This window comes from Aythya marila (assembly GCF_965140915.1).
Source record: "Aythya marila genome assembly, chromosome: 9".
In the NCBI taxonomy this organism is placed as follows: Eukaryota; Metazoa; Chordata; class Aves; order Anseriformes; family Anatidae; genus Aythya; species Aythya marila.
Window position 1 is genome coordinate 9935368 of NC_139050.1, and position 208775 is coordinate 10144142.

Consider the following 208775-nt stretch of genomic DNA (forward strand, 5'->3'; position numbering starts at 1 on the left):
CCCGCCAGGCCGCCCCAAAAACCCACCCCGAGGCCTCTGGGAGCGACCGCCGCCACCTCCCCAGGTACCCCAGCTCCGCGCAGCGCACACACCGCGGGGATGGTTCACACTGCGAACACCAAAACCGCCGCCGCTTCGCCTAAAGGCAGCGCTCGCGGTAATGCGCCACCAGGCACTGCCACGAGGGTGGCACAGGGCACCTCCTGTGAGCACTGGGGAGTGCGGACACCTGGGAAGTGCTGCAGGAGAATGGAGGCGCCACGTGGGTCTAGGAGCTCTGGTGGCTGCTGGTTTTGCACGTACCTAGCCACATGGAGGGTGCTGGTGGGGATAAATTTGACGCTATTCCATGTGCTTGAAATACTCTCCAGGAGTATACCGGAGAGAGGAGTAAAACTAAGCAAATAACACGTAACCCAATTGGCACATTAAGAAAATAAGGGATATGTTGTACGATTCCATGAAGAAGTTCAGAAAAACAAATTCCATATATTAAAAAAAAAAAAACTAACTAAAAACAGTATCATCAAAAAAATATCATAACACCTTCCAACTGAAATATTGAAAAAAAATATTTAAAAATATAGTGAAAATTATATTGAAAATATTCTGAAAATTTTTGGACTTCTTTTCAGAATTCAACATTTTCAACATTCAATAGGAAAACGTTCCTTAATAAATAATATCAATATTATCCTTCAACATTGAAGATGTTGAATATTTTGAACACATTATGAAAAATATCAAAATTTAACAACACAAGAACCACCCTGGCAACGCCCGATCTCGTCTGATCTCGGAAGCTAAGCAGGGTCGGGCCCGGTTAGTACTTGGATGGGAGACCTCCTGGGAATACCGGGTGCTGTAGGCTTTTGTCTTTGCCGTCGGGGGCGGCTTTTGCGGGGCCAGGGGCGCCGCCTGTTGGCAGGGAGGCCGTGGCACAGGCCGTGGCCGCGGCGGCGGTTGTGCGGCGGCTGTGGGGAAGAGGGCTGTTGGCGGGGACGAGGGTGCCTACGGCCATACCACCCTGGCAACGCCCGATCTCGTCTGATCTCGGAAGCTAAGCAGGGTCGGGCCCGGTTAGTACTTGGATGGGAGACCTCCTGGGAATACCGGGTGCTGTAGGCTTTTGTCTTTGCCGTCGGGGGCGGCTTTTGCGGGGCCAGGGGCGCCGCCTGTTGGCAGGGAGGCCGTGGCACAGGCCGTGGCCGCGGCGGCGGTTGTGCGGCGGCTGTGGGGAAGAGGGCTGTTGGCGGGGACGAGGGTGCCTACGGCCATACCACCCTGGCAACGCCCGATCTCGTCTGATCTCGGAAGCTAAGCAGGGTCGGGCCCGGTTAGTACTTGGATGGGAGACCTCCTGGGAATACCGGGTGCTGTAGGCTTTTGTCTTTGCCGTCGGGGGCGGCTTTTGCGGGGCCAGGGGCGCCGCCTGTTGGCAGGGAGGCCGTGGCACAGGCCGTGGCCGCGGCGGCGGTTGTGCGGCGGCTGTGGGGAAGAGGGCTGTTGGCGGGGACGAGGGTGCCTACGGCCATACCACCCTGGCAACGCCCGATCTCGTCTGATCTCGGAAGCTAAGCAGGGTCGGGCCCGGTTAGTACTTGGATGGGAGACCTCCTGGGAATACCGGGTGCTGTAGGCTTTTGTCTTTGCCGTCGGGGGCGGCTTTTGCGGGGCCAGGGGCGCCGCCTGTTGGCAGGGAGGCCGTGGCACAGGCCGTGGCCGCGGCGGCGGTTGTGCGGCGGCTGTGGGGAAGAGGGCTGTTGGCGGGGACGAGGGTGCCTACGGCCATACCACCCTGGCAACGCCCGATCTCGTCTGATCTCGGAAGCTAAGCAGGGTCGGGCCCGGTTAGTACTTGGATGGGAGACCTCCTGGGAATACCGGGTGCTGTAGGCTTTTGTCTTTGCCGTCGGGGGGGGCTTTTGCGGGGCCAGGGGCGCCGCCTGTTGGCAGGGAGGCCGTGGCACAGGCCGTGGCCGCGGCGGCGGTTGTGCGGCGGCTGTGGGGAAGAGGGCTGTTGGCGGGGACGAGGGTGCCTACGGCCATACCACCCTGGCAACGCCCGATCTCGTCTGATCTCGGAAGCTAAGCAGGGTCGGGCCCGGTTAGTACTTGGATGGGAGACCTCCTGGGAATACCGGGTGCTGTAGGCTTTTGTCTTTGCCGTCGGGGGCGGCTTTTGCGGGGCCAGGGGCGCCGCCTGTTGGCAGGGAGGCCGTGGCACAGGCCGTGGCCGCGGCGGCGGTTGTGCGGCGGCTGTGGGGAAGAGGGCTGTTGGCGGGGACGAGGGTGCCTACGGCCATACCACCCTGGCAACGCCCGATCTCGTCTGATCTCGGAAGCTAAGCAGGGTCGGGCCCGGTTAGTACTTGGATGGGAGACCTCCTGGGAATACCGGGTGCTGTAGGCTTTTGTCTTTGCCGTCGGGGGCGGCTTTTGCGGGGCCAGGGGCGCCGCCTGTTGGCAGGGAGGCCGTGGCACAGGCCGTGGCCGCGGCGGCGGTTGTGCGGCGGCTGTGGGGAAGAGGGCTGTTGGCGGGGACGAGGGTGCCTACGGCCATACCACCCTGGCAACGCCCGATCTCGTCTGATCTCGGAAGCTAAGCAGGGTCGGGCCCGGTTAGTACTTGGATGGGAGACCTCCTGGGAATACCGGGTGCTGTAGGCTTTTGTCTTTGCCGTCGGGGGCGGCTTTTGCGGGGCCAGGGGCGCCGCCTGTTGGCAGGGAGGCCGTGGCACAGGCCGTGGCCGCGGCGGCGGTTGTGCGGCGGCTGTGGGGAAGAGGGCTGTTGGCGGGGACGAGGGTGCCTACGGCCATACCACCCTGGCAACGCCCGATCTCGTCTGATCTCGGAAGCTAAGCAGGGTCGGGCCCGGTTAGTACTTGGATGGGAGACCTCCTGGGAATACCGGGTGCTGTAGGCTTTTGTCTTTGCCGTCGGGGGGGGGCTTTTGCGGGGCCAGGGGCGCCGCCTGTTGGCAGGGAGGCCGTGGCACAGGCCGTGGCCGTGGCGGCGGTTGTGCGGCGGCTGTGGGGAAGAGGGCTGTTGGCGGGGACGAGGGTGCCTACGGCCATACCACCCTGGCAACGCCCGATCTCGTCTGATCTCGGAAGCTAAGCAGGGTCGGGCCCGGTTAGTACTTGGATGGGAGACCTCCTGGGAATACCGGGTGCTGTAGGCTTTTGTCTTTGCCGTCGGGGGCGGCTTTTGCGGGGCCAGGGGCGCCGCCTGTTGGCAGGGAGGCCGTGGCACAGGCCGTGGCCGCGGCGGCGGTTGTGCGGCGGCTGTGGGGAAGAGGGCTGTTGGCGGGGACGAGGGTGCCTACGGCCATACCACCCTGGCAACGCCCGATCTCGTCTGATCTCGGAAGCTAAGCAGGGTCGGGCCCGGTTAGTACTTGGATGGGAGACCTCCTGGGAATACCGGGTGCTGTAGGCTTTTGTCTTTGCCGTCGGGGGCGGCTTTTGCGGGGCCAGGGGCGCCGCCTGTTGGCAGGGAGGCCGTGGCACAGGCCGTGGCCGCGGCGGCGGTTGTGCGGCGGCTGTGGGGAAGAGGGCTGTTGGCGGGGACGAGGGTGCCTACGGCCATACCACCCTGGCAACGCCCGATCTCGTCTGATCTCGGAAGCTAAGCAGGGTCGGGCCCGGTTAGTACTTGGATGGGAGACCTCCTTGGAATACCGGGTGCTATAGGCTTTTTTTTTCCTCCTTGTATATTTTCATATTTATTAAAATCTTATCAATTTGCCCACTGGTAGAATTTGTGATCATATTTTATCCTCTTTTTTGTTCCCTCTAGTTATGTATATTTTGTTTAGCTAGTTAGTTAGGTTGTGTTTTTTTTTTTAATTTCTTTTTTCTCATTTTATTATGTGTTGGTCATTTGTATCCATCCTCCTGTGCTCTTACCAGTGCACAGCTGTCCTTTAGCATTGGCCTGCCGCAGATCAGCTCCCCCCGTGTCAGGTGCATGCACTACACGAAGAGCCCATGGGTGTCTGCGAGTGGCCGTGCCATGCTCTGGAAAGCCCACTGCAGGATCCCGTCCCAGGCGCCCTGTGGGACAGCCCATGGGAGTTTGCTCTTTGTTTTCACCTGCTCCCAGCCTCTTGTCTTTACCCTGGCTTTCACTTGTGTGCCCCCCATAGGCTGAGGACCTGATGTGGGGTTACCCCAGGCATTCAGTTGCCCATGGTTGGGCTCTGCCTGTTGGTGTCACCACCCGTAAGTTACCTCGCCCAGGAGGGCGTCGAGCTCATCCCTGCTCAATACGGGGTCACCGCTGGGGTTGCCACACTCTGCCTGCAGAGGAGACGGGTTGTGTCTGGTGACGTGCTGGCTTCATTCAGTTCCTGCCACCCAGCTGGTGACTGCCCCACAGTGTGCTGCTCCCCTTCCAGCCCAGCTTCAGCAACACCTCCAGCTATAGCTGCTTGTCCCTCACCCAGCCCAAACCATCACTCCTCAGCTCCATCTCTCCCATCTCGTCTCCTCCTCCAAACGCCCTTGCCCAGTGCTGCCACTCCCCGGGCTGTTCTCCCAGCGGTGCCTGTACTGACCTTGGCTGCCTGATGCGCGTGGTCTCCGGTAATTGCGGTGCTCCCCACGCTGCCTGTTTCTGGTGCGCCCATGCAGGAACTGCAAAGCAGCAGCCCCCTGCGACCAAAGGCAGTGTCACAAACTCTCCGGGCAATGAGACCAGACCCAGGGGGTTTGGGGTGAGATGTGGGAGGTGGCAGGAGCCTCACCCAGGGTTCCCGTTAGGTACAGGGCAGTGTTGGGTTGTAGGGATCCTGCTGAAGCAGTGGCTGCAGACACTCCCATCACCTCTGCCCATGTGGGCACCGCGTTCTTCCTCCCCGGGGATCACGGGGGGCTGCTCTGCAACCTTGTCTGCCTCCCGCAACTGGCCTGGCTTGACCGCACATGAGCCGCACTGCCACGTCCCGCTGCGCAGCCAGAGCGCGGCTGTGAGCGAGGGCAGGGACGCCCAGGGACACCAGAGCCACATGGCCTGCGCTGGGGCTCACCTGGGGACGCGGGGCAGCGGGGGCACCAGACAGGCGAGGTGGAAAGCCCGGGGGCAGCCATCGCAGCAGATGAGCTCTCCGCCATCACCGCACGCTGCGCACTCGTCCTCGTTCTCCTGCCATGGGGGAGCGGGCAGGGGGGCGCTGCCACTGCCACCCTGGGTGGCTCCAGGGGACGCTGTCACCCACTGCCTCCTCGATGCATCTTCCCTTGGCACTTGCCCTGCAAACACCTAACACACCAGTGCCTTTTGGTACAGGGGTCACCTGTTCCCAGGCTGCCTGTACTCAGCCAGCACAGGCGGATACACCGGGAGGATCCCGACGGCCCCAATTTCACCAGGTGACTTTTGGGGTGCTGAAAAGCCCCGGGCTCACCTGCTGGGGTGTGGGGTCCTGGCTGTGCATGGTGGGCACTGGCAGACAGCCCTGGGGTGTTGCTCGCAGCCCCCCGCTCTGCGGGCAGAACGAGAGAGGGGTTTTAGGGACCATCAACCACTGGGAGAGCTGCAGGGAAGGGAGGATCCCTGCTGCTGGGAGGGCTCGTATGGCTGGAAGGTGCCGGGGGGGGCAACACCGTACGCTTTGGGGTGCCCTGGGTCGGGCAGCAGGTTTCAGGCTGCGGCTCCTGCTCCTGGCCCCGAGCTCCTCGCCAGCAGCTGGGTCATAAAGCTCGTCCCCGGCTCTGCTGCCCACCTTGGTGCTGCCTGGAAGAGAGGCCAGCACCGTCCCCGCCGCCCTCCGCCCCTCTGCGGGGGCCCTCCCGAGGAGGGGGGTTCCTGAGGCTGGGGGCTGCCCAGCGCCTGCGCTTGCTCACTCGGCTCCAGCCCATGTCTGATGAGGACGTGCTTCCCCTCAGCAGCCCCGCGGGTGCCGGGCACCTCGCTGGCTGCAGCCTGGAGGCCTGCGGGCAGGGGGGGCTCAGACGGCCTCATCTAAAAGCCAACGCTGTCCCACTGCTGCCCCTGTCTCCCCTTGGCCCAACCCACCCCTCTGCCCAAGCCTGCTGGCTGTAGGTGCCCGGTGGCCTCTCGCAGACCGTCACCATCTGACTGGGACTGTTTGGGGGAGAAACCTGTGGCTGTGCTTGTCCCCAGGGAACGGGAGAAGAGCTTGGCACTCACTGCTGCTACGGGGTGAGCGTGTGGTGTCTGCACCCTCCAGCTTCTTCGTGGTCTTTGCTTTTGTCAGGGGCCCTGGGGGTGTTGCAGGATGGTCACCCTGGGAGACACGCTCCAAGTGCCCCGCCACATTTCTTCCCTGCACCCACCCTGACCACGTCTCCATACCGGGGCTGGCAGCGTGCCGTGGCGAGGGCTGTGCCATGCGGGCCCCATCCCGCTCCTCAGGGGCTTTTCTCTTGCCTTGGGGTCTGTGTGGGACTGGTGCCGTGGGGCTGGGGGACAGGCGCCGGCTGCGGCGCTGCCGCCCGAGGTCCACCTCTGCAGAGGGGGCAGGGACAGGCACAGCCAGCCCGGGGGGTCACCCTTGCCGCGGGAAGCCCCCGGGGGTGCCAGCTCCTGGCCTCTGCCTACCTTTGGGGAAGGCGCTGTGAAGGGGCCGGAGCCGGGTGTAGCGCTCCAGGTTGTAGTCCTTAAAGAGCACTGCCCAGAAGTCGCGGACGGCGGCGACATCGCGGCCCAGGAGCCAGGTGAGCAGCGCGTGGAAGGCGCGGTGGGAGCCCTCTCGCTCCGTCTGGCTCAGCGTCTCCTGCCGGTGCCACCGCCAGCCGTGGGCACGTGTCCGGGTGCCACCAGCTGGCCCCAGTCCCTGCGATGTGGCCGGGGCTGCGTTCGCCCACCCCGTGCCTCACCTTGAAGACGTGCTCGGGGACGACGTCGTGGTCGGCGAGGCCGTGCAGCAGCGGGAAGACGTCGTCCACCGCCATGGCGATCTCGGTGCGGTGCAGCTTCAGCAGCTGCCGCAGGTCCCCGTCACCGCCTGGCCCAGCCATGCCGAGGCGGCAGCGACGCGTCTGGGACGAGCGGCCAGCCCCGAGGCTCCCCTTTAATACAGCCTGGCTGCCGAAAGTGGGAAAGTCGTCAGGCTCCCACAGCGCCACTCATTTCTGTACAATGCGTAACCTGAGCTCGCGCCTCTGGCCGTGCCAGCTCTCCCTGCAGCACCGCAGCCGGGCTTGCTCCCGCGCTGCCGGCCCCAGGGGTCGGGATGAGGTGGCTCTCCACCCAACCTGCTACCCGCTGCTGGGGGCAACAGGCACAATCCCACCCCGCCAGCCACCCCAGGAGAGGGGAGTTAGCCAGGGTGCTGGCACAGGCAGCCCCCGCTTCCTTCGTCCCTGCGGTCAGCCAGGCGTTGTCCCAAAATTTCTGGACTTTCCACAGCACCCGCTTCTCTCATCCAGAAACTTAGCCACACATGGGAAGTAAGGCCCTGAAATCTAGGGAAAAAGAGACGTATTTGCTGTGGTTACGCTACCTGCAAACCACCTTCTGCAGGCTCACAGCTGAAGCACAGTGGGCCGACAAACGCCCAGGGAAGCACTGACACCTAAAAAACTCTGCAAGTGCCTGTCTGGGTACAGTGACCAAGCAGCAGTGCTGCCACACAGCGTGACAATGACGGGCAGTGCCCTGAACACACCCGGGGATTACCCAGCCGCACACGCAGCTCTGTAATTGCCCATTAAGGGGAACTGGGCAATAAAGTGATTTCTCTAGAAATGCACAGCTGGAAAAAACTTGAGAGCCAATGGGGAATTGGCACTTTGTGTGTCTTGCATTTAAAAAAAAAAATGGGGTTGATATGCTCTAACATACCTGGTCACTCCATACCAGGAGCCCAGGAAAGGGAAAGCTCTAAGGCTCCTCTCCCACTCCCCAAACATTTGGGATTTCCCTGGGATTAGTTTCCAGCCCCTCTCCAGAGACCTGTCCCTGCTGCCTGAGTCAGCCCAGGCAACTCAGCCACAGCGCCGGGGCTGTGCACCGCCCTCCCTGCGCTGGGGCCATGCCTGACACGGTTTGTGCAGCAAAACCCAGCTCGGGTGGGACCAGGAATGGGCCCAATAAGGGAGACAACCTTGTGCAGATCAAGGTGACGTGGGCAGGGACATTCATCAAGTCCTGAAAGACTGGAGTGTGTATCTGCTTGATACAGAGCCGTGCCAGGAGACAGTGGCTGCTGTCCAGAAACTCGGGAAGAATAACAAGACAACGCCCTCCGCAAGGGCAGGAAATGCCCTCATCCATTTCTGGTTAACGCACTAACATGTTTACACAAACTCTCTCCCCGAAGCTCCTCTCAGGATCTGGAGTGATTTTTCTCTTGGAGGCAGTAGGAGCAGTGGGATGGAGGCCAGGCAGACACCGTGCCAGGTCCTTGTGTCCTACAGCAGGGTTCTGGAGTCCCCACCGGCCCCTTCCCAGCAGCATCCGCAGCCCCCAGGAGCTGGCTGAGCAGCCAGCTCTGCCGCAGCAGGGACGCACCTGTGGCACCCAGGGGACACAACACAGGTATTAAATGGAACAGGAGGTTCATTCCCTGGCTGGGAGCTGCCACAGCCTGGCAAGGCACTGAGCATCAATGCAGCCGTGACACAGTTTCAGGGCCTGCTCCACCCTCCACCATGAAAATTGTTTTCCTCAATGTCCCACTCGACCTGCCAAGCCACTATCTGTCACTGCCACCCTTTGTTGTGTTCCAGCACCGCCAAGACAAGGCGGCTGTGCCCTCCCCGTGCCCACACACCCACGGCTACAAACAGCTGCTCCTTCATGCACGGGTGCTGCCCAACGCCACAGGGAGCTGTGTGCCCAGAGTGCTGTGCTTGCTGGGCTTGATTGGGCTTGTTTTAAATTCCAACTTTGTGACTGCTTCTCTGCTTGGAATCACAGATAGATTGTTTTTCATGTCCAGCTAGCTCAGCAGTGCAATAATTTGCATTTTGGGTTGTTTTTGTGTGTTCCTTCCCCTTTCTGAGGTGCTGTGCAGGAGGCAGAGTAGGGGCTGCCAGGTGCTGTATGAAGAGGCACGTACTTGCTGGCAGATCAGAGGGGTATTTCTGTAATACCTTGCTTAGTGCAGACCTCAGCAGTGAAAAGGCTGAGAAAAGTCATCTCGTGCTTGCAGAGGGTGTAAAACCCTCCCTGGGGCTGGCACAAGCCCTGCCTGGCCCCGAGGACTGAAGGCTGGGGTGCAGGGGCACCTGGCCACACTCAGGTTTCAGGATGTCCTCTCGTTTGTATCGCTCCTGCAGAAATCAAAGCAAAAGTTTCAAGGTAGGAGAACACAATTCGCACCATCCAGCTGCAATGGCTGGCAGTATTTTTCCACAGACGTCCAGTTAAATCAGCACCTCAGTATCCATCAAAAGCCCTTGTAACCCCTGGGATGGGCTCTGATTCCTTCTTCTTGTGAAAAGCTACTGAAGCAAAGGTGCTGTTAACAGCATTTTTTCCTCCCCCACTTCCCCTCCACCCTCCTGAGGTCCCTGAGGCCATCACCCTGTGTGTCTCTTGGACACCGCCTGCCCCCCACTTGTCTCTCACAACCCCCCGAACATGGCCCCGAGTCACAGGGAGGAGCAGGCACCAGGGGGAACCCATCCACAGGGCAGGATCACAGGACCACTGCCGGGAAGGAGAGTGTCTCCAACACTGCCTGCAGCTCACAGCCAGTCCGAGTGAAATGCCACCACCCGGCACATGAGTCTCAGCCCCCTCCCCTTACCTTTGGCGGCTCCAGGCTCCAGCATTTGTTGTAAAAAGGCTCCACGTGGGGCTCGGGTTCTCCTCCTCCTCTCTCTAGAAGCTTTCCTGCTGCCGCCCTGCGCAGTCCAGATGAAAGCGGATCCACCCGCATGCTTTGCAGCTGCTCCTGCAAGAGCCTGGTAGGGAGAGCTGTGGTAGAGAAGATTAATTTTAGCTTCAGTTTCCTCTTTCCTCCCCCTTTAGAAAGAAGAAACAAAAGCCCAGAGGTATGTTATATTAATTTATTTGGGACACACCAAAAAGGGAAAGTCAACAACTGTTAACGTACAAAAGTACAGAATCTGGGACAAGATTTACTGTCCTGATTAAAAAGGCACCATGGTCCCAAAGAAGAGTAATCAGAATACATCATTATAGAAATCTCCCCCCTGTTGCAGCAGAAACAGAGCCAGGCTTTGGCTCTATCCACAGTCAAACCCAGTTAAAAAACAAATATGATTTAAATGCAATAAACACTGCTCAGCCTGTACACAATGTCATGAAAAGAATCACAGCCTAGAAGATGGTCATAATTATTAAACAGCAAACGATTAAGTATGTAACTGAGGAAGACAGCAGGCTTCTGACGTCTTCAGCTCAACTTTCTGCAAGACACATCAGTTAAACTGAAACCAGTAGGCTGAGTATGGGGCTTCTGAATGAAATGTAATTCCCTGTGGTATACAGGAAGTCAGATTCGACAACCTTAAATTCCCTGAATCCCTGAAAATCATGAAGCGCTATACAGCTGTGTTCCATACTCAATTCAACCCTGTCGGATTTACTTTACACGCTAGCACTTATACTTCATCTATATTTTTAATACAAAGGGAGTTTTACAGCAGTTATTACAAAAACATCTATTTCTGCGAGGTCCGAGCTTGGCTATATTCCCTGCTGAAACAGAGCTGCTGGTGTAAAAGCCCAGTGAGAGGCTAGAGTCCAGCACCTCAGGGCTGGAAGGCAAATAGTTTAAACGTGACATCATTTGCACGGGGAAGCCAGTGAAGCACGTCAGAGAGAGGAGGAGAGAGAGGGCTGCGATCTCTCAAGCAGAGGAGGCTGAAGGGTGTTGCAGAACGCGGGTTTGTGCAATGAAACCCGTAACGACACCAGCAGTGATGCGGAATGCACTGCGTTCACTGGATATTCTGCAGCCACTTACCAAGAGGAACTTCTCAGAGACACAGGGTAAAGATCCTGGCAATTAATAAAGAGCAAGTTCACTGGGAAGCCGACGTATCACTCAGAGCTGGACAAATCCGTCCCTAGGCAGAGGGACAGAGCAGATACACGCTGCAGCCTGACTACGCAGCAGGGCCAGGGCGGCTGCTGCTGGGCTTTGCCTGGCTCCGCTGCATCTGACTTGGAACAGCAGCTACCTGGCGTTTCATTCCTCCTTTGGCATAGGACTTCAAAGCAGTCCAAGAACTGATTCATCAAAGTAACAGGAGCTGTCAAAATTATTTGTACATGCATTTATTGTTAAAGGAAGCAAAAGCTAAAGAATGAAACAGCACGAGTTAATGTCAGTAAAATGATATGCAGGACATCTAGGAAAGAAACGGAGAAAAGCTGAGATACTGGAGTGGGGAAATCAACGTTCACACTGAAAGGTAAATCTGAAAACCAGGCAAGTTTGAGCTCTTTCTACCAGAGTATTTCTGTGGACAAACCAAGACTTCACTTTGTGCTGTTAAATGTCATCTGGCAAGCTCTGGGAATCTCACCGGAGAGATCCCCAGCGCTGGGTTCCGTACAAAGTTCAACTCTCTCATCTTTAAAAACCAGTAAAGCAACCCTAACTGAGAAGGGCAGATACCCTTGTACTGCATGTATCTAAAATCACAGACACATCACTGTTGGGGATATATGTGGGCAAGAGGATGACACCTTTTTCAAACAGACTCTTGGTGGAAAACTACCACTTCCACCCCACTGGTCTGCACGTACCTACAGGGGGAGGAAAAGCAAGCCCAGACTTCGGTGCCTTTTGCTGCAAATACCACAGCTACACACGGGGAAGTTTTTTTCTTCCCTACATCCTAAGATGACAGGACAGTGCAATGGTTTCTAAAACTCTTCCCATTTTAAGCTGAACGATGCAGTTTGCATCCTTCCCTCTATCTTCAGACCACTCCCCCTCCCTGGGAAGATAAGACTACACCAGTTCGTTTAGGATTCACACCTCTGATCCTAGATTAGGGACTTTGTATTAACTCATCCAATTAGAGGAAGGTCTATCCTGATCAATGAAACATCGTTAAAATAGAGTCCAGAATAAAGCATCCAGAACCACCGCTGCTTTTACAGCCAAAGCACTCAAATGCCTCCTGATCCCTCTCTCCCTCCCTCCCCAAGCAGAAGAGCAATCCCTCCACGACATGACAAGACGCCTCTCTAGGACCGGGTAACACAACGTGAAAACCAGCTTCCTTCCTCACAGAAACGCCAAATTCTGCTGAAAAGGGATGAAGACCTCTCCCTCCCACGGAAACCGGCAGGAGCGAGGTCTCTTCAGCACATTCATTTCCTATTAGCAACAAGTCCGAGTTATTTCCCTGCAGTAAATCAGTCCTGTTAGGCCACCACTGGCTCAGAAATGGTGAGAGACTTCCAAAAACCCACCGACGTAGACAGGACCTTGGAAGAAGAGGCTCATGCACTACATAACCTTACATCATCCGCTCCGTTTGAGTCTTCGTGTCATTAGTCGCCGACTACTTATCCTTCCAAGTCCACGTGGTTTAGTCCTTGTCGCTGTTGTTGTCATCCCAGCACCTTTCCCCGGAGGCAGGATGTTCCTGAGCTCTGGCTGGGGATCTGCGACACTCACTTCCAATTGATTGTGGGATTTCAAACTTGCCTAACGTGTGTACTGCCACCTTGTACTCCAGCAGCTCTGCTTGCTGACCACAGCATACACTAGCAGTTTTCGACCTTCTCCACAGTCTCATAGAACCCAGGCCTAACTCTCCTGATGCTCATCCGTATATGCTGGCACTCCAGGGGCATGGCATCGCTGGCAGGAGTCGCGGCACCAGTGGACCAGGCAGTGCAGCGGCGCTTCCTTCTGCCCCTCAGTGAGAAGGCAGGAGCCCCTCCGTTCTCTTCCTCAGCGAGATAGGATTCATCCACGCTCGTGCCTTCATCCGATTGCTCATCACTTTTATACGTCATTTCCTTCGATTTGTTTCCTTCCTTCTCCTCCCTGGCAAGCTTCCTGAAGTGCTCCAGACACTGTATCTTCTGCCTTCTTTCCATCATCTTCAGTTCCTGCTTGTCTGTGAAATCTTCGTAGTACATTTTCCTTTCGCTTCTTTGATCTTCAAGAAATTTCCATTCGATGCCAGTCATTTTTATTCCACTGTATTCCTCCAATTTATTTCTCAACTGCGCGTCTGTACAAAATATGTCAAAGAGCTTCTCCGAACTCTCGTTGAATTTGTCTGCTCTCTCCGTAAAAGCCTGGTTCTGTCTCTGCTTTCGGGTCTGATACAATCGGGTAAACTCCTCGTACATTTTGAGGATGAGTTTCTTTATATTTTGTGTTCCAATGGTGTGCAAGTTGCAAACCAACCAGTGCTCTTGCAGGTGCTCAGCAAGCAAGTAGGCTGCATCCTCCTTGGAGCGCTGGGCCTGGCCCGCTCTTTTGGGCTGCAGTAGGTACAGCATGTTCTGCACCACATCCTTCTTGGTCGGCAGTATTCCCTGGGTGAAGCCTGAAGACTCCACGTACTCAACAGATCCCAGAGTCTTCCGTGCTTTCACCTCGCTATCCAGTGCTTCCATCACTGCTCGCTTATCCCGCGGTTACGACATAACCTGAAAGACAATTTGAGAGGCGCTACGTGAGCGGGGGCATCTTTCCCCGCACCGCCAGCGAGCAGAGGGCAAACCCCGCTCAACACCGCCGGGCCGGGGCCTTCCCAAGGCGCTGCGGGGCCTACCCGCGGCCGGTCCCGCCACCCGCGGCCAGCGGCGCCCCGCGGGATCGCTGCGAATCGCCTCAGGCTGCGGCCGCCCCGGGCGCCGGGCTCCGCTCGGGGCACACGCAGGGCCCGGCCCCAGGCCCCGCCGGACGCTGCTCGGGGCCCGGGGCGCTGAGGGGGCTCCGGGGGAGGCCCGGCCCGGCCCCGCCGCCGCCGCCTCGCCCCCCGCGGCCCGGCCCCGGGCGCTGAGTCACGGCGCTGCGGGAGCGGGGCCGGGGCCCGGCCGGGGCCCGCTGAGGGGGCTGAGGGAGCCGGGCCCCGGCCTGCCCCCGGCCCGGCGCGGCCCCTCCCTCCCCGGGGCTCACCGCCATCTTGGAGGGGGCTCTGCCGAGCTTGCGCAGGAGGGCGCGGGGGGAACGGGCCGAGGTCGCCGCCGCCATCTTGGAGAGGGGCAGCGCCGCGGACCGCTCCCGCCCCTCTCCGCCCCGCCCCGCCCGGCCCCAGCGGGCACGCGGCGGAAGTGCGCAGCGCCCGCCCGCCTGTTCCGCCCGGCTCGGGATTGGCCGGCGCGGGGAGGCGGGGAGGGAGCGGCGCGTGACTGTGAGCGCGCGCCTCGCGGCGCCCCGCGGGAGGGGGGAGGGGGTAAGGGAGAGCGGGGGTGGGGGGACTCCCGCGCGGCCCCCGTCCGGAGCCGATTGGCCACGAGGCGGGGACCGCCTGCCGGGGGCCAATGGGGAGGGGGGAGTGCGGGGCGGGAAGGAGGGCGGGAGCTGATTGGTCGCCGCGCGGGTGGCGGCTGCGGGCGGCCAATGGGGGAGGGCGGCGTGGCCGGGGCGGGCGCCATTACTGCGGGCGAGGCGCTGAGGGGAGCCCTGAGGGGAGCCCTGAGGGGCTGCACCCAGCAGGGGGCCCCCACGGCTGCGCCCTTGTCCCCACAGCACCAGGAGCGATGGGTGCCGGGACGGAGCCGCCGGGCCCCGCGCCCAGCAGCGTGTACCTGGACTACAATGCCACCACCCCACTGGCCCCCGAGGTGGCCCAGGCGCTGGGGGAAGCTGCCTGCCAGGCCTGGGGGAACCCCAGCAGCGCCCACCCAGCAGGTAAGGCCTGGGGCAAGGGCTGGGTGCGGGGGCTGTGGGTGCAGTGACAGCAGTGACGGAGCGGCTGGGCCTGGCCCTGCAGGTAGGAAGGCCAAGGAGCTCATCGCTGGCGCCCGGGAGAGCCTGGCGAGGATGGTGGGAGGCCGGCCGGAGGATGTCATCTTCACCTCAGGGGGCACGGAGGTGAGGGTGCTGCTGTGTGAGGAGGGTGGGGAGGAACGGCGCTGTGCTTTCTCCAGGCGTTCATTGTTCTCTCTGTGTTCCTCACCCCAGGCTAACAACATGGTGATCCACACTGCCCTCAGGCACTTCCGAGAAAGCAAGGGGCAGGACGGGGCCACGCCGCATATCGTGACATCGAGTGTGGAGCACGACTCCATCCGTCTGCCGCTGGAGCAGCTGGTGAAGGAGAGCCTGGCAGGTGAGCTGGGTGCTGGTACAGGGACAGCAAGAGGCAGGTCATGCACATGTGGCCCCAGGCTCAGGTTTGAAGCATGGAACGCAGGGGATTTGCCCTACTGGCAGTTTTGCTATGCTAAAGGTGAAAAGCGGACAAAGACAGGGACCTGCTTGCTCTGTGATGTTCCTCTTTTCCCCCCTCAAATGGCACTGACTCTTGAGATGTGCCCACGTTCCCACAGGCTGCATGTTTTACCTGGTTGGCATCTGATGCTGGTACCCTCTGCTTGTATGCCAGTTGCCCACGTAGCCCTCCTGCCCTTTCAGCAGCGTTGGGACAGCCCTGGACGCTGCTGCGCTGTCCAGCAAACCTGAGGGCTTGTTTCTTGGCTTGCAGAAGCCACCTTTGTGCCTGTGTCCCCGCGAAGTGGGCAGGCCGAGGTGGACGATGTCCTCGCTGCGGTGCGGCCGACCACCTGCCTGGTTTCCATCATGCTGGCCAATAACGAGACGGGGGTCATCATGGTGAGTCTGCGGGCAGCAAGCGGCACGGGATGCGGCCAGGAAGGTGTCCAAGAGACATGGTCACAGAAAGGCCCTTGATAAGGGGGAGCAGACGGTCCCTGTGATACAGACCTTTCTCCTTCCTGCCAGCCGGTCTCAAAGCTGAGCCAGCACATCCACATCCTCAACCAGAAGAGGGTGGCGGAGGGGCTGCCCAGGATCCTGGTGCACACGGATGCGGCACAGATGATTGGCAAGGGGCGCGTGGATGTGCAGGAGCTGGGGGTGGACTACCTCACCATCGTGGGGCACAAGGTACAGCACTGCTCGCATGGCCCAGTCGCCTTCGCAGATATCCCTGCTGGGGGGACCTTGGGTGGCTCCCACAGCATGGCCAGAGCTGGGCAGCTGCAAAGGGCTTTTGGGAGATCACTGCGGGGCTGCGAGTCCCCCAGGTGAGAGCTGGGGGACAGCCTCTGCCAGTCAGGGGCTTTGTTTGGAGGGGCTGCAGGAGGTGGCTGAGGCTTGGGGACAGCTCTGGGGTCGGGCAGGGTGCCCATCACGGGGCACCTGGCACTGTGCCCACGTGGCTGGTGCAGCTCTCTTCCTCCCTGCAGTTCTACGGCCCGCGGATCGGCGCGCTGTACGTGCGTGGCCCTGGCACCACCACCCCGCTGCACCCCATGCTCTTCGGAGGGGGACAGGAGAGGAGTTTCCGGCCGGGGTAAGGTGCCCGGTTGGTGGCTGAACAGCCAGGGGTCACAGGCGGGGAGGGGCTGTGCCCTGAGGCTGGAGAACAGACTTCTAGTCCAGCGAAATGCAAGTCCCTACCTGCTCTTCCCTTCCAGCACTGAGAACACCCCAATGATCGCTGCCCTTGGCAAGGTGAGTGGGTGATGGTGGCGGAGGAAAGGCTTCTCAGGGCTGCTGCCTGGCAGAGCCAGCATGGACGCATCCTGCTGCACTACTCCACCTCTAGAAGTGACAAGCTCTGGGTGCGGGAGGGCAGGTGAACTGCAGGGGAAGGAGATAGGACTTCTGGTGCCAGTCCAAGGAGCTGCTTCCAAGTGTTGGCTGCAGGTTTTGCCCCGCAGTCTGCCTGGCAGCAGGGCAGGCACAGCTGGCACCGCTCTGCAAGCTGTCAGGATGGGACCTGGTGGGGGCAGCTTCTGGGAGGCTGGATGTGGAGGGAGGTGTCTGGGGATTGCTGAGGGAACCTCTCTGGGTCTCCTCAGGCTGCAGAGCTTGTGAGCAGGAACTGGGAGGCCTACGAGGCCCACATGCGGGATGTTCGGGACTACCTGGAGGCCAGGCTGGAGGTGAGCGGATCCAGTTCTTGTCCATCTCTCCCCTCCCTGGGACTTGTCCTGCAGGATTTGGGGCCTTGAGGGCACACTGGGACAGAGCTGCTTGCTTCCCAGAGCTGTCTGCAGCCCTCTGGTCCTTCCAGGCATCCTTTGGGAAGCAGAGGCTCCACTTCAACAGCAAGTTCACGGGCTCCAAGCGACTCTGCAACACCTGCAACTTCTCCATTCTGGGCCCAGGCCTTCAAGGTAGCTCTGCTCCCACCTCCCCTGCGCACGCTTCCCGCGGGGAGCTGCGGGCCTGAGGCACGTGGGAGCTCGGCCACGGCTTGGGCACGGAGATGAGGTGGGCAGCGGCCCTCAGAAGGAGCCTGGGCACGGGGAGACCTGCGTGTGTGTGCTGCAGGGCGCAGGGTGCTGGCTCACTGCAAGACCCTCCTCGCCAGCGTTGGGGCTGCCTGCCACTCCGAGAAAGGGGATCGGTAAGCAGCCAGCTGGGCCAGTGCCTCTCCTCCCAGGAGAGAGGGGGGAGGCAGGGAGAGGGGCCTGGGGGTGGCTGTGGGCAGCACTGCCTGGAGCAAAGCGAGTGCAGGGCTTTGCTGAGAGTAGCACAGGAGGTTGTTGCATAAAACACGGCTGGAACATGTGGCTGCTGCGGGAGGGACTTTGTTCCCCTGGGCTGTGGTGATCCAGCTGAGCCTGGAAGCACTCCTTGGCGTGTGGCACTGCCGGCAGTCTGCCTGTGTCTGCGTGCCTGGCTTGCCCAGCCAAGCCTATGTAGGGTTTCCAGAGGGCTCCTTTGGGTGTGCGTGGGACAGCAGCTGTTTTGGGGCTGGTTTAGAGCGGTGACATGTAGAGCTTGCAGTCCCTGGAAGTACTGGGGAGGTTCTCAGAGGGGAAGAGTCAGATCTGCCCCAGGGCAATGAGCTGGGTGCGAGCAGATGCCTTTGGGAGGTAGGCAGGGCACTTCACTGGTTTGCCTCGAGTGCATCTGTCCAGACATGCTCCTTTCTATGGCTCTGTGAATCTCTCAAGCGGTGTGTGCACTTCTTTGGCCTCCCAGTTAAACCCTCTCCTCCCTGCCTGTGTTTCAGGCCCTCCTCGATCCTGCTCAGCTGTGGGATCCCCTACGAGGTGGCGCAGAACGCCCTGCGGCTGAGCGTGGGGCGGGACACCACCCGTGCTGATGTGGACCTGGTTGTGCAGGACCTCGTGCAGGCTGTGGCACGGCTGGGCGAGGACGGAGCCTCGTAGCCCCCAGGACTGCCCAGCTGCCCCCCAGGTTCTCGGGGTGGGGTTTTGCTCTGCTTCGTCCCTGGGAGCTGGCTGCAGGCAGGGCAGGGAGCAGGAGCTGCGTGGTTGAGGTGGCCACCCCTTTTGTGGCGGCTGTGCAGGGGTGGGATGGTGATAAGCTGACAGCAAGCCCCTGCCCACAGGATGTGCCCTTCCTGTCCTGTGGCTGCAGGCTGAGTCAGTTTGGACTCCAGCTCTGACAGGAATAGCTTTCTGCCCAACGCCCCAGCCAAACTGAGCCAGCCTGCAGTTTGGAATTGATGCGAGGGAAGCGGTTGGCTGGAGGAGGAAGCGAGATTCCTGCTTCATCAGTGACGCACTCCTAGTTCTGCTTAGCTGTCTGTCAGCTCCTGCTCGCAGGGATCGTGGCGGGGCTGCTTTGTCCCCACAGTGCATGCCCCTCGAGCAGAGAAGCTTGCTGAGACGCTGGGGGCTGTGCTGGGGAGGGGGCTCTGCTGCTTTGGGGCTGGGGCAGCTCACCAGGGGTCTGCTCGGGACTCCCCGCTGCGTGGTGTGCTCAGAGCACCTTGCTGTCCAGAACTCCTGGCTTGCCAACACATTGTCGCGTGCTCAAAAGTTGCTCCAAGCTCAGCTCCCTCCAGAGCGTAACAGGCATGGAAGCTGCAGGGGTTGGAGCCTTCTGCCCTGGTTGTTTTCCCCAAAGGAAGCCAGCCCGCTGCCTTCCCGCTCAGAGGAAGAAAGGCCATCTGGCCCCGGGCGACGTGGGGACTTGGCAGCAGCGCGGCAAGAGGCTGGGCTGGGAATTGCGCTGCTGCTGCCAGAGCCCCGAGCTCCCACAGGACGCTGTGGCTGGGAAGGGGGCAGGCATGGCTTTCCCAGCACAGCGTTGCGTTACCTGCTCCCCTTTCCTCCCCTCCTTGCAGCGGGCAGAGCCCCTGGTGCCAGCTCTACATGCTCCAAAAGGAAACGGCAGTTGTGCCTGCCCTAAATGTGTGCCAGCACTGGAGGAAACATGTCACCCCTGCGTGCCAAGGCACTTGCTGCGATCACTGCTGTAGGAGGACACGCGTGCCGCACACAGGAGGAGCACGGCAGCTGGGCTGCTCAATCTCGGGCAATCTGCTCTCCCTTGATATTCATAGGAATAAAAGTAGTTGCCACTGCTGTGGCTCTTTCCTAAGTAAAATGTACTTTCTGTGGTGTTTTGGGGGATGCAGGGCTGGCTGGGGTCCTTAGAGGGATGTTTTCTCCCCTCGGTAAATACTTGTGGCTCAGAGCAGAGGCACAACCTGCTGAGCGGGGAGGTGCTGCCCCAGTCCTCAGGCAGGGCCGCAGTCCCCCAAAGCCTGGGGGGCCCTGCTCACGCCCTGCTTGCTCCCTGCTGCTTGAGCTGGGAAGCCCAGAGCAGCAGTGGTGACACACGGGGCCCTTTATGGGCAGCACATTTCCAGAGGGCTGAGGTGCCTTGGGACTGCCTGGGACGTGTGGTAGGCACAAAGCCGCCACCTTCTCTACTGCTGGTTTCCTTCTGGGCCGGTCCTGCAGTGCCCTCTTTCAGCCCTGATGGGCAGATGAGCTCTGAACACCCAAGTTTCCCATTTTGGATGGCAACCACGAGGATATCCTCAGCCAAAACGCTTCTTAGGGCCATGCTTCAGCTCCAAGCTGCAGCTGGGCTCCAAGTGCAGGTGCCAGTCCAAGGCTCAGCACTGCGCCCCTGCCACAGAGCCTGGGGTTGGGGGCACAGAGGGGGCTCCTTACTTGTGCCCCTGCTGCCACACTGCTCGGGGGCGTGTGAACTTGTCACAGCGTGCCTGCCACATGCTGCAGGTGCTTCCCTGATATCCTCCACACATGGAACAGCATGGGTGACTGGTGACACCTCCTGGTGGGGGGGGCCTTGCGCCCCTTCCTCTCTGGTGGTTTTGGGAGCCCAGAGCCCCTGGGCCACTGAGTGCAATGGCTTGGGGTTTGCAGCTGACAGAACAGCGGGAGGTGTCATCTTTGTTACTCTGCAGGTGGTCAGAATCAATGGGCTTGTGATGCTCTCTGTTATCATGAACTGTTATATCTGTTAACCCTTATCAACGAGGAGTCTTGTTGATATCTTATCTCCCTGTTCAGAGACCCATATTTAATCTATTCCAACCGTTGCTGTGGTTTTCCAGCTCAAATACCCTAAGAGAGCAATTCCCGGCAAGCAGCACTGAAAGCCCCGGCCTCCTCCTGTGCCTGGTGGGCAGGGGGTGCAGAACAAACCCATCGCGTGCTCAGATCCTCCTGCTGTGTCGTGTCACAGGAGGACGAGAAGCTGAGAGCCAACGCGCTGCTGCCCAACCTCACGCTGTTAGCAAAGCTCACAGCAGAGCAGGAAAGGTAGGCAGGGGGATTCATGCAACTGCTGCGTCGCAGTTAGTGGCAGAAAGCACAACTGCGGCCATGTTCTTAGACACCGGTCTTGCTGTTTCCGAGCCATACACTAGCACAACCAGGAAGCAAATTTGGAACCATAAATCAGATTGACGAGTCGAATGGGTTTTGTAACTGAATTGTTAAGATCCAATCACGCTGACTTCAAAAAACAGTGGAAGAGGACTAGGGCTTTGGTGTTTCCTTAGGCTGGGAAATGAATTTAGGGCTGACTGTCCTGGGAATGGCTGAACAGTCACTAGATGCCCATCAGGCTGTTCCTCGTTAACACCACTGTTCGCACCTCAGTCTCAAATGCAAATCTTGTTTTTCCCCTTGTGTAATAGTTAAAACAGCTTTTGGGAGAAGTGGTTCCAAAGAAATAACATTGCGCTGCTCCAGGGGCAGCTTTTTTATTATCAGAGATCTTCCAGGTCTTGGAGACCTCTTTCACAGCTGGGGACAGGTGGAGATCCAGTTTTGGGGGCTGTTTTTTCCCCCACGCAAGGGGTGGGGGAAAGAAAACCCTAGAAGTCTGGGCTTCCTGTGTCAATTGAGAGAGAAGTTTAACCACAGAGCACAAAATGCTTTACGGATGTATTCTTTTGTTTATACACACACAGGAAACACAAGTACCCATCACAGAAACATTACCATTTCTTCATTTAGAACATTACAGCCAGAGTGGAAGGAGTGTTATAGAGGACACAAACGCTCTGCTTGACCATTGTAATGTTTTTACTGTTCATTTCCTACTACCCCAGCACACGGGACTGGCAGTCACCAGTGAATCCCTCTGTCTCCGTATTGCTTTATCCCAGGAAGGTGAGGAGGAAAATGCCTACGGTTCGGCCTGCACTTTGGCAGGGCATCTGTGCTTCCACTCATGCACCCTATGTGCTGCAGACAAAAATCCTTTTCTCATACGACATAAAAATGTCAGTGGTTGTACACACTAGAACAAGTTCACCTGTCACGGAAATCTGAAATTACCAATGTTGCTACATCAGCTGTGAAGATAAACAGTAAGGAGTGGACCTGACCAGTACACGAGAACACAACGGAGTTGGAATACGTCACTTTCACATGGTCACGCAACCAGGACTGGACAACAAAACTGCACTTCATTTAATGGAAGAATCCACAATCTCCTGATAATCCTGTCTTCCTAAATTCTTCCAGGACAGTTTATAACATGCGAGAAAAAAAACACTAACCAAAATAACTGCTCCCCCAATGAGATCGTAAGTACCTGGGAAGATGCGCAGCACGATGAGCTGCAGGACCATGGCGATGACTATCTCCAGGTGCTGTACAGTGCTGACCAAAGCGGGATGGAACTTGCTCAGGGCGTAGTAGACCCCCAGGAAGGCTGCCGTGGAGCAGAGGCAGATGGCAAGGAGATAGCTCCAGGTTTCTCCATCCAGCGGGACGATTGGCTCCTGAAGCACGAACATGGTGGATGCTCCCCACACGGTTCCCGTCCAACTGAAGGTGAACAGTGCTGTCCACATGCTGATGTTGTCTTTGATTGACCTGTAGACTATCATGGAGAGAGCAGTGGTCAAGCCCGCCATAACGGTCATGGTGTAGCCAAAAGCTTCCTTCCAGGTACTCAGCAAAGAGTTTTCTTCCTTGACGATGTTGGGGATCATGACCAGACAGACACCAAACACGCTGCCGACGACAGTAATTATGTCTACGTAAGCCATTCCTTCATCTACCAGTAAAAAAGCCAAAATGGCACTGAACACTGTAGTGGTAGCCCTCCACATGATGGTCCCATTACTGGGGGGAACTATGGAGAAGGAAGTGTAAGCACAGGTAATAGAGATAACGTTGCAGACCCCGTAGAAGAAGAGCCGGAGTCTGTACCCTTTGGGGCCAAAGGGCGGCTCATGGTAATAACACACAGCAGTAAGGGACAGAACCTGTAGGACCGAGCGGATGAAAATCAGCTCTAGGGATGGCACTTTGGAACGATCGGAAATTAATCTCGTAATTAGAGCCACGCATCCATGAGCCACGGCAGATCCAAAAAGCACTATCCACATTTTCCTCGACTGCAGTATATTTCCTTCGGGAAAGTTCTGGAAATGCCCCATCTCACTGGCTTTTGGTAGTTGTGCTGGCTGGAGCTGGGTGTCTATCGTACCAAAAAAGGTCCTTCCTCTCTTTTTCCCATCGCTCAACAGTCTTTTTTTAGGGTTATCCTCCATAAATACACCAGTATCTTCATTACCATCCTCATATCCCTCTTCTCCTGGCTGGGGGTAATGAGAAGTATATTTTACCGTTACCGTGTTGGGATGAATTTTCACTCGCTTTTTGACTGGGTATTTTGGGGAAGATGTATCCATTTCCTCGAAGAAACGTCCTGGTCTTGAGGAAAAAAATGGGGATGCACTGTTATCTTTTTAGGTAATGGACAGGGAGAGACTCATTAGTATGCAAATGCTACTAGTGTTTACAAGCTATTTGTATGAACCAAGTCCAAGTACTAGTACATTGTTTTTGGTTTTGCTTTAATTTTCCAGTCTGCTACTGCTAAATACCTTTGATAGTCAGGCCATTTGGATCTCCTTAAAAGCCAACTACAGAACTTTAGTCACTAATTTCTGAAAATAATGTACATTCTCATTATGTTAGGGTGCATAATGTTCTAGTATATTCATATTCTAAGAGGAAGTTCTCTTGCTAAAGCTTTTTGGATGGTAAATACCCTGTAATTATGAATTATACGTATTGTTAATTGCTTGCTAATGTTACAAGATTACGGAAAAAGTTTGGCAAGAGGAGACGACATCCTTGTTTGTAAACTGACAGAGAACACCGCAGGGAAACAGGGAGGATCCCTGAGCAAGTCAGCTTAGTACCTGAATAAACAACAAATTTTGTAACAATACTTTGACAGTGTTACAAACTCTTCTTTTCACATCTTTCCAGTGATTGATTTTGCAACAGATTTGTTTTGCAAGTCCGAATCAATATTTAGTTATTTATTTCACATAGAGAAAATTTGGAAGGGCTGATCCAGATGACTAACCAGGCCTCCCGCTGGCAGCCAAGGGACAGGTGGGTGTACAGACACCCCCGCAGCAAGACCACCCCTCCACCTCCTGCTGAAGGTCCACTTCACACCACACAGCAGCGTGAGCTCTCCCCTCGGTGCCTCTGTTGGTGCACACTGTGACACACAGCAACGCACACAGTGCCGCTTGTGTCACCGTGGTGGCATCAGCCTCCTGAGACGAGCAAACAATCCCTTCATGGCACCCGGTCATCAGCACAAGCACTTCTTGGGCTTTGCTGTTGCAGACACGTGCGGGGGGCTCACAGGGAGCCCCCCTGCAGCTCTCCCCCAAGCATGCCATCGCTGTCCCCAGGCCCAGGATGACAGCACGGCATTGGTTTATCACAGGCACAGGGATGCCACCAAGATTACTTTGCTGTGCATGGTGCCCTCCACCACCAGCCCTTCCAAATGAAGCGGCAGCAAGGAAAATGTGATCTGCCTTCTACAAACACCACTGTGTCCCAGCAAATAAATATAATTACCTGCTCTTGAGAGGTTCAATTCCAAGCCCGAAGGGGAAACCACCTTTCTGTCATCTACATCTTTGTCCGGATGTCTAAACAGAAACAGCAGATGCTCTGATACCAAACAGAACGGGTTACAATGACCTTAGCACAGCAATTAATGCTCAAGGTAGGCACAAAATGTTCTGATTGTTGAAAGTTGAAAATCTGAGACACACACTACCATGCCTAAGAGGCTGTGCTCCTGGGGAACTGGCAACCCCAGTGCATCATTACGGAAAAGATAAAAAGAAAGAAAAGAGCAAGCAGTCGGTGTAACCTTGCTAAAGCCACTCCAACCATCTCTCAGAATTACTGACTGAACTAACCTAAAGAATGAATGGTGCTTTGTGAGTGTGAGGTTCCTGCAGTTTAATAGCAAGAAAATGTGATCATCCCATGCCCACCATCCTGCCTCACTGCCTTTGCAGAGGCAAGGATGCCCTGGAGGACCCATCCTCCTGACCCAGCCGCCAGGAGTCCAGCCCAGCGCTGCTGGTCACAGCGGTTTTGTCTCTCATGCCTGCAGGGGACAGGTGTGGAGAGCACTGCAGTCCCTGTGCACAGGGCAACTGCACCAAGACAAGGCAGGCGCCGAAGGTGCAGGGCCACAAGGGAGCAAACAATCGGGCTGTGGACAATCAGGCTGTGGATGATCGGGCTGTAGACAATCAGGCTGGATGCACAACAGCACATCCTCAGGGAGACACAGGGTTGGAGCCACAGAGCAAAAGGCAGTGTCAGAGCAGGTGCCAGAGCTCTTCACTGAAACGCTTCTGTCCAGGCCAGGCTCAGCCTTGGCATTTTCTCCAGCCCTAATCTGCCTCAGCCAAAGCACTGCCTGTGCCTAGCTGAGGAAAATAATTTACATAAGAATGGGACAGGCTTCCTCTCTCCTCAGGGACTGAGGGTTATTAACCCCTTGCTATATCCCAGCTAAACCGTCGTCTACTTCTTAGAGGTGGAGTGAGTGAATCTGGTAGGGACTACGAGGAACAGGAGAGGGGCAGGCCCCAATCCCAGTGCTGGAGCAGGCGGCAGGGCCAGGCTGGACTTGCCCAAGTAAGCGAGGTATCCTGGGGCACCGCCTTACTCTTGCTTTGGCAGGCTACGCTCCTGGCCTTGCAACACCTCACCGAAGCAGAGATCAGTACATGTTAAAGGGGTCTGAGGGCAAGAAACACCTCTGGCTACTCAGGAAGCCTTCCGCTAGCACTCCTCCTGTTCACATTTCTGCTGCCAACCCTTTTTAAGCACAGCTCAGCTGACAAAATAAACTGTACGACTAAATGCTGGAGGGCTCCAGAGTTTCCATTCACACACAGTGCATATACGGCAAGAAACCTAAGAAACAGCTGAAATGCCAAGGAGAGAAATAAAAAGGAAAACAACAACAACAACAACAACAAAAACTTCCAGAAATGTAAGCCAGTCTTATCATCTACTACTTTTTTTTTTTTTTTTTTTCCCTTAAGGCAAGTTGTTAATTTCAGATTCTTTTAACAGGCAAATGCAAAATGAACTGAATGAGGCCAGGAAGGCAGTGTGCTCCACATCACAGCTTTTCCTACCTACTGTTTCCATTGTGTTTTAAATTCACAATTCTGCCTTGCCCTCCTCCCCACATCTTAAAATTAACACCTTCTTGATCTCCACATTGTATGGATCAGGGACAAAGCATGAGGAAAATAATACAAATGGTGCACAACTGGCATTATTATCAGAGCGGCAGTGAATCCAGCCTGTACAACCTCAGTCATCTCATTAAGAAACAGATGAGTACATGCTGCAACTATTGGCTCATGGAAAAAAAAAAAAAAAGAAAAAAAAAAAGATTTCTTACCATGAGCATATCATGCTTTCTTTCTTTCCTGCTGAGGTTAGATTACATTTTCTTCCAACAAATAATGAAAAAGGGAATAGAAAAGAGACAACGTGCATTTGCAAATTTAGTACTGGACCTGTGTAATGTATTCAGGGATCTCTCTAGAGGAAAACAATAGATCATGAGCACATAACTCAAAATGGCTGTCCTATACAGACCCAGTATTTCCTTCAGCACTGTGAACACTAACAGTTGGAAGGTCTGGGGACCCGAAGGGCAAACAGATGAGGCATGAGAAAGGCAGGAAATGAGAAGTAACAAAAAATAGCAGGAGTGCTTAAATTGAAATTTAATTTTCTCTACTAAGCAGTGAATATATGACAAGTGTCATGCCATCTCTCACACAGGAGATTTGTTTGTACTCTTTGATGGTCTTGCTTCTCTTAACCATCAAGAATTTCAGTTTGGTGCATAACCCAAATCCATGTTTGTCAATCCTCAGCATAAATGTAAAACAATCGGAAGGTAGCACAGCCTGTGCAGAAAACTTGCTGCTTCTCCTTCTGCTGATTCCTTTTGTGGAGATCACAGGAAGGCTTTTTGGTTTGTTTGTTTGTTTCCCTTCGTATCTGGAAACTTAAGATGGTTTATTTGCATGTTCTCTGAAAAATACAATTTGATTTTGAATCCAATTTAATAGAGTGCCAACAATTAAGTACTATGTCAAATTCTCATGTCATATAACGAAACAAACACTCTTAATTCAAACGACAACTTGAGGCGCCCATTTAAATTGGCAGCTCTTGGACATCGCCGGCTGTCAAAATGCGAACTGGTTTCCCACGGGTGAACACCTGATCACAAGGGATTCAATAAACACCACAGATCACTAATACAACACACTCCACGAGTTCTTTACATAAAAAGGCAACCTGCTGCAGCCCCCAAAGCCCTGCACAGGGGTGGGCAGAGCCACAGGGCTGTGCGCCGCTCCCCTGCCCAGGGCTGGGAGGCTGGGCTCGACTTCTTGCCCTGCCTTCGAGGTCTGTCTGGTGCTCATAACCAATATTTTCCAATAAACGCAGCAAAACAGTCTGGAGCTCTGCTGGATCTGGCCAAATTCAGCCAGCCACCTGCAAAGCCGTCACGAAGGGCTCGCAGGCAGGGCAACTGCCGTTCCCCCCGGAGTCAGGAGCAAGCAGCCAGCCCTCCCCACGCCCTGAGGTGTGGGCCCGGCAGGTTGTCCCTCTGCCGCTTCTGGGGGAAAAAACAAAACAAAACAAACCAGAACTGAATCCTGACAGACTCAGACCGCGATCGTCGCGACTGTCGGCGGGCCGCAGGCGGTGCCTGTCAGGGGCTGGCGGCCGCCCCCGTCAGCGCCCCGCAGGACGCCCCCGTCACCCCGGCGGCTCCGTTACCTGCCTCACCTCGCGCCTCCTCCGCAACGCTGCCCTCCTGCCCACCGCCCGCCGGCGTCCTCCCGAGCTGGCTCCTTCCCGTTCCTCCCCGGGAGCAGCGGCACCGCCCGGCCCCGTGGCCCCGAGCCGCCCTCAGCCCGCTGCCGCCGCTCCGACGGCCCGGCCGGGCGCCCTCAGGGGCAGCGGGAGGCCGAGGCGCCGTGAGGCCGGGCGGGGGCCATGGCTGCGGCACCGCCGAGCGGCGTGACGGGGGCACAGCACCCGCACGGCTGCGGCCGCTGCCGCGGCCCGGCGGCGGCGCCAGGCGGTGTGAGGGAGCGCGGTTGTGTGCGGCGGGACGGAGTGGCGAGCGGGCTGTGTGTGACAGGGGCACTGCGGGGAGCCTGTGGTGCTTAGGCACGGCGCCGAGCACCGCGCACGGAGCGCGGACCGAGCCCGCAGCGCCCAACGCGGGGCTCAGCGAGGGAGCCCCGGCTGTCAGGGGGCCCCGCCCCGCCTCCCTCAGGCCCCGCCCACCGCCGTCTCCACGGCGACGCCTCGCCCCCCCCCCCCTTCTCTCCCGCCCGCACGCGCGGCGCACGCGCGGCGTTTGCGCGCGAAAGACGTTTGCGGCGCCGCGTGCCCGCCCCGGCCGCGCCCCCCCCGGCGGGCGGGAGGCAGCGGAGGGGGGGGGGGGGGGGGGGGGAAGCGCGGGGGGCAGCGGCGGCGGCGGGCGGGCGCCAGGGGGCGCCGGGGCTCCGGGCTCGGCGGCGGCTGCGCCATTGGCGGTCGGAAATGCCGCCAGATGGCGGTTTAGGATTGCGGCTCCGCTGAGCGCGGCCCCCGCCGGCGCCGCCGCCGCCGCCGCCCCGGCCCCGGCCCGCACCCGCCCGGCCCCGGCCGGCTCCGGCGCTCCGCGGGGCTCCCGGGGGCGCCGCCCGAGCGCGGCGCGGCCGCGGGCCGAGGTGAGCGGGGCGCGGGGCGGGCGGGCGTCCGCGGCGCCGATCCAAGATGGAGGCGCGAGGGGCGGGGGCAGCGGGCCGGGGCCGCTCGCTCGCTCGCTCGGTCTCCGCGGCGGCCGGGCCGGGAGCGGGCGCTGCCCGTGCGAGGAGAGAGGCGAAGGGGAGGGGAGGGGAGGGAGGCGGCGCGGGGCGGGGCGGCTCCTGCCGGAGCGGCGGGTCCCCCGGGCGCGGCGCTCTTCGCCGCCATCTCATTGTCCCCGCCGGGGCCGCCGGGGGCGCGGGGCCGGGCTCGGCGGCCTTCCCCCCCCCCCCCCTCCCGTTACGCCTCCCCCCCCCCCCCCTTCCTCCCCGCCGCCACCGCCCGGGCCTGGGCGCCGCGCCCCGGGGCTGCGGGGATGCTCGGGCGGAGCGCGGGTGGCGCTGCCGGGGCCGCGGGCGGGGAAACTCGACGGAGCCGCCGGCAGCCCGCAGCCGGCCCGGTTCGGCCCGGCACGGCCCGCGGGAGGGCGGCGGGACGGCGCCTGGCTGGCGGCCAGGGGCGGCGGGGGGGGGGGACCGGGGGCGGCTTGGGGCCGTGCCCGGCTTGTGGGGGCGGGAGGCCCCGGGAGGGCCCTTGGGGACACGAGGCCCCCTGGGGACACGAGGGAGCCCCCCCCAACCCCCCTCCGCTGTGGTGTCACGGAGCGGTGGCACCGGGGGGATGCTGGGGCTGGGAGATGGGGCCGGGGGTCAGAGCCTCCCGTGGGGGACGGGGAGGTCCCGAGGGGCTGGGGGGGTCCCCAGCCGGCCCCCGCCTCGCCCGGAGCTGCGTGGGGGCCTTCGGGGAGAGCTGCGCCCCCGGGAGCGGGGAGCCGTGGCCGTGGAGCACACCCGCGGGACGTGGCTGCCGGCGTTGGTGTCAGAACAACTTAGTTTCCGCTAGCAGCGTGAGCTTAATTAAACTCCATCGAGCCGCTCGATGAGTATCGGTGATGTGTTCCGCACAATTTCGTGGTACTTCTGGTTCTGTAGAGTTAATCTGGTCGTCGCCTGTAAGAAGTTGTTGAGGGACAAAAAGCCTTCTCCAGGTCACAGAACGAAGGCAACCGTGCCTGCGTTGTCTCATGTGTTTGGTACAGTGGATGACATTAACGTCTGGGTTCAGGCATCTTAAGGCTTGCCCAACTTCCCTGTGTTATTGCACCAGAGATAGGGGTGGTGTGGATGAAGGATTAGTCCAGATTTTCCAGATCCAAAGGAGTTTTTGCCTTGCGTAGTGAGCTTTTGCTCATCTGTAGATAACGAGGTCATTGAGTGAGTATTTCAACACTATAATCCATCAAGCAATTTGAAGAAATCACTGGACAAGAGCCTACATGTATGTTTTCCACTTAAAGGTGCCCTGAGTACGGGAAGAAGTTCTTCTGAGGAGCTGGAGGCTGGTTGATCCTTTCTCTCTGGCTCTCCCATGATCACCTTTGGTGGATAGCCCAAGAAAGTTCTTGTGGTGGGTGTGAGTTTCTCTTGAAATGGCCAGCTGGCCCAAGCGGCGGTGTGGTGGCGCAGCAGGATTCGCTGGGGAGCAGGGCGGAGAGGCAGACTCCGGGGCTGCGATTAGGCTGATAGGACTTAATTGTTACTGGTTGCTCAATGCGGGGCGCTCTGGTGAAATTCTTGGTCTCCACCGCCAATGGACATGCTGATGGATTTACAGCGGTAGGAGGGAGCAGTGAAAAATGGTACTTTCCTGAAGCTGAATGAACGGTTAGGGCCAGCTGTGGAGGTTCAGAGCACCTCTGCTGCAACCGCTGAGCTTAAGGACCAGAGCAGCTGGCAGCTTGCGGTGTCCCGTGGTTCCTCACCTTTTACCAATGTGCTGAAGTTCACTGAGGCCGCATTTATGGCCAAACTTCCACACGCAATATACTGTGGATGGAAGTTCTGAGAGCAGCTGGGATCCTCATCTCAGAGCTTTACCGCTGAGGTCTCCAAGGTTTTAGGAGATAAGCTGCTATCTCTGTAGCCTGCCATTCATATTCAAGTTTTATGTAACGTCTACTGAAACTGCCGCGCACCTTGTGATAGCCCAGAAGGCTCGTGAGTGTTATGTATTTGGATGCATTGGTGGAATGAGTTACTCAGGATGTTTAGGAACTTGGTGGGTGAATATTCTTGATTTGAAAGAATGCTTGCGTAAAGAAGAATATGTACCTTGAGCTTGTTTTCTTGCTGTTTCCCTTTGTTGCAAGGACTTGCTGTGATATGAGGTGGCTCAACATTGGCATTTTAAATATAATTTTAGTAGGCAAGTGAGCCTGTGGGAGTGTAAAGATGTGGTGGGAGAGAAACGCTTAATTGTGATGACTTACTAAGAAAAGTCCTGTTACTGGGATAAGAACATGTCCTTAGCATAGCATTTGTAAATTGTTTTCTAGCAAAATGCAAAAAAAATTCCAACACACTGCCAAGGATTTGAAAGCACTAGCTCTGTAAACAAGGCATACCCCAACCAACAAACTTGGCTTCTTGTCTGCATAAGCTGTGCAGGGACAGCAGAGTGAGTTTTGATGGGGTGCTATTCCTGAATGGGTGGCTGGCATCAGAGATTTGGTTTGCCCAGCTCTGCACCTGGAAGCTCCCCGAGTGTTTGGGTAAGGCTGGTTACAGCCTTCTGGTGCTTGAAGCCAAAACTGAAAGGCGATGCTGGAGTTGGGCACTGCGATAAGGATGCACCTCATCTAAATCTGACATACTGGCACCCGGATTGGAAATGGCAACCAAAATTTGTAAGATACTTGGTGATTTATTCTATTTTTTGACTTTTGGGGTTTTTCCTCTTGTCACTTGTTTATCGTGCGGAGCTCTCATGCTCCCCTATTTCAAGTTCCCATCTCCGCCTCATTTGCAGTGCAGCTGTGTTCTCTTGGTGGCTAAAAATAGAAGGGTGTAGAGTTAGTTCTCTTTCGTGGAAGGGAAGGAGAAATCTTAGAAAGTTTGAGTTCACCAGCAGATAATTCTTGTGTTGTTTCTGTTCAGGGCATCTCCCTTTGTTCTTCATTATTCTTTAGTGTTTTGCATTTCCAAACTGATCTCACTTTGTAGGTTTGGGTGTTGAATATGTGATCAGAAAGCAAAGACCTTTCTTTGTTCCTCTAGAAAATAAGAACTTGAGAGAACATTATTATGACCCCATATTGCAACCTTCAGTGTGAAAATATGCTTCCAAAAGCAAGTGTGATTTTTGGGAAGAAGTTTTTTTTTTTTAATTTTAAGGTAAGCACCACCTTCAGCTGGCTGAGGGAACCAAGGAGGAGTTGCAAAGGGAAAATTCTATCCGTCGTCTTCTGCCTTAGCGCTGACTTTGTAGCCATTTCCTACAATCTGACAAGTCCTGTTGAATATCTGAGTACAGGTAATGGTTTCACTGCTTGACAATCTGTGTGTACCGTCTGTGGGAGAACACCCAGGGATTCAGGTCCTTCTGCTAATATTAAAGGAACTGTACTCCTGGTTTTAATAATTTTACAAGCTTTTTTTCATTTACATCTCTGGAGGAAAGTTTGTAAAATGCTTTTAATAACTGTATACTTGAAATAGCAGGATGACTCGCATGATAGATTTGTCAGGTTATCTTTATTGATCCCAAATGATATCGTGTGCCCTATTCTGAAATGTAAGTCCAATCTAAACTTGGTGAATTTGGTAATTCCATTTTCATTTACACAAATGTCAGAACCGCTTTATTTTGGAAGAAAACATCCACCTTGCAAGTATGGGTGATGCTGTACCTGGTACAGATGGTACACATACAACATTTTTCCCCTCAAGCATTCAGGCCCCCAGCTTGTACATGTGCAGATCCAGAGTGCTGCCCAGCCCCAACCTGCATGTCAAGGGCTCCTTCCATGGCTAAGATGCTCGTCCTGCTTGGGATGGATTTGTAATCTGTTTTAAAGCACATAAGAAGGCGTGAATTAAGAGCAAGAGGTTGAATTGTGAGGCCTTGCCTCCCTCAGCTGAAAGGCGAGCTGTTTGGGGTGGTTCCCAAAAGTAATGTTTTACTAGAAAGCAGCGTGAGGCAACATGCAGCCAGCATGTGTTCCTTGCTGTGCAGGAGTTCACCAGAATAAGTGCCATTTATTCTATAAATAAATCAAATGAGCCTATATTCTGTAACTTTCCACAGAGCAGACTTGTATTATATTGGCAGGTTAGCCGAGTGAAAACAACATTGACAGATTGTTCGGCTTGTAGGAAAAATATTTCCTTGTAGAGGTGCACGGGAACAGACCTGTGCGTCACAAGCGTTTCTAAATTCCAAATGTTTGCTACAATGAAAAAAATCAAAACAATTCCTCTTGGACGCATGCTTCTTTAATAGCAGAGGACAGCATGTGGTACTTTTTTTTTGGAACAGAAAAATCAAATGACAAGCTGAGAGCCGCTCTCCCTCCCCTTTTGAGGGTTAGAATCCCATAGGAGCAGGAAGATACCAATGCGTTAGTGCTTAAGAGTGGAAAATACAACTGCCATTTATAAATACTGTCATTTATTTTGCTGTCTACTGGTTTAATCTCTAGAATAGCTTCTACTAGCTGGTCTGTGGCTCTCTGGACTGTGGCCACACAGCGTGTTAGGTGGGAGAAGAGGTACGATTATAAACTGCCCAAGAGTAAGCACCGCTTCAAGCAGCAGAATTTTTGAAGACTGTTTTGTTTTGAGTCTCCATTACGTGGCTTCTTTGGTGTCTGATCACGTAATCTTGCTGAATGTAGCAGGAATTGGTCCAGAGGTTGAAAATTAGGGATAGTGGGAATTAGAGGAGAGAACAGAGAGCACAGGGTACGCGTACAGAATGCATTTGTGTAGGCCTGTTTCTGTAGGGTCACAAGGTCAAATTCACAGTTGTGGTGATACTGTAAAATAACATACAACAAAACAATACAGTACAGGGCATGCAAGTTGCTGTCAGAACCTCCTCACTGATGGTGCTGAAGTCTGCCTGCTTTTGACTGCTTCCAAACTGCTTCTCAGCTGTCTTTGAGATGTGTTTTGCTGTATATAATGCTCGGAGAATGAAAGTGTGAGTGAAGATCAAAATGGTAAGGATATCTACCAAGTCTTCTGAAGGACTTCTCTGAAAGACTGACGTTTCTGATCCTCTGTCCTTTTAGGTACAGATCACGGTTTGTTTTTCTTTGTCTCCTTTCTATTCCACAGTTCCAGGTGTCTTTCTTTATCTCGTTGAGGCTCGTTCTATTTTAGCTCTAGCTGATCTTTCTACTTGCATTTATGGAAGTCAAATTCACTGATGTGTCCTTCCTCATCCTTCTAAAAAGGGCCAGAAGAAATGGTGTAATTTCTGTAGGTTTGCTTACATCTCCTGCCTTTCCCAGTTGTGGACAGTCTTTTAAAAATATTTTTAATAAGTATTGTTGCTGTAAGCTCTATTTGGACCATTGTTTTCTGTCAAAGTGGTTAACACGGAGCTGAAATTTTCTTTACCTAAAACACATTTTGAGACAATTTTTGGATACTAATTGCTACCCTTTTGTGCAAGATGCTGGGTGCATTGAGAACCTCAAGAGGAAGAGATGTTGAGTACTGTATTTCACTTGATATGGCCAGTCTGAATGATGGCAGTGCTGCCTGTTTGGCAGACGAAAGGACGGTAGGTTGGATGACAGTGAGGATGTGCAGGCAGGTCCCATCGGGTGTCCCAGTGTTGAAGTGGAACGAGCGGAACTGCCTGAGTGGGACAGAAGGAGGGTCTCTGTTCCCACAGCCTGCCTGGTGACTTGAAGACTTGCTCTCTGTTGCATTGAGTGGGAGAACACAGGCAACAGTTAGTCAAATTTCAGGTGAAACCTACGTTACCGGCGCTGTCAGAAAAGGAATGGAAACAAAATGCCCTGCTTCTGGCTTTTTTTAACATGTGTGCTTCAAGATCATACTGTAATACTTATTTTTCTTCCTCAAAGAAACCAGAACAAGCTGTGTTTGCAAAGGAAAGATTTTACACGTTTCTGTTGCTGTGCTTAACTGCAGAGCGCTGGCATTGTGGAATGAAAGCACTCGTGGGTGGTTCTTGTGCGCAAACCTTAGCGCCCGAGGTGGCTGTTGAATTGTGAACCTCTTATCTTGGGGTTGAAATGTTTGTTAATGTTGTAGCCATTAAAGCTGGTAAAACAAACTTTTCTCCTTGGTACGCCTTACTTTTATGATTTCTTGTTACTGCTTGTGTGTCAGTGTCCAGGTAGAAAGTTCAGAGGGAAAATAAAAGTATATTAGTGAGAGAAGTAAGAACCAAGGGAAGCAAAAAGTCACGCTTAAAACAGGTGGCTGGCCATTGTAGCTGCCCTTACTTCCTAGACACTTTTTCTCTAGGCAAGCAAATTGTTATGAAACTGCTAAAACTTGGAGTAAAACTGCTCAAATCCCTCAGAATATTTTCCCAGAGATTTCTACCAGGACTTCACCCGTGAGGATCACAGGACCTTTTGCAAGAATGTTGTTGTTCACCATGGTCCATAGCCTTTGTGCAGAACTCGCTGTCTCTGCCGGTGCAGTGCCAGCATGTGCCACCTGTATCTTCTGTAGTAAATTCTGAAGCACTGCTAGGTTATGCCACTGATGTAGCTGATTTTATTGTGAAATAAGCAGCCAAGAATAACCCTTTCAGATCTGACTCGCTCGTAAATTTTTTTGGCAGTCAGCTCCTTTGTTGCATCTCCCTCAAACAACTTCCTTGACCTAAAGTCATGCTTTGATAACACCCACATCTAGAGTTTAACTATTGTATCTGCCTTTGTCCTGAAGGCAACGTGTTGCTCCTTTGTAAGTCGTGTTTGTATTCAAGCTTGTGGCAAAAGATAATGACTTTCTGTGAGGGTAATCACAAAAAGCATTCAGTGCGGGGGACAATCGGAACTGATTTGTAGTTCCCAGGTTCCGATCTCTGCAGCTACAGGGCCGGTGAATGCGAGCAGTGCCATTGCTGTCACAAAGCACAACTGCTTTTACTTAGGTTGTTGGAAATTGGAATGCGTGTGCAGGTTCCCTGCTACTGGCAGGGATGAGCAGGACACGGGGAGAAGCTTATGGGATATACAGTCGAACAAATGTGTGATTGAAGACCATGGGAATATACAAAAACGTTGACTTGGGGCTAGCCAGAAGAAATAATTGTACTGTGAGCTCCTTTTGCACCAAACAGAGTGACAGGGATAAACGGACCAAATTGTTCCCATTGCATGCCTGTGGCTGCTAGTAAAGGAAGTACTGTGCGCAGTAACTACAGCTCCAGCTGTGTTTTTTTTTTTAAAAAAAAAAAAGTTATCCTTTTTAATCTCTGTTTAAGCTGTTGCTAATATTTCTTGCATGTTAGGCTCTTTCAGAGATCACTCGAAAGAAGAATGTGTCTCAGGTTAGTTTAAGAACCATTCTGTGCTTCCTACAAGCTCCCGTGGCTGAAGTTACTGGCAGAGTTCCCTGAAATGGAGGTTTACGTTGAGAAGACAAAAAACTGTGGTGAAGAAGGGGAAAAAGATACCGGTAGAAGGTTAGAAATGATCTGAACATCATCTTTCTTTTGCTAACCTTTCCTTTATTATTATTATTATTATTTTTTTTTTTTTTACAGCAACAAAGACCAAAACTTGTAGACACAAAGAATGACCGTGTTTATGTTTTTCGTAGATGTAGGTTCAGGCAGTTAGGGACTCAGCTGCTGGTGGTTAGTTCTTGTTGTTGTTGTTTTTAATCCTAAAGGGGAACTTTGGTTATTGCATTGTTGTAGATGGCTCAGATGAGCATGCCTGTGGTTGGGATGGGTATTGTTAGGCAGTTCTTCAGAACTTGTTTCCAGCAATATATGCCTCTGACAAATGAACCATTCAGACTGGAAATTCCTGTATTAGGCTTTTAGCTCCAAACTGAATGTTTTTGTTATATTCCAACAACAAAAAAATCAAATTAATTCATGAATATGAGATAAAGGAAATCTTGTGGCCATGGTTAAGTATGCTTTTTTTTTTTTCCCCTTAAGTATTTCAGCGGGAAAATGCTGCCGAGTTTTCGTGCTTCAGAGTAAAAACCCATAACTGACCTTTCAGTGGCTGTAGTGGGATAGCTGCAAGTTAGTACTTTAAAAAAAATAGAAAATCTGTAGTAACCAGTGTATAAGCACCTGCAAAATAGTAACTGGTAGCTTAGTAGAGACCATAAGATACATTCTTTGGAGATCTGCTCTCAGCAGATTTCACATAAGGAACAGATTGCATATGCCTCGTTGAGAGTAACCTGCACCATATCCTTCCAGCTTTGTCACGGACAGGATTTTGACAGACATCAGGCTGCTACCGTGTAAACACAGGCCATTCCCCAAACACCAGACTATCTTAAGCATAACTTCCAGGGTTTGAAAACCAGGCTTTGAGTTCTTTGTCTGCTGTCATAAGGTTGCTAAAAGGCAGATCTTGCCAGTTGGGTATCTTTTGTGCTGTGTTCACATTTCTTCCAAAACATGAAAAGTTACCGAGAACTCAGATAATGAACAAATGTTTTTCCTAACTTTGTTTAGGAGAGAACATTTGTTTTGGCTGAAATCTTCCAGAGCAACTTAAATTGACACCAGCACGGGAAAATTAGTAAAAATGAGCAGGAGATTTTAGTGCTTGGGCAGCTTATAACGTTATAGTGGAAAGAGAAGGAAAAGAACAATGTAAGCTGCTTTTACCCTTGCCAAGGTCAAAATTGTTAGTGCTTCAAAGTGCCCTTCAGAGGTGAGCAGAAGTGTCCAAGTATAGAACTTCTCAATTTTGCTGTGATGCATCTTGCACCCAGGCAAGACGGCAGTCTCCTGGGGAGCAGTTTGGTGACTGTGTTGTATGGGTGTCGTGGCCAGCAGGGCTCTCACTAGTGGAACCCAGCGACTCTGATGCTATTTTTTTTCTCTTAATTCTAAATATCCTGATTATTTGTGATGGCAAAAAGATGGAGATGCCTCTGCCCTCTCCATATTCTGTTCCTTACAACCTTTTTGCCTTACTCCGTCTTACAAGAATTTTCCTGTATTACCAACACAGATTTAGCCTTGCAGTATGTTTTTCCTTGAAGACCACTGTCCAAAATGTTGAATTGGTTAATAGTTTAATAGTGGTTTTGCAGCCTTCTAGCAAGTTGCTTGCAAGTAGACATATGCTATTGTTTCGTCTTGCAATTATTTTCCTTTAGAAGCCTTGATTTGTTTTTGTAAAATTGAAAAGTGTTTATCACACAGATGACTTCACCCTCTAACGGGCATGCTCTAATGTGAGAATATATTCTATAATGATTTTTATTTTTATTTTATTTTTTTACTTTTGTGGTTTTATCTGATGAAAGAACTGGTCTTGGGGAGACTATTAAACTGTGTTTATATCTAGTATTTTTACTAGAATATCTAATATTTTTACTGTTGTTTTTTTTTTTGTTGTTGTTCATTGCTGGAATCCCTAGCCACGTAACTCTAAATCCAAGTTTATGTTGTGCTTACAGCTACAGAGGGATGTCAGAAGTGTAGTGTCCTGAGATCCCTATCCAGTCATGCTTTTACTGTAGGAAGGAGTTGCACTAGAATAGTTATTTACTTTTGCGGTTCTGCCTGGGCTTTCTTCATTCCTGGAAGAACACAGAGCAACAACAACAAAGGATGAAGAAGGACCTAGAGTTAATCCTTTGGTCTGTCTTTGGGGGAACATCATTTACAATATTCTTGACAGATGCTTGTCTAATCTCTTAATTGCTGAGAATGCCACTGCATTTCTTAAGCAGCTTATTCCAGTGCTTTATATTCTTGTTGCTTGATGTTTTCTTAAGGTTTAACTGACAACCTTTGCAGTAAGTGTTGCTTTCTACTTTGTCATGTCCAGCTATTTGTGATGTACCTGGATGTATCTGAGCTGTCATTTTTCCCTTGATCTGTTCTCTATCACTGGTTGCGTGCCTTTAATTTCCAGTTCTTCAGTGTTTCCTCGCAGATCTTGTTTCATTGTCTTCTGATCCAACTCACTGCTTCGTAGACTCTCCCCTATTGGTTCCTATCTTGAAGACTGGAATCCCAAACAGGGCATCCTGCTTTAACACTGAAGGCTTACTAGCGCTAGGTGGATTGCTCTCTGCTTATATATTTTTGGAGTGTTGTGCACAAGGCTCTGCTGCTCGGTTGTTTTGCTTTTGTTCACCCTTCAGTGTAATGCTTAGCAAGCAATACAAGTTTGAGGTTCTGCGTTAGCCCCTACTTGGCTGCATGTCTGGGTTCACTGTTGGTTTCTGTCACTCAGAAGGGCACATTCATCCTCCTCCCAAATGGAGGAGTGAAAGGCAGGGTGGGAACCAGCATGGAAAACAATTGTCACCAAAACAAATGGGTGTTTGCCCCTCTGTGGAAGCAGCTTCCCCTTTGTGGTTAGCAAGATGTACAATATAAGCCATTTCTTGGCTCCTTGGCTGATGTGTTTGATCAAACAGGAGCTGTGGCTTTCTTCCTTGCTCCTGTCTAGAGCACTAGGACTTGCCTTTTTGATGCTGTTGCCTGATGCAGTTGTCTGTTGTCATTTGATTAGCTGCAGTCTTCAATATTCATGAAGAGTAGTGAAGAAAGAGGCTGCCTTGTTTGTTCAGTGTTAAGCTGTTGAAAGCCTACGTGGAACATTGGTTTCTCTACATCCTTTGATTTCAAATGCTGTTTTTTGTTACTGTAAAGTGGTACAAATCCTTATGACTACCTCTGACAATGCAGAAAGAGGATTTACTTTTTTTGTGGTGAAAGTATAATAGCAGCTTTCGCAGGAAAAGAAGAAAAGATGGGAAAGTAAGAAAATGTATCCCAAAAAAGTGTAAAAGTGATATATTTAATATGAATGTAATTTCTGGTTTTTAGTTTTCCTCTAAAATTTGTCCAATCAACAACTGTCTTCCAGCACTGCCTATATTTGAAACTTTGGTTTCTTTCAGGCTGTAGGTATACTATTGTACCAAGAAGTGTTTTGGGCCTTCTGACTAATCTTTTAATTATCATCTAATTTGCAACATTTATTAAACAACTGTTTGGATCCCAGCTTCTTCAAATAAGAGTATCTGTATCCTGTCAACATGTAATCTTCAAAGAGTTAGTTCAGACATAGATTTGAGTTGGTACTATAAAATGTCATGTCTGTAATGATTTTGAGGCATAGATTTCATTCCTTTTTGATTATTTTTGAAGCTGTTAATGTGTTTTACCAGCTCATTTTTCTTGGGACTATTGGTAGGGGCAGGATGAAAATTTAGAATTGCAATGAGACTGTCTTGTGGTTTTTAGGTTTTACTGAATTTTGTTCATTCAGTAGCTTTACACAGATTAACATGCCTGAGGGTTTTTTGGTGCATTTTTGTTCTCGATTAGTGTTGTCCCACCTCTTTTTTTTTTTAGGTGACAATCACTGCTATCACCTCTGTTGCCCTCCTGTCATCCCAAAGTGTTCGCTTTTGACTGATGAGCCTCCATTCCTTGCACCCTTGTTGCTGCTGCCTCCACAAGCAATTTGGCTCCTGCTTGTTGGAGCACAAGGTCATCTGCCTGGCAGGGCTGAGGGGTTGTTCTAGGCCATGCCTCTGGTAGCGAACAAGTGCTCTGTACGGCTGTCCTAACAGAATGGGTGATACTGCTTGTTTCACCTTGCTGCTACGATGCTATCTGTGTGTGCTGAATCATTAGTAGGCACTACGCTGGCTCTGCTTTTCTGGAAACACTTAGAATGAATTTGAAATTCATTAGCATTTGGTTTGTCAGCAGATGAACAAGGTTTCCAGTGATGGAAAATCTAAGGTGGCAGTGATCAAAGAAGCTTCCTCTTGCCCTGTATGTCCTCTGTGTGCTAAACTACAGCTCCCTGGCAGTGCTAGCTGTATTTTGTTCTACTTTTTATTTGGTGGTGGCTGTCAGTAAAGGCATGTAGCAAGACAGGTATCTCTCTGCAAGTCAGGGAGTAGTCTGTGGTCTTATGTATAATAATTGTGATACTGAGGTTTGTCTGGAGGTAGAAAGGTAGCTGGCACTTTGCTCCTGTACTTGTGTACCAACCACATTCTTACTGAGGCTGTCTGCATAATGGAGCCTGCTTTGTTCTGTAATTGAGCATTTTCCTAGGTGTAACAGTGTATAGTGCAGGTGGTTTCTCAAACAAATGGTTTCTAAACTCACCTGGTTAGTTTTCTGTGAATATGGATTTCTTCCCTGTTGATGTGACTGGCTGACTGTCAGTTCTTCAAAAGTACCACCTTGTAGCACCCACAATTATATCGCTTACCTTGCCAATATTTTTCATAGATCACAGGAGGAACCTTTGAGAAGGTCAATCTCTTATCCACCTTCCCTTCTAAGAGCTCTCAAATATCCACGCCAAAACAAAGTCAGCTGCTTTCCAATTCCTTGAGAGAGTGGCGTTGGATGTGTGTGAGGTGCCTGAGCTCTACATGTTTACTTCAAAATCCATTCAGTCTCACTGCCGCCTTTGCTCTGGTTTCATGACTTTCACCGTTCTGCCAGTTTCTGTTCTGCTCTGTTCAGACTAAGTAAGGTTTTGAAGACTCTGTTCCTTGTTCAAGTTCCAAACCCGTTTCCGGCTCCTCCATAGCAGTCAAGGAGTTTTCCGCAGTGGCTGTATGTGAGCCCTCCGTCAAGAGAATTGCTGGGATTTTGTTTAGTTCTAAAGCACAAAACAAACGAACCAACCTTTTGTTCATGTCATTAATTTCACTAACTTGTAACTCTTCTTTACCTAAAACAAAGAGAGAAAGAAAAAGAAAAAGCTGGAATAGAGTGGAACAAGAGCCAGCTGGAAGCAGAAGCTAAAAGACTACATATGGGGTATAGCAGCTTGAATCAGGATTTCTTGCCTTTGACAGCAAAGAACTGGATGCTATGGTGTTGGGAGCGAGAGTCTCACCAGCTAGCCAACAAACTGATTTGCCCTTACAGTGCCTACTCACAGCATGAATTTCTTTTAGACGTGAGGGATTTGTTTTCCCCCATAACTTGGGGTGGGGTTGTTGGACAAAGGCGCACAGACTCTGCTCAGAAAAGAGATCAGAGGCTTCAAATGCCGATTTTGATATTACCTTGTAGTGACTGTTGCTTGTGGATTTCAGGAAACTATTTTATACCTGCAGGCCAAAATTTACTATACTTAGCACTGTCTTTTCCATCTCCCTCTAAGGCAGCCTAACTTTAGCCAAGTCATCATCAGTCCAAGACTTTGCATGTAGAGTAAAAATTAAATGTTGTGTAAGGGAACAGTCAATAATAAACATCCTTTTACATATTCCCATTTGAATAAAGTGAAGTTTTATTTATTGATTTGCCTCTTAGTGAAAAAGATAATTACCTTACCTCCTTTGTATTTATTTACCTCCTTCTTAAAAAGAAGAAATAAGAAAAAACAAAACCAACTGTAAAATGTGTTCAGGTTCCAATTTTTCCAGTGAATTAGTCTCATTCGGTTTTCTTCTTTTTTCCTTTGACAATTAATCTGATAATCTCTCTCCTAGATCACTCTCCTGGTGTTTGAGTAAGGTCGATAGCTACTTAAAATGACAACGTTTTTTAAAGTGTCTGCCAAATTGCATTTTCATGTTCAGGAAGTATCTTTTGCCTTCAAAGAAAACAGGGATGCTCCTCTTACAGCAACCTTAAGGGTTCCATTTCTGCTCACTGGTTTTAAAGAATCAGTGGCTTTTGTACCCATTGGTAATGAAACTTTTAAAGCTTAAAATACAGGAATTTCAAGCTTTACTCTTAATGCTGGTGAGGTGTTTTTAGCTTCAGCATGGGAAATTTTGACGCAACTGAAAACTGGCTCATTTTGCTTTCTCTTAATCTTTCCAGTGTATCTGAAACTGGAAAATAGCTATGTTGACAAGCAATTAATTTAAGTGAAACATGGGGACTAAAATGTTGAAGAGTTTCCTGAATTCCGTCTGCAAAGGAAGATTTGTGTTGGGGGCGCTTTGCATTGTTGGACTTGGCTAGCATTGTTCAGATGGTTGGCATTAAAACGGATTTTTCTTTAAAAGCTGCAGTAACCACAAGTTCTATCGCACTGAAACAAGCCTTTGAAAATGCTAATCTTTGGTCAATTGATGTTTCTGTGGTGACTGCCTGTGTCTTCTGCAGGCAAAGAAGTGAGTTCAGTCTTAATACAGCAGAGTAGCAACCTAATTACATTGCTTTAATGTGAACTGGTGAATGTGCTAGAAAAGCATATGAAGTTTGTAATAGTAGCATCCTTTTTTCCTGACCAGTCATCTAATTGTTAGTTGGTACGGTATGAGTCACGGCGCTGTGAGGTTTGGCTGTTCCTGTGACCCCACACAGGTAAGAGACTTCAATTGCAGCCCTCTAAGGGAGGGAGAACTGAATCAATTTTAAACTGGGGTTGTGTGCTAGATGTGTCATCAACTTGTAGCACAAAGCCTGTAAGAAAACTAGTTATGGGTATTAATGAAACGAGCCAACCTAATAAAATGCTGTCAGATCTAAAATTTCAGTTTACACCATTGAAGACACCCGATGTACTGCAGTTGCATGTCGTGTCAGACTTGCTGGTGATACTCCTGCCTACAAGGTGATGTCCTAATTCTATTTTTCAGTGGTGCCTGCAAAAATGAAAGGCTTTAGAAATGAATTTCATACCTTTCTTTTGTATAGATATCAGAAGGAAAAAAAAAAGGCATAGGAAGAAAGCTCAAATGCAGTAAAACCTAGTAGATATTTTTAATTTTTTATTTCTTAAATATATCAAATGGGCAGTTAATTGTATGTTCTGTGGGAGTTCTATGTTCAGGAGTTCTTAATCCTTAGGAAGGGTGTGCTATTTTCAACATACGTATTTTAGAACACTGAGCACTTGCTTTTGGCATACAAAATAGTCCAGGTTTCATGCTGTAGGTAGGACAGGTGTCTTCCTGCAAGAATGGAAATACAGAAGTGATTTCGGAGTTCTTGGAAAAGAGCAAGAAACCTATGGGGTGTTCATTCAGAAAGGTAACTTGTGTCTTTAGCTATATTAAGATCAGACTTAGGAACACTTTTGATGAACCTAAAAACTGATAATGGAAATTGCTCTGGAGTTGCACAGCTTCTGAAGCACCCATTTCTCTCTTGTTGCCTCTTCCAGCCAGGCGTGAGAATGCCGCTGGGCAATCCTAGTGCACATGTTCTGGTTTGGATGTGTCTGGAGGCTTCGGTTAGGTTGGTAACATGTTTTGCTAGTGGTTTTATAAAGGCCTGTTAAAGAAGCATATCCATACTGAAAAGCATTATTTAGCAGGCAAGGTATGACAATGGAAGAATACTGTAATAATGGTAGAAAAGGCTTTGCTGAGTCAAAGAATGAAAGGTATGATTTCTTACCTTTCCTCCCAGTCATGGACTCAGAATTGATTAGGGCAGTCCTAGATGTGAAGTATGTAATTAATGATGAAAGCAGCCTCAAGCAACTGGGGTGGTGTTGAACAAAAACTGTATCATGAAGCAGGGAGGTGAGCTCAACCACATTAAATGGGAGAGAGAACCTGTCGCATCTGCAGTATTAAAAAGCTGTTTTAGTATTAGAAAACTGCAGTGGTGGCATACTCTAATTTAGAGTACTTAGCGTAAAAATTTTGAATGAACCAATTAAGGGTGTGAAAATGGCTGCAATAAAATTTGAATATTGAAAGTTTATAAAAGCTCTAAGCAGTAATTAAGGATGCTATTTTAATTTATAAAAGCCATTAAAGTTGAGCGAGGAAAAAACCTGCCGCAGCCCATGAGGGTAAGTGTAAAAGGAGAGTCTGCTTTGAAATTCTTGTTATAGTCTCTGTTGGATTTAGTTAAATAGCTGTGAAACATGAAGCTAGGCGATTCTCTTCTCATATGTGGTATAATTTGTGATATTCCCATGTCCTTGCTAAAGCTGGAGAAGATGGTCCTTGGCATGTTTATCTAATTTTATACTTCAGTTGATAAGGGATAAGAAACTAGATTTTCTTTGTCTGCTCTGTATCTTCTGAGATTTTTCCACTTTAGAGCTGCCGAGATCACAGTTGAAATAAAAATTATGCTTTTCTGCCTAATCAAGCAGCTTCCTCATTTTTAGCTGATGAAAGCTTTTTGGCACCTTGTTCTCAAGCTATCCTTGCTATAGCTGTCAGGTTACTGCTGCTTGTATAGTGGCAGCTCCCCGAAGGAAACGAAGAGGAGCTCAGTGTAGGAGCTGACTCCTGGTGTGCCTCTGGTGCCTGGACCTGCTCAGCCAAGCAGCAGGAGAAGGTCCACGCTGCCTCCTGTTATGATCAACCTGCAAAGCTTTGGGTAAGCTCCAGCAGTAGCCAAGGAGCTAGAGGGAAATGAGGAAAGCACTTCGGCAAGAAGTTCCTTAGTTGCACAAATTTCTTCAAAAGTTTGTCAAAACCTGTAGATGGTTATTTTGGGTATTGAGTTGCATCATGTCACCTGGAAAGATATTTCTCCAAAAATGATTTATACCTGTGGTTTTGAGCCACCTACCCTCTCTCATTCCTTGCAGTAAGGCAATTACTTGTCTTTTGTGTGGTGGTGAGTTAAGTAGAACAGGGCCTTTCAGCTTTGTCACCAGCTGCTTTATAACTGCACTCCACTATTCCATTGATCATAATCAGGATTTTTCATTTCCTTCTTACCAGGATGAGCCCTTTTTTGCAGAATTGAGGATGCTCTGTGTATAGCAAGCGCATACTTACACCATTCAGAATTTGGGCTGCTGCAGTAAAGACGTATGTGGGCAAGCAAGTTTGAAGGGTAAGACTAAGGCAGATTACAGGAGCTAAGTTTAGCTGAGTAGTTGGTGTAAGCACTGTTACCTTTTGCCAATAATGAGAAGTAATTGAAGTTCTCTATCAAGCTCTGAGCTGTTCTAGCTCACTGTTAAAGTCGGGTGTTTCCTAAATGGGGTTTGAGCATGCCCATTCCCTCCTGTTGAAACCCGAAGCAGGAGAATTGCTGTTTTGTCACTGAACAGATAATTCTGGAAATGTTTTCGTTTGCTTTTGGTTACTCTGAAGTTTATACTCCCTGCATCTTCCTTGAAGTATTTCTGAAAAATAAGGCTATTAATTTAGTTGGCTTTCCCTCAAATTAAAGGGAAGGGGCTTTTTCTTGTTACACGTAGCTGTATAAGAGCGTGATTATTACCTTAACTACTCAAGTTCTTCACAAAATAGTACCAGTGCTCTTAGAGCACTTCTTTTTGTATATATGATTGCATTGATGTGATCTTCAGTGCTCCTCTTAGGAGGAATGCAATCAATAGGATACTTCAACATTTCTCAGAACAGACTCAGAATCAGGTAGAATGTGAATATTAATATGTAAAAAAATATATTTAAAAACGGAAACTTTTCCTCTGGAAGTGATTGTGCTGTTGGCTCACTTGGGAGACATAAATGACTTGTACTGGACCAGGAGGCTGCCTCTCGTCCTGCATCCTTACAGTTGTTCATTAAGCTGACTGCGTTCGTCGATTATTCTCTGCTCGTACCAGTGCTTTACAACTGCGTATCTAGGAAGTCATAAACAGCTTCCTTTTCTCTGAGATTATATTCTAGGTTCATAAAAGCCACTTATCATTGAAAGTTTATTTAAACAGCAAAACAATTTGAAACGTCCTGGTTACGGAAGGTCAGCAGGGAAAATGACTGAAGCTAAGTATGGCTGTGTTACTGTGGGTGAGCTGGAATAGAGTGGGGTGTTCTCTGCATACGCAGCTGTCCTAGGTTCTTGGTACTTGCCTGGGCATGGGGAGTCTCTAAACCTATGATGCTGAGCTGTGCTTTTCTTGTGGAAAGTCCAGGCATTTACTTTTAAAGGATGTGGTCTATTGAGTACTGGAAAAAGAAAGGAGTTGGTTTAAAATCTCTCTCTTGGAGGAATAACTGCATTTATCATAGCAATTTATTATTTTTCTGTTATAAGACACTCACTGAGAGATTTATTGTAACTTCCTAACTGCCCCCTATTCAGTGAGTGTAGTTTTGTGGGGTTAGACATTTCTAGGTACAGTTTGCTAGGTAACAAGATGCAAAATCTTTCTGATGGTTTTCATGGATGTTAGCTGTGTTTGCAGTAGTCTTTAGATTTATCAGGTAGATTTTGAATTGATACCAGCTGAGGTAGTGAAGTGCTTTTTGGTCTTAAACTTCCTGAAGAGTTACCATACCCTGTTTCATAACATATAACCTCATAACTTTTCCTGAGGTTGTAAGGTAGTACAGTTACAAGAAAAAAAAATGCTTGTCAACTGGAAACAGTTGTTTGTAGTTTCTCCTTTCGCTTGTTTTTGAGCCCTTCCTCTCCTATACTAAAAATAAAAAGGCTAATAACTCAGAAGGGTAGAGTGATAAGCACTAAATTCTGTGTTAGTAAAGCTGTGGGATATTTGAAATTGTTTCTTTTTGACCCATGTTGAAATCTGGGAGACAGTGAAACAAGCATTTGAAGTAAGGATCATCCATTAGTTCGTGCACGGAGCAATCAATCCTTTAAAATAACCCTTCAGTACACGTCTCATCATCCATGTGTATTTCAGACGCTTTTAAAATAGCAACGGAGCCTGGAGTTTTTTGGTGAATGATATGCTGCTTGGATGGAAAAACAAGATTTTTGCTTGTTGTTTCCTGGGGAATTTCTCAGCTTTTCTTGGTCTACGTGATTTATATCTCCATATAGGCAATTTGATGTCCCATTTGGAAGATTCATGCTGCTTGGTTTGGTTTTCTAAGACAGTGAGGCTTTGCAACTGTGTCAGGCACTGATGTCCTTGTCAGAACAGCAGGGTGTGCAACCGGGGACAGACAGACAGACAGACAAGCAGAGGGGCATTGGGAGGGCTGTTACAGGAGCAGGACAAGAAGCGTTGCTGTTTAGGTTGCTTTTTATAATTTTTGGTCTTGAGTTGCTTTGAAATAGGGCAGGGTTCAGATTTTTATGGTAAGGCATCACGTGGTATGTTAATGTATGAAAAGACTGAGTTGCTGCGTGCATCTTTGGAACACAGTGGCCAATTTAGATTGAAATTTGAAGGGGTGAGGTGAGGAAAGAGAAATTCCTGTGGTTTTCGTGAGGGTTAGATAGCTAGATAGTTACTTTGTTAATATTAATTTCCCTTTCCCATCCCTCTCCTACCCGCTGCCCCTAAATAAAAGCAGCAGCAGGATTAAATTATTTTGTGCACCCTCACTAGAATTTGTGCAGAGCTATAGGACAGCAATCTGTTGAGAACCAGGCATCTTTTCCACTGCTTATGAAACTGCTGGAAAAGACAAACACAAGGAAAGCATAAGTACACAGAAGTCTCGGTTGGACAAACACTAAAAAGAGAACTCAAATGAGTCAGGATGGCAACACGGATTTTTGAGTCCCTAATTCCTGAGAGCAGTAATAATGTTCTTACTCGTGAAGGAAATCTTGAACACAGGTTAATACAGAGCAATTAAATTCTTGGGAAAGAGAGCAGAAAAAACAATAAATGCATCAATACCTTCCCATCGATACCCTGTGAAGTAGTTCATCAGATTTAGTTTCCCACTTTATGGCTGAAGATGTGTGCTCTTGCAAATTCATTTATTTAAAGTAGGACTGCGCTTGCCTGTTCCAAAGCCACATAATCCACTTAGGGCCTTGACAGAGAGAAATCCATGAACAAGGGCAAAATACTGTTAGATGAGATTTTCCTGTTGTCTGGGGGAGGAGAGTTTGCCTGTTCACTCTTTTTCACTAGTGGTTAAGGCAGTTCTCTAAAGGGAAGGGGGTGGTATGCTCACCCTGTCACACAGAGGCAGCAAGTGGTTGCAGGATGGGAATGCACCTTGATCGGTGCACTGGGGAATAAGGTTTTATTCAACTTAATGCATTTAAAAATTTGAAATGTTATGGAAAAATATTTAAATTTAGGAAGCACTTCATTTGCTTTTTTTTTTTTTTTAATTAGGCAACTTCTTGAGGGCAGTGATCTGTTTGCTGGGGAAAAAATCAGCTTGCTTGAGGCTTCAGGTCAAATTGGACACCTGTACCCTTCAAAGTGCAAATTCAGTTTTGTTCATTGCCAGTGACCAGCGGGGAATTATTACTAGACTGCTGGTAAATATCGCTTTCTACAGTTTAATGTTTGAAAAGGAAAAAAAAAAACCAAAACAAAACATAGCCCTAAATTAAAATAGAAAGCCTGGTGAGTCCCACAGCCTTATTACTGGTACCTTTAAAGAAGGAAAGAAAAAGTGTGAGAATGATGTTCATGATGAATAGGTTATTGGAAAAGAGCCAGGTAGGCTTCATTTAAACAATCAATTTTTCATGATGGTGCTAATGTAGTAATTTAGTAAGAAACGATTATGTTCCAGGAATCCTGATAATAAAGCTGGTATTAATGTGGCCTCTTGACTTTGATCTGAAGAAAAAAGTCAAAAGATGACTTTAGTTTTCACTTGTAAGCATCATAGCTCAGATATTTAATTACAAAGGGAGATCTGTGTAGAAAGAAAACAGTGGACTTTGTAAAAATGCATCTTGTTCCTGTGAATGCTAGCACTGCAGCTCCTCCAAATGTGAAGACAGAAGCAGAATGCATGAGGAATGCAGAGACTCATCTGGGGCAGGGGGAGAACCGGAGAAGTGCTTGGATTTAAATGTTTAGGGTCAACAAATGAATTCTAGGAGGGTTTTATGGAAGGAAGGAAAGAATGCAGTTAAACAGTATTTTTCTCAAAACTGACTGCAGGCTGCTGCCAAAAAGTGTATCCAGTTTCTCCTCCATCCCTTTTCCCTTGTTCTCCGAACCAACTTTATGCTCTTGTCAGCACAACCTGCATCACAGCAACGGAAAGCTTCTCCGAGGGACGTGCTTGACATTTGTGAACGCATCAGTTTTTCACTGGAAATATTTCCAGCTTAGAAGGGGAGTCTTGGGGGGAGGTAGGGGAAATATTTGAGACTGAAGGAGAGAAGCAGGCTTTCAGAGGTGATCCTGCTGGCAGACCTGGGCCCACGGGCAGGAGCGTGAAGGGGGAAAGACTCCAGGACTAGGGAGGGGATGGGGCCTAGGGGGCCCTCACCTGGGCGGGTGGAAGAAGAGGGACAGGGAGGGGAGCTGGCTGCTGGCAGGGGGCTGCTGTGCCGCTGGCTGGATCTGCGGGGCTCCTGTCGTGGTCGCTGAAGGAGAGGAAACTGCACTGAGATCGGCACCATCAGCGTTCCTTCATGGGGAATGCTTGGAGAAAGCCTCCCTAATGGTGTGGAGGGGACACAGGAAGAGGACGGGGAGCTGGGCATGGTCGTGGCACTTGGACCGTGATGGGGAAACCTGGCGTCGCTTCTCCAAATTTCAGCTGATGTCTGGAGGTCACAGGGAGGGTGACAGAAAGGCAGGTAGGGGGTTGTACTGGATAAGGGGAGAGGTAGATTTGGAAAGCAAATGGGAGCAGCTACAGCATGGAGATGATAATAAAAGATTACTTGGCTTGCTTCTTCTTGGAGGGGTGTGTTGGGGTGGGACATGCCTACCTTTCTGAATAAGAAAAAACAAATATCAGGGAGTGAAAAGGATCGAGTTCAAGGGTAGTGTTGATAAAAAAAAAAAAAAAATCTAATATATGTAAATGCATGCAGTCAGAAAGATCTGAGTTTTGAGATTATTCTAGGGGAATGTGTGTGTAGGTGCCTTGTGCCCTGCTTTTGGCCTCAGTCGAAATACCAGTCTTGGCAAATCTTTTTCTGTCCAGTGTGGTGTTTTTATCATTACTGATGTATTTATACTGGTGTTTAAAAACAATTAAGAATTTGTATGTGAATGGGCATCACTTTTTGAATGACTTTCAAGGTTAAGACACCTTGCTTCTTTCTCAGTTACATAAAGGTTTGATCCATGAAACTGGTCAGCAACAATCTGGAATTAAATTTGGTTAGAATTTAAAACTCTGGAGACAAAACTGAGAGTTGTGTTTAATGGTATCTTATTGAAAAGGCTAAAGGAAACTGGATTGTCAAATTTAATACTGTTTAATCAGTCCTGTACCCCATGAGTGCTGCCAGGTGTCCACAGGCAGCAGGAAAAAAAAATTGTGCCCATCCTGATGTAAAGCTGGCCTTGTAATGCAGTGCTTTGCTCACTGTTCTTCAGTGTTAGATGGTCTATAACTGGAGATGAAACATTGGCAATAACCGTGTGTGATTTGTGCTCTTGCTGCATGTCAGAGGGAGCCGTCCCTGGGCTGCCCCGCCGTGGTGAGCCCAGCACCAGTGCTGCTGGGTGCTGAGAGCTTGGTGTTTATCCTGAAGCAGCAAGTATAACGGGAAAGTGATTATTTATTTTTTTTTTCCTCTTTAACTATGAGAAAATGATCTGAACTGGATTTGGGGGATGTGAGAAAGAAATAGAAACACTTTTCAAGGTTACATTACAGCTAAGAAACCGCTGCAGTGTTTCTGTATCGTTGACAGAGGCGGGCGGCACTTGATCATCCAGAGTCCTTAAAACACAGAGGCTTATCTGAGAGTTTTCTATGGGGGAAATATTCTCCACTTCAACATGTGCTTAGCTTACAAAAGGTCAGAAAGGACAGTCCAAGAACAGGACATATGTCATAGCTGAGGTGGTAGGTAAGGCAAAAACTTGTCATTTAGTACATATGCTTCCATGAAAACCTGCTAGTGCAAAGTGGGGGTTTCAGGAAACAGTAGTAAATAAGCTACTCTTGGTAGTTTTACAATACCACCAAGATTTTAAATTGCGATAGTTAATTTTTCCTGAAGTTTTCTTTTGTTAGTAACTAGCTGGTATTTTTGATGTATATTTCTTAACTGTAGCTAAGCTCTGTGCGTTGTAGCTATCACACAGTAAGACAAAAGACATCCAACCAAAAATTGATAGATATCCAGGTCCAGGGAAAGTTGGTATTATTCACTTAGCTTGAGTGGTAATTAAGAAAAGCTTTACTAGGTGATTTTGTGAAGTCCAGTGAGCTTGAAACTGTATACTTGATTTTGCTTTAATCGATATATCTTGATGTACCATGTTTTTTCTTATTTCAGGGTTTTTACCCTAAAAAAAAAAAAAAAAACTCCAATTACTTTGTGTATGTTCCTACATTTTGATTTTACAAGTGACTTAAACCATTTAATGATACATGAATGACTCCCCCCTTATGATTGCAGTGTTTTTCCATAATTAATGAATTTTGTTCTTATGCATAGAAATGCAGGAATTGTATCTTGCTGCTAAATATGTCATCAGATTTTTTGGTAGAGTCTAAACCTGCAATGGGTTTCCAGCTATTTCATTTCATAGATATAATGCTATACTATTTTTGTGGTTTTTTTTGTGTGTTTTTTTTTTTTTCTGTAATTTTTTTGGTGTATCTGATGTGTTATCCTGAGCCCCAGTTATTAATTGACAGATGAGTTACACTATGATGGCACTTAAAATGCACAACATGTATTTCTGAAAGCAGTCGTTGCTATAGCAACTTTCTAGTAGGTCACTGGCAGTGTTGTGTGAGTGTGTGCGTATGATTTGGCTGTTAATGCAGACTAATACCGATAGAAAAATGAGAAATGTAAGAATGAGGAAGGAGGTAGCCCTTCCCCCCTCCCTGTTCACTCCCTCCAAAACAGGGTAAGATCATCTTGTGGGGAAAAATGCTTAGTTAGGATATTGTGTGAATTGGCAAGAAATTGGCTATCATCTGCCGTAATTAGATGCTTCTTTCTATTTATGCTAAGATTGTAAGACCAAATTGCCTTAATCTCATTCTGTTTTTCTTTTGGCATCTTCAAAGTTTGTTTAGGAAAGGAGTAGATGCTCAATTATCAGACAGCAATACCTGGTATTTACTGAGTGTAAGGATCTATTCTTAAAGACAAAGAGCTGCATTACACAATGAAAATTTTGAAAAGAATGCATTTTTTTCCTCATCTGGAAGACATTTCAGCAAGGTACCTGCATTTCCATAGCAGTGCGGCCCATCTGTGTGCCCTGGTGGTCCCGTTCCCCCTGGCCACGGGGCCGCTCCATTGCCTTCCTAGCGCTGGCCCTGCGCTCATGTGAATGGGGGGTGAGCCAGTTTAGGGTGCTGATCCAGACAGGAACAACTTCGAAACATGTTTAGTAATTTGTAGGTGATTGCCTGCATTGTGTAAATGGGCAGAAAGCCAAATGTCAGTACAGCCACAGGAGCTGCAGGTCAGGTCGGTGTACATGGCAGTGACTGCGGGGCTTTTCAGAGGGGCCGAAGATGAGATTCCTTGCTGACCTACGGTTTTAGTTTGCTCTGAAACTTAACTAATAATATTGCACAAATACATTCTTTCTTGCGTTTGTGTTTTTCTTTGAAATAGATCTCTAATAGGGTCTCTTCTGGTTTTGGTGTTCTGTAATAGCAATGCTCTGCTTTAAGTAGAGATCACTCATGTATCTTTTAGAGAGGTTAAGTTATCGGCAGGGTATTATTTCCAGTCTCAAATTAACAGTGCCTTAAGATATTAGAGAACTTATGATTTCATGTAACACATTCTAGAAATGATAAACAAAAACAATGTAAAGTGTAGCAAGTGTTCTATGATACTGTAAATCACCATAATTTTGTCAAATCATAGAGCTGATTAAAAAGAAACATAACAACTTGAATTTTGTTATGTGGTGACTGTTGTTTTCCAAAAGAAACCAACAAGTCATGCTTCATTTATAATTGAGCCAGTAATGTAGAACTGGTGTGCTCTCTGGACAGCAGCAGTGAGAGATGATGGTAAGCAGCAGAGGGAGAGGGCCACAGGGCTTGGGCTGCCTGCCACCTTTTTTTTTTTCCCCTAGCGTCTCCTGTCCCTCCATTCACCGGTGCACAGCAAGTCAGACCAGTGTCAAGGCTGTTCTGAGGGCAGAAGCAGGAACATGAGGCCAGGAGGAGGAAGGAGCAGGGACTGTGTTTCTGGACAGCAGCAACCCATCAGCTGGGTGCATGAAACCTCATCCCAAGACTAGTGACAATCTTTGCTCCATGTATCTTTATACTGCTGTGTCACCATTTCTGCGTTTTGAGAACTTGATTTGCTGGAAGTGCAAAGTGTTGATTTAACCCCTTAAAAAAAAAATCTTCCTTGGTACTGTTGTATTATTTAAATGACCGTTGAATGCTTTACTAAATGTCCTCATTGTGGATACTGTGTACTCTGGAAAAGCTTGCTCTAACTTTGCCTCAGGGGTGAAGGCAATGCTAAGAGACTAATGTTTAAATTTGTTTGGATGTTTTGTAGGGAGATGGTTACAAGGAACAGGTACAAGAGAAAAGGAAAGCTTATCCTCTTTGTATCTTTATTAAGAATTGTTCCCAGAGGAAGCGTTCCCTTATTTAAGTCCTGGGGTTAGAGCTTTTGGGTAGAACTTGTTCATATCTCATGGGAGTTGAAAATCTGTTTAAGGAAATGCTTCAAAATATTCCTGCTCTTGCTCTCACAGCCTGACAGCTTCAAATGCCAATTACAGTATGTATTTTCACTTTGTGTAGCTGTGTAAAAGATGCTGAAAATTTATTTCGTAACTTTCCGAAGTGCAGAAGAAAGTGTCTGCAACATGTAAAACTGTGTGCTCTGATCCCTTCCCTGCGAAAACAAAAGCCAAGAAGTCTTCCAGGAGAAAATAACCTCTTGGGTGGATCAGCTGCTGGAATTTCCTCTTTCACTGCAGGCCATGAGCTGTTGGTGATGGCAGTTTCTCTCATCCAGGGCTTCTGTTATATTTCACTCAGTTTCACCAGCAGTGCTTAGAGAGTTTTTTTCATTTGCAGTGTCTTCTACTTCATGAAAAAGGGAGGATGATTCTCTTCTAGGCAGGAATATTTTCCCCTCATCCATTGCTTCTCTCATTGACTGGAAGGAGTTTTGTAAGCCGAAGGCTTGGTGTCAGCAGGCCTGTTGCAGACCTTCATTACAATTACGCAGAGCTCTGTGAGGAGCAGGTATTTTGTGCCATCTGCACTCTGAACCTTAACCCTGTTGTTATTCTCTTCCCCGGAATAAAGGTGTGACTTTCTGCAGACTCTGAAACCAACCAGATACCCCTAAACACCCCATACCTTTACTTTTTTCTTTTTCTTTTTCTTTTTTTTTTTTTTTTAAAGAGTTTGGTTTGTATCAGGATAGCCTCAGGATTCTGGGCTGCTCTTGCTCCCTGTTCTGGGTTCCTCAGAGGAGCTGGTTTGTGCAGCACGGCTTGTGTCTGTTCCTGGTCTCACGTTAGCCTGTTTTCTGTAAGGCAACTCACTGCAGCTGATCTATTTCTAGCTGAGGGGAAGTTAATCCTGTGTTTCCCATCTCAGTTCGTAGTGTAATTTAATCTTTAGAAATCATAACAGGGATTCTTTTTTCCCTGATGGAGGGGGAAAAACTTGCTGTTTGGGTTGCCAAAAAAAAAGCCCCCTGTTCTAGCTTTCCAGTACCCCAAGGTTTCCTCTCTGTTTAGGTATCTTCAGCAAAGTAGAGCACTGTGCCAGTTCATACTGCAACCTTGATGGCTTCAGTGCCAACACCACGGAGCAGCTTTCATCTGATGAAAGATGAGGCAGGGTCTCTTATTTCTTCTGTCTCTCTTTAAGTGGTCTGTTTTGACTAAGCAAGTCATTTTACGAAGCCCAACAGCTGCATTGGTCCAACAAATTGTTTTGGTACTTTTCTTCTAGGTCAAAAAAAATATATCTTCTCCAGGAGGATGGAGTGCTGTTGGTATTACTGGGAGAAAGCACATTGGACTTTTCTTCAAAGCTCACAGAACAGCACAAAAATAAGTGACGTGTTGCTCAGCCACACTTTGCAGTTTGTCATCTGCTGTTCTAAGTAACTTCAGAAATAAAAAACAGGTGTTCCCATATTTCCTTCAGCAGTGCAAAATGCAGTAAAAAAAAAAAGTTTGCAAATACAGTCTAAATATCCAAGTAAATTGGTGACAGTTTCAGAGCTTGAGTTGTTGTCACATGTTCAAATAAATGTGTTTGTACTGACTCAGGAGGAAAAGCAATCTTCAATATATGCAAAGAGGAAGAAGGTGAGAAACATGAAGTTGTTCTATTGTTAGTGGAATTAGCAAAGCCTATTTTGGCCACCCTGTTATATTCCTTACTGCAGTGAATCCACGGCCTTCCCTGTGTCCTTGAAGGCTCCCCAACCTGTGTGTGATGCCTCTGCTGTAGCACCGTGCACTGCTGCACCTTCGGCTTTGCGTGCCTTGCCTTGGGCCGAGCAGGACACACGGGTGGCTCTGAGCTGCAGCTCACGCCTCCACAGGAGCACGAGGCTCAGCCAGTGCTTCCTTACAGAAACCAATTTGGGGGTACCTGTCTTTCTGCCAGGTGTCTTTGGGTTTGCCAGCGTGTTTATCGAGAGACAGAGTGCAAATAGCCTGGGTATGTATGGATTCCTTAGGAAGAGACTGGATCAGCTGCTTGTCTGGCTTGCATGTTGACTTCTCTGTCCTCGTCGCCTGCTCCGTATTTCAGATAAAGCGTATCTGGTTTTAGTTTGTCCAGTCTGGAGCTGGGTTCTCAGCTGGTTTCACATAGTACGATTATCTTCTGCCATCTCTGCAGTCGTCATGCCTATATCCAGGCCAATGACTGAGCAGTGAAAGAGGCAGTATTTGCAAACATAATTTCCCAAGAAAGTTTCCTTTTACTGGATTTATTGCTGTGTGGAAGACATTTTTAAGCAGCAAAGAATAGGCAGTTTCACCCCCTACTGATTCTTCCTGGGGCTCTTGACTGACTGAGATTCATATCATCACTGCATGATAGAAGCTTTTCTTGAGGAATGTTTACTAAGCTAAAATAAATGTTGTCCCCAGGTGCTAATTTGTCTTTCCCTAGTGATATTTCCACTTTGGACTACTGCAGAACTATTTCCAATTTTTTGTAGTACTTGACAACAATTTCTCTCGTATTCAGTATCATTGCATTGACTTCCCATGTGTGGTGTGTCGGAGTGCTCATTCGGGAACACGGGTGGGGAGCAACCACTTTTAGCATATCTGTAATGTCTTGAATCTTTACATTCCTCTCTTTTCCTCCAGAGTGCCCTTGTGTTGGAATCCAAGTCAGAAGGCTTGTAGGTGCAGGTGAGGCATTTGGAGGTCAGATGAGAGTGCTGTGAAATATCAGGCACAATTCTGTATCAAACATCTTCAGTGTGAAGTGAGATCACAACCCTTGGTGCAGGTGGGAAGCAATTGCTGTGAGGTCTGTTGCAGTGGGGGGAGAACATGAAAGTTATTTCCCATGGGGCAGAGAGACAAGTTACCTTCACCATTGAATGTGGACATAGCATAACCATGGGGATGGAGGAAACTAGTGGGTAATAAAGCCACATTCACTTTTGAGTCAATTGTTTTAAATGATTGTCAATTTTTAATTTCCAGGCTTGTTTCAGTAATGCTTAGGATCATGAGCAAGAACTTAACTGGAATAGTTTTGCTCTGTGAGAAGTGTTCTGCTGGTAAATAGTTACTGAGTTGATGCTGTTAGTACTGCTGGTTTCAACGGTGTAGCTTTGGGCAAGTCATCTTCAGGCTTCGGTGACTGACATTAGCCTGGAGTATGCCTGTGTGAGACCGGTGGATTTGGGTTTGCATTTTGATTGCAGTCTGAGACATCTATTGTGGTCACTGGGGAAATGTGTTTGCAGGTTGGTTTTCTTATTTTTAGCTCCAACATGGTTACCGGTGTCCATGGAAAAACGTGCTTCTGCTCACAGGTGTGTGACAGCCGGGTTGTTTGGAGACCGGGAGATGAGAGTGTTCGAAGCTATGCTTTTCCAGTAGAGGTTTTAACAGTATACTGGTATAAGTCATAGGCTGTGTGCCACTTGTAAAAACCAAGGACACGACCTGAGGCAGGGGCTGTCAGAGCATGGTTCAGTGATGTTTGTACAGCTCATTCAAAACGTTGATATTCTGTCGTGTAGGGGTGGCTTTGGGGAAAGTTCTCCTTAGATCAGCAAGCGAGCAGTTCCTGGTGTCTTGCAGCCTGTCTGGGCCCCTGGTGGCAGCGGGCCTTGTGCCATCAGCTGGAGGGGTCCAAAGAACGGTCTGATAGCAACGTGGCTGAGATCATGGTTTCTCAGGAAGTGGTTGGGATTGGGAGATAAGGTTTGATTCTGCAACTGGAAGATGTTTTTTTTACAGTTTCGTTGGCCAATTTTACCTTATCTACCTCTGCTATGCTTCTTGGCTTGTTCAGTTTTCACAGACTCCTCTTAGGAAGTTCAGGTGTTTGTAGTTCAGGTACTCTGATGCTCTTTCTGTTAGCAGCTACGTAAACTTAGGGGAGGTTGTTATTTTAGAGTAAGGTCAAGAAAACGATAACCTCCCTTCTTGAGCATTTGTGTGCACCCCCTAAAGATCATGCAACTACCAAAATCAGTCACTTCCCAGAGTTTTCCATTTATATGTGACTTCAAAATGCTTGTGTTTTTTGATAATCTGGACAAATTGTTTTTCAGTTTCTCTAGGCTTTTCTCCTTAGTCCTGTATAGGGGGACGGGGGGGAATACAAAACAAAGAAATAAATGCTCAAAGAGCAAAAGCCTGAATCGTTCTGAGTTTTCTCCTTTCCTCTACTGTTCTGCGTGTCAGGCTTTGCTTTTTTTTTTTTTTTCCGTGAAAATTGGTTTTATTGTTGGCAATTTTCCAGATGCAATGCATAATAGAACACCAGATGTCCACTGCATAGAAAAATTACAGATGAGTAAACACTCTTCTAAGGTAGCATAAAAATCTATTAACGCTGCTTCTGGTGTGCCTGTAGCCTGTCTACAGTCTTGGCCCATTGTGCCTTGTGCTGTTCGGAGATGAAAATCCCAAGCCTTTGTGTCTAAGTGTGACTACATGAGGGACCCATGCCCTCCCCAAGGTGGGGATTATTTGCAGGAATAAGCACTCATTCAGTGAAGTGGTTGAGTATGAATTTAATCACTGGATTTAACTTCAATTATTGCCACGTATGGATTTCATTGAGGATAAAAAACATGCTGAAAAAGAAGTTGTCCTCCTTTGGTCTCATCTGCTCCCAGCTTTCCCCTCCTGTTGTCTTCCTGTGCACAGGTGGTTTTGTGCCTCCTGCAGCCCTGGCTTGGCTCACTGAACCTAACCATGCAAAACCCTGAAAGTTTTAATGCTACTTTAGTGAGCTAAGAAACCAAATGAGCAGGGTGGCCCTTTTTGGAGAGAAGCATTTCATGTCACGATAACTATTTTCTGAAACCTTAACCAAGGCTATATTGAACATTTATGCTCTCTATATCATCATTCGGTTTATTTCTGGGTTTTCATTGCTCAGTAATTTGTGTAGAGGATGACTCCAGTTTCATTTCTGTGTGCTAGGAAAGATCTCTTTACTTGAAATTTATCCAATAGTTTTTTTTTTTTTTTTTTTTTTTTTTTTTTTTTTTTGTGACTCTCAATGCCCTTGCATCTCCTTTTAAAAAAAAAAACAAAACATGACTGAGTTGATCTTATCAAGGCTTCTTCTGAGTCTTGGAAATACAGGTGCAGAGAAGCAGAAGACCTCAAGGATTCGTCTATTTATGCTCACAGTCTGAGGACAGTAGAACCTAACTTTTTAGAGCCTGTTTTTATTGCATGTGTTTTATGTTCAAAGCAGGTAGGGAAGAGGCTGGTAGGTAACTAATCCTAATGGATGGCAAGGGGAAAACTATTCATTTAGACTTTAATAATCCAGATATTGGCCTAAGATTAGAACTCAGTGCCATAACTCTTAGTCTTGAGCAATCAGACCATAATTATTTGCTTATGAGTGATGTCATGCCTGGAGCCCCCGGTGATCTCGGTCACAGTTGTGAATGCTCAGTGCTGCAGAAAATCAGGTCAAGTGTCTTGCTGGGTGTCCGCAGAGCGAGGAGCAGTTATGGTTAAGAGTTTGTAAGAATAACAAAAGAAAAGCAAGCCTGTCTCATATGTTCATTCTGTCAGATCTACTTTGATTTTGAAATAATAATCCAGAAAATGAAAAAGATAGGAAATTTCTGTTCTTGAGAAAGCTGTCTCTTCCAGGCAATCATCTGCTTTGGGGCAAATTATTAATTTCTTTAGTATTAGCCCTCGTAGGTGTTACAAGAAAGCAGTACATGATAATGGAAGACTAGTGAAATATAAACACTGGGCACGATGAAACAATTGAATGACGTTTGTCTTTGGAATGAACTACACTGTTAGAAACTGTGGCTAAAAGATTGTATCAGCTTTCCTGGGCAAAGCTGGTAGTGTCAGTGCCTCAGTACAGGAATTAGCTTATACGTTTTGGAAATAGTAGCAGAAGATACAGAGAGATGGATTGGTTTTGGCAGTTCACACATTTTTTGAAACAGAAAACTAAGTGTAGAAATGTGATAGTATAACTAAATGCTTGGACGTTTTTGCCATTTAGGAATTTTATTCCCAGCTCTACAAGAAGCGATTTGCGTAACCTTTCAGTGTGAGGTCTTGCATTTGTAATTGTGGAGTGTGTGGAGTAATATTGCACGGTAGAAAGTGAGACTTGAGATGATATTTCTGGCTGGCTGGGCAGGACATCTCCAGGCTAAAAGCATTTGGTGAGAGGAAGTAGCAGCAGCTGTTCTGCACGTTGTTTAGAGTCAGTTCTACACATTGGTGCAACTGTAGATAAACTGAGGAGACAACGGAAATTGAAAGCGAAGTTAAATGGACAGCTAGGGGTTGCCACTAGATTATTTTTGTTCCTGCATTTATGTGTAACACATCTGGAAATGTCTTTAAAGAAGGAAGGGGGAGTAAGAAATCTCAGTCAATGGTAATGGACATCTACTGAACACTTTAATTTTGTGTTGGTTTTGATTACACTTTTCTCAGCTGTCCATTAGCTTTTTGAGCCCACTTCCATTTTTTCATTTTATTCATTAATATCCTATTGAAGTTATCCAAGGAAAAACAAATTACCTACCTTCAACTTGGTGTTCTGATGTTGCCCTCCTGAAAGGCCTATAACCAAACTGTATGCTACACTCTTCAAAGCTGTTTCTTTGCTGCAAAACCAAATGTCCCTGTCTCTGTTGTACTGGAGAGCACAGCGCTGGATATGGAGCTGCCCATGTGTCTCCCTGGCTCTGGGTAGAGAAGAAGGATCACCACCCATGATGTGCTGGTAGCGTGTGGCACAGTGCAGCCCAGGAGATGCTGTTGGCCTTTGCAGCAAGGGCACATTGCTGGCTTGCCTTCGAGTTGTGGTCTACCAGGACCCCTGGGTCTTTATTTTTGGGAAAACCATTTCAGAAGGTTGCAGACCACACAGCAGCTGAGCTTGCTGTGTGCTTTGACTACTGAAAGAACTTGCCGGTGCTTGGTGTTTTTCTACCACTTAGACTTTTGGTCTTTGGCATACACATTTTAGACAATGAAATAATCTTAAAGGTAAGCTAAATAAGCATTATGTTGTTTGGCTTTAAATTGTAATACTAATTTTCAGAGTCAGGGCTGTGAAAGAGGTCATTTAGTTTTGCTTTCAGCTTATGTGGCTGCAGGGTTAACAAATTAAAGTTCCAAACCTGCAGCAGAAATCAAGCTTACGCTTTTACAAATGCATTGGGTTAGTTCTTGTCAACTTTTTTTTTAGTTCCTCCGGATTTAGAATTTACACTTTCGATTCCTAACTATTATTGTCACTTTGCAGATGGGATAGCTGAGCAGGAAGGATTTAAGCAATGTGCTCAAGGCCATGCATGGCGCTGGATGAAGCAATAAAAGGCTAGAATTTATCTGCCTGCCTGCAAGATCCTCTTTGCTCTCTCACCTTGTTGATCAAAGCTCTTGGAGTTCTGCTTCAATGTGCAGCATGCTACCTTCTAACAGGATTGTCATTTGCTGCTGATGCAGGCCTGTTACTAGCTGTCAAATGCTGCTGTTGGGTGGGATTACTGAGGGGACAAATCTTGTCTCTAAATATGAAAAACTTGAGTTTTATAGGTCTTTTTTATGGTGCTATGTCATGGCTTGCCATCGTGTGTTATAGCTTCTCATCTGCACAAGCAAGAAGTTTGGAGCTCTTGAGTTTCCTTCAGACCTTAATGGCGTCGAGAAGGGTTCTGCTTTATCAATTTTAAACCTGCAAGAAGAGATGTAACAGGAAGCATCGAGAGAGAAAGCAAAGTCATTTTAAATGGAAAATGAAATTAAAATGAAGTTATGATGTGGGGACATTAGCATTTCAATAGTAGAAGATACTGCACCGTTAGAAGGAGTATAGATATCTTTTGTGCTTGGTTGGGACAAAGTCACTTGGTCAACGAAGGAAAGGGTTTTGAAAAATGGAGTCAGTCAAATACCAGTTGTCTTTTATTTTGTGTATCTTCTAGGCGATGGAATAAATAATCATGTAACTCATTACTGAATTTAGTAATTACTTGTTTGTGTTTTTGTTTCAAGTTTTGGTTTCAGGTGTATGGCATGTAGGTACATAGGTCAGTTGAACATGCTCCAAGCAACAATCAAATCCATCTGCTTTCAGGTTCATGTCAGGGGCAAATAATGTAACGACCATGGGGGGTAACTTCATGTTAGAAGAACCTAGAGCAACTGTTTGCAGAATACATGTGTCAGACTTGTAAAATTGCAAAGCTTTTCTTAAAGCTAAGCTCGTTATGAAATACATATCGAAGAAAAATTAGCATAAAAATGATAACTTACAGGAAAAGGTTGTGTTGTTTTTCTTTTTTTCTTTTCAAAGAAGCAATTCTATATAATGGTCATTGTTTCAGCTTTGGTTATTGTACATATATTAAAAAAATAGAAGTGAAAAAGGGGATAGTTGACTTGTTTCTCCAATGTATGCTTCAGCTGAATGGTCTCTTCTACTCTCTCCTTCATACCCCTTTATTGGTCATTTGTAGCTATGCCAGCATAAATTGATGTCATCTTAGAATCCAGATGTGCAGGTTCAAAAAGCTGCAAACGTGCTAAGATGATTAAAACTGGGATTGAGAGAAGGCATTGCATCTTGAAAAATGCCTCGAATAGAAGCAGTTGGCTGCAATTTATTAGGACTTGTTTAACAGCGTCATGTTTGTGATAAATAATCCCTAAAGTGAAAGTCTGATGGGTTCCTCCCTTACTCTTCTCCTCCTCTTCTTCCTTCCACAATGTGATAGGAAAGAGGTGACAAGACAGGAATCTTGTCTTAAGCTTTCAAGAGTTTGTATAAATGGCTTTATATGACTGAATAAGACAAAAAGGGGGAGAATTTGACAAGTTCATAAGAACGTCATTAAGAAGAGGTGTTTCTTTTATTAAAACCAGAGAAAACACAATTGTATATTCTATAATGATCAAGGATTTTTTCACAATTGTTGGATTTTAATTGCAATACTAAATTGAGAACTCTATTCCAAACTCATAGAGCTTTTCATTAGCCATTGCAGGAACTTAAATTTTATTTCCAGACCAACCTGAAGCAACATGGGTGATAATTAAAAACTGAATTTTGGAAACAACTGGTGGTGTTTCTTTGATGTCAGAGGAGTTTTGTCATTGTATGAAGTTGTAAAGCAGACTGTAAGGGTTTCCAAGCTTCAGCTGAGGAAGAAAGAACATATCCAGAACAACAGCCAGCACAACTGTATTGGATAGGCATGAAGGATACAGCTGACTCGGACTGTGTCATGGGGTGGTGGTATTCCATGCAGTGTCAGACTCCACTTCTGATCAGTTCCATGAAGTGGGCAGGATTGTGATGACTCCTTGGTTTGAGCTTTTGGCTCTGAGACGTTCCTTTCTCAGCTTTTCAGCGCTGACAGTTCTTGTATTTCTCAGTCTTTGGCTTAACACTTGTTAACTGCCTTTGAAACTTGCTTTTATTCAAACAAAAGATGTTAGAAGGACAACTTCACTATTTTCTAGCTGTCCAAGTCTGCATCTACTACATATAGATGTTTTTTTTCCCGTTCAGCATAAGGACTTTGAGAACATACCAGAGGACCTTGCAGTTGCCTTGATGTCAGCTCATTTTCCATTTCCACTGTGTTGAGGCTGTGGGTCCAGCTTTCTTGGTTCCTCAGTCACTTCTGAGTGAAAGAGCTCACCTCTTCTCCTTGGGGCTTTTTATACCCTTAATTCCATGCTTTCTTTTAGGCCAGGATTGTACTTCTTGAGTAAGTTATAGCTGAGCAAGTACACTTTCTCTCATGTGTTGAAAGCACTTCTAGTTACTGCCTGAGCATGTAAAGCACAACAGTTGTTGAGGGTGATAACTAAGTTGAAAAGGAAAACTTAACAACAAAAACAACAACAAAAAACCCTCCACATAGCAGCTGTCCAGAACGCATTATATGCCTGTGTAAAATATTGCACAGGAAATGCATGTGAATTTTGTTGAACTTCTTTGGGAGATTGAGTTGAATGCCTAATACCCTGTTAGAATTGAAGGCAAACTGAAGATACAAGACAGACAGAAGAAGATCCTCTGAAGTCCAGTTAACACATGCAAGAGTATGTGCATGTATGCTTGTGTGCGAATACTAAAAACATATTTAGTCTGCTTTAAATAAAGGGAAGATATTACTAAAAAGGACTGACTTTTCCAGACAAAAATGCATATAAATCATGGAGTACCTGATGTGCTGTCACAGTGATGAGATACTTTAAGTAAGCTGTAATGTAAAACTGTTTATAACATGTAGTAGTAAGTACTGGCAGAAGTAGTTGTAGGCATCTGTGAGTCAAATTGGAACTGTAACAACCAGAGGCAAAAAAAAAAGTCTGTTCACATTGTATGCTTAAGTTTTTGGTAAATAAAAACTGATGTGTATATATAGTAGGATGGAAAATAATACTTTACATGTTGTCCTGTTTTGCTTACACTGGTGCAGTTTTATTTAGATATTGTTTGGTGCTAGTTACATTACGTCTTTCTGGCTTGATTTTCCTGCTCTGTCTTGTGCAAAACTGCTAGAGCACAGAAAGGACTGCCTGGTGAGAAGAAATTAAGGACTTAAATAATAGAGATTTAAACTATACAGTGTTTGATTATTTTTTTAAAGGCAGCCAAGATAAATTCTTGGTAATTACCATTATTCAACTGTAGTGCACCATGTAACTGTTCATATTACCACAAGATCTGTAAAAGGAGGGGGGGGGAGGAAACAAATTATTTTAGTTTCTCCAGAACTTGCATTTTCTGGAAAAGGAGGATAGCAGCTGTATGTTGTATTTTTAAGATTAGCACACCTGTCAACTCCTTGATTAGTCTTCCAGGTAGAGATTTTACCAGTGGGTCTAGAGGTAGCATGGATGCAGTCTATTTTATTGTTTAAACTTAAAACTTTGGTTTCATTAAATTAAAATATTTCCTATTGCGGCTAGACACTTCAGCTTCTGACTTAGCTTCCCTGAAATGCAGTCACATAAAACGGTGAACCTGCTAGTGTGGTTGGATAGGTGTAGTTCCATTAAGGGAGATACTATCAGGAGCACTACTTTACACCAGTTTGTTGTTGTGCCTAAATGAAAGCTTGTACATTTTTGGTGCAGGTCTTTAGTCTTCATTCAAAACCTTAAAAAAGGATTGTTTCTTATGAAACAAACTTTTCTTCTTTCAAGTTTAGTCTATTGTGTGAGTAGAAAATAGATTCCTTAAATTTTTATTATCCCAGGCTTTATGGTTGCTTATGCTTGTATATTTTTCTTGTTTATTTAAACTTTCTCAGAGTTCTGTTTGTATTTTTACATTAGCTACAGTAAATAAGCGTGTGGTAATACAATACTTTGTGTAATCAAAAAGAAAAAAAATAGATAAAAAAAAAAAAAAAAAACATGTAAAGTTGCCTAAGCAAAATTGTAAAAACTGAGTGCAAGAATATCATTAAGGTGTCCTGGGGACATTTATTCAAAATTTCAGGTGGTCTAATAGTGATGACAATTCAAAGTTGAATTCAAAATTTCTGTTTATAGTGTTTTATTCAATGTATGGCTATTTGGAAATTGCAGCTAATGCTTTTTTCTCTTTTTTTTTCTTTTTTACAGACTGAGCTTTGACGTTTGTTTCATGAAAGAGGTTTACAAGTAGTTGTCTTATAACTTTGAGAAGAAGTTCTATGTAGCTCTTACTTTCAAGAGTGCTGCAAAAATGATTACTTCAGATTTGCCAGTACTACAGTGAGTATTCTTTTTCTTTATGTATTTGAATTTTTCAGCTTTCGAAAGATAGAAGTGAGTAGTAAGCTGAGTATGAGGATAAAGTGTCAGCTTGAGAAGAGTAGATTAATGTGACTGTTCCAGGTCTTGTGTGTTGTATGCTGAAAAACTATAAATAAATAAATAAACGCTTTCTTTAAAAGATGTTTCTTTACATGGAGATTTTATTTTGTGAAAAGCAAAAGCAAGTATTTGCTACTTTTATGCTTCTGAATGTTGTAACATTTTGAAAATAGGATTTTTTTTTGTTATAATTGATCATATTTGTGTATTCCTGTTGTATACTTCCTTACAATAAGCTGTATTTATTGTGGAATAAGTCTGTGGCTTCTGCAATTGGAGAGAGCAAGCAGTGTTAGCATGTGTTAGTCATGTTGGGAAATGAAAAGCTTATACACATGGGAATGTCACTGTACCTGAACTGCTGGGGAGCATGGAGTGGCAGTCGATCATGAGAGCTGCATAGCTGAGAAAGGAATTTTAGAAAGGAGCAAAATGGAGCTTTATGTGATGTGGTGGGTTGGCCTTTGCCAGCTGTGCTTTCACACTCCTCCTCAGCCTTCCCTCAGGACACAGAAGATGTCTAAGCCTAGAGATTGAGAGGGAGATCACTTAGCAGGTAATGACATGGGCAAAACAGACTCAACATGGGAAAAAATAATTTGCCAGTTAAAACAGCTTTGGATGGTGAGCATCGGCTGCCGCTCGTGCCTTGCCCCCGGCCTGGTGCCACAGCACTTTCTCCCTTCTGTTTGCACTTTGCTGCCCTTTTTGAACCCCGCTCCCACAGCGGTGCCACCGGCCTTGCTGGATGGCAGAGCTGTGGGGCAGCTGTTACAGAACTGGCCTCTCCTCACAGCGCTGCCGCCCTGCGGCTGGTAACTCTGTAATGTTAACCATACGTTGTTGGGAACGAACTATGCAAATGGCAATTACAGAGTGTAAAAGAGCTGAGGTTTTGTTGAGTGATGTGCCAGACATTCAAGTCCCTTTCTGTAATTTCTGTAAGAATTTGAATGTTTGGACAATTGTAAAGTTATTTCACTGCCCTTAATAATAGCATGCACAATATTGCCTTAATTTCCAGTGTCTTTAAAACCTTTTTCTGACATAAGTTAATTCCTGTGGGTGAGCAGGTGGCTGAAAATGGGGATGACTGGCATGGATACCTCTGTTGGGGGGGGGGCTGCTGGTGAGCTTGTAGGATAGCCTGAGAAAACATTTTAACGTATAATATTTTCTAGATGTTCTGCATTACAAGAATAAAAGTGTGCTTGTGAAATGTGCTAAGGACGAAAAGCTGTTAGTTTCTGTCATTGTAATGATGGGAAAGGGGTATTCCCATTCCCGCTTCAAGAATCCAGATGGCTTTAAGAAGTGAATGAAATTTTGTGGAATTTTAAGTTATAAAATGCATATTAATGGATCCCATAACTCAGCATAACAGCTGAAAAACATGAGGCAGTTTGGCATTCTCTTCAATCAGAAGATTGTAAGCCCACCGATATTATGCAACTTAAAAACAAAAAAACCCTTTAAGGCTATCCCATTTAAACAGAGTCTTAATGTCAATTTGTTATTGATACACTTTACTTAGAGCTGTGTCACTTATTCCTTCCCATATTCTTCCCTTTGAGGGAACACCAAAGTAGAAATCTTCCATTTTTCTGGATTTGTAGAAGTGGCTTCAGAATGCCATGAGGACAGAATTACACGTAACAGAATTATTGGTGTTTCAGATACAGGAGAAGAAAACCCACAACTGTCTGGTTTATTTGACCTGGGTGACAGACTGTTACGAGTCTTGTCTCAGTGGGATGACTCATTTGCTGTGAGGCATGTTCTTCTTTAGATTTTGAAGATCAACCATGAGAGCTGATTCATCCATGATTCATGAGCCCGTGCATTTAGCCATTTTTCTTCATGAATGCTTTTCTTCTCAGGGCTGAGTCTGGTGGTAGCAATTTATGATTTTATCTCTGCCAGAATCTTGAGACACCTCAACAACATATAAAAAGCTTATAAAACTGTTTTTATTTCCTAAAACTAGTGTAAGTTTTTGGTGTGATTTTTTTTTTTAAGGTCATGGTATGAGTTCTGTAGCAAAGACTTTATGTAATAGTAGAAGGTAAATTTAATTCAATTGATTTATTTTGTAGAGACATGACATTGACTAAGTCAATGGAAATACGTTCTTCAGAAGCATGACAGCAAGGGCCTGCCCAGTAACCTGTTAATTCTTCATTACCATATAGTTTCAATGACTTGCTATTATAACTTCAGAATAATACCTGGAGGATTTAGGGGGAATCCTGGAGTTACAGCCAGCTGTTCTAGGATCCCAGAGCCACTGCAGAAACCAGAAAGAAAAGCAGAGTATACCTGAGTTCCTAAAAGGACTTATGATGTATCTGCTTTCTCTGCTCACCTTATTCTTGTACGTCTTCTCACACTCTTGAAAGTTCTCTTATGTCTCTACCATGTTCAAAGGTGTTTTGCAGAGGAAGGGCTTAGCCTTTGGCACTACCACCTCTCCTCCTCTTTCATGGTGCAGGTCTCCTTAGGCCAAGGTAACTTTCATAGAATCATAGAGGTTGGAAAAGACCTCCAAGATCATCTGGTCCAACCATCCCCCTACTATCACTATCACCCACTAAATAATGTCCCTAAGTGCCAAGTCCAACATTTCCTTGAACACCCCCAGGGATGGTGACTCAATCACCTCTCTGAGCACCCCGTTCCAATGCCTGACTACTCTCTCTGAGAAGAAATATCTCCTAATTTCCAATGTAAACCTCCCCTTGCACAGCTTGAGGCCATCCCCTGGTCCTATCACTGGTTACCTGTGAGAAGAGGCCAACCCCCAGCTCCCCACAGCTTCCTTTCAGGCAATTGCAGAGAGCATCGAGGTCTCCCCTGAGCCACCTATTCTCCAGACTAAACAACCCCAGCTCCCTCAGCTGCTCCCCACAGGTTTTGTGTCTCAGGCTCTTCAATTCCCTCCTCCAAGTCATCAATGAAGATGTTAAAGAGGATGGGCCCCAACACTGACCCCTGGGGAATACCACTGGTGACCAGTCAACAGCTGGGTTTCACTCTGCTCACCACCACTCTCTCGGGGCCTGGCCATCCAACCAGTTTTTAACCCAGCAAAGAGTGTAAATTTCCATCCCAACAGCTTCAGAAAAGATGAAGGATATATTGTGGTGAGGCCTAAGTTTTCCTCTCAGGTTACTAGTCACACATGAAATAAGGATAGGATAATTCTGGTCTATTAAGATGTGGATGACTGCCATCAGAAAAATTGCTTCCTAGCAGCCTTATAATATGTGTAGGGAATGAGGGAGATGGATGCTGGCCAGATGCTCTTCTCAGTAAGTGTTAAAAACCTGACAGAACTGCAAGCAGTTAAGAGATGCTTCGCTCCTCCCCTGAATTCAGAAATAAGAAGGAAGGGGGCTGCCTGTGTGTATCCAGTGCAGTCTTTGACAGGAGCGAGAAGCGGTTCTCCCCACACCAATGGAACTCAGCCTCAGTGCAAGGGCCTTTTTGCCCAGGAGCTGCATGGTTCAAGAAGAACTCCCTGCTTCTTGAAATGCTGCAGGTGTTTTAGTGTTAAGTCAGCCAAGGACCGTAGATTGTCCTTATCCTCTCTCCTCTTCCCAAATAACATGATTTGCTTATTATTTTGTAAGGAGTAAAGAGAGAACAAACTTACGCTCTGCAGGAGGAGATGACCTCTTTGCCTCAGGTATTATTAGGGTGAGATTAAGCTTGATTAATTTTGGACATTTGTATTTGAGATGTTTGTCTAGATCATCTTACCATCAGTGGAGAGGAAAGAAAATTTTAAAAGCATAAACTGTCTGACCTATTTTGGACACTGACCTTAGCATGAGGTATATTGCACCTTAAAATTTTCTGTTATGTGCAATGTATACATGTAAAAGTTAGATGACATGAAACTTCCCCTTAGTGATTTATTGAGCCTTTCCAAAAGGGCTTCCAGTGAACCAGAGGTATTTTGACAGGAAAATTAGAGAAGTCTGCCTATGGGGTTTAAGACAACACTCTGCTTAAGAAAAAGAAGAGAAGGTTGTTAATTATTCAAATGTTCCTTCCGTATGCAGAGTCCTGAAGTGATTGAAATTTCAACTGCTAAGTATACAAATCTCAGTAGATTGTGCAAGACCTACTCACAGGGTGTAGCAAAATCAAGCTGTCCATGGACTAGATGCAGGCAAAGTAGTATGGTTTGATTAATTTGTTTATATAGCTCAGAGCTGCAGGGGAAGTGTTACAACCATTTGTTGAGGTACTCTGCTGAATCTGGTTTTAATAGAGAAAAATATTTGTCTTGATGATATTAGGGGTGTGATTTTTACAAGCTAGCAAATCTATGACATTTACACAGAAATGTGAACATTGCTGGGACTGCGCCACGCCTGAAACTTTTGCAGTAGGGCTCTCTGTAGATTGGGGAGCAGTTCGTTTTTTCTATAGAGAGCAAGAGTGAATGTTTTAATTTATCTGCAGCAGTAGAAAGCAGCAGATATTTTTATAGGGGTTCCTCACGGCTGTATTGAGAAGTGTTCTTGTTTGTCTGTTTTTTAGAAAAAGCTGTCATTGTGAGGCAATATGTGTTTTTGGCAAATTAAGTTGCAGTGTGATAGCTGGTCTTTGAGCAAAGGCTGGATACATCCATCCACATAGACATCTTTGCTGCATTGCTCTTCATCAGTGACACTATTTAACCAAGTCATTTTGAACTGTTTTTTTTTTTTTTTTTTTTAATTTGGTTTCATTTATTTTTTAAATTCATAGTTCAGTATTGAGTTTTCCAGATTTCATATATTATGAAGCAGTAAAGTTACTTCTCTAAAAATCATCACAACCAAGCTACATCTTAAGTATTTTGTAGAAATACTGTTGTAAAAGCATATAGCTTGGAAACTCCAATGTGCTTGAATATTGCTTGATTTTAATCTAGGGTGCGTGGACTTCTGGGATATGTAGAGCATTCTGTGGATGTTACTTTCAGAAAAGCAGATAATTGCATTCTAGCTTTTATGAAGGATTATGTACACACCTAGGTCTTTTTGTGGTTGCAAATTGGAAAAGGTTGGAAAATAATGCCTTAAAATGCTAGAAGGACACCTAGAAGAATACAGTAATTTCACTAAAGAGAAGTTTCAGAAGATTCTTGATTCTAATATAATGATGTTCGCATCTTTCTGCATTACTAAATAGCTTTCTTGGTGATGCAGCGAATTTGTGAAGTATTCCTCCTTTGTGTATTTTAAGAAAAAGTGGAAGATGTGTGTAGATCATGGCTTGCTGAAGCTTCTCGGTTTCTGTAAACCAGATTACCCAATGCCCTCTGTTGTATATGAGGCTACACAGTATAATGGAATAGGCGTGATTTTTTTTTTCCTTTCCCTTACACAAGTTTTAAAGCAATTGAACTCCTTTTAGTTCAAGGAAATTATATTGGCTTTAAGGAATTCTATGATTAGAACTAGACTTCACCAGTCGTTGAGTAAGCTAGCACATTATTACAGTTATTCCATTTATGGAGACCTCACAGATCTAGCAGTCTCTCATGGTCTGGCATAGTAGAAATTAGGCACATCAGTAACGAATGGTTTTGCTTGTGGGCTCCTCTTGGGCAAACTTTAATGCCTTAGAAGATCACTCAAAAGCTGGGATTCTTCAAGCAGCCAAGCCTGTTCTGAAGGCAGTACCTTTGGACCTGGCTTACAGGGAGAAAATTGAAGAATTTTGAGATAATATTTCTCCCCTACTTAGTACAGCCTTAGTCTAAAATGGAAATGATTAAAAAATTATATGGGTTTCTCTGCTAATAGCCTGAATATTTATTTATTTTTATCGCTGTACAAGTGAAAATGTTTTTCTAACCACAAGAATCTTAAACGTCTTAAGATTGAAGTGAGTTTTCTGGTTTAAGCTTCCTGGTCAGTGTTAATCCTTTCTTTATTAACAGCTGCACAATGGCATTGTCTTGAAGTGTGACTAAAACCACGATTTAACCCTAGTGGGAACCTGTGTAACTGTTCTAATGGTGTGGTGGCTGGATCAGACACCCGATTGCTTTCTCATGACCTTAAAGCAGCTCAAAAGTAGTTAACAAGAGCAAAAGAAAGTTGATACTATTGAATACATTATGTGGGATGGATATGTTGAGCTTGCTGTTTAATATAGCCAGTTTTTGAAGTGCAACTTGGTTTCAAAAGAAGCTGTTAATTTAAATAACTTTCAGTCCATAAAATGACATTCCAGCCTATAAAAAAGGTAAGGCTTTTTGCCAGGGCTAGCATCGCTTAGTTCCTTAGCTTGTAGAATAAATGTGGCAAAACTTTTAATGCTGAATTTTTTTTCTTCTTGGCTTAGGACTAAATATTTAATCAGTCAGTTATAGATTACTTGTTGATTTCAAATCATTTTAATTTATCTAGTATTTTTCCCCCCTAGGGATTCTACAAATGAAACTACTGCACATTCAGATGCTGGCAGTGAGCTTGAAGAAACAGAAGTCAAAGGAAAAAGAAAAAGGGGCCGTCCTGGCAGGCCTCCAGTATGTGTAATTTAGTTTTGTTTTGTTATGCATCTATTTAAAATTGACTGCAAACTGTTTTTCATCTAATCATCTTGTGGTCACATAAATAGGCTTTTAATGAGTCCTATGTCAAACTTTATGAAGACTTCTAGTATGAAATATTTATCAGACTGAAATATAACTGTTTGAAGTGATTAAAAAGGGACATAAAATGAGATCATTGTAGCTTTTTTCTTTTACCAGGTTTGTACATGAACACTGCAATTTTGTTGCTTTTGTCATATTACAACATTCTTCCAGACATGAGAAGAATCTCAGTGAACATGACCACTTTGTTTTGGAAGTTGTAATGGCCTTCTTCAAGTGACAATTGACCCTTGAGCTATCCTCTTTGTAACTGATAATCTCTTAATGTGAATGGAAGAGTTTCAGCATAGTACTAATATAATGTCTCAGAAGATCCATTAACACATCTTAATAATTTATGTAATTGACATGCGTGATGTCCTACATAAAGATGGGGAGCTTCAACTTTTTATCTAACATAAAATGGGAATTAGTCCTCAATTCTGCTGTCTAAATTTACTAACAGAATGCTTTTCTTCAGTTGTCTTTGTCTGTTGCTGGCCCATGAATGGGAGCATGCTGAAACAATTCCCTAGTATGCATAGTATTAAGGTGGATTTGTCTTCTATTTTCATTTATTTTATGAAATGTTACATAATTGGAAAATACAGAAGTTTTGTTTTGTCTTGTGCTCATTTGCTTCAGTTCAAGGTCATGAAATGCAGTTCTTGTTTGATTGTATCACTTGAAGTACACAATATGGAATGAGATTTTTGGTGGGAATTCGTGTGTTTGCTGTTAATTGTTTTGATTCTCGTCAGGGTGTTTGTCTACAAGTATACTTCCCAGTATGAATGTCTACACAGCACTTAGAGATTGTTTGTACATGTTTGGTTTTTGTCCTTAAAGCATCCATCTAAATTCCTGGACAGAAGCATGTGTTCTACTCAAGCAAGCTGGCGACGCTGGAGCAAGTTTCTCCATCATATTGGCTTCCAGTTTGGTGCTTCACAGTTTCTGGAATGTGGGAGTGGACATTTAAATGCTATTTTTTTCCATGCAAGTTTTATTCCTTTCTGGAGTCTTTTGAACAGGGTTTCCCCTGGGGCCCTGTCTTCTTCATCAGATGGACATATATGCTCACTTTGTCTTAACAAGAAAGATGTAAAGAGAACAGGTTCTGTTTACACACCCTGTAAGCAAAGGGTGAAATCAGAAATTGTTAAGAATATCTCACCGGTAAACTTACCAATTTTTGATAATCCAATTGAAGGAGGGGAAAAAAGAAAAAGACAGTGGTGTAACCTGATTGCTAACCCAGAAGTTTGTTAGTCTAGGAATTAAAGCAAGGTGGGTAGTATTTTATACTCCTTTCATATTCACTGGAAATGGAAGATGAATGTTACAAAAGGCATTCCTCATCCTTCTCTTTGAGCTTATTAATTGCTCCTTTGGGAATACTCACTGAAGCAGTCTCCTGGTCCAGTTACCAAGTTTCTACAGGAGACTTTGCTTATTACGTGTAGAACAACTCCAGTCTCATTAAGTGTACATGATTGGTAAGTGTTGAAAATACAGGGGAAACAGTCATTACTCACCCAGAATGATGGGCTGTGAGCTGACTTTTACTGCCAAGGAGCAAGATGACACAGAAGCATCATATTAATGTTTAATCTGAGTCAAAAAAGCACATCCAATGTTAAAGCCAAGGAAGACAGTAGAAAATAAATAATACTGCATCCTTTTTATAACTCTGGCTTGCCCAGCTATGGAATACTTTCCCTAATTCTCGTTTCGTTATTCCGCCCTTTCTACCTCCAACCCAAAATCTCAAGAAGTTTATACTGGGCCTGGAAGAGGTTCAGAGGAGAGCAACAGTGATGGTCAATCATGGAATCATTCAGGGTGGGAGGGACATTTCTAACCTGCTCGAAGCAGGATCACAACACCCTGCCTGGACCTCTTCTGGTCTGGTTTTGTAAACCTCTGGGGCTGCATGCTGTACAGCCTCTCTGAGCACCCTGTTTCATTTCTTGACTTTCCTTGTGGTGAAAAGCCTCCTTTTAGCTGATCAGAAACTTTCTTGTTTCAGTTCTTGACTGTTGTCACTTGCCCTCCTATGGTATACTGCTGCAATAAAGCCTCATGGGGAAGTGCCCCCTGCCTGTATTGACAGCCTGCTGCTGAACTTATTCTAGTTTATCAGTGTTTCTCTTGTGTGGGGCTGAAACTTGTCACAGTATTCCAGCTATGGGCTAACAAGTGCAGAGTAGAAAGGGACAATCCCTTTCCTTGGTGTACTGGCTGTGTTCCTGTTTGTGCAGCCCAGGATATCGATGGCCTTTGCTTGCCAGGGCACGCTGCTGTCTCCTGTCTGCCATGAACCCAGTGTCATTTTCCACAGAGCTGTTCCCCAACTCGTCAGTCCCCAGCCTGTGTTGGTGCAAAGATTTGTTCTTCTGCCAGGGGCAGGTCTTTGTCCATGCTGAATTTTGGGTGCACTGTTAGCCTAGCCCTTCAGGCTGGACCTTGCTATCAGTGAGTGGTCTTCTTGCCAGTTCCCTGCCATCTGCACGCTTGACAGGAGTCGATTTTTCATACTGTTAGGCTATCTGATAAAGATGTGAAGTGGGGCACGTTTCATCACAGACTTCTGTTGTACTCCCTTATGGCCAGCATCTGGGTGAAGGTTGATCTGTTAACCTCTGAGCCCAGCAGTTAACCAGTTGTCCACCCATCTAGTTGTCTCGTCTGCCCGTCTGGATCACAACTTCCCAACTTGAATACAAGAATGTTGTGAGAGACTGTTAACAGCATTTCTAACATTGAGGTAACTGACATCTACTACTCTCCCCTCATCCATAAATTCAGTCTTTTTGTTATTTTTTGGGTGGCTTGACAGTAGATGCATATGTTTGGATCCATAATTGTATCCATAGATGATACTGCAGTAATGGAAAAGAAGGAAAAGAATAAATAAGAACCTACTATTAAAAAAAAAAAGGGCTGAAAAGGAATAAGCCACTCAATCTCTGCTATCCTGGAGGAGAAATGCAGGTACCTTTGAGAGACTAGTTCTATGCATTTACATTTATAACATTATTGAATACTGAAAATCATGGACTTAGATGAAGCATTGGTTTTGCAAACAATGTATTTTCACTTTTCCTCCTCCACATTGTGAGCCCATCCTTGTTGCAATCCTGTCCACATTCCACAGGTGAATTTGTCACAGGAGGTACAGCTCTAACATTTCTCCCCACTCCTCCATCTGCTAACATGACTTTTATATTCTCCATGGATGTTGCCCACCTTCACTCTTAGGTATACAACAAATAATTTAGAGCTGTTCTTCTCAGCTGATTCTTAGCTTTGTTTTTCATTTTTGTAATGTTAAAGATTTCTGTGCCTGAAGGCACTAATGGGTTTTGTGTTTTTTGTTTTTGTTTTTGTTTTTTTTTTTCTTTTTTTTTCTCCTCTAAAATATGATGGTCAAATAAGATTATTGAATCTCTGCACACAACTGTTGACTTGCTTATGTCCTTAGGCCATTGCAGCTACAGTAACACGTCTGCCATAAATGTATTGACCTCTTTTGGAAAGAGAGTTTACTCTTCTGTGCCATTTTCCCTAGCTGTGTTGTTCTCTTACAGAGCTGCACACAATGCACTCTGTCAATATATGTATTTATTTTAAAAAGATCGAGGAGGTAGTGTTGTAGAATGGACTTGTCTTTTATTAGAAAGATGGAGCTTTTTAACAGGCTTCTTTTTCCAGAGAAAGAGATTTTCTCATTGCAAATGTGAGACTTCTGTAAGGAGGTAGACCTCATTTGAGAATTCACCATTCATAGTAAAGAACTTTCCAGTTCAGAGAGAACCTGAATGAATTGGGGAACCTTTCCATCCTGAAAATGCTTCTTTCTGTGTTGCCCCCCTAGTTCTCTAGTTACTGTTCTAGTGAGTCTACTCTGTTTGAATGAGTTTAGTCTACTTCACTGAGTGTACTAGACAAGTGGCTTGCAAAGACATTAGCATCTTGGTCCTTCAGAGTAACTCTTGTAATGTAACCTGATTGTCCCAAATTCACCAAACCATGCAGTGAATGCAGCAGGAGTTGCACCGTGTCCTGTTCTAGCACTGACGGTGGCTGGGGCCAGCCTCCCCCTTGCACATGTCTACTTCTAAACATCCAAGCATGTAGAGCAGATGCTTGTGGAGCAATTGGCTGGGAGGTGAACCTGTCCAGTCAGTGGGATGTATTGGTGCATATATTTCCATGAAGCTGTATGTGAGCATACCATCTGGATACATATTTAGTGAATCGTGTGCTGTGTATTCAGGGAGTGATGTATGGCAGCCCTCTGCTTGGAGTTGCTGAGTAACATCAGCTGTATAATGTCTTTTCTGGCTGCTGCATTATTGAAATACACGGGAATGGATGCTCTCTTCTCTTCTAGGAAGGGGATTTGGAACCCCAGTGCTTCTTTCACCATAGTGAGCTGAGGCTCAGATCAGTTACTCATTTATCGTTTTTTGCCTCCTCTCTTGGATCAGTGCTCTCTTAGAGGGCTGGTCAATTACATTGTCATGCTTTATATTGTTTTACATTAACCTACCTGGTCTTACCTCCCCAGGACCTTGGAATAGCTCTTGGAGGTTGGAGGAAGTGAGAGAGACCCGTGACTATATTTCAGCTATTGTATTTTGCAGAAGGAGTAGCTAGAGGTTAGCCTGTTTGACTTGGAGCATAAGAAGAAACATCAGTCTGTCCCAGAGGGGGCAATTCTGAGATCTCAGCTGGTGTGTGGCTCATCTCATAGTCATGGAAGCTGCTGCATGGCTTTCTCCAACTAACTCATCTCCTTATGCTCCTTTCTGAGGCAAGGTGGAGCAAGGCACTTTTGATGCTTTTGTCCCCAGCACAGACGGTGCAGTTTTGCTTTTTATTTATTTATTTATTTATTTATTGTATGGAGGAGAGGGACTACAATACCTTATATTTGTTTTCATATGTAAAATTTTAACTTTGCAGCAGACTCAACGTTAATGAGTCTTGTGTTACGGATGATAAATACCCCAGAGGATTGACTTTCTCTCCTAGTTCCAAATCACACATCCTGATTAATAGTAGGAAGGAATATTCTTAGAAGTAGTTATTTTCACAGTAGTCGAGGTTTATGGCTTAGTGTGATGTGCATCAGAGATGTCTTGTTTCAGCTTGCTTGCCTGATATTTTAGGTCTGTCCCTTAAAACTGGAGTTGAATAGATCTGCCTGCATGGCTGAAGCAGGTCTGTGTGCACTGGGTGTTAGGGGCCCTGGATCTGTTTTTATTTGCAGGATGAGGTTTTTCACAAAAAAAAACCTTGTTTCTTTCTGTGATGAAGATGTTCAAAAGGCAGACTGCTGGAATCCAGTAACTTCTTCCTGGATAACCATGATAATGTTATGAAATGTTCACGAGCTGCCTTTTTTTTTTTTTTAAATCAGTATTCATTTGGAATGAGCTCAGACATTACCTGAGACTCTTCTGCTTAATACTGTGTTACAATGCAGAGGCCTCTCAAGATGATGGTGCCTTTGAGAGGCAAGTTCTTCAGTCTTACTCAAGTGGAAGGTTAAAAAGTTTCTTCCAGCTATCTTAAGAAAGGGGGTGTTGCTTTAAATGACTTATTACATACTATGTGATTATGTGAATGCACATATAGGCCATTACTGGAGGGGGAAGACAGGTGAAATTAATGACCTGCAACGCTTTAACTACCTTTATTTCTTCCTGAAGTACATCAGATCAACTTGGGCCCTGTTAATGGAAAATGTCAAACCGCTGTTTTTTGGTTTTATTTAGTGTATAAGTTAACGTTCACTCTATTGCTTGTTTTTACAAATGTGGGTCACTTTTTTCCCTTCAGAATTATTTTAAAGACATTAAATGAAAGGTATTATCTAGCTAACGTATTACACAATTCTGAATTTTCACAATATCAGTTTAATTACAGTCTAGATACGTATTTTGTTTCTTCTTCATTTCGTTTATACCATAAAACAACAGTTAAACTCTGGTCATCAGTATGGTCATTTTAAAGTTTCTTCTTGCACATTCTGGAACTTCTGAATTTCCTAATGCTTATGTGGATAAATTCTCAGCCTTATTTGCTGTCAGTTGAGTCTAATTTACAAATCTGAAAAATAATAAGTTCTGTTTTCATGTGGCTGTAATTTGGAGGCTTTCACCTATTCAAGGCTGATCTCTGACAAGAATTACTTGGAACAATGTCCTGGTTGTGAGCATGAACAAAGTCACTTCAACTTATCTGTATGAAAATGAAGCTAATGTCCATGTTCCTGGAAATTGTTTTGGTAGAATAATGGACATTACAATGTAAAGTACTCTGTGTAGGTTGAGCTGTAGAACTTGGTCTTAGAATAGTTTAAATAAGTTAGAAAAGACAAAGATAGGATTTCTTCTGGTCTTTATGGGGAGACCCTAGTTCAGATCTCACACACACACACAATCCACTTGGACCCTGCCACTGGTCTGACTCTGTCCTGGATCTCAAAGAGAAAGCGGGGATTTAATGCCCCCCAGCAGCACCTTTCTCAGTGTGAGATTGAAGCCTCCAGCCTGCTTTCCTTGCCTTGCTTCTTTATTCCTCCTCCCTCTGGAAGTCTTAATTCACTTCAGCAGTGTCTGCTCTGCCATTGCAGCAGATGCCTGGAATATGAAAATCATTAGAAGGATTTATTAATGCATCTAGATACAATACAGCAAACAAGGTTGTCTTTTCCATGACTTTTTCAGGGATCCCTGTTATAAACAGATAACAATTTTGAGTCTGGAGAGCAATCAGATCTTACTTATCTTGGGATTCTGACGGATACTTAAAATGAAAAAGCAAGCAGACAACAACAAAACATTGTGGGTGACTGTGGGCTTAAGAGGGCTTTAGGTAGAAGGCAGCAATTTCTGGCTTCTCACAGGGCTGAAAGGGTGAGAAGTGGCAAGCAGTAAGCAGCATTGTTGCTCCTATTAGAAAACACAGGGCTCTGTTTTTCCCATATCTTGAGGACCGTTTGGTGGATCCTCAGGAGAGGGGACTTAATGTCACTCTTGTTTGTTTGATCTTATGAAATGCTGTATTTTATACCTGTCAGTGACAGTCTGACAGGTTTACTGGAGCCAGGCTTACGTTTGTGCAGGGCTGTTTTTATGTGGAAGCTCTTCGTGGCATTTGAGGTCTGTCTTTTTTGGGTTGAGCTGAAGGACCACCCTAACCTGTGAATGCAAGGGTCTTTCTCTTTCGAGATGCAGGACTACCTGTGTTTGGCATCCTCAGTGTGTGCATTTCACATATCCTTCGATCTCCTATCTGTTTTCCCTTAATCCTTGAAGTATTTAACATCACCCTTTGAATTTCATTTTGAGGGGAACTGAGTACAGAAGGCACTTCTGGCTTATATTAGCATCTGAAGAGGGCATCAGCTTGCCTTCCTGCTTTCATTTAGCGGTACTTCTAGCTAGTTTAAGTGCTTATAGCTTATTGTCACCCACATTGAGTGAACAGGTGGATTATACATTCCCAAATGGAATCATAGGTTTAGGTTGGAAGGGACCTCAAAGCCCACCTGGCTCCAGCCCCCTGCTCTGGGCAGGGCCCCCTCCCGCCAGCCCAGGCTGCCTCCAGCCCCACCCAGCCCGGCCTTGGGCACTGCCAGGGATGGGGCAGCCACAGCTGCTCTGGGCAGCCTGGGCCTGGGCCTCACCACCCTCTGGGTGAAGAATTTCTTCCTACTATCTAATCAAAATCTAAGTTAAACAACTTTTTATTTATTTATTTATTTATTTATTAAATAGTGATTGTGTGTCTCTTCAGAGCTTGGTAGAGCTCAAACATTCCATGTATTTATTGATAGCTTTCGTGCTGGTAAAGGCAACTTTGCAAAACAATAATTGGCAGAGATCTCATATTCTTCTACTCATAAATACAGATGTTATCCACGAAACTTTTTATAGAGATTCTCCCATTATTTTAAGCTTTCCATCTTGCATTTGTATGCAAATCCTTAACTGAGTATTTGCAAGAAGCAGTTGTGCTCCACCTTGCCCTTTTCTTTATCTCCCTGTCCCCACTGGCAGCGACAGTTTTAGGGCAAGGTCAAGGCTAGGGTACCTCTTTGTCTTCTACTGGCTGTCTTCCAGCAAGGAGATTCCTTTCCTCTGCGGGAAAATTTGTAACATGTCTGCAGTTGGAAGATGCAACCAAAAATGCTGACTTCACATTCTTTTCTAAAAGCTTTAATGGAAACTGGGTGATAGGGTGGTCAAGGTAAATGGTACCATGAGGATACTGTACAATTGTAGAGTTGCTTGCATGTTTTCTTTAACATAATTCCTCAAAATAGCTTCATTGTTCTGTGGCACCTTTTGCTTTCGTCTGCCTTGCAGTAGGAGAAAAAAAAGATTTTAGACATAAGATTGTAGCAGGAATCTCACCTTCCCCTCTTCTTCCCCCAAAACTGATTTTTTTTTGCAAAAAGTGACTTAAATTCAAAACAAAATATTCACTGTGTGACCTATCACAAGTGGAATCTATAGCATCTGATTATGAGCTTGAAGAATCTGGAAAAAGTTTACATTGAATAATTTAGTTTCCCAAGGAAAATGTTTAACTCCAAATTTTAAAGCAAGAAAGGGGCTATTATTATGATCTGTTAAATTTGATTGTAAGTTTAGTTATTTAATTTTACTGGAACTGAGGAGTTGAATCTTTGTTATAAAATTTCTATGTCTACTTAAATACAGAAATAGGCTGTTAACAGGACAAGTGTATGTTTCATAAATTACTTGTTGTCTTCCGAAGTTAATTATATATTCTGAAAATTTACTTTGTTTGCCAACAGAAAACACTTTTTCTGTCCTGTCTGTAATTTGCTGCCATTCATATATGTATATCTAGTCATGCTGTCAACTGTCTGTTTGTGTTGATTAATACTAATATGGATATTGATGTGAACTGGTACTTCAACACTGGGAATTCAGCAGTGTTGAATTCCTTGACTGTAGCTTTAAAGTTGTTTCTCAGTGAGTAGTGATAATTAAAAATACATGTACCTGCCTGGATAAAGCCGTAATCAACATGGTTGCATTTCATAGCTGACATTGCTTTGACCTTGCCAGAGGTCAGACTGGAGACCTGAGATCCCTTTCAGACTGACTTATTCTGTGATATCCACGTGTATTTATATGTGTGAGCGTGTAAATATATGTGTAATATATGTATATGATTTATAGAGACACTTTTGAGTGATGTCAGATGTCACAGCTATAATAAATTTTTTTTTTCACTCTGCTGGTTTTCTTTGCCCAGTCTGCCGCTAAGAAACCTAGGAAGTCTCCAGGAGACAAAGGTCGTTTGGAGGCTGGAGCCAGAGGAGCAAGTCGTGGAAGAGCTAATGGCCACCCTCAGCAGAATGGAGAAGGGGACCCTGTCACTTTGTTTGAGGTGGTTAAGCTGGGGAAGAGTGCTATGCAGGTAAAATAACTAATTGTGTTACACTTTCATCATTCAGCATACCCCAACTGTAGGAGTTCATTCTGAGCTATGCTTTTGTAAACAGTTGGCTTTTTTTCACAAGCTATATTGGTCCAGTAGAATTTCATGTTTAACATTATCTTAGTCTGTATATGATAAAGAACAGAATGTGCTGTCATTGAGTTGGGGACTGCCACATATTTCTGAAAAACGAGACAGATCAGAAAAGTCATGTATTTCAGTTGAATTCTCCATTATTTTGTCCATTGCTTTCAAATTGTAAATACATGTTGGTATTAAGCAGTCCATTAAATGATAGCCCGTAATATGTTTTACAGGAAGAAAAAGTATAAGATGATACTATTGATGGATACAAAGTTTTCTTTCTTTTTTTCCCCCAAAATAGCTGCTGGCTGAAGCACTTTTGAGTATTTCACACTGCAGCTTGCATTCTTGCTGTTTCCCACCAGAGCTACAGATGAAGGCTAAACAAGTTGCCTAGACTTCCTCTGTGGCTGAGGGACAAAGATAAAGATGGACACACCCTGAGGGCGAATTTTTCATTATAAGATAAATATCTAAGATAGTTATATTGAACTGCCTCTGGAGGTGTTTCTTACTCGTTTTAAGTTTTGATCAGTTACTGAGGTCTTAAAGCATTTATTGGGCCAGATGAGTCCCATCTGAAGAACCTCTATAGATGATTGTTTCTGACAGTATTTGTATGCTTTTTTAAGTTACTGTGCTTCAGCTATTTGGTTTTGGCACTCAAAGGAGAAACATGGGCCCAGAATACCAATAACCCATTGCAGTTAAAAGCCAACAGTGGTTCCTACTGAAGGGTTGTTTAAGCAAACTTCGTTTACTTTGCATTTCAACAAAAGGGAATCATGCAATATCAGTTCGTATGTTTTGCTTACGCGGTGCCAACTAACGTGAGCAAAATTATAAATTAGGAAAATTAGGAGCAAAGTACCATTCTTAATGTTGCTTTTGGTGTAGCATAAAACCTAGGACTAATGTAGTTTTCCACATGAGTTCCAGCTATGGAATATTTTCTCTGATCCTCAAATCTGAGATGTAGTTTTAAAGTACTAATAAATAGGAAGAAAATATCAGTAATTTTGTTCTTCATAGTGGCTGTTTTTACAGTTTCAAAGGATTGACCCTTCTTATCTACTAGGTGAAGACAGAACAAATTTACTGCTAACAAAGCTACAGATTCTTTGTGCCTCTTCTTCGTACATGTTTTATATTGGGGTTTCCAACTTTCCTTGGTTTTCGACACATTTTCAAATTTTATTTTTGGCAGGATTTGAGGAAACATCTGGAGTCTATTTTCTGGTTTTACTGCAGTACCGAACATATATTATGCTTTACGTAGTATGTTTGTCTTAGAGTTATTGATATTTGCAGGCGCCAAATGAGAAGGAATGTGTGATTGCTTTGATATTTGATGACTGAGTGCGTGTGTGGAATTGACTTTGATACATTTCATCTATTTCAAAAGAGATGCCAACAGAAGTCTTCCACAAATGAATTTCTTAAAAGAAATAGCCTGCATGTTTGTAGTAAGAAACCTTTGGAATTCAAGTTGAACTGAATTCAAAGGAGTTGTTTTGAAAAAAGTACTATTTGTGTACAGATATATACATAAACACACACACCCCTATATATACATGTGCATACGCATGCTTAAAATGCCCTTAGCCTACATCTTGCTCAGATGAGAAAGAAGTAAATAGCTCTTTGGAAGCCGTTCCTAACATGTAAACAAATAGTAAAAGAGTAGGCAAGTCTATTTGAAGGCTTGGGGCATAAATGCCCCATTTTTAGGGCCATATTTAGCAATCATAATCCTAAGTTCAAGAGTATGTGCCACTTGTGTACCTTCAAAAAATGTACTATTGCTAAAAAATAAAGAAATTGACAGACCCGTGTAGTGGGAAGCAAGATGCAATTACCATGTGATGAAATTATTTTTAACTTGAACTTCTGGATGATAATCCCACATTGAAACAAAGGTTCTATAAACCAAGTTTATTAGCATCTTTATATTTTTTGTTTTCCTTATTAGCTTAGGGATTTTTATTTAACAATTAGGAATGCTTGGCATTTTTCTTACTCATAGTTTTGATGCAGGTTTTTTTCTGGCCAATTTTAGCAATTTTGTCAGTATTGCCAATTTTCAAATAAATTATATTTACATTTGTTAGAACCTCTTTTTTGTTGATATTCAGTTATTTCCCTGTAACATGAACCTACTTTTTTCTGTAGTGCACTTAAGTTTGCTTCCAGCAATGAAAAACAGAAAAGTTCAATTAATATATTTAGAGATTATTTGAAATTTTTCCTTAACATGCTTTCATTCCTGACCTATCTGCTCCAGCTGTGTGCTCTCAGAATATATTTTAGTTGTTAGATTTTTCTATCTTTGTATTGCCAGCTCATGGAAGCCTGTAGCTGAATTCAACTCTCATTTCTTTTAAGTTTGTCCTCTATTCTGGTTCTTATCGCAGGGTTCATTTACCTCTCTTCAGGATTACTGCTGTTTGGTTCTTCCAGGGAAACAAAGTAACGTTAATATCTTGTTTTTCAAGTACACGTAACTTCAAAGCTGCTCTTTGCATGTAAATCTTTGCTTCTGTTATGAAGTGTTAGTTGTATCCAAGCTAAGTCTCACATGAACTCTGTAAATCAGTCTGATATCCACGTTAACCTAGCATTGGATTGTTGGCACTTTTAAAAAGTTTGTTCTGTAACCTATTGTGTAGTTGGTTGCTTTGGAAGATTTTCTGTTGGCAGCTCTCTCCGTATGTAGTGCAATATGACCTACCTACCTTCCTGTTTTCTGCTGGTACTGTTCTTTAGTCCGTTAAGATTGTTTGCAGAGCTTTTTAGACACACATTTTTCTTTGTTAGGGAATTAATGACACTTTTCTGCTTTTTGTCATTTGTCTCTTTTTTGCACCTTGAATGTTTTTATGGACACAGCTATATCCAGTATATTTCCCCACTCTAAACTTCTGCAGGCAGAGCAGACTGTATCATCATTTCTCATGTGCTGAACTGCCTGAGCTTACCCTGGTGGGAATGAAGGGCATGGATGAATCTCCACTCCTGCAGCTGAGCCCCAGTGCAGAGGCTGACTCGTAGCTTAACCTTTCGTAGGCGCTTATGTACTGGTCTCTGACCCTGGTGTTAAGGCAGCAGTGAAGTAAAGAGCATGTGATGGTTGCAGATTTTGTTTAGGCTTCAATCTGAAAATTTCTTGAGAGTTAATTATGTCCAATTAGCTGTAATAAAGTTTGTACTTCGGTGTTGGTCAAAACAAGCGTAATAGCATTTTGCTTTCTTGTGTGCAAAGGAGATTTGTGCCTCCCCCAGAAAATCGGAGATAATCATCAGTAATCATACAAGGTATTTGATACCCAAACCTGAACAGATCTATGCCGAGATTACTCTGTATTATGTGCATAGCCAGTCGTCCTTATCTGCAGTAAACTGCAAACGTCAATTTAGATGTTGATTTTTGAAATATTTGAACCCTCTGCCTATGCTCGGCTAATAAAAGATGCTGTGGTTTAGAGTTAGACATGGTTCAGAGTTCCATGTCTATGGTTCCACTATATGGCAATGTGCATTTAGGATCTGTATCCAAAGAGAGCTTTCTGGCACACTGAAAGGGAATTTTTCATTGTGCTACTGGTTCTTTGTCTCACCAGAAGTCAAGAATATACCTCAGTCCTTGCTCTTCTTGTCTGCCCATCTGGGCACACTTGAGTACTTTGAGATGCTCTCCCTGTTCCAGTTTAGTTGCACTTGTAGCAGGGTAAGCTTACCCTGTCCCATGAGGAAGTTCTCTTGGTTTCCTAGTTTCAGTTCTTCACACATTATTTCTTCCTCACACCTGCTGGGCTCAAGCTGGCTAACTGTGACGCTCATTTACTGGCTAGAAAGGTCATGAGCATGAACTTTCATGAGCAGGAGGAACATCACGAGACCTTTTCTTTCCACTCAGTTGCTTATCCAAAAGGATTAAAACATGTCACTAATACTAATTTAAAATATTTCCGAAACGTTAACAGTACTTTCAGTACAATACTGATTTTCAGCGTTTATCCACCTGCCTTTGTTGCAGACTGTGGACTTCAAAATCAATACCTGCAAAAATAAAGGGTATGCATCCCTTACAATTACGTGTTTGATCTGTTGGAAATAGTAACAGAGAGGGAAAGCAGGCAAAGCTTTCAGCAGCGCTTTTTTTGTTGTTGTTCTGTATGCACTAGCATCATACTGCATGATTGCCAGTTCCTTTTAGTATTAGGTTTAGAATAGTTACAGTTACCAACATCTGTATCCAAAATAGTTTTCTGATGGGAATTCCCAGTACCTCCAGTATCTTCTCCTATCGCTTTTAGATTTGACAACTTGTACAAGATAGGTAAGATAATCAGTTCTTCCAGAAAGCTGATGTGGCTTATATATCTTGTTAATAGGGCATATCCTTTACTGTTCTAATAGCTTTGGATATATATAACATTTGGGGCAGAAATAGACCAATATGGTCTGTAAACTACCTCCTTGCACAGGTCAGGCTGTGGAATTGCACCAGTTCCTGTGTCAAGTCAACATACTCTTCTCCACCCCTTTTTTCTCTAGTAATAATAATCTTAGTTTCATTTAAGTACAAGTTAGGGTGGGCCAACCTTAGCAGCTGCAGAGAATCAAAGGGTTGAACCTTACCCTTCTCCCTCAGGTCTCGCTGCAGAAGGTGCTGGTGGTGGCAGGCACCTCGGCTGTTGAGCGGGGAGCAGGAGAGGGCACTGCCTTGAGGCAGAGGCCCCCAGCACCACCCCACAGAGCCAGGCTGCTCCTCAGATGTGCTTTCTCCCCGGGAAGGAGGCTGACAGCAGGGCAACTGACTGCACAGCTTAATCAGCTGCTTTCCAGCACATTCAGCATGGATTAGATTTTGCTTTGCTTACTTCTCAACTCCCTGGAATTTTATCACACGGTTATTTTAATTACATAATTACTATGCAATATAGATAATCTCTATGCTCCTTAGTCCTCCCAGTGGTTCTAGTTAAGAGGAATTGTTATGTGCTTGCTTTAATCTTGCATGAACTAAGGCTGCTGTTGAACAGATTGGTCCCACCTTCTCTCACACCTACAGCTGTTGTTTTTTTACACCTTTCTTGTGTGTTTTGTAGTCACACCAAGAAATAAATTTAATTAGAACGTGACACTTTGATGGATGTTTTTTCAGCTGGATCAGCTCCCTGATTCAACTCATCTCTGGCAGCAGCTCAGACTTATTCTTGATTGAAGTGACTGTATAACCATGACAATAGCTACCTTTTATGGGAGGAATTGTTTTACGTATATGCCTTCTTACTCGAGCTCAAAAATTAAAGCCTGCTGGGTCTAACTGGATCATACCAAAAGTCCAATATCCTGTCTCTGTCAAAGGCAGATAAGCAAGAGGGTAGATAAGAAGGTAAAATATAGTTCAGGAGTTTTCCCTACCTCTGCCTGTTTGCATCTCAGGGTGAATATGGTTTCTGTATAAACAGTAGCCTTAATGGCTTTCTTTTTCCCGAATTTGTCTGTTCTCCCTACTAGAAGTCCTCTTCAATGGATAGTGTCTCTGCATCTACCTTGACTATTTCAGTAAAGGTCTTTGCTGAAGGTGTAATAGTATACAAACATATGATATAAACTATCACCCACATTTTTTTTTATGTTGAAGGCATTTTTTTAGTTTAATTATCCTCTGTTGAATTCAAACAGTGCTTTATTCTTTGACTTGAAGGATGAATAATGACCTTGGGTTTCACCAAGCTGTCTCAGAAACTCCTCAGGAGTTTTAAGTACACATTCTGTAAAGCTTACAGGATAAAATAACTGCAAGTTTTTTACTCTCCAAAATGCAATCATTTTTTGAATTATCTGGGGTGATCCATGAACTATTTCCAAATTAGGCTAGCAAAAGAATTTGAAGTATGCCTTTTAATAAATTGATGGGTCTCTTATTGGTATAACTGATTTTGTTTCTGCACTCCCTGAGGATTTTCAAAGCTCATACACAGTGTATATAACTGTTTTTTATGCTTAGTAGCACCTCAGAACCGTTCATGCCTGTGATTGGCTCCAGTTAAACAGACACAACCCTTAAAAAATTGTGTAGTATGTAAATTGTGAGAGATCAGCAGCTAACATTAAATCTGTACCACTGTGGAAAATTGCCTTGGTATGAGGCCTTTGCATATTCTACATCTTTTCTGAGGACTCAGGTGAGGAAGTGCAGCTCTGAGTAATGCAGATGCGCTGTAACAAGAGTACTTCTCAGTAGTTCTTACAATCTTAATCCATCTGCAAGGATAATTTTTCCAGTACCTTTTATGCACATAAGACTAATGCCACTTAAATCATGCCATTGTAGCACTCTGAGAACTAAATATTTTTATCTTTCCAAAATATTTTTATCTTTCCAAAGTGTGTTTTTTTCACCCAAATGTTTCCCCGGAATGTGTTACAGTGATTTCTCTGCATAAAGTTATTTCATACACATTCTACTGCACAGAAGTAAGTATTTATGTGAAATGCCAAACACAGATAGGTCTGTATGGAGAGTGTGGATTTCTTAGTTTTATTGGGAATAAATTACTTTAAGATTTTATTCCTTCCCACTCTATGCTTCAGGAAAAAAAGAAAAAGCTATATAGATAGACACTGCATTAAGCAGATTTTCTTGTCTCTGCTTATGAAAAAGAGAAACAAGAAACAGGTACTGTTGCATTAAAGTAAGATTTACCATAAAGAATCATTTTCAGAAAATACTCACTAGGAGTTAGCAAAGCATGAACTCTCATAATTTAAAATGACCATCTTTAGAGAAAAAAGGATAAATTGCAGCTTTTCAGTCTACAGTTCTGTTTTATTAACCTTATATTAGTTTTTTCAGTGGGTGTCTATTATACTTGCTGTCTGCAATTTGGAATGCTACCAGTCATCTTGAGGTCTAATGCAGAACGTGAAACTGCACATACTTGTACATGCTAGGGACTACCTTCTCCCCAGTAACTGTCTGTGTAATTACGTCAGTCTTCACAAAAATTGACCTTAAAAGATTTGTGTTATTAAAAAAAAAAAAAAAAACAACTGCATAAATTAACTTAAAGAATTTTACACAGAGCACTACAAGTCTTTTGCTACTTCCATTTCTTACCTTATGTTCTTATTTTCACAGTTCTCTAAGTTATTCTCACCACCTGTTAAAGCACGTTTTTTTAGCTTTTCTCTTCAGGCTGCTCTTTATACAGATAGTGGAATTTTTTAATTTCTCTCTGCTTTCCTTTCTTGTTTCAATAAGCTTCAAATTTCATATGAGTAACTCTTTATTGGCAGAAGACATTATTATGCCTTACATACTTTTATTTTGATTTTTTTGGTAACTTTTATATAAACACACTGTACGCCCATCCCAGTCATTTTTTGTCTGTTGTTTTCACTGTAAGTGAAGCATGACCATGATCAGCTGTATGAAACGGCAAATTATTTAAATGTTCTTCAGCCTTGATTTGCCTTAGTTTACAGTTGACTCAGATCTTACACTTGAACATATAGTGTCATTTGTTTTTACTTTGTTTTAGTAGCACTGCTGCCAAATTGTTACTTAATTTAAATTGGGAAATAGCTTTATGAAATGAACTTTCATTAATATTTAGCGAGACTGTATAATTTACATGAGCTGGCAAAGTATCATCTGCAGTTAGTCCCTGTGGTTCCTCCAGCACTTAACGCTCTGAACTGTAGTAATGTTCTTGCTCTGAAGGAATATGAAATGGATTCATAGCTGAAAAGCCTCCAGGAGGTAATAAGATAACTAGTTTCATTATTTCGTTCATTGCATCACACTTTTGCTTTTACTGGCAAGTCAGGCTGCTATTTCTCTTCAATACTAAAAAAATTTCTGGTTTATCTTTTAGCAGACTTGAGATGTGAAGGTCAGTATATCTGTAGAGTTTCCATGATGGGTTTTAAGCTGTTTATTCAGACTGTGGATCTATTTTGCTACTTCCTTAACTTTCTTTAAGCTTCTCATTTCTTGCCTATTAGGCATGTTAGATTTTGTCTTCCAACTGTGCTACATGGTAGTTTTTGAAGCAGAGTCATTGCAGAGTAAATTTCTGCGAGATTCTCTTGAAAGCTGTTATGGGCTTTTGAAAATCTCTGTGCTGACTACGTATTTGTACTATCTGTCATCTGTCATTTGCCGAAGATCTTGATTTTTCACTCAATTCTCATAAGAATAGAAGCATTTTTCAAATTTGAAAGAATACTGAATCTCATTTATGTAGAATGTACTTGTATGAGCTTGTCACAATGACTGACTCAGAGATGTGGTGCATCTCTGTATATATACGTATATCTATAGCTTATATAGATGTACATGCATGTATATATGTCTGTGCGTGCATATATATATATATATGTAGCTGCTTTCTTTTTTCTTTTGTGAGCAGGGAGTGAGAGGGAGTTGTGGGTGGTACTGGAGTAATTTTCATCTCTGTAATTGAGCTAGATAGTTTTTGACTTTTCTTAAAATTTAGTTACAATGCTCCTTACCTTACTCCAAGCTGGTAATGATGATGAGAAGCTCACGTAATTTCTCATTTGTTGTACTTCATAACCTTGTCAGGGCCCTTCCCTTGTGCACACTCACTGAATGTGGTGAATCCTGAAAGTGCTGGTTTCCTGCACCTGGGCAGAATACTGCAGCACATGCTTCCTAGGAATGCTGAATTTATCACCTCTGTCATGCAGAGCATGTGAAGTGCCTATTTCCGTATGGTAGATCCATGCTCCCTACTGCATCTGAAGGTAGAAACATCTGGTAGCAGATGGGCACCACCAGAACAACTTGTGCAACCTAAGCTTGCCATCTTCCAGAAGTGTTTTGCAGCAGTAGGTGAGAAGCCTCTCATTGGGATTAATTCTTCTGGATGGAGCCGGCTTGTAGCTCCCTCCTTTCCAAAGGTCCTTCCCTCCTCCTGTCACTACATGTGCCTTCACTGCAGTGTCCATCCTGCGTTTGGGACAGATGACAGGAAGGGGCCAGGGCAGGATGGTGACCAAATGTGGGCCATTGCTGGGAGAATTATTAAGGGAGTTTGCTGCTTGCTTGTGCCTGAGAAGCTCTTGAACATGGGGTGACTGGAAGGAGGGTGATCACAAGATGAAATCATCTGACAGGGTTTGTAGAAACCTGTGGACTGTTGGCTAGATATCCTTGTTTTTAACAGGAGTCTTTTCCTCTATGCAAGTTTATGCAAAATTGTCCTTTTCTGGCAATGATTCCTTGCTGCACCCTTTGCTCTACTGTTGCCTGCCTGATTTCTTTTTCTCTCATATTTGGCCTTTTTCCTGGTTTTTGGATTACTGCTGGATTTTTTGGTTCAGTTGATATTTGTCTCTATTTTCAGTCTGATGTGTATCTTTTTATTTTTTCATCCTAACGTTTTCAGTTTTTATAGCTCTTTTCTGTTGCATCAAAAGTTAACAGTTTGATTAAGTTCCAACTGTTGTAGCATATGTAGTCTGGCTTCATTATCTCCTGTTGCCTTAAACTGTAATCTCTTTTTAAAAAATTACCAACAAGCATGCCAAATGTGCATGAGAGGTTGAATTCTGTAGATGTGTGGGTGTTACTTTGATTTTGATACACTAAAAATCCCCCCCTCGTGTTTAGGGGTTAGCAAATGGGATTTGTGTGGCTGGGTGGTGATACCCACAGGTTGGGTGCCTCTGTGCCTTGTCACCCTCATCTCCCCTGAGATGCAGTGGATTCTACCTGGTGTAATCATGAACAGGTTTAGGCAGGAGTTACCTTACCTCGCAGTGCAAACATGCTCTGCACAGATGAATTACGCTGTCAACTCCACTGAATATTGGCTATATATATATGCAAGTATGTATAGCACACACAGACTGTTCACTGTGAAGGGAGCAACTGGCTGGCTGTGACTATGTGGGCTATGCATGTAAAGTTAGGTGAGATGAATTGTACCCAAATATTAAAAATGTTAGCTAAAACTTTCTGTCAATCCTCTATGAGGTGCAGACAATACAGGAGGCAGTCTTTGCCTGCTGTCCCTTGCTCAAGGACATAGCATGTCCCTCACAAATCCTTTGTATATAAAGAGACTGAAAAAGAGCAGAAGGTAGATGAGCTGAACTCATGCTATGCTTTTGAAGTAGTATGGCGAAAAGCAATTAAATAACTGTTTAAAAGAAGAAGAATCAAAATGGAAAGATCTTCGTACAGGTCTTCCCTCTGACCCTCCTCTTTTAAGTCCAGATGGGTTCATTGACATAATTTATAGCACAGACCAGAATCACTTGCAGTGAGCAAAACTGAATTTGGAAAGGAATCTCTCAGGCTAGCCTTACTTCTACAAGGAGTGCTTTATGTGAAACAAGTCTATGGGTAGAGCACAGACACTGGCTGAGAACTAGTTCCTAACATGCAGAAAAAACATCTGAGATTTTCCAGGCTTGAAGAATATAATAAACTCCAGAAAATGTTAAGAGATGTGTGACAAGGATGAGCAAAGATAAGGACATGAAAGTATTTCTGTGCAAGCCACAACAACACAGAATAGGATTCTTCTGCCTGAGAGATGCCAAGTGGAGAATATGGTGGAAACATGGAAAATGGAAATAGGTGATGGAGGTTTGTGTTCTCTTCTTCCTTAAGAATTAGGTAGCATCAGATAGAACTAGCTATTGGCAAGTTTAAAACAAAGTTGCACTTTTTTGCAGTGAGTATTTAACCCTTGAGACATACTGCTACAAGGTGCTGTAGATGGTAACATTTTCTGGTTCACAGACACATTCATGAAAGGAAATATAACGTCTGTTGAACCATATTCACACTCAGGAACCTTCTGAGCTGCAAATTAAGAGTCTGGGAGAGTAACTGGGAAGTATTGGTATATTCTTGCCCTACTACCTTTTTCCCTACATGAAGCCCTGTGGGGTGGGAGAACCTGTGGTCTGACCCAGCACAGCTGCTGTTTTTTTCAGTTAAAGAATTAGCTGCTGGCAATTGGATGTTGCTCTGATATCTACACTAATAAAGCTGTTCAAACAAATGCTTTAAGTTGTCAGTACAGCAGCAGGCTGGTCATGAAGCTTTGTCAATATTTGTTTTAGTAAATAATTTTTTACATTTGGTTAAGTTTGGTTTTATGTGCTGTGGTGAATTCTATGAATGATTGATACTGACGGGAAGAGGGCTAAATTTGTGATGAAAAAATAGCGAAGCATTCTGGATAGTCAGTTTTGTGCTACTGCTTTATGTTTTCTCAACAAGATTAATTTAAGGCCAAGACTTTCTTCTTGATTTCTTCTAAGTAGCAGATGGGCAGTGTTTTGTGAGATTTCTTCTCCTACTGTGCAGGCAAGTGTATTTGTAGACAAAACCTCTAAAAACTTATTTTTTTGGCAATTTGAATGTGTAGAAATTCATGCTGGTTGTTGAATAACATCAGAATGCTGATATTCTCATCCTGACTTGGGTTAGGAACAAGTATAGTGACCTGTGTTAAAGATGGAGTGTGTTGGCTCATTTCATAGAGGCTGTTGTTCCTAGTATGTACAAAACTGTTTTCTCACTGTTTCCCTCTTCCAAACACTTGCTGAGGTCCTACTAGCAATCAGGGGAGATTTCATATGGATAAGATGGGAACTGCAGAGGGATGTTTCCAGAACCTATCCTTATGTCTGACAGTTCAGAAAGAGGCAATTTTTTTCCAAGAAGTTGAGTAATTTGAATTCTGACCTTCCTATTCATTCTTTTTCCAGCTTGGTTGAGAAGCTGATTGAGGGGGATTAATATTTTTAATTTTATAGAAATGCATTATAAACATGAACTACCCAAAATAAAATAATCCATTTACAAGGTGTGCTCCCATAGTATAGTCAGGCTAATCAAGCTTCTCTTAATGAATACCATCACATACATGGAATAGTAAAGATTTTTTTTCTCCTAGTAAAGTAAGTAAAATATATTATTTGGTTACATTAAATATGTACAATTCATTACCTTTATTGTGTACGTAATTAAGGAGGTCCAAATAGAAAGGTTTACTAATACTGTATGTTAGTGACGTGGAAGGAGGTCATACCTGTATTCCTTAAGCCTGAATCAGGCTGAAGAGGGACCTCATCAAACCTTCTTGCTCTTCTAGAACAATTCTTAAAGCATTTCCACAGTTACTTTGTTTGCTTTGTCCTCATTGCTCCATTGTACTTACATCAGGAGTTTTAAAAGTCCTGGGTCCCCCTGCGCTGACGGGGTTCGATAGTCAGAATATGTCTGTATGGGAAGCAGCTACAGGCTTTGCCATTCACTGTGTGGTTCCATGTTCCTTTTGGCTGATGTATGTCTGCCATTAACTTTTTCCAATGCTGTGACGTGATTGCACTTTTGTGTTGACTGGCAAAATTCATTTAGTGCCATTTTTCATCAAGCCACTGAAGCATTACTGTGTCGCCAGAGATTAATACATGACAAATGACAAACCTTGACACCTGTATGCTTTCTGTCCTTCTCCCTGCTATCCTTCATAATAATCACTGCATGCTACGCCTGCTTATCAGTGATTATAAAAATATATCCTGGCTATATATAGTTCTGAGTGCAGATTGAAACTGACTCCACTTCATATACAGTGATTCAGGTGAATTATTGACTCCCAAACACTGTAAGACCAATTTCTGTATGTTTTATATTCACAAAATAGTCCTAATTGCATTCTGTCTTCCTGAACTATGTACAGCGTTTATGAATGCTTGATATACTGCTTAGACCTTTAGAAATACTGAGATGTGCATTATGCATTGTAAATTCAGTTTTTATCCCCAAACGTTTCTACTCATTAGTTTTCTGGGAGTGCATGTTGGTCATTCTGTATGGAATTATAGTATTTGTTTTTTCAACACAACTGTGAAACTGTATAAATACTGCGGGTTTTGAGAAATTAAAGTGATTTGAATTTGAATCTGTGTTTATACGATTACAATACCAGAAAACAATGCATATAGTTCTGTTCTCTAACAATATTTGTTCTGTCTCCACCTTAAGAGAAGGCGTATAGATTTCTGCATTTGCACACACATAAAGTTATGCAAAATAAATTCTCAGTTATAAAATTATATTCTGAAAAGAATAGTGATTGTCTTTAATAAAACACTTTTTAAGAGTGTCTGATAAGTATTCTTTTTTTCTTGACAGTCTGTGGTGGACGACTGGATTGAATCATATAAACAAGACAGGGACATAGCACTTCTGGATTTAATCAACTTCTTTATCCAGTGTTCAGGATGTCGAGGTACAGAACGTTGGATACAAGTTGTATAGAATAAATCTGACAGTCATACAAACGTGCGTTAGTGCAAATGCTGGTAAAGATGTGGGAGGCACGTGGATTGGTACTCCTCATATGCATGGTTGATATAGAAATATTGTCTGCATTCAGGAATAATTTTATTTAAAGCTTATTTGTCAAGGGCATACCCTTTCTTTTTCTCACTTTCCTGCCATCATCCTAAAGTGTACAAATCCTCCCAGAGATACTCTACTCGTCAGCAAAAGGAGACCAAAGATCTGTTAATCAAGGTAGGCGTATCTTTACTTCCCCTTTCTCTTTCTTCCCAAATATTTTCTAATTACGAGAATTAGTGGGTGTAGCTATACTTCAACTGCTTTTTTATTCCTGTCTCTCTAGGAAAACAAGATTTTTTTTCATCTGAAGAGGAGGGAGTCAAGCTTCAGTTGCCTTCACTTAGCAAGAGAAGATTTTTTTGGATAAAGCACCAATTTTACTTCTTCCTTTGTAATACTTGTATCAAGTCAGCAGTGTGGACAGTCTTTTATACCCTATTTAATCAGCCTCCATTACCTGGAATAGGACACTATTTCTAGCATTCCATTACAACATTGTGCTTTCTAATGAGTTTTTCATGTGTTGTTTTTTTACAGTTAACCTTGAAAACAGAGAGAGACAAAACTCTACTCCCTCTGTAGCATGTAGAACCAAACCGTTGTTTGTTTCCTGATGCTTCCTGTAATTAGCTTTGAGTATAATTGAAAATAACCTATAATTCAAAAATGCTTTTTCCCCATTTTGTAACTGATGTGCAAACACACCGTTAGACCATCAAATGATTTGGATACAAGTCCCTTTTCTTCCTTCTTAACTGTAAGGAGAAGTCCCAAGTAGAGTTAAAAGCATCAGAGAAAAAAACTTTTTTTGTAGCTTAACGAAAGAAATTTATTTTATGGATTATAGGAAAGACTGGAGTTGTGAAAGCATTCTGTGAAAGGGTTAAAGCTTAGGGTTTAGGTTACCAACCTTTGTCGGTGTCTATACTGTTCACACAGATTGCCTAAAATATTTTTCAGACTTGTTTTGCAGCTTGTGTAAAGATGGTTGCATTCTGTTCACCCTTTTTTAACGCTCTCTTTTAAAGGTGTATATGAAAAAAAAAAAAAAAAAAAAGACATGTCTTTTCAAGAATTTGGGCGGCATTAAACCAAAGAGGATTCATGGCCATATGTTTTTATTTTTAATGGAAGCTTTTGGTGTAGTCATGTCATAAGTATATCTTAATTCCCTTGCTGTTCTCCTGTAATTTCTACTTCCTTTTTTTCTCCTTGTTGGAGAAAGCAGCACTCTTAAAATCTCAGAAGAATTGTATTTTTTAACTTCTTGTTTCTGGTTGACAGAGGCTGAATGCCAGCTGTCAACCATATGCTATTGGAGCCATGGCTTCCCAGAAAAGCTTTCCATTATTGGCACAGCACTTTAAGTGGTTGATGTCATTTACTTTTTTCTTGGTGGTAGTTTAACATTTGTTTGTTTGTTAGTTTGTTTTGTTTGTTTGTTTCATTTTTTTTATAGTGACTTTCTATCTGTTTTCAGTATTCTGTTTTGCACCCACAGGAGTGTCTCTCTGCCGAGCTCACGTTAGTGGTCCTCCGATTCTGAACAGCAATGATAGGAAAAAGAAAGCCAAAATGACTTGTCCCTTGACTTTACAGTGCGTTTTGAGGGATTTATTTCTGTGATGGAATTTTTGCAGTGTGTATGGTCGCAGCTGTAAACAGGGTTACAATCCTGGCAAACGGCTCTGTTCTTTCCTGTTCTCAGTTGTGGCTTTTCCCTTTCCCATTCTAGTAAACATGCCTGCTCAATAGAATAAGTAAAAGCTTTTTCAGAAGAGAGTGTATAGCGTGAAATGAATAACAAGCTATCCTTAATTAAAATGAGGTATGGAAATTTGGGGATTTCCTCTGTTTTGTGAGGAAGACCAAAGTTTATTTTTCATGGCAAGAATATATGCTCTAATATATCACAGATAAAATTCCTCAGGAAACTTTGAAAGTGATGCTAGGTTTGATAAATCTAGTGCTATGATAGGTCTTAGAAGCATTTGATATCTAAATCTATGTAAAATGCATTTAGCTTGACATTTCTTGCAACAGTTGTAAAAAGGTGAAGAGGCTGTGCCTGTTTTTGACTTCAATTAGATACTTTAGGCACATAATTTAATAGCTTTACATAGCAATAGTATTGACCCTGACAAAAATATCCTTATATGTAGAGGAATACAGATCTTTATGTATTTATCCCATTCTACTGGGCAGTGCATGCACTGGAATGAACCTCTTAGCATCCTCCAGTTTTTCTTAGAGATTTTCCTGAAATTATAAGTGATCTGTTATAAATATAAATAAGCAGGCATGTTACAAAAATTATTTAAAAATTTAAAATTTATGTATTTTGCAGGCTAATGTACAAGATCTGTGCAACTTTGAATAAATATTAACCAGATATTCAAGCATCTGTCTGTCCTTTGTCAGCTCTTCTGAGTATTTAATTAGTTACTCTCTATGTAATGTGTTCTGGTTTATACAATGACAATTAAAACACCAGAGGTTTATTTTTAGCATGACTTCAGTAGTTTTTCTTGTATTCTAAGGTTCATTTAGTATAAATAAGAAGGTTGTACTGTTCAACTACCAAAAGCATCTCTGTTCAATAATAGGATTTGCACTGGGGTTAAAATCACTTTTTATACCATCTTTTCACTGATTTTCCCACTCAATCGGTGTGCTTGTTGCCTTTACTGATTTTGATTACCAAAAAGAGACAGTTAAAAGAGTTAAATTTTCCTTTATCCTGTATATATATATTTTTTTTTCTTTAAGAATACCTGCCTTTCACAGTTTATTGTAGTTTTCTTTGTGATGTGACGTGGTGTTTCTGTGAGAGAATGGCTGACAAGGGCTGGTAAACTGACTAAAAATAAATTATGTTTTGTTTGTTTTGTACCATTTTTAAATGCATTGCATTTTCTGAAAGGAAGGAGGATCTTGTATAGATAGTACCTTAGAAAGATGAAAGAGTTAGTGTTCAGTTTTAAAATAGCTTTTATGTTTGGAAAAAGAGCAAATAAATGCTGTTTACCATCACAGGAAAAAGGTTTGTTTGTTTAGTGGGAGATATTTATTTTTCAGCGTATTCACAGCCCATAAAGAAGGTGTTGTTGTATTTGCCGCCTTCTTTGTCTGACAGAAAATAATTTTTGGGTTTTGTATTTTTAGTTAACAGGGAACTTTCTTGAATTTAGGCTGTCATAATGATAAACGGATTTTTTAATTAACTTTCACTTGGCTGGAAGGAGAAAGTGTATTCGTACGACTGAGTTTTCAATTTCAAATTTTGTAGCTTGGTCTGTAGTAGTGCGCATACAGGCATCCTTCTCTCTTGCAGACAATTTGCTGATCAGTGTTCAGTTTTCTGTGATTTTTTTGGTGCTCTATTCCATTGCTTTCTTATTTGAAGTTTTTGTTTGTTTGTTTGTTTGTTTGTTTTCTTGAATACTTGCATAAAGCGCAGCGTAGTGTGCTTAGATCTCTGAGCCAGTTGCAAGCAAGCTGAAACGTCTAATCAGCAATATGCGTGCCCAGGTCCCAGAAGCATTATAACTGTGTCAGTATGATGCTGCATCTGGGCTAATTAGCTGTGCCTCTCAGCCTGAGTAATTAGCTCAGGTATCATGCTCTGCTGCTATGACAACCAGGCTGTTTCCATTTCTGGAACTCTGTGCATTTAGAGCTGCTTTGGGGATCTGCATTACTGTCTGCTTTTGCCTTCTGTTATTGATATAAAACAAACAGAAAACTCCACAAGTACTCTGACCTTTCTGGATTTTAAAGGCTGAGAGCCATGCTTGTGGAATAAATATATATTTTTTTCCTAACCAGAAGCAATTAGTGGTTGAAACAGCCTCTTAAGCTGTGAAGGACAAACCAACCTATCAAGTTCATGTAAGAAAAGAAGCTTTCTTTTGCAGGGGAAAAGGGTCTCTCACATGTTGAAGAGAACTACTTAAGTACTTCAAGTACACAGTGAAATTATTCCCATTCTTTCTCTTGCTTCCCTCTCATTTCTTTTCTGATAGGTAAGCCAGAAACCTGTAACTTCTTAAGAGGATTTGCAGAAGTGGTTTGAGCTCTGCATCTTCTGCTCACCTTGCCCTGTATTGGACAGCTTTAAGACACTAGTTACTGGAGAAACAAAATTGGTGAAAGTTCCTCACTGTTAAATTCTTAGCCTTATAGTGTTCTCTGGATTTTAAAGGGCTCCCCCTTCGAAAGTTTGTGATATGGCACGCTCAAGTTGATTTTAGGAGTGGTACTGTTGGTCAAGAAAGTGGGTGGATTTCCTTTATATGAAGATTTTCTCATGTGTCACATTCCACCTCAAAATCTTCACTATTATTTTTTGTTGTTTGTTTGTTTTGTTTGCTTTGTTTTGTTTTGAGGAATTCAATGTTAATGAATAAATATTCAAACTGCCATCAGTCAACTATGATTGCTGCTGTTGTTTAGTGTTACTTTTTTAATTGCAAGTAAGCAGGAATCTGTGTAAGAACTTCGTGCACAATATTGAAAGCAGAATGTTTTTTATTAACATTTTCTTTGTGAATCGGGCAGACAGGAGTCCACACTCTTTCAGCTTGAGCTTTGAATCTCTAGTTGTTCCTGACACATTCTTGTAAGACACTCTGAAAAATTCTGTGGTCATATGGTGCAGACAGAGTCAACAAGCGCAGGATTTATGAGCTAGCTTGCTTGAACATGAGACACACACTCATTTTGATTTTTATTAATGTTCTATGCCCTTAATTGAGGGCATGGAGCAAGCTAATAGATTTATGTTTTACCTAAGGAAATTGAAGGCTAAAACCAGGAATAAGCGCTGTGAAGTGGCCATTGTATGATTGGCAAAAGAAAAGACCAAACAACTGCTTGCTTTGCTGTTGGGCAGGATTTCAGAAAGCAAATTAGAGAGGAAATAGTGTTATTTACTTTGATTAATAATGTTTTAATAGGGGAATAATGTTGTAAATATAATAATGTTTTGGTTTAAGAAGGACAGTCATTTATTGGTTAGTTGAACACAGTTTTGTTTGTGGTCAGTGGAATGATATTATTCTTACAGATGAATGCTATTGAGCATTGAAAGAAGACTGAATGACAAATGTAATTTCCTGCAAATGGTCCTTACATGAGGAACTGCAAAATTGTTTGTGAGAAATGTTGCTGGCTTTGGCATGTGGTAAAATGCTTCCTCCTTCAGTCATTCATGTATTACTACGTAATTGATACTCTGAACATATTTAATATTTTTAATAACTTAGAAAATAAAGTTATTCATTGTGTCGGAGTTCACATTTTTATTATGGGTATAAAGCATAAAACACACTTTAAGTTTTTTCTATAAAACCCCTTTTTAGTGTGTGAGTATAGGGGAGAATTTGTGAAGTAAATGACCATTGCACATTTTAAAAAAAAAATGCTTACCTGTACATTACCTAGGTCCCAGTAATGTTAAGGTTTTATAAAATTTTCTGTATTGAATAATGTACAGAAATAAATATACGTCCCCAATACCTCTATGAGGTATTAAAAAGATACCGCTAACCGCATTCAAAAACTGGCAGGTAAGACTGAAGGATAGAAGTGAATTAATTTTCTTTTTAATTTCATGTGTGGTGAAGATGAACCAGATCTGAACTTTCTACTTCTTGATTCTGAGCCTCAAGGTCATTTTTGCAATGTGTTTATTTTGAAGTGAAAGCCTACAACATTCAAAGTGAAAATAAGATGCAAATTATTAACTGGCTTGGGTAGAAAATAAATTAGGTTACCAGAGCTGCGTTAAATGTTTCATCAGCTCAGTTCTTTAAGTGAAGTTAGATAAAGTTGTCATATCAAACCTTTGGCAAGTAATGTGGTTATGTCCAAAGTGAATTTTTGTGAAAATTTGCATATGGATTCTTTTTGTTAAATGTTTTGAAGTTCAAGCTTTAGTGTCAGTGGCTTTTAAATCAGAAAAGTTTTCCATTTTTCTTCCTGTTTTCTGCAGAATGGCCTCTATACTTTCATCTCATGTACTTCTTCCTGTCTTTTTCTATTCTGTTGCTCTTCAGAATTTGCCTGTGGGAAGAATAGCTACAAATCTCTGGTTTGTGGGTTTGTTTGTTTTATTTTTAAGCTTTCCACCTTCCTGACTTTTCTGGAAGCCTTGAAAATTTAAAAATAAAAGAATTCAGACGTGAGAGTATGGAAAAGGTTTGAAATACTACATCACAGTCATAAACACCTATGAGCTGATGGCCTCTTTTTCCTAAAAGGTGCATCCTACCGCTTTCAGAAACCAGTAGAAAGAAATGCAGAAATCTGCTGACTGTGCAGTACAGTGGACATGAATGAAGGGCATGCTGGGTCTGTGGTTTCGTAAATTGCTGAATGAAATACCTGCTGTTTTGACCTCTGACTTCAGTCCAAGATTTTACCCTAGGAATTGGTAACAGGAGCAACAGTAATTTAAAACAAACATTTACATTTTTTTTTATTATTTTCTTCATGAAAACATTGAACTGTTTGTATATCAAGTATGACCAAAAATAAGTGGGCTTAAAATCAGATATTAAATGTTTTATTAATGTGAATTAATTTAAAACTTTAAATTATTTGAAACAAATTTATTCAACTAATTGAATTGAAGACTAGAAATACTGGAACGTTTTAGAGCTGTCAAATGCATAATGTAAGGAATGGCAAGCTACCTTTGAATTTTTAGTGAATAAAAGCAAGGTTTGCACTGCCGGTGCTGTTGTCATATGTTCAAATCTGATAAAAATGAAAGCACTTGTAAGCATGGAACAAAGTTTGTGTTCTTCTCCTGTGTACTACTTAGTGAATTCATAGCTTGTAATATCATTTATGGGACTGCTCATTGAAGATAAATGGCCTAAGGCTTTCACATATTACCACTTGTTTTCCAATGTATTCAGTTAATTACATACATATCAATCAGGAAAATGGTACTACTCATGTGACTGTAAAGGCACTATTTGAGAAGTTTCTATCAGGTCTATCATGATGCTTTAGTGCTACAATTAATTTAAAAGGGAAGACCAATAAATACCTCTTGATTTTAAGGCTTCAGAATAGTTTTGTTACAGGTCATATCTGTATAATTTCCTCTTTGTTATGCTTGGTATGTTTTTTATGTAGTATAAATTGTTGTAGGAGGAACCCCTCTGTACTAAACAGATTAGGAAAAACATCAGTTTGGTGTTTTTTTTGACAGTACTGCTCTAAGACTTATGGGTAGATTATGCCTGCCTATGAGTTCGTCTTTACCTATGCATTAGTTATGTTTGCCAGATTTTTTTTTTTTAGGTGACTTAAAATGTACTTTCTTTGAAGATATAAACTATAAAAAGCCATCAAATACCACTAGATCTTAGTGCTTTCTAACTAGGTTACAAGTACAATGACTTCTTGCCTCTCTTGCCTTTCCAAACATATAAATTCTGCTGGTGTTAGAGTCAGATTTTCCACACCAAGAGTACAAATTAAATTCTAGAAATTACTTTGTTTTGTTTTTTTTTTCAGGTAACACTGTAGTTGTTCTCTCTTTTTTGCATTAAGGAAACCATACTTAGTTTATTAAGTATAGTGCTAGTACACACTTCAGTAATTACTTTTGAAGAGAAAGTCAGGGATGATTAAGAAGATATGCATTCTAATGAAACAGCCTTATTCTCCGGCACAAAGAAAGTTGTTAAACCCAGTATTACCGTAATCTGCAAGGATTCCATAGTAGCTGGATATAGAAGAAAAAGACCAGCTAGGGTTTCAAAGAAGGTGCATCAGAATTGGAAAGAATAAAAAGCGGACTCTTACAGAAGCAGCCACAATCCTCTAACATTGCAGTACTACTTACTTTATTCACTATCTACATCAGCCTTCAGCCTCAGTCTTCTTCAGCCTAAACTACGACCAGCCGAGCCTTAAAATTTTTCACCTTCTTTTAACTGGAAGTTATGCCATTTCATGGTACTGCCAGGATCAAATCTGTTACAGGGCACACTGGTATATATTGCCTTTACCTCCATGTTTTCTTCTTTTCCGTTTTTTGCCTCAAGCAAGAAGCATGGTACAAATTTCTGGGATACCTGGAAGGGTGGAACAGGGTGTTGCACAAAAGTACCATCAAATCTTGCAAAAAGAGGTTAGGATCTAGCTTTCTAGTACTCTGTATTTTTGCTTAAGTAAGCAAAGCTGAACCCAGTTTTTGGATAACTCATCAACTAAGAATTGGGTACATCAGTAGAAATGTTTGGCTTCTCTTTCAGTTAACATCATTGGCTTAAATGAAACTGGTATTCATATTTTCCATCTGTAGCATTGGTATTTCAGTTTGAAACTGCCTGATTTCATAAAGGGGTGAACTCTACAGTTACAAGGTTAAAACACCTTTGATGAGAAAGTCTTTTCTCTCAGGAGTAGTCTGCTGAGTTTAATAGGCACCATCTGTTGTGGAAGTAAACCTCTACAAAGTCATAACATGATCTTTTGAAATACTTTTCCTATAGTCGTCAGATTTACCACCTTCCCTACTATTTATTTGATTTATTCATTCATTCTTGAAATGAGTCTAGATTGCTTGTAAAATGCAGTGATTTAGGACAGAATGATCATGGAAAAAGGACCTAGAAATTTTTGCCACTTTTTGGAATGAAAACTTACTGTAGATATATTTAATTATATAGATCATAATATTGTTGTTCTTGTAGACCATATGTAGATATAGCCAATAATGGTATTTGAAATAACCTTTTATTACAGTCAAGAGATTATCAGATCCCACAATTCTCAAGGGATTAACCCACTAAAACAAGTTCTGCTTCAGATCTAATTTAGTATGGCAAGAATGCATTTGCTATTGATCTTGTTTATTCCCAGTACAGTCTCTGAATGAAGAATACATAAGCAGCTGTATGAATTGAACTGGGAAGTATTGCAGGTAGCTCTATGAAAAGAGTTAGAGGTCATACTTTTCTAAAATACCGCTAAAGAATGACATTGTTTTTAAAAAAAAGTCATTGACATTATAAAATTATTCTTTGGAAATTTCTGCCTGGATAGTTGTGAATATTTTTGTAACTTAAATGCTGCACCTCAAACAGTTTTATTTTGGAGATTGAATGGGGCTTCTGTTTACACAACTATGAAAGGCAGTAAATTGGATCACCACAAAGTGACATGTTTCCAAACGTTTTTGTATCATCCAGTTGTAGAATCAGATACAACAAAATACAGAACCAGCCCTATCTAAACCACAAAAATAACTGACCTATGATGTACTAAAAGTTGTTTGGAAAGTAAAATCGCAAATCTCGAAAAAGGAGATCCTGAAGTAAACTAATGAAGTGAGAATCAAAAACTGATTAAATCACGCTCCTAGACGTAGAAACAATTTTGGAATAATATCATTAAACTACCAGAAAATTATGTAGTCTTCAGTTGTTCTTCCAGAGAGATGACAGACTGAAGTTTTACATAGGCTTAATTTGTCCCTGGGGACAGAAGTAGGAGTAATACCGCAGAGCTCAGGCAGGTGGATAACAATAAAATCAATGAATGAAATAAGATAGAAAGTGGAAGATACTACATTCTGGAAAAGAAAGCCACGTTGTTTTAGCGTACTGGCATCCCTTAAGCATAAGAACAAAGTAATGTGGAAAAGCAGGTGTGCACAAAAGCTGTTAAGAAAATTAGTATATGGCCATCTATTATAAGAAAAGGGCGAAATTTTCATTTTGGGAGACTAAAGCTGATTAGTAAGTACATCATATGGTTTATATAGGGCAGTGGGAATACATGGAGTGCCTTTAATTATGCTATTGAATAATGAGGAGATTTCTGAGGGACCTAACAGTGCTGCTAAGTAGCCTTTCTTTTATTAAATTGAGAACTATCATAGATTATACTTCTATTTGATGATGGAAAAAAAATATTTTTTTCTAAGTAGTTTAGCTGAGAATAGTTTTGCAGATTTTGTGGCAGTAGTGGAACTTCAAATTGTGGTGACCTGAATACATGTATATGTCAGGTTTCTGTTTGGTTGATTAAAGCCATTTTTGCCTACCATTTTCATCTTGTAGTTTTCAAGTCAGTTTAATTAATTAGCCAGTTAGGGTGACTCTTTGCTCATTGATGAAGAAGAGGAGGATATATTCAAGAAGAGCGTCTTTGGAGCTTAACCAAAGATTGCTGTTATTCCTGTGTTCTTACTGGTTGCCTTTTAGCTATTTTTTTCCTGATGGTGGAGAAGACTAAAAAGGGCAAGATTTAGCACACCAAGCATGATACGTTTCCACAGATCCCCATAACAACTTAAGTCATTTCTTCCAGTTAGAGCTGGTTTTATTGAGTCCCCTTTTTGTTTGTTAAGTTATGATCCCAAAGAAACTGAGAATCTTTACAACTGGAATTGAATTATGTGAATTGAATTTGTACTGTACTAAGTGAGCGTGTGTACGACAGTGTGTATGTAGGGAGTTCCTTTGGTACCAAGGATATTGCTCATCCAACTTTTGTTTGAACTGAACTCAACCCAAATCCTCAAATTCCCGTCAGACTATTTTACAGCCCCAAAAGGCATTGAATCCTGTGTCATCCTAACCGCTTCTGTAAATCAGCCTCAAGGATCATGTGACATGTCAATTTTGGACTCTGAAACTGTCAGTGAATTATTAAATGTTTGGGAACTGACAACGGTTGCTGGGCCAGTCAAGTTACCAGGTGTCCTTTCTACCCTGACACTAAGTCTTGTAACAGAATTTCCTGTGTGGAGGTTTCAGAGTATAGAGCCAGCTGAAGATCTCAGTTCTTGTGAAGCAAACGCCGGCAGGGAATGTAGTGGAAATTATTAAAATCCCTTCTTTCAGGTCTTTGAAGATGAGTTACTTCAGATCTGCAGTGAGGTGGTTCTTCTAGAACTGTGATTTAACAAAAAGAGAAAATCTGTTTTTTGCAGTCCAAAATAGAAAATCAAATGTATTAACACTTACTTTTGAAGAGAGAAGAATGTGAGTGTTATGCCTGACTAGAAATCATAATTTCATATTGCTAAGTCACTGTTGGTAAAACAACAGTAAACCACATTCTTTTCAGCTTCAGAGGAAAGTGTAAGTTTGTGTTTGTATCTTGCTGTATTATTTGGCCAATGGGTAAATGACCACTGTCAGAATAGCTTTTTGCCTTGAATTATAAGAAGATTGATTTATGGATTGAGAGCACTTTGATTTATAATTTTCCAAGCAGCTGTTGAACTGTAAGTCTTTTCAGCCAATTACCACTGACTTTGCTTCCAGAAGATGAAGTCCTTTCCATTAATAGACAGAAGAAAATATATGCTAGTTACTTTCTGGTGCTACTTGTGGGTATTTCTGTAATGGATTGGAATTTTATGGCCTGATTAACAGAGGAACCATAAGGGATTCTATCTTGAATTCTTTATCTGAGTTACAAAGGGTTTAATCTTAATGGTAATGATACAGGAAACATGCATGAGTTAATTTGCTCTTTGTTCTCAAATTATATTCATGTCTTTTTTTTTTTTTTTTTACTGGACACATCAGTCTTTCAGTGCTAGTATTACAACCAACATAAGGAATGTTAATAGTTGATCCTGAGATTTGATTTCTTGGTGATGTATGCTTATTCTTTGCCAACTTAACTCACGTGATATTTCACTACTGAATATACTTTTTGACAATTTATAACGAAAGCCATGACTTAAGTGTAATTTACAAAGTGTACATGAAGTTACACTAATGTCAGACTTTTTCTGGGGGGAGGGGAAGGGGAGGAAGTGCATTGGAGCTCTAAAGATTTTCAAACACTCTAAATATCGTGCTTCTTTGGGCCAGAATGTAAAAAACATACCAATAGGAAAGATACTAGCCCAGGCCCGTAACAAGCACTCAAGCACTTGCCAGCTATTTTGTCAAATAGCAGTGAAGGAAGTTGTTACTCTCAAATGTCTGATACCTAATTTTCAACCCATTTTTATTTCTGGTTTCCATGGTAGCACGTAACAGTAGGTATTGTACTTCAGCTGTGTGATACTTTTTGCTACCACTATTTTGATTTCTAATGCTTCATTGGCTACTTCCTTGGGAATTTTTTGGAGACATAATAAATTATTTAATGTATAGATAAAGATACAGATACTTTGTATAAATCATTCATAACTTCTGGGTTCCCACGTGGAATTTTGTAGAGACTTCTCCTAACCATCTTTTCCCCACTTCTTCCATTTTATTCCAGTTATTCTTTGTATTATAAATGCATTGGTTGAGATTAAAGAGTGAAACTGTATTCATACCATCTTTATGACCAAATCTTAGTTCACAGGGTTCTTATGTACTAACTCGGCTGTCGCAGCCAGCTTCTGTCCTAAGTTTCTGTGATCTCTGCACTCAAATGAAGCTTAGATGTAAGGAGTTTGCTGATAAGAAGCCGTGGCTGGGTTCAGCAGTTCACAAGGCGTTTCCAGAGTACATTCGTAACTGCTGGGTATGAACTTTTCCTTCTTGAGAAGGAAAGGGTGGCCTATGAAAATTGGCAGTTGGTTTAACTTTGTATATTGCTTTATGGCTCTGATTGTCTGATACATTGGCCTTTATTACTGTGTAGTGTTACTTGGTGTATTATGTGTATAACTCCACTATTGTTTTTTATACCTCCTTAATTGGGATATAGAATTAAATTTAGTGTTGACATAGTGCTTTTCTGCATGAATGGTAACTTAGTAGCTTTATCTCATTGATTGCAGAGGTGTTTAATACATCTTAGGGAGAAAGCGCAAAAATATAATCAGAGGCTGGGCAGGAGGGAAGGATTTTGACATTCAAAGTAAGTTAATAGATCTCAGCTATGTGTTAGATTAATTTTAGTTTAGTACAGTGTAAATCAATGCATATTAGTAAAGTACAACATTTTAATAGTAAATTGCGTTTATTGTAGCATACAATATTCATAGTATTGCATTGGCTTTGCTCTGACTATGGTAGGTTATAAAATCAGCAGAGATACTGTGGACCAGTTTCAATATCCAAGCTGTGAAGATGGGAGACAAGATACAGATAAACTGCAGGGCTTGTATCTAGGTTTAAAATGCACAGATGAATGCACAGATGGATATCCTGTAGCTTTCTTTCAGGGTAATACTCAAAGAATTGATCTTATTAAGTGGCTAATGTATCCCAGTGTTCTGAAGGGAGACTGAGCAACAAGCTGCTTTTGCGAAAGATGAGTATCTGCACTCGTCACCCCGGTAGTGGTCCTGTCTACCTACCTGTGTAAAGCAAGGCTTGCAGTTCATTCTGATTAGAAACAGTGAGATGCATTTGAAAAACACATTTAACCCTTAGGTATTTTGAGACTTTGATCTTGTGGAAACAGTGTAAGGTGGCAGGCATTTTGAAAATGGGAAATGCTTTGTGCATTTCTTTTTGTTCTTAACAGCCTGTAATAACAGCAAAAAATTACTAAAAACCCTAGGCGAAAAATCTAATAATGTGCATGAGATCTCATTAATAAGGAAAACTCAATGAGAAAGGGAAACTGAAACATCTGTTTCATACTTTTCTGTAACAGAGGAATGAAGGTTGTAGAGGTAAGCTTGTGAATTTAAATGCAGGGAAGTATAAAACCAGAGGAAAAAATGATGGACTCCAAAGTCTACAAGAAAAGAAGGTGTTCCCTGAGACGAGCGTACATCATGGTGGTTTAGGTCTGCTTCAGCAGCCAAAATGGCAGTAAACCCATTTCATTTGATGAGTATGTTGTGGGGCTGCTTTATGCTGCTGCAGAATGCTGCAGCCAGAATATATTGCTGAACAGCACCATATATTAAAAATGTAACTCAATTTTTGAATAATCTCATCAAGTGGATGACCCATGATATAACATCCTTTGGTGCTTCTATTATGTATTTCAAGGAAAAATTCATGTAAGAAGGATAACAAAAAAATTGCTAGACATTGTCTATGTTTACACTAAATTAAAGTGTCATTATGCCAAAAAAATGATTTCAGCATTACAGTTAATCTTAAAAATTTGAGCGTATTATGATAAAGACACTCTTATGTTAAGATTTCCAAACATCTTAAACTGATAGTGGGGAAGAGGAAGCACTGAGAAACCTAAAGGATTGTTTAAAGTGCTGAAAGGCAAAAGGAAAAAAAAAATACTCTGAGTAGTTTGTTACAAGCTATTGTGAAAAATAAATGCTTATTGCAAAATCAAACATTAGCTGTAGGTTATGTTAAAATATTTTGCCCAAGCATTGCTTCGTATATTCCCACTTTAAATAAATTTCCCCCGCTCCGTAATACAGAACCAGTGGAGTAAAGTGACTGCATCAGTGGCATCTTGCATTTGGAAATCTACAGAGAATTGCACTAGCAGCATAGTAACACTTGATTATTTTCAGTGCCATTTCTAATTCAAGCCAAATACACCATTTCAACTAATTCTACTATTCATATTTGTAAGGTAGAGGGTAGAGGTAGAAGCAATCTGAGAGGAGATTGTAAATAAGGATTTAAGCCATTTTCCAGATTAAACCTGCTGCCCTTGCTGCATTCCTTTGTGTTTTTGATCTTTTTCCATAGTGGTACTTGATTAATTTTTCCCCTCGAGTACACCATCTTTGTGTTAATTAGCGTTCTTCATTTCTTCACTTAAGCTCTCTATTCCCTCTTGTATTTCATCCTCTATTTATTGCTATCGGTCTTGCAGCACCCTTTCTATTAGTTACTGCTTTATCATTTAGAGTACTAGAAAAACAAACTTTACATAAGACAAAGTAAGACTGATGTAAACTTCATTTTGCTCACAAATAGTGAATCCTAGATATCTGCTGATGAGAAACAAGTTCTATGTTGACCTCTCGTTTTTTTGCACCTCTTCCAAATTCACACTTAAAGTTGTTGTCAACACTGTAGTGATCTCTGTGTGTTTTCCAGTCTTTCCTCAGTTTGCATCTCCAGTTGCCACTCCACACATTTTTGATGACCTCAGATTTGCCCTAGGATTGCTGTTTCTCCAACCTTGTCGTGACAGCTGCCAGCAGTTTGTCTTTTCTCAGTTCAGAGGTGACAGTTCCCTCTTGCATTATATTTATCACCAAGCATATCCAGATTTTACTGATTTGTGCTCTGGTATGTGCTCTTTTGTTCACTTGCCCCTGCCAAAGTGTTTGAGCAGCTATTGTTAAGTTCACTTGGTGTTGCTTTAAGCTCACTTTGAATATGATGCTTTCTGTTATTTTTCAATAGTAACCCAATCCTGATGAGGGAAAAAAAAAAAAAAAAAAAAAAAACCTTTTTTTTTTTTTTTTTTATGGGCTTTTTTGTGTAGGATTTCAACTAATTTTTATTTTTAAATCCCTTTCAAATAAAGATACTGCCTCTCTTCTATAACTGGCTAACACACACTGTCATTAATTAAAAAAAAAAAAGTTCTTGAGACAGCAAATATGACATCTGTACCACTCCCTGTGGGGAGTTGTTTCCAGATAACATACTAAATGTTTAAAGCATGGCTGTTACTGACTTCCTGCTCCTTATCTTCAAATTGCTTAATGACTGGGCTCAGAGTACCTAGAAGATTTTGTGAAGTTCATGGAATGGAAACTTGTTCTTAAATTTGTGGAACAGATAGATTATTTGCAATAAGAAAAAAGGAGGTCTCAAACCCAGGCCATTAGAATATAATCTTCTCCAGTAAGGAAGGGCTAATGAAAACTTTTATTCTTTTTCTTATTTTATTTGTTTTTAAATACCCAAAGAAAGGTGTTAGTCAATGTACGTGCAAATACAGTTGTTTGTATGCTGCACTTTGAATTGATCCACAAGACTGCAAAGTAGATGCCTGGAAAATGAAGAATGTGCAGTTATGGACCATTTTTGGCATAGTTTAGATTGTCCAGACACTCATGGGAACTCTGAACAGTAAGAAAATAGCAGTCTGCAGCATCGTAATCAATTTATCTTGTAAGACCATCCTCTTTCTTCCTGCATTTGCCTGCCAAGTTCATTGGCTGTAGCAAGAGCTGCACACAGCCAAGATGCAATAATTTCACCTGCACAATCCCTGTTCATTTCCAGAACCGTCAAGTTCCCTGTGCCTAATGAGGCTAGACAGTCACAGTGCACACACATGAGACTAAATGAAGGTTGCAGAGAGCATCTTAGTTCTGCGATGTGCACATACTATGCATTTTTTCAGGTGGTTTCTCAATTTATTATTTCCTTAGACAAGAAACACCTCCATACATGTGTTCAGATTTTCAAAAAGTATTGGAGTGAGCAAACAGATAATAGAAAATTGATTTTTTTTCCTAGGAAAGAAGGAAAAACAGTTACATGAAAAAGGATAATTTCACCTTGCATAGTTTTAAATGGGGAAAGAGGAAGATAAAGGCATTGCTTTGAGCCAGCTCTGCTAATTTTTGCATTGCATTTTCATAGATCCTGGGCAGTAAGTGCTTTTAGTCTTTAATATACTGGAAACAAGTGATTTCAGGAGTAGCAGGAATAATGAAGAGTGATATCTAGTGTTTCTGTGTTCATTGTCATCTTCACTGAACTGTACAGAAGCTGTTGAACATACTCATGAAGTGTCAGATACTCTTGATGAGAGATGAAGTTCTGAATGCCATGTAATACACTCAGAAAGTTCTTGAAGCTTATAACTTTTTGGACGCCAAATAAGCTATATAGCAAACACTAGTGTAGAAGAGGTTGGTGTGCTCCACTTGAAGCTTTTCTTGAAGAAGCAGTGGCATTCACGATGTCAGTGTCCCTCTATTTCTCCTGTCTCAGAGGGGTTTTTGGTGTCTTACCAGAGACTCAGGTCGTGGTTTGTAGTGTCTTTGGTTTCTTCTCAACTATCTGCTTTTGTAAACTTTATTGGAGCCTTTTATATCTAAGATCTGTTAGATTGGTTCAAAGAAACAGTTCAGATTTCATTAAGCAGCATACTTACAGACAGAAATGCACACATAAGTCTCATCTCCTTTTTCTAGATTAATAAAAAAGCAGAGAAACACTTTCAGGTAGATGATGACTTTAATTTAACCAGGATAATCAAATGTTTTAGACTTAATTTATATCTAAGACATTTCTGTATCTCCAGTGTTGGTTTGTGAAGTAAGTACTTTTTATGAAGTTGACTGTTTTTTAGCTTTCTGCTGCAAATCTGTTTTGCAGTGGTTACAGTGTCAATTTTACTGTTGTACTTTAAGATATCTGCTTTTTTTATTTTTATTTTTTTCATCAACTAGATGTTATGAGAAGATACCAGCCAGTGTTTGACTGCCTGGTAACTCTCAGAGTGATGAATGAGGAATTCTGAAAAGCAAATTTAGAAAAAGATTTAGAAAACTGGGAGGTGTTGTGTAGATGTAAGCAGATATAAGTTTGTCCCTGCATAGAGCAACTTAGGTAAAAATCACAGGAAAGAAAACAGGAAAATCAGTCATCAACAATTGTTAAATAATCATAATCTATTTATTGTTGTCCAAATTGGTGGATTAAAACTTTGCTGTCTAAAAGAATGCATAATAAAGAATCTGTAGTATATGAAGTGTGTTGGAACAAAGATCTGTTATTTTTACTGTAAAGAGTATTTTTAAAACTGATCTGGGGTTTATTGTAATTACTAGAAAATATTGTAGATGTCACAAGGAGAATATGGTGGCACATCGCAGTACTGAATACTGGTACAAAGCAATTTGTTTTAGCCAAAATCATTTTATCAGACAGATTCTGTGTTTTCAAGGCCTTTGCTATTCATTATCCCACACTTCAACTGTGCATTATAACAGGAGACACCTGGTACCAAGCTGCAGTTCACACAGCAGCAGCTCCTACCACATTGGTACGTAGCCTAACAGCACGGGGCTTGTGCAGTTAAGACGCCTGTAGCCTGTTGTTAGCAATGGCAGTAATATTTCTACTCAGCCCTTGGCTACAGGAATGCTTACACAGTTATGCTCTGTTAGTGTGCTCGTGTTTGGTTGTCTGAGTCCTCCAGCTCTGTTGTCATTGCACTCTCCAACCTGGTATTTGTACGTGCTGATAAGATCCGCACCCAGGAAGCAAGAGGAGCTCAGGTGCATATTGGGCCTCTCTCATTACAGAGGGAAGTTTATGGGTCTGCATGTTAGCAGTGCAGTTGATGTCCTGGATGTGAAGCCAGCCCCGATAAAAGTACTCTCAAAGAGAAATAAACCTAAATGGACATAATTCAGATATTTATGTTGTTGTATCTTATGCTTAACTTTCAGTCCTTCGTCCAAACTACAGATGTTTCTGTCACTGGATTTGAGTAACTTCTGACAGCATGAAGCCAAAGTTTGGTTCTGCATATGAAGTGAAGAGGTGTTTTGCTCTAGAGCCTGTTGTCATTGTGAATAATTAGGAAATATAATCTCTTTGCTTGGCAGTGCGTTGAGAGGTGAAGTAAAGAATTGGAGATAAAGGACAAATTTATGTGTATAAACAAAGGAGTCTATGTTATAAACTTGCATCACATCTGCATCTTGAGCATTGAATGCATTTCTGACCATCCCACTTCCAAAAGAATATACATACATGTAATTAGAGAGGGAAAGAACCGAGCAATGGGAAAAAGAACGACAGGTAGAGGAACAATTATTTTCTGTTTCTTGAAAAAAGGAAAAAAAAAAAAAAAAGAAAAAAAAGATCCCATGCTTATCAAATCAAATGATCAGGCAGCAGCTCTAAAAATAGAATGAGTTCCTTTCTTACAGAATATAGAGCTAACCTGCAGATTTCATTGATGCACAGTTCTGGGGAGATGAAAAGTACAAATGAATTCAGAGGTGATAGATTCACTAGCAGCATTAAATACAGTAGTCACAGTGTGGCTTAACAACCTGCAGCTCAGGTAAACTCTAAACTACTACCCAATGCAAGGTTCATTTATACATGACCTGAAGTTGCACTCCTAACACCTAGTGCCGATTACTGAGTACAAAAGTCCTTATGTTATTTTTCTGTTTCATCAGATCCATGTAGAATGTTTCACGTAACAAGTTTCCTTACAGCACTTGTGCAGGACATTGCAAGAATGAGTGGTGCTCACAAAAAATGAATCGTAGAACCAGTACTAAGCAAGCAGGTGGAGAGTTTCAGAGGAGTTTAAACCGAGGAAGATGATGGAGTCAGCTCTTTCCCTCTCTCCTCAGGCATAAGCATCCTCCTTGATCACAGACTGCTCATTCAACCACAATGAAGTGAGGCAGTGCAGGGCAGGATGCAGCTGCTGGGGGTCTGTGATGGTGGATGCTTCCACCAAGTGCGTTAAGACATAATCAGGAACAAAGCACTGCCTTTGGGACAGCAAAGGCTCCAGAGCTTTTACTCATGTTCATGTCATTTGCTGTTGTTCAAGTCTGCAGTTATCTGACAAAAAGGTGGGTGCCTTGTGAGAATTATTACTTCAAGCCATCAAAGCATGAAAGGATCCATTTTGTGAAGTCATTCACTACAAATACTACATTTAGTGGCTTTAGTTATTAATTATATGGCTTCTATTATTCAAAGTCAGTGACGTTAACATCAAGATGAAAGCAGCTTACTGTTTCCAAATGCAAATACTGTAGTTATACTAAAACAGTATTATCTGACTTAGAGTGAAGAGGTTTCCTTTATCAAAATTTTAAGACATAAAGTGTGCTATTTCTGGATGCATTAAATTATGTAGGCCTGCTGCTTTTTCTAGTAGTAGTTTGTGGAATTAATATGTTTTTGTTTTTGTTTTTTCTTTTCCCTAAAGAGCATTATTTGCCATTTTATCAATTTTGTTACTATGAAATCCTTTGGCAGTGGTGACTGTCAGCTTTACTTCTAGCTCTTCTAAATAATTTTGTTACTGGCAAACTGTGCCTGCTCCATTATTCTTCCTCCCTTTCAAAGCATTTATATCTGCTGTTTAGCATGTTTCTATCAAAACCTGTGTTTAGAAAGTTTTATTCCATTCTGAAAACTGACCATTTTTTCCTATTACTGCTTTTTTAAATCTTTTAATCTAAAACAAACTTTTTCTATTACTGCATGACAACTTACTTAAAAACTGAGAAAAAGAAGTTCATTATAGAATTTTGAAAATGGCTATGTGTTGCATAAATGAATGACTTTTAGCTGCTTATTGATGCTTGTGGAGCTCTAAGGGATTTGTGAAGCATTACTTCACAAAAATAACATCAACCCATGAATAGGCCCAGTGGTTCTGTAGGACATAACCTTCTACTCTGGCACAGTGATCAGATTTAATAGTAGGTAGTTCTTTGGGTCACTGCTGGATTCTGTATTTTTTCTCGCTTTCATTCTCCAGACACTTGGGATACTTGTTTAAAAAGAAGCAAATTCTAATGCCTAACTAGGAGATTAGGAATTTCATAGGATTCAGTTTCTTTAAAATAGACTTCAAGTTTCTATCGCTTTTTACAGTAAGAATTCATAATTATTTTTTCAGTCAAGGGGAAATAACTAGGTTGGCGTTGACACAAATGATTTTCCTCTTTGTAACGTTTTCAGGCAGACTTTGGTGTTTTTGTAACTGTACCTGTAATGAAGGAATTGTTTCCTTCATTGGTGTCTTCTGGATCATATATCACTTACGTGGTTTTTTGGAAAGATTTGAACAGTCAGAGTGTATGAATCACTAGTTGTATGCATGAAGTTACCAACTTCTAAATCTCATTCAGAACTTTGAACTTAAAAGTGTAACATGGAATTGTTCACTTCAAAAATGAAACAGCTATCCGGGTATTGGAAATAGCAAGCATTTGATAATGAAATTCCACTGTTTTGTGCAGTGAACCCTATGGTAATCAAAGCTTAGAGGTTCTCCCAGCTTTACAGGTCCTTTTAATCACCTGTATTGATACTGTTTAAAGCTACAGTCACTATTACATTACTGGTTGTTTGAAGTCAGTTTCCTTTTTAGTTAACCTTTGAGGTTTCCATACTGAATATCTTCCTTTAGCGGCACTTGGTTTTGATAAGTCAGCAGTTCAGTGCTTGTGATAAAGGTCTGTAAAATGAAACAATAACACGTTTCTGTGTGTTGTATTATAGAGGACATAAAATTAGAAATGCTTTAGCAGTGGTCCCTTTGGATGGCCTCTTGCTGTCTCAGTCAGTTACTGCGTGTGCTATACGTGCATGCCACTGTTGGACACGTAATGAGCACAGAGTAGGAACTGTAGGTGGCAGTCAGGCATTGGGAGGAGAGAGCACACAAAAGGGGCCTAAGAATGAGGAAAGGACTGTAACAACCAAATTTCCTCCATTCCAGAACTTCGATTTTGTTGCAATTTTTTCTCAACTTTAGCATCACATTGCTATGGAAAAGTATGTCTCGGTCCTCAGGTAATCTCATCTCATGAAGCAATCTCTTCATGATGACAAGTAAAAAGTAGTTTGTTATTTTCTCTGCTATCCTGTGGAAGTCTGTTTTATTTGTATGTTTCTTATACTGCTTAAGACTCATGGTGGGGCTAATGCAGTTCTCTGTAAAGGAATTTCTGGTCTTTATCTTTCCTTTGCTTATTCATTTAATTCAAAGAAAGAACCGCTTGGAAGAAGTTTTACCAAGAAACAGGATCTGAGCATTCAGGAAAAGAAAGTTGCCCCTAAATCTTTCTCCTATTTAATATTTGTTTTTATTTGTTCTGAAGTCTAGAAAAGCTCTCTTGAAAATAACTAGGCAGTGATAGAAGGGGAGAGGAGGTGGGAGTTTCTGCTGTAGAAGTTTAGACATAAAAAAGACGTAAGTTTAGACATGGTTTAGACATAGAAGACACGAAAAGAGGAAGGCCAGATACAAAAGCTTGTTGTTTTAAAACAGTTTATAGTTCTGTAATGTACAGTATTTGCTGAGATGGAGGGACTTAAACTAGTGAGGTATCATCAAGGAGTAGGACATAGCAAGTCAAGGGCTGTCCATGTAGTTCTTATAATGCAGTGAGGACTCTGTCGATTTGAGAACACAAATAGAAAGCGCCCTCTATGAGAGGTAATTCTCATTATCAGGATGGCAAAGTAGTGAGCTTAGTCATTAGAGGAATATTCCTAGTTCTGCAAGAGCAATGTGAAGAGCACAATAGTGATGATGGTCTTCAAAAGAGGACAAGAGTAGACAGGGGACATAGATACACAAGTCTTCTTGGGAAACACAACCAAGGGAAAAGAATGAACTTGTTCCGAGAAATGATACTTCAGAGTCAAGTGCAAAATGACCTAAAGCAAAGGAAGAATAGGAATTATATCAAAAGAGCAACTTGAGTCGTGTACTCTGCAATGGTCTAAAAATGGAAAGTGGAAAATCAAATAATTAAATATAAATATTCAAGAGTTGTAAGAGCATGCTGGACAAAATCAGAGCAGTGCACACAATAAGGAAAACAGAATTAAGAATAACAAAATGATATTCTGGTAAGCAAATTAATAAGTGGAATATCAATCAAAGAGTTGGACTGCAACAAGAGAATGCACTTTTCCTAAGCGTGTCACTTGAATGGTAAGGGCTTAACCTTGCAGAGAGATTTCAAAGAACACTTTCGAATCTATTTGGGGAACTGATACATTAGATACTCAGTTTCTGTTTCCTTGTAGGAGGACAAACATAGACAAACTGTTAGAATCCTTTCTAATAATTGCCTAGGATTCTCTGGTTGAAAAGATTTTAATTGCATGAAACTGTGATTTGTTTTTTTTCCATTGGGATTCTTGCTGCTTCACTCAGTAAGTTCATGGTCTAAAGCGGTTCTAAGAATGAATTAGGGCTGTGTCTTTTAGGATGATAATGGCTTTCGAATACTGCTTCATCTGTGACAGAAGCAGGGCAACGTAGAGTGACTGCCACAGGAATAATTGGGGAATAGGTCAGTAAAAGCTCCTTCTGTTCCTAGGTCTGCTGGGGAAGTTAAAATTCAACTATTTAGGGTATCTTCTTTCTAGAATCCTGACTTCTGGGTTCAGTAATGTATTCAGTTTTAAAGATGAGAAATCAATGGAAAATTAGGAGCCCTGATGGGATTTAGGATGTTCAACACCTATTTGGGTGTTCTTCAACCAGCCCAACACTGTTTCCATTTAGATTAATATCTTTTGTTTCCAATCAGGTCAGATCTACCTTAATATTTCTATGTAATGGTAAGCAAGTAACATGAAAAGAAAATATTTATATATATATTTAACCAGTGTGTAATTTTTGGTTAATTTCAAACTGCTCTCTTCTGGGAACAGTAAATGAAATTTTACGGGAGTATACTTTGACCCAGGTTAAGTCATAAGAAATAATGTTCACCTCAGTCTTCATCATCTTTCCTGTTGAGTTTTGTCATTAATGCTTTTCAGATGGTTAAAGCCTGCACTTTACGGACATTGTGGAAGTGGATTATTTCTGTTTTAGTAAGCGGGGGAGGAAGTTACAGGAAACACACACGGACTGATGCTGGGGGAAAGAAATATTGCCCACACAGCAATTCTGTAATCATCATCCATCCTAGCAAGATCTTTGCTAAACTTGCCCTCTCTTGACAATTTCACAGCACTCTGATCCCAGCTATTGACTTGGAGCCGATGCAAAAGAGTGCATTGCCTTTTTCATATTATGCTTTTTAGTGCAAATCTCCTAGTGTCTTCAACTTGATGCCTTTATAAATCTTTCTTCCAGTTAACCAGTTTGTGCGGTTGAGAGCTAATAATTACTCACCATGTATTTAAGGTCCCACAATTAATCCTTCTTTGGCAGGAGAGTGTGGACTTATTTTATATCCATTGACTTTTTAGTCTTGAGCTGGAATTTTCTCACAGTTTTCTGGGCAGTCAAAAAGAGAAGGAATTATATTGGCTTTGTAGCTTCTATGAATTAAGGTACCAGAGATTAAAACTGACTATGAATCATAGGATATAGTGTGTTACCAACTTTCAGGAGTCTCTTTACCAGTGAGCAATTTGTTTGCGTTAGCTCACAACTGTGGCCTGTTAGAGTAGCACTTCTGCAGTGGCCTTGTTTCTGTCACAAAAACTGTCCTTTCTTCTGCAAGTACCAGAATTGCCAGCTTTTAGAGTTCTTTGTTGTTACTTTTCTTGCACAGGGCTTTCCCTGATAACTCGTTATTCTTCCCACTTTAAGTATACTTTCTGAAGCCACTGAGTTCACTGTACGCTGTATTTCCTGGAAGTAGTATGTTCTGTCTTATACACAGCTTTATTAAATTGTATTCATGCAATTTTGTGTGGGCCTTCTTAGTCCTTCTCTTCTGTAGTTGCAGTTATGTTGCGTCATCTGTATGTTTTTTTCTTTTCCGTTCAAAAAGCCACGTTGGCTGACATGATTAATTACTGATGGATTAAATTGATAGCTGCCTTTAGCTGAAAGTTACATTGGAAATTTGTCACTTAAGGAAATAGACTTACATGTCAATGAGAAGAAGACTTAAAAACACAATGCGGGAGAATAAGTTTAAACTGAGAACTCTCAGTTTCTTAATGGGCTAAGATAATTTAAATAATCTGCATTAAACAGTAAGAGTTAGCTTCACAATAGAGGTAAAATTCAGTTAGAAGAGGATAAAAGACTAGTAGCAACATGGCTAAGGCACAGACCGTAGGAATACAGTCCACACCTTCAATTGGATTTAGTAGAAATTCTGTTTAAGGATTCACTTTAAAATCAGAGAGTTTAGCTTTTCATTAATTATAAAAACTACCATTTTCAACAGGATTGTGGTTTTTTTTTTTTGGGGGGGGGGGGGGGGGGGGGGGGGCGGGACAGGCAACAGGCAGGCCTAAGCTGTTCCCTGTTGCTACTTAGGTAGAAATGTTCATTTTGCTTGGCATGATTTCCAGTAAGAGTGGTTTGTCACAGAAGGTGGGAGCAAGAATGAGACATGACAGTGAGTTGATAAATGCTGTCAATCATCGCTCCTCTTAACACTTCCTGACACCTCTGTGAGCTCTTGTCCGCACTGGCATCCGCAGGAGATGTCGAGAGCTTGTTCCATCCTGTGCATGCCCCCAGGGAGCTGGGAAAAATGTGTGTGTGGAGTCTGTATGAGCCTCAGCTGGACCACCTCTGTGTAGCATCAGGAGAAATCCTCAGGTGCCCAGGAGATGGATGATGCTGTCTCAGTTCTGGTCATGGATAGTAAAAGCCTTCCCATGGTTCAGAAGAGGCTGCCTGGGGTCTGCAGCCTCTCCCCTGGGCCAGTGCAGTGGGCAGGTTCCAGGTTTCTGCCCTTGTGGCACAAGATAACCAATTTGTTGTCTGACAGTAACATGGGGAGTGCCTCTGGTACCAGCCATCAGCTTTCTTTGAGCCCTGTTTCTGCATCTTCAAAGCTGCTAAAGAAACAGGGATATATAGACCTAGTCATAAATAGTCTGCATTGCAGTGATGCAATTAAAAAATGCAGTCCTTTAAGCAGTTACCTCTTGAAACCAATTGCTTTCGAGAAAGCATGCAAAGGAAAATGTTACTTTACTTGACTGTTAAAAAAAAGCAGGAGGTGATTTAAAAAGTAACAATATCCAAGCCACCAAATAGTGCCCACAATATAATTACATTCCATAACCTCAGGGAGGAAAGGTGCAGAGAACCACAGCAGAAATACACTAAATTGAAGGGAGGTTTGAATTGAGGGAAATGCATTAACAAGGCATTTTAGTTGCACTATTTTTACTTTTTCTGACAAAGTAACATGGTAATACATTGTAAATATATGAAGTAAATATACAATGTGCAATGTAAATATACAAAGTAACATGGTTATATATTGTACAGAAGTTATTCAACAAGTAAATTGAATTAATAAAATTTGAATCAGGACTATAAAAATAAAAGTCAATAGATTCTGTACTCAGTGAGTGTTGTTACTAATCAGAAGAACAGATGACAGCATGCAATGAGAGAAAGGTATTAATGCAGTTGAGATGGATTTCTAGGAATAGCTGTTCGCTTTCCAACATGATGAGACATTGAAACTGTTTCACTTATTTAAAACAAAACTTTCATTGTTGGGCGAAATATTTAAAATATAGCTGCATATAGAGGTGATTTCAAAGCTGATAAAACAGGTCGTCAGCTCAGGTCATACAGTAGTATTCTTTTGAGTTCTTGTTTTATATCAATACAGTGCATTACTAATTGCTTATTAAAAATATGCAAATTACCATGCACAGACGTAAATCACCATTGTTAGAACTAAGCTTGAGTGTTAACCTAATGTGAAAGAGATAAGTAAATAGTATTTCATAAAGAAGCACTAACAAGTCAAGAAATCAAAATTTAAGCTCTGTTATGAAACAGTATCCCTTCTAAGAGATAAAAGCTGTAACTATGCTTACATGTTTTGAAATGCATATGTTTCTAATGCTTGTTTTTCATGGAATAAAATAGTGTAATAAAAACATTCCCACAATATTTAGTATGCTTAACTTATCTTTTTTTATTCTTCGCACAGGAGTTAATACTGTTAGCTGTTAAGTCTCTATGATTCTGATTCCAGTTTTTGAAGCCATGCAGTGGATTACTAATCCAATTGAAATTTTTGAAAAACTAGGGAGATTTACTCTTTGTAATGTTAACAAGGTTGGGATGGGAATTGTAGCTCTGAAGTTTGCTTATGTTTTATGTGTTTCCTCCTTTAACAAAAGACAATTGTCAAGTGGCAAAAATGTAATGCAGTAACAAAAAAAATAAATATTCCCTATGGTGACTTGCATTATATGGTTGGAGATTTAGACAATGTTTAGTTTCAAAGGCAATAATGTGATATAAAGTGTGATTTCATTCAAGTTGCATTTATTTTCATTAATTGCTATTGTATTATATTTTCAGTTCTGGTAGCTTTGTACAATTTACAGTGAAAAGTTACTCCTGTAAACTTTGTTGTTCAGGTGATGGGGAAATGGTGTAATCAAGATGAAGGAATAACATAGATGCAGTTGCTGCTTTTGGTCCTGAGCTGGCTCACATCTTGACTGAGCCCTTTGGAGCCTTTGGTTTTGGAGAGACGTCTTGACTATAGCACCACACGATGCAATTGTGGTAGCTCTGGTCTACAGAGCTCCATTCACACAGTGCTGTGGCTTAGTAATAAACCATGCTGGTCCTGAGTTAAGCAGTTTGGAAACCACTCCTGTGCCTCCACGTAGAGGTCATGGTATATCTGTAATCTATAATCATAAAAAAGTAGAGAAATACTAATAACGGCTGTAGAACTGAAGGACTTTTATTTTGCATACAAAATTAAAAACATTTGGTAACTGTAGATATGGTGTGAGTCTTGCATTGGTTTTTAGTTGCTCCTCTATCATGCTTGCTCAGTTTTGAAGAGTAAAAAGGTGGAAAATATTACTAACTTCCATTCTGATGGTTTTACTTGTCTCTTCAAGAGTCATTGTTTCTCAATGTTTTTGTATAATCACATTAAATGCTCTTTCATATGTATTATTGAGCTGTAAATTTAGCAGCAGAAAAACATTGAGATTGTTATTTTGATGTGAAAAATGGGTTGTGTTAATTTCTTTTGTTCCCTTATTATATTACAGGTACTGTAAGAATTGAAATGTTCAGGAACATGCAAAATGCAGAAATCATAAGGAAAATGACAGAAGAATTTGATGAGGTATGTTATACAAATAGTGCTTTAAACATTATGAAATACATTACGGTATTCTTTTGTTTTAAAATAAACATGCAGTGGGTAAGAAAACAGTGGATAAGCAATGTCTCAGTATAAGAAATTATGTTGACAAGCAAAACAGCATTTTCAGCTATTGGATGAGGATCAACAGGCCAGCATGAGCTTTAGAAAGAATAATTATGAAAAACAGAAGGTAGTGAAATAATTTGAAAGGCTGATTAGTCACCGATCTTGAAAAATCAATATTGTGGATTGAGTAGGCCTTGGATGCTGAAATACCGGTACTGAAAAGTTTGTGACCCAAGCAGGTGAAGGGTGTAAGTGTACTAGCGCACAAAAGCATGAAGAAAACTTGCATCAAGCAAGCTATAGAATCACAGAATCATTTAGACTGGAAAAGACCTCTAAGATATCAAGTCCAGCCTTTAAGCTAACAATGCCAAGTCTAGCACTAAACCATGTTCCTTAGCACCACACCTACACGCCTATGAGAGCCTAGCCACATGTGACTGCAAGAACTAGCTTGGGTCCATGATAGTCCTTCATACAGACTCTTGTACCTTTGAATGATTTTAGGAATATTCTTGTCAGCTCATATCTTGGGTAGTAGAGATGACTGTTTTAGAGGGATTAATAAGAGGAAGCAGTAAGAAGAACAACAGAAAATTTTCTCATCTAACTTCAGTTGGTGGTGGTATGTTAGACGCTGTAGTTGACCACTTGAAACTGCCATCATGCGACACAGAACTCTGGATTCTTGACACAGGACTGCAGGCTTGGCATTTGCAGCATTCCAGTCTGTTTTCTATGTGCAAATTTATGTTTTGTTCATTTGAATTGGCAACTTAAACCGAACTTGACATGAAAGTTATCATTTTGGAAGTGTTACAAAAAGAAATCTCTCTTTCAAAAGATAGAAACATTTTGTTTGAAACAAACATATTACAGTTCAGATTGGGTATCTTCTGTCAAAATAAAAATTTCCCTAATAAACAATTTTTAGCTTTGAGATTTTACAACTGTAATTCCTTTGATTTTTCTTGTATAAAAATATTCTGAATGTTCAGTTTGCTTAGTAAGGAAAACGAACATTGAAACGCAAATTTTCTGTAGGGCAGCAGTCTTTTTCTGACCAATTCTAGGAAGAATGTCAAGGCTGTGATTCAAAAAATTAAGCAAGAAAACTGACGATATGAACATTGCTCTGCTCCTACAAAACCTTTACTTTGTGTGTTCTGTGAGATACTCTCTATGTAGATGAGACCATCCTGTGGCAGTTCTTAGATACTATCAGACAGCTTCTGCCAGCTTCTGCCAAATATCACATCAGTGCTCTGTGTTTTTACAAGCGTTTGATATTTGGTAAAGTTAGAAACACAACTGCACGTATTTTCCAAGTAAGTATTCAGAACAGAAGCATTTCTCAGAGAAGATAAAGAGCTGGATTGGCCTTGCTGGGGCATCCACACCAACAGGTATTGATCTCTGGCCAGGTTTCCTGTTGACAGATCCTGTACAATTCTGGCTGTTCCCTAGCATCTTTGCATGAAAAGTACAATTATAAAAAGTCTGATCTTGCTGCTATAGAAAAAGAGGCTCTTTCTTTCAATGAAAATGTGCAACTGTCTTGGAAAATTTAGGAACAAATGTAGATGAATTTTATTTCTGTGATTAGGATTCAGTCCTTTCTGTCAAGTATGATCATCCTGGGAGGGCAGGAAGAGATTATGTCAGAAACAAAGAGGGAGGTAGAGGAAAAAGTCTCTCCCTTACGTATTTATGCATGGTGTGAATGTACATGTAAGCAAAATGTTGCAAAGAATTACAGTTACTAGTGCATAAACTTTCTTTTTCCATTCGTTAAAACTTTTCTGAACTTCTGCAGTTCTAACAGAAAGCTTCCATTTAGTCTTCTGCCTTAACATTTGAGTACGTATATGAAAGAATTTGTAGGTTTTAGTATTAAAGCATGAAATTGTTAGCCTTAGACCACAACCCAGTGAACATTTTGAAATCTGGAATAAACACATGCCCTGTTAGCAGTGGAAAACATTTTAAAATTTGGTGCAGCTGGTAATGTTCGTATATCCTGTGATTGCAGCACGGTGAGTTTGTAACTGTTATATGAGCCATTTGTTCATTTTACTAATTGTAGTATTTCAGAATGTTCTCTGCATAGCAGGATATCATACGTCATGAAAAAAGACCAGCCAAAATATAAAGTTACAGAATGAGAGCAGCTTCCATTAGTGTTCAGGGTAAAATACATAATGAAACAAAAAGTCTTTCTCAGCCTTCACCCGATTTTAAAATTAAAACTGTGATTAGCTTGGCATTAGTCAAGTTCTTGGCCCTTTGGTTTGTATTTACCACTTCATTATAAACAACAGTCATTTGTTTCTGGGAGGTCTGGATAATAGATAATGGAATAGTTAGCTGGAAGGGATCTTTAAGGATCACCTATTCCAACTGCCTGAATAATAGCTAATAAGTAGCTGGTGGTTGCAGACACCGTTTGCTAGTGACAGTCCTTTGACTAAAGGCAGCTCAGGCTAGATTTGGCAGATTGTCTTGATCCTTCCCACCCCCCGGCCCTTCTTTACTTGCTGGAGAAATAAGAGAGCTTGGGCATGTCTACTTCCTGCCTCCTTTCAGCAGTGCTATTGGCTGTGCTCCCTGATGCCAGGTAGACTGACTAGACAGCTTCCTTGAGCCACTGTTTGTTTTTGTTGTTGTTGTTTCTTTTTGTTTGTTTGTTTGTTTTTAGTTTTGTGTGTGTTGGTTTTTTTTTGTTTGTTTTTTTTTTTTTTTTTGCCAATTCTATAATAAGCAGTGAAAAAAAGGGAGCCAGAAAGAGTTCAACATTGGAAGCTGGGTCAGGTGGTCATATATTATCTCAGTAAAGTATCAGCATTTTCTACACAGATGACCAACAGCCCTCTTGATTCTTCATTCTAAATACCACTGTTGTTGGCATTTTATCTGTAGTACCTCTTCTGTTACCCCAGAACTCCCAAATCCCAATGTCCATCTCCCCTGTGTCATCCTGAGACAAGGCAGATGTTTAGGGCTACTGCCACCTTCATTGTCATCTTTAGACTTGTCATTTTCAGAGGGAGGCAATCCACTTCTGTGTTGTATTTTCCTCCCTGTACCTAAAATGCCAGGTCTGGTGTATCAGATTGGAGTTGAAAGGGGCTAGTGCTCACTGGTACATGTGTGTAGGTGGTATAAAGTGTCTTTTTTGTATTTGTGACTTGATAAATATATTCTACAACCGTAGAGTTATTAGGAGAAAATAGCAAAAGTGTAGTAATAGCTAGAGTAAAATTTTGCATTGTGTATTCACTAGCACAGTATGGCGCCCAGAAAACATCTTAATCTCCATTGTAGATGTTCAGTTTTGCAGCTTCCTTTATTTTTTCTAAGATATTTCATTGTTCTTCCAGTGCTGCAGTAGCCAGCTGGCTGTTGGTTCTGATTTCTGTATTTGCAGCAGGGATTGGACCATTAATTGTTCTTATTATGAACAGAAGAACACTTGCACAGGACTTGGAAATGATGGAAATAGCTTCATTCATTGCTGCTACCAGTTCAGATTGAAATGGGGAATTCCGCAGAGAAGCCTTTTCTGCTGCACTGTTTCGATGCTTGGCTTATTAGCACATGCGTTTCATAGACAAATTCCCTCATAATTCTTGGGCTACAGTAGCAGATGAGCAATAAATTGGCTTGGTTTCAGTTTTCTAACAATTGTACCATCAGGTATCACATATATTGGTATCACCAACATGCCACATTTTTATTGGTATTCAGAAATAAATGATCCAGCAAACCAGCTTTATTGGCGATTTATTCTTCCAGTTTCAGAAGATGAGATGTTCTCAGAGCAGTCTTCACATACTTTTCAAAAGGACCATCTAATATGTAACTGTGGGTTAAGAATACATCATACAAATATGAGTAGTTTTGCACAGCACTAGAGATCCTGCAGTTCTGTTCTACAGGTTACATATCTGTACATCTAGAAAGCATATAATATTTATGTAAGCTCACATACAGAGTTCCCACAGGTGCTCTGGAGGCAGAGAATTAATCTGGAGGTTATTTGTGAAGATAAAGGTACAAGCTGGAAGAAGAAAAGGGTAAAAGAATTCTGGGGTGTTCATATGGGTTACTGCCAGGCAAATTGAAGAGAAGCCTTCAGCATTTTAATTTCAGTACTAAATTTATATAATTAAAAGCCTAATACAGGGCTCATATTTAGACGGCAAGACACTGTGCCTTGCTGAAATTCACAAATAAGCATTAGGCATAAACAGACTGTTTAAGAAATAAAAAGAACACTTAAAAACACATGACACAGTTAATGATGTTGCTGTTTATCTGGTTTTTAATATCAAACACTTTGGTCTGACTTACAAAAGTTCTTAGAACTCACAGCTACAATTGAACATGCTAAGAGATCTCTGTATCAGGAGCGTGAAAACTTTTATTTATTTATTTATTTATTTATTTAACAAAGGTCTTGTTTCTCTCAAATTGGGTATTCAAAGTTAGAAGGAAAAATAGTGTTTGTTAAGGTAATGTTATTCAGCATAGTAATGAAAGAGAAACTATGGGTCACTATGACTGCCTTACAGTTTTGTATTTTTCTAACATTTAAATGCTTGTCTTGGTATTTTAAATCATTTAAATCATTTTAGTATGGTTGGAATGTGTGATTTAGTTAAAATTGATACGTTTTTTGGTTTGTGCAGTGGAGTATCTTCTGTTAAGTATAGGTTAAAGCATATTGGATTAGAGCTCCTCTGCTCTTAAGTTACTGGCTTTACAAGGTTCATCCTGTGCAGTAAGACAAGACCTAAGGTAATAGAAATACTTGTTCTTCCCAAAAACAGAATAAATATGTACAGATAGATTTAACCTTTATGCTGCTGACTTCCTATTTTGGGTGAGAGATTCAAGATGGAAAATTGAAAATTGCCTTGATCTTTTGGATAATCTAGAATTGGCTTGTGTTTTCTAATTGGGGGGGACAGCCTCACTGAGATTGCTTGGTTGCTTGAAAGAAGAATAGTGAGAAATTAGTCTTGGAGAGGAATTAAACTTGAAAAAAAATCTATTGCATCTATCAGAAGGTAGGTTTAACCACTAGAAAAAGGGTAAGCTTATCAGATCACAAAAGGGCAATCATTACTTTCTGATAAGATCTCAACTGGAAACTTGAATAAAGCAGAGTTTGTGGGGAGAGGCAGCCAGATGATTAGAATATTAACATGGGATGGAAGGTCGGGAGTGGAAAATGATACAACCCTTCAATCACATGAGAATTTCTTTAGATTTTGATCTTAAATACTTTGAAATGTGCCTTGCTTATCCTTTATCTGCATTTCCTAACCCAGGATATAAGAAAAATAATTGAGTCTGGATGCATATTTTGGACTATGCAGAGATAAGAATGCAAGTATAGAAAAATTACGATCAAATCTCTCAAAAAGGGTTTTCATGCCAACAAGTTTCTTTGTTTATTGAAGAATAAATTGTTTTTTCTGGCTGTTTTCCATTAGCTAGGAGGAAAAAGATACTGTTTAACTTAGAAACTTGGTCTGTATTTACTTGGTATGCTCATTTTCTCGTTTTTCAGGACAGTGGTGATTACCCACTTACCATGCCTGGGCCACAGTGGAAGAAGTTTCGATCCAATTTTTGTGAGTTCATTGGAGTGCTCATTCGACAGTGTCAGTATAGCATCATCTATGATGAATACATGATGGACACGGTGATTTCTCTTCTGACTGGTTTGTCAGATTCCCAGGTCCGGGCTTTCAGGCACACCAGTACGTTAGCTGGTAAGTAAACAAAGCACAAAGAAGGGAGTTTTCAAAGGAGTTACTACAGGTTAGTTGGTTTGAGAATTACTGCTAGTTTTGATATAGGTAAATTTGGCAAGTCCTGAGAACTCTGGAAAGCTGTATCAAATCCAATTAACACACATGGTATAACTTTACTGACAATACACTTTTCCTTTTGGAAGGGAGTATGTCTAAGCCTCACAGGGGACTCCAGTAAATCCTGTGAATCAAAAGTGGCATACTTAAGTCATGTGTTTCTTTATTAGTTCATTTGTTGGTTAGCATGCCTTTATAATTTGGCATTTTAGAGTACAAAACTTATTCTAAGTGTCAATAGAAATCTGTGTCTTCGCTCTTGAGAAGCATAAAATTTGGGAACATTGGGCCATATTCTAGGTCGCTCTGTCTTCTACCTCTGGCCATGCTGCACCTTTCAACACACCTGCCTACATTTAAGTCAGGCAATGATTATATCACTAGATAGAAATAGACTTTTCTAAGAGTGTGTATCATCTGACCTATATTAGATGTCTCCCATAATATGGATGAATTGCTGTGTAGAAGTAGCTGTCTTTCTCCAATTATAAAGCAATACCAGGATTTCTAGCTTGGATGTAGGTGTCTAACACTAGTTCCATCAGGTAATGTCCTTCTACTGACCTCATGTGCTGAAATGCATCTTATTGGAAGACTTTTCCCTGGACCATTTATAGATCATATCAAATATGTGAAGCTTTTATAGAAGATGTTTGTCATTAATCTGAATACTTTTGCTGCTGTTATTTTTTACTGATGTAGTTAGTTTTCACAGTCAGCCTCTTTCAGATTTGTTCAGGTTTCCAAGTATTCAACACCCATAGCGGAAATTAGACTTATTTTTTTTAATTTCATCTCTCACTAATCTAAGTAAGAGGCGGATTACCAGTGATTTTGAGAAACCAAGTCCAGATGTGATTGGAGCTTGATTTTCAAACTGAAAATCAAAACTTTGAACTTAGAGGAACTGAACTCTATTTTGAAATCCCCTTGTAAACTTCACTTTATTTGGTAACTGGGAGTGGTAAAATAAAAAAAAAATAATAATAATAATAATAAACCTTGAATAATTCAGACATAATTGACCACATTGAGAGTTTGCCTCTACAAATTCAGTCTTCAAAAGTAAACACTACTTGAGCTGGAGATAAAGAACCTGTTGGAAATCTGTGCCAGTTACTTAATCAGAGATGGAAACAATTTCTTTCCAGTTTATACTGGATACTGATCTTCAATTCCAGGTGATTTTAATTTGCTTTTTGCTTAGTTTATGATTGATTGTTTTATAGGAAAGAGATCGTGGAGTTAGGATAATAATAATACACATCTTAGACCATTATTTAGATTACAGGATCACAGAATCACAGAATTTCTAGGTTGGAAGAGATCTCAAGATCATCGAGTCCAACCTCTGACCTAACGCTAACAGTCCCCACTAAACCATATCCCTAAGCTCTACATCTAAACGTCTTAAAGACCTCCAGGGATGGTGACTCCACCACTTCCCTGGGCAGCCTGTTCCAATGTCTAACAACCCTTTCGGTAAAGAAGTTCTTCCTAACATCCAACCTAAAACTCCCCTGGCGCAACTTAAGCCCATTCCCCCTCATCCTGTCACCAGGCACGTGGGAGAACAGACCAACCCCCACCTCGCTACAGCCTCCTTTAAGGTACCTATAGAGAGCAATAAGGTCGCCCCTGGTTCACCCCTTTGTGGGACAGATGTTCGAAAAGTATGAGAAGCTTGATTGGGAAGAGGAAACAGCCCCATGCACTAGAAACATGACCCAGGAACCATGCTTTGTAGAGGAAATAGTTGCTATCATGTAACTAGAACCTGCCAGCAAGGATGAGCAAATGCCAAGGCCTAAGGTTTTCACAACTGGCTTCCGTTATTTAAGTCACTGATGGCTTTTTCCATTAGATCGATTGATTTTGCCATACACCTAATTATTTTTATTTATTAACAAACATGAGAGCTTTGTTTTGATTCTGCAAATTTTCTTCAGGCTAGCTTTTGCACATTTCATTATACTGCTACTCTGCAGAGCAGAAGTCAGCATGATGCAAGGAAGCTCAGTCTTGATAAAAATTATGAAAACCTACTTTTAGAATTTCATCTATTTTTCAAGGAGTGTTTCTGAGGTCTTTATTTTCAGTTTTCATCCATGATAGCCAATCTGAATGAGAAATTATTCATTATGGCAAGAAACTAAGGGAAGAAGACATGTAGGTACTTCTAGATTTGCAAACTTTAAGCAATAGCAAGATAAGACAAAGTTAACTATAAGAGTAGCTTCACTTCTCCATTTGTATAATTGCTTTTTGAACTTGAGGACAATGCTGCGTACTTAGCCAGAGAGAATGTGATTGATCGATAAATTTCTTTTGCTGTTTTCAGTGTTGTAAATTGTGATATTCTATGTAACCACACAGAACATGGGAAAGACACTTAGAAATGTTTTTGTAAAACTAAATTAAGACAGAAAAATATGCATAAACAATAATAGATCCAGAAGGTTTGAAAATGTGTATAAAGGGGCACATGAAGTTCAAATCATATTTTTTATGCAATTACACACTTGACTTTAGAGCAGGGTCAGACTTTTCTTTCAGAGAAACAATGTTGTGGTCCCTTCCAAATTGACTAATCTTCAGAAGTTACTGGTTACCTTTAGTGTGGAGGCATCTATAATGATATTTCTCAACAGAGAAATGTCTGTAACTGCACATAACTGGCTTAATGGTGTGCACTGATCCTGTGGGTTCACGTGCTTGCTCTGACATTAGAAGTTGCATATTTTCTGGAGAGAAGGGAGCTGTCTGGAGCTCAATGTGGTATGTGTACTCTGATTTCTGATTTTTAGGTCAGCCAAATTATCTGGGTATTTTTGGGGTGGGAAGTGGCTGTCCAAGTGGTTCTGTGCCAGGGTCAAGTTGGTTATTTTCTCTCCGTGTGGATCTGCTTGAGGCAATATTTTTGAGCTCTGACTACAGGTAAAGAGTCATATTCTGTGTTCTGCTTTTGCAGCTATGAAGCTTATGACTGCTCTTGTGAATGTTGCCTTAAACCTGAGCATTCATCAGGATAATACACAGAGGCAGTACGAAGCTGAGAGAAACAAAATGATTGGCAAAAGAGCTAATGAAAGATTGGAGCTGCTGCTTCAGAAAAGAAAAGAGGCAAGTGAAAAGATGATTTGTTTTCCTGGTACACGTGCACGACCTCCAACAGAAAGTCCAGGGTGGTTTGTGATTTTAGTACCACAGTAAGAAATGAGAGATTACTTCTGCTGTGGTGTTCGTGTGATCTCAAGCATGTTACTAGGGCTGCACTTTAAAATTTTGTATTATTACATGCAGTTGAGTTTGTGTGCTGTTCTGCACAGAAGATAATTACTGTTCTTAGTTTTATACACATGACCAGGCAAGAAGAAAACTAGTCTCAAGTTGTATATGAACATTACTATGGTTACACAGAAAGATTTTGAAAAGAGAGCTCATGTAGTCCATCATCATGCTGCCCGTTTCTCCCACTGATTACTGCAGTTACTACGTAGTGTCTCATTAGTACTTCTTTTTGTAGCTACTTTCAAGTAACATGGGAGTAGGGGCTATAGCACCTGGTCTCAGGGAGAAGAAGCTAGGAAGACATTAAAGTCACTTTTAGTGAGTACCAGTCTGGCATTAGGTGAGCAAAACCCTTAGAAGGTTGCTGTAATGATCCCTAAATAAAATACCGTGTCCCAGGAAATGCAGTTTTAGAGTTGTACTTAAAAGAAATCTAAAAATGATAAGAAGTAGAAAGTGGATACATAATACACACAAACATACATAATCTTTAAGGATACCATGCAAAATTCATAAGATTGATTGAAGAATTCAAGTATATATGGAGATTGTAGTATATATGGAGATAATGACTTAGATTTAAATTTATCATTTGTAATATATTCGTTTTGAATACATTTCCTCCACCACTGTTTTACTCTGTGGCAAATTAAGGATGTCTGTCTGCCTTACCTGTGTGCACCTTACCTGTGTGCACATCTTTTATGTATAACTGACTTTAAATTGCTTGACTTTATAGTCCTAGTCTGGGGATAATTACAATGATGTATTTTTTTTGTATTTTACCCCTGCAATCCATATCAAAAGTTTTGTTGGATTTTATAATTATTAGAATATAGCACACAATTTAATAAGACACAAAGCAAGAACCACCTCTCATGCCCTAACTGCAAGGAAAATACATGTATTTTAAAGGAAACATGTCAGTGTTAAAGCATTTTGAAAAGCAGAATTGCTTAGCTAAAATAGCTAGAACACAGTTTCTATTCCACACTTGTTAATGGTTGCTTGAATTTTTCAGAGAAGGACAAGTAGCTATTTACATTGAAGAACTTGGTTCAGTATCTCAGTGTATGTGGACATCTCCTGTACTTGTTCTTCAGCTGTTCTTTTCAATGTCTTTTGGAGATGCAGTATGTAATTGCTCTGGGCAGGCTTTGCTGGGCAGGCTTTGAAGCATTGATGCCCAGGCCAACATGGGGCAGTGAAACCCTGAACAAAGAATAAAGGTTAAGCATTTGGCAGCCTTTACCTCTTGGCATGTATGTTCAGTCTCTCTCATACCACCACACATGAAAACTAATCAAAATGTTGCATAGGTGTAAGCCAGGGAGAAGTGGTGATGACTGAACACATTCTCAGATGTGTGGTGGTAAGCGTAGCAGAGGAAACCGCATAAAATAGCTTCGTTAGGTTGAAATGGCATAATGGCCCCGTGTAAGTATTCCTAAGATAGTACTGTTTATTTCCTGTTTTTAAATACGCTAAATTTACAATAGCATTCAGTGATGGCACGTTCAGTTGATTCTTTTGATGCAGTGCCATCATAATAAAACTTCATAAGCACCTACATCAGCATGAGTTTATCCTCATGAAGTTACGTAGGCCAGTTTGCAAGCTAAGTGTGGGAATTAATTAGAAGTTGAAAGTACAGAATGCTTTTTCTAACTGGTTTCATTCTTGTGTCATCTTCTACATATCTAATGTGAGAGCAGATTAACAGTCTGTTCTAGTCAGTGAGATTTTCAAACTGGATGATTTTTGTACTGCAATAAGCCCCAAAATAGAAAAAGTTCTGTTTTAGTTGCTGCCAGTAGTACTTCAAATTTTATGCTTCTCATACATGTCTTTTTGAGTTACCCAGTATTTCTGCAAAGTCAACAGGAGAATGTTCTCCTTGTTTTTACTTAGATTTGAGGGAGGGAATGTTAAATTACTTTAGCATTGGTAAGAGCGGGAATCCAAAGGTAGGTCCCTCTCCAGATGCCTGAAGTTAAGCATTCAGATTGAAGTACATGATCTAGAAAAGTTGAAAGTGTAAAAAACTGTTACAGAGAAACATCAAATATGTGAAAGAGGTGTTAATTCATTATTGAAGCTGAAATACATGTAGATATTGCATCTCTTAAATATTAGTGCACAAAAGATTCTATAGGAATTAAGCAGATGGAGAGTCTTCTGTGAACACCCCACCTCTGTTGAAGTTAACATTATCTTAGTGATAAGTGACACATTTGTACATGAGCTGACAAGAGCTGGCACTAATAATGCTGATGCTGACTTTCATTTATTTATACCAGTGCCTTGGTTTGTGGCTGGGAGATGGAAAATAATTCATAAATGTCAACAAAGTACTTTTGATCTTTAAATAGCTCAGAACAGTATCTCTTGGCCAGTTTATGCTCACTGAAGTAAAATGGATCTCACCTGGAACTACGAAAACTCTGATTCTCCTACACCAGCTCTGCCCCAACACCTGGATCCCTGTATCAGTTGTATAGCTGATAATTTACCGTATTAATAGGGAGCTGTAGATTCCTTGTAGAAAAAGGAGCAGAGAGTTAGCCATCCATGCTGTCCCCTCATCTGTGCTTTACTCTTTGTAGCTGCTCGATTTTGCATTCAAAGATATGTCAAAGTACACTTTCATTTAGCATCTTAACCTTTTCATGGCTCATAAACTTCACTCTCTCCTACCTCTGTCCACCTCTGTCATACCTGAAGTTCTCAGGGAGCTTCCCCTTTGCCTTTCAGGGCCTCAGTAGGTTTTCAAACATCCTCCTGGGGCTTCTTGGTTCATTCCCATCCTCAGTTTATTCCATAGTGTGTACTAGCCCCGTGTTTCTGGGGACGTTTGCCAGCTTGTGACATCAGCCACAACTGAGGAGTGATTAGAGATTCACTCTCTCTTTTGCATTATATAAATTCTTGATTGAGTATTTATTCCGTTCGTATTTGTGTTGAGCTTAAGCTGAAAACAGAAGCCATGCCTAAATATGCTTGTTTAGTGTACCAGTCCTTCGGTATACGCAGTGCAGGCATGCACCCAATTACTCTCTTTGTACACAATCTCTTTTACTAGTAAATTTATTTCTTTCTCAGGTGTTTGACAGTTTAGTCAAGATCCCCCCATGCCTCAGTTTTCCCATTTGCAAAATGGAGGCTGCACCTCCCTACATTTTAGGAAGCTTTGAGACTTCATTTACTGAATATTGCAAGCTACTTTAGATCTTTTCTGGAAGGTATTGTAGAAATATTTAGAAACATGGCTTGAAAAATATAAACCCTTAGGTGAAAGTGTTTATGAGCTCATGTTATGCAGGAAGACAAAACAGCTGATAATAATTTTGCCTTTGGTTTTAAGATATTTTGTCTGTTAAATGTATGATTACACAGTTCTTATTGTTTTGTACATACATACAGTCTGTACTAGTAAGGCTCTGTTGTGGTTTTCATGCTGAAAATATGAAGATTTTATATTAACATATATTGTGGTATTCTGCTTTGACACTAAAAAACACCTTGAAGGAAGAATGATGGCTTCGAGTGTTGTAGCAGTTCTGTTCCAAAAGTTGATTGTATAAAATTGGCATCATCTTATTTAACAAAACTGTGTTTTGCTGTAATCGAGTCATCTTTATTTAATTTAGCACAAAAGACGACAATATGAGAATACTTCAGTTGTTTCCAAGATGTTCTTTCAGGATTTATTAACATATCCACTGACACAAAGTAAACTTTCTGTAGTACTTATAAAGTGCAGTCATATTACATGGAACTATTAAGGGATGTTTTTTAAAACACTCCAACTACTCGTAGCACCTTTTTTATTTAGGTTCGGTGTTTGGTTCGGTTTGATTTTTTTGCAATCTGAGGCCTGGAACTGGGTGTCAGCTGTGCTCTGGTGGTATGCACCCATGCTCTGATTCTGGAAAGCCTTCTTGCTTAGAGTTTCGGTTATCATTGGCGCTGAAGTTAAAGCAACTTAAATTTATATTTGAGATTGAGCAGAAGTACTTTCCTTAAGTAGGACGTTGAGTTTTTCAGGGTGACTTCCTGGTCTGTAGCTACTTCTTTCAGTAACAGGCTTTGTTTCTTCAGTTGCCATTCGCAGTTCTGTCTGTTTGACTAGTGGACTGCTGACATTACTGAGCACATAGCTTCTACGTGCCTGAATTTCTATAGCAAAAGAACGGTAATGACCTCAAAAGACTAATTGAGTACTAAATTAATTGATGTTTAAGGGAATGTTAACTTTCTTACATTAAGGCATTGCATATATATGTATACATACGTATGTGTCTGCACACAATAGAAGCATGTGCTGGAAAAACAGAAAATGGGGAATTTACTAATAATTAATTAAGAGCTGTTCCATGGTCCTTCTAGCGCTTCCCAGTAAGGAATTGTAGAATACCAAATTATAATGAGCAGTGATCTTTTATTTATTTTTTTTTTCAGCTACAAGAAAACCAAGATGAAATCGAAAATATGATGAACTCTATTTTTAAGGGTATATTTGTTCATAGATACCGGTAAGAAAATAAGTGCTACAGTATACTATGTTAGCAAAGTGTAATCACAAATAATGCCAAGGACATTTTCTATGTTGATTTTTCTTCTGATGTAATGTTCTGGATGCCATAAAAACAGTATCAAAATAACTGAAGTTCTAGAAGAAAATCTAAGTGTAACCCCCAGTAATTGCCCAATAGATCTGTCTACATAGCTTTTTTTTATTATTATTTTTAATTCAGTAAAACAGCTTTAAGGAGTTGTGGAAGACAACTTCTTCTCTCGAAAAAGAAAAGTTGTCCACAGTGGGAGCATAAACATCACGTATCTTAAGAGTAATCATGATCGCTGTATATCATAATAGGGCAGTTTGGGTTGTTGTGTATCTCTCTATCCTGCGTTTTCTTCTGTATATCTTATGCATAAACAACAAATTTCTGATGTTTTCCATAATAATACACATTGACCACAACTGTAACATTATTTTAGGCGTTTTCCTCTTTAAACTGCATAAAGGCACACAAAAACCTTAATTCCACTTAACACATAGCTTTTGCGTGTTAATTGTTTTGGATGTTTATATCAAGAACAAGTAATCGCAAAAAAGTAAAGAAGTGATTGCACTGTTAACACATTACAATTTCTTTCAGTAATTATTATTATATGTCTTGTAAATAGAAAAACTCATCATATATTCATGTGCATGTGTTTATGTGCATGTGTGTGCATTCTATTCTAGTAGATATGGATGCATGCTATTTTGGAGTGTGGCTTATCAGAGAGCAGTAGTTTTTTAAGACAGATTTAGGGTTGTTTTGCATCACTAAATACCTCTAAGCATCTGCAGCATCTTGGTGAACCAACTCTTTAAATGTTAATTAGCTTATCGAAGTCAAAAGATAAAATTCAACAATACTAAACTATGCAATTAACCTTTTAGATTTCAATTCTGGTGTAAAACATCATCATTTATGAAATCTTTTAGACAAATGGCAGGAAGCAAGAAAAAGTTGTTCGAGAGGAGGGTTAGAATGTGAAAAGGAACCTGTAGTGGGGCAGAGAGATAATTGTAATTGTGGAGAAAGGTGTGCAGGAAACTTTGGAAGAGGCCTGTGGTAGGAAATGTGTGACTGAACAGCACAGAGGAGTTGGAGCATGTCTCTTAACATCAGTGCAGTTTAACCAGGTCAGCTTATACTACCTTCAGCTTTGGTCTTGATTAACCTCAGCTGCTAATCAAATGGACTGAGAGAGCCCAGAAGGTACAATGGACCGCCACTGTAGCAAGAGGCTGAGAAGCATACCTGTGTCCACTGGACATATCCCAGTTTTCCATTGTAGACTCTAATTCAGTGTCCTAAATATTTTTGGCCCTGATGAAAATATTCAGATGTAATCTAGCATGAAATAAATGCTATTTCCTGCCAGTGCTTGCTATGGTTTGTCCTAAATTTAATGGGTCTGCCTTGGTAAATCAACATTTAAAAGAGGCCAGTGAATTTCTTATCTGATCCTCCATGTCCAAAACTCTTCAGAAAGTTCCATCGTGGGGGACATCTTTACTAAAAGTAAGAACATAGGTTATGAATTTTGCTTCAAATAGAAGTCTGAGTGTTTCCCATTCACCTCACTCATACACAGTATTTTGCAATTTGTGCTGTACAGAAGCTCAGAGTATATATATCATATCTCATAATTAGTTTAATAGCTTTATTCTTTGTGTCTGTCTTTCTCTCTTGAAGTGAATGTTTGTAGTGTCTAGGGATTCCTGAGAATCTTTGGATTGAGAATCAGCTTTTCATTGTCTGCCCAGGGAAGGTTGAATGTATTCTTACAGAAAAGATAATTTTTCCTGATTTTGGCTGGCTGTGTTGCATGATTAAATAGCTGTTGACACTTGAGTTCTTCTTGGGATTGCCATTAAATCCTTCCAAAATGCTTCACAGTTACCAAATTTATAAGGTGGTGAAATAACCTACTTGGATCTGAGGACTCAGCCTGTCATCCCCTAAAAGAAATGTCTATATGGCTACTTTGTGTGGCTGCATATGTGGTTGCTCCTTTTTTTGTTTCATACTTAGCAGACTTACAGATTGCCGTTTGTCTTGAATTCTGATTCCTTCCACCTAGATTTTGCTTTTAAAATAGTTATAATTCTATTTAAGAGATTTACTATTTTAGTTTAGTGTGAATTAATATAGAGTTAGACAGAAGTATATATGTATATACATATATATGTGAATATATGTGTAGTTTCAATTAAAACTTCATTGTGACTGCATTCCCCACAACAAATGCAATTTTTGTAGTGCAAACCCTTGAATGTATTATTTTAGCGCATTCATCCTTACAGCATCTAAAACCTGTTTGAGAATTCCCTGGTAGGAACAGCTTATTTAATGACTTACCCTGCTTGTAATGCACCTTGTCTACATGGTGGATTGACAGTTACCTTCTAGTTTTTGAGGTTATAGCATAACTGTCTTCAGGGAGTTTGACAGACCAGTTTTAATGACTCTGTTTGGAAGTTGGTAGAATCAGTGTGTTTCACTTTGGATAGAGAGGCAACAACAGTAGTTTGATGACATGTCTAGAAATTCTGCAAATGCATTCATACGTTATCTTTAAATGCATGTTTTATTCTGTTATATTGGTGCAGTCTCCTCCGTAATAAGAAGTTTAATGAGAAAAACAGAGAACTGACTTTAGAAATGTCTCTTCTAGTCATGTGTCATATTATGATTGTTTGTTATGTCCGTGTAGGAATTGTGGTTTTCACCTTGGTGCCTGGAAGATGATACAGAGTCTTCCAATGTGAAGGTTGGAAGGACATAGGCAGTTACAGTATGGATAGTATAGCAGTTTTGTTATACTATATTCTGTGAATTTATGCAATAAATATCTTGAGCATAAGATTGGGAACATTTTATTTACATTTTGTAAAATTGAAGACTTTAGGAAAGGTACAGTTGCACTTAGCAATTATTCTACTGCTTAAAGCTTGAAATTTATTTTTTTCATAAATTAGATTGGGGGGAGCTGTGCTGGTGCAACTTTAGAATTAAATCAATATTTATTACTGTTCCCAAAGGTTTTTGGTTTTGTTTTAAAAAAAAAAAAAAAAAAAAAAAAAAAAAAAGCACAAAACAAGGGTCTCAGTTATAAGCAAGGCCAGTGTTTGCAAAGCACCATTCCCTTCTTAGGGAATAGTAGAGAGCGGTGGCTCTCTATGTTCTTCTTTTATTACTGCTGAAATTTGGAACTGTGAAGCAGTGCCAGCTGGAGTGGCACAAGCAATTTCTCATAGTAACAGATGTCTCAGAGATGAAATTACTAAAGGGCCAGATGGCCCCAATCCCTTTTCCCGTTGTTTAGCTGTCGCTCATTATTAGTAAATATGCCATGCTCTATGTCAATCAGGCAGGGAAGTGCCAATCAGATTCAAGTCATTTCCATTCCTGATCTCTTTAGGTGATCTCTCCAGACAGTTTCCTGCTCCGTTACCTAAGTAAGAAGCTCATAAGTCTGTCTTTGCCTCTTCCATCACTTGCCACAGTCAGAATGTAGGAAAAAAAAAAGGCAAGAAAAATTGAAGAAACTAATGTTGACATATAAACATTTTTCCTGGCTTTTGTTCCAAGGGCTTTCGTATGCTGCATGAAGCAGGTTCTGCTGACATAACAAATTCCGTTTTTCCTCTTTGACAAGCTCCTTTGGTAAAACCAAGTAACTTTCTCCATCTTGCACTTATTCTGCATCTCTAGCTGGAAACTGAAGTCAAGCCTGCTTAGAAAATCACAGTGACAGTGTTTCAGAAATAATTATTGAGAGGAAGTCTGTAGCACTTGGATTCATAATTCTTTTTGAAAAGAGGGAAGGAAAAGGTCAAGTAATAGACTAAGAGGCAAAATAGAATGAGATTTTTTTTGAGATAATGGAAACATATCTGAATGTAGAGAGATTGAGATGATGAGATAGATCATGAGTGAGCACTACATAGTGACAAGCCCTATATAGTGAAGTTCATCAAACCCAAGTAAAGGCAAAATATTATAGCTACAGCAGTGGAAATGAGTAAATGAGGTAAATGGTACGTGTCTGTAATCTGGTTAACTTTTTTTTTTTTTTTTTCTTGCTAGTGATGCTATTGCTGAGATTAGAGCTGTCTGTATTGAAGAAATTGGTGTCTGGATGAAAATGTACAGTGATGCCTTCCTGAATGATAGCTATTTAAAATATGTTGGTTGGACACTACATGACAGGGTAAGTATTGTGTATTACTGTACATAGAAGAATGTACTGTAAATAGCTACTCTTTTACTACCCAAGACATATGTAGTATATCATTTTTGGTTTATAAAGAGACCTTTCTTTTTTTTCCTGCAGGTCATTTATCTTTCAACCAGTGTTTTTTGACGCATTCACTTAAATCAGGATACAGTTACCCCAAATCACGTGATGATTCACATGGTTTTTATTTTTTCAATCTCTGTTAGCATATCTTAATAGAAAATTTTGCTTGCTGCTTTTCTTCTAATTAAAAGAGAAGTAGTCTCGCTGACATTCCTTAGAACCCTCATGTCTGAAGCAGAATCAGAACGAGATTTCAAGTCAACTCTTCCATTTGCATTGCTCACTAGTTAGAGGAAAGAGAACATCTCTGTGTCCTAGAAGTAACCAAATAGGCCTATTGGTGCCTCAATAATGGAATTCTCAACAACTCGTTTTCTCTTTGCTATTTTCGGTTTACAGGCATTTCAGCTCCAGCTGCCTTTAAAGGACATTTTTCTAACCTTATTCCTCCATCTCCTGAAAGCATCCATCAGTTCTTTGTGGATTCTTCAAATCTGTCTCTTGGTGCCAGCTTAGAAGAGCTCAGATGGTTGGTTGAGTTAGTTTTGGAGAGCAGCCATCACCCTGGCCTTTTGGCCTTTCTTACAGTAGAAATTGTTCAAGGTTAGGTGGAGTTGAAAAGATACATGTATCTGAAGGTTCTTTCCTGTCTGACCACTGTTCTTTAGTACTAATGGTATCCACAACCTCCCTTTCTGGGTGGTATCAAGCCCACATACCAGTCAGTTCCTGCAAGTGTGGACCATTTCTAACGCTAATAGAACAGGGCTTTACGCTCCTGACTGTACGGGATACTTTTCTACATCAGGCTACAAATGGGATTAGCCATCATCCCACTTTCACCAAAATGACTAGACATACTTCTTTTACTCTAAACAGTCTTGCTAGGAATGTCCAAGAAAAGCAGGTGAGACCTACATATAGTGTTGAAATGCTCGTTAAATTCTGGCATGCTGGTTTAGACTACTTTTTTTTTTCTCTCTAATAATGCTGCTGGAAAAATTCAGAAGTCTGCAAGTTCATTATGATGACTTGCATAACTAATAGATAACATCTTTTTTTAAAAAGGTGGGTTTTTTTTTTCTATAACTTATAGAAATCCATATATTCAGCATATTCATGTAAAGGATATGACTTGGTATGATATGACAGCATATTCATGTAAAGGATATGGCTTGGTCACTCTTTTTCTGAAGTCTGAAGAAAATCATTTAGGAAGAGACTATACTGCTGCTGAATATTTTGCTTTAGCTATAGCTGTCACGGATATGCATCTTCCTTTGACTTGGAGCAGTAATTCACTTGTTAAGAATAGCCTCTGTGCTTTTAGACACCAGATATGCAATTGCTTTCCTCTCTAAACTTGCCGAACTTCTACATTTCATCTCAATTTTACAAAACTTGAGTAGGAGGAAGATCCTTGTTACAGCTGTAATGAGCCCTAACAATTATGTACTCTACAGACACTACTGAGAGTGCATACCTAAAAGCAACAGTGGAGTTTTGGGCACTCTAATCCTAGCAGAACATTTTCACAAAGTAACACTTCAACATTAGAGAGAATCTAGTATTGCTGTGCTTCACAGCTATCAATCCCTTTCTAGTGTGTGTTAAGTCCAGCCATTTCTCACATAACTTCTTTTAACCATCTGTGAAATCTATCCATTCCTCAAGGCACTATCTGTGACTTGTGTTAGCTTCTCACAGTGTGATCTGTTGCATCCAGCAATTTCTTATGTCATGTCCAATAGCTTTCTCACATCCTCCAGAGTCTAATCATGCGTCTGCAGCCTTAACATATATTTTACCTCAGCTATCCTAAAGTTAATATGTTCTTTCCTATCAGACAAATTTTCAATTACAGTGTTGCATTAGAAAAAATAAAAGTTTTCCATCTGGACCAGACATGGAAGAATACCATCAAGCTGCTCTCCTGCCTCTGCTGTTTTGTAATATTTATTGTTGCAAGCCTCAGATGTGCCTTGGGGTTCTCAGTCTATAAATCACTAGCTAATCTGACTGTTTAGTATCCTGATACGCATTCTATGTGATGTTTTTTTTTGGTTTGATGTGGTTTATGCTTACTGTACAGGGTGAGAGAGAATAGGGGAAGAGTCGGAGTTAGCTGAACTGTGTGCCAAAGGATGAAAAGGAAGCAAGTGGAGAGAAAGAGACATTCGGGGGACAAAATGGAGGGAGAAAGTACAAAAGGAAGCACTTACTGAAAAAAAAAAAGATCGAATAAGAACCAGTTAAAAAATGCAAGCCCTCCAAAAGTACAAGATCTCTTAATACCTTGGTTTTCACTGGCGCTGTCTGGAAGACTTGCCTACTGGTACCCCAGTTTCTTGGTTTTGCTTTTTTTTTTTTTTTGAATTCCTCTTGTGCTTGACCTCCTAACAAGTTTCTTAGTTGAGTAAACTAATCTCTTTAGTTACCTAAGTCTCTTCATTTTATTGCCCCGAATCAATGTGTTTCCACCTTTTATCCTAAGTTTCTTAGGAATTACTTGAACTTGAACATCTGTACCCTTGGTAGGCAAGAAATTTCTGCTGTGTTTTTCCCCAAGAATATTTGGGATGTGAAAATCTCACATTAATGCTCACTTTCTGTACTACTTATGGTTCTCATAGTTACTCTGGAAACTTCTTGTGTCTGGTATATTGATGATCCATGGCACATTTTCTCTCATCCGTTCTGGACTTCAGTGCAGTACATCCATGTACAGCTTCACTTCTGCCTTTTTTACATTCTCATCCAGGTCATTGCTGTTTGTGCTTAGTTGTGGGTTTCTGTCAATAATCTCCACTGACTCTATTTTAAAACCTTCATAACAGGATTAGCAAACTAATGTGCTCTTCCCTCTCTGAAGAGATGAATTTCAGCCTTGAACACCAGTTTAAAAAACTGACCTTTTAGCTGTCAGAGACAGTAAATCCTTAGTGTTTGTCTGCCAAGAAGGGCAGTCATCTCCAGGGGTTGCCTCTGTCCGCGCCTCTATCTTCTGTTGCCATTTTTCAAATTGGTGAAAAGGAAACTTAAAAAATTGATTTTTAGCTTCTGTTTCTATGTCAGTCTCTGAATGTTCATTCAGGTTTGAGCTTGAGCAGTTTTTTTAATACAGACTTGATTATAGAATAGACAGACTCAGAAATGAAAAGCAGGTTTGTGATTATAACCTTTTTATTACCTACAAATATTTTTTAACAAGAACCCATAGTTTACCAAGACTTTGCAGATGTAAAGTACATTTGCAGCCAGCCAGATGATGCACATGTGCCCAGGGGAACCACGTATCATCAGTGTTCCTGTAGGTGACAAATCTTGATCAGTAAACCATGGCCTTGCGATGTCTATTTTTACTGCCTACAGCCCACCAGATCAAAGCGATCCCTGTCTAAAGAGTAGCTGGGAGTTAGGTTCTGCCCACCAGAACAACTCAGACATACAGCCTACACTCAATCGTTTTGAACACTTGTCCATTGATTGTAAGCAGCAAATATCAGGAAAAATTTACTTGTTAGTCTCTTGCCTAAAGATAAATTGCTGTGCTATCTTTTCACCAACCACCTTGAAATCAGATGTCTTTATTTTGTATTTGCGTACAGGCTTGTTTGTCTTTTTGTACTGTGGAGTTACTTGAAAGGAAAAGGGAAACAGTAAGAGACATTAAAGTAATGCCACATTAAATTCTTTATACATGCAAATAGAAAAATTAACATTGTTTGTAGGCAGCTGCATGTGGTTTTTGGTTTTTAGCTGAATTGCAAATTGGCTTTGGTAACTCATTAGCATAAAGTTGTAAATGTACATTAAACAAATTATGAAATTATATTATTTAATATTCATGGCATTTGATTAGGATATTATATCAGCTAATCTTAGTGTGTTTTATTTAGCAAGGTGAAGTGAGGTTGAAGTGTTTGAAAGCTCTTCAGAGTCTGTATACCAACAGAGAGTTGTTTCCAAAACTGGAGCTGTTCACTAATAGATTCAAGGTAAGAGGAGTATGGAAAATAAAAGTATCATCTATCTCATCATGTTCCAGTCTTTGACTTGTATATTAAATGCAAAAATATACTTATTTGCTTGTTACAAGGCTTGTAACTACCATAGCAAAACAATTAATGAATGCTGAGATTAAGACAAATTAATTTTACAGTGTTTATCTTGTAAAATTTATCTGGCTTGGCCAAGGTGATTATTTATCTGTATTATTGTCATTTATTTATTGTCATTATTCAATCTGCTTCTGCTTATTTAATTTTAGATTTACTGAATTTTAAGGACTTGTACAGGGGTTTTCACATAAAATAAATCCAAAAGTAACAGCCTGAAAAAATGGTTCGTAAGACAGAAGTTTACAATGCACTTTCTCTCCTCCTTCTCTCCTTCTCTCCTTCTCCCTCCCCACCCCTCCCCTATTAATTTTTGATTAATATCTTAACAAGAGTGTGTCTGTTAATTCATTTTGTGGCATATCAGTGTTACTTCACAAGTAAAGTATCTGGAGAGATGACTGGAAATGCTGTCATTGCTTCTGCTTGGATGCTCTGTAAAGAAAGCTTCCAGGCACAGTCACCAGTTCTGCTGGCAACTTTTACCATCGCTTTTGTGTTTTGGTGCTATCACCCCAATGAAAGACTAATTTAATTTATTTTTTAAAATCATGATTACAATGATGATGAAAAATCCTGTTTAGAAAAGAAGTGGAGATTTAAATACTCATAAATACTGTGCAGCAGACTCAAAAACTTACTGTAGATTTTATACTGTTTGACTAGTTATGTCTGCCATTGCAGTTACTCTTAAGTCCTCCAGTTTGATCTAGAAAAGCAAAAAATACAGAAAACTTGCCATATATTTATTCTGTATAAACAACTGATAAAAACACAGTGGTAATCAGCCTTTCACTACCACATTCATTTGAGAAATGGAAAAGAAAATATGCTGTGGTAAAATCTAGATATTAAGAAAGTCTATTTGTCCAAAATTGTGGTTATATAATAGAACAGACTGTTGAGAAGGGTGATGGAATCTCCTTCTTTTGAGGTTTTTAAGGGCGAGTTAAATAGATATCTGTCAAGGCTGAGCTAGAGAGTTGATTTTTAAGTAGGAGACAAAATAGAACATTTTGTGAGATCCTTCAGCGCCTATATTCTTCTGGTATTGTAAAGTCAGTTTCAGTAACTATTGCAGTAAACACAAGATTTCCTCTCATAGAAGAGTACCTGGCAAACAGGGATGGTAGAAGCTTCATACTACTTCTGTAGCACCTCTGTAAGTCTGGTTTGCTTAGCATCTCAGGACAACCAGAAATTAGGTAGCTCTCCAGAAACATGAACCCTCCAAGCCTGTGCAGCATTTCTTGTTCCTTCTGTGCAGACTTAAAGATTTGCTTGTATCTGCTGTTTGTCTAATGTGATTTCTTTGAAATAGGCATCTAAAACTCTCATGGTCCTATATCTGCTTCTCTTTACTAGATGCGCTGGATGCTTCCTTCTCTCTTAGCCTGCTACACTTTAATTGGTAGCTGAGTAATTATGCTTAGAGTCTGAACCTGTCCCATCCATCAGCAAAACTGACCATGGGAGGCACTGTGAGAAATGGTTATGAAGTAATGTGCTTCAAAAATCTACAGGAACATGAAACATCTAAATACTTCTTCCTGGCTTTTTTCACAGTGCAGACAATTTTCTTCGTTAGAAGTCATGTTAGCCTGTACATTGTTTCTTGGTTTAGAATGGAGCAAAGAATTTTCACTGCTGTGAAAAGAAAAAATCAGAGGAAAGGGAGCCCTGTTAGAAGTCTTATCTTTCCTCTGTTCCAGTAAAGATGTTTTGTCCATGTAAATCTGTTACATTATGAAGTAAATTATGGAAAAGGTGAGGTCAAAGTCTGTGTGAGCATAGGGGAAAAAAAAGTTCAACACTATGGAAGATTCACCTGTTTCTGTTCCAGCCACATTCAGTAGAACAAAAAGCTGCCCTTGCCTGCACGTCAGCTTGCAGCTGTGCTGACAGGGATGCAGCCTTTGGCACCAGGCTGGAGTAAACTTTCATATTAAGACTCTTGCTATCTATGATACCAAACTTAAATGCTGTGCCACCACAAACTCCACCACCACCCCATGCAAAATGCTAAATGCTCTTCTCGGTTCCATGGCTCCTTACACGTATTTCAGCAATAGCCCTGAATCCACCCGCGAAGTTCAGCTGCGGTTCAGCTCAGTCCATTCAAATTGTCAGGAGAAATCTCTCTAGAGATGGTCTAGTTGTTAAAAGCATAAACTAATTTGTTCCAGAATTACTTATATTGGCTTGTTAATATTTTACCACATAGCCATGTGAAGGATCTGATAATGTCACTTCTCCAAACGGAAGATGTCTGTTCTTTACAGCATTTCTGTTAGTGTTGCTAGCAGTTGATATGTCTGAAAATAGGTCCTGTCTATCCTCCCCCCCCAAAAAAAAAAAGCTTTGTCCATGTTTGTCCATCAAAGAAGAGACTTTTGTTTTGTGGTCTGATGCAGACATTATTTGAACCAATGTGGAAAATATGTGAATTAGCTCTTTTGCAGTCAGTGCAAAGGCAAAGCATCAGCAGATACTGCTGTAGCCACTTAATTCCCGGTCCTCATCCCTGACCCTTTGCAAGATGGTGCTGTCTGCATGTCTTGAATGGCAGCAGCGGATTTGTTCTTCAGCAAGTATTGTTCACAGCCTAATAAATAATGCAAAGTGATCTTTATAGTGTAAATTAATATTTCAAGTTAAAAATACAGATGTGTTATATTCTGCTGCATGGAAAATTTCTGTCAAAGCAGATTGAACAGCTGGGTTTTGGAACCGAGAACACTGCTGAAATTTCATCTTCCAGGGGCATTAGGTGTTAAAGTCTCATTTCCAAGGGTTGTGGTATCGGGCTGACAGGTACCATCACTGAGAGATGCTGGCACTTGGGCAGAAAATAAGAAATTACACATCCATGCTGTTAATGCTATGCCTGGTGTTCCTGGCAAAACTGAGTGAACAGCCTTTTTGGATAAAGAAGCATTGTCGCATCTGTCATTGTCAAAGACTCCAAATTCAGAGAGCTCTTGCTCTGTAGTCAGGAGAGAAGAGCCCTTCCCTTCCAGGATTCCTTCAGAGGTGTAAAAGGAGTTTTACACTAGTGTTCTTACTCCTTTCTATGCAGTTAGTTGTCTCCTTGTGGTTCCTGCCATTTCAGATAGACTTTGAAGAGCTGTGTGAAATTCCACCGATACTTTTAAGAGTAGTATTGCTCTCACAGTTCCTTCTCTTGATGTTGTTATTGTTAGTTGTTGTTGCCTGGCCACAAACTTTGGAAAATTGGCAGCAATTTTTATCTTGTAAACATACACAGTTTCCTATTTGGAAGATTATTTCACTGCCTGAGTCTCTTCTCACAGTCTCGAAGACTGTCTAGCTGTAAGAGTTAAATGCATTGGATTTCAGGAACTTCATGGTGACAGAGGTGCAGTCAGTATTAGTGACAAGAAGTGTCTGTGCAGACCTGTTTTTGTTAAGTAGGAAACATTTAAGACAGCCACAATGCATTATTTATATACTATTTCTAAATTTCAATATTGAAATAAGCATCTGTTGCTTTATATACACAATCAGCCTTTTATGCCTGGAAGAGTAAAAAAGATGTAAACACTTTATTCTGTTCTGATTTGTTCTTGGCGACTTGTGCTGTTGCTTTCCAATACACACTTACTTTTCTTCTTTTCCTGCCTTCTATTTTTCACATCCCCAAATATCATATATTAGTACACAGTCCTTTATGAATCAGTTCAAGCCACAGAAATAAAGTTTTATTTCACATGGCCCAATTTATTTTCATTAACTTGATCAGTCAAACAAAAACATCAAGACATATGACGTTTTTATGGATGGATAGAAATTCTCTCCACATAGGGAGGACAGCAACGCTCACTAATCACATGTGTTGCAGGTAGACAGTAAGCAAACTGAAACTAAGCATAAAGAACTTTAGGGGGCTTCTCCTCATAACTGCTGGGTCCTTAAAAGGTGTGGAATCATCATATTTGATTGGAAAGTGGTATGCTTTTCTGTGCTGGAAAGCATATAGGAAAATACAATGTCATACTGTGGAATTTCCCACTTGCTTGTGGAAGGTCTGTAGTGTAATAGTCGAGGCCAACTTAAAACCTTAGAGTGTTGCCAGGCATAAAGGCCCCAGCTTTATAGGCAATATGCAGGTGCATATATTCATGTGCAATTTTCTGCACAGAATTTCCAAATATGCATAAGATGCAATATTATTGCATATATATAACTTTATCTAAAATTATTTATTTACAGGGGAATGAAGTAGGGCATTTTTTGTGCCACCAACTCAAACACATTCCTTTTGAAGAGAGAAATATTAAGTAAGACCAATGCAGAACAATGTTTCAACTCCAGTCTTCTTGCTTTTTTCTTGGAAAGTATACAAGCTTTTTTTTCGCATTTCTGTGCGCATACCTATTGTTCTTTGTGCACATAGCACACAGCATCCTAAGATGTAAATTAAATGATTGAATGGTATCAAAGGATTTTCATGCGTCCAGCTGAAAGATCTTTCTTCACAAAAGTACTTATTTTTTCCTATAGCATTCTAAATTGGATAGCTTTTTGTGTGTGTTTTTTTTGTCACTGTAATAAAATTCCTTTTCAGGATCGCATTGTATCAATGACACTTGATAAGGAATATGATGTTGCTGTGGAAGCCATTCGATTAGTCACGCTAATACTTCAGTGAGTATTCTTCAAAATTAGTGTATTCCCTTTAAAAGTTACTTAAGCCAGTAATATTTAATTGATTTGATTTCTTCACTTGTGTAATTAAGTCAATCTGATACTTTACGTTTACTATGAACTGAATATATAATGGTGTGATCATGACGCTAAAATGAAATACTCGATCTCATAGAAATGCAATAGGCAAAGTATAAAAACATACATATTTATTGAGACTCTTAGTTTTAGTGCATCCACTGTTGAGGAAAAATGCCAGGCAGCATTTATACCATTTACCAAGGGCAAAATGATTGCGAGCACGAGTTACATTTGCTGAAGTAACTCTAGCAGTAACAAAGATGGTGGGTTAGGAGATTTGATTATCTGATAGAGCTGGGAAGAGAATCATTTGGCAAGTACATGGACAGGGAGAAAATGGTTGCTTCAACACCCTTACTTGGGTTATGTGGAGGTGGTGGTATCTTGCAGTTTAAAACACTGGGCCTGGCAGGAAGAGACATGCTTCCAGGCCCCAGTTCTTTCTTACCCAGCTGCAGTGGCTTCCCTGAGGTAAGGATCCATTCATTCCACATGTAACCAGCCCATGCACAGACTGTTTGAACCAACCTGTCTTTAGTAGCCTGTGACCACAGCAGGCTCATGAATGTGCTGCTGGAGGAACTCTTTCCTAAGGTTTTATCACATGTTCACTGGAGCATGTTAAAAAAAAAATGCACGTTACAAACGGATGCATAGAACTCTTGCGTCATAGGTTATACTTGGTGACTCTGAAGAAATTTTTGGACATGGAGAATTGATATGAAAGATTAGACTAGCTTTCCCTCTTAGTAAAAGAAATCTGGGCTTCATTTTTTATTTATGGGTCACGCTGCTTTGCAGATATTAGACTTATAATATCAGGAAGAAGGGGAATCTCTCATCTACTTCTATGTTTTTTAAAGCAAATATAACAAATATCACAAACAACGTGTAGAACATGACTATCCCTTTTGGGATATTGGGAATGCGGTAAGATTTTAGGTCAATATTTGTCCAGTGCATCTCTTTCTTCCCTGTCCTGTTTTCTCTTTGGTTGCGGGATTAAAACATAGCTAAGTGCAAGCAATGCGCTTGCATCATTCTTGGACTAGAAGAATAAAGGTCACATTGAACAGCACAGGGCAGCATTCTGGCAGGTAGGAGCTCTGAAAAGATGTTACAAACAATTGTGATGGGGTATGACCAATTAAAAATTATTTGTGGTACAAAGCCAAATAAGATGTATAGAGTCCTGATGCATAAATGTTTCTGATAAATACTGACTAAACAAGGAGGGAAGTAATACTATTCCTGTATACGATGTCAGTGCTATCACTGATGGAATATAATTACAGATCCATTGCTCATAGCATTTTTCAAAAATACCACTGCAAAAGGAAAAATTTCCCAAGTTTCAGAAAACTCGCACAAAAAAATCTGACTTAAGCTCAGAAACTACAGAGGTGCCAAATCTGTTGTTTTATCAAGACAGGGGTAAAAGATTCCTTGTTCTTGTCAATAAATAATTACACAAAATAAACTTTTCATCATCTTTCATCCAACACAGCATGGGGTGATCAGATTCACTTCCTTAATGTTGAAAATGAGAGTATGTGTCTAGTCAGCACAATAGCTACTGTAAGAGTGATTGACTTTTTGTTGTATCAGCACTATTGTAATTCTAAGCCCACATCATGATTCAATCCTAAAGAGATTATTAGATGATTTTATTGGTGTATGTTCAGTGCTAGTTTTGTGTCACACATGGTGATGAAATCTGAGTTTAGTTTTCTGCTGCCTCTGTCCAGAGAATTTCTGACTACTTCTGTAGCTGAGGCAGATTTATCCTCCTGGCCTGGCCCTCTCTGCAGCAGGAATTTGGAATATTCCTTCCCACTCACCAAACCAGCAGAGAGGTGCCTCCTGCCCAGCAGTGCCAAAGAGCAGGAGTGCCATGTGAAGAGACCTAACTCCTGAGAATGGAGTAGGACAAGAGGCTGAAAGAGAGGAAGGGTTGTTCAGTTCAAACTTTGAACATTTTAAATATTTTATGAATTACTAGCTTTAAAAGCAAACAGACATTGAAATAAATAAATATAGTCAAGCCATTGTGTTTTCCTCATGTAACATTCTGGGTTTTTAGTTTAATAATGCTTGATAATAAGTGCTTGGTATCTTACAGTATGCATACTGTAGTTAGTGTGGTGGTTTGAGTAATAAAGCTGGCAAGATTTGTAAGCAGTGATGATTTTTTTTTACGTTAATTATTGTATGTATTGGTACAACTGAGAGAAGAATATCAAATTTTCAGTCTTACAGGCCCCTTAAATGTTTCCATATTTGGAAATTAAACCAAAGGCTTTTGATATTAGTGTTTCTCCATCTAGGATTTTGTACAAAGGAAATCAATCTTGTAACAGTTAAAAGCAATTTATAGGAGGTGAGGGGATTGAAACAAAACACTAGTTTTACTTGAGGTGTTTTCTGACTATTTCAGTGGAAGTGAAGAAGCTCTGTCAAATGAAGACTGTGAGAATGTTTATCACTTGGTATATTCAGCACACCGGCCTGTTGCAGTAGCAGCTGGAGAATTCCTTCACAAGAAGTAAGTTATCAGGTACCATGGGAGAAGACCAGATTCATAAACGCTTTCTAGTACTGGTAAGATCAAAAGGCAAAAAAAGCAGTAGGACAAAATACACCAATATATCAAGTTACATGTGTAATTTCAAACACAGGCTTACTATCTTCTTTAAAATAAAAACCTAAATACGTAAAGAAACGAGATTTACCTTTCTCTTGTTCTAGAATTCAGATAATCTTTACTAATTCCTCAAGGACTAATTGTAAAAGGCTGCACACACCTCACTATATTAAATTGTTTTAAATCCTGAAGTTCTTGCTGACCTACTGTCATGGTAGCATAGGACTATCCATCCCTGACAGTCTAACTGGTATGCAGTCATAATTTTTACAAAGTTTTAAACCAGTTTATTTCAAAATTGTGAACGTAAGAGGTTTTTATATATTAATAATTAATAACATTGTTTCTAAATTCACTGACATCCCCTGAAAATACATTACATTATGATTCCATCTTTCATGTACTGAAAGATGCCAAAGGAAATGAGCTATTGTTTCCATGGATGTGAATCATACTGCACTGATGACTGTGCGCAGCACATTGCCACATCATGGTAGTTAACCTTCTGATTTTAGGGTTTGCAGTTAAATGTCTTTTAGTAGTAGTGTTCTTTTTCCCTCAATGATTGGGAGATCAAAATTCTTTAATATACTTATAGATACTATACTATCTACTATATAGATACTGCCAAGATACACAACAGGAAAAAAAATCAATTAAAAATATCAGTTTTTCTTTGCCTTTTTTTTTTTTATTATTATTTTTCTGTGGTTTATTTGTGATCTAGGAATCTACATTCTACCTGTAAGCTTTTGTGTGTGGATTTATGGAATTACATCTCTGTGATCAGACATTGTCTGTTTTAAGGAATTAATTTACAAAATTTGGTTACATTTAGTCCCCTACATGATGTTTTACAAGGAAATGTTTTTTTTTAAAGTTACATACTGAAATTCCCTTATAAATTATATGTGAAAAATAACTTCAAAACATGAACAGATGGTAAATAAATTTGTTTTAAGACATATCTATACCTTAGTGTAAAGACAAAACTTTATCCTAACTTTTCTTTACAATGAGATACTATGCTATGTTCTGTTAAAATGTCTCTCTATGTATAAGTAAATAACATCAAGGAAAAAATGTCCCAATCCTAAGATGTTTTCTCTTTGTTTCTGCTGACATGTGTTAATTTTAAATAGAATCTAAATTCTATTAAATTGTTAATTTTAAATAGAATCTACTCGAAGAATTTGGGATGGGATTTATCTTGAATAATTTTATACATTTAAATACCACTTTCCAAGTGTAAGCTAGTCAGTGGCTTCCCCCTCTGTAGTTAGCAAAGGAAGGCAAATGATACAGAAGATCACTGACTGAGCCCTGAGGTGGATATTTAAGATATTTCAGCACCTGCTGAGGTGCTTGTCTCTCACCTGTTAGATGAGCAGGGGAAAAAGCATGATGTCTTTACCTAAAATGCAAATGTGTGAGTAATTTATCCTTTTCAATGAATTCTGTGAGTGAAATCAGAATACTGGGTTTCACATTTAGAATTTGTTTCATGGCTGCAGCTTCTCTGTAAAAGCAAGGAGCAGTTTTTAAACTTCTCAAAGTAAAACAATCATTGCTGTAGCTGAAATGTAGGTATATCTGAGATCTCAGTAAGCTGCTAACTTTGAGTGGTGAGAGTAGTTTGGAGCTAGCCATGTATCAGAGAACTCAATGCAGAATGTATAATTCACCTGGGGAAAAAAAAAAAGTAACTTGACTGGTAGCTTGCGTTATCATTTGTGCCGCTACTGGTACCCAAGGTTGTTTGTTTAGTGGGATGTTAGGTTTATTTATACCACATGTTAGTCAGCACCACTACAGTGAAGATACAACCATAGTTCTTAAGACCTTGTAAGTGCTACCACCATTGTAAGATTTGATAACTAAAAATATAAAATTTTGTAAATTAGGCAAATATATAAAGCTATACAAAATCCTTCAGTATAAATATGTTCTAGAGAGCTTTTTCCTGTATGAAATTCCTCCAGCCCTGTGAACTTGAAGACTGAAGATAAATTTCTCTCTTCAGGCAGAAAGAGGTCATGCCCTCTTTCCCTTGAAAAAAGAGCTTGAGATACTTTTGCTGTGCTTTATGAACAAATCTGCTGTATCAGGAATGACTGTTCATCACGTTTTTGAAGAAATAAGATTTGTGTTGATAAACATCACAGCTCCTTTTGCTTATTTTTAGACTGTTCAGCAGACATGATCCCCAAGCTGAAGAGGCTCTAGCAAAGAGGAGGGGGCGAAATAGTCCAAATGGAAACCTCATTAGAATGTTGGTTCTTTTCTTTCTTGAAAGTGAGGTAAAAAAAAACATTTTTAATTTTCACTTGTTTAATAGAACCTGGAACTTAAGTAGTGACTTAGCAACATACAGTAACAAGTTGGTTGTTTTTTCATAATTTCAGAAATACTGTATGTCCTTTACTCTGCCCCCATCTCCTTGTCCATCAAGCAAATTCAATCCAAAAATCTTCTGCATGGTCTAGTTTGTTCTTGCATGTCCCCAGGGTATGTACTTACTGCTTCATTGCTGGTAGTACAGTGTCTACCAGGTTTCATTGCTACGTAGAAATGTTACTGGATGTTTTGTTTTTTTTTAGATGACCAAGTTAGGAGTATAATTCTGGGGTTACTCTTTGTGAAGTAAAATTATTTGAACCAGAAAGGAACAAAATTACAATCAGAATCATGTCATAATTTGGAACGGAAAGGATCTGAGGGGCAATTTAGGTCAAAGTGGAGTCAGCTATGATACAAGATGAGGTTGCTCAGGGCTTTATGCAGCTACAGCTTAAAAACATCTGAGGATGGAGACTGCAGGCGTATATACAATTGTGTTTGATGGCCACATTCATGATGGGATTGTGCTAACAGTTAATGTCTATCGAGGTTACATATATGGGATATTTTATGGTAAAAGTGCTAACAGTAACTTAGGCAAGGAAAGGCAGTTGAATGGAGGAAAAATTGAAAAGATAAACTGTCAGGTACAGAAAGCTTTGAAGATACTAAGGGAGAAAGGTTTAAAAATGATACATTTGATTCAGTAATTAATAGGTGGCAAAGGAGGACTGAAAAAAAGAGTGACAGAAACATTTCTCAATAGAATGAATGGTAGTATTTTTTGTATAAAAAGCAAAAAAAGGAAGGTATTGCTACCAGGTGTTTGAATTTTTATGAGTGCTTGAACTAAAGACTTGACTGTGAAGATGAAAATAAATAATCAGAGATTCTGAGAAGGAAGGATAATATTTAGGTACAGTGTTAATGTTTAGTTAATGTTAGCTCTGTTTAGAAAGACCTTAAGAACCAACAAGACTGGATGAAACATTGCTGCCTGTGTGGGCCTCCAGTCAGCTATCTAAATGTATTTCTAGCTACAGCTTCTTCAAAAACTAGATTATAATAGATCATTCTGTCTTCTAGTGAAAATCCTGAGCTGAATGCAGAGAAATGATGAAGTTTTTGCTACCTGATGTAAATCACCCAGTGATAGGTCATTAGGTGAAGAGATCAAATAGCCATGGGCCTTAGATATGCCCACAGCCACTAGAAGATGAGAAAAACCACATGCCCAAATAGACTAATTGGCAGAGAATGAGGAATATTTGTTCCTTAGATAAGATACAGCATAAGAAAATGGGCTTATTTGCCTGCTTCATTAGGACAAACATATTCTTTCAGATTTCAGTGTCAAAGTTGGTGTTCATTGCCCGTCCCTCACTAGAAGCTGTTATCTGTTGATGTGGCGCCCGTGCTGAACTATCGTTCCTAGTGTCTTCATGCCTTAAATCCATGCGTGTGTGGTGGGGAGTTACCTAGAATTATCTTGTCCATGCATATGACAAGAGAATGAACTCGTTTTTGCTCCCAAAGCCATGATCAGCAAAATGTTTTCTCATCGAAGCCATACGCTGCTTGCTGAGACCCTTCTCTCTCAGGATTAGCTTTTGCTATCTCTGTTTTTGAGAAGGTTGTTTCAAACGAAGTAGGATATCATGACTCCAGTGTAAATAAAGAGCTAGAAATCTGGGAGTTTCCATCTGCATGGGATGAGAAGATATAATCACTGCAGTCTGAGAAGGTGCATTCAGAAGGCAGTAAAGGTGCCTCTATGACAAGCATCAGAAAGCTGACATTTTCCTCAAAGTTTACAGAAACTGAAAAATAAATAGACGTACTAGCATCCCGTTCCATAATCTCTTAGGTGTTTTCCAGTTTAGAAGTCATTTCCATGTCTGGCAAGCAATTCAGCTCTGCACAACATGTTTGTTACTTTTTGATAGTGTTTAAAGATTAGTTTCTAAATCTGTAGAAGCCCATGTATCATTTTTCTCAGTTTACAACAGTTGTGCTCATTCATATAGAACCCTTTTTTGCAATTAAAAATAAGTTACTGTTCATTCTATACCCCCTGAAATCAGTAGGATTTCTACTGCTGTTTTCCGAGAAACCAGAATTAGTATACAACACTTCTGGCACTCCATCTGTTGTAGACAAATCACAAAACTATACCTGTTGATGACTTTGGGTTGTTACATGGTTATTTCAAAATGTAAATGCACATATAGCTAGCATGAAATTTGTAAGTATCTTATTTTATAATTACTGTAGTCCTAACATTTTAAATGCTCTCAGTTATTGTTGTATTGTTTGAATTGTGTTGATAAATACTGCTTTTTTTTTTTTCCTGTCTCAGCAGTTAGATGTAATACAAACACCGTTATACAAGTTTTCATTTTGTTGTCTGTTGCATTCACACTGACACTGAATATTATACTAAAATTAAAAAATATTTCCATATCCATGTTCTGCACAGAAAAATAAATGCCTGTTCAGAAAGAATGCATTACAGACCCTTCTTAGTCTCATGTCTCACCACCTCTCCTTTTTATAATACAGTAGGAAAGTGAGAATGTGTAAGTTTTTGTCTCCTAAGTCAGAACTTCGAGAGGTTTTTCACAACAAGCTACTTTATGGAAAGAGAAGCTCAATTTATTTTACTTCCATTTTCCATTGAAGTTTATTGCCATTGTCATGCAATTGTATCATTCAGATGAAGGAAGACCTTCCAGAGTTAGTTTCAGACTGAATTTTCTTTCCCCCTCGTGTAAGAAGACATGGACACAGTTCATGCCTAAATGCTTGTGACAGTTGAGGAACTACAGCTTGTACCAGAACACTGTATTGACCATTGCTTTGGATTTTCTAGTTGCATGAACACGCAGCCTACTTGGTGGACAGTTTGTGGGAGAGCTCTCAAGAACTGTTGAAAGACTGGGAATGCATGACAGAATTGCTCTTGGAGGAACCAGTCCAAGGAGAAGAAGGTATTTGTTTAACCTCTCTGCTGTACTGATATTGCGCAATATTTTTAAATATGCCTTAAAAAGGTGCTTCACTGTGGCAGATAGAAGTATTTGTTGTGGTTTGTTTAGACAGCATATTTGAGGAAGTACAAATTACTTAGATTTTAATTTCATCCATTTTTAATGCACTCTGCTTCAGAAGCAGCAGTTTTGCATTACACTTTACAACTCATGAAGTCTGCTGTAGTGTTGTTGCCTAATATTAAAGTCTAGGGTTCTTGTCTGAATGTTTAAATGACTAGTGCATACATGAACATTTCAGTAAATTCAGTCGCTAATACAATTTTGAGTAAACAGACACTTCAGGTGGTGTTAGTTAAATATGGGGATTTTCCAGACAGTGTTAAATCCTAGTGAATTCTTAAAATGAAAAAAATAAGAGAATTCTTTTGCAATTAATTTTGTATCTTCTTTAGTTAAGAATATATCTGTGGGCATCAGGTAGCCAGGGAGGTTGGTAGCAAAGAGTTGCTAATGTTTGTCATTCAAAGTCCCTTATAATTCTTTAGGATTTTCCTTCTTCAAGTACCTTCACAGTGGTTAGGTGGTTGAAAAACCAATGTAGTCAGTTGTCTCTGTGTTTCAATGTCTTACTTTCGGTATTCACTGCTACAGTTGTGGTCTTTTATTTATATGATAATTTCCTTAGGAAAGGACCTGGCACTTTGGTTCTTTTGAGGTTTCTGTATAGCCTAGCAGTGTTTGGCCCTCTAGATGTGAACAGAAGTACTTCAAAAAGACCAGAAATAATACTTAATGATTGTGCGAATATTTTGTAAGGAGTGACAGTGAATAGTCAGTCCCTCTCTGTCCTCCATGACACTCATTATTTTATAGATCTTTGTTGTATTCCTCCCCTTCATTCATCATTTTTCCAGACTGCCTTTCTCTGGACTTCTTTCAGTTCTGCCATATCCATTTTAAGGTGATGTGACTGGTAATGCACAGAGTGAGCAAGCAAGCTTTCGTTTTATGAACAAAATGATGTCTTTTTTTCTCTCTTCCCTGTATTTTACAACTGCATTCACAGATTTATCTTCTTTAGGATGCCTTTCAGGCATCATCAAAGCTGATCTTTGTTGTTCTCTTCCCTCCATAGCAATGTCTGACCGGCAGGAGAGTGCTCTTATTGAACTGATGGTGTGTACAATCAGACAAGCTGCTGAAGCACACCCTCCAGTAGGCAGAGGCACTGGCAAAAGAGTAAGTGGTACTATAATGGGTAGCTCAGACCTGTGTGTGTTATTATGTTACCATATTAACATAAAATATTTTTCTTTAATACCACATTTTGACACTTCTAAATGGGATTTCTATAGTTGGTGTTTCATGTGAACGTTTTTTGAAGAAAAATAATGTTCTGTTTTTAGATTTAATTTTTTTCTTTTTCACTTTGGGTTTTGCTTTGATGAGTTAAGTAATGCAAACTTACAGCATGAAAATATTTTTTAAATTATTTTTAAATTTCCTTTTTATCATACCCCTGGCTTAGACTTGGAATCTACCAGCATTTACAGCCTTCACTGCTCATCTAGATTAGAACTGAGAGTATAGAGCTCAGGAATAGAACAAGATTATCTTTGGCTGTCTTCATAAAAAGTAATGTGCTGCTAATATGGACATTCAATTTGAAGAAGAAGCCAACAGTAGCTTCATCTCAAGAGTAGTTAAGTACCGGAAAATAGGCTGGGCTGAGTGATTGTGCAGTTTCCATTGCTGGTGGTTTTCAAGCTCTGACTGGACAAAACCCTGAGCACCATGGTCTGACCCCAGAGCTGATTCTGAGGAGGAGGGAGGGATGGGACTGCAACCTTGCAAGGTCCATCCCAACCTGAATGCTTCAGTGGTGTTATATATCCATCCTCTTAGGCCTTTTCCATTGAGTGCTCATAAAATTTCAAAATTTGATATACTGACCATACTGTTTTCTAGGTTCTTTTTTATTTATTATATAGTGGCTCTTTGGAGATCTACATCAGCTGGATTCCATCCCTAAGGCTAGGCATGCACTTTAAGCGTTTGAGTGTAAGTCATCAGGTCAGGGTAATCAACAGCTTTCACCTGTATTCTCTATAAATACAGCGTTCACACTCCAAAAGAGTCTTAGCTTCTCAAACTTCTTTCCCTGATTTTTTTAGTCCCCCTCTTATTTAGATTAGAATGTAATGAAATAAAACCGTGTGAACATTTGGTACTTCTTTTAGGTTTTGCTCTGAATAATCATAACTAGATTATTAAAGGAATCCTCAGACCTACTTAAGGTGAAATTTAGAGATAGACTTATCACACTTCATTGCTAAACTAAACACAGCTACTTAGCTTCTTAATTTTTATGTACCAAAACCAGATTAGCGTCATGTCCTATAACAGCATGCCAGGAAATGTTCCAGGAAGCCATCAATTTAAACTTGCTTTTTGTACTTTACTTTATAATGCATATTCTAATAAATTCATAATTTATTAAAACATTTCAGGGATAAGGGGGGCAATCTACAAAGGTACTTTCTCAGATTTGCATGGGCATGTAAACATCTGCTGTTACTAAAACCATATTGCAAGTATAACTTCATGTTTTGCCTCTAGCTGTAAACCATTCTAGAAGATGAAACAATATTTAAATTAAAGGAAATATTCATGTTTGTATTCTCTGTTTGGAACACTAAATAATGTTACTATTAGCTTCCTGGGTAATTTTTCTCTGTCGAAAGATCTACATTTCAGTTGACTTCAGAAAATTTCTTAGTCTTAGATTTTCAATGTGTCTATTTTTAGAAAGGTAAAGAATAAATGTCAACTTCTGAAGGATGATCAAAAGAGCGTCAAGATCCTTAGGGACCCAGCTTAAGTAATAGTGCCACTGAACTGAGCAATATTAGGTCACCAGGATACGACTGGGTTGTTCAAGTGTGGGATCCTGAGTTGCTAACTGCCTGAGTTGCTAGCTGCATTCGTCTTGCCTTCTGATGAGCCAGCAGCTTTTGTTGGCATGGGCGAGAGCTGCACTGTGTGCTTGTACGGGAGTTGTATTTGCTGCCCTGTGTTTCCATCTGCTGTGTACTATGGAAGTGTTTTCTGACCTTACTGACAAACATTTAGCTGTTCCCCTTCACTTCCATGGTCATTTGGGGTTCCTGCTTACCCAATAGGCTACTTGTCATCCAAGCACGTTTTGTTTCCCACTGACTCAGAGGTGTAGGTATGACATTGAGCTTTTGCTTCTTTTCAGTTAGATCATGAGTTGTGGGTTGGTAACTTCAGAGATCTCTTGACTTGTCAGTAGAGGTGTGTCATGTTCTCATGATCTCACTAGCCTATTCTCTGAGCTGAAATGGGAGCAGATTTCTAATTATGCACTCACGTTCTTGTGAAATAGTTTCCACTCTGACTTTAGCTTGTAACCCTTACTGTGCAGTCTGGCAGCTTTGCTATATGTAAATCTTCAGCTAATTTTAATATTTTGTTATAATTGTTTTCAAAAGTATTCTATGTGACCACTCTCCTTTTCTGAAGCCAAGAAGCCAACTCGAAGCTTTTATGAATCGTGCTGTATTTATTATTATCTATCTATTCATTGTTTTAAGGTGGTTTTGTGATGACAGCATTTGTAGCTTCAACATATCTGTCACTGAAATTTGTAAATGAGTTCTGTGAACTTGGATGCATGTTCTCATTGAGAATTACATTCCAGTCAAGAGATGAGGCCATTAATCTGTTAATGAAAATCACTGTTACAGTGAGGTTTGGTTTTGGCTTTCTTAATTATACTTCAGTTCGCCCTGAGGTCCTACAATGAACACTTTGTTTAATGTGTGAGAGGCAGAGCGCAATTCATTTGGAAGCAGTAACAAAAGTTCCACTGACTTGGGTTATATTTGAATTTCAACCCTAAAAACATGTTAATGTGTAGCAACAATATCAGTCTGTGATATTTTTGTTTTCAATCACTTCTTTTAGGACACATGGTCCTATTTAATCACTCTTCAATCTAAATGTTTCTGAATGTTTTTCCCTCCTCTTTTGATTTATTAAAAATGTACTTGCATGAGTTTTTGTTTTTAATATCAACATCAAAAATATTAATACTATATGAAGAAATTATATTTACTGTAGCTATTTTTGATCACTTGCAGGTCTTGACAGCAAAAGAAAGAAAAACGCAGATAGATGACAGAAATAAATTGACTGAGCATTTCATTATTGCACTTCCTATGTTGCTTTCAAAGGTACCTTTTTCTACAAAATAAATTGCTCACTGGCATTTACAACTGACTTAAAACTTTTTTATTTTGTAGCGTAGATGTTTATTTTTACTTCACTGTTTTGTTTTGTTTCAATGATGTTCTAGTATTCCGCTGATGCAGAGAAGGTTGCAAATCTCCTGCAAATCCCTCAGTATTTTGATCTGGAAATCTATAGCACTGGCAGAATGGAAAAGGTATAGTACCTTGGGCAAGAATGCTGGTTGCTTTCAAGTATCTGATAGCTATTGTAGTCACACAGCACTGTGCCTTCATTTGGCATATTAGCAATCTAACCTGGTGTATTTTTGACTGACTTTTTCTTTGAGTTTCATTGTTCAGACACGGTGAAAGCTGAGCTTCTTTTCTGATCTACAGCATCTGGATGCCTTACTGAAACAGATTAAGTTTGTTGTGGAAAAGCATGTGGAATCGGATGTTCTTGAAGCCTGCAGCAAAACCTACAGCATACTCTGTAGTGAAGAATATACAATCCAAAACAGAGTTGACATAGCCCACAGCCAACTTATTGATGAATTTGTGGATCGATTCAACCATTCTGTAGAGGATCTGCTGCAGGAGGTTTGTTTCCTTAAAATGAATTTAGTTAGACTATGTAAAGTACATTATGATAGACTGGAGAAAAATATTCCTATATTCCTATTAAGTCATGAAGTTATCTATGTGAAGAGACAGTACAGCAACAACTGTATCATAATTATTTGGAACTATTTCTTCATGTGGAAAATTCCCTGGACTAGCATTAAATCTGCAAAGAATTGATGCTGTAAAACAAAGACCACGGGAAAATCCTACTTCTGAAAATGTATTCTAGTATTTAAACAGTTCACATGTGAAATGAAATGGATGAATAGGTGAAAGCTGAGGAAAAATACAGAAAAAGGTGCATTTACATTTATGCTTGGGGTGATTCCAGTAGTCCCAAATGGACTGCAGAATTAAAATTGGATTATGTCTTGAATGGAAGAGAGGATTTAGTCAAATATTTATGATGGCCTATTGAAAGAGCTCTGGAAAGTAGGAAATAAAGATACAGGTCTGAAACCTGGAGGTGTCTGGGATTTTCTTCCCCTGAAGAATTTAATCTTCAGAATGCATAACACAGAATACATTAAATAAGGATAGAAACCTTACTCCTTTTTTTTTGCTTTACATAAATTTGTGTAGCACTACCTAATTTGTTATAATTCTCCTGCTTTTTAAACATAACTTAGGGGCTGCATAGATCTTTTTCTGCACATCATATTGTCATGCATTGTGATAAATCCACTTAATTTTTGACGTACATTTCTAGAAAATTAAGCTACAGTCTTTATTTTAGAACTGTGTATTAAATAAATTATTGTTTTTTTGTCTTTAAGTAATATGTTATACAGACAAACTTGTCATTTCAGACTAGATAAAAACTAAGTAAATAAAAATAAAATTTTATTTATAGAGTAAATACAAATAAAGATGTATGACATGGAGAAAGATGTGGAGACAAAAATAAGACAAAAGTGAGAGTAAGCAAGAAAAAGTATAGCAATAGCAAGGATTTAAAATGCTGGCCTCTTTGATATTCTCTGCTGGATGATTCTTTGCAGAATAACTGATTTTCTTAAGCTTATTTTATAATTTCAAATAGGTTTTATATTTGAAAATTTGTATGCTTGTAGTCAAGCAAGTATTACATTATTTTATGGCTTCCCACTAGGTTGATAATGAGAGAAACATTGATTGGCAATTGCATCTGAAGGCAGGGAGATGTTTTAATTGTTGGCCTTTAGCTGGAAAACAGCTAAACAACTGTTCCGATTGATCAAAACAAAATGGAGAAGAATTGCTCTAAGTGGATTATCTATTTCAGAAAATTGCTGGAAAAATTAAGTTTAAGAAGCGCCTTATTTCCACATATTTTTCAGTTTACGATAAATATTAGGATAATGATATTTTAAAATGTAAAAAAATGAAAAATTCAAGATTTGTTTGACTTGTGCAGTATTTATTATTGGACTGTTGTTTCCTTAGATTTGTAAATCTTAAAACCAAAAACAAATAACAAAAAAAGCTTCCATCCAGTTCTGAATATTTGTCATTCTGTGCAATGTAATTGTCATGTATTACAATGTGTGACACAGTGAATAGCAATGAAGGATATGAAAAAAAGGAATTTTCCCACTGACCATTTTAAAATACTTTCTATTGACATCTGCAGGCATCTGGTTCAGAGTGAGGCAAGCATTCAGCTTTATACTGGTAGCACATGGTTAAATTGCAGTTCAGTAATTTCTGTAAAATTAGATAGTTTGTGTGTTTGTTTGTTTTGTTTTTTTTTGTCCAGGGAATGGTTTCTACTACTGGAGGGTTCTGTTTTTTTTTTTAATTTTATTTTATTTTTTGCATATTGTTGAGTGATCTTGCTTTTCCTAGTGCTATGCAGTAGTTATTTAATTATTATTATTACAGAATCTAGATAAAAGTCACCGTAAAATTTAGATTCCATTTTGCTGTCAACATAAAACCTCAAAGAAATGTGCTCCTCTCCATGCAGAAATGTACTCTCGGGTGAACTGCTGAACTCCATTCATTAATTTCTTTTCATTTTCAGGGAGAAGAAGCTGATGACGATGATATATACAATGTTCTTTCAACATTAAAGAGGTTAACCTCTTTTCACAAGTATGTGTTTTGTTCCCTTGAAAATTTGCAGCTATCATTTCAGCAAGTATCAGCTGGTGTCTGGTGTTAAAAAATGAGAAAATTTAAGGTGTAAAATATGAAATAGAGATCAATGAATGACTGGTGGCACTTGTACTACTTCTTGGATTCATTAGTGTCCTTGGCTAGTTAATGGCTACCTTTACAGGTTTAGTTTGCAAATGGCATAGCCTCCCTTGCACTAAATGATTTTATACCTGTTCTACCACAAAAATGATACTCTCCTGCATGTCATATAGTCAGTGCACAAGGGACACTTCTTATCTCTGACACCTGTGGATGCAAAATAAATCTTCGCTTTGACCTTCAGCTTAGGAAAGCCCTGGAGGAAGTTTTCTGTTTCTCAATGCCTTTGAAGTGTTTCTGCTCAAAATTAGGAAAATGAGCAGTAGTAATAATTAATGATTGACGATAAAAATTTGGAAGATGCTTTCTCTTCCTGCAGAAGTGCCAGGAATAGTTTCTTATGGATTTGTTGACAACATTTTTATTTTGTGGGTTACACAGATTCTCCTTCACTAAGCTCAGAGTGAACCAGCCAGCTGGAACCAGGCAGCAGCTTTCCAGGGTTCTGCTGCTCTCAGTTCTACCTTTGGGCACTCTCATAACTTGTAGAGCAACCTGGAAATTTTCACTTGAATTGTCTGAATTTTGGTATATAGCACAAAGAACTAATCTTCCCCTTGTATCAACTATAGGAAGTAATTGCTCTTGTTCAGCATGTAGGAAAGCTTCATATTCAGATGTCTGAGAGCCACAAAGCATTTCTTCCTTATGACAGGATTTGAGAGGATCCTTTTTCTGCCACCTCTTTTATACCGGTTAGTGGTTTTGGATTGGGGGTTATGGTTCTCTTTCCTTATTGTGCTTAGTATTCACGTATCTTGAATCCTGTATTGGATCACTCTATGATACGGTTCTGAACTGTCTGCTCTCTGTTTCCGTTCAACAGGAGTCCCACAGAGATCATTAAATTGTGTCTAATTTCTGTAGTGCAGCAGGCTGACACGTGCAAATTAGGTTTTCAGTCTCCCTGGTAACACACTGGAGCCACTTCTGCTTTTCCTGAGAGGACTGGTGAAAGCTGTAGTTCACAGTGAAGAAAAAAGCACAAATTTAAAGACTTCCCTGAGGTTCTCCCATATTTATTTTTTTCCTTTACGTTTCCAGATCTCTAGAGAGAGATTTCAGGTTCTAAACAAAGCTTTGTGGAATGACACACAAATTAGGGTAAGGGACATCTACCTTCATCTTTAAACAATAGGAAAGAGAAAAGAATCAAATCTTAAAAGAGATGAAGAGCATCTGTGTATCATTTCTCAGCAGATTTATTACAAATAACAAATTATTATATAAAGATTATAGTTCAGTGGGAATTTCTGACTAATATCTGCTTGCATCTAAAGAAGTAATGAAATCTTTTCATTACTCTACTGAATGTTACATCTGCCATGACTTATTTGTGAAGGGAAACAATCATACTATCTGACACAGAATTTTTGCCAAATCCTTAGCTATGAGGTTAGGATCTTCAATTCTAAAGTTGCATTGAGCATTCTAATCTCAAAGTACAGTTGCTCTTGTCTGATACTGTCACTGTCTGTCATCTACTGCAAGCCAAAGTCAATGGAAGAAGTTGAAGTTGCAGGCTAACAACAGATCTTTCAGATCTTATAAAACTGCTCTGACAAAGGAAAGCAGCTGTTGGGGGCTTTGAATAGAAACAAGTCTCTCTTGTGTTTCAGTGAAATTTACCTTATTTGTGCTTATATTTCCTTTGTAGTTACTGCTTCTTCATACTCTAGGAAAAAGTTGGAATGACCATGGCAGGAATTATCAGAAAAGCCTTCCAGACCAAAAAACCTTCTGTACTGAGATTTCCCAAGCCTGAGCTAATCCTCTTTCCAAGTGGATCATCTCCTGACGATTTTTCATTTGGGAATGACTTAACTTTTAAGTGGATCCTTAGAAGATCAACAGGGATATTCTGTAGACCATATTTGCTGCCTAGTTTTCCTCCCATTTAAGTTAATTTAAATCAAGTTTGTTAATGAAGTCAGTCAGTACTAGAAAAGATCCATCTCCCTATATGCTGGAACAGTGCAACCAATTCAGTGGGAGATGGATGTTTTGGAAAGGCCAGAAAGCTACTTCAAAAAGAGTTTGCAGTACACTTTATAATTGAGGTCTTCATCAAACAAGGATATTCGTATTTCAATATGAATGAAATTCAACATTACAATGTTTATTTCCAAGTTTTCAGAATGTAATAATAAATTCTTTGAGGTCTTCTGAACAGAACACCTGGAGTAAACATCTAAGCTTGTTTTCTAAGATTATTTTCTTTGCCAGGGTCTCACTGACATTATAGCATTTTTTTCTCTCCTTATGTACATGGAAATAATCTTTCCATATAAACTCTTTCCAAATAGTCTCAATTCATCTGAGCTTTCACAATCAGTGCTGTAGCAGTTTGTATATCCGCAGTTGTTATTTAATCACTCCAGTTGATTCCATGACATGAATCTCAAGTATCACCTCTTTTCCTCTGGATGTGCCGTTTTCCATACTCCCTTGTGTATAGAACATTGTTTCTTATTTAGAAATCAGGATTGTTGGTATTACTGCCCAGTAGTCCTCAAACATAATACAGAATTTGATTCCTTCCTGCCTCCACTCTGATTTCAGAAGCTTGGTGATGGCTATAGTAACTCTCCAGTCATGACTTGCGGGATCAGGCAGGGCTCTTCCCAGGATAGATATGTTCATGATCAGATATTCTCTTCCTGTTAGAGAAACCCCTCACTTAACCTTATTTTTCCAGTAGTTGACCAATACATCGTAACAGATTCCTTCAGACTAAGTTATTCAATCTGGAAGAAGTAGAAATGATGATAAATGAAACCTCAGTAGAGAAATAAGACTGCATCCAGCAGAGCTGTTCAAAGCCCCAGGTACTGCTTTTGTGACTTTGTGCTGTGTTAATAAGAGAACAGTTTCATGGGCAGAGAGATCACTTCTTCTCCCAGGAATTTTTGTAGGCTGCTTTCCACACTGTCAGAAACACTGCGGCGCTGGTACCTTTACTTCATCTGGCTACTTTCTGGTTGAAATATGTCCCAAGAGACAGTGCTTACCCATAGGGATGAAAATAAACCTCCTTTGATGAAGTGTTGGGCCTTGTTTTCTGTAGTCCAGGAAGACTCTGAAATGGAAGGGATTAAAATAAGGAAAATGCTGTGTTGTATGAATTTTCATTCTTGGAGCCTCCGTGTTGGAAAATCTGAACCTTTGTGGAGGATTGGGTTGTGTCCAGTGTATCTTTCACTATCATTTTGGTTGCTGAGTAGTTCAAAAGAAAAAAGTGTACTAGAATATGCCTAAATTTAATGTGGAAGCTTTTATTCAAGGAAGTTTATATTGAAAAAAACACTCTGAAAATTGTCTCTAGTTAGTATTTTTCAGCTTTGGAAGCTGGATAGCTCTTCCTGAGGACAGTTGCAAGGCCAAGCTCCAAGCAAAAAGCTAAGGTGCCCCCAGCTGTCAGGATAATGGGGAATGCCCCCTGTGACAGCTGCCTGACAGGAAGGGCTCTAAAATGAAAACACAGACATGAGACAATTTTTCATCTTGAATTCTCTGTAGAGTAAGCTATGGCGATATCTGCATCTGCACACCAAGGAGATTTTACTGCTTTAATTACAGTGCTGTAATCAAGGATGTACAACTCTGCCTTGCTAGCAACCCTGTGATTTGCTGAGGCAGGATCTGTGTGCTTTATATGACTAATCAGAGGCATTTCTCTGACAGCCTATCATTTATCTATAAAACATTTTACTTCCACACTTTGAAGATAAATCCAGAAGGGGGGGAGATGTTGATTTTTTGTTGGGGGGGGGGGGGGATTGTTTGTTTTGCTTTGGTTTAGATTTTCCTATAGTTTTTCTTCTGTTCATGGATCTTAATTAGAAGCTAAGATGCACCTTTGTTTAATGGCACAACCCTAGAGAGCATACTTTATTTATTTTCAGCTCAAGGACATTAAGTGCAACATTTTCTGTGCAAATTTTATCAGTGAGGTTTTCCAGATTATGGGGCCAACACACTCCAGACTGAGAAGCATTTCATACTAAGGGTCTCAGCAGGATCTCAGAGCTCCTGATTCACCCTCTGTTCATTACAGAAGTAGAGAATTTTTCTTTCTCACTGAGCAGGGTAGTTAATTATTTAAACAAAGTCAGGCAGCTCCAACACAGGGCAGAAGCAGAGGGGTGGGAAAAGTGAACATATCTTGGTGATGAAGGTGCTGGGATGAAAGGGAGCCAGGCAGATGAGACTGCTTTATCTAATTTAGACTAGCCAATTCAGTCTGAGCATCCCTTCTTCCAGGTGAGTATTTTAATCACCATATTTTTTATTATTTTGAGGTGGCATTCTCTGTTATAAACATATAAATGGTTTCAAATTTTCAGTTTTACTCGACTAGAGAACAGTATTAAAATTAAATTTGTTATGAAATATAATTCTTGTCTTTCATGTAACCTTAATGTTTTGTAATTTATTTAGCATTTCTCAGTTCTTTATTAAAAAACTATAACATAAGCTGTTGGAGATGTGTAAGACTATAAAGTAAATGTTGCTAATCTCGTTTGTATTCCTCTCCCTGACAAATCAGGTTGGTACAATTGAAATGTGAAACACTGAATGGAGGGAGTGGTTAACACCATCTCTGTCTCATATACATGTATATCATTCTGACTTCAGATATTACAGGATGTTTAGTGATAAAACATAATATTTTTTGCCAAATGATAAGGCAGAAGATTATGTAATTTTTCCTTAAAGCAATTTTTCATTCAGTATACACTACTGCAGTTGGGCTATAGTTGCTGTTGCATGCCAGAGAAGTGCCTTCTGAAGTTCTGCCAAGGTTTAGAACAAAAGAAGCAACAATTACGATTTAGAGGCAACACTGAGAAGGGGATTGTAGCTACATTTAAGTAACTTTGAAGTTGCATGGTATGCATCAAGTTTACCTCCTTCCTACAGAAATCCAATGTAGTAGAATATTATTTTCCTCTATCACCAGAAAACCTAACTTATGCTTTTAACATGATGTGAACTAATTGTGCAGCTGCCTTGTCAGCATGCTCTATTGTCTCGGCTTTGCAAAAATACCAAACTGTTCACTGAGCTGCCAGGTCAGAGTATATTCTTGCTGTGATGTGAAGTTTTGAGAAATATAACTAATCTCTTTATTATCTCTTGTTCTAGTGCTCATGATCTCACAAAATGGGATCTGTTCAGTAACTGCTACAGATTACTAAGAACTGGAATTGAACACGGAGCTATGCCTGAACAGGTACCAACAGCAACATGTGTCTTGCGTCATCTGAGGATTCAGTGTTTAAAAGACTCTAGTGATAGAGAAGTTCAAGGAATTAATGCACTAGTGGCAGTTATTTAGGGAAATTGTGGAGTCTTAAATGAAGTTACTCTTCTAGTGAAGCGTTGTCCAGGAGGTGGAAAATCTTGGATACTGCTCTTGTTTTTTCTTTTTACTCTGTGTGATTTTGAGCTACTTGCCTCACCTTTCACCTTTCTCATTTGTAAAGTAAGAAATAACTAATGTTCCTGGCTGTAAAAAGCACTCCATAACTCATGATTTTTACACAGAAACCCATCATTTGTAAACCTTGGCTGCAGTTCAAATTGTTGCAGTTATTTTGCATTGAAGGTACAATGGATGCTTATGAAAACCATGAACCTTTCTCATTTCAGTTAGAAGCTAGTTGTTAATTCTAATCCAACTTCATTTAGGGGAAAAAAAAAATCCATTACATCTGTTGAAGTGTTTTTCAGGTAGGAGGTGTTGGTAGGTCTGAAGCTTTTCTCACAGCCAACGGAGGTGAAAGTAGCTGGAGCCATAATAGAGACTGACTCTCCTAGCCAAACTCACTGCCACATGCCTGTTTCGAAGCCAAGGCTTTAAGCTGTGGGACCTTCTGCTCTCTCAGTGTTTGCTACTTAATGCTGGAATTGTGCTGCCTGGAGGGAAGGGGCCAGCAGATAAAAAAAAAAAAAATGTTTTTGCAACTGCCAGCCATCTTTTCAGCTTCTGGGCTTAGTAGATACATGTGTAAGCTCCTCAAATACTTCTGTAAGGCATTGAAAAAAACTTCAGAAACCTGAACTCTCCTCAGTATTTCTTTCCTCAGTCCACTGGAAGGAGTTTGCTGGAAAGGAACAGTTTGGCTTTTAGTAATATATTAAAAAAAATCATCTTTTAAAGCAGTTAAAAGCTGTTACAAACTTGACTTAGTATGCACAGAATCATTAACTGTTGGAAGCATCTTCATACTGAAAAGACTGTGGAATTTTTAGTACCTGTTATAGAACTGAAATTTTAAAAAGGCATTGATGCTTTTTAGGACATCACAAATACTAATCCTGTCTTTCCGCGAGAAAAATATTTATTACTCTTTTTCGTTTTTAAAAATTGGGCTACTAGTTCATTTGATAACGGAACAAATTTCAAGGCATTTTTACGAGTGAAGTAAGATTTATAGGTATTTAAACAGATACTTTTGAACTGAGATATGTACATGTTGGGTTGTACATCTGTCATGCTGTGATGTCACCTTTTGCTGTATTCCCAGGCACAGTTTTCTGTTTTGTTTTGTTTCCTAGCATATCCACAGTATTTTTTTCATTGTAATAGGCTAGTTTCTTATTGCACCAACCTGACTCTTGAAAACAAAAGATACTATCTGAGAGCTGCTCCTGTTTTTCTCCTCAAAATGCGTTATGCATTTTACATACACTTCACTGATTTGTTTGGTATTTCCAATATGCTCAGATTCTGTGTTTCCTCTGTTACAGATAGTTGTTCAGGCACTGCAGTGTTCGCATTACTCTATTCTCTGGCAGCTGGTAAAAATCACTGAAGGCTCCCCTTCCAAAGTAAGTAGATTATACAAACTTTGCTGAAGAAACACAGCTTAACCTAAAAAGACTTAAGACCTGATTCTTTTTAACTCCACCAAGTACAGTCATTTCATGCCCTTGTGAAGCTGATACAAAGTTTGTGTTTTGACTTACTCACTACTTTAAGATCTGTTTAATATCATGCATATGTCTCAGTAAGCCAAACAAACAGTAGAGGCTTGTCTCCATCAGGATTTGATACTAGCTGATTTTTATATTTTCATTGCTGAAGATACTTAATGCACTTTATTGTGAGTTTGCAGTTTGCATGAATAAGTTGACAATGCTTGCCTAACAGTTGCAGGCAATGCTACTGATTTGTACACCACAGATAGCTTAGTATTTTTGTGCATTTAGCTTGTTTACCTTTTACATACGTCTTTCATATTGCTAAATATAAATGTAGACTTACTATCAGGTGACAATACTAATAAAAAGCAAGTGTATGCAAGTGTCATGCACTAAGGACAATGTTGCATGTAACTTGATCATTATACTTAGCTTTTCCAGGGCCTTTCCTTTGCAATTTCTCAGTGAGAGGCCAATACCTGGTCTTTTAGGACTTCTTCAGAAGTAATACATCACATTAAAGTTGTATGAAAACTGTAATAGTAAGTGTACTTCTCCATCAGCTTCAAGTGCTATCCTAAAGTACTAATAAAATCAGTGTTTTATGTACTTAAAATGATAATTCTATTGTAATTTTTTTCAGTGTTGACATTGACATTTAAAAGCTACTAGAAAATAATTACTGTTACTACTTATTCTGAATTTTGGAGGTGTTTTCTCAATCTCTTTGACATGGTAGTAGTATTTAGTATCACATTTTGTTAGAAATGGCTCAATCTTCAAAACAGGATTAGGCAGACAGGACTGTTCTTTGCTGACACGAATTGTTAAAACATTCCTAACACATTTCAATTCCTTATACCTGGAAAGACTGGATATATCCCGTTTGGTTTAAATGAATTCAGAATCTCATCACAATAAAGCATCTCAAGTCCTCCTAGCTAGCAGCATTGTTTTCCTTAGGGAGAAATTTCACTTTGACAGAAGGAGATAAATAACTAAAACAAAATTCAGGAGGCCATATAACACATTAGCCTGTAAGTCCATAAAACCAACACAGCAAAGCCTGTTCTAATGGTTCCCTAGTAAAGAAAACTGGACTGCTGGTTATCTGTACTGGGTGCAGGGAGGTAAGAACTTTGAGCACTTTGGTCGACCATTCAAGCCTAGGTGCTGTCTTCAACAGCTTTATTAAATTCCTTCCCAAGTGCTCTGATTGTTGGGGATTTGCTAGGTGACTTACCCCCTCCTGAAGATTCCCAGCAACTATGTCCTCCTGCTTTCTGGGCCTTTGAGCAGTGGATGCTATCTTGCCCTGGTCTGCTTGTTGCCCAGAGCATTCAGTGAGATTATCATCTCCCTTCACTGCATTTTTCCATTTTTTTTAAATAAATACAGTGAAATGGTGCAGTATAATATTGATAATGCAGAGTGATAACCAGTACCAATACTGGAAAAAAGGTTTTGTGTTTTCTTGTCTCTAAATTTTAGCAAAAGAAGCATACTTAACATAAAATGCATATAGTAGCCAATGTATATGTCATCTGTCTGCACAAGACCTGGTCAAGAGCTTTGCATTTTGGTTTCCAAGTATTAATGTGGTCTGTTGTTTGCAATGTCGACAGGGTGGTCCAGTTAAACTGAACAAGAAAAGGCTCTTTACTTTGGTGAATGGGTTTTTCTTGCAGACAAGCTCGGTGCAGTTGTATATTTTTTCCTACTTTCAAAATAGGATACATTTATGTGATACATTGTTTTATGAAATGGATGAAAAACAGCTTTGACCTTCTAGTACTATTCATGCATTCTGTTCTGACTCATATTAGTCATTCTGTGGATCATAGGAATTTAAAAGACTATGAAAGTTCTGTGGTGAACAACCATCTGAAGTACAAGTCAATTATGTTTCTGGAATCCCCAGTGAAAATCATAATCACTCTAAGCTAGAGAGCTCTTATTACTTTAATGTTTGGGTTTTCACCCCACACCTACAAAAGTAATCAATGTTTTGCATCCTTAGTTCTACAGAGCACTCCATTAATGTCCTTCAGCTCTTCCTACCTGGCCAGGAGCCACAGCTTTGCCCACATGTGTTTGTCCTATGTGTTCTTATATGAAACTTTTAATTTTAATTTGGTGACTGTGTAAATGAATCCAGAGTGCAGTGTATCAATCCTTTAATCTGTTAGATCATTTTACCCATGGTTGTTTGCCATGATTTAGGCTTGCTTATAAGTTAGCAGGCATTAAATGGAATCAATCACTTCAGAAGTAAGATGTATGGGAAGACAAAATCATTAACGGGGAGCATATCAGAATGAAGAATGGTGTATTTCATTAGCATATTGAAGTTATGCAGGCTCTTAAATGAACATTTCTGACACGTAATATGTAGATCCATCTACCTTTTTAGTGGTCCTTTGCTGTAGCTGTAGCTTTTCTATACATCTAAGGACATATGGAGGTGATGCTTTGTAGACTGAAGTAGTATCTTTAATAGACCAATGAATATAGCTGTAAAAAAATATAGGATTTTGGGCACATAAGCCCTTGAGGTTTAAAATAACAGAAGATTTCAATACAAAATATAAGGTGAGAATAATTTTATGGTTTCCATTTAGATACAGACCAGGTAAGCTGTCTGTAAAAGAAAAGGAGAAAGTTGTTCGTACCTATAGGAAGGTGGGAGCAAGAGAATTGGAGGTGATAAGTTACCAGGTGGGAAATAGGAGCTGGATAGTGGGAAGGGAAGGGAAGGGAAGGGACAGATGAAAAGGCTAACGGGGAGAAAATAATTTATAATAGGCTGTAAAACTAATCTGTCCAAGTCTTTGTTTGTCTTGTATCTAGTAAATTTATGAATTGTGTTCCAAGGCTCGTGTTTAGAAGGTGATTTTTTAGATTTCCCTTGAGCATCCAGGCTGAGAGGTCAGAGATGGAGGGATTGATTTGTAAGAAATGTTCATCCACTACCAGCTGGGTCATACTCACAAATGGTAGTTGCTTGTTGCTCTTTCAAAGTGAGTTCTTTGAGCAAAATTCAAAATTGCTTAATAATTTTGTAAATAATTTGGTTCTGGGGTAAGGTCATACATGAAAACTAGGGATATACATCTGGGAACAGAATCTTTTAAGAATGAAGTTATTCTTTATCTGGTGTTTAGAAGGCTCTTCCAGAAATACAGCCTCTCTCACAAAAGGATTGCCCTTGTTTGGAAGCTGTCTGTTTAGATCACCATGGTGGGCATTATGCCCAAGCCCAGGATGCATTTATTGCTTTCTGAGGGACACTTTATATTACAGCTGTTGGGCATGTCTTGAATTCTGGCTGACTACATGAGGCTAGGGGTGCTGGTCTGTAGGCTTAATATGTGTGGCAGGGAAAAGCTGTTAGACTCTTGCTGAAATCAAATCAGAGTCAAGACAGCTTACTGATTTATTAAAGACACGTAATTGACCTGCAAGCAGTGAAATACATCTCCAGGATCAGTATCAGCAATACAGCAGGTAAACCACGATATTTGACACTTCAGAAATGCTAAATTAACATACACACATTTTGAAGTACCCTGCTGGTAACTATTCACAAGTGACTCTAATCCCCTCCCCAACATACACAATTCAGAGTTACACACACATTTAATTACATATGTATACCTCCGCTCCCACAGGATGTGGGAAGTATATGTCCACTGCCCTTCTTTAGGGAGCAGGAGATCCCCTACTTACACACGGCTGCTCTTGGACATGAGGGTGCTCCAGCTTCATGTGTATCCACGCCACTTCCTCCAGTCCACAAATCCATATGCCAGTGCAAAGCACTCTACAGAGTCATCTGGACACCCTTGAGGTGTGCGTTCTCACGTGTTGTGCCCCGGACTGGCAGTCCTTCAACAGGATGCAGGCTACTTAGGGCTTGCAGCAAGGAGGGTGCCCCATGAGGCCTAGGGAACGGTGGCAGCGCTGCGTGTCTGGCGTGGTTTCACTGCCCCGCCACTCCACCCCAAGGGGGCTCCTTGCTCACAAATTTTCATGACTCATAATTCTTTTCAAAGTGATTTCTGCTTTTCTCAAAGGCTTCTTGGTAATCTGGTTACTGTTCAATCTGGTCATTTTAAGCAGCTTCATTGTTAAGTTTCCTTTTAGCATTATCGGTTTTTAGGCAAACACCCGCTCAGAGCGCTTGGTGGTGGCTGTTGCGTCCACACACACACTGTTGCACTCATGTTCTCATCATATCAGCTGTTGGCATTCAGGCTTGTTACCAAGAGGATGCTCTGCAGATTTCCCCACACTGTAATACAGTTTGCAGACTGCAATTTTGATCATAATACTTAAGAGAGTGATATAGCACAGAATATTTTAAGGACATTTTAATGGAAGGGTTGTAATTACTGATTATTTGAAGTAGTAAGAAAGTCCAAATTCTCTGCCAAATAAGATTCCACCAGTTAACCTAAATACATCACAGAGTTGAGACAGAGTTATTTCAAAACTCTTTTTTAAGGTGTGCTGTGGAAAAAAAATGGCATCCTGTAGTGTCATCTTGGTGTCTAAAATCTGAAAGGAAACATTGGCGGGTAAGGATGACATGTTTATGCCTGGAAGTATCCCTACTCTGGTGCTCTAATCATTGGCCTTGCCTCTTGTAAGTGTTCAGAAGAGGCTGAGGCCAGGACCGTGGCTGTCGGTGAGCAGAGCAGGGCTCTTCGTGGTAACCTGCACATTGCTGGGGGGAGGTGATTTATATTGTGCCATTTGTGGGACCGGTCTGTTGTAGCCTAAAGAAAAAGCTTTCTTCAAATTAAAAGGGGCTTGAAGGTAGTTTCTAAGGAAACTGATGATCTCCCAGTGAGAGTTCTCTTGTCTGTAGATCATGGGGAACAAGTCCAGTGTTCTGAGCTAGAAGACAGGTATTAGATTATACAGTTTTTTTTTCCATCTAGATCTATGCATGCATGCAATAAACCAGGTGCCTGGGACCATTGTACAATGCACTGTACATGTACATAATGAAACGGAAATACCTGTAGAAGAATAGAGTCCTGAATCTTAGAACAGTAAGAAAAAGGATGAATAGAGCAGGCATTCATAGCCAAGAAATAGGCAAAACAGTTCTGAACGAGCAGCAGCCAGACTAGCCAAATGCATAGCTGTTACTAACTGATTAGTAGGCAGAGGAATTAGTGGAGAGGAATTAAAGGATTTCAGGAACAACGTAGTGACTTGGTGACTTCATATTTATATTGGCACAATGAAAGAAAGCACAAAATGCTGAAGGGAAGAAAAGAGTCACAAGATGCAAAAGGTTGTGCTCCCCAGTAGCGTTGAGAGCTAAGGGTTCTTGAACATTGTAATGTCTCTCAAAGAACTGGAGTTGCAAGAAGAAGGAAGTGAATACTCAATACAAATAGTTTAGAGGAAAGGCAATGGTAAAATATGAAGAAACGCCACTAGCAAAAGTACAGCATTTCTAAATAGCTTCAATGGAAAAAAAAAAAAACAACTTCAGTTTAAAGCTAGAAAATAATTGCAAAATTTTAGGTAAGTCTTGTGAGCACAGTTGTTCCATTACAGTTGGTGGCAAAAACAGTTTAAGTCCTTGCTTTTAGTGGCTCGTTCTTGTTCCATGTACTAGTTAAATTTTATATAATCTGTACAGTTCTGGAAAGGATTATTTTTATCCTGTAATCCAGTTCACAGTGTGACCCTGTGGCTTTAGCCTAGCAACCTAGAGGACAGTAAATTTTTTATACAATTTTTTTTTTTTTGCTGAAGCCCACATACCATGTAATCACACCTCAAGAACCTTGGCTGTGTGCCTTAGAGTGGTGAAAGACTTGAAAATCTAATTCATTTTTTTCCTTACCATTTTCTTAAACAAACAAACAAGCAAGCAAAAAAGAAAAAAAAAAATCATTACCACTCTGTAGTAGTCTGGAGACTTCTCCAAATTTAGCAAAGTTCCAGATGGCCCTGTTGCACTGTTCAGGGGGGCTTTCTTTTGCTGTTTCTGACTTTCCAAATTGAATGTTTGTCATGCCAGCAAGCAAGAGGATAATAAATAGCATGTACCTAGGTGTTATTCAGCTGTTGACAGAAAGAAAAATGGGAGACATGCAATTTTTAACCTTTATCTAGGATTTTTTTTGTAGGTTTTAGTTTCTCTTTTGAATTCATTAGCATCTAAATGGAAGATAATTATGATGAAAAGTAATTTCTATAGATAGAAAGAAATTGAAGTGATTGTAATACCAATGCTTAAAGGTATAAATCATATGATTATGTAACATAGCAAACATGTAAGCCTAGCATCAGTCCTAGGTAGAATACTTGGAATGGCTGATAGAAAACAGTACAAGGCTGAAGGACACAAAGAACATGGCCAACAAATGAGACTGGAAGGAACAAGGAAATTTGTTCTTGAGAAGATCGCATTTTTGACTGATAAAAACACTATTTTGAAATAGGAATTTCTGTGGACATTAGTATCACATTGCATTTCAGGTTAATATGTGTATTTAATGTAATTTATATTCAGTAGCTCCAAACTTGTTAATATATTAGTTAAAAGTTGAAATTGGGAAATCATCACACAATGCAACAGCTTCTGATACGTTCCAAGAGGAATCCATTTGCAGCTATAAAGTGATCATTATTTTTAACAATTATGAGGGAAGGTAAAGCAAAACTTTTTAAAATGTGGATCAATTGATAAACAAATTACAATTAAATAAGCAAAGAGGCATTTTAATGCAGCCAAATAGAAGACATATCTGGAAACAAGAATGCTGATCAGTGCAAAGTTGTGACTTAGAAGAGAGCAGAGCTACCTAACATGTCATGTAATCGTGGTGTAATGCAGTTGCAGAAATGGATCCTTGCCTTTATTAACAGAGAAAAATGATTAGGAGTAAGAAGGCAATATAACTTATAGATCTTCAGAGTCCAGATTAGAAAACCACGCTTAAGTCTATTGAAAATTACAAGAGGTTCAGAGATTTAGGAACATACTGATTGCTTCAGTGCACTTGCAGACCTGTCTTCTGTTGTCAATCAGTACAGAAAAAGCATATGGGCCACAAAAAGGCTTTCAGTAAACAAATAATAACAAGATCTTACAATAGGATGCAATACAAGAAATTAACGCTAGAAATGAGCTGTATGGATTGAGCATCCATCATAATCGAAAATTGGTGCATATGCACTATGTAGATTCTTTAGATTTAGGTTAGATGTTGTTCTGTAGGGCACACTGTCTTCCATCAGAAAGCTGATACAGGTAGGTACCATGGAGGGAATGTCAGCAGCAGTGGTATGCCAGCAGCCTCAGTGCGAATTAATGGCTGTGATGAACCCTCCTCTTTATGAGATCTCTGATGGTGAAACCTGGGAAGTGAAAGATCTTCAAAGCAACGATTGCAGGTGAATGTAAGCAATGCAGCCGGACAGAGGCAGACAGGGTAGAAGCTGTATTTGTATCACCTGGGCAACGCAGAGTAGCAGAATCTATAAATCAGTGCTGACAAAGCTGGTCATTTTGACAAAACTTGAAGCTAACACAAAGTCCTAGTGATTTGTGGTTTGTATTTTTTTTCTCTGTGTTGAGATTGGTCCTAATGTAAACAGAGTAATTAAATAGGTGCCCAGCTATGCAGTTTTCAGTAAATTTCTTGGTTACAAGACAGAGGCTGTCGTAGCTTTTCACATAGGAGCTTTTCACAAATATTTTCTTCTGTAATTTCTTACTTCCAGGTGGCTGCTTGCTACATACTTAGGATTATGCTCCAGTATCTTATGTTTTATTTTGATTTGTTTTCACCAGTTCACTTTGTTTTCCGTAAAAAAATATGTATTCATCAGGGTATGTCATAGGTCAAAGTACCCAGCTTTCCTATTGAACCTGCCACTTCTGGTACAGCTAACATATACATGGATTGTCTCTAGATGAAGGTGATCAAACCAGGCGTTTGTTTATTTTATTTTATTTTTTTTACCTACAAATCATTCTTCCTCCAGATTTACAAACCTCCCTCCTTCTTCCTTAAGTCATTAGATTTCTGTGATATGCCCTCACATTTCCAATATCTGCACATGGTTAGGAGAATGTTTTTGTTGAACTTGAGACACCTTATTGGTGTTTTTTGTTCACATTGATTAATCTACATACAGAATTCTTTATAAACCACTATGTGTGCTGACCTTGATGTATTGAACATTTTCTTCTGAAACACTTATACTCTACATCCAAATAAAATACAGATAATTTTACCTCAGGAATGTATTGTTTTATTATTAGTATTTATTACAAGGAACTTTGAGCCATTCTTCTGAAAATTAATGACTTGTTTTACTCTGTGCTATATGAATAACATACATTTCATGGCCTCTCTCTTTGTTTTGCTAATGTATAGTATTGAATATATGAAATTATCGCCATCCTCTTATTTTGATTTTTCCTAGCAAACTTTTATTAATATTTATATATTTCCCTTTTATTCCTTATTCTAGGAGGACTTACTGGTATTGAGGAAAACTGTGAAATCCTTTCTGGCTGTCTGCCAGCAGTGTCTATCAAATGTCAACACTCCAGTAAAAGAACAGGTAAGAGAAATGTCTGTCACATGCTTTTACAAAAGCGTGAGTATTAAACTGTAGGAAAACTCAAAATGACACTTAATACACCAAACTTAAAATAAAGTCATGTGTGCCTTCTGTCTAAGTAAAACTGAACAAACACTTCATAAAATGAACTGTATTAAAATTATGTTCAAAGCACAACTAATGTCACATTCACTTTTGATATAATAGCGGATGCTTAGGCTCATGTTCAGCTGTCTGAAGGCATTTAACTGAATCACCAAAAATTAAAGTCTATTCCTTTACTTAATTACTGTATAAAAAGACAGAAACAGGCACTTTTAGAGGATGATTGAGGCCTCAAATTGGCTAAATCTTTCTCTGTGTATTTCTGGATAAGTCAAATGTCTGAATTTAGATTGGAAAAATTGAAGCCTTGATATTTATCATTATTTTGTCATCCTAATAATTCCATTAAATGTAGCAATTCATGCTAATATTGTGTCTCTTTTACCCATGGTGGCTAATGAGAGAAAACTGACATTTCTAGCAGTACACATCATACTTCTGTATGTTTTCTAGCAGGAAATCTATGTTAATTAATTTTACAAAAATACTCTGAATTACACTAAGAATGTAGTTTCACACTATGCAAAATTAGTTGCTTGACTGATAGGTATGTCGCCTTGGTAAATCAGAATAAAATATCCAGTTACACAGTGCCTTCATTATATAAAAAACAAGGGTTTTTTTTTTAGATTCTCATGAATGTAGTCATTACAACTCAGGTTGCTATGCTTCCCTGTTTGGAAAGCTGACTGAAAACATAAGTGCATACATTTCTCTGCATGTGAGTGCATGCCAAAGGTTTGTATTTATGAAATATAATTATAGTAAGGTATCCATTTTAGGGGATTCACTGTAGTTATCCAGGTATCTGTGTTAGATTTTTGGAAAGCCACACATGCACAGAGTGAGAAGCTTCTCCTATATATGTATAGAAATTGAAATAAATTAAACCCAAGGACTTGTTGAAATAATTTGTGAAGTAATTTTGTAGAGATACAATAAACAATAGCTGCTTTGTTTGCAAAGATGTTAGGAATGTTTGCTGATTTCTATCAGGTCTGTTGGCATCTTCTAGTTGTCTAAAATTGCATTTCTGCGTCAGCACTTCCACGATTTTGCAAAGACTGTAACTAAGTGGCACACATGTACTTGCTTATGTTTGTGTTTTGTTTTTTTTTTAAGATAATACTTCTTAAAAGATAGTTTTATTTTTTCAAAAGATAGTTCTGCTTAGTATTTACGCTGTGTTCTGCAAGTTGATGAATATGAATATTAAAGGCTCAGAGATCTTCTTACCTTACGTATTTTTAAAGGACTCCTTTATGTCATTGTCTTACAGCAGATTTAAGTTTAGTAATTCTATTTAGTATTCTGAGTAGTTACTCTTAACATAGAATATATTTTATTAACATTGTATAATGTAAAAATAACATCTAACTTCATGAAAATACTAACGATTCTAGCATAAACTAGGTTTAATGTTGCTTCTACATCAACAAATGGTAAATGATCCTTGCCATGGTTTTGTGCTTGATGTATTTTGAAATGTTTTAATTCTCTTTCTCTCAAATCTTCTTTTAATTGGTAATTTAAACGTTTCTTAGAAGCTCCTTTTCAGTTCACAATTCTGTGAAAGCTTTCAAGACTCTGCTAGACAAAGCCATGGCCAACCAGATGTAGAGACAGCAAGAGTCCCAGTCAGAGTAGGTTGGGCTAGAGACCTTCCAACTAATTCTTCTATGAACTTTTTAATTTTCTTCCTTAAAAAGTCTCTTTCTGCAAGTGCAGGAACTGTTCCTTAATCCTTTTATTTTGCTAGATCTTTGGAGAATTCATGTTGTATTTTCTCACTAGCTTATTTGTTTCTTAATCTATACATTCTTCTCAGAGAGAGTCAATTACATATCGAAGGAGAGAAAAGAGTGTTAAGTATTTGTTAGAAATAGAACTGAAACATTACAAATTTTCTTAGACTGAGTGAAATAGATCTGTGACTAGACATATTTACAATAGACATTTGTACATGCTGTCTTTATATTGATCAGAAAAAAAACTTTCACTGTGTAATTTGTACCCACCTGCTTTTTAGAGGTCTACATTAGTATTAGCTTGAATGTCAAATGTCAAATGCATATCAAAGGAGTTTAGAGCAGCTGAAATCATCACTGAAACCAATCCCAATATTTTTTGGATGCTGTGAAGAAAAATCCCAAATACTGGCACCTGTCTCCGAAGTCTAAATTGATCATGGTTTACAACTATTTGCATTTTGTTCTTGTGTAAGTGTAGCTCATTCAGATTTTATAACATACTCCACAAGATGAGTGAGCTGGTGTGACATTTAGAATTCACAAAGAATTCATGGTGGAGGTTTGTAAAGCAGGTTGCTATCACTCACAACTTTTCTGAGGGTTCAAAAGTATGTTTAAATAGACATTTAACTGTATTCTTCTTCACAGTTAAATAAAAACTTGATCTAAAGTCCATCTTAAACACTAATAGGTGGGAGTTTATAAAAGCATGCATTCAGCTGTTTATAGAGGGGAATATAGGACTGAATTAAAGCCTACGCTGGATTTCATGAATCAGGCAGGGCTATTCTGCAGTCTGTGTTCATTTGAAAACCCCTTTGGCCTACCTCCTACCTGGAAATTGTGATTGATATTGCCTGGAGTGAGACTCCTGCAGGCTCCTGGGAAAGACAGCATTTCCAGCGCTAATCTTCTAGGAGTCTTTTTGCACATTTGTACTTTCAACCTTCCCCTCTTTCTCTGTTCTCAGAATCAAAGGTTAAAGATAAAGAAATGAAAATGATTAAGAAATACTTTCTGAAAGATGCTCAGGTGTTGAATGTAATGCAGATGAATACAGCTGGCTATAATGCTCCAACATAAGCCATTGGAAAGAACAATATTATTCTCATGCATGGGAGTATGCAGATAAACCCTTGAAAGAAACAGAATTATTTATAGCTACTTTTTTTCTGTGCCCAGGTAATAAGGGTATAACAGTAATGAGTAAAAATCATTAAAAATTCTGCCCTGATTGACTGTTACCTAGATTTGAAAGCCATGCAGAGTTACTTGGTTGTTTCCGCAGAGAACTGTGAGTGAAATTCTGCAAGGATTTCATTGCTTACATCTGTTTTCCTGTATTTTCAGGATCTGAGAATGACTCAGCTTGGATTTTGCCTTATAATGTTACTCTTTTTTTTTCTCGTTTAACTTTTCTATCTGTTTAATAATAGTGGGAAAATGTCCAGAAATCAGATAAATCGTATTTTGTTTTGCACTTACTTGACTTATGCTTCTTACTCTTAATACATCTCTTTTACCTTTCAGGCTTTCATGTTGCTTTGTGATCTCTTGATGATTTTTAGTCATCAGCTGATGACTGGAGGTAGAGAAGGTCTTCAGCCTTTGGTGTTTAATCCAGACTCAGGCCTTCAGTCAGAACTTCTCAGTTTCGTGATGGACCATGTCTTCATTGACCAAGATGATGAAAACCAGAGCATGGGTATGTTTAGCCTTCATGTTTTCTACTTTTATCTTTTTTCATAACAAACACATAAGAGAGAATAAAACAGAATTTTCAGAAAAGTTTGCTCAAAAATGTTTTCAGAATTACTATTCTTTATTGGTGGGGGAGGTTTTAGTGTGAATATGAAGTATTCAATGTTATATCTGTTAAAGAAGAAACAGTAGTTACAAAGTTCACTTCATTAAAATGGGTGTTTTTAGAAGACATGGAACTGGCCTGTAAACTACATTTTATTAATCCATACAAAATTATTTACTGATCTTTTCCTTAGTATTTATTTTCAAAAATACTGAAGTCTTAGTTCAGTGACAGACTTCGTTTAGTATGGCTTCAAGGGAAAAAGTATGCCAGAAGAGTACATGGAAGAAAAATCCTTTCAAGTTTCAAAAGAGAGTTACAGGACTGTGAGGTGAATCTTACCATCAAAGCTCTAGGCAAGGATAGTCTTAAGAAACTCTGGTGTTACTAAATAAATACCCACTCTGCTCCCCCCCCCCCCCAAAATAAATAAATAAATAAATCAAGCTCAGGATTGATTTGAAATTGTTGGAGACTGGGAGACTGCTTGGAGAAGTATTGCGTGTGCTTGCTTTATTGTTATTTCCTAGGCGTCCGTGTGTGTGTGAAAGTTTTGAGAAAAAAACTTTCTCTTTGAGAAGCAGGAGTTAAAGCATCTCTTCTTCCTCAGAAGGATGACTGGAGATTTTTGGCTTTCAGTCAGGGAGGGGTGGATTTGTCATTGACATCTGTTTTTAAATAACTCACTTCTGCTGTGTGTTACAAATGCCTAAGTGAGATACAGAGGTACCCAGCTTCTGAATCCTAAATATCTTTGGACAAGCGATGGATTCCCAGATGGTCAAAAAATATGAAACACCTGCTGAATGTGTACTGTAGTGTTCTTTTTGCAAATTTTGTGAATTTCCATTGAACTCAGTTACTTGTATGTTATGGTGGCATATAAGTGCTATTTTTGATCTGTTAAGACAGTAGTGGATAGAACTACGGTCTCAGAGAATTTACTCTTGCTCTAAAGGTCCTTTCATCCTTCTAGCTAACATCTTTTTTGAGCATCTTTTTAAGGGTTATAGTGGCCTAAGAAGAATGCATTTTGACACACAACTTCACCAGAAATCCACAGTGCAAGTTAATCACACTTTGTGAGTTCAAAGTTCAGAGTAATAAGAATAGATTTTAGGAGGACAGTATTTATTTTTCTTGGCTCTTGAGGAACATTAGGGTTTTTAACATCCTGTGATTGGACTGGGAAGACAGCAAAAAGATGGATGAATATCTTTTTATGTAATCTCCATTCCCTAATGCTACTCTGACTCCATGAAGTCAGTGTGATGATTTACAACTTTTGGTGTTAAGAACATATCAGTAACTATAAAAAGAAATGAAGAAAAATGGGGGGATAGGGGGATGCTATTGGGCTTCAATTCTATGGGTTAAATCATCCAAAAAACAGCATATATACATACGCACAGTCAACTCCACTGTTTGTAAGAGGTGTCCTGTTGGACAATACCTGACTTACACACTGTGGCTCTGTGGAAACTACAGTAAGAGTGCAGCAAAAGAGTCCTTGTGACACTGTGTTCCTCCTGCCCCCTACACAGGCCTGTATTTCTTCAGACTGGTTGGAAGACTTCCATTAAGAATGATCTCTTCTAAATACCACAGAATATTTGCTATTATTACAGTTGTTATAGCTGATTTCATTTTCTTCTATAAAATGTGTAATACAGTTTTACTATATGATAATATATTTCACATGTGTATAGTTTCATTTTCATTCACAGAATGGAGCCTTACATGGGGATTTAATACATATGACGTTAGCACTCGATGTCTCTTCCAACTGAATTTTATTTCCTGTTGTTTATAGCTGCTGTAAGACCGTGGATTTCATACCTGCAATCCAAGGCATGCAGAAGAAACACTGGCTTCTAATTTCTCTATATTAAATATTTATAGTTCAGTTTTGTTAAAGAAGCATCTTCAAATGTCCTTTGATTTCAGAAGCTAAACACAAAGCATTCAACAACTCTTCATTATGGCCTTTCACAGGGTAAAAAAATAAATGATTCAGTTCCATGTGGATTGTGTTCAGTATTACTCAGGACTATGGCATCCTTGGTGAATGGTTTGTCATCTTCCTGAACTTTTCTGAAGGTCCTAACATTCAAGAATAATCATTTTTGATTTTAGCTTCTCCTGCAACAATTGTTGCTTCATTTTAAATAATTGATTTTTTTCTAAAAGCTACTCTTTAATAATGTTGTTTTAGAATATAACATAATATAAATTTTTTTATTGTTGTTGATGCTTTCAGAGGGAGATGAAGAAGATGAAGCTAACAAAATAGAAGCCTTACATAAGAGAAGAAACCTCTTGGCTGCCTTCAGCAAGCTGATAATTTATGACATTGTGGACATGCATGCAGCGGCTGATATCTTCAAACACTATATGAAGGTACAGCTCTGTGTATTCTCCCCCTCCTAAGTGAACACAGATTGTTGTGTCAGGTCACTTGTTTTTCTCCCTTCAGTGCAGTAGGTAAAGATTGAACACTTGAAAGCTTTTCCAGCCTTGTTTGATTTCCGTACTAGTTTTTCCTTTTTAAATTATACCTGTCACTGAGAAGCAGTAAGCTCGGAATTTGCCTTCCTACACAGCAGGAGTGCCTTGTTAAAGGCAGCATCAAAAGTTGGTCCTACATGGTGCCAAGTAGTTTTAGAGAGACTTACTTTGCAGAGAATTTCTTATCCTGCTCCTCAAATGTGTTCCTAGAATCTACAACAACAGTTGTTTGTTCAATGTCATATTTCACTGGGAGTCTCTCAATCTTGGTGCTTGCCAGAACAAGGAAGCGGATTTTTTTTTTTCCTATGGGAAAAGATCATTTTAAACAGGAAAGCAGTAAAAAAGCTTGGTGTTGTAAGTGGGTCTGTCTGCAGTACCTGAATGTTTTATCAACTATCAACACAGGGTGTTTCCATGCAATATTTAGGCCCAATGAAATTCAGAAAGACTTGCTGTTCAGCTGCGACTTTACCCTGTACTTGCAATTTACCTACCAGAAGACATGTATGTTAGCACTCCTTACACTGCCAAGCTACATAAAGCCCCTCAGTATATGTCAGATTGCCAGGTGTACCCCACCTGTCTCTCTGTAAGAGATGAGTCATCACAGAAGACAGAGCAGCAGTTTCAAGCTGTATTTGAAATTGTTTTTTGGTCTTTTTAAAAATAATAATAAAAAAAATACCTTTTCAATACAAGAACTGCAAGTAATCTTTCCATAAGAAAAGCTGTGAAAAATTATATACGAGTTTCAATTTTAAAAGGATTTTTTTGCCCACATTTTTTCCTAGTACTACAATGACTATGGAGATATCATTAAGGAAACCCTGAGCAAAACAAGGCAAATTGATAAAATCCAGTGTGCAAAGACACTCATTCTCAGTTTGCAACAGGTAAGAATATTGTTTTTTTTTTATTAGAAGTCCTTCATTGCAACAAATGCTGGACAGGATATTTCTCTGGTGGCCTTTACATTGAAGCAAAAAAATACACTTCTGTTAAAAGACTATCTTGCTCCTCAGTTCAAGTTATCACCATTGCTTTGTCTCTTTAACCTCTGTATTCTTAAGGCAACAATAGGCAAAGTTTTGCCAGATTAAAATGGAAGAAAGGGAGAAAAAAGCCTTGATGGCAGTTTGGTCCAAGCTGATTCATAGTGTTTATTTACTGGTACCTTTCAAGCAAGAAGAATTAGGATGACTTTTTCTCCTCATAATTAGCTGGAAGTAATGCATCTTCTTTCTATTTTGTCTAAATATTGATTGATTTTTCAAACTTTGAGATAATTAGTTTGTCTTTCGTTATTATTAAGCATGTTTTTTTCCTCTGAACAGTTTACTTTATATCAACCATAAACTCTTAGTTTGATACAAAAACCATCATTGTTCTGCTGGCAGCACAAAGTGTGTGTTTCACTAAATACTGTTTGGGCACTGGCAATTCCAGCTATACCCATTACGCAGAGAAATTTCTTACATAAGTTAGATGTTTTCAAATTGGCCGGGCCATCCAAAATTCACTCCATAGTACAAAGTGATTTCTTACAACAATCTGAAAGCTGAGTGAGATCTGTGAAAATGTGAGAAAAACAGAATAAATTCCAGAAGAATTAGAAGAATTGACGATGGCAAGTGTAAAATTAGTTCCTGTCAGAACCTGGAGAGAAGAAGAAACCAGGTGCCATACCTGTCAATTGTGTACAGCCTAACACCGTGTCATGAAAAAAAATATGTATTAGATAAGCTATTGGCAAGTTTCTAAGTGATGGGTAGCAGCCTGTATCAATTTTTCAAGGAGAAATCATGTAAAATTGAGCAGCTTTCATTAGTTATATGATAATAGATCCTGTGGATAGGAGAGAAGGAGTATATTTAATGAAATTTGATTTAATATTTTTGTTGACATAGTCTCCTTTGATAGTGTCATTAGCAAGTTAGGAAAGCGTGGTCTAAATGGCAGTAACATAAGTAGATACAGAAGTGATTGGAAAATTACTGAGTAAATCATTGTGCTGAAATGGCATTGTCAAGCAAGCTTTGAAGGTATTTACCCTGTAACACTGTTCAGATATTCATTGTCTTGCATGATGGAATAGAAAATTTGGTTCCTAAATTCCTAGATTATACTGATCTGCTGGGTGGTGCAGGTACTTTAGAAAGCAGCATAAGAATGTAAAATCATCCTGATGAGTTCAGAAAACAATGGATGCAGTCCAATGAAGGTATGTGCAAAATGCTGCTTGAAACTTACTTTCCACACAAGTACAAGGTGGGGGCCAGTTGATGAATATCAATTACAAAGAAGAAGGTCTGGGAACTGAAGCAGATTAGAAAATGAACGTAAGTGAACTCTGTAAGATCTTTGCTAAAAAAAAAAAAAAAAAAAAAAAAAAAAGTGATCATAATGTCCATTCGTAGCCCTAGCTGGTTAAGAACAAAAGTCTTTGTCAAAAACTGTGTTTTCTAGCTCACGGATTTTAACAACTGTATTCTTTCTCTAGCTGTTCAATGAGCTTGTTCAGGAGCAAGGTCCTAATTTGGACAGGACATCTGCCCATGTTAGTGGAATTAAGGAATTGGCCCGTCGGTTTGCCCTCACTTTTGGCTTGGATCAGATCAAGACAAGAGAAGCTGTGGCCACACTACACAAGTGAGTGGTGGTAAATAAACTAGATTTTTATATTACTTAGGTTAGAAGTTTTGCTCAGTATACCTCTTCTACAGGGACATAATCTTAACCTGGTCCTGGAATAATGATTTATTTCTTCTAATTCAGGTAGAAAAATAATGGGGGGTAAATACATATCTGTCTATATAAGAAAGGAAGAAAAACTAGCTGCTGCCTGTTTATTTGTGTGATTGGAATGACCATGTTTATCTATCTCAGGTAAAACCTTAGGTATCATACACAGCTGTGAGGACTGTATCTAACAAGCGTAGATAGCTCTTTGTAACACAACATCGTGGATTCTGTATGCACATAGAGTTTTTATAAAAAGATACTCCAAAAATATTTTGTGCTCTAATTTTTTTAAGCAGATTGAGGCTTTTTATGTAACTAGTGCGTAGGAAAGCATAGAAAGGTGCTTCTAAATTTAAATTATGACATCCACATGCCATAAAAAAGTTAAAATATTAACATTGGCTGTCTCAGAGTGTTTAGACTAAGACTAGTAAAGCAATGATCAGGGCTTTGAATCTGAAAGGATGTGAATAATAGAATGAATATGGCCAGGAAAAAAACAAGAGTGATGCAGAAGTTTGGAGGAGATGAAGTAAAAATAAGTCCTATATGAAGATGGCTATCAGAAGAATTGTACCTGCTAGTTTACACTTCCCTCCTAAGTCTGGACAGAAACCCCAGATTCTCCTTCTTACCCACCTTAAGCTTTCAGCAGATATCTGGGGAACTCTTGGAGAGTTGTAATGTTTGTCCAAACAAAAGGTGACGTCTTAGCACTACTCGAGTCCAGATGGCACCAGTGTAGGTGGTGAGTGTGACCGTTCCAGTCACATTGCTAAATAGTGTGTCATACTCCAGATGGGAAAAGTGTGAAATATTTCAGACCAAAAAGTAATGTGAGTTCCTTCATATCTCAAGCTAAGCATGCTGTTGTTTTGTGTTGAAGACGGCATCTTTTTTATTCTGCCTTCAGATTGGTTAATTATGACAGTTATTTATCCTCATGATGTATATGTAAGGTGATACGTATTTTCTGTCACGCTTAGTCCTCACCATCATTTTTTGCTGCTTCCTTAAGCATCCAGGTCTGAGGCCATCTGCACCAATTTTTTTCTAAAGTAGTTCTCAGTGTGAGGAGGCAGCTTCTTCCCACACTGTCATCAGTCACTGGTCATGTCATCAGTACTAGCGAAGACTTCCAGTGAAAAAAACACATAGATCCTGAAAGAGTCTTCTGATAATCTGTCTTATCTCAGTACCCTCAGCCTTGCATGCCCCATAACTTCTCATGTACCGAGAACAACTGGCCCATGTTGTCAGTCCTTTCCCAGAATTCAGGGGGAATGTTGTAATACGCAGTGAACCTGGATCCCTCTGAGAAGAAGAAAGTTCCTTTAGCTGTAATAAATGGTTCAAAGTGACTGAAACTGAAAGTGAGTAATGAAAATAAAGGAAAACAGATGTAATCACCAGGCCGAGTCTTGTCCGCTTTGTCAAGTACATTTTTGAGCATCCTTTATGCTCTTCTCAAGGCTTTTTTCATAGCATAAATACCTTTGTTCTGACAAGAGAACCTTTCAGCAAGCAGACTGTGAGAGGGCATGTGAGCAGACTAGGATGGCACAACATCTACTTCTCTGCCATGGTCACTACAATACAATTGCCAGGAGAACCAGAGCTGCAGATGCTCCATGCATGTCCCTGAGAAAGGTCCCCATTCCTGGCATCTCAGCAGTGTTGCCATCCTGGCTGTTACACCTCAAGCTAGAGTGCTCACTGTTTGCGTAAAGGCATCTGACAGCCAGTCGTAGGCACAGGTCTTGTCACTATAGTTTCAAGATGTATGAATGTACTTGGGCATTTTTAGGCTCAAATATACCAGTACCAACAGTTTTTTCAAGATTTATAGTCATTCTGTGCTTGCCATCCACTCTCTCCTGCACTCTTTTCTGGAGTGCAGGACCTGAAAGGAAATCAATATGCTGCTAGACACTTAACTGTGAGAAGGAAAAGAAAGGTCCAGACATGCATTTGCCTTTATTGGGTAATGTGAAAATAAATTGTTTTATTTAATCTTAAATGATAAAGCAAAGATAAGGGACTTACACATGGATCAGTGTCCGGTAAGTAAATTCTCTTCTCTGACTCTTGACACATATGTTTCATCTTGTTATTTCTGATATCTTGTGCAAGCTTCTGCTTCGTGCAAAAACAAGAGCAAGCCAACTGGCCATTCCTGCTTAAGGCAGTGGCTTTCAGCACCTGCCAAGTTTCTTACATTGTGATAAGTTCTTTTTAACCAGGCAACTGGCAATATCTTGTCTTTGAGTTTGAGTCCTCATAAATTCAGAGGGAGCATTTGATTCCCCTTAAATCCAAAAGCTGCTGTTTGCTAGCAATGAAAAAAAACAACAACAACAAAAAAAAAAAAAAAAACAAAACAAAACAAAACAAAAAAAAAAAACACACAGAAAAAGTTAGGATTATCACAGTTTGGATTTGGGGCAGCATTTGGAGGTGATGGGATGACTTTTTTTTATGTTCTAACAAACATCTAAAAATTTTGAAACTTCTTTACTGCAGAGATGGAATAGAGTTTGCCTTCAAATATCAGAATCAAAAAGGACAAGACTATCCACCTCCTAACCTTGCATTCCTTGAAGTGCTTAGTGAATTTTCTTCTAAACTCCTGCGACAGGACAAAAAGACTGTGTAAGTAATAGTCTTGCTTTCTTCTGTGGGTTTTGCTGAGTTGTGTTAATCAGTGTAGTGTGTGTTTAAACTCTCTGCTTTGACATTTTCATTATCTACTGGGGGTTACAGGAAGTCCCAGTGAGACTTTTCACATACTTATTCATCGATTTGTATTTTAAAGTAATAAAAATAAATGAGAAAAGGAGAATCAAATCCATTGATTGTTAGGTGAGCTTTAGAACTTACAAAACAATGTTCCTTAAAATTTCCCATGGGGCACAGAAAATACAAAAGAATAATTTTTCAGGCTAGCAGAAAAAGGAATGAACTGTTAGTAACACAGAAAATTTACAGGCCTGTAAACATTGCAGTAACATCTCTTTCTGTTAGATATTTATATAAAATATAAGCATTTATTTTTGTTTAGATTTAATATATTGAGTTAAAGTGGGCAATAAAGCATCATCAAGGTTTCTGTTACTGGCACAACAGCATAGAAAGACAGGGTGAGAAACAGCACTGTTGTTAGTTGGGACAGAGGAAGGTGACAGAGATCTCAGGGGCTAAAACAAGCAGCCTGAATTTGGTATGTCAGGCAATGACTGCAGATGAAATACCTGAAAATGAAATAAATCAGGTATTATTGATAAGAACTGAATAAGCAGAAGGAAATACTGAGCAACATTTGAAACAGCGTCCAAGGGTAGCTTTGGATATTAAAAGAATTGGTGAAGAGAAAACTGCATTAGTGAAGGCAAGTTCAGAGTAAAAATGTGTTGTCAGCATCACTGCAGAGATTACAGTCTATGTTCCTAATATGTTCTGTAACAAATAGCTGGGATTTGGCCACAGCATAAAGGTAGTAAGGGAAAAAGGAAAAGTGCAGTCAAACATCATCCTAGCACTATGTGCCCAGTGCAGAACCAAGTTCTTTGAAGAGTTTTATAACCATTTAAAAATATAATTGCCAGATCTTCTCATTTATGGTTGTAACTATCTTTCCACTTGGTTTTCTGACCAAATAGAACTAGCTGAACTGGCTCTTCCTGTCAAGTGTTTCAGTAGTTTTTCAGTCAAGATATTTGTTTTAAAGGACCTTTCTATTGGGGTTAATAATTATGAATTTTATAGCTCTGGGCTTGTTCTGTGTTACAAAAAAATGCATGCATCTTGGTTAACTTTGTGTAAATTTTAATGTATAAACAGTTGAACCAATTTATTTAATTGTATAAGTAATTTGTCAAATCAGCAAACACAGTACAAGAAGTGGTTGAACCAGCTTGAGAATGAGATGATCTAGTTGAGCTAGCTTGGCACTTGGTTTTTCAGTCTGCCCTTCATTGTGTATAGCCTTGAGTTTTGTCACCCTCTATTTTCTTCTTCAGGACAGGACTTATCAGTACAAGGATTTTACAGCTTCCTTTCTAGCCAAAGCATGGGTTCTCCTGCATCTGTTAGTTTAAGTGTCTTTAGCCTGATTCCAGTTGTATTTATTGAAGCTTACTCTTCCTGCACAGTTGTCATCCCTTCCACAAGATTCTCTGGTGTCTAAAGTCTGAATTCGTATTGCATGTACACAGTGTGCATGACAGCTTTATTAACCTGATCCTTTATATGAAATTCAGTGTTTCAAGGAGTCTCATTCCTTAGCATTCCACATCACCATTTATTTTTTTTCTTATGTTTTTGTCAGGACTGCAAAGATTGCTGTGGTGGAAACCATTTCTCCTGATTTTATCTGACTTTCTTGTAGTCATCTGTATCTGAGCTATTTATTTTAGCTGCATTTTGAAGATTAATGGAAAAAAAGAAAAACAAGCAAACAAACAAACAAACAAAAAACAGGGCATGATTTCTTAGATCTGTTCTAAATTACTGTTTTAAGATGAGTTCAGACATGCCCTAGATTCCATTGGCTGTTGTGGCTGAGTAGAGTCAAGATTACTTGCTTACGGGCAAAGATGGTTTTCTGGGGATCTCTGCGTTCCTTCCCTTGAGAGATCTGTCATGTTCGCACCCATCAGGCAGTGGGTGCGTTGCCCATAGTGCTTCGCTGACAGTTCATTCCCAGCTATGCTCTGGACAGTTGATTTGCCCTTCTCTGTAGAATGACTCCTCCAATCCAGAGGGACCTCGCCCCCTCCCTGCAAAGGGGTAGCCTACGACCAGGAAGGTACATGACCACCATCTGGTGGAGAAGTCCTGTGTACAGGATCATTTACCTCCCTCCCTGGCTTGATCTCCTTCTGCCAAGTGACTGTAGTTAAGCTCAGCAATGGGCTGTTAGTCTGGAGGGAAGAGTGCTCTAGAATAACCCTGCAAGTCTCACCAGTGTATCTCCTGTCTTCCAGAAGCCCTCCAGCTTGCCTCCCCTACTTAAAATTATCTACTCAATATGTCTGCATGTGCCATCTGCCCTTGGTGCAAAATACCATTCCTGTCACAGTTCAGCAAACACTGCTCTCTAGCTAGGCTTCTACTTCCTGGTTTATTGCTTTATTGTTACTGTTATTTGGGGGGAGAAATGGGAGATTTTTTCAGTTTGGGGGTGAGGCAGTAACACTGGTTTAATTTAGTTTTGCTGTCTGATTTATTGATTTGACTAATTCTTTTATATGTAAGCCCCAGAATTAGTGATAGCCGTTTATAGATTTATTCAAATCTATGGATATATCATAAACTATGCATTTCAAGGGCCAGGCTCTTACAGTTAGCAGGAAAATACTAACACAGTTACAAACGTGCAGGGCAGATAAAGGCAAGGAAATCCACAGGAATTCATCTAAGACGGTACAGAGGTGAAATGCCTATGGAGATATTTCTCTCCAATAGACAACTTAGACTAGACAACTGACTGCTGGAGCACCAGCACATGTTCTTACCACCACAAGTTTGGAGTTCCTAACCTGGCTGAAGCTGGTAAGAACTGCCAATATGAAGCTGCTCTAAAATGGTGAGCAAAAGTTGTCTCAGGTTTGGCATCAAATAAGTAGAGAATGACCAAGTGGTACATTTTGTCTTTCTTTACAGTTTGGGCATAACCTGTGCACTCAGGTTTTGTGAATATAAATTGGTTGCAGGAAAACTTCTTACATTTCAAGGCAGTTCTGCAGATAAGTTCTGTGAAATCAGGAGGCACTCGCATGTTGTGCTGTTCAGTACTGTGAGAGAGAGCAAATAAATCAAGAATTTCCTATTCATTCCAAGGTTTGGATATTACTGGCTGTATACATGGAAAGGGGAAGCAGTCACAGTACTGAATAAAAGAAACAGAAAAATGTCAGTTTCTTGAGTAAAGTGATCCTATTCACCAAATAGAAACAAAATCCCATTAAAAAAAGTTTGATGTGTTTGTTACCCAGGCATATATAGTGTGGCTCCTTCTCCTATTCTTTCATCTAGACTGCGCAAGAAGTTTGAGCCTGTCATGAGCTTAACCGAGCAAAAGGGAGATGAAGAATTTGTTTCCTTACTGAATTTGTGGGTTTGATTCTCAAGTGATGATAACCTGGCAGCGTGGTGTTGAATGAGATTGTAATCAAGGTGCACGTTGTCATATATTTGTTGAAAGACAGAAGTAATGTTGAAGTATCCTGAGTTCGGTTGCCTAACTTCTGAATGCTTGGTTCTGTAGCTTGAAACTCATTAGAATCATTTTATATGGATTTGCTTACTCATTTTATGGACAATCTTAACTAAACAATCGTTGGAAAAAGAAAGCAATTCAAATGCCCTCCAGGCCATATACAAGAAGAAAGTTGTTTGGTTCTGATAAATTAATACATGTTTTGGACTTCTCCATAGCAATGGAACAGATCTTCAATATTTTAAATGAAAAATAACTGCTTGCATTTAAGGAAACCTTTCTTTTCCTGTTACAAGATGCAAAAGAATCTAAGAGTCTTCACAATAGTGGTTCTAATTCAGTCTGTCTGTTGACACAGTAGCAATATATAGAAGTGGCTTCCTTGCTATGCAAAACAGAAAAGGAATTCAAGTAAAGCGTGCTGTGAATGATTGCAGACAAATGTGGGAGGAAGATGTCAGGGAGAGAACGTTTTGTATTGTTTATCTGAGTAACCTGCACGCAATTAACCGTGTTACTTTGTTTTGAGGGAATTATGTGAATTCTTAATCAGTTAAAGATACAGTGCCTTATCAGCGTATGTTATTAAATTAAACTAAGGAAACACCATGTGGGATTACTGTTAAGCTGTCAACAATATGAAGAGGCCTTGCAGATTAATTACAGGGAAAGCAACATGCTGAGCCTCTGCACTCATTGTCTTCTATTTTCAGTCACTCCTACTTAGAGAAGTTTCTGACAGAACAGATGATGGAAAGAAGAGAAGATGTATGGCTTCCACTAATTTCCTATAGAAACTCACTAGTTACGGGTGGCGAAGACGACAGAATGTCTGTTAACAGCGGAAGCAGCAGCAGCAAAGCCTCTTCAGTGAGAAATAAGAAAGGGCGACCGCCGCTACACAAAAAGAGAGTAGAAGGTTTGTATGGTTTATGTTGCCTACTTGAGGAATTTCTCATTTTGTACATACATTACAGCTTTCCTTATACTTTGTACGTAGAAATAACAAGACGCTTGTTCTGCAAGCTTAAACACTTCCTTATGAGAAATGTCATCACAAGTCCTTATTGCTGCTTGTCCACACTAAGATTTGCTGATTGAGAACTACTGAAAGCTTTTATTGAAGTTGGAAACAGGAGGTGATTGTAGAGCTACCTGTTCTACACCTTTCTCAGTCACCGATTCTTGTTTTTTCTACCTGTGTTTCAGCCTGGAGAAGTTGTTAATAAGGTGTTAGAGCAAACCCAAGGCAGAAATTCAGATACAGATCACTATTTTTGTAGGACCATTGAAGTATGCTAAAAAGATGCGTGTTTTTGTTCAAAATGGTATCAATACCCGGTGTATTTATTCTTTCTGTGATTTGAGGAGCATTAATCAGGAATTTGGCCATGATATCCAATTTTTTTTACAAGATTGCATCTGTTCCTGGTTAATCTGCATGAAATCACAGGATGTCATGCACATTTATGTGAATATATGTTTACTGTTTCAGTACAGTAAGGTATAAGTGGGATCTGTAAACTTCAGAGATTTTTCCAAGGTTGGAATCTACTGTAGTAACCTCTCAGTGAAGAATCTAAAGCCAATTCTCCTGAGTATACAGCCATTTACCAAAATACCTGACTTCAAAAGTTGGTCTGTATGCACTCCTACTGTCAGGTCCATTCTCTCCCCTGCAGCTTGTGCTGAGCAGTACATGAGATACGTCTTTCAGTTTCTAACAGCCAACCTAGAGTCTAGGTAAATAAAGCACTGCTTGCTTCAGACATTATTTTGCTTCCTTCAGGTTGCTTTGTTTTTCACAGAATTCAGCTGCTCACGATTTTTTCTTTCTTCATGTTATTATTTTCATTATTCTACCAATATCCTTATTTTTCTTGGAAAGTGTAGTAATATCCTTGCTTCCCTATAAGGCGAGTCGTAGGCTTAGGCTTTATGACATTGTTTGATCCACCTCTTTTCATTTCCTCTTCTTTCAGTGATTAATAGAAAAGTTTATTTGCAACACTTTCCTTTTGACTATCACCTTTCCTCATAACAGCTGTGGTCCTGAATTTTTCACCAACATCACTAACTTAAAATAATGGAGGCCCAAATCCATGGTTATTCAGCTGTTTGTTCGGTTCCTGAAAAATCTGAATGTACAGCAGTTTCCAATGAGCTGCGGTACAGACTATGCCAAGACTTTTTGTGGGTCTGACATCTACAGAGTATATGAGGGTCTGCTTACATCTTATCAGCACTGTGTCATCAGAAGACACCAAGGATTTATCTTACCTTAGGCAGCGTTCCAGTGTCACTGTTCACTACAGTAACCTGAAATTCCCCCATTAGTAATTGGTGGCCAGAGAGAGGACAGATAAACACTGCCTCTCCTGGAGTGCTCATGTGGGTGGGATATGTGCATGTCCTTTGAGCACTGTAAATACAGCTCTCGGTTACAGTGTGACATCTAAGAATAACACGTTTTAAAGACTACCACTTAGGAAGTGACTCCCTTCTCCATTCTTCTATGTGAAACCTAACAGACCTTAAATTCACAGATCACTATGCAGACCTTTATTACTCATAAAAGCTTTTCTGTACAACCTCAGCATATAGGATCAGGGAGGATGCAAGGGGTTTATTTTGTGTGTACAAATAATGAGCTCATGAAATAATCAGAGATGTAATCCTCTTCACAGAAAATAGCTACTTACTGTTTTCTGGTCTGTAGAACTTGAGCTGTGAAGAATTAGTCTTATGAACAGTTGGATGCCTACAAATTACCTGATGGTCTGTACACAGCATGTACAGGGGTCTTTGTTTTATTTTATCTTTACATATTTTTATAACCCTTCCAAAAGTCCTACCATTAATTTCCATTTGTCATTAAAATCACAAATGCGGACCTCTCTTTGAATCCTACTAAGACTAAAAAGAAAAAAAAAATCCACTCTAAAGGAACTAAAGCAAAGACTTGGTCACTGCAGAAACTATCATAGTATCGAAGAACCAGAGCTAGAACCCCATGGTTCCTTTCACCTAAATCCAGTGTCTGTTGGGTTCAGCAGACTGTCCAAGTTGGAGAACATTCCCTGTTGTTACTGAAAGTCAATCTGCTCCCTGTATTAGACAGTTCTTACATTTCTTTACAATGCCTTAAGAAAGTGAAACATGAATAGGATTTAAAAAGAAATAGCATTATAAAAGGTAAATTCAAGGACAAATAGGCAACTTTTAGACAACTTTTAAGCCTAAAGGGTAGTAAAAGGCATAGAAAAAAATGAAAAGATACATTGAGATCCCCACCTGCCATCTCACTATATATTTCTTCCTGTTAGTAAATCTGTGATCTTGTCTTCTCCTGTCCTGTAATCTTGTCTTTCACTTGCTCCAGCAACTTCTGCATGTCTCTTGCCTACACGCTTGTCTGCTCTCTCACATGCTCCTCTCCTTCTCAAGCCCTCCACTCTCCCCTCTGGTTTGCTCCCTTCTCAATATGAGCACAGCATCCCATTTACACCTTCAGTCAGCTTTCCATCTCCATTTCTCCCTTCTGCTCTAAACTCTAAATATACTATCTGAAATCATAGTTCAGAGTTCACACCAGCCAGACCACTCCTTATTTAAAATGTCCCCTCTGTACTTCACTGAAATGGTTCTTACTGAAGCTTCTAACAGTGTATTCTGACCAGATTTGGGGTTTTATCCTCCCTCATTTTGGTGTTTCACTATGTCATTTGCTTTATGCATACGAGATTCATGGTCTTATATTTAAGTTACCAGCTAAATACTTAGAAATTATCTGCTAAATGTGTGCAAGGCACCTGACCGTTTAGGCAGTGCTGGAATGCAATATTTGTTTGCAATGTTTTTTGTTTTGTTTTGTTAAATATTTCTACTTTTAATAATACTGCTGAGAATAACTAGTAGTAATCCTTCCTTAAAATAACACAAAATTTATCATTTTGAGTATTTACCCAGTTGATCTCTTAAAGGCACACTATTTCAATAGATACTAAACTATTAAAAACATAAATTTGCAGAAGGTGTTGCCACTAAAATGAACTGTATTGAAGTGTGTCAGTAGATGGAAGGCTTTAATTACTAACTTAAGGTTCAGTGAGTTTGCTGGAGGGATGCTAAAGGCAGTAATACTGCGCTGCTTATTATTACAAATGAATCAGTAATTTTAAATGTTTCTTTCCTAGATGAGAGTCTAGAAGGCTCATGGCTGAACAGGAATGAAAACATACATACTCCAGGGACACTGCAAGCACCACAGCTCACCTCAACTGTCTTGAGAGAGAACACTAGACAAATGGGAGAGCAGATCCAGGAGCACGAGTCAGAGCAGGGATCTGAACAAGATTTTTTACACAAGTAAGTGTTGGAACATCCCTACTAAATACAGTGACAGCCAGGCAAAGGCCTGTTACTTATACAGATAATCTGTGGTTCCATAGACACAGTGTTTATCTGAAAAAACAACTGGAAAGGTCTTGGCTATAGCTCAACAATACTTTTATTATTTTAAACTCTCAGGAAAAATATGTTGTAATGAAATCAGGGTAGAAATTCTTTGTTAAAACTATCTCAGACCATAACCATGTGATTATGGTTAAATCTTTGTAGTGTTTGTGGCCCCAGGCTGGATTGAACCGTTTCTCTAAAGACCTGTTAGATTTTCCTTTCTTTCCTTCTGCCCTTGTACAGTTAAGGTTCTCCAGACATCTTAACTGATTTCTTGTAAATTAACCCTTCAGTCCAACTCTAGCTACTGAATTAGTAATTTCCACTTCTGGGCAATTTTGCAGGCAGTTTTATTTGGCCCTAAATCATGTACACATTTTTGTCAGTCAACTCCATTTAAATCCATTTAGAGGGGAAAAAATGGTGGTGGTTATCTGTCAGTAGTTTATTTAAGAACAAAGATTTCAGAGACTGCTATTATTTGCTAATTCTACTAATTTGAAGATAAAGTAGTAACTGGTTTGGATACTATTTTTGTAACTTTTATAGCTAACTTTACTGATCTGGTTTATCTGTATAAAAGAGCAGTATTATGCTGGCCAGATGAGTCAGGTTTCTGCCAATGTAGTGTAGTAAACCTGGCCATGGTTTTCCTCTTACTTCTGTCCATCATGTTTTTCTTGATATGTATTCACCAGCTTCCCAGTTCTTCCCAAATGTGCAGTCACCCTGCTGTATCCTAAATTCTACTGCTTCATCCTACATTCTCTAATCATAGAATTTTTTACATTGAAATAATTATTACCAATGGTCATTATGCCTTGGGACGTTAAATATCCTCCAGTCTCCAATGTCAGTGGTGTGCATACAAGCTATTAAAGCTTGTGGCCATAGGTGCTCGTAAAATCTGAGCAACATAAAAGAAATGTCCTCTTGAAGGCGCAGCCTGGTCTCCCTTGGCTGTGTGTGCAACGTGCGCAGGCAGCAGCGGAACAGATGAAGCCCTGATATGATCCGTGAGTCAGTGCTCAGCACAAGAGATAGTTACAGCTCAGCTGGCTACAAATAACTCTTTATTTTTGGAGCACTTATTTGTTGCTTCCATAAATGGGTTGAGCCACCTTTCTTTCCCCATACTAAGCATGTGACCACCACAAGACAGAGTGAGGTAGGGTGGGAGGATTTCTGGGCTGCTTCACGCTGCAGCAGGGACTCGCATGGTCCTGAGTGAAGGACATGGGCTCAAGTTTTCCCAGCTGGTGCTCCCTGGAAGGAACGAGGGTTGGCACATAAAGGTATGAGCGCAAGGCAAGTGGGGGCATGGATTTTATTTTCTCACCTCTACTGTTCAGTCTGGCAGAAAACTCCAGCTGGCCACAAAGAAAGCACAGCTGAGGAAGAACCCCTGTTAAGTCAGACCCCCATAGTATCTTTTCACCTTACTCCCATGGCACGTGTGATCTGAGTTCATGTCTCTTGCTTGCCTTCCTGCAGCCAAGGATTTGCCTCCCCAGATGTTGCTGTAACTTCTAGGTTAGAAGGAAGACTTTGTGGTTCTCAGTTTCTCCTTTTTTTCTAATCTGCAGTAAAAACAAAAAATAATTGATGAAGTGAGAGCCTTTTTCCTGACCCTCTCTGATCTAACCTTGGTGTGCTGCACACTAAGCTAAGTCTCTCTCTGTGAATATTTAATCATTTAGGGAAAGTGGGACAGCTTCCACTCACTCACCATGTTTCACCCTCCTGAGCCTGATGAGCAGGACCCGCCGTAAGATGTGGGAGAACCTTATTTCTGGGGGGGAGTTGAGCCACGCTTTTCACCTGGGGCTCGAACCCCTGTTTCTCCTATCTCAGATGAATGCTGCAAGCAGAGTACTATTGAGCATCACTCTCCTCTGTTTTTTTTCAAAGAGCTGGATTCCACATGCAAGTTGACAATGTGAACTAAAGGAGAGGGGAGGAAGTGTTTCCTTTCAGCCTGCCTTCAGTTTGTCTTCCCCACACATGCTATAGGTCACCTTAGCTTCCCATTTAACATGCTCTCACATGAGGCCCAAGATACATTACAGCTGGATCATGATGACCCTTGTGAACTGAGCCCAAGGATCCTGTGCGTTCTGTAGGAAAAAATCACTTAAAATTAGTTATGCTTACCTGCTGCACATAGGCATCTAATGCTGCTTTTAAAATGATGGTTGAACTTAATGTCATGGTTACGGTCTTTTCCAGCCTAAATGATTTTATGATTCTATGAAAAATGAGGGTCAAAAATATGCTTACTGCAGTCTGAGATTACGTCATTAAAAACTGGTGTTGCTCTTGAAGAGCTGCACTTCTTTTCCTACTGTCTCTTTGCGCTGCAACACACAAAACATACCAAATATATTGCTGTCTACCGCTGGATTGAGTTGGTGTTAAGTACAGCCTTTCAGCATTTACATGTGGGTAAGTTACTAGATGCTGAAGTTGATGGGGGCTAAATACTTAAAAGCAATTTGTTTTTCACTTTGTGTGACATTTTTGTCTTAAAATGTGTGTCAGTTATTAATTTGGATCTATTCTGACTCATATTTTGCCTGATCTGAGGCAGTGAAGTAGGATTTAATGAATTTTAGAACGACTCCCATTTCAGGTGCATGCCACATTAATAAATGAGTAATGTTAGCGTTTTATGTAGCTGTTTTTATTACAACAATTAATGGATTTTTTTGTGCACATGCAGTGGGAGGAGACAAATTGCAGAAGGGAATCCAGAAGACTTGTACAATGATGGATGTGATTTAAATATCTTAATCTGAAACATACCCAGACACAAAACTTGAGGAGATATTGTCTAAACATAGCCAACTCAAAATTGTTAGTGTTCTCAGTCATAATGCTGCTTTATGTTTGTTAGTCCCCAGATGCAGATATCTTGGTTGGGCCAACAGAAGCTAGAAGATTTAAATCGAAAGGACAGGACAGGAATGAACTACATGAAAGGGAGAACTGGTGTAAGGCATGCAGTGTAAGTGTGTTCAGAGCATCCTCATCTCCAGATCAGATTCATTTTAGGTGCCGAAGTTGCATTTAAATGTTACCTTTTCTGGGTTGTTGCTAGTAATTTCTGTGACATTTAACTCTTCTTAATAAAGGCAGAGTAACAGCTTTGTCATGTTGGGATGGGTACAGGGCCATATGGCCCCTCTAGCCCTGTGTCCTTCCTCTAACCATGGCTGTGAGCAGGTGCCTGGTGAACAGGGCAAATGTGCGGAACAATCTTCCATAATTCTCTGCCAGCCTTCAACTATTGTGAGGCAGTTTCCATGAAATGCTGTTATGTCTATTAAGTAATTTGCAGTGAATTTTTCTTCTAAGTTGTTGTCCAGTCTTCCTGTGAACCTGTTTAAGCTTCTTTTATCTACATCATCTTTTACCAAGGCGTCCCACTGGGATACACATGGGCGAATGCTGAAGCGTTCTGTTGTGCAAAGTGCTCCGTGCTCTGGTGCTGATCTAACCAAGTCTTCCAGCATGTCAGTGCTCTTCAGGACGGGGGACAGAGTCTCTTGCAAGATCAAGTCCTTACGGCATTAAAAACTGGTTTGGGATTCCATGGTGGATTCCCAGGCATTTACCAATGATCTTGACAAACAGCGTTAACTCCTTTTTGTAAAAGGGCAAGCAAACACAGTGAGGTTATTACCTTTTTCTTGTTAAGGACAGTTTTAATTACTGTTTATAATGATACTACACTAGACTTCTTGCTTTTGCCTCTGCAAGTGCTAGGTTTGTCTTTACATAAGATTTTCTTCAAGCTAATATTAAGAAAATATGCTGGCTTGATTCTTAACATTTGATTTTATGTGAAGATATTAAGGGATAGGATTTGAGCATTGTTCTTAATGAGAAAGTTCATGGTTGGGAAATTCAAATGCTTGAAAATTATTTCTTTCTCTTTATTAAACAGACGAGGTCTAATGGAAGATGACGCTGAGCCCATCTTTGAAGATGTAATGATGTCTTCACGAGGTCAGCTAGAGGATATGAATGAGGAATTTGAGGACACAATGGTCATTGATCTGGTCAGTAAATCTTATTAATAGCAAGTTTAAGATGGTTGAAAGATAATTTAAAAGGCATTTTTAGGTGTAAACAAAAATGTCCAAAATTTGAGCCTAATTTCTTGTTATCTGAGCATTAAAAAGTGGAAATTATCTGAATATTCCATGGAACCCAAAACTGCAGATTCAGGCCCAACTGATGTTTTTTCATAGAAATACAAGAAGTACTGCTTAGCACTCTTCATGATGTTCTAGATTCAGGCTGTAGCAAGTGCCTGAAGCACTCGTTCACCTTTAACTTGTCACCCTATGAGAATTTGGTTGTGAATTATAGCGTATCGGTTGTATCAGTGCAGATCACACCTCTCAGGTGAGTGCTAAAGGAAGAGCTGAGCTGACTTGCTCTGCAGTCAGCCAAGTGCTAGATCCACTAAAGGGCAGAGGGAGTGCTGGTGGGGAAAAGAGGTGAGACCAGCACACCCCGTCTGATTGAACATCACACAAAGCTGCCTGCTCAGCATCACAGAGTGCAAAAGGATGGTCCAAAATCCAGTAACAACTTTTGACTCAGGCTGTTGCTTGACATCATGAAGAGTTTAGAAATTTATAATCCAAAGTTATCCTGGGTGGTGTTTCGTTCCCTGTGCCATTGTCACAGGCATCACTAACTCTCTTGCTGACAGGTCTTTATGAAACTTCACTGTGATCACAGCGTTGTTTCTGTTCTTTAGTTCGTTTGTTTTCTGGGAGGTAGGGTGGATAGGGGATCCTTAATCATGCTGTCATCCAGTTTACAGCCACACAGAGTTGTGCTGGCACAGCAGAAGGGAGAAAGCTGTAGCGGATAGGCACTGAGAGAGTACCTTACACTACTGGTATTGCTCCTAACTAGGTGGCATCATGAGATTGCAACTTCGGCTCTTTTTGTGATAATGTGACTGACTAAAGGCAGGATTGTGTTTACAAAGACCATAACCTTACTATAGCCTCTGTCTACTGAATGAATTCTTTTCTTGTAAAATGGGAAGGAGGATCAGTTTGCATTATACACTTCACTAGTTTTTATGCTTTCATATTTCTCCTTTAATATCCAAATTATAAGGCGTAGGTTATTTTAGGACTAGGCTATAATATCTTGGAAAGAAAATGTAGGCAATAATTCAGTTGCTGAGATTATTACTAGCATTCAAATGATTATCAAGTAAGTTAAGTCTTTCTTTAAGTGGCAATCCATGGAAAGGAAATGAAGGAATTGTTCAAGCCAGTGCAGGTCACATTTATTCTTAACATTTCTATGGCAGGACAACACAGGTCAGTCCTCAGAAGTATTCTAACATCATAAGGACTGTTTAAAAAAATCCACTTTCTGACCATGTCAGAGCTGGGATTTCATCATAAATGTAAAAGCATAAAGCAGACAGTTTCTATGCAGTCTGGCACACAGTCTTAATACAAGAACACCGTTAAGTCAGCAAGGGCCATATGCAAGTCCTTAGCCATGAGGATGGTCTTAAACCTACTTTAGTATCCATCAGTTTTTATCCCATTCCTTAAATAAAATGTGAATTTAAGAAGTACTCTCATGTGTCAGAGCCTATATTTGTATCTGAGCTTTTATGGAAATCCATGCATAGCTATTTTTTAAAGGAGCAGGTAAAGACATTAGTGCCTGTTAGCCACAGGAGTCCTTTATAGCCAGTTAACTGATCTCATGTACTAAAATGTCTGACTCACCTCTTTAGCCACCTTCAAGAAACCGACGAGAACGGGCTGAACTGAGGCCAGACTTCTTTGACTCCGCAGCTATCATTGAGGATGATTCAGTAAGACTTTCCTAGTACTTGCTGTTTATCTGAGGTTCTTTTATGATTACTGCTGCACTTAATTAATTACTGTCTTTTAAATCATTTTTCTAGGGATTTGGAATGCCTATGTTCTGAAGTCTGCTGAAGACATTTTACAAATTTGGAACTCTATTGTTTAGAGCTAGAGGCCTATATACTGTGATAGCTTGTATGAAAACCACATTTTTGATGTGATACGGTTTGATTTTTAACCAAATGATTAAGGTCAATCCCTTTTTGTAGTGACAGAAAGAAGAGGAACTTCTTAATGACACAAAGGAATGTTGGCCAATCCAGTCACCTCAGAAAGGCTGACCTAAAAAATCATTTGTATCCCTGTTCTTGACTGTCCTAATACAGATTTTTTTTTTTCTGGATGAGGAGGAAGTTTTAAATTGTTAAGACAGCTGTCAAAATAAACACTGTTCTACATATGTTTTCTGAAAACAACATTGAGTGAAAACAGAACTTTTTACCTTTATTTTTCTGCTGTACAATTTAAAACAGTTTTAACATTTGCCTTTTTATGTTTTAAAAGCTAGCCATTTTTATTAAACCTATGCCTATCAGCCATTGACTAGCAATGATGCTATAAGCAGGTCATTCTGGCTACAGAAAAGTGTTTTTGAACACACTGGATTTGATTAACATTATGGTACGCTTATGTCCTCTCATAGGCATTGAGAAGAACACTCTTATAGAAGAGGTTAGAATTCTAATGACGTGCATCTCTGCCAAAAAATTTCAGATTCTGATATGATAAACCCAGATTTTATACTCTTGAGAAGATTTATTTTTATTTATAATGGGACATAAAGTAAGAGATGTCCATGAAGCCACTTTTCCAACAGATGCTGTGTAACATTCATTTTATATAGCACATGGGGACACAAAAACAGTAAATTTTCTATTGGTACTTGCTCTGTGCATTTTTAGCAACTTATACCAGCAAATAAAGTATTCTCAGTAAAACACACAAATGGTTCTCAAGTAATCACTTTGCTGTTTTTACTACCTACTTCAAGCCCTGCCAGTCCAAGGTACATAAACAGCAACTTTCCTATTTAAAAAACAAAACAAAGCAAAACAATAATTCAAGGGTGGGGAAAAGGAATCACTTTAGCATACTAAAAGCAATTTTAACTGTACCATAAAAAAGTCTACTTTCCATGCCGTAAATACCCTTTTGCGCTATTTTTGTAAATTAATTTTGCCAGTTAGAAGTACTGTATGTGCTGCATAGAAATTTGTGCTTAGATGGTGAAGTTCTTAAGCTTACAATGGAATACAGCTACATTTTCAGTGTTAACTGTGCATATTAAGAGTAATTATTTGAAAAAAATACGATTTTTCAAAAAAGTAAAAAAGTCAAAAAAAAAAAAACACAAAAACCCAAAACATTCTCAGCTAATTCATTGTAATAAGAGATTTTTCAATGTCTTCAATAATTTGGAATTTCATTATGCTTCGATTTTATGACTCTGCCTAGTAGCTGCTACTTAGTTAAAACTGGCCTGATATCAGAGGTGCTGGCCATCCACAACTTGCACTGACTCTAGTATCTCTAAGAATCAGCCCCAAAATGTTAATCTTCCTTTCTGCATTCTAATGTTAGCATTTGAGATACAAAGCAGATTGACCCACTTGGAGCACAGCAGTTTTAGAGGTGCTTATTTTTTTTTTATTTTTTTTTTTAGCAACAGCAAAATAATCATGGAGCTTTTTTTATTTTACAAGCTTATTTAAAAACAAAACAACGTTAATACCCAGTGCTTACTTGCTGGGAGGGAAAAGAATCTAAAAACAAACCAGCATTTCACAAAGCTGAGGTTTGTTTTTTTTGTACAACATGTGCAGTTCTCAGACAGAAAAAAAATGTTGCCAAAAATGTTTGACTAGGTAATTCAGCCATTCCTCTGAAATCGGTTGGGTAATGTATAAAACATGAGAAGTGGCTCAAACTTAATAAAATAACATTACCTCCCTTTCTCTTCTGTCCATCCCAAAGGTAATAGGGGTGGGTAGGAATGGCTGCATTAAATTGTCATCACGATAACTCTGTGAGCATAGTAGCATAATAAATGCTGCCCGGTTTGAGTCATAGTCTCAGACGAACCTTGTGCTTCACAGTCCTCTGTGTGGAAAACTGATTCCTAATTTAACATTGTAGAATACTGTATAACAAACATTTATTATCACGGTACCTGCAATGGGTTTCCAGTTCAGTTTGCAGTCAATAGGTTTTTGTATTATGAGTGTCTCCTTGATTGGTTTTGCTAGTAATTCTGTAAATTGTACATTTACAATATGAGGTTTTTTTTTTTCCTTTTGTACAATTTAAAACTGATGCTTCACCTTTCATTTAATAAACTATTCAAAATCATGAGTATGATGAGCACCCTGTTCACTACAACTTTTTAAATACTGCTTTGGGCCTTCACATCCTGTCATCCCAGGTATTAGTATTATTATTAATATATTATTATAATATATTATTAGTAACTAGATGAAATACTGGAAGATAGTTCTCATGTAATATAGGCTTCACAACCAAATTTCTTACACCTACCTTAGCTGATCAGCCTAAAAGAAAAGGAAAACCCTGTCTGTTCTTTTTAAGTTTTTCTCT

General features: G+C 40.8%; 5 protein-coding genes across 17 annotated transcripts; 2 read left to right on the forward strand and 3 right to left on the reverse strand.

Annotated features, from left to right (window-relative positions):
* Positions 1-3705: 3705 nt before the first annotated feature.
* On the reverse strand, positions 3706-7300 carry AIRE (autoimmune regulator). The gene is made up of 11 exons (XM_082766727.1): positions 6847-7300; positions 6569-6743; positions 6323-6475; positions 6158-6229; positions 5616-5740; positions 5412-5489; positions 5034-5266; positions 4752-4952; positions 4563-4659; positions 4237-4305; positions 3706-4059 (listed from the first exon to the last, which is right to left on the reverse strand). Exons 1-11 carry the CDS (start codon positions 6985-6987, stop codon positions 3979-3981), a joined length of 1425 nt encoding a protein of 474 aa, XP_082622853.1. The 5' UTR covers positions 6988-7300; the 3' UTR covers positions 3706-3978.
* Positions 7301-9973: 2673 nt separating this feature from the next.
* On the reverse strand, positions 9974-14183 carry LOC309881426 (uncharacterized protein). 2 transcript variants are annotated; one of them, XM_082767390.1, is made up of 2 exons: positions 14043-14183; positions 9974-13570 (listed from the first exon to the last, which is right to left on the reverse strand). In XM_082767390.1, exon 2 carries the CDS (start codon positions 13535-13537, stop codon positions 12671-12673), a length of 867 nt encoding a protein of 288 aa, XP_082623516.1. In that variant the 5' UTR covers positions 13538-13570; positions 14043-14183; the 3' UTR covers positions 9974-12670. The 2 variants fall into 2 exon arrangements, with proteins under 2 accessions (XP_082623516.1, XP_082623517.1); XM_082767391.1 differs by lacking the exon at positions 14043-14183 and adding an exon at positions 13696-14006.
* Positions 14184-14209: 26 nt separating this feature from the next.
* Positions 14210-19418, forward strand: SCLY (selenocysteine lyase). 4 transcript variants are annotated; one of them, XM_082767388.1, is made up of 13 exons: positions 14210-14277; positions 14616-14777; positions 14860-14960; positions 15051-15198; positions 15574-15701; positions 15831-15995; positions 16298-16404; positions 16529-16565; positions 16916-16999; positions 17131-17233; positions 17391-17466; positions 18079-18266; positions 19162-19418. In XM_082767388.1, exons 2-12 carry the CDS (start codon positions 14627-14629, stop codon positions 18236-18238), a joined length of 1260 nt encoding a protein of 419 aa, XP_082623514.1. In that variant the 5' UTR covers positions 14210-14277; positions 14616-14626; the 3' UTR covers positions 18239-18266; positions 19162-19418. The 4 variants fall into 4 exon arrangements, with proteins under 4 accessions (XP_082623514.1, XP_082623513.1, XP_082623515.1 ...); XM_082767387.1 differs by lacking the exon at positions 14210-14277 and adding an exon at positions 14288-14319; XM_082767389.1 differs by lacking the exons at positions 14210-14277; positions 14860-14960 and adding an exon at positions 14288-14319.
* A 1824-nt stretch (positions 19419-21242) lies between these two features.
* On the reverse strand, positions 21243-27937 carry SLC35G2 (solute carrier family 35 member G2). Of its 6 annotated transcripts, none has more exons than XM_082767571.1 (4): positions 27482-27937; positions 26070-27308; positions 24206-24279; positions 21243-23029 (listed from the first exon to the last, which is right to left on the reverse strand). In XM_082767571.1, the coding sequence occupies exon 4, from the start codon at positions 23005-23007 to the stop codon at positions 21772-21774; it is 1236 nt and encodes a 411-aa protein (XP_082623697.1). In that variant the 5' UTR covers positions 23008-23029; positions 24206-24279; positions 26070-27308; positions 27482-27937; the 3' UTR covers positions 21243-21771. The 6 variants fall into 6 exon arrangements, with proteins under 6 accessions (XP_082623697.1, XP_082623695.1, XP_082623696.1 ...); XM_082767569.1 differs by having other exon boundaries at positions 27473-27937; XM_082767570.1 differs by lacking the exon at positions 26070-27308.
* A 259-nt stretch (positions 27938-28196) lies between these two features.
* STAG1 (STAG1 cohesin complex component) lies at positions 28197-208529 on the forward strand. Of its 4 annotated transcripts, XM_082767502.1 has the most exons (35): positions 28197-28416; positions 35780-35953; positions 65508-65639; positions 72171-72273; positions 81676-81855; positions 95162-95258; positions 122962-123038; positions 128704-128908; positions 131979-132130; positions 136760-136833; positions 140953-141076; positions 145066-145164; positions 149873-149952; positions 152471-152578; positions 154863-154977; positions 157890-158007; positions 159146-159249; positions 162177-162269; positions 162392-162481; positions 162663-162866; positions 164896-164966; positions 170280-170367; positions 171888-171968; positions 180573-180665; positions 184052-184226; positions 186589-186728; positions 187631-187732; positions 189340-189488; positions 192105-192233; positions 196515-196720; positions 199998-200169; positions 203156-203266; positions 204209-204323; positions 206045-206125; positions 206219-208529. In XM_082767502.1, the coding sequence occupies exons 3-35, from the start codon at positions 65611-65613 to the stop codon at positions 206240-206242; spliced, it is 3789 nt and encodes a 1262-aa protein (XP_082623628.1). In that variant the 5' UTR covers positions 28197-28416; positions 35780-35953; positions 65508-65610; the 3' UTR covers positions 206243-208529. The 4 variants fall into 4 exon arrangements, with proteins under 4 accessions (XP_082623628.1, XP_082623627.1, XP_082623629.1 ...); XM_082767501.1 differs by lacking the exon at positions 35780-35953; XM_082767503.1 differs by lacking the exon at positions 35780-35953 and having other exon boundaries at positions 81691-81855.
* Positions 208530-208775: the final 246 nt, after the last annotated feature.

What these genes read in the sequence shown, in the direction of transcription:
- STAG1 (XM_082767502.1), top strand. Translation starts at nt 65,611, where the DNA reads ATGATTACTTCAGATTTGCCAGTACTACA. An exon ending in GCCGTCCTGGCAGGCCTCCA is followed by an intron (nt 72,274 to 81,675) that starts GTATGTGTAATT and finishes TTCACTCTGCTG; the next exon opens with GTTTTCTTTGCCCAGTCTGC. An exon ending in ATATTTGTTCATAGATACCG is followed by an intron (nt 136,834 to 140,952) that starts GTAAGAAAATAA and finishes TTTTCTTGCTAG; the next exon opens with TGATGCTATTGCTGAGATTA.
- SCLY (XM_082767386.1), top strand. Translation starts at nt 14,487, where the DNA reads ATGGGGGAGGGCGGCGTGGCCGGGGCGGGCGCCATTACTGCGGGCGAG. An exon ending in ACCTGGAGGCCAGGCTGGAG is followed by an intron (nt 17,000 to 17,130) that starts GTGAGCGGATCC and finishes TGGTCCTTCCAG; the next exon opens with GCATCCTTTGGGAAGCAGAG. An exon ending in TCTGGGCCCAGGCCTTCAAG is followed by an intron (nt 17,234 to 17,390) that starts GTAGCTCTGCTC and finishes TGTGTGCTGCAG; the next exon opens with GGCGCAGGGTGCTGGCTCAC.
- SLC35G2 (XM_082767573.1), bottom strand. Translation starts at nt 23,007, where the DNA reads ATGGATACATCTTCCCCAAAATACCCAGTCAAAAAGCGAGTGAAAATT.
- LOC309881426 (XM_082767390.1), bottom strand. Translation starts at nt 13,537, where the DNA reads ATGGAAGCACTGGATAGCGAGGTGAAAGCACGGAAGACTCTGGGATCT.
- AIRE (XM_082766727.1), bottom strand. Translation starts at nt 6,987, where the DNA reads ATGGCTGGGCCAGGCGGTGACGGGGACCTGCGGCAGCTGCTGAAGCTG. An exon ending in ACGGCACGCTGCCAGCCCCG is followed by an intron (nt 6,230 to 6,322) that starts GTATGGAGACGT and finishes CAACACCCCCAG; the next exon opens with GGCCCCTGACAAAAGCAAAG. An exon ending in CCGCTGCCCCGCGTCCCCAG is followed by an intron (nt 4,953 to 5,033) that starts GTGAGCCCCAGC and finishes CTGGCTGCGCAG; the next exon opens with CGGGACGTGGCAGTGCGGCT.